Source organism: Condylostylus longicornis, unplaced genomic scaffold (genome assembly GCF_029603195.1).
Source record: "Condylostylus longicornis isolate FDR11 unplaced genomic scaffold, ASM2960319v2 ptg000026l, whole genome shotgun sequence".
Taxonomy (NCBI): domain Eukaryota; kingdom Metazoa; phylum Arthropoda; class Insecta; order Diptera; family Dolichopodidae; genus Condylostylus; species Condylostylus longicornis.
The window spans coordinates 2,531,976-2,820,333 of NW_026577995.1; the positions used below are offsets into that span (position 1 = coordinate 2,531,976).

General features: G+C 24.3%; 11 protein-coding genes across 18 annotated transcripts; 2 read left to right on the forward strand and 9 right to left on the reverse strand.

The window, feature by feature from the left end:
* Nucleotides 1-286: 286 nt before the first annotated feature.
* LOC129607130 (tolloid-like protein 2) lies at nt 287-87,838 on the forward strand. Of its 6 annotated transcripts, none has more exons than XM_055517875.1 (14): nt 287-609; nt 62,856-63,033; nt 64,604-64,630; nt 66,648-66,859; nt 69,014-69,227; nt 69,363-69,580; nt 72,958-73,084; nt 73,186-73,287; nt 73,393-73,818; nt 73,899-74,302; nt 74,373-74,542; nt 74,620-74,800; nt 85,647-85,826; nt 86,047-86,224. In XM_055517875.1, exons 4-14 carry the CDS (start codon nt 66,664-66,666, stop codon nt 86,106-86,108), a joined length of 2,280 nt encoding a protein of 759 aa, XP_055373850.1. In that variant the 5' UTR covers nt 287-609; nt 62,856-63,033; nt 64,604-64,630; nt 66,648-66,663; the 3' UTR covers nt 86,109-86,224. The 6 variants fall into 6 exon arrangements, 3 of the variants coding, with proteins under 3 accessions (XP_055373850.1, XP_055373848.1, XP_055373851.1); XM_055517873.1 differs by lacking the exon at nt 86,047-86,224 and adding an exon at nt 87,204-87,838 and having other exon boundaries at nt 288-609; XR_008696796.1 differs by having other exon boundaries at nt 290-609; nt 74,620-74,807; nt 86,047-86,182.
* Nucleotides 87,839-98,974: 11,136 nt separating this feature from the next.
* LOC129607106 (sorting nexin-12) lies at nt 98,975-102,071 on the reverse strand. 2 transcript variants are annotated; one of them, XM_055517842.1, is made up of 4 exons: nt 101,955-102,071; nt 101,619-101,884; nt 100,662-100,757; nt 98,975-100,587 (listed from the first exon to the last, which is right to left on the reverse strand). In XM_055517842.1, the coding sequence occupies exons 2-4, from the start codon at nt 101,793-101,795 to the stop codon at nt 100,357-100,359; spliced, it is 504 nt and encodes a 167-aa protein (XP_055373817.1). In that variant the 5' UTR covers nt 101,796-101,884; nt 101,955-102,071; the 3' UTR covers nt 98,975-100,356. The 2 variants fall into 2 exon arrangements, with proteins under 2 accessions (XP_055373817.1, XP_055373816.1); XM_055517841.1 differs by having other exon boundaries at nt 101,619-102,063.
* A 1,691-nt stretch (nt 102,072-103,762) lies between these two features.
* Nucleotides 103,763-108,638, reverse strand: LOC129607074 (condensin complex subunit 1). The gene is made up of 8 exons (XM_055517788.1): nt 108,406-108,638; nt 107,904-108,351; nt 106,942-107,831; nt 106,745-106,883; nt 106,602-106,692; nt 106,246-106,541; nt 105,257-106,193; nt 103,763-105,200 (listed from the first exon to the last, which is right to left on the reverse strand). Exons 1-8 carry the CDS (start codon nt 108,521-108,523, stop codon nt 103,896-103,898), a joined length of 4,224 nt encoding a protein of 1,407 aa, XP_055373763.1. The 5' UTR covers nt 108,524-108,638; the 3' UTR covers nt 103,763-103,895.
* Nucleotides 108,639-109,856: 1,218 nt separating this feature from the next.
* On the reverse strand, nt 109,857-113,010 carry LOC129607076 (serine protease easter-like). The gene is made up of 4 exons (XM_055517791.1): nt 112,787-113,010; nt 111,941-112,167; nt 111,083-111,326; nt 109,857-110,783 (listed from the first exon to the last, which is right to left on the reverse strand). Exons 1-4 carry the CDS (start codon nt 112,869-112,871, stop codon nt 110,059-110,061), a joined length of 1,281 nt encoding a protein of 426 aa, XP_055373766.1. The 5' UTR covers nt 112,872-113,010; the 3' UTR covers nt 109,857-110,058.
* Nucleotides 113,011-115,351: 2,341 nt separating this feature from the next.
* Nucleotides 115,352-116,278, reverse strand: LOC129607039 (serine protease easter-like). The gene is made up of 2 exons (XM_055517732.1): nt 116,273-116,278; nt 115,352-116,065 (listed from the first exon to the last, which is right to left on the reverse strand). Exons 1-2 carry the CDS (start codon nt 116,276-116,278, stop codon nt 115,352-115,354), a joined length of 720 nt encoding a protein of 239 aa, XP_055373707.1.
* Nucleotide 116,279: 1 nt separating this feature from the next.
* LOC129607040 (uncharacterized) lies at nt 116,280-151,333 on the reverse strand. Its single transcript, XM_055517733.1, has 14 exons — nt 151,018-151,333; nt 134,597-135,628; nt 133,790-133,892; nt 133,565-133,707; nt 133,279-133,383; nt 132,994-133,164; nt 132,755-132,920; nt 130,633-130,688; nt 127,622-127,809; nt 127,377-127,566; nt 126,640-127,317; nt 119,383-119,612; nt 119,009-119,225; nt 116,280-117,104 (listed from the first exon to the last, which is right to left on the reverse strand). Exons 1-14 carry the CDS (start codon nt 151,061-151,063, stop codon nt 116,380-116,382), a joined length of 4,050 nt encoding a protein of 1,349 aa, XP_055373708.1. The 5' UTR covers nt 151,064-151,333; the 3' UTR covers nt 116,280-116,379.
* Nucleotides 126,521-128,840, reverse strand: LOC129607077 (serine protease easter-like). The gene is made up of 4 exons (XM_055517792.1): nt 128,652-128,840; nt 127,622-127,809; nt 127,377-127,566; nt 126,521-127,317 (listed from the first exon to the last, which is right to left on the reverse strand). The coding sequence occupies exons 1-4, from the start codon at nt 128,713-128,715 to the stop codon at nt 126,611-126,613; spliced, it is 1,149 nt and encodes a 382-aa protein (XP_055373767.1). The 5' UTR covers nt 128,716-128,840; the 3' UTR covers nt 126,521-126,610.
* Nucleotides 151,334-153,873: 2,540 nt separating the features above from the next.
* Nucleotides 153,874-155,736, reverse strand: LOC129607147 (uncharacterized). The gene is made up of 3 exons (XM_055517896.1): nt 155,573-155,736; nt 155,356-155,474; nt 153,874-154,675 (listed from the first exon to the last, which is right to left on the reverse strand). The coding sequence occupies exons 1-3, from the start codon at nt 155,649-155,651 to the stop codon at nt 154,331-154,333; spliced, it is 543 nt and encodes a 180-aa protein (XP_055373871.1). The 5' UTR covers nt 155,652-155,736; the 3' UTR covers nt 153,874-154,330.
* Nucleotides 155,737-156,821: 1,085 nt separating this feature from the next.
* Nucleotides 156,822-159,615, reverse strand: LOC129607102 (serine/threonine-protein phosphatase 5). Its single transcript, XM_055517836.1, has 9 exons — nt 159,400-159,615; nt 158,780-159,021; nt 158,568-158,718; nt 158,305-158,426; nt 158,066-158,240; nt 157,910-158,005; nt 157,405-157,855; nt 157,190-157,271; nt 156,822-157,129 (listed from the first exon to the last, which is right to left on the reverse strand). The coding sequence occupies exons 1-9, from the start codon at nt 159,494-159,496 to the stop codon at nt 157,070-157,072; spliced, it is 1,476 nt and encodes a 491-aa protein (XP_055373811.1). The 5' UTR covers nt 159,497-159,615; the 3' UTR covers nt 156,822-157,069.
* An 8,690-nt stretch (nt 159,616-168,305) lies between these two features.
* LOC129607166 (mucin-2) lies at nt 168,306-272,223 on the reverse strand. 2 transcript variants are annotated; one of them, XM_055517930.1, is made up of 10 exons: nt 271,445-272,223; nt 181,810-181,967; nt 181,395-181,589; nt 181,183-181,336; nt 178,465-181,098; nt 177,133-178,376; nt 174,100-176,666; nt 173,925-174,023; nt 173,720-173,858; nt 168,306-173,656 (listed from the first exon to the last, which is right to left on the reverse strand). In XM_055517930.1, exons 1-10 carry the CDS (start codon nt 271,476-271,478, stop codon nt 170,453-170,455), a joined length of 10,428 nt encoding a protein of 3,475 aa, XP_055373905.1. In that variant the 5' UTR covers nt 271,479-272,223; the 3' UTR covers nt 168,306-170,452. The 2 variants fall into 2 exon arrangements, with proteins under 2 accessions (XP_055373905.1, XP_055373904.1); XM_055517929.1 differs by having other exon boundaries at nt 178,465-181,336.
* Nucleotides 272,224-272,725: 502 nt separating this feature from the next.
* Nucleotides 272,726-274,708, forward strand: LOC129607145 (isochorismatase domain-containing protein 1-like). Its single transcript, XM_055517894.1, has 4 exons — nt 272,726-273,016; nt 273,801-273,868; nt 273,933-274,136; nt 274,194-274,708. The coding sequence occupies exons 1-4, from the start codon at nt 272,962-272,964 to the stop codon at nt 274,452-274,454; spliced, it is 588 nt and encodes a 195-aa protein (XP_055373869.1). The 5' UTR covers nt 272,726-272,961; the 3' UTR covers nt 274,455-274,708.
* The last annotated feature ends 13,650 nt before the right edge of the window (nt 274,709-288,358 follow it).

Sequence of the window (288,358 nt, forward strand, 5' to 3'; positions counted from 1 at the left end):
TTAGACAATTATATAAATAATTATTATATAATAATTAATAATAATTAATTAAATAAAAACCTATATAATAATAAAAATAATTTGCGTTAATTTTTATTAAATTGTTATTTTTTTAATATTATATTTTAATAACGTGTTGAACAGTTTATTTATACTGCATAATTAAATTGACTATTGCTAGTCAAATCATAATGATTGAACAAATTGCAATTTCAAATGTCAAAAATTTCAAAAACCAAAAATAATATTTTAATGGAATTTGCTCGGAAATTCTTAAACAAAAAAAAATGTAACAAAAGTATCAAATTTAAAATATTTTCAAGGAATTAAGAAAAATTTTAATAAATTGAACAAAATTTAAATTAAAACTATTGCCAACATTTAAATAATAAATTTGACAAACTAAATTGTTATAACTATTTCTACTGAAATTTTGAATATAATATAGTAAAATTACTATAATTTTGATAACGTATATGAAAAAACTACATACATGAAAAAGGAAATGAATTTCTCTTTTTTTTTTTAACTATTGTGAATGAAAGATAATACACAGCATTTATTTAGTTTTGAAGCTACTACGATTTGTATTAAATTTAATTTTAAATGGTAATATTTTAAATTAAGTTAAAAAAATTGTATTTTACTTGCTTATTATTTTAAATTATTTTATTAAAATTTCAAAAGTTTGTAAGTAAATTTATTATTAAACTTTTAATTTTCTATCCGTTGTGTGCACTCATGTGTTGATGTGCGCATCAACTGCTTTATAAAGTCGCCATAATTTTTTTCAAAAGTAACTATAATTAATTTTATGAAAAGTAATTATAATTATAATTATTAATAATAATTATTTAGTAAATCTGATACTCAATTAACGAGCCTTTCTTTCAAAATTAAGTTGAATTAAAAAGTTTCTACGTTACTGTTAAGAAGATGAATTAAAAAGGAGTTACTGTTAAGAAGATGAATTGTAAAATGAACAGAGGTGATTTTTAAAATACCAAGTTTCTGATTGACCAAAAATCAAATTGTTAAAAAATATTCCTATTTAATTGGTCTTTTTACCAAAACTGTTTTTTTATTTTGATTAATTCATCAGATGTCATTGCATATTTTTAGGGGAAGGCAAAAAAAAAATATGACATAAATTATATGACAATTTAACAAAAACATGTAAGCTCATGTGCTATTATATAAATTTGGGAGGGCTAGAATAAGCCAAAAACTGACATTTTGAAAAGATAACTCATACAAGAGTAAGAAAATTTTGAAAAATTCAATAAATTGTTGTAAATTAGACTCTTGTTAACAAATTATCAGATCTTACAAATTATGTTGTTTTGACACAGTAAGTTGCTACTTCTTTAAAATGGTTAATGGGATATAATTTTACTTAATGGCAATTAGTTTTTATAACTAGTTTCGCTTTGTGTATAAAATTTAGGCCCATAAATTTTTTATTTGGAATATTGAAAAACCGACGCACAAATAGATGAAACAATTTAAATCGACGCACGGAACGGGAAAATGATCAGAAACCTCCCAGTCTTAAACTAATAAGCACCAATTTCTTTCTTTTTTCCATTTTTCTTTTACTGAACGAAAATATTTCGAAAAGAAAACAAATAATTACACATAATTTTTCTAATATTATCCTATTATTCTTAGCAAAATACCTGAAACTCATATGAATAAATTAAAAAACAAAAATTTTTTTAGAATTTTGTTGTCAAACAAACACACATAAGTAAAATGTTTTAAAATATCTAGAATTTTCTACAATGTGTATGCTTTTTTGCTTATTTAAACTCTAAGAAAAAATTCCTTAAAATCGAAAAATTAAAAAAATTAAAAAATATTTAGGTCAAACACATTCACCTATACCAACACGTTATAAAGTGGAAAAAGCCGTTCATATTTTGTGCACTTCTCTATAAATAAAGAATATTTTCGCCTTCGTTTTCTTGATGGAATGTTGATAATTATGAATTTTTTCTGTATTTGTTTTATACGAAGCCAAGTATCTTTTAAATACTTTATAAAAGAGTTTTTAAAAAAACATTGCAAAAACTTTTTTATTTTGCATGTGTTTGGAAAATTTGAAAAAAAGAGAGAGAGAAAAAGTACAAAAATCCAATTGAAACTTTTCCTTTATATTTTATTGATTAATTAAAAATTTCCAGATGTTACTTTTCAAAAAAAAAAGAGGAAGAATAAAAAAAAACAAAGAATTTATAATAAGAAAGAGACAACAAAAGTTACAAAGCAATAATATTAACACCTATGTAAACAGAAAAGCAGGCAACAAATCTGAAAAATGTTGCCAAGTAGAATGAGAGAAAAAAAAATTGTTGTTTTCCTTGATTTTCACATTTATTTGCGAATATTTTTATTCGCTTCAGTATTTTTCAGTATTTTTTCTTCTTTCATTTCTTCTTGATATTTAAAAAATAATGACTAATCACATACAGAATTTAAAAACAGAAAAAAAAATTTAAAAGCGCGAAAAATACTTACAAAACTCATCATCATTTTTTTCTTCTTCTGCTATTCCTTTTCATATTTTCAACTTATTTTCAAACATTAAAATGTACAAAACTTAAAAATAAATAAATTTAATACATTATTTATTTTGTATACATATATGCTCATGTAGTGTGTACATATGTAAATACTTGTTTTACATATCTGAATAAATAATAAAAAAAAATTTCAACCTATAAAAGAAAAAATTCTCATATAAAATCTTATAAATGTGCGTGTACGTATTCACATTGCTTTAATATTAATATTTACAACGGTTTCCCAACCATTTTTGATGACAGTGATATAAGATTACCATCTTTGAATAAATAAAAAGTAAGTACTTTGTATGAGTGTATTAAATCTCATTAGATTTGGGAAGGGAAGCTAGGCAACAAGTTCATTTCATGAAATTCCATTTTACTTTTCTGAATATTTATTTCGATAAATTCAGAATCCAAAGTTCATTTAATGTGCCTGTCACACTGACTTATTTAAAAAACCGATTCATATAGGTTAAATTATTGTGTGTGTAGTAAAAAATCTAAACAGTATTTTTTAACTGATAATCATTGTGCACTCTAATATTTGTTTTTCTCAACTAACAATGAAATATTATTGAAATTTGACACAATACTAATGACATAAAAATAATTTCTAAAAGGAAAAAAAATGTTTTAGTACTGTAGATGACGCTACAGTAGTTCAATTTTTATTAAATCATTATGCAAAAATTAAAATCTACAGGGCATGCGGTTGTCAAAATTTATTCTCACATTTTGTATCAGTAATAATGAACTTGCAGTGTGGAAACTGCAACAGACTCGAGTTTCAAATTTCAAATGAACATTATTGAAATTATAAATTTTTTTTTTTATGAATCAATAACAACAAAACTATGTTTTAGCGCGGCTCAATTCCATGATTTCGGGGTGGAGTGACAGTACGAAACTTTTGGCTACCTAATGCTAAACAGACTTGCAATATTGAGTCATAACCATATTGTTTATACCTCATAAAGGATTGTAATTACGCTGTCATTTCAAGCTGATCATGCCAAAATTTAGATATCTGACTGTCATTGTTAAATTTATGTAAAAATTTCTGAAATTGCATGACATTTCAAAATTTTAAACTATTTTAAAAACTTCATTAATTTTGAATTGATGGCATCCCTATATACAATCGACATATGTGAATATGTCGTAAATCTATAAAATTACATTGAAAACTTTTTTACTTTTAGCGTTATACAAATAATTAAGATAAACAAAAAAAAAAACTGTAAAGGAGACAAAATAAAAATGAAAAAAAAAAATTACCTTATATTCCACAAAATTAAACTTTTCCCGCTTCAACGTTTAGATTTTAAGAGTTCAAGAGTGTTAAAGCGCACTGTAGGGAACAAATATGATTTTGTACCGCTATTTATGTTTTATTTTTTTTTCGTATTTCTGGAAACAGCGCGACAACATTTAACAATTCAACAACAATTCTCAATACCCAGGATTCTCATTAAAAGAAATTTTTATTTTATAATTTTTAATTTTTTTTTTCGCCATTTTGTTTAAAAAATACAAAGTGGTAGAATATCGCACCGTTGATATTAATGAAATCTAATTCAAAAAATTTCAAAATCTGTTTATGGTTACATAATACATGTAGAATTGTATTATGATGTAAGTATATGTATGTGTTTTTGTTAGATATGTGAATGTATACATGTACATGTGAAATTTGTAAGAGAGTCTTTTGTTTTTGTTTTTTAGGAGGATGTAATTAATGCTCGTATCCGCGAATAAATTTTTATTTTCTTAATTTACAAAATTTCTTCTCTTTCTTATTTAAAAATTAATGTGTGTTTTTTTTCATGTGAAAAACTAAATTTACCGAATTTATTACGCGTACGTATACATGGAGGGTATAGAATTTTACCCACAGCTCATTCTTTTAATTTACAGAATTTTGTAATTAATGAGTGTATTAAAAAAATTTTTGGGCATAATTGTGTTGGCCAAAATAAAGAGCGATTAAAAAAGATTAAATTCTTATCTTTACTTTTATTTCTAAAATTAACTTTATTATTTTTATATTTTCAGCTTAAATTTCCCATCAAATCTCTTTTATTAGTTAAATTTTTAGTGGCTTGGAAGAATCACAAAATTTTTCCATTTGCACACACATATTTACTTTTAATTATCATTTTAATAAAAGAAGAAGGGATTGCACATATATGTACATACGTTTAAACATGTATGTCTATTTGGAATGTTAAATTGTTGGTCATTAAAGCAAACAGAAAAATTAAAATTGTAAATGAAGTAATTTTCATTTTCATGGCGGCGGCGAGATTCATTTAATTTTCATTTGAATAAATTAATATTAAAACATACGCATGAGTAAAAATTATTTACTATTTTCTTTGCTAATAAAATAATTAAAGTATTAAATTTGTAGTTTTAGAAATTTAAGCTATAAAACGAAAATTTTAACATATCAGCCGACGGAAAAGTGCCCCCATGGGCATTCAACTTCAAAATGTTACCAATTAATTTTCTTGTTAGAAAAAAAATATTCTATTTTGACTATTAAAATTTTTCCTAAAAATTTTAAGAGTTCAATTATAGGCACATAAAATTTTATACAAATCTATTATTTGTCGAAACAAAACAATCAATAAAGTCAGTTGAAAATATCATTTCTTCTTGTTAGTAGATAATGTAAGAAACTCGTAATAACCCATACTCATACTCACATTGTACATATTTGCCCACACGCCACAAAAGTTTATAAAAGTTGCCCTATATAATACAAATTTGTTTTCGAATTACTTAGGTAGATTTTTCAATATTGAACATTTTGAGTTAAGGTTAAGGAACATTTTTTCATATGAACCAAGAATAATTTTGTATAAATTTCTGCCTATGAGCAAGAGATGTCGCTTATGGTATTCTTGTATTTTATTAAGGTGAGCAAAATTTATATTTGCTTTGTACTTTGTAGAATTTTATAAGTAATTCTTCTGCCTGTTTGGTTAGTAGAACAAAAACATATAACCCTACTAGTGAAAATACATTTATAATCGGCTTAACTTATTTCGTGGACAAAACTGGTTTCTTGAAGATTTTCTCGTAATTTTTTTTTCATTTTATACAATTAAATTTTGAAGAAAAGTACAAGAAGGAAGACAACACCCTCATTGTTCACCCACACAGCAGCCCCTTTTTTTTATTTTGCTTTTCACACGGTTCGAACGGAAATGAGGACAAAATCAAAATGGGCGCGGCCTGACCACTAGAAAATTTTTCAGAATCATCGTTAGGTTAAGGGGTTTATAACAGACTGTGACCAAAAACACTCTAAGAAAATAATGATAAATCACTTAATTCAAAATAGAATCGTATAATTGCACACTCTACCTGAAGGGAAGAGAACCCTTAGAATACACAACATACTTATTCACAAAATAAAAAGGGAAATCTTTCTGTTCAGAGATTTCGCTTCATGTTCCGCCGGGCTTCATAACCAACTCGAAATTTTTAGAAGTTTTATGCTCAAACAAGAATTTTTTGCACTTAGTAGGAGCGCATTATAGATTCTCTTTGGTCGCATAATCTACAATAAATTTTCAATATATTTTGATAATTTACATAAAAATAAATAATTATCTATATTTATTAAATTCAATTTAATAAAATATTTTATTTTCTTTTTATTTTTTCCAGGTAAGTTGATGACGTCTTTGCATTTCTACATAAATGGAATAGGTGACTATAAATTACAAATTATTGTTGCTCTACAAAACCTTATACAATATATATACGTTTTATTTTAATTGAATAAGCAACTCCCAATATGATAAATTTTTACAGAACCCTGTGGTTTTTAGCAACATTTTATTAAATTTTTGCATGTAATTTCTTTTAAAAACCTCGGCATTAAAAATATCAGTGTTATTAATTTTTTTGGTTGTTAAAATAATATTTTAACAGTTTTATTAACTGGACCTTAATCTGACCTTGTCAGTATTACAACTTTTTTTTTCCGTTGCCCTTAATTTACAATTGGTTTTTTTTCGAAAACCTTAAAAGAGTTTTGTTGTGGGGTTTCAGTCTTTTATATTAATCAAATCTTTATTTTATAATTTTTAAATGGAATTAACAAGTTAATGTTGATTTATTATTGTTACAGGAAACAAAATTAATTTTTTTTGTTTTTGCTTTTGGTTGATTACCTATGTTAAAATTAAACTTTTTACAAGATTTTTCCAAAGTAATAAAAATTAAATTAATAAAGGAGCTGAGAGAGGGGTCTGAAAATATTTTTTCTTGTTTTGTTTTAAAAGTATATCCTGAAAATATTTTTCCAAAAAAATTTCAATATCCTTTTCATATTTTAATATTAAATTAAATATTTATAAGGTATACGCAAGTGTATGTGTGTGTATTTTACAGCTCCAGGTGTTATTAACTTTATAAATTATTAATTATATTTCTTTTTTGTTTTTATTCTACTTGTATTTTTTTTTCGGCCACAAAGTGGAGAAAAAAAAAGTAAAAATAATGTACAACGAAAATTAATTAACGCAACTAGCGTAAATAAAAAAAAAATTACAATGGCACAAGTTAAAAACATTCCATTATTTTCTTGTCAAATATTTTAATGGATTCGTTTGTCTAGACCGAGATTTTAATGTTACACACAAACATAAAAAAAAAACATTATTTTGTATATGAAATGCGTTCAATGTTTGTCCTTAAATAATAATACAAAGGACAAGAATTTATTTTTTTTTCATTAAAGATATTATCAAAAGATTTTAATAATGCTGTATTTGTATAACAGTAGTCTATTAACTGGTGTGTAGGCCAGCTTCTTTAAAATATACAAATAAAGAGAACGAATGCATCAAGCATATTTTCAGAATTTTAATTCTATTTTAAGTTATTAAAGTCACTACATTAAGAAAGCATTACTTTTGACGCCAGGCAGAAAATCGATTCTGTTCATACTCACCTAATTAAATTAAACGTAAGACAGTTACTATTAATCATTACTGAAAAAACATTTAAATCAATTCATTGTCACTGATATTTCAATTAATGTCATGCAACAATTAAGTAAGTAGTGTTGCCGCTTTTATAAATTATTTATATTAAAAAAGAATGCTAGATCTATTAAAATGTAATTTGTCAGAATTTGCAATACTTTTTCATTTGACAATATTTTAACTTGCTCCCGATTCTGATTTGAACATGATTTATTATGCTTACTAAAATTGTACTCTTGCTTACACATGCATGTAGAATTTTTCATTTATTGTAGAACCTTATTAGTATATGAACGAATGTACAGTTTGTCAAGAAATTATTTTCCAAATTACATTTACGGCATAATTCACTTGTAATGCACTTCAAAACCTATTTTAAATTTTGCGGTGATTTTTCGTAATTTCGACAAATAACAACATTTCATGTTGACAAAATAGCCTTTGAAATATTCTCTTAATAATCCACAACAATTTTTGGCTTTTAAAGGCTTCTTTTTAGAATCTAAACTGCCCAAGTTGTTCTTTTCTTTAAATAAATAATCAATTTTTCGAAATAATCAATTTTTCGAAAGAATCAATTTTTAAATCTAATTCAAATTTTATTTTTCCGGATATTCTCCTCATGTACAATGGTTGGAATCAAAATTTATAAAAATAAATTTCATTCATTATTTATAGTGAAAATAAATTTATTTGTGTAATTTTTCTTACTAATTAAAATTACATTACAATTTCGTAATTAATGGGGGCGAAATTCATCTTCCTCCTACTCCTCCTCCTCTTCTCCCTCCCACCCCCTACCTCTTCCCTTTCTCCTTCACGTCTTTAAATGTTTTATATATTTTTTTTTTACACAGAACTTGTTTCAAATTATGAACATATTTTTGGTATGTAAATTTAACTGCCCTAAAGGTCTCAGGTTAGGCAGAAAAAAACAATTTTTTTTTTCTTTCGTATTCAATTTTGATAAATTCTGTAAAGGTTGTCTTACAATACTTTTCGTTTTCTTGGAAATACTACCGAACATACATAGGTATACATTATACATATAATTTAAATACAAAATTATAATTTTACGTTCAACATTTACAACACTGTCAGTTCTTGTGAGTATGTACATATATCTATATTATGTATTGTTGAAATAAAAGAGAGAAAGAGAAAAAAGGAGTACAAAACTATATGATGATTAAAGAAAATTTTTTTATTTCATTTATAAGATGTTGTCATTGTGGTTTATTTTCTCTGTTACTCGCAATTTAAGTAAAAAAGAATAACACAAGGAGAACACACACACACACAGCAAACGGTAACAGTAATTTCCTTACTTTAAAAAACAAAAGAATTGTAAAGTTTTTATTTTATTAAAATTTTTATAACAAAACTTATTAAACGTATGTACATACATTTTTATATACGCAATATAAATGTGTAATTTTATAACATAACCTTAGGCGCTTTAAAATTTAATCGATCATGATAATAACAACCGACTCTATATATAATATTAATAATGATAATAATAATCGTAACAGTAACAACTTACATAATGTTCAATGTATGTAAGTGTAGAGAATTTATAAGAAAATTACATAAAAAATAACAAGAAAAATTTGAAAAACTTTAAAAAGAACAAAAAACAAAAAATTGTAAAAGAACAAGTTTCTTCTTTTTCACTAACATGATTTTGCTTTTTTCATAAAAAATGTCATTTATTAAAATACATAAGAAAGTGGAAACACTTTTAAAGTATAACACATTAAGAATATGTTATACAGGGAAGAAAACAAAATATCTAAGTAATCTAAGCATTTCAGGGTTAATTTGAAACTTTTACAAGAGAAATTCTTTCAGATCCTTGAAATACAATAGTAAAAATTAAATATTTAATATTGTATAAATTTAAAATTAAAAGTAACCATTTAGGAAATTTAGTTACTATTCTTGTAATCAATATGAAACTAACTATTAGAGTAACTACTTTAAAATAAGAGCATGGTCAGGAAATTGATAATTACTAAATTGAGTACTTTATTCTGTGCTTGTATAATTTGTGTTGTGTTTTGTAATGTACTATTATATGTAATTGGGCTCATAAAGAAAATTTTCCAAATCAATTAAAAATAATGCTGTAATAAATATTGTACTGAATATGTTTGCAAGGCATTAATTTCCTTAAATTTTTTTTATTGATTATAAGGAAAATATTAGAAAATAGTGAACAGTTTGTTCTCGCAAAATTCTCTCTCAATGTCTCTCGCAAAATTCAACTCACAATGTTACGCGAAGGCGAATGTCATATTCCTATTTCGAACATTTTTTGACTTCAATTTCCTATTAGGCAAAATTTGAACACAGAACATGATCTTCTTAGATTTGAGACCTCTTTGATTATGAATATAGTTCCAGTTACTGAAAAAGTTTTTTATCAATTCAAACTTGTGTCCATTTTTAAGACTATATTTCCCAATAAATCAAGTGTATTGATTTCAATTATTTACAAATTTAATTAATTTTTCAATTTACATTGCAATTTCAATTTACAGAATTTTTAAAAAATTATATTATAAAGAAATGTTTGGAGAATTTCGCAAAAGATCTATCTGAATTATAAAACTCTAACTATGACATTTTATCAAAAACTTTCATTTATATATTATTTCTTCCGCCTTACAGAGAGTATAAGCAATATTCAAATTTCGAATTCTCTGTTATATTCACTCTCCCGTGTGTCTGTGAATTATCATATTTAGATAAAGATATATTATATTGAAAAATAATTTGTCTCGCAAATTCCCGATCTTCGCCATATTGTGAATAATTCCTATTTTTATATTCGGTGTGACTTTTAAGAGGAACACGCATATATTCGTTTGCATACACGTAAGATTACGTTGAATTTTTATAAAGTATAACAATTATTATTTTATATGGAAGTATAACAATTATTATTTTATAAAGAAAATTTAATTTAATTCAACTTTCAAGCAAAAACTATTCAATTTTTATTTGAAAAATAAAATTCACAATAATTTATTATTAAAATTTAGCCTTTATATTGAAAGTTGGCAATGCAATCAAATAAGAATTTTGGAATTTTTATAATAAATTTATTTCAACATTTTGACTAATTTGTATATATATTCCGCAACAACTTACACACAAATATATTTTTAAAGAAAATAATTAAAACTCTATATAAAAAATATTATTGTGAAACACAAAACCTTTCTTGATGTGAACAGAATTTTTTTTTTCTGGAGGAACAAGAAAATTATTTTAGGTAATCAAAAATTTTGAATATGAATAATAAATTACTTTTCTAAAAATTTCATTAAAAAGTATAGAAAGTTAAAAAAGAAAGAAGTAAGTCAAATCTCATTTTCTTTTGCTAATTCGGCAGAGATTTATTGAGCATTCGAACATTTTATTTGAGAGTATTCAAGCTCAGTTTGGAAAAGATGGAATTAGAAAAGGAATATAGAGAAAATTATTGTATCAAAGATCGTATGGTGAATGCTCTCTTTTGTGTAAGTAATATTAACAAATTCATAGGAATTTTGTTGTCCCCGAAGTAAGTGATAAAATAATAATCTGTGCCAAGAAACAAAGGACTGTTATGGAGTAGCATGTGAATATTAAGACTTTTTGAGTAATAGGACTTATAGGAGAGGGATAGGACGGAAAGACTGAAATGAACAAGACCTTTCGATTTAATTTTAAGAGCTGAAATAACCGTGCTTTTCTTCATGAACTATAGGCACAAAAACACAAAAGAGCAAAACTAATGATTAATCAGTTTGAATAGTGTGCAAGTTTGAAAACCACCAGATGCGTTTTAGATGTTTTAGCTGCATTTAGTTCATTTTGTTAAGTTCATACAGTTAAAATCAAAGCCGAAAAATTTTTGTTAAAAGAAATTTTGCAAGATTAATTTCCACCGCGTGTTTGTATGCAACCAATACAAGTTAAAATTTTCCAATTTAACTTTAGGCTAGTCATATTATAGTATAGCAAATTTACATAGACTAGTCAAACTGAACGAATATGCCACAATTGTCACTGCAATTTCGATAATTTTCAAATTTCCACCATAAAAAGATTTTAAATTTTTAGTCATAATCAAGAACATTTTTATAAAATTTTAAGAACTTACTCAATATTTAATATTCAATTTTAAAAATTATTCGTCTGTTCAGCTGTTCAAATGCTTAATTTCTCAAATAATATTCCAGAGTAATTATTTGTTGAACTAGACCTATAAATTACCACATGAACAACAAAGCTATTAGCGGACCAAACCGAAAATAGAAAAAAAATTTCTAAAAAATAAAAAGAAAAAAATTAATTTAAAAATAAGATGGAAAGCCCGAATTTTCCTCTTTTTTTATCTAAAATTTTGTCCTTACATCTTTTAGGCATTTTTAGGAAATTCTTACATAAAGAAAAATAAAATAAAAGGGAAAAATTATCCTGTTTTTATTTTTTGTTAAAGCAAAAGAATAAAAATTTTTTGTACATCACCTGAGCTTCTTTTCTTGGCCATTTTTATATCCTTTTTATCTTTTTGTGCTGGTAAATTTTTTTTTCGTTCTTGTTCTTGTTTTGTTTCCATATAGAAGGAAGTGAGATTAAAAATGCTATAAAAGTATGATTTTCGTATCCTGGACAAAGTGTGGTATGATTATTTTTGCTGGTTTTAAAAAATTTCCTTAATAAAAAAAATCTATGTACAAAGGATTATGATATTTTTTTTTCTTTGTATACATACAAGGATACAAGAAAGTTAAATTTTTGTGATTCGTACAATAATAAAAAACAATGATGTTTTTTTTTTCTTTCAAGTTCTTCATTTTTATTGAGCATTGCAGTGTAAATTTTTTCTCAAAAAAAAAACGAAAAGGAAGTGGGGAAAAAAATATCATAAATCCTTTTTTCTTTTAATATTCTGTTTGTGTTTTCATCCTTTTCATGATTTTTCCTTTTATTTTGGATTCATCTACCCTTTAAGAAAATGGAAAATGGGGGATGATGTGCATGTAAAAAGTTTCTTATTCATTTTCATTTTAAATTCTAAGAATGTAATTTTTCTTTTCATTTTTCAATTGAATATTTGAATGAAATTTGCTGTGATTGAATTGAAAAGAATAATGGAAAATAAGAAATTGAGAAAAAATATACATTTATAATGATAACCAATAATAATTTTGAATGAAAATTGGAAATGAAAGTGCGGCTGCTTTTATTCGGGCATCAGTAATTTAAGACCCTTTTCATTCTTTTAAGAATTAACATTTCGGCGGTGTTTTTCTTTATAACCGGAAGGTCACAAAATTTATATTTCTTGAAATTGTTGAGATTTTTCTGAATAATCCCTGATAATTTTTCTATAATCTTTTCAAACACTCCTCAAGAAAATCTTGCTATAATATAATAAAATCACTAAATTAGAACATAATCTTGGCAATTAAAATTTGAAAATATACCATAATAATTAGAATGAAATTGAAAGAAATTTGAAACAAACGAGAGAAAAAAAATAAGAAAATGAAAAATAGAAATTGAATTAGAGAAAGTAATTGAAATCAATTCAGTATCGACTGAACCCAATAATTATATTAAATTAAAAAAAAAAATTATAAAAAACCTGAAAGAGAATCAAACAAAAACCAAATTCCTCAATACGACCTAAATAAAAACTAACAAGAAATTGTGTGGAGTGTCTTAAAAACAGTGCAATATTTTAGTTCCTATTTCATATAAATAGGTGAACAATTGAAAATTCTAGTGGGTACACTATCATAAAAATGAAAAAAAAAAATTAAATGTGCTTGCCATTTATGCAACAACTACATTCAAATTATTAACTCTTAAATTAGAACTGTAAATGAAACGCTGAGTCGAATACCCTTAGCGTATACATCTCAACATCTCAAAAAGAATATTTTCAAACACTTATATAAACATAAATGACGCGATGCAGCTAAATATTTAAGATACTGAGCTAATCTGATTCATAGATCAATTTCATTAAAATAACATCCATCCAACTTTGAATCAAATGAAGCATTGCAAAACAGAATCGAAACCTTGATAAAACAATAAAAACTCAAATTATATATAGATTTCTTAAAACAGTTATAAAATATTTTTATGACCAGTTAAGCCTGTTATACAAAAAAAAGAGTCAAGTAATTAAATTCACTAATTCATTCAATTACAAAGCAACCATCACTACAAGTCTGGACACATCATAAAGAACAAATTGCAAAATTATTTAATAGTGGAAATTTATCACAAATTGGAGACTGATATTTGACAGGACAATCGAAAAATTTATTATCCAATTGTGGAATCAGCAAATTTGTAATTTAATTTTTTTAGTGAATTTGCCTATAAATTATGAACAAGATATTTATCGATTTTAGAGGTTCGTTATATGGAAGTTTTACTGTATTGGTTTTTATTCAATTTATTCGGAATCATTTGTCATCTCCCATTCAAAATATCGAGTCTTGAAATATTTTTGAAAAGTGTATTGGTTTTGATCTCCAAACTCTCTTCATCCCAAAATTTAAATTAGTTTAGAAATCCTCCCAGAATCATGACCTTTCGTTAAATGAAGTTGCTCACTTTTAATTTTCCATTCAAAAACCTCATTAATTAAAATACTATAAAATACAAATTATCTCTTTGACAACTTCCCAGAATTTTTTTTGTTCCCAGATTATCTAAATCTAATTAAATTCTAGCTGTAATAATTAATTTCAAAATAATAATTATTAATTGTTTTCAGTTCATTTTTCAAACTAATTTAATTGAAATTCTATATTTTTTTTTCTGACAAATAACCCTTTCACTTTTAATATATTTCCCAAAGTATCCTAACCATGGTAGAAAACAAAAGAAAAATTAAATGTTTTATAAAGAAGGAGAAACCTCTTGTATTAATTTTTTATAACAAGAGCTCAATAATTTAAATAATAATATTCTTCTTTTATATCTAGGACTTGGGTTCATCTTTATAATTATTATAATGAACAAGTCAGCTAAATTAATATTAGTAACTTTAGTTCTCATAACACAATACTGTACTTAATGAACACATACATGCATATACAATATAATAATATAAAGTACTCATTATATAAAAATTCTTACGATATTAAATTTCACCCACACTTATTGTTATTATCGTATCTTCATTATCATGATTATTAATTAAAGAAAATCACAGTATTAAGTGAAAAATTATTGAATATTAATTTCTTTTATTTTATTTTTTTGTTTTAGTTATCCTTAGGTTTTTTTTTAAATAAAATTATCTCGAGGACTTGGAATAATTATATTTTTAAAGGAAAAATCAAAAACAAAATTACTCGGTAGATAAAATTGCCTATTTGATTACGAGAGTTAAAGAGAAATTTTAATATGTAGTTGTGTGTCAATAATTTTGTTGCGAACATTTATTGCTGTAGGCCGTTGGTGGTATCTTAGAAAAAATTTGTCTTTGGACATGGCGTATAATTGTACTAATTCCATCATAAGGTCTGCTAGAAAGCGCTGATATTTGAAAATGTGTGGTTTCTAGCAGACTAGTGTGGTTATGTTACCCCAGATATAAAATATTTCCTCGATAATATCAGATTCTTATGACGGTTGTCATCAACTATACAACAGACTTTGTAAATCATCAACTTGTAGTCTAAGTTAATTTTAATTTTCAGATTAAAATTCTATTATGTAAATACTGTTTGAAATTCTAAATAGGTTTGAGACTTAGCTAGGAGTATAAACTAAAACTTTCGTAATCAGGTAAAACTTTATGAAAGTTCTAAAAATTTTTGAACAAAACTAACATGAATTTCTATTTGAAATTTGAATATTTCACTTGAAAAGTCTATTGCTCGAATTTTCAAACTTAAACAGATTTTTGAAATTTAGTAAGCATGTTTTTCCAAAATAAAATTTTTTACCAAATTTTTGTGAGACACATTTCTTGTTTTAATTTCATGATCTCCAAATTTTCGAAATTGAATACAAAGAACTTAAATGTTATGAGAATGTGTCCAAAATCAACTTATGCACCTCTGTCTAACATATTTTATTATTGTTTTTATATGAAAAATGTACATATTTACTAAATCTAAGAAAGATTTGTTTTAGTTAAGACTCAAACCTGTTTAGAACGTCTAATATATGAATTCGATTTTATCTTCTAGAGCATTTAATAAATTACCAAATATATATTTTTGAATTATTGACAATTTAGTTGTACGGACGGGAGGATTGAATAAAATTGCTAGCAATAGCAAAAATAAAATATATTTTTTTATATATGTATTGGCCCTATAAACACATTCACTCATATGCTCACATAGATACGCACTACATACAGTATTATGAAACTATTTATAATAAATCATTAACTCTTAGGATAGTATAGAATTAATGATTAAGTGCTATATAGAAAAAAAATATTTTAAGGTCACTTAATAATTAATATATAAAAAATATTTTTGTCACCCAAAAAAAGTAAACCAAATATTAGCAAGCAACCTATACCATTCCGTCTATGAAATTTTATTTTGGAAAAAGAGAAATCCTTTACCGTTTATTTTCCATTAACACGGAGGTTTTACTAATAATTTTCCTATTATATTAATTTTTAATAATTATGTCATGTATCAATGTCTGTGTACCTATTCATATAAGTTCATTACAATATCATTAATCAAGGTCTAAATTTAAAGCATAATATAAAAAAAAATATGAAGGAATACACACATAAACCGTAATACGCTATTGATGTAATACAAGAAAAATTCAAGTTCTTATGATGTGCTTGAATAATAATATCAGATCTCGACAGAAAACAAGTTATTCAACAAAAAAAAAAATTAAAAAATTGTTATTTAAAGGACTCATCACATAAATCATGTACACACTTTGATAAGGGAAATACTTTTAATTTAATATTGTGTTTGTGTTATATTTTTGTACTACAAGTGAGTGTATTATAAATAAATTTGGTAAAAAAATTCTAGGATAAGATTAAATCAGAAATTTAATAATAAGGTTATAGATGAGGTGCAAGTGTTTAAATACCTTAATATTCTAGTGACTAACATCTCTTGCGTTCGTTTATGCAATGTGAACTTTAACACTACTTAATTAAGATGATGACGTACAATTAGTATGTGTGTAATGTGTAATTGACGTCATGGAAAAGATGTGATTTTTTTTTAACAAAATATATTTCGACGTTTATATAACAAAAAAATTGGGGGCAGATAATCGATTCATACTTTGTAATCCCATTGCTTATTATGCTGACATTGTTGATTTTTCATTATTCTTAAAACAAAGAAAAAATATTAAATTTAAAGGGTCTCCCGCGTAGTGGGAGGACTTTCGAAGATAAGATTTTACTGAATTTACAAATTAAGTTTCTCAAAATTTTTAAGCTTTGACCTTTAAAATGATGATCAGATATAAGACTGGCAGTGATATAAATTGAAGAGATTCATATACAAATTCGTTTAACTTGAATGTTAACCTTGGAAGCTTCAATGGTTTAAGAGATATGAACTATAAAGAATATGCAAAGTATTGTTTTGGATTTTCGAGAATTTTGGATAGGAGAAGAATCCTTTTGTTTAAAGTACACCTATTTCCAAAAAGGTTAAAGCAAAAAGGTGTAAGCAAATAGGCAACGCTATAACAAAATTGTGTTTCAATTTTTCGCTATAGAACTGTTTGCTCTTATAATACTATGAATAATATTATTCATTATGGCTCGTTACAAAAATATTAAGAATAAATTTTTTGAGGATTGTAGATTGTGAACTGCAAAGAAGAGGTAACAATGGAACGCGATCGGAAAATAATTATATAGATTTATTGTGCCCCCAAAATAAGTGTAGGACAAAGTCCTACAACACCCTCTCGAAACCCACTCTACTGATGAATTCAAGTAACTTCAAAGGCTCGGGAGAAGCGCCCCTGGTCGTAATTTTCCAGAAGTTCCTTAGCCTGTCTAAGCCCCGGAAGTCCTCTCCAGCGTTCCGAAGGTCACCTCTCCATTTCCTTCCTTAATTCTTCTCGAATCGTGTTTGATCCGATTCCGCAGAAGGGTTCCAGGCCAAGAAGAGGTGTACTTGAGAAACTAATGCCATTCTGTTGTGCACTTGTGAGGAACGATGTGATATTTATAAAAGGTTCTATATGACCATACTCATTTGATTTGTATATTTGCTATGGTGTGACACAATAAGAGTAGAAAAACCCTTTGATAATAATTTTGGATGTGTAGTTTAAAAGCACTCCTTCGAGCTTATCTCCGTCGAACAAGAATTATATTATTCCTGCGACATACTTTTCATATCTCGCCTATTTTTATTTTGGTTGTGATTCTTTTCTTAATATTTTCGAAATTAAATAAAAATATAATTACAAATTTTAGGTATTGCAAATTTAAAATAATTCAATATCGTCAATATTTTTAACATTTACTATTTATGGATGCAAGCAATTCCAATAAAGAGCAAGAGAAAAAAAAAATTTATTACAAGAGCACAAACAAAACGAGATTTAAGTGAAAATCAATTCAAATTCATTTTTATCTGGGGGTGTTTTTGCATTTTTTTTCCTACTTTTATGTTGCTTTGAGTTAAAATTTTTTAACAGGCGCTTAATAATTTCTGAAGTGAGCAGCTTACACAGTATATTTGAAAAAATATATACGGCTTTCTATTTTCTTTCTTTGCATCCTTTGAATGGTTTATGTGCCTTTATAAATGCGGGGATTCATATTGAAATTCATGTATGCATGATATTCAATGTGTACATATTATTGTACTCTTTAATATATGCATTAAATGCAATTTAAATTTCTTGTATTTAAATGAAATATGTAAGGAAATCGAATATTTCTGAATACTTATGGATACAGAAAAAAAAAAAGAAAAACGGAAATTGCAATAACTAAATTGAAGAAAACGCATTTAAAAAAAAGAAATTGTCAGATTGAATAATATTTTTTGAAATCTAGTAGAAAAATTTAATTTAATTTTTGAAAAAAAATTGAATTTGTTTTATGATATGCGCGCGAACGACGTGAAATTCATTATTTCATTAGTGAATTTTTTTTTTAATAATTTTGTAAGAAAAATTAAAAATGGCATCATTTTATGAAGGGGAAATTTAATAATAAATCATTATAATTGTGTGACTAGATGAGAAATGTGGGACAACATTTGGTATTCGTCACCAATAATAATTATTGAAAGAGTTTTTAGTTTTATTTCGTCTAATATTTAATTATTTAAAGAGAAAGTAATTTTAAAGAGTGAAAAACTCACCTTAAATAGAAAGTGGTTTACGAAACTTTGTTATTAAATTTTATTCAGTTTGCAAGAATTAGATTTTTGTTATACATATAGGCCCGGTTCTAATTTATTTAACGCCCTACGTGACTTGCAAAAAGCCTTCCACCTCGCCCGCTTTCAAAGCAATGGAAAATAGCAGCTAAATTGCACATTCTTAAAAGTTTATCAGGCTTAATGCAGAATTAGTTACAGAGTTAAAGGCTGTTTTTATAAGGGTATACATGTCATCAAGTTAATTTAGCTGTAAATAAAAAGAAAACAATTAATAGAAAACACTTTTTGAAAAAATAAATTTAAAAATTTAATTTTTTTTTGTATTCAAATTTTCATTTAGGCGCCCATGTTTCTCGGCGCTCATTGTTAATACATACTTTACATTTATTATAGATCCGCCACTGCATACATACATGCCAATTGTGTTGCAGATGAACACATTTTCATAATTGTATGATTTTTTCATATAAATTGCGTTGCAATCATATGTTCTTATATTGAAAATATAATTTTTATTTACGAAGTTTAGTAAATTGAGGTTACTAGACTCTGTGAATTGACAGGATACGATGGGCATACTTAATACCTCTACTTAATACTAAAAAAATGTTTTTATTTTCGAAAATATTCTTGTTACAATAACCATTATTATTCAAACTTAAAGCATTAAATATGCACTAAAACAGAAAATTTATTATTGATAAGAAAAAAATATAGATGAAATTTGCAATACTAAATCTAGAATATTGTAATAGATCCTAAGTTTAGTGTTATTTGCAATATAGTTTCTGAATTCACGTATTTTTTTGCTATATTTTTCACAATTCTATTTGAATTTCTACTTTTAAAATTTCTAAAATAATTTGCCATAATAATCTAGCACATATTTTTGATTTAGTTGTTCTATTGTCCTCTCTGAATAGGATATACGCATAAAATTCAAAATTTTCTATAGATATGTGCTAGATAAGCAAATCTGAATTAAGTATGAAATACAATTTTTTTTTTGGGCTTTATTGTATTCAATTTTAGTATTACTACAATATTATTTGTTAGAAAATAAGATTTAACAATGAACTAGAAATTTTATTATTGGATTTTTTTAAATATATTATATTGCCTATATAGCTGCAATAAGAATATAATTTGAAAAAATTCTTAAAATTGTTTTTACAGCACAATACTTTTCAAGCAATTGAACAATTTTATAAATTTAGTCATGAAATCTTCATTCATTCCTAAGCTGCCCGATAAATGTAAAGAAATTCCTGAATTATATTAAAAACTGTTTGATTTCACGTAATTTGATGACATCTTTTAACTATTAACAAAAACCTATGAATGAACATTACACCTATATTTTTAACATTTTCAATTCCAAAAGGCAAAACCTACCTTAAGTTTGATTTATTCGGCAATAAAATTTCAATAATACAATGTCACTTCAAATGACATTTAAAATATTTGTCAACTGATTGTAATAGGAAATTTATTAAAAAAAAATCCCTAAAAGTATGCAATTTTTTAAAATATTTTAAAAATATTGATTTAAAATTCGCAATAAATAATTACATTTGATTTTATGTTAATTTTAATTTATAATTTTAGTTTAAATAAAAAAAAACAAAATAACAAAAACATAAATATAAATTATGATTTATACCGTTATAATTTAGTTTGGTGTTAAAATAAAAATTATTGAGTAATAAATAATTAAATTTTGTAACCATATACAAACCTTTACACTTGTAATAAAAATAAATAAAAAAAGTCAAGGTTAAAAATTTCATTACAAATTAAAATACTAAAGCATATACAAGGTTGTACGAGTGTATGCAAAAATTTCTAAATTGAATTAAATTATTTTATAAAACACAATTCGTTTAATATATATAAAATTTTTAATTAAATTGCAGCAATAATTAATAAAATACACGATGATAGAAATTGCGGTTTAATAAAAACCATTTTACTATTTTTTTTTTTTTCGTTTTAGAACCTCTTTGAATGAGGTTAAAAATTTAATAAAATTTTCGAAAAAATTTAATCAAATCAAAAGCAAAAAAAAAATTATACGATTCACACAATGAAAAAAGTCTTTATGGCATTTATTAGGATTCGTGATTGTGTTACATAATTTCCATTTGAAGTGTTTAATTTTACTGCAAAAATATTTTTTTAACAGGAATTTTTAAGGAATCGTATAACTCACAGCAGTACATTTATAGTATTTAATTATTTTTGCAAATTATCAAAAATGAATATAAAACTGTGCGAGGGCCCGCTCTGATGCTGAGTAAAGGACGCAAGATAAAGGGATGGATTAGCTCTGGAAGGTATCTGTGGGTAATTTACTGAACTTTGTCATGGGATTTCAATAGATTTGTCGGAGAGAGTCGTGTGAAGTAAAGATGTCGGTGGGCCTTCTATTAGCCTAGTGTTGAGTGACTGCATTGAGAGTACCACCTTTCCTCTCCAACTCTAACAAACTGAATTCAAATTGAAACACTTAATATAATAACAAAATTAATTTACATAATGGATTTTTCCAAAAAACTCATAACAAATGTCAAAACCTCTCTCATTTTAATTAAAATGCTTTCATTTCAAAAAGCCAATTTATATTATTTTCACATGACAATTATTATGTAATCAGCAACAAAACCTGAAAATGCATTAGAATTATAATTTTGACATATTTGGTTTTACCGTTTTATTAAAAGTGAATCTTTCAATTCTAATAAATACAAATGAAATTAGGAAGATCTGAAGTGCTTTACAATAATTTCAAAAATATGGTTCTTGTAACATTTCCAAGTTTCATATACGATTCCAACAATTCTAAAATTAATAATAAATAAATATCAGAGAAAAATTTCCTTAAATTTGATTTAATTCAATAAATAATAAAAAAAAAAACGGAAGGAAACAAAAAAATATTTTTTTTTTCCATTAAAATTTTTATTTTAATAAATTATGAATTAAGGATAAAATTTAAGTCGATAACAGATTCTTGCATACATATAAATTGACAAATTGAAAAGGATGTTTACAAATGTGACTGAAAGTCTTCAAAGTTAAGGAAAAATTAAAAAAGAAAAAGGAAAATTATATTTGATTGTTTAAGGAAAATCTTACGATTAGGGTTGTCATCGAAAGTAGCCGTAAATCTTTAAAATAAAAAAAATATTATTGAGGTTATTTTGTTTTTATACTTAAACTTTAACATATCATAGAAATTTGTTTGAAAACATACACATACATACAGTCAATATGATTGAAAAGCAATAAGATTTGTTAAAATTATTCATAAAGAACTGCTTTTCATCATTATTCCGAAAAAAATTGCAAAAAAAGGGCTTATTTGTCTCACTTCTAGCGTCCGTCGTTGTGTCTATTTAGAAAACTTCTACACCTTTTAATATAGAAAGCTAAAATAATTGTACTGACTCGGGTTTAAGTTTAAAATCCATCGTGAAAAGGACTGATGTCATAACAACTGTACTCAATTGTCGATTTCGACCATTTTGATAATTCTTCTTCCTTTTTTTACTTTTTGCTCATCCTAAATGTATGCAATAAATAGTATATGAATAAAAAATTGTTTGCAAGAAATTCATTAAAATTTTGTTTAGCTTAATTTTTTTGATGAGACAAATGATCAGACTATTTTGAGGCTTCAAAATAAGAATATGAGTTTTAATAAAAATGAGGTGCAAAAACTAACGTTCGAATCTCCAAAGCTTTTGCTCTGGCTATAGCCTGGAATATCAAAGACAAGAAAAATCATCAGCAATATTGCATTGTAATTTAATAAAATTATACTGGTTTCATTCTGAAATCTTTAAGATCCAGAAATTTAATGCCCTGAATAAATTAAATTCATTTATTCATTATTTAATTCCAAACTCAAATATTATAAATTTCATGCAAATTCCACGTGCCTTCTATATGCAGCAATCGCATAAATTCTATATTAATAATGACCAATATAACAAATCAAAATAATAAAAAAAAAACCTTATGCATAGCTTAAAAGTTATTGAATTTCAATTGTTTCAAAAATATCTTATCTATATGTACATTTTTTATCTTATGAAATCTTATCCATATAAATCTTTATTAAGCCCCATCAGCACGTTTTTTTATATTTTTTTGTTTTCCTTATATATACGAGTAGTACCTACTTGAGATTTTCTTTTTATTTGACACGAAACTCTTACATTTTGTTTTGTAAAGGTTCTTCTATCGTAAAAAAAATTTTAACACAAAAACAAATTGAATGGGTGCCTTTATTTTTATATTTTTTTCAATTTCAATATCTAACCAGTATTTTAACAAAATATTGGATGAGATAAAATCAATTTTTCAAGTTTACTATAGATTTTAAATTTTTTTTTTTTTTACTTAAACTTGAAAATAATCTTTCGTATATAGAAAAAATTCTTGCACTTGAAAAGTCTAAATCTTGATAAAATTTATAGAGGACGCTAAAGAGTGCTCTTAATATCTTGGAGCCCTTCAAAACTCATGTGAATGTAGTGAAATATAAAACAATGTAATTTTTTCTTTTTCCTCCATATATTCGAGGTGACCTCGAATAATTTATCAAGAGTAAAAAGGAAAATATTAAAAAAAAGTGAAAAAAATTTAAAAAAACAAAAGAAAAACATAAAAAGGAAATTGATTCTTTTCAATTTACAAGATTACATACTCATATTTTTTGAATGTACATGAATTTTTTATTTAGAAAATCAATTTTTTTTTTTTTTCATTTTTTTTTCCATGTACCTTCATAGAAAGAAAAATCTTTTGTATAATAGCAATAAAAGAGCAATCATAATTGAACTTGTAACTATTTTTCATTATAGATTTTACGCCATCTATATATAAATAGATGTAGTTAGTTATTATTAATGTATATCTATATTAGCCTAGCACAATATATGCAGTGTCATCCACATAAAAAATGACATATGCAATATTATGTTTTTATTTTTGTTTTTATTTTTGTTTTCGTTTTCACTTTTTGCTGCAGTAATTTAAAGTAATTCAAGTTTTTTTATAGATTGAACTAAATTTTGAAAAACAAGCATAGAGGTTAAGGTGAGAAAATTCTTATAGTATTTTGAAAAATAAGTATAGATAAATTATGGTATATATAATATATACAAGGTGGCCGAGACTCAACAGTACTCTCGCAGTAGATTGATAAGAATGACTCCAAACGAGCAAGAAACACATACTGAAATTTTGCTTTTTGGGTTCGTCTTCTCGAGTTATGAGACATCAAAATTGAAATTTCTGAAAACCGTCAAATTTCTTCATTTGTTTTTGATAACTCCGGAAATATGACAGATTGGATTAGTTTTTTAAAGCTCTTTATGTAAATTAAATTTTCTATTTTGGCTATACCTATGAAAGTTATTCATTGAAATAATAGCAAAATACGCGGTAGAATTTACATTACTTATAGACTATAATAATTTTGCTTATCTTCTTCCTCTTATTCTAATAATTAAACTCTCATCTTGACAAAAAACATGTTCATGCAAACTCAAAGAATAATTTTAATAATGTAACACTAAATAATGTTACACTAAATTTTACGAATAACGTTACACTAAACTTTTGTCTTTTCAATTTAAATTCTCTCAAATCAACATTAAGTACTAAAACGAATATAGAAATTCGGCAAATTTGCGTTCACACAGTAAATTATACAGTTTTATTTTTATAAATTATTTTATTCCCGTAAACATCGAATAAGTTTAATCGGTTGCCGAATTAGTATATAAATACGGTAGGATTAATTACACGAACTACGTTCTGATTTTAGGTTTTTGACGATCACACCAAATCTCTGACGCTTCTTGAAAGTAATCAAAGTTAATATTAAATTATATACACTTTAATCAAAGTTTAGTTAATTAGAAAAATTACAGAACAACAAAAGTTAATTTATAAAATATCAGGAATTATTTAATATTACTGAAATATGTAAATTGTCAAATCTAAAAATTAAAACCATAAAATTATACGTAAGACTTTGTTGAGAAACCAAAAACTACAACCGACAACAAAATTAATCAAAATCGTCGGTAGCACAAGGAATTAAATTATTTCCAAGTACACTCGTCACTTACTTCAGACGGTAAAATTTAGTTTGCCGATATTATTAATGAATATGCTACGTCCTTATCTTTTGAAATAATTTAATTCCGATAATTCTATTTAAAAAAATTATTTGATATTTCGAAATTTGGTAAATTTCGAAATTATCGTCTCAACTGACTTTAAATTTTTGATTTTTTTTTTCTAATGAAAAAGGTTCATGAGTTTTCTTGCTTGCAGTAAACTGGTTTGCTACCTTTCCTAGCAACAATATTTATTTATATTTTCTGTGTTATGTTTAAATTGTAACTAATTAGTATTCTTAAAAAGTCCACCGATAAAGGGCTTAGTTGCAATATACAATATATACTTCAAAAGCGATTTTAAATATGTAATGAAAATGTTCTCGACACTTTAAAGCCTATCATTGAATAAAACACTAACAAACTATTGCATTACGATAATGCAATTCGTATAAAAAAAAATATTTTATAATAATATTAGCTTGAGTACCATAGACCTTAAATGAAAAATCAAGTGATTGTCAATTAATTGATATACCCACTGTGAAGATAAAACCTTTTCGCACAACCACAGATTTTTGCAATTACTTCAATTTAATGTTTAAATAGAAAAAATTGGTACGTTTACACTCTTTTAAACGTCATAGTCTCTCAAATCTGTTCTAATTATATAAAATTATTTTTATACTAATTATTAAATATCATAAAATTATTTTTGATTCAGAAAACTTTCCAAAAGAAACAAAAATTTCTTTACTTTATTTTTAACTTTAATTTTTAATAAAAAAAAAAAGGATTCTTTCAACAAAAACAGAAAAACAAAATTAAATACAAAGTCTATACGAAGACCACTTTAGTTCTTTAATATACCCAAGTACTTGGCTTTAAAAAAAATTTTCCTTTTTTTCAAAAAAAAACCTTGATATTATGTTTTTGATAATTTTGCATATGAATAATTGATTTTAGTAACATTTATTCAAATATTCATACAAACTTACATATATTAAATATGCATGAGGGTTTAAAATATGTAGAACACTTAAAAATCGTATCGAATTGAAGAATATCAATAAAAAAAAACTGATTGAAAATAATTTTTTGATTCTCTCTCTGTTTGTTTTGATCAAAAATGTTTGTGCATCATTTACACTTTGTACAGTTAAGTTGAGCAGTTTGAAGTTGGTACAGCATTCACAACATGTACGATACTAATTTAAATTTTTTCGCACTGAAAAAATACTTTCTTAGACTTTAATAGACTTATGCACGTTTATTGAGAATATTTGAATTTAAAACCGAACGAGTCTTATTTGTAAATCATTATCCACACAATTTTTTCTCTGTATAATTCAAATATCTTCTCAAATATTGTGAATTTCAATTAAATTTTAAAGCAAAAATGGTGAATTTTCAGGCCAATATTCTGTAATTTAGGTAGGCTGGATTTCATATTAAACTTCAATTCAATTTTAAATTGAATTTCGATTTCTGAATTCCAACAGATTTCGAAAATTTCTAAATTCTCTATCAAAATATACTGTAAATTCAAAATATGATTAAAATTACGAAACTCACTCAACACAGAATATTAAATTTTTATTTTTGAAATTTCATTTCGATCAGATTACAAAATACAAAATGTCACTATAGCCTTTTAATTGCATTTAAAGTGAGTCGTAAAACATATTTGATAATTTGGAGTTCAAATTTTTAATAAAATAGTTCGAAATGCTTCTCTATTCAATTCAATCTATACAAAGTGTTAATCACTTTCGTTCTGTAATTTCATTGTGTCAAAATAACAAATTTCATGTCTAATTTTATTTTTAAAAATTTTGACCTTTGGATCAAGCCAAAATATTAATTTTTGTTTTTTAGGCTGGTTCAAAAAACAGAAACGCAATACTTTTCGTTTATTTTAAAAAAACACAAAAAAAATGAAGTAATAATGTAGTTGACATTGTTATAACAATTTCACCTGCGAGAGAAGGATAAAATCAACAAAAAAATAACAGACAAACGGAAATTATGATTTTTTTTTTAAAAAAAAAGAAAAAGGTCCTTTAACGTGATTTCAAAATTTGTTTCAAAAGTACGTTTTTAGAATTCAATTCTTTTATACAATATTTTCTCTTTAAATATTACACTCATAAAGTTCTAATATTATAATATACTTTAATAATATTATTTTAATGTAATACTCACATTTTTAAGTACATTCCCTTCACAAACACATACAAGAGTATAAAGAAGATTTCGAGCATTATCACTAACACATTTATATAAAGTATATGCGAATATTTTAGTATGTAAGAATTGTGAATTACAAATTAAACTTAAATATTTTATTTCGTTGCATATTAAAAATATTTATGAAATTATATTGGAGAAGAATAAGAGTAGTAATTGTTTACATTAACAACTATAGGATATCTTTGTGTCAATTTTTAAAAAGTTTTAAAATTTTTGATAAATTTAATGCTAGTGTATCATAATGAGCCTGGCTCCCCATATTTGTTTAAAACTTATATTTGAAGTACTCTTGGCAAATAGCTAACTAGATATCTGCGCCACCTAAATCAATATGTTAAATATTTAACCATTAAAATTGGAAATATTAATTTTAAGAATTGCAATATTCAGAAATATTAATTACAGTTGTATAATTTTATGCTATTTAACGTTTTAGCGGCATAAGAACTCCGAGACATTGCTATTTTATTTGGAATAAAAACTCAAGATTAAAAAAATTTTTATGATTTTCAAAACATGAAACGATGGCTTTACTACTAGTCTCAGTAAGAGACGCCACCTGACTATCAGCGCGACATTTACATATTTACTAGGCGAAATATTTTACTCTATTAAACTTTTCTACCTCTATTACGCGTTTATCGATTAGTCTTTGTCTAATATCTAAAATTTTTAATCATTTACTTCACATTTTGTATATGAGAAGTAATTGCAAAAAAAAAATCTTTCCGAAAATGTGATTTCGCATTGGATTTTTTTATTTTAATAAAATTTTAATAAGAACTGAAGTACAGAGAAGAAGAACAATAATTACAGAGATGCACAGACTATCAATAAAATGTTTACACATTGGTTAGGCTTGAGATGTAACAATTTTTTAAAAATTTTATTTAAATATGAAAACTTTCAATTTTTAATCACAATATTGCAGAATTCGAAAATGAATTGGTGTTTCAGAAAGTTAAATAAAATTTATATGTAGTTGTAAGTCTGTCGATTTCTAGATTACTCATTGGTGTACTAGTATACAGGCAAAACACCCGGGAACCAAATGTACTGATTTCACTTAAGTACATTCATGTATCACTAAATGGTACATTGACTAGAGATTATCCCCACCGGAAGGACTGCGAGAGCCAAATGATATGATTGTAATCTCTCACAATTGGGCGATTTTATTGAGTCTGCCAATGAGCAGAATAGCCTGAACTTTAACACATAAACGTATAGGAAACATATAAGCGTATAATAAATAATAAATGGTCAAACTGTAGACGATGATATTGAAACAAAAGTTGTCACCAATACAAATCTACTGCTTTGTGCTTCATTCATTTCTACTAAAGGTGGTACTCTATAAAATGTATCTTAAATAAATATACAATTTTTATAGAAGCGTTATACGGGTGAATACAAATAAAATTCAAAAAGAACGTAAAGCTTTTGAACGTGACAATATTTTCAAATCTACAAAATAATATTGAAAAAATTTACATACAAACATATTTGAATATAATCTACTTACATAGTATACATATATAATTTGGCAAAAGCATGAAAACACATAAATGTTGCACAGCACATAAGTGTGATAAATTTTTAATGTAATGGTGAAAAGTAAGTGCAAAAAACCAATTGTTCTCTTGGAAATTTAGTTTAATTTTTTTTTTGTTTTTTTTTTTCAGTTTTAAGATTAACTCTCATAATTTAAAAAAAAGTAATTGCTACTAAATTCGTTCTTTTTTTGAAATTTTTATCTCATTTTACTTGTTTTTTCTGAATTGAAAATTTTACTATTTTATTTTTTATTGTTCTTTAGCACTTTTTAAACAAAATGGAAAAAAAATCCTTATTTGTACCACTCCATCTGTATGTCGAACAGACAACATCCTTTAAGATAAAAAGCTAAAATCTAGACATAAATAGATCGTAGAATAGTTAAGAGAAACCTATTTCTTCGGAAGAAAATTCTCTATACAAGCACTTGCCTAACCACTTCCAAAAGTTATTGTTTTTCAATAATTTCATGTGGTTCCTCTCAAAATTATTAATACTTCAATATTAAGCTTCTTATTTTTCCCAAACTGCAAGCTGCTCCTAATTTCTATTAAAACGAGAAGAACTAGCAGTAAAATTCCTTTTTATTAAAAAATATAATTGCTTATTTTAACCTATCTAATTAACCCTTGAATTCTGCTGTAATGCAAACGATCAAATTTTCGGTTTGCTCCTAAAAGTATGCAATTTTTCGGTTTTTTCTCACAACGTGACTTTTAGTATACATTTTATACAGGATTGCTAATCGTTTACATTGACTTAAGCCAAAATTTTGTTCAGTTTTATTTTTTACTCTTCAGATGTCGCTGCATTTTAAAAAAATTTTGTGTGAATTTAGCGTTTAGTTCGAACCGCATAACTCACATAAAATTAATTTCTTCATATTATAGTATTTAGTACGTATTTTCTTCCTATAAATCAAAGATTAATTAAAAGATCCAATTATTGATTGCTTAAAACAATTAATCAAATAAGTCACTTAATTTTTAAATTAAATTCATCCCAACCATTATCAATCTTATCATACTTTCTCCTCCTTTTTCTTCTTATACTTCTTCTGTATTCCAATTTCTTAACTTTCTTCTTCCAATTATTATTAACAAGTATTCCAAAAAGTACTCCAACTTGCTTACAAAAATATTCCCATAATTTACAAACACTCACCAAGTTGTCGTATAAATTTTGCATCGCAATTATAAAGTTTTCAATTGTCATCCAAATTCTAAATTAAGATGGCGGCATACATAGTATTATTTGAAATAAATAAATCGTATATTTCATAAGAATATTTAATTGCCAAGTTTTTTGTCTGTCACTCATTTTATATTTATATATGAAGAATTTGAAAACAGTTATTATTAAAATTATATTTTTTGAGTGATAATTATAAAGTTAATAACGCGAAATTCATTTTTATGTTTATTATGCTTTGTTTTTTTTTTTCTGTTGTCTTGTTGTCATAACTGAAGTCTGTCAAAATATCTGATAAAAGAGAACACGTATTCTTCATTAACTCACACTATTTCACCTAATCTTCAATTCACTAAACTTTTTTCTTCTGTTATATTAAAAATAAAGTGTTATACAATAGAAAATGCCCAGGTTTCTTTTTAGAAAAAATGTTTGTTTTTTTATTTTGTTTCTTTATACAATTATAATGTTATATTTATGGATATGTACGAGTAATGCATTTGTATATTCAAATAATATTAAAAATATAATAATACCTTTAAGAAAAATAAAAACCAAAAAAAAAAAAAGAGAATATAATTTAAAAATATAATTTAATTTTTTTTTTTCCATTTTATATTTTTATCAACAACTAAAACCCAAAGTAAAATGAAAAAAATAAGAAAACAATTTTTTGATAAAAAAAGATGGGTATAAAAGTCCTTGAAATCAACAGCTCTTACGAAAATAAAATCTTGTTACAAATGTACGCATCTAATATATTTGTATGTGCATACACAAACACTAATAAAATACAAATAAACAAAATTATAGCTCCTTTTAGAAGTTAAAAAAAAAATTCTTTGTCCTCTCTTTTTTTTTGCTGTTCGTATTCTTTTCGTTTTTATTCCTGAGATGTTTTTTACCACTCCAATACTCACTCACATATATATACGTTGTATGTGTATGTATAGGAATAATGATAAATAAATAAAGACACAATTGATAAATAAAAACTGCACAAATATTTTTTTATAGTAAAATCTTGCAGACGTCTGTTTTACACAGTTGCGACAAAGATGCGACAAAATACTAAATTTTGAAATGTTATGGTAAGAGTATAATAATTCGAACCGAAATATTTACGCCAATATATCAGCTTTCAAATACTGGCGTAGTTTTGATTTATTAGCGGATTAGAAAAAAATTTCTTAAACTATTAAACAACGTTTATTTTCGGAACAAGTTTATTGATTTATTACGACAATCTGTTAATTTAACAGATTGTCGTAAAAAGCTTTAGAAATAAATGAATTTGAATGAATTTTCTTGGCGTTACTTTTTGTAATAAATTTTGTAAATAGCTCACCTTTATGGCATTTTCGAATATTAAACTGTTGTGTTAAATTAGATCCCATCATATTTAAAAATTCTTTGTCGCTGATTACTTCGGAATTTCTACAGTTTAACTAATTTTGTGTGATTTTGCCTGCAAGAAGAAATTCATCTGCTGCAAAATTTTCGGTTTGGGCCTTTAAAACAAATTATGTTTCTTCGTTCTAAATTTCATGTGATTCGAGAGATTTTTGTTTTACTAATAAAATTAATTTTATTTTTAAATTTTAAATTTTAATTTTAAATTTTCAATTTCAAACTTAATATTTTTTTTTTGAGTGTACATTTATTTTACTCGAAAATGGCTTTCAATAGCTTTTATAGTGTTATTTAAAATCCATAATTCTATATAGATCTCTTATAATTTTTACAACTTTCTGTCATTTCGGCTATATACGTGTTTATACATTGGCTGTATTTAAAAATATTGAATTTAGATTTTCTTTGTACTTTCTTTTTTCTTATTATTTTTTTAGATTTTTCCGTTTTCGGGACTTTTATTTTTTCTTCATAATACTCTTTCATCTTTTTTATAGTGTTGTTGTCAGTGTCGGCATATCTCAATTATTTTAATGTACGAAATGTACTATCTATACCTACATAATATGAACTCTTTGTTATATATGTTATATATACTGTTTATACAGTTAAAAAGGTGTTGGATATACGTACAAAAAAAGCTTCAACGATTTTTTTATGATTTCATCGTAAATTCAGCCTAGTTGTCGATGTGATCGAAGATAACAAACTTTTGTTCTACACCTTTCTACATTATGACATTTTACTTTTTTTTTTTATAAATTACCAGAACGTTCACACTTATAGGTATGTGTGTATGAATATGTGTAATACCAAAAATAATAAAGGATATGGGGTTGATATTTGGATTTTCAGAATCAATGTTTAGGGAATCAGAATCAAAAGGTGTGCAAACAAAAATACCACTTTTAATATTTTCTTTTAAGCTAATGTATATATAATTATATTATATATATTATATACATGTACTATATTTCGTACATAATAATACAAGTTCAATATACTATGACTGTGATATTAAAATATAATTGATTCTCTATATATACCAGCTATTTGTTTACCTATATGTTGTGGTTATTAGTAAAAAAGAGTCGATACACGCACGATTTAAAGTGGTTAACAAAATATATATTACATAGCTATATAAGAATAATAAATTTTTGAAGTAGTATGTGTAATTTTGATTCAATTATTTGAGAATTTTTCAAATAATGGGGCTTCTTCAGTCGAGAAACAAACCACGATAATAATTTCGAATTCTTAGAATTCAAAAAGGTTTAATTTACATTTTTAACATGAAAAAACGAGTGAATATCAACTGGAATATTTAAATTCCAAAAATTTTAAAAGTTTTAGTACAGACACAAACCGTTTCTGGTAATTGGGTTGTGTTTACAATAATAATAATAAATTTTATTTTGAACAATAAATATCCCTATCACTTAGTCGTTCACTTGAATCAAAATGGGTTCGAGCGACAGTAAGAGAATTTGAATAAAATTTCATCAGAAAATTCGGAAAAATTGGCATGTGTGTTTCATTCATAATTAAATCGAAACAGTATTAATTAGTTTTTACGATTTTTTATTAAGAAAAAATAATTGGAACTTCGTTGCGAACAGCATTCATATATATGATCAATAAGTTACAAGTTTTCTTAATAAAAAAATCTCTTTAAAACACCAGCAATTCAGGAAACGTTTGAGGCAACACTTTTTAATAACAATACCTTTAGATCAGCTTTAATACTTTCCAGGTCTCATGCACTTATTTTGTCGTGATATAATGTAATGTGAACTTTCTAGAGATCATCTTTTATATTTTAATAGTTAAAACATTTTCTGGTTAAAACAAGAAACCCACAAGCTAAATAAAGCTTGAAATTATGACATAAAAAATTCAAAATTTATTTTCTTTGAATAATTTCAGAAAATAAATTGTCTGCCTTCCTGTCTTCTTATTTGTCATTCAAACAGTTTAAATTTATTTTAACAGTAAAATTAACACTCTTTGTAAATAAATTGCAATTGAACTAATTTTCTTTTAATTTGCTTTTTGAACAATAAAACTTTTGTATACGTTGGAATTTCTTGGAATATTGGAGAAATAAAGAAAACTATAGAATGGAAGCAGTACGAATGCAATGAAATGCACTTGCGTCGTTATCAGAGAAATTTTTTGATTTCGTTTTTGTTTTAACACAATCACATTTGATTCAATTACCATCACTTTTAAAATATAATATGGAAGTAATTTATTTTTTACTTTGAATAATTTTTAATATTAGAGACTTAGAGTAATTTGTACTTGTAATGTTTATTTAATAGTTTATGAATTTTTTTACTCATTAATTGTGTAAGTTTTCACAAAAGAATGTTGAGTTAGTGTACGTTTAAAATAAGAAAGTAATTTTATATAATATTAATATAAAGTGAATGCATAATAAATTGAGAACATATGCAAATTTAAATTGTAAGTAAATTATTTTATCACTCTAAGAGCAATTTGAAAATTAAAGAATTTTTCTAAATTAATAAAAAATTTAATATTATTTTAAATCACTAAAAAAATTTAATTGACATAGATTTCTTTACTTGCATATTATTTTACATAATTGCATGATTGCATAATGTGTAAAACGTACGAAGTTTTAAGCGTTTAAGGTGAGAAACCCTAATTTTTTTCTCCCAATTTAAAAATATAGAGAATTTTTACGTTAAATTAAAAACAGGAACGGGTTTTTAAAGAAAATACTAGGCTTCTTACATTTCATATAAAGAATATTTCATTTTTCACACGTTGTTTACGTTTTATGTGGAAAATACCATGTTTTCACCTGTGAGCTAAAAAATACTTATTTTTTTACGTTTAGTGTAACAAACCCGAGTTGTTTACGTTTTGTATGTAAAAAAACCCTGACTTGTTTACGTTTTAAACGAAAGTACCATGTTTTCATGTATTAGCTAAAAAATGCTAAGCTTTTTACGTTTAATGTAAGAAACTCGAGTTTTTTACGTTTTGTATGTAAAAAACCTCGAGTTGTATACGTTTTTAACGAAAGTACCATGTTTTCACCTATTAGCTAAAAAATACTAAGCTTTTTACGTTTAATAAAAGAAACTCGAGTTTTTTACGTTTTGTATGTAAAAAACCCTGAGTTGTTTACGTTCTACAGCAAAAATACAACGTTTTCACCTGTTAGCTAAAAAATACTAAGTTTTTTACGTTTAATGTAACTAACTCGAGTTGTTTACGTTTTATATGGAAAAAATCCCGAGTTGTTTACGTTTGTAATGAAAGTACCATGTTTTCACCTATTAGCTAAAAAATACTAAGTTTTTTATGTTTAATGTAACTAACTCGAGTTGTTTACGATTTATATGGAAAAAACCCCGAGTTGTTTACGTTTGTAACGAAAGTGCCATGTTTTCGCCTATTAGCTAAAAAATGCTAAGTTTTTTACGTTTAATGTAAGAAACTTGAGTTTTTTACGTTTTATATAGAAAAAACCCAGATTTGTTTACGTTCTACAGCAAAAATACAACGTTTTCACCTGTTAGCTAAAAAATACTAAGTTTTTTACGTTTAATGTAACTAACTCGAGTTGTTTACGTTTTATATGGAAAAAATCCCGAGTTGTTTACGTTTGTAATGAAAGTACCATGTTTTCACCTATTAGCTAAAAAATACTAAGTTTTTTATGTTTAATGTAACTAACTCGAGTTGTTTACGATTTATATGGAAAAAACCCCGAGTTGTTTACGTTTGTAACGAAAGTGCCATGTTTTCGCCTATTAGCTAAAAAATGCTAAGTTTTTTACGTTTAATGTAAGAAACTCGAGTTTTTTACGTTTTATATAGAAAAAACCCAGATTTGTTTACGTTCTACAGCAAAAATACAACGTTTTCACCTGTTAGCTAAAAAATACTAATTTTTTTACGTTTAATGTAATAAACTCGAGTTGTTTACGTTTGTAATGAAAGTACCATGTTTTCACCTATTAGCTAAAAAATACTAAGTTTTTTACGTTTAATGTAAAAAAACCGAATTGTTTACGTTTGTTAGCGAAAATTCCATGTTTTCACCTATAAGCTAAAAAATACTAAGTTTTTTACGTTTAGTGTAAAAAATTCAAATTGTTTACGTCTTATATCGAAAATACCAAGTTTTCATCTAATAAAACATACCGAACTGTTCATGTTTCACTTAAAAGATTTTAAATCAAACTAACTCATAAATGTCAAAATAACTGTTTAGAAATTTTACTATTTAGTACAATTATACGTAAAAAATCTTGGATTACAAACTTTTATTTACAAAACCATAAGCCATGTGCAATTCCTACAAAAATATTTCTTCATTTCTCGAAATAAATTAAAACTTTGTAAAATTTGAATAAGTTCGTGTTGATTTTAATATTTGATGCTCTTCACTTTTCAATTTATTTTAATAAAATCGGAATTCCGCAAATTAAATATTTTAATCTCATTTGCTAAGTAAAGTTAGTTTTCTTCTCATCGCATCGATTTCCGCGTTCCAAATCCGAATGAGAATATTTCATCCATACGCTATAAAGGAAATTGTTCTTCTCCCAAGAGAAATTTTACAAAATTCAATTATTTTATTTGAATTATGAAACCACAAACCCATTCCATTACACTTAGATCAAAAGTTCAAATTGTTTTTTCTTTTCATTACTTTAAAATTTACTCTTATTAAAATTTCCTAAAAAATAAAAAAATTTTTCTAAATTTTTATAAAATAATTAAAATTACAAAACTTAAATAATATAGAAAGCATTAAAATTGATAACATTTGAGTACAGATTGAATGAAAAGTTTGTAAAGTCAAAAAAAAAAATAAAAAAATATAAAAATTAATTAAAAAATGAAGAAGGATGAAAAGTATAAGAGGAAAATTTACTAGAAATGTAATTCAATTTTATACTTTAGAATATTGTAAAAATGAATTGGAAAAAATAACGAAAACTAAAAACTTAAATAAAAAATTTTTTTTCTCATAAAAAACATCTCATGCGAATATAATTTATAGTTGTACGTGAAATTGAGTTTTAAACAGTTTCTATACATGAATATCATTTCTAGTATATTTCCAACAGAATTGGAAAAAAATTTACCTATCAGTTTCAATTTATTCGTTCATCTGTCGGACGTTTGTTTGGTAAACTTCAATTCCTCGCATAATTCAAAGTTGAAATTTTATGCTCCTATAGGTCTTCCTGGAGAAATTTGTTTCTATGAAAAGAAAAGTATTAACTGCCTTACCCTCCTGCTTCTTGTATTGCAATACATCATGAGCAAATGTGGCAACGACAAAATGTCGTTGAAATTTATCATTATTATAACGGTCAGGTTATAATGTTGTCCAAATTATTAATTTCAATTTCCCTTAGATTGTAAGCTGAGTTTGAGAATTTCGAATGAAAAGAAAATCTGTCTCTCCCTTTTTATTTCAAATCGTTTTGCAAATTATCAACACCCAAGACTAGCAAAAGTACAATTTTGAAAGACCACAATTCCCACAACAATGTTGCCGTAACTTTTATCTTTATGTAATTGTATACATATATGCTTTTCCAAATTCCTATAAAAGCATATGAAGGTATCCTTGGTTAGGAGCAGTCAAATTGCTAAACTTAGCTATATTAATTTTAAATAAAATTTTTGTTCTAATCCCAAAAGTATGCAATAATAATTATGACATTATGTAATGCATTTTAGGAAATTCAATGAGAATAATTTTACCAATTACTTTGTTCAAAGGAAATGCGCTACTTTGCATAATGCTTTTCATTGATGTGAATTTATTATTTTTCTTTATACCCACGAATACAATCAAACTACATAGTGCCTAAATTTATTTTTACCACAATAATTGTATTAAAATTTTAAAAACTTTCTATTCAAATTCTAGTAAAATATATAGGGAAAGAATAAAAGAAACCAAAAATTTTAGTAATATAAAAATGTACACTTGAATATTCTTAAAAAGTAAATCTTATTGAAAATTCAAGAAAGGAACAAAATACAAATATAGAACGCATAAATTGAATAAATGTATATGTATGTTTGTACATTCAATTTGTGGTCTATATATACAAAGTATATAATTTTTGGCTTAATCTATTCAAGTGTAAAATAGAGGGCTATTTAATATTCAAATCATTTTTTTTTTTTTCTAAATCTTTGCATATACAAGCATAAACTCATTTGAATACTTTTGAAATTCTACTCTTGATTTGTTAAAAATTATAATAATAATAAAAAATGGATAATAAAATAACAAAAGAAAAGAACCGATGGACATAACCTTAGTTTATTGTTTTTAAAGGACTCGTACATTTGCACAAAAAAAAAAAGAAAAAAATCATGGAGTTTTCGTGCTTAATTGGAATGAAATTAGGAGAAGAGAAAATTTATTTTTTCCCAAAGATTTTAACGTAACCATTCAATTTAATGGTTTGTTTTTTGATTAATCATTCAAAGAAAATTTAAAATATTTTGAATGAGTAGAACGTTAAGGATTTCCTTTGAATTTTATCGAATATTTTAAAATTTTAAACGTCGCACTTATAATTTTTCTTTTCCTCAAATCGGGAAGCATAAAATGTTGATTATTTTATCGGAGAAATCTAATTAATATTAAGCAAGACTACAAAATTTTAAATTTAAGAATTTATACGATCCTTACCTAAATATTTATTGGGATAACGTAGTGAATTTTGTAATAGAAAAGCAAGTACTTGAAGTATTTATATTGAAGTTTTATGCAGGGTGTCTGATTTCTAAAAGTATTAGTATACAGTCGAACCTGCGTAATTGCAAACCGCCTTAATATAAAACCCGGTTATAAGTGTAAAAAATTTTATGTCTCCTCGTTTTTAAGATTTTTTAAAACGCTTTTAACCGGACAATCGAATTCTCATAAACGCAAAAATTCTCTTCTAATTACTAAATATATTTTAGTATAAAATATGGAAAAACGTAAAAATACAACAGGTTGGTTAATTAAATACAAAAGGTTGTTAAAACAATCGCGACATCTACATTTACATTTTAAGGCACCAAACTATTTATGTATTGTAATTTATGTGTAATGAACTATGAATATAAAATTAAAAATCTGACCCATTTAATTGCAAAAATATTGCATTTGTCCGATGCTCTTATTATTGCAAAAACCGCTTAAATGCGAGAATTTTTATTTTTTGCAATTATCCGGGGTCGACTCTATACCATTACATGATTACAATAAACTTTTGTGAAAGCAATATTTAGAGCTCAACACGTACCAAACAACAATATTGACTGTTTCTCTTTTACTTTTTGAATTTAGAGTATGAATCCGTTCCCTCTATCAAATAAATGCATGATTAATAAATATGATTTGAAAAGTTCAGAGCAAAAAATTTTTCAGGAATATTTGCATTAATTATAATCTTTTCAGATTTAGGAACCACATGACTTTAAAGTTCGAAAATTTTAAATTTTTTAGCTTGTGATTTTTAAAAAATTATTCAATTTTCTACATCGCCCATTTCTGCTAAATGAGGTTTACTTTTGTGTATTATGATAATGGTGGTTTGGAAGGTTACTGAGAAAATTATATCTCCCATCTGTTATGCAACTGCTCAACCTAAAAACTAAATACCCTTAATATTTGTAAATGTTGACAGCCCGGAAGGTTTTAAATGGTATTTTTCATTGACTGTAAACATTCATTGAATCCATTTTTTTTGGGATTTCAACAAATCTTTTTTTAACCGGCACATAACAAAATTCTAAATTTCATAATAAACTTAACGGTTTATAAAATTTGCTAAAAAATTTCTTAGAAAAGAAAAATTTCTTATTTTTTTTGTTAAAAATTTCAATTCCCTAGTAAAAGTACAATAATTGTTGCCGGGAATAATAAAATTTTTGTGAGGATTAAATAACTTTTAAATTTAAAATATAATTAAAAAATTTCAAATTTACAATTAAAAATCAATAATAAAATTTTAATTGTTTTTCTTTTCAGGTAAGTTGCAATTTTAGATGCACCATATAGGAGTGGTAACTGTTAAAATGCAAAATCACTTTTTCTATTTTAAAACGTTTCTTTTCCAATATTTTAAATTTATTTTAATATTTTTTTTTATTATTTTTACCGTCATTCTACCATTCCATTTTAGCTTTTTGATTTCATTTTAATTTAAAAATCATTTATTTAGAATTTAAAAATGGAGAACACCATTTTGTTTTAACAACAAACACATTAGAACCACCACGTAAGAACAACACAACAACAACCACCATTAGAGAATTTAACATTAATCATAATTAATTTTTTAATAGATAACTAGCAACTGTATAAGTATCTATGTATAAGTAAGTACGTATGATTATCAACATTGGGTATAGAATTTAAGTGGAAAAAGTTGATATTAGACTCGCATAAACAAGAGGAATGATATAATGTACTAATAAATGTACTCCTTTTTGTTCGTATCATAGTTTCTTTATTATTTTTCCTGTTAAATTTGAAAGTACGAGGACAAAAGGGGTCTGGATGATAAATGATCGTAAAATAGTTATTAAAATTTTTTGTTTAACTGGAGTGTAATGGTTTTAATGGAGTGTACGTTGTATTTAACACATTGTAATTTTTAATAATTTGGTAATTTAATATAGCTTTATAGGAAAATCAAGAATTTTCAAAAATTATTTCTGGAAATTTGCTTTAATGCACAATCAGCGCCGGATCTATCATATATGTAAAGTAAGCATATGCAATGGGCACCGAAAACAAGGGCGTAATTATTATGCCCAATGTTTATTGGCTATTCTTCACTGCCTTGAAAAACGGGGTGCACTTTTTGGAAAATTGCATAGGGCACGTAACAAGTCAGAACCGACCCTGTGCACAATGATATGATTTTCAATCAAAACAAAATTTTTTCAACGATTGTTGATTTCGAAAAACTTTTTATAAGATTAATAAAACCAATTTTAGAACTATGATTTTTATAAGCGTTAACAATGAAAATTATTGAAAAGATTAGAAATATTTTTATCCAAAATATTTTAGAACTACTTGAAAATTTCAAAGCAGAACTCAATAAATAGGCTTTTGAACAAATTTGTATAATTGGTTTAGTTTAGAAGTTTGTAAAATGAATTGAGATTGAATGAGAATGATAAAATGGAAAGTGATGCATAAAAATTTGATTGATTCCCAATATTATATTTGTAATATTGGGAATCGATTGGTGTTTCTCTCTAGATATATTATCCGGTTCCGAATTATAAGAAAATTATTAGATCTCATGCTAACACATGCTAACACATTGAGGAAAACATCAAAATACATTGATGTGGCAAGTGAACATTAAAGCTAATTGAAAAAAAATGAGAGAAATGAAAATGGAAGAAAACTATCTGAGCCAAGTTCCAGTTCATTCAAAATTTTTTAATAATTTGAATTTTTTTTTCAAATCCATGCCAACAATCATCCATGTGTTCTGTGAAGAAATTTCCATTAGTTATTCTTATAAAAATTAATAACAAAAATAAACAACTACACGTTGTATTTGTAATTACTTATAATATCATTAATGGAAATGGCACAATACCTAGTGCCCATGTTTTTGTAATTGTGTGCTTCAGATAGAAGATTGTATGCAGCATCTCTTGCAAGCAATACTCCATGATCATTTGGATTACTATATAAAGCAATTTGTATAAGAACAATTTGCCGGTAATTTCTTCATACCTCTGTAGCTAAGTTGTTAGAACTTCCGCCTATAAAACGGTATGTCATTAGTTCGAGTCTAGTTCGAGGAAAAAGAAATTTTTTTAATAAATGTTTCAGCCTTTGATTGCGTCATACATTTGTTCTGGAGTTGTATGAAGAAATTTCCATTAGTTATTCTTGAATGTTTAATTAGTATAAATAAAATCAGTGGTGTTGATAGTTCAAGTATATATTATTAACATCATGCTTAAAAAATCCTAAAGTAAGATGTATTCCGTATGAAAATCCGAATAGTGTTACCAAGAAAAAGTGCTCCTATTACTAATCAAACGCGTAGAATTTAACCATATTTACATGCTGCTATCAAAGAATCATTTAGTTACACATGAACCTAAGAACACTGGTACCATTGGTTTTGGTAATAGCGTATTTTTTTTGCATGGAAAGCGACTTGTTACGACAATGGAACTGGAAGTATTGTTGTCACGTATAATTCGTATTTTTAATATTGAATATATTTTGAGAAATGCAATGTCTCCGGGGTGAAATTTATTTTAGATCAACCAAACCATATTAAAATTAAAATTAAGTAATATTAAAAATTAAAAATTACAGAGAATTTTTTAAAGATTTTCTAATTGCCCTACATTTTTATTAACATTTTCTGTTCCAATTTTGAAAAATATCAAATCCACTTTATATTTTATTAAAATTTTCATATTCATTTATTTTTCACAGGAACCATTCTCTCTAGATACATTGAGTAAAATTTAATCAAATCTTTTGATAATTTATGGTCCTTTTTTACTTTACTTTTGCGTTATCTTTTTTTTTTAAATAAATTGCTATTATTTAGAAAATTCATTTTAATTAAACGTATATTTTCCGATTTCCATTTGTCTGCGTTAGATCCTTTCTTTTTTGTCCTTTTTGTTTTTTGGTGTTTATTCCGCTAATTTACTTGAAGATTTATTGAACCGAATGAAAAATCGAAAAAAAAACAAGTATGGAAAGTAAAACTCGTAAAAATCAATCAAAGTTTTTTTATTTAATAAAATTAAATGGTTATCCGTTGGAATACTTATACGCATTACATGAATTAGAATTACTTCAGTTAATATACATACACACAGAACCACTTCAAGACACCTACTTCAAAATAAAAGTTAAGACATTAAAGTCTTTTTATATAGAACACAATGTTGTAATGAAATGTTGTGTTGGTGCGATAAATGACGGTTTATATATCCTATGAACACAAACTCGATGGTTTAGGGTGGCTTACTAAGTATGATTATTGAATTAAACAAGGAAAAATCAATGTGGGAGGAGGCTGGGACATGAAATAAACTCTAATTTTCCAATAACAATCTGAAGCCTTCTTATATTGACCTGCAAAAACTATTGCTTAACTAACATATTTTAGATTAATCAAGAAATGAGATCGTCTGCCATTTGAAGCTCACATACTAACATTCAAGTTCCCTTTTACTACATAGTACTCGCCTAATTTATTCTTCGGCTTACAATTCGGACATTTACCATTATCTAGTTTTAAGAATAATTTTCAAATTAGCGGAGATAAGAGGTATATATGAGACGTAACCAATGACTCAATCCTGAATTTTTCATTTCAGTCTCCTTTTTACGATTTATTTTATTTATTTTTCTAATGCTAGCTACATATTTTTACTGTTACTTACTGTTAATTTAGATTAATATAGTGAATTGAATCGGGTATCTCAAATGGTTTATTTTTCTTTTTAAAAAGGGCTACACGAACAAAAAAAAGTCATAAATAAATCAAAATCAAATCTTGATTGTAATAAAAAGAAAAAAAGAAGATAAAATGGCGGGTGAAAAGAAAAACAAAAATAATCTAAAATCTTAACTTCTCCATCAATTTTACAATTTCTTATTAAAATTTTCGCGTCGGCATCAAAATGAAGAAAAAAAGAAAAAATTGCAAAAGTAATTCCGAAGGGCAGTAAACGAGAGAAAAAAATGGTTCTTCTCTACCATGCCTTGACAATATTGTGCAAGCTGTGGTCCTTTTCTTTTAATCATTTATCTTTTTCTCTTTTTTTTCCTTGATTTTCGTTTTATGATTTTTTTTTTACTTATAATTCGATCCTTTCACTATTGTTTTAATTTACTGTACTCTACACATAAGAACAAAAGCGATCCCAAAAAACAAAGGTTTGGCTTAGCCTGTAACATTTTGTAATATGTACATGCATGCATCTATATGTATTGCTTGTATGTAAATAGTGCTGTCAGTGCTGTTGAGTGCTTGCTGCGTAATATTATAAAACAAGAGAAATTCTCAATTGTGAACAGGAAAGGTAAAAAGTTACACTCTTAATTAAACGTTAACAATAACATTTACTTTTAAAGAGAAAAACTGGGGAAAAAAAGAGTAAAAAAAAAAGAAAACAAAAAAAACGGGAAAAAATATTGAAAAATATTTTCTGAAGCAGAAAAGAAAAGCAAAGATAACAAAAAATAACCAAAAAATTGAGAGCAAGTAAAGTGAGTGAGTAAAAGAAATGAAAAATAAGAAAAATAACTTTCCAAATTTGATTTTATTTAATAAATTGTTGCCATCTCATTCCATTTTAACCATTATAAATCTAAAATCTTTAAACCTTACAACTCTAAATTAATTTTGTTTGTTTTGTTTTGAATTGTCAAATTTTAAAAATAAGATTAAAACGAAAAAAAATACCCGTACGAATTTGCTATCCTATATGCGGGGACAGACTATAACCTTGACTTACGACATTAATTTATGCAAAAATTCAGTACTGGGTTTTCCAAAATATTGCCAAACTACTACTGAAGTTGTATGGCAGCTATTAGAAAGAGCCAAGCAATTTGAACAAATTTTATCAAACACACTGGCCCTACTAATATTATTTGCTTGTGTGAAATTTTAATATCATAGCTTTTATAGTTTTTAAGTCAAATAAATTTTGAAGTTGTATGGCAGCTACCCGAACCAGTGCCCCCATCATGTCCAATTTAAATAGGGTTCTGGCTATTACTATAATAAGACATTTGTGAAAATTTGCTGAACTTAGCTCAATTAGTTTTTGAGTTATCGCTGGGATGGACGGACGGACAGACAAAGGCAAATTTAGTACACCATTCGAACATACGTTCGTACGGGTATAAATATTTTGAGTAAAAGGATTAATGGGTAACTGAGTTCATTTTAAAATTGAGAAGAGTCGCTGGCTCAGTATTAATTGGTCATTATCCGTCAATATTTTTAATCTTCTTTTTATCGCTCACTGTTTTATTGATTAGAGATGATTTCAATTTTTATGTGTCATAACAAAAGTCGCAAATATGTTCTAGTTTCTCTAACAATCTCCTCAATTTACAATCAATATGGAAAATTTCAACTATATTACGTAACTTCTGAGTATACTAATTCGATTTTATGTTGTTTAAGTTTCGTAACTTTACATGAGTGTATTTTCAGAAATCATACTTCAACAAATTCCCAAAAAAATTTTCATAACCAAAATTTGTATTTAAAAAAATTTTATGAAATAATACCGTTTACCAAATTTTTAGTACAATTGTTATAGGATTGATCCTACAAGGGTAGATATTCAATTTATAATGTGCCCTTAATCAAAAATATTTAAATATAAGTTATAAGAACGCCTATGTGTGTTTTTTTTATAGTGTTTGAAATCTTAAGGGACACTTTTATAAATTTCTCGACATTTGTTTCACTTTCTTTTTTTCCTTTCTGTGCCCTGCTTCTATATATACATACACACTTACATACATAAATAAATATAGTTAATCTGTCCTTTTTTTCAGGCTGACACTTTTTTCCCCCTTAATATATATATTTTTTTTATATTATTTAAAAAATTTTATATAAAATAGCTAGAAATTTATAAAATCTAAAATTTATGTAGGTGCATATGTCTCTATGAAATGTCCACTATAACTTTTAAAATTATTATAAAGGATCTTTGAAAAATAAATCCAATAATACTTACATATATATGAAAATAATATATTGTTTGTTTCTCCAAAGTTTAAACTGTTATACAAATATAGAAATATTGTTATATTACTGCCTATATATACTCAATTGTTACTCCATCAATTTTCTTTTGAAATCAATAAATTGTAAAACCCAATGTTTCTAAATAATTTTTGATTTCTCAAACGAGTACAGAGATATACGGGGCATATGCAGAAATTTTAAGGCTCCTTTTAAGGCTTACGGATGAGGATTGGAGAATAAATCAAATATCATCATTAGAGATGATAAAATCAATATGAAAAAAACATAATTAAGAATTAGTTATTAATATCTTAATTAGTTTTATATTGGGGAGACTTCAGTGCACCTTCTAGCAGAGTGTGATGCACTCGCTCATAGGAGAAGGATAAGGTACTGGGGAGCTTTGCTCTCACGGCGGCAGAATTACGATCTTCCAGGCCTCACAAGTTGTTCGAGTTCATCAGAAGGGTGGGTCTCGTGTGTGTGTTGTAGGACATGCCCCGCACTAAGGTTGCCCCATTTGTGCAAATCTAAAAATCTAGTCTTATTCCTTAATTAATTGCTCAAAATTCTATTAGTATTCTTAAAATCAGTACTCACAATTAAATCACAATTGGAGAACCGTCCCCAAATGATATCCCATATTAAATAATGTCAAAAATAAAAATAATATACTTTTATGTGATTCAAATGGAGCACTATCAAAACAAACAAATAAAGAAAAATTTAATTCACTTTCCACTTTAATGATTTTTTATATATGTGAAAGCAGTGAAAGTAAAATGAAAAGCAACGGAAAATAATTTCCGTAAAATTTCCAGAAATCTGTCAACGACATTAAAGAAACGTCAAATTATCTCGATTTTCGATATTTTCATTGTTCTCTCCTAAATGAATTATTCTCATTATTTCGTCTTTTTTTTTAACGCCCTTCTGTAAGGATTTTTTAAAATAATAAAAGGTTTTTGCGTACCCACTCAATTGTTAAAATTACGAATTAAAAATATTTTTATAATAAACGTTCTACTGAATAATTAACATGGCATTCAATTAAACATTGGAAAAATACAAATTTTTTTATTAATATTACCGAATTATAAGCATACGTCACGGAAATATTCAAATAAAAATAATAATTCAAAAGCACCCACAATGGTTTCTGTACTTTAAAAATTGTGTAGCAGAATTTTACTTAAGCATCATTACAATTTCAATAAAAATAATATTGTTGACTGGAGATGAGCCGCTTAAGATGTTTAAAACTCTCGTTTCTGGTTCGCCCCTTTGAAAACCGGGTGAGCTTTTATTAAAGGGAGGAAGATTTATCAAATTTAATATGATAATATTAATTATGTATTTTATGATTTAAAATATCATAAATTTATTAATTATCTATGCTAAATCACCGGCAAACTTTATCAAATTTTAGCAATTAATTAAGCCGAAATTCGAAATATTCTACATCGAAAAGAATTTAATAAAAAATTTTTAAATGATTGTTTTAATCCAAGAATAATACTCCTAGAAGATTCCGGAAAATATTTCATCAATTTTTATATGGCGCTGCTTCTTGCAAGACTAAAATATTTCATTGGATCCGTATATTTTGTTTGTTTTAAGGGTTTTTATGTAAAATAACCCTTGGTACGAAATTCATACTTCAATAAAACACAGTGCAGGTCTTACCTAACCAGATAAATTGTGATATTGCATTTTTTCTAGATTAAATCAATGTAGCAACCAATATAACTTGAATTTCATGTCAATAAGTGTTATTATTCTTTTGACCCCTAAAAATATGCAAATTTTAAATTTATAAAAAATAATACAAATCAAAAAAAAATTTTTATAAACACATAAATATTTTGTAATTTGAAGTCATAATAAAAAGTTTCTGGCAAAAAATAATTGGTACACACTTCATCTTCCGTACGGAGAACAATTTTATAACTTGTATACAATTTTTATTCCATACTTTTACTTTTTATCACCGAGTTTTGCTGTATAAATTTGGCAAAGTTGTTAAGAAAAGAATGTACTTCTTTGGTTACCTTCCGTTTCGCCCCAACTTGTTGATAACATTTTTATTTTAAATCTAATAAAAAAAATTCGTTTTTTTTTTTTCTCATTTTAATATTTTTTATTACTTTTTTATTATTATGAGTTTTCTTTAATACTTTTTTAGTCTTCTTGTTTTAAATTTTGTTTTTATTGAAATCTTTGAGGAACATTGTATATGTATGTATGATTGTGTATATCTACCTATTAGGATGATTTATTATTACATTTTGCATACATACACACACACACACATTTAGGTATATTGTATATATAGAATATATGTAGCATTATGAAATATGATTGTTTGTTTGCTTATGAACACTTTAAAAATTTTTTGATGACTTCTCTTTTATTTAATATAGGAATTAAAGCGAATATAAAAGAAGTAAAAAGAAAAACGTTTTATTAAATTGCTGAAAATGACATGAAAATTATTTTTTACAAAAAAAAAATTAAAAAAAAAAAAACTTAATTATTTTATGAGATCTTTTTCGCGATTTTCCCTCTAATTGTTTTTGGATTTTCTTACGCAGGTATTCTTCATATTTTTCTCTTACATTTTTTATTCTTTATTCTTAAATTAAATTTTCTTTAATTTTTTATTTTTAAATTTTAATTGTATAACAAAAGCAAGCATTTTTCTTTGAAGTGCGTTTTTCTCTTAACTGATTCAAGCATAAACAAAATTCTTAAAATTTTTTGAAAAGAATAAAAGAATTGAAATTAATTGCAATTTATAAAAAACAATTGCTGTTTTTTTTTAACAAAAATATTTTGAAAAATAAAAAAGGAATTTTTTAGAATACTTGAAAAATTTTAACCGCGAAATCGGAAGATATAAAGCACAATGATTGTATAGGTTCTTATAGTCCGAAGCAATTATTATTGTGCATTGAGTTTGTCTCCTTTATAATATTTTACTTTATAAAAAAGACTATAGTTTAGAGATTTTTTTGATTTCAAAGCATTTAACGAGGGGCTACCATAATTTTATCAGTTATATTCTGTATTGGGCATAAACAGACTTAAAATACACATGACGTATTCGCTATAACTAATCGAATTCACTTGAGGTGTATAATTTGTGAAAATATCTGACTCAAGAGAATTCTTCGTATAGAAAATCAATTCATTCAGCTTTTTCTTGTACACAATGGCAACATTTTTTCTATTTAAAGTAAATTATCACAACAAAAATTTTTATATTTTTTGACACAATCATTTAATTGTCACATTATATTTTCGTTCGCCAGATTTTTTGTCGAATTCGTTAAGAAATATGGCGAATTTACTATTAATAAGATTTAATAATTCTAAACACTTACTCGTTCTTCAAAAATTATTTGATTATTTGAATAACAAAATTAATCTTTACAGTGGATTTTTTAGCAGAGCTTATAATGAAGCACTAGAAATTCGTATTAGAAAAATAAAATATATTAGCTCATATATTCTCGATTAGTAGCACGCCAGTATTGGTATTTATTTTCATTAAATTAAATCGCATTTTATATGGCGACAGCTGTAAGTGAAATTTGGTAAGAAGAATAAAGTCACCCTATAAGGCTTATCAAGCTATCTACGACTACAAATTGTAGGTAATGGATGTGTCTAATAAATTAAAGATTTCGAAGCAATTTAATGTGTTTGAACCTATATTTGTGTTATGTCGATTTAAATCAAGATAGGCTTACAAAATATTTCAGTGGTAAAAGAAATAACATTGTCGAGTGGAGAAGAGATGCACAAGACTCTTCGTTTCTAGTCCGTTTTTTCTAAAATCGTGTTAGCTGCTATTGACAGAAGAAGAATTTATCAAATGTAATTTAAATTTAATAAACTCCGCATATCCATTAACAATAAATATATTTGTATATTTTCTACAATATTAATCCAATTTTCAACGAAGGCTCTACATTCTATTTATTTTCTTTATATAGTAAATTTTGCATAAGCGATTATTAGATCCCAAAAATCTCATATTTTTAAGCTACAGAAAATAAGCTTAAATTCAGAAAATTTGTTGCACTAAAATTATATTGGAACCAAGTAATAACAATAATTTTTTTTTAATTTTATTTACATTTCGCACATTTTATTTACATTTTATTATTTTTTAACACATTTCCTGTTTGTATATATAATTATTATGTACACTTATACATGATTCCATAAAATTCAAAATATTATCTAAATTTTAATAAATTACTCTCTTTATATAGAAAACATAAAAAAAATATCAAAAACATTTCATTTACAAAATTTGATTACAAAAATTTTATTTTGTAAACACGCACGTAAAATAATTCGGAAATGCAATTTAATTTTTGTTTTTATTTTAGGATGTCAAAAAATGCGAATTTATTCGCGAAATTCTGTTAATACCTACATATATTAATAGAGTCTAACATATTGCATGCTTATATTATTAAGAGGAAATAACACATCCCTACACACAATATTCATTCATATTTTATTCGTTTTTCGTTATCTACGCATAAATTCAAGGCTGCGTTAAAATTAAATGGTCTTTTTAGAATTTTCAAAAAAAATGAGCGATAAAACGATGTGTTCCTTTTTGTTGACAATTTCGTTTACTTTTTTTTTTTTGTAAAAATGAGACAACAGGGAAAACTAAATACAGTTTTTGGTACATCATCAGTGAATACTAATGATGTTGAGAAAAAAAAGGGATGTTATCGTATATTATTATTTAAATAAGGCATTTTCTACATGCACTGTACCAGTGTACATATATTTTGTATTCATAACTTAAATATTGCCTCAAGGTAACTTCATTCTAACAAGTTTTTTTTTCAAATAAAACAAGAGAAAAGGAAAAGAGCAATATTGTTTAGTTATATATAGTTGATTGGGACAATTTTAAGATATTCTCATTTTGACCTCACTTGAGATGCAATGAATTTTCCAATAGAAAACAAAAAAGCATTCGCTCTTTCTTCTGCTGCAAAAATGAAGTTGTCATGTCAATGTCTCTTTTTCGGCAACAAAACTGATGTTGAATATTATGTCAAAAACATGTTATGTCATTCATATGTAATCATAATACATGACATTTTGAAAACAAATTTTACGATTAAATTTGAGAACCATGGAATTGAATTAGAAATTCTGTTAACACATCAAACTGTATTTGATCAAATATGCGCTCAAACTAAATTTTATTATTCAGCAATATTGAGGTATACCGTATACCTATGCATATGTCAAAGTGTGAGTGATTTATTTGAAGAAGAAAAAATAATAATTTAAAATAAATTTTAGGAAAAATTGAGGAATAATTATGGAGTAATAAATTGAATTAAATTATCGCCAACTAATATTTTTAACAGCCGACACAACGTACATAAACGTGAAAAATTTATTCTCTCCATTTCATTTTTTTATTTCTGTCAAAAATTTTTGATAAGAATTGCACAAAGTTTTATTTTTTTTGTTCGACATTTTCACATTAAACCTTAATCAAATTCCTATTCAATTAAATGAAATAATCAAACTTTGCTTGATGTGTAAACGCTACATAAAATTTTTGAGAGGGAAGTTGAACAGAAAATCGCAGAATGACATTTTCCATACAAAATTTCCAGTTTTAAATTCTCCGATTAAAATTCAACGGAGCATAGAAATCGAACCACCGTCCGCCACAAAATCGGAGTATTTATGAAAATATTTTATTTAAAATTTACCCATAATAAATACACAATATTATCATTTATTCAGAAAACATTGCAGAAACATAAATTAAATCGATCGAATTACAAATGTAAAAACAAATTCATGACACACACTATACACATTACATATAATATACGGTTATAACGAAACATTATCATTTGTACTTATTACACAAATAATATGTGCGAGTGTTAAAGGATAAAAGATATTCAACTAACAATAAATAATAAGAATAACAAATAATTTATACGTTCACGTATATACATACATACATAACAGAGAGAAACAGAGACCTCAAATGTGTTGAATAACAAAAAAGTGAAATTTATAACAAAATGAAAATGAAATAAATTGTCATTTAAACAAAAAACAAATAACACATAAAATGAGAGAGAATTCAAACGACTAGTGTAAATAATGTACCGTCAATTTAGTTGATTTGCACAAAAAGCATTTCTCAGTTTGAAATGAACTTATGGATCAACCATTACTGTTATGCTTATACATTTATGCATATGTAAATATATATATATATATATATAAATGTAAATAAAACAATAACGATTTTAAATACGCGATGGCAGTAAACGAGTTGAAAAAGCAAAACTTCAATGTACTCTGCGAAAAAAAATATACGAGTATGCAAATTTCGAATGTTACATACATATATTCTATAAACTGAGTACATTTTTTACATATAAAATAAAATGTTGATTGTGTTTGAGGTTAAATTGAGGTTTTTTTTTAGAATATAAATTGAGAAAAATTAACAAAAAGAGAAAAATTATATTTGATATAAATTTTATATAAATATATGTGTATGTATGTAAACACACGTACATTATTTTAAATTAATAAAATTTACCGTAACAATATTATTCGCATTCTTATAATGCTTAGGTAAATATTAAAAACAGTTAATGAATTCATATTGCATATTTACAGGATGAAAAAAAAACTAAAACATTTTGTTTTCATAATGTCAAAAAAAAATTAGTACAAACATACATAATTTGTGACATTTAATTAATTGTAATAAATCAATTCAAAGATAGTATATTAAATTTATAGACACGTAAATTTGAAATAAAGATTCAAAAGAACCTCATTTGATGTCTTTTGCATCACCGAGTGAGTAGAGAGAGAATGACTGTTTCCCGTTTTTTATTTAAAAATGAGAGGCAGCACTCAATTATTCACTCTGTTTTTGAAATTTCCTATTTAATTGGGATAATGAGAATTCGAATTTGAAAAACAGACTAGAAAAAAGAGAGGAACAGTCTGTTCTTATGTTAAAAATTAGGTAGAACAGAAGACATTCATAATTACTAAAATCGAACAATTACCAACACTATTAAATTTTAAATTTTTATATAGTGGAGCTCTATATTGTATGTACGTAATTTCCAGAGCATTCAACGACGAGATTAATTTCCAGTTCAAAACAAACATAGGCTTTTTAAAATTAAATCTACGCAGTAACTTATTTACTTGAACGTGTAGTGTACTTCTAAGTTTTTCAACTCAATTTAAGAATTTTAAATTATTTGATGTACCAATTTGATAGTGTTTCTCAAACTGTAAAATATGATTTCCCACTTCCTTTCGTTAAATTCCATATTATTTCTATAAATTCCATATTCATTTCAAAAATAATTTATGGTGTTAATTTTCATTCACAATATAAAATAAAATAAAAAATATAAAATTAATTTTGTAAATATTTATAAAATATGTACAAAATATTTTTTGTTGTATAAATGAAAAATAATTGAAAAATATATTTTCACTTTATTTATTTTAATTAAAATAAGAAAAAAAAAATATTCTAATTAGAAATCATAATTGAACGTTATTTGCGCAATTCTTTCAATTAACTCAAAAATACCTAGAGAATTTTACACTTTACATTTTAACTGTGTTTATCGCAATACAAGGCAATACACAGATTACAATATTTTTTTAAATATACATATTTAGAATATAGTTGTAATACACAAGTATATATAGTAATTCAAGGTGAAATTGAATCTAATCTTAAAGTATCTTGGGGGCTAAATAAATCGATATAATAAAATGCATTGAAAGTATTTATTGAAATAAATTATAGAAACATTTTTTATTTAAATTAAAAAATTAAATAAAATATGTGTGTATAGTAAAAATATTGCTTTATAGATTACAAATACGAGTATAACAAGCTTTTCTTTGAATTCAAATTCAAGGTTCGAATTTAAAATTTTTTTTTTTTTAATTGAGATTCGGGGATTCCCTTATAGAATTCAAAAAAATTTAAAGCACGAAGAAAAGAATAAAAATTCACACAATTTTTTCTTGAGTATTTGATTATTCTTGCAACATCCAATTGGAAAATAGCTAATTTTATGACATAATCTTAATTTCGCCTGATAATATGCAATTTTTGCTAAATTTTATTCTGTTTTATATGAATGACGTTTATTATTTATTTAAAAGACGGATTACAAGCAAAACTGTAGATTTTATTTAAAACAATAAGAAATTTTGCCAAAATATGAGATATGCTTTCCTCTTACAGACACAATGGTTAAAAGTAAATTTTAGTATGTAGTTAAATTTATAGTAAATCCCGGATTAGAATTTTTATTAGAAATGCCTTAAATGGCAAAAGTGTTGACAAGCCAGTCTCTGAAGCTTTCGCGAAATAGTCTTCATGCACACCTTATTCATCTTGCAGCACCACACTATGGACTCTAGCTTCCCACCAGATCATATAATATAAGTAATAACAACATATATGGGAGCTCATTTAATATACCTATTAATATTAAATTGAAAAATAAAAAGAAGAATAAAAAATAGAAAAACTGAGCTTCAAAATACAATTTTCCCTTTAATCAGATTTTACCCAAAAGATAATGGTAATTTTCGATATTTATTTACCATGCCCTCACAAATGAAACAAATTAACTCGGATAAAATCATAATATTTTGTGAAATAGCATATTTTCTCTATATGCAAAAGAAGATTCTATTTGCTTTTAAAACGATATTTTATAAATAGCGGATTGTTGCATACATTTAGGACGATAAAAAAAATTACCAGAAATATGAACATACAACCGTATACAACCGTAAACAGTATGCGGTTAATTTGGACAGTTGACACAAATAATTAGATTATTTGAGATTTAAAAATTTAAAGAAGTCAGTCACCGATGTTCGAAATTATGTTTGTCTAGAGGGTCTAGATCAAAATTCGCCTATAGAAAAATAATGATCCATTTCTAAGTAAAAATTTCTGTTTTCTATTTTAAAGGGGTGTAGGATTTTTCAAAACAGACACACATAAGAACGGGCGGAATGGACGAGCATGAAATAAGACTAACAAGCCAATTTTTTTCAGATTTGTTAAAAATTTACAAAAAAAGAATACTGAATACTTTTTTTTATTCCTTTTCTCTCCTTTTTATATTCAATTTTAAATTTTTTTTATTTTTCATTTTATAAATTTCTTTTTTTAGCCTTTGATTAAGGATAATAGCTGATAAATGAATATTTTATTGATTTTCATCAATTTTTGGTTGAATTTTTTTTAAACTATGGTAGAGTTGAGAAAATTAAGAAAAAAAAAGAGTGCATCAATTGCTATTTATTCATAGAAAAAAAATAAAAAAAAAATATTTTGCAAAATATCATAAATTTGTTTTCTCTTCTTTATTTTTAGAAAAGTGAAGAGTAATGGTTTAGGAAATTTTTTTGTATTTTTCTTATTTATTTTCTTTTGCTTTTCTAAATGAAAAATAATGACTGAATCTGTTGTATGGGTGAATGCGTTAATTTAGAGTTGATAAAGTGTGCATATAAATGAAAAATGTGATAATTAACCTTTTTGTATCCCAAATTTTCTTTTATTTTATAAAAAATCTGTAAAAGTTTATGGTTTTAGTTTTTCATTTTTTTGTTGGCATTAATAAAAAAGGATAAAATTGTCCTTTTTGTAATTTTTTATTTATTTATATTTCTTACGTTTTTTTCTGTTATTAACTATTAAAAATTCATAAAGTCTAGCAAGTTTATCAATAAATTTTTTATTTTTTTTTTTGTCAGTAGTTACAAATGATTTTATTTTACTTAAACAAAAAAGGTCATTATAAAATTTAATAGAAGAAAGAAGGAGAGAAAATTTTCTTTCAGAGAAAAATTAAATTGAATTTGTGTGAGCTGTCAATAATAAAATGTCAAAAAAAATCTAATCGGAAAAGTCATTTGCAATATATGCAGTTACTATTAATCTCCTAAAATTTCATAAAAATTACAAATTTTAAACCTATTTTTATATCAAAAGAAAAATGTGGCTGCATTTCCTATTACTCATCGTTTTCAATACAATAATGATATCGATTACATGGTTGAATCGAAATCGATACCCGCAATTTTAATTTACATAGGTACTCATGTTTGAATAACTTGGGACGCTTTCAATCAAAATTTGCTCTGCATATTATACCGATTACTATATTATTTAAATTAAGATCGTATTATTGTGAAAATCATTCAAGGAAATACAAAAAAAAAAACATAATTTGAAACAGTGAAAATAGTGATTAATTGTCAAAATCACTAAATATTAATATAGATAATAAATGTCAAATTTATGAAATGTCATTAAGAACAAACTGAAAAAATTTTAAAATATGGAATAATTAATTTATATACCTGAGAATTTTGAAAATAATGGTGAATATTTTCATTTAAATTTCATGTTATTAACGGAAACAAGGCTCCCAACAATGGGAGTCAGACGTTTTGCTTATAATTTCTAAAAAATGCAAGATATAAATAAAAACATAATATCTAAACTCGTTTATCAGTAATATTAGAAAGAGAAATAAAAAGTTCTAAATGACCAAATTTTAGAAATTGAGTTTTTCATGTTAGCAAGTGCTTTTCGATACCCTACATCATTTTGTATTAATTAGTATTGCGAATTCCGCTTATAAGTCCCTAAGATTTAGATTTTTTAAGATATTAATGCAAGAAAATGGTTTTCTTCTTTGCATTTTTAAATCAACAATTTTTAATTTTGTAATTAAAATCCGTATTCGAGTCTGACACACTCCCACAAAATTTACAATTTAAAATCACTTTACACTTTATACAAAAGGAATTCAAATTAAACCATTTACTCATTTGAAATAAATGAGTAAATGAGTATACATATACATATCACATTTTAATTTTTAAATTTTTTAATAATTTTTAAGTGAATTTAAAAAACAACTCATGGATTCAATATTAAAATAATTTCTCTCTTATCATTGCTCCATATAAATATATAAGTAACATTTTAACAATATTATTTTTAATTACATTATGTGTATAATTGTATATAGCTTAATTCACACATTATATATGTACATATAATATACATAAAATATATTTATGTGTAGAAAATATATATGTATAACTTTAAAAATATAATAATGAAATATTTTTATTAAATATATTCAAAATAATAATATTAATGTTCTTGTCTATCTCGGCAGTGGCGTCTGATTTTGACGCTTCTGATTTAAGAGGCGGCCCAAATTCAAATTCACGTTCTTGGATACCAGTTGTGGCATATCTGGAACCTCTGCCGAGACCGACTAAATCGCCAAGTATGTTATATAAAAAATAACAAATTTTTTTTTTTGTATAAGTTTTTTGCGTAAATGAAATATCAATGTTTTATGTCTATATATACATATAAAGGCTTTTTATATATAACTATATATAGTAAATATATGTGTACTTAAATAAATAGTAGATTTGAGCTTATGCTGTATAATAAATACAATACTCATACAATATAAAACATTCATCCATATTTTTTTTTTTAGTATTTAACCATGTAGATGCCATGTAGAGATGATAGCAAAGCTGTAGTAGCTTTTTATTTATTTTTAATAAAAACAAAGCCTCATAAAAGTAGTATACCATATACAACTATACTATATATACATTCATATAAACCTATATACAAATGTATGTGTTTATTTTATTATTTGAGTAAATAAAATTATTCTATTATCCTTTTTTTTATTCTTTTAGTTTCGGTGCCTTTTATAAAAGATCATATAAAAAAATGCATATATTTTTTAAGTTTAATAGCTCCTAGCCATAGACTTAAAACCACTTAATTTATAATTGAAATTTTCGGAGTTATTTTCCAATATAAATTGAAATATTCTTGTGATTATATTGTGTGCTAAAAAATAAATAAAAAATTTATTTTCAATTATTTTTATTTTTTTAAATTCACTTAAAAATTATTACATCTCTTATAGTGCATTAATAAATAATTTTTAAAAATTTATAAAAATTTAAACAGTCAGTTCAAGCAAATTCCAGTCTTAAATTTTTAAAATTGGCATTTGTCTTGCTTGTCACTATAAAAATTCTGTTGTTAACCCATTTTTCTCCAGTATACCCCACAAATCAGTATACTGACATCAACTTTTAATTTACATTGAACAAGAGGTTGCGTTTTGAGCATCTCTTTGAAATTAAAATTGTCCGATGCAACCTTGAAATCCGTGGCAATATTATGTACATTGAGTCAAATTGGGTTAAACTATTATAAAAATTCTTGTGTAACGTGCACTAAAAATTTTACCTAAATAATTTTTTGTTTTGTTTATCTTTGTTCGATATTCAGAATTCAGTAATCATAGTTCAATCAAACTTTCATAAATTGTTTGAGGTTCAATGGCACTTCTGCAACTAAAAGGATCTTTTACTCAAACGATTCATCACTATAAAGAGAATTTTATGAGTTTTAAATTTGAGTTAACTAAGTTTTTCATATTTCTAAATTTCTCCGAGTTATAAACAAACATTAAAAAATTGTACGCTCTTAAGAGAAGAAAATCTTTGAAACCAGGGGAAAAATTGAGAAGTTTCTACTGTTACCCAAGTTCGCATATGTCAGACTTCCAAAGAATACGTCGGTATTAAATTTTTTTTTTGTTTTATGAATAATATTTGAATATTATTTGGAGTAATCATAATTAAACAATTTTGAAGAAAGTTATTTAAAAGGAACTATAACAAAGGACTAGGTAATGGGATGTTGGGCAAATTAAAGCATCCTTTAAAAAAATGTAAGGTTTCTTACAGTATACATTCTAATTCAGTAGTCCTTTTCATAAATTTCTAGCTAACATGTTAGACTTCTTTATTTTTTGCTTAATGTTTTTCGTATTTTTAATACTTTTGATTATATTTTCTCCAATTGAAGGCAGTTTAATGTTTATTAATAAGAAGAACACGTTAATTTTAATTTTTAAATTAACAAAAAGAATAGTGCTAGTAATTTTACAATAGAAGATTAACTACAAAACAGGTGTCCAAAATTAACCAAAAAAAAAATACAGCGTGACAGCTGACAGTTCAGGCTTATTAAAAACGGAGCGCTACACAAAAGAACACCGCCTCGTTATTATTGAACATCATCTGCAGCTATGAGATCTATCATCTGCAGATTTATAACACTTTAAATGTATAACAATTCTAATTACATATTAAAAAGACCTAATACAACTCATATAAAGGGTAGCGGAAATTACTAATAACACACATTTATTCTTGTATAATTAAATTTTCATATACGAAACAAATTTTCATGTACAAGCTACTGTCAAATAAGTACTCGGGTGGAGTTTGGAATGTTGTATACCCGCCTAACCGAACATTTTTGTCAGTGACGACTGAAAATATTATCCTAAATATTGTTCTTTGATTAATGCCGAATATTGTTCTTTGATAATGCCGAATATAATTTAAATTAATAATTCCGAATAATCTTTAATAGCTAGATTCTTTTAACTTAAATAAATAAATTTTTTAATTAAAATTAATTTTATATTAAAAAATGGAAGTTAATATTATGGCGGTAGTTAATGTAACTTTGGTGATCTTGAAAGTAATTTTTAGTGACTCAACTTAATTCCTGTCTTTCTCAGATTTTTATTTAAGTATAAATGCCTTAACAATAAACAATTAAATTTTAATTTAGTAGCTATTCACAAATTCAATATTTAAACAAACAAGTATGCATTGCATTTTTTATTCAAGTATAATTAAAATATTTTTTAACCATCATCATCATAAGATTCATATTAAAATTCACCACACATATATGAATTTAAGTGTATGTGTATGTGCACTTAAGAGAACAATGAAACACTTTAAATGTTATATAATAACAGTAATAATAATAACAAAAAAAAAAGAGTAACAATAACTCATTGTTTTGTGTTTTTGCTTTCTCTTTTTTGAGAGAGAAAATCATTTTGATTTCATCTTTATATTCGCCTGGATATGTTCAAAATGCCCTTGAGCTATTAAAATTTTCTTCAAATACTTTATTTGTATGAATGTGTGTACTTAAAAATGCAAAGAGCTTTGAAATTTTAGTTTAAATTTTTTTTTTTATTTTATTTTTTGTTCTTTTTTACCATTACGAGTACGTTTCTTTACTATTTCTATAAATTTTTATATTGTCTATTTGATATTATGCTTTTGTTTTCTTTTTTTCTTATAAACGCAATTCTTTTATCACTTTCTTATTTTTTTTTTTGAATAGTGTAGTCCTTCAATCAAGGTTTTATCTATTGTAATATCATTATAGAAAAGGATCTCTTTTATTTGTGTTTTTTTTTTAAAGTTTATTATCAAAAAATATTCTTGAAAGTATATAAGGGGGTTATTTTATTATACAAGTATGGTGTGAATCTATTTAATTTTTTAAGATTTTGCTTTATTCTAAATCACTTTATTAAATAGATTTTTTTTTATATTATAATTTATGCAGATAAGATGTGAGTAATAAACAAAATGCTTCATATGCATATTAAAAAAGAAAATTTAATATAATATTAATTCAATATAAGGAGGTGATTACTCATCTATACTATAAATTATTATAATAGACTTAACATATGAATGATATTACAGAAAATTTAAGATGAATTTGATTAGTCATCTTTGTCATTGTAACACTACAGCTATAATAAGAGACAAGTGAAATTAAATGTATTGTAAAGAAAGAAAACGTTTATAATACAAGCAGAAGAATCCTCCTAAATATATGCAATAAGAAGATACATCAAAATTATTTATTCTCTTTCCATCCACATACAACAGAAAAACAAAAATTACCCTAACCTCACTTAAACATAACTAAAGCTAGCTACGAGCAAAATTCTAAATAAGTCTTCAAGAAAACACTACCCGTATTTGTTTGATATGATAAGAGCAAAAAACAGGATGAAAACCATATACGCCCTTCAGAGGTAAAATTTTACCCACACCTGCATTTAAATGTAAATAAAACTTTCTGACGTTGATTCCGAAATGATCTTCAATTAAAACTTACTCAAAATATATTTCACTTGAAAAACCAAATAAAAATTCATTTTTGTTTTTTTCTTTTGAGTTGATTAAGCTTTGCAGTTTAGCTGATTGCAGTGCATCGTATTCTAATAAATAAATGTCATATACGTTGAGCTTTTGTCAAATTTACAGTCAAAAGGGTTTTTGAATAATTTTTGCTTCTGTTTTCATTATGATTCAATCTAACGCTTGTACTACAAACTCAACGTTTTAATTATATTTTGCATAATTTGACTTAGCTTTACTCCCAATTGCACGTACAACAGTTTCGCCATACAACAGTTTATTTAATAAAGCGACCACTCAGCGCGTTTAGGTGTTATTCGTTTTAATCAGGGCTCGAGTCTACTGCTTACGAGATCAAATAAAATAATTTACACATTAATCAAATATTTCAAAAATCTTTAACACTTTTTCGTATACTTACATTTTAACAATGGTTTTTTTTTTCGTTCAACAATTTTGTAATTCATGGCAAATATCAAGTAATTAAAAAAAAAACTTCAAAAAAAAGTTGAATTGCTTCTACAATAATTTCATATTCTGAAAATGATAGCAAAATTGCATATTACAAAAATAAATAAATTTTTAAAAATTTTTACTTTTATAATTTTGTTTTTTTCGTTCCAACACATAAAACTATCATAAAATTGTCATAAGCAAACCCTTGACTATTAAAATAAAAACTCTATATGTACACGACGCTCAAATATTAAATTCATTTCTCTTGCTTATAGTATTGCTTTTTTTTCGTATATAATTTTCAAATTGATGTCAGACAAAATTTTTTATTTTTACTTTATAAAGGGAGAATGACAAAACCAAAATATTAAAGATTTAAAAAATTTCACTTAAAAAATATTAACCATAAAATTTTTTATTCATATGGGTATATTGTGCAAAAATGATATACTTACTGATTGTCGACGACTAAGTGTATTTTAAAATTTAAAATTCAACACGAAACACAGTTCAATAAATTTAATAAAAATTTGTAGGAGGAGAAATAGTTGAAATAGAGGGCAATCGAATTTTTCATATATAAAGAATTTAATTTGAAAATTTTTTGTATCTGTAAAAAAAACAACTATTTGAGTGAACTTTGTGACTCTATATTGTATTTAGATATTTGATGAACATTTGCATGGCATAATTTATTAAATTCAAATCAAAATGAATCAATTTATTGGATGGCAACCCTTTTTAAACCATATTATTTCTATAAACTCCAAGAGTATGAAATATATTGTTATCAGTACATTGATGCACTAGCAAGTTAACATATTAATATTAAATTCACCTTGTTGATTATTAAATACCCCAAACGTAATCTCCCTTATAAATTATTTTTTCCTCATACGGCCCTAATTTTTTTCCGGAACCCCTTCTCACGTCTACTCATAAAATTTTTTTTACTTAGCACTATATCAACGCCGCTGACAAATTACAGTATTGCAACTAGCCCAAATCGCGAGACTTCCATCGATGCTTTAAAACCTCTTACGAAATATCTTAGTCATAAATGCGCTATACCGTTTCGCATTCACACAATAAGTACTTTACCGCTTCGTCGTCTTACAGGCAGAGACAGCAAACATAGCTCTCCGCCTTGCCCATCCCCTTTAGATGGGCCATTGTTAGGCTGTGTTTAGTGAGCAAACCTACCAAAAGACCTTATTAATTTATTCTGATTATGAATTCCTAAAATAGAATAACAGTTCTTATAAGTTCAATATTTTCCTGCCATTATTATAAGCAGATTTTGTTGAATTACAGACTTCAAAAAAACTTGAGCCGTTTTGCCTCATTGCCATAAATATTGAGTCGCTAACTTTTACATAAAAAATAAAATTTACTGACCAATAAATATTTCAACAACTTTGTGTTTAATTAGGGAAATCTCTTAAATTCATCAAATACAATTATTCAAAATCTTCAACAATTCAGCATATAATTTTAAAATTAAGCAACTGATAAAGAATAACATTATAATAAAAAATAGCATTTATTTTGGGAATATTATTATGAGTATGAAATTAAATTTTAATTTATTTTTTTGTTATTTTATTAATTCACTCTAAAATTATTATTTTTTTCTTACTAGCAATTCTAAACTTTCACTTTCTATTCTCTTAAACAAATTTTTAATTTAATTTCTTCTCTAACTCTTTGCTATTATTTTTGTATTCTATAGTTTTCTCTCTCTATTCAATGTGTGTATAATAAATGTTATTAAAACTAATATATTATAAAATATTATAATTATAACAAAATATAATTATATTTAAAAAAAAATTTAATTAAAAAACAACATGAATTTATGTAATTTATTATCATTGTTTTTTTTTTTAATTTTTTTTTTAATATTTTACAGAATGTGATCAGACATTTGTTTATCGTGTTGGTGGGCCACAAAATGGCACATTTACGGCACCATCATTTCAAAATCCAACGAATCATTCTCGACAATGTTTGTATATCTTCCTAGCAGGCCCTGGACAACGTGTTGAAGTTATCTTTACACATTTTGCTTTAAGGGGCTCTCCACCAGAGTAAGTTTTAAATATTTTATTCTTTTATGCTTATATTTATAAAAAATTTTATAGTAAAAACAATTTGAGCTATATAAAAAGTTATATTCCAATAATAGTCCTAAATTTTCTTTTTCTGTTTTTATTCACTTATGGTTTTTGAGCGCCTTTTTCCTTTTTTTTAAAATGAAATATAAAGAGAAAAGATGAATAACTTTTCTTTCCATTTAATTTTTACATTGTTATTTTTTTATTATTTTCTCTTTTGTTAAAAATTGTAGAGAGATGGCAAAGATTAGGATTAGTATGTATACACAATTGCTAAATAAACTTGTTTGTCTAGCCTGATCACTTAGTTTCTTGAATAATTCTTTCACCTTCTAATAACCAGACTTTCTGCTATTTCTGTAGAAGAAAAACACACATCTCATTTATAACATGTAAACAGCATTCACATTGAGTAATTCAATTTAATAAAATAGTGGCTATACGAAATCACTGGCATTGAATTCAGGTTTCTTTAATTAATTGGACTCAATAGTAAATGAACTACGTATATAATAGAAGTCCTTAAATAGTCTGAATAAAAGTTTCAAATATTTTTCACAACGCACCCCCTTTCTTTCAATTCACATAAATTTCATTCACAATTATTTAAATATAAACAACATGAATTCAAATATAAATAATTGTGAATGTCTGGCAACATGGATTTCAATTTTTATACTATATTTTCTGTAGTGAAGTTTGAAATTTTATTAAATATCAAATTTGCAGACTGATTAATTTATAAGTTTGATTTAATACTTTCACAAGACTGAACTTATTATTATTCTTCATATATAATAAATTATTAAATTTATCATCGCGTTATCGTATTTAATGTTCAATTTGAATAATTTTTCAGATTAAATTTACCAGTAATTTATTTTTGTTAACTAAAATTTAGTTCTACCTGTCTAAATGAGCCAATTTGAAAATTGTCTACATTAATTTTTTGTTTCCAGTCAATAAAATTAAGCATAACACATGGTAATTAATTACTGTTACGACACAATTATGATATTACTTAATTTGCTGAATTTCCAGTCAATGAAATTAAGCATAACATATCGTAATTAATTACTATTAAGACACTGTTAAGATAATACTTTGTTGTGCTGTTATCCCACTACTATAAATGTGAAAGGCGAACAAATATTAAATTAAAAATTCAATGAAAAAAAATTTAGAGATGGAAACAAGGTTTAGGAAATTTTTCTTTACAATTTTTCATGTTATTTTGATTTTTTCCCATTTCTTTTTAAATTGTTCTCTTTTATTATTTTCTCTTTTAAATTTTATTCACACTTTTTTGAATTTCCTTATCTCTTCTTTTCTAAAATGTGTTTTAGTTGTTCAGATGCCATCATAATAGTTCCTTTTAAATGATTCCTTTTTTTTTTGAAAGATTTTATACTTCACATTACATTGTATATGTATATATTATGTATATTTTATGTGCATTGTAAATATTTCACTAAAATTTTTTCTTGATTTTTCTCCACATCTTTTTCATGTTAAATTCTTCTTTTTTTCATCCCTATTTAAGTGGGTCGGCTGTCGGTGAACTACCAGCGTAAGTATTACACTTTTATATATACTTATAATTCAATTAAATCACAAAAAAAGAGGACATGGTTTTCAAATAATTTATGTTTGTACAGTTTTTAGTTTTGTAGTTTAACTAAAATTAAAATAGAAAAAAAAATAATAATTTTTTTGAGTAAATGGCGCAATTTTTTTTTTCTTTTTGTGCCACCATGTTCTCTTCAATCTTTTATGTTTTTCATGGTTTTTGAAAATTTGTGTTAAATGCCAGGAGGCAAAAATAAATAAATTCATTTAATAAACTAAATCAAATTAAAGATAATAAAAATATACATAGACTTTTAATAAAAACTTTTTATGACAGTAAAAACTTAAAATAAAAAAAAACAAATAATGCTCTCTTTAATACTGTTAAAAAAATTTTTATTTTCAAATACGACTAGAAAAAAATAAAACAAACAGTAACTAAGCATAGAGTACGTACAGTTACTGTATAAAAAAAATTTCCCTTTCGGCTTTCATAATATTCTCTTTCCTATAAAATAAACCTTTTGAATATTGAATCTGTTTACGAGAGTGTAAAACAGAGAAGAGCATGAATAAAAAAAAATTTGGTGTAATCAACACATAACCGACCGCAATATGTCTAGTTTAGCAAAAGTATTGCATAAAATTGTAAAAAATTAAATATATCTTTAAAATTTTAAGGACGGTAGGAGCATTTTAGTAAACATACCTATAGAAAGATATAATTTTGACTCTTAGAAAAGTTTCGCTTTATGCTATCCGAATACCCTGCTTTTAGTTCTGGTAGCAGAACTCAAATATTAAATATCAAGAAATAGCGTCAATTAGTTGAACGCAAATTATGATAAAAAATGTAAAATGAGATCCTAGTTCGATTTCCGAGCTTTGAATTATTCCTAAAGAATTTACCCATCCATTGTTTTAACATCCTGAAATTAAATATCAAATTAATGTGACTATTTCTCTTTATATCTGCAAAAATGTAAATTTTGCCAGTACAAAAAATACAGCTATTGACACCTGATTTTTTCTCATATTCAAGGAAGCTTCTATATAAAATTTCAAGTTAGTCTCTGTTGACTATTTTCTTAAAAATGATCAAAAATGTAAAAAGATCCAGTTCCCAAGGCCTGATATATTCAATCCTTAACATATGCAGAACTCGATACAGTCGGTAAAAAAGTACTCAAAAATATTACTCAAAAAAAGCAAAATGAAAAGTATAAATTGATTGACTTAAATTTGTTTAAATATGAAATGTCGTAAGCTCAACAGAAAAACCGTTCAATTAAAGTCACAATAAAAATTCACCATAAAAAAAGAGAAGGAACTAATAAGTATTTACATTTATGAGAATAACATGTTTTCCTTTGCAAATCGGAGTCACATTCAACCTACATTAATATATTTCTAGATGACATTTGCGACAATAATATTATTTTTTAAATACAGATCGAATTTCTATTATTAATAATAAATTTAATATTATCCCATTAACATATGAACTTTATGAATTAAACTTTAAAGTTTAATATTAACGTTAACACAAAACCTGCTGACAATGTCATTTATTTGTCAATGATATACAAAATGAAATTAATCTTTAAATCTAACAAAGAATATAATGTGCAACATGATTTTCATTAATGACCGCAAAACAAAATTCATGAAAATTCTGGTATTCATTACACATAGTTCAAGTAATTAATAGACAAACACATAACTACATATGTATACCTATCAAAAATCAAAAAATATAGTATTTATATCAAAAAATATAGCATTAGTATGCAAAAATCCATGCATATACACAATTTCAAACATTATGTTTTAATATTCAACAATGCCAGAATTTTACAATGTGACACACAAAGATGCCTCCTAATTATTGTTTTTTTTTAACATATTGATGTAATTTATTAAATTTTCCACCCACAAAATTATATTTAATAATATACTTACATACATATGTATATGTATAACAATTATACATAAATTTTTCATTTTGAAATATATAGTTGCATTTCTGAATACATGGATATTTATGCTGAGGTACAATCATCAGATCCAGCTGATTTAATAAATTCACCATTTGGTGGAAGATACTGTGGTCCAATACCACCACGACGTCGGATTTCAATGCATCGTGCAATAGCGTTGTCATTTTTCACAAATAAAAATTCATCGACTCCAGATTTATTCCAAGGACGTTATACATTTATAAATGCATGTAAGTAACATTTTAATTTACGTAAATAATAAAAAAAAATATTATATTGTATATATACATAATAATATATTATTATTATATATAATAAATATAATTATAACAAAATCACAAACTAAAGTATGTAGGCATATACGCATAGTACAGAGCCATCATACGTATAAAAAACAAAACTAAATTATTATTCCATTAAATTTTTTTAAATTACACATACATACATAAACCACAAATTCAAAATGATAATAAATTATGTATGTAGGTGGTTTATTTTTTACTTTAAATAAATATATATATATACTAGTATATGAAAATTTCAATTTTAGAATTTTTGTTATAAAATTGAATAAAAATGAAAATTTTTATTAAGGTAAAGTAAAATTATATTTTTATTTTCGAAAATAAATAATTTTAAACTGAACAATATTAATGTTAACGATATGAAAAATGAAAGGAATGTGAAGTTTTTTTCAAGTTAAAAACCTTTTCTGCCAAACACTTTTGTTTAAAACACTTAACTTTTTCACCTTTACTTAAACAACATAAAAAATTATAAAAATCACTTAAACTTTTTTTACACATTTTTGACATCTCTTCTTTAATTAATTTCACTTAACTCTCTAATTTTCTTGCACTTTTTAAACATTTATATGGTAGGTTTTCCATAAGAACCCTTGCAACTTGCTCATATTTTCCATATCTATTTTCATTAAGCCTTTATTATTTAAAATCAAATTTAAAAATAACAAAACCAACAAAAAAAAGCACTAATTGTATTAATTTCATTACAATCACTTCTTTCATATTTTATGACAGAGGAATTTCATTATTTAGCCGAAAGAGTGTGTTTTAACCGAACTAGTTTATTATAGAGAAATTACAGGAAATAACCAAAAATGCATTAAAAATGCTACGTACAAAATATGACAAAAATGACAAATACATGACAAATGAAAAATTACAAGTAACTTCTTTTTATAAAAGTTCCCTATTTTGAAAATTATATATTTTGAAGGCACCTATGTACGAGTATGCATAATGAATAATACCTTTGTTTACACAACTTCCGTTTCAATTCCCCTTGTCTAAAATCTTTGCGGATAATGGGAATAAAAGGTACAACAATTGATGCAAAAATCGTCGTGTAAGCACAGGTAATGAATTTCGTACTAAGCTTAAAGTTAAATGAAACAAAAAGTTTCAATTCGAATTTTAAAAGCAAGAAAAAAAAATAAAAAAACAAAATTAACGGAAAATTCTTCTCAACTATATTAAAATCCGCTTACTGAACAATTTTAATTAAAATTTAAACTAATAAACTGAAACACTTTGTTCAATTTAATGTGATGACACTAATTAACCACAATCACTTTTAAAAATGTTGCAGCAAATGAGAGTACTTTCATTATAAATTTTTCGTGCTGTTTCCATTTCTAATCAATTTTATGGTTTAATTTCTTAATTTCTTCTTATTCTTATTAATGCTGACACCGTTAAAACACACTTTTACGTCTATAAAATGGGTAATCGAAATTACTAAGGTCTGCGTTGCTGGCATTTTTTTTTTTTATTTTTCGCTTGATATTAGAATGGCAGCGTTCTGTATTGTTAAAAACAAAATTTTATCAAAAAACGGCCTTTAAACTGCATTCAAATGCAAAACTAAATGCAGTGACACTACATTGTCAAATAAAAGTAAAGTTTTTTTCTTATATTTCGGGATACACTATTTAGATTACCGTCCTCCTTAAAATACGAAAAATTGTCAAAAATATGTCAATTTAAATATTTATTAATGCCTACTGGAAATGCTTATCGTAAAATTTTATAAATGGCATTCAGAATTTTTTACTTTTTTTTGCGTTTTATACAATTTGGAACGCGTAAGATACGGTATAAAACATTATCAAAATTTGCGATTTTTTACAATACGGAATGTTGCCATTGGGTAGTTTATTTAATATTAAATTATGCATTTTGGAGCCACTCGTAAGTATGCCTATATAGGCAAATATGACAAATTATAATTAACATGCATTTTATATATCTCCCAAAATATTTCTATAAATTCACAAATATTTCTGATTCTTTTATACAATTTTATAATTTTATTAATAAAAAAACAAAATTAATATTATTTTATTATTATAATAATTTCAGCTGAATACGAAATCGGTATACCAATAGCTGGATCACCATGTTCCTACACGATTACCCCTAGTATGAGTTCAAATAAAACAGGTGCTTTAATATCTCCAACTTATCCTGGTGCCTATCCTAAAGATATGTCATGTACATATCAATTTCTCGGTGAATCGAATCAGAGAGTTAGACTTGAATTTCGTGACTTTGATCTGTTTTTTGGAGGGCCTCAGTAAGATTTTTTTATGCCACTTTATTTTTTTTTTTTGTTACTCTCTTGTTGAACAAGATTTGCATTTTTTTTTTGGTTTTGATTATATTTTTTGAGTTCATTAAATTTTTTTAAAAAATGTTTTTAAAATTTTAGTTGCCCATTTGATTATGTTAAAGTTTATGATGGTCCAGATAATTCATCGGCATTAGTTGGTACATATTGTGGACAGCAAAGAAATTTAGTATTATATTCAAGTGAATCAAGCCTTTTTGTCCATTTTTATACATTGCCAAGAACGGCAAATACTCAAAATCGTGGCTTTAAAGGAATTTATGAATTTAGCGAAAGTTTTGTTAAATTAGATTTTATACGTAAGTATATATAAAATATAATTTGAAATGTTAATTTCATTGTAATTGTATACACAATACATATACATATACATATAGATAAAAAATCAAAATATTCAAAGTTAATTTTTGTTTAAATGTGGTGTTTATTAAATATTATTTTATATAAGTTTATTAATTAAAAAATATTAATAATATTGAGAAAAAAAAATTACATTACAAAAATCAGTAAAGTGTGCACTTTCAAGAAAAGAAAAAAAAACAAAATTGTTATACATAAATGTGCTGTACAAAATAAGCTAATTTAGTGTTACCAACAAAATTATATGGCATTAATTTAATTACGTTAAATTTTGCAATTACATACACAAATTATAAATTAAATACATACATATAAACATTTATAATTTGTGTGTGTTCAAAAATTAATACATACATAAATGTACAATGCAAAATTATTAATTTATTAAATATTAGACACATTTTTGATTGTTGTGTAATTGTGAATGTTATGATTCCTAATTAGTACAAAATTTTCTAATCAAAAATTGAAAAAAAAAACCAAAAATTTATAAAATTTTCTGAAAATTATTTTTAAATCCTATATACAAATTCGGATCGAATAAATGATTTTCATAAATTTTTATGAACACAAAATTTGAAAAAAAAAATTATCATTGAAATATGCTTAATATTCCAAAAAAAAAATGTTATTTTATGTGTTTGTTCATTTACATTGTTATTATTATTATTATAGAATGAATTCATTTAAGTAGATCAACATTTAACATAACTCTTGTAGAGAATTTTAGAAACTAGATAAGAAAAAATCGGGCTTATTCTTACTATCAAATTATTAATTGATGATGCCATTGTTTTGTTGTAAGAGTTTGAAAAAATTTATTATAGACACGAATCATTTGTATGAATTGGTTTGTGTTTACAATAACAACACCGAACTTTTTACGATGAATATCACTTTTACTTCTTAAATTATTTGATATTCCGAATAAGCCCCGGTTACAAGTTTCAATTGCAGAATTAAAACATTCATATTATTTAAAATTTTCATAGAGTTTGTTTAATTAGAAAAAAACTTTTAAAAATTTTTAAAATGTCACATTTAACTCGTTTATGTGGCAGCTTGACTACTTGACTTGAAATTATCTCAAAACTTTACTTTGTGTTTTTACTTAGCTTAAATTCCCTAAGATACGAATATTAATATTTAAGTCAAATAAGTAAAAGTTTGTGATTGACTTGAGTGAAGTCAAATCAAGAAACTGTTATATGAATAAAAATAAGAGGTAATTACCCCATATAAACGCGTAATTGCCGCTCAAATAAAATGTTAAACTAATCGTTTTGGAAATTGCCTATTAATAAAGAGATAACCCAATACAGAATCGAGTGATGAGCACAAATATTCAAAAGTAAATAACTTTAAAATTTGATGTGATGAGCTCATATATTTGATCATATTGTGTATTTTTCGGATAATTTTCACAAATTTATTTTGATTCGATTATTTCTAATGATTTGATTATGGTTAAAATTGCACTCGTTCTTTCAAAAAGTCTTATAATTCGTTTTTTTGAAAACCATTATATGATTTTTCAATTATGTGTATATTTGTAATTATGTATATATTTTTGTACATATATGTGCACTCAGCACAGACAAACCAAATGACATTTCTTTTAAAATAGTTTATTTACGGTTCTCTACCACTCTAATTCAATTCCTGTAAAAATTATGGCATTGTTATATTTTGATATCATCACAATACATCCCTGATTATATAAAATGCCCCATATAAATGAAATTTAAAATGTATAATATTTAAAGTAATACTTAAGCTTAAATGAATTCAATATTATGGTTTTAATTTTTTGTTTTTAAAGCGTTTTTAATTATGTTATTTGTATATACGCAAATTGTGGTTATTTTTAATATTTTATTAGGTTTAATATAACAATATAAATATAAAATAATCCCCAAAATAAGTGGTAAATCACATTAATTATCGGGACTATTCGGGAATGCCGAGCCGGTCAGCTGTATTTTCAACCTTAACTTCACCATCAAATTCTACGATTATTAAATTACGAATACGACTCTGAATCTGACTCTGATATGCTACATAAATTTTTAATAATAAATTTTGTAAATTTACGACTCCGACCTTCACCTCAGATCTAACATTAAAACACCTTTGAAAGTTCGATGTTATGACTCTGCGAAAATATAAACAAAAAATGCTATATATACCTACATAATACGAGTACAACTGTTGACAGTTGAGTTAAAGTGATAAAAAAGAACACAAGAATCAAAATTTTAAAGTACCCTGTAAATTTTACAAATCTTACATACATATATAATATTATCACTGTTTATAACACTGGCAACCATGATTGTATTCTAAAAGAAAATTGTTTTCTTTGCCTTTATTTTTAAATTTTCATTTGCATTTTATTCATTTTCGCTTTTTTGCCAAAAATTTGCTTTTAATAAACAAATTAATTTGCCAAGTTTTTTTAAGTTATTCTATTTTGAGGCACTATGCTTTATACCAAATTTTTTTGATTAAAGTCCGTCAAACCATATATTTAAATATCCGTACACATTATCTATAGAATTTTGGGAAATTTTTCATTGTTTAAGATATTGGGAAATTATGGGAAAATGTGACATATTTTCGTAACCGTTTTCGACTTCCACTGCTCCCAGTTTGAAAAAATTTATATTGGGGTAAAATTAATGAGCGAAATAAATAATTGAGTTTTAAAATTAAATTTTTATACTCTCAATTAAAGTCAAGCTAAAAAATTAAATAAACTCAGAAATCTATTTAGTTAGCAATGACAAATTTAAACAAATTTAACCCACCAAAATCTGGTGAGCCCTGACCGAATTACTCCGATATCTCCCTGTTTTTAAAAAATTTCATTAACAATTAACATTAAAATTTTGAAATAATATTAAAATTAACCTTTCATTTAATTATTTTAATGCGAGTAACATTCCTATAAATTTGTAGACACAACCCAATATACTAACAAAGTAACAAAATTGAACTCAGTCAAACATTTTCACTGTCGATGACCACCCAAATAAATTTGAGTTCTGGAATACAAAAAATACTGTAAACAGATTATGTACGTTCCATTTCATACGTAATTCGGAGCCAATTTACCCAAATTACCATTAACTTCATATTAGAAGGAAAACATATTGTTACAATGCATGCCCTTAAATTAAATTGGAATATTAAGAAAATTCAAAAAGTTCAAATTACTAATTAGTTTAATTTATTTTGGATAATTATTTTTAAAAAAAAATAAATTAATATCCTTTGTTTTAAAAAAAAAAATACCCACTATTTTAAAATAAAGGACAAAATGATGGCATTCACATACGTGGCTCAGAATGTGATCAAAAAATTTTATCAAAAAAAGAATCAACAGGACATGTTTTTTCTCCAAATTATCCTTACCCGTATATACCAAAAACTGTTTGTAGGTAAGTTTTGTGAATTTGATAAAACGTGAACTCAGGTTTGCAGTTGAAAATTTTTAATTATGACAATTTTAAATTTAAATGATTAATATATATATATGTAGGTATTTTATATATGGAATGCAAGATGCTCAACATTTAGAACGTGTAAGGTTAGAATTTTCGATATTCGAAATTCCAAAGGGAGAAACAAAAGAAAAAAGCGAGTAAGTTCTTGTAACCTTTTTTCATTACTTTCTTCTTAATAAATTTGCCCCAAAATCAATTTAATTAAATAATTTATTTTTTCTTATTAATTCTTTGTTTTATAGAAGCAATTGTACCGATGGGTACTTAAAGATTTATTTGAAAGGTCAAGAGACTCAAGATGCTTACGATAAATTCGATTATGAATTATGTGGCAATGAAAATCAATCAGTTGTAAGTGATGGGCCACGATTAGCAATGGTATTTAGTTCAGGTGAATTACAAGGACGTGGTTTTAAAGCAAAATATACATTTGAAACGGAATATAAGATACCTGGAACAGCTGCTCCAGATGGTTCATGTAGTTTCACCTATCGTAGTTCATCAAAAAAGAAAGGAGAATTTAATAGTCCACGTTATCCATCAAATTATCCATCAGATACAAATTGTTCATATATGTTCTTAGCTAACAAAAGTGAACAAGTAACAATTGTTTTTGATCATTTTAAAGTTCGAGCTGATAATCATAATGCTACTGGTGGTGCTTATGGGTAAACATAATTTTTTTTTTTTTTGATTTTATATAATAAACATAAGTACATATATATTTTATTTACTTGAATTATGATAGTGTCAGTGCTTGCTTTGAAGATTGGCTGGAAATATATGTTGTGTATGAAGATGCTGCCGATCGTTTTATGGGAAGATATTGTTCTGTAACAGCTCCTGGACCGATTGAAAGTCCAAAAGGTGCAACTGGTCTAAGAATATTTTTACACACAAATTCCGAAAACGTTGCTAGCGGCTTTAAGGCTCGATATGTTTTTGAAGCTGCTAAATCGGAATTTGGTGATTGTGGTGGAAATTATAGTGGTGAAGACTCTGGTATTATTACTTCACCAAATTATCCACAGAACTATAAAGGACCTGCTAAAGATTTTGCATCTATGGCTTGTAATTGGTTTATTAGTGCTCGAGCTGGCTACAGAATATCAATTAATTTTGAACATTTTTCGGTTGAAGGTGATCCTGGAGGTAAATTTTTTCAAAATTATTTTGTAAAAAGTTGTAAATAATTAAAAAAAAATTATTTTTAAAAATAAAGGACGAGGTTGTCCAGCAGTTGTATTACGTCTTTGGACAAGCATAGACACCGAAGCACCACCTATAGAATTATGTGGTGAAAAGCCTCCAACTGAACACTGGCATTATATTTCACAGGGACAATCGGCTAGATTAAGTTTCACTACTACAGATAAAACTATAGGGGCTCAGGTAATTTTTTTGATAGTAACTTTATTATTAATTTTCTAATTATGTTTTTTCTTTATTATTTATTTTTGTTAAAATAGGGATTTCGTCTTGTTTGGACTGAAATACAAGATTCTGGCCCTGGATCGCCGTCTTCCATATCAATGCTATGCGAGTCTACCTATCATTTTCAATGTAAATCAGGGTACTGTATAGCAGATAAGTTGCGTTGTGATGGTGTTAAAAACTGTGGACCGGGTGATGATAGCGACGAAACGAACTGTGAGTCGTGAGTGAGTCGAACGGTTCAGTTCATTTTTTATTTTTTTCTATTAATTTTTAAGTTTAATTTTTTTATTATTTCTTTTTATTATTATTATTTTTTTTTTTTTACTATTAATAGAGTTCAATTCAGTTGGGTTTTTAATTTATTTTTTCAGTTAAAATAAAGAAAACAAAAAAAAAATTCATTAATATTTTTATTAAAGTAAAAGTTTAGTAAATTTTCGGAAATTTTTTCAAAAATTTTATATTTAATTCTATATTAATAAATAAAATTTTATTTTTTATTTTTAATTTAAGGTCACTTTATCTTAATAGGTTTAGTAGTTCAGTTCTTGGTATATAATAAAAGTAAATGTTCAGTACTTAATTCCATAAAAACTGTACTCTACACTAATACTTACTACCATAATTAAATATGAAGAGCGTTAGAAGCATTAATTTAAAAGTTAGGAGAATAATTTACAGAAATATTAGGTCCATATTTATCTCTGATGTTAATTATTGTCTTTCATGTAATGAAGAATACCGATATAATCTTTCCGCGTCAATTTTAACGTCAAGTACATCTTCTAGTTTTGTATTTCTTCAGGTAAAAACCAGGAATAAAATATTATAATAGAACAAAAATATATTTCACCAGTGAATAAACCTTATTTTAAGCTAAAGGCTCCTCTATAAGTACATAATTTCAGAATTGAAATTCCGTTCTCTTTGTGAATTTCTGACGGTTAATGTCTCTCCTCTAAAATGTTAAATGTTCCGTACAATGTCATTCTGACAAAACAAAATTGTCGGAATCGTAACAATTTGAATGCAGTAAAGCACGGATAAGTGCACACTCTCGAAAATTTTATATTTGTGCACTTACGTGCAATTTGTACTTCAACGTAAGTGTAATTTGTAAATTAAGAAATTAAAAAAAAAAAAATTTTATATTAATCACAAAAGTTTATTGCAATTTACGTCATATGCAAGTGTTAATGTACACATATAATATATACAGCATATGGTACATACATACATATAGTTGTTTAAAAAAAAAAACCAGAGAACGCATTTAAAATCCGTTACATTAAAATAAATGAAAATTATTATTTTTGACAACGCTATGTGCCAGCCGTTTGACAATATGCGGAATAGAGTGTGTATACCTACTAAGAAAACAAGTGATTGCGCTATTGCAGAAATCGTATAAAAATTTATTGAAAAATGTATGGTATTGAAATTCTTGTGTACTTACATGAAATTGGGCACTTACCCAAGCTAATTCATGAGAACTTCTTATGCTAATGGCATATACATGAAATTAATTTTGCGCATTTATCTAAGTTGCACTCAAATGTGTTCTACTGTAGTTGTTAATTAAAACTGTCATATAATTTTAATTTCCAATATAACTATATAACAGTTTTTCAAACAAATCATTTAAAATATAATTTACTGCTTCTAATGCTTTCTCTTAATACGAAAACAGTCATTCAATATTACAATTAAAATTATTGAATTATTTTTGAAATAAAAAATTTTAAACAAATTAATATACAAATTCATCTTCTTTTCTTACATTCGTATGTTATTGTATAACTATAATTAATTATTTAATTTATTTAATAAGTAAAGTTGTTATTTATTATTAAATTGTAAACATTTTTTTCTATAGTAAAGTCGTATATCATTGTAATTTTTTAGATTTTATAATATTTAAGTGGTAGGTACAAAATAAAAATTTATTTAAAGTAAAAATCGTATGTATAACAGTTTGACATCTTATATATAAAGTGATTTTAAATTAAATTTTTTTGTTACATTATTTTTATTATTTCTTCATTCTTATTAATTATTTAACTTTTGTTTTTTTTTTATTACTTATTATTATATTAACAAAGAAACTTGAACCAGACGAACACTTACTTTTCAAATATAATATAACATTTTTTTTAAATATATAAAATAATACTTTTAATATATTATATATAATTTCAATTAAAAAAAAAATACAAACAATAGGTGTATAAAACTATATTTAACATAAATTTTTATTTACAAAAATTTTTAAAAACAAAAATTATAACTGAAGAAATAAGCACCCACCACAATTTTAATCGTATTAATTTTTTTAAAATATTATATACAATATATAACTGTTATATTATTTCTTAAAAAAATACTCTAAGCTAGTGAAAATTACACCTCTTATTTGATATGTTTAATTATGAACTTTTAATGAACTTTAAATTTTAAATAACAATTCAATAATTCATTATGACTTTCCTTACAAAACATTGTCGTATATATCATAAAGGACGGAATCGGCAAAATATTCCAAATTCTCCAAACCAAAGTGATATAAAAAGTCGCGCAATAAATAAAAATTATTATAAGTCTTTGCAAATGAGATTTCTGTTTTCAATTATTGACATTCTAATAAGTTTTTACACTGTTATCATTTAAAAGTTCACACGTCAAAATATTTGTAATCTCGTGTCGTAATTTTTGTAAAGCATGTCGTAATTTTTGTTAAATAAAAACGGTAATACTGTTTAATACAGCAAGCGATATCTGTTGAATAAATAAAATATTATATGACATCTGAAAATCAAATAACTATTTTTTATTTTGAATTAAATTTTTTGTTTAAAAATAAAATAAAAAAATCAAAATATAAAAACCATAATTGAAAAATTCCGGCAAGTTCCCCGCTCAAATCTTTCATTTTTTAAATTTGTTTATTTGTGAATTTAAATGAAATATTACGCAAATAGTTACAAAAAAATAATATAATTAAAGTTGAAAACAGGAAACGAGCAACTTTCCGCGGCGAAATGTCATAATTCATATAAAATCAACCGATATTTAACCGTCGACGGAGAAATAGCCTAAATTTCTATTTTATCGCTGGCGATTTTTTTGACATTATCGCTTTTAATATGTGTGTGACATTATAAACAAAATACTGTACAATCAATTTTGCCGTTCTGTTTTTGTCCTGGGTTAACAACCAAAATTGTTCATCGTTGCTGTTCACTGCTTTAGCTGTTATCAATATATCTCCAAGACAATATATCTCCAAAAACCTCTCCACTTTGCTGTTACGTCTCCAAAACCTCTCCACTTTACTGTGCACAATGAAAACAAACTGGTTTTCAGTTTTGAAGAAGAGAAATTTTGTTTTTTTTAGAAAATGAATTGAATCACATTGTTGATCAAATAAATTGCCATGTATTAGAAAAAGCTTATTCTTATGGCCTCTCGCAGAGTTATATTAGTTATTTATTTATAACTTCATTTTGGTTGAAAATATTAACATGCTTACCGCTAGTTAGTATAAAAATAAGTTTTTATCAAACATTCGATACGAATATTTACCGGCTTATTTTACTCTAATATTTTACTCTACTCTATTTACACTGAAATATTGATGAACAGAAGTTTTTTTTTTGTCTTCCAGTACAAACTGTATAACTCTTACATACTTAAAAATAAAGATGCAAACCAGTTAATCTGATCTTTATTTTTTCACAGGCTTTCACTACATAATTTTTTATATACCTTACGCTAATAAAATTTTCGCTCTTTTCCTTTTTTATCGTTAGTGTTGTTAGCAGTTATAAACAGAATCAATTCGGTTAACATAACACTTTCTTTGAAAAGTTCTAATAATTATTTTATCAGTGGAATTTTTTAAAATTGTAAATGCAATTTCGATTATTCATTCAAAATGATGAGCATAATATAACAAAAAAATATACAAACGGGGTGGTGTCGCGGAGATAAATCTAAAATCTAAACCAAAATAATTTCAACGAGCGCTTTTGTCGCCTTCGAGTCTGTAATAAGAATATTGAATAATAATAATTTAAAACAAAATTTTCTAATTATAAAAAATTGATTCTATTATACACAATCTCTACATTTACTTCTCACCATAGCAGAGAGAAATAGAGAGGAGAAAGTGCGATATCTTGTGCTTATTTAAAGAGTAATTAATCTTGGATATCTAAAACGTAATCTCTTATTTTGCAATAATTCTACTCGTCTACAAATTTTACTCAAAAAGTATAAAATTTTTTAAGAGTACCATAATGGATTTGTTAAACACACACATGTGGATTAACAAAAAATATTTTACTTTTCTATCAAAAATAAAAATATAAATTTCTTAATTTTATTTTCTTTTTGTTTTCTCTTTTAAACTAAATAAAGTTAAGATTTTCTTTAAAAAAAAAAAATTCTTTAAACCTATCAAAACTTTTTTCTTATACACTATTTTTTTTCTCTTTTTTTTTTTCTTCTTTTTTTCTATATTATATATACTTACATAATCTGTTTTACAAAATATTCAATAAAAATCTTCGTATGGATTCAAAAACATTATTGAAAAAAAAATAAAAAATTATTCAGGTCCAAATGGTGGCACATTATTGTCAATTAACTGTCAGCTACTATTTTTGCTAACATTTTGGTCAATTTACTTATTCCTTAAATATCCTAGTCATAATCATAATCCCTAATTACTTTAAGTTGATATTTTTTCTTAATTTTATTTTCTTTTTCAATTATACTACAAAAATCCTATTAATTTTCCTATTCCTTTTCCACCATTTTTTCCTATATTCTTATTATAAATAACTTTTGAATTTGAAATTGAATTTTATTTTTCTAAACAATTAAAAATAAATTTAAAATAAGCAAAAAATAAATTAAATACCTTACATTAAACTATATTAAAAAATGTAAAAATCAAATCAAAAACTAAACCGAGCCAAAAAAAAACAAAAAAACAAAAATATTAAATTAGAAATGCATGCGGCCAAAATATACAGATGAATTTCAAAAAGAAAAAAACAAAAACATTAAAAATCTACATTAAAATTATTAAAAAAAAAAAGAAAACAAAAAATTTGAAATATAAGATCTAAAATGTAAGCAAATTGTTAATTTAACATAAAAATCTGTAAACTGTTTAAACACAAGTGAGTTTATAAATTTTAAAAAAAAATTAAAAAAATTTTTTTTTTTTTTAATTTTACTCATCAAAATTTTATTTGTTATCCTTTACTGTTTCTTTTTATTTTATTTTTTGTTTTTTATTGAAATTATTTCAAGTTTCCATTATTGCCTATTGTAATTAAAAAAAACTAAACAAATAGACAAAAGTGCAACATGTTTGAAATTTTTTTAATCACAAGAACACAAAAAACAACACAAATTTAAATGAAAAAAAAAAAAACAAAAATTACCTTCAAAATTTTAATAAAAAAAATTGTTCCGTTATAAAATTATTTGAGTAATTTTTACCAAGAAAAAGACAAAATTTTCTCTTTATTCTCAACTGAATTAAAGTTTCTGAAATGAAAGTTTACATCTGTCAATTGCAACAAGCATAATGTAATCGTGACATTTTGATTTTCATGAAGAAAAGCTTGTCTACAATTCCAAACGTTGACAATATAAATTCTTTTAATGCAATGTAAACGAATGAGTATTCACCATGCATTAGTACATTGTGTTTGATACATTTCGGATCGTAAAAATGAGTACTAATATATTTATGAAGCAAACATTATTAGACAAAGTACTGGATTCAAATTTTGTATTTTTCGAATAACTTTTATTTTTCTGCAAAAAAATTCAATTTCTGCAAAAAAATTTCAAAAAATCAAATATAACACAACCTAATGACACTAGCAACTTTCTTTCACTTATTTTTGAAAATAAAAAACAAGTTTGCCAATGTTTAATAACGATGTTTTGTTAAATTTAGAATGATAACAAAGAATCAATAAAATTTGTGCCATGAGAAGTGCTGTTTTAGCACTTTGTATTAATTCCAATCTCTTGAAAATACTGCACACAATACGTTAATATTTTCGACAATGACACATTGACATTACAAATCACAATGAAATTCATAAATGTCACACTATGTTAATAAATATTTTGTATGTCAAAAATTATCTTTTAAAATTTTAGTTCACAAATAACAAATTCACTTTATACTACAAATTTTATCAAAATGTATATTGCAAATTCACTTGATAAAAAGAAATTATTTTGTGCAGTAAACAATTTCATGTGGTTGGCAAACAACAGCTAAGATCATGTATAATTCAAAGTTTAGGGGTACCTAAATTACTTTCGATTTTATTGATCATCCGGTGTTGATTGCAGCTCTAATTGAACTCCGGCTTCCAAATATTTGGAACTACATTTGTGGCCAACGACCTAAATAAAGTAAAATTTTGTAAACCGAAAATGAGTTTTGCCAAGTTCACGCCCGAATTTACTCGCTTACTTAATATATTTTTCAAAAGAAATTCAATAAATTATGTGAAATTTCTTACAATTAATTGCGAATTGAGAGAAAATTAACTACTAAAAGAGAAAATTACCATTTTTTGAATAAATTTGAGAAATTAACTTATAAATTATTGTTATAAGCTTAAATCTGATTCTAAAACTAAGCACCGAGGTTAAATCTAATTCTAAAACTTGTATGTATGTTGATTTGCAATTCATGTATTAATTTTTAGTTATACAATCTACACAAAATGCTATTAATAGTAAAAAGTAGTTTTTGTTTTGTTATTTACAGTAACCAGTTCAATAAATAAGTATGTGTTTTACATGTAAAAAGTAAACTGTTGGATAAGTAAACCTTTTATGTGGAGGCCAATTAAAGCTTTTGTTATTTCTATTTTGATTTTATTATACTTACACATACAAGTTTAAGAAGTATATAGAATCAAACCTTAAATTTAACATAAAAATATAATTTTATAACGGAATTAATATTCTTTTTCAATTTATATATGTGTGTGTGTCCATGTATTTTAAAAAGCAAAAACAAAAGAAGAAATTGGCTTAAGTAGCTAAATTTATAATTGCACTCTTTTTTGCATAATATAGCAATCAATTTTTTGTTTCCCGATGAAGTTCATTGACAAAAATGTATTAATTGTTATACAATCGCCCTCATATCCCACCACAAAAAACAAACCAATACCTAAAAAAATCATAGCATGAGCTCCGTTATCAAAAATTTATAATTTTAGTAATTTCAAATCGGAATAATTAATTTTGTAATATTTTTTTCTAAATATTTTTGACAGAACTTAGTCTGTCATTATGTAATTGAAAATAAAATTTTACATTATTCAAATTATTCAAATATATTGCGAAAATTCGCGGTATTTCTCATATTCAACTTGTAAGAAGGAAGTACGATTTTTTCCCCACTCTCCATTAAATAGTGAATCCTAACTTTTTTTTTTATAATTCCAAATATTTAAAATTAAATATAACCTAACATATTTTTATGAAAAATATATTTGCAATTGAATAAGTTCTAAGCGTTTGATAATATTATTTATTTTAACAGAGTAACACTATGTAAATGGCAATCGAATTTTATAGGAAAAAATTTTTATTTGTAATCATAGATCCAAACCACGGGAGTATTCGAAATGTCAAATAACTCCGCTTTTCAATATTAAATACAAAAACAACTAGAATTTCCGATACCTAATGGAAAACAAAACCGAAACGTCAATTAAATGTCAAATTAAACATCGAAATAAAATTTTTTGTCTTTTTGTTTGTGATTTTTCAAAAATATATATGCATATAAGTATTAGACGGCTTCCTTTTAGATTCTGACCCAAATTAAATCGCAATTCACTTCATTTGAGGTAGATATAGTACTATCGCCCCCTGCCTCTTTCAGGTATTTTTTCATTTCACAATTTTTAATTTTTTTTTTGTTTTCACATCACTCCGAATCCAAACTTATTATTTAAATTAAGGCAATTTTGCTTTCAGCCATCTTAATTTTTTTTCTTTCAAAACCTAGACAGAATAGAAGGCTTACACTCAGAATATGAATGACTTTAAAAGTCTACTTAACGAAAAAGTCACAAGCAGCGCGACTCCTGTGGTACATGGTTATTTTCAAATTTTTTATATCAAAAAAAAAAAATTCCCTTAGAAAATCAACGTCCGTGATTTACGCTACAGTCAATATTATCAACTTAAACAATTACAAAACTACCAGAAACTACTAATTTATTCACACTAAAAATTTACAATTTTTCCTTTAAAAAACCCCAAATAATATTTCCCAAAATTCTCTATATTTTTTATGTCATACTATTATTTTCAAATATATTTTATAATTCTCTCTCTCTCTCTCTCTCTCTTTCACTATAAGTCCAAGAGAACATTACATGAGATTTTTCCATTCAATCATATTTTCTAGCTGTGTTTGACACAAGTATTAACAAATAATAAAAAATAAAAGCCTTTATTTACCACATACAACAATTTATTTACATATATATAGCCATTTTTAACATTCATTATTTATCATGAAAATATATATTTAAACATGCATTAAAACCAATTTAATAAAAAAAAAACAAAAAACAGTAGCATAATTCCTAAACATTTTTCTGTGTGTAGTAGTTTTATACTTATTTTTTTTGTTCTTAGATTTTGTATATACTTATGTACAAAAGTATTTAATTAATGCTATTGTTAAAAAAAGAAAACTATTGAAACCAATACAAAAAAAAAACAAAACAAAATATTATTTTTAAAATAAAGTTGGATTACAAACACTCTTATATATATATATATACATACATACAAATCGTAGTTGGCTGGTACAATGAAAGTTATTAATGTAGGTACCTGTTTTAATAAAAGTAGTTATTAAATAAAATTATTTAACTTCTGCTTAAAAAATTTTTTAATTTTTAATGAATATTTTACATCTACATATTATTATTATATTTATAATATCACATTCACACAAACATTTAGATTTAAATGTCCATATATAATATGTCACATCCAAAAAAAAATTAGTAATTAATTTTCACTTTAAAAAAAAAAAAATGTACAATTAATTTAAAAACAAAAAAAAAATCCATGAACGACTAATAATTTTATCAAAAGAAATATTTATTATTATTATTTTTTTTTTCTAAATTTTATAAATTCGAAAAATTTTTAATTTTTTTTCAAATAAATTTGTGCGAATGAAAATAAGAATCTTAAAATCTAACTATATATCTAGCTACTTACATAATATATCAATTTCAAATGTAATTTTTTACGAACCCCATGAAATATGCAATTTTTTTTTCTTAATATACAAATATTTTCTGAATATTTTTTACTTTGTTTCAACTAATATGAATTTATTTTTATTATTAATGTTATATTGATTTAATATTGTTTAATGAAATAATTTATTAAATTGACGGACATTTATTTATTGTCAAAAATCAAATAATCTATAATATTAGCAATATAGAACATAAAGATGAGCAAAATTTCATGACAGTTAATGATTATACATTGCAAATTGCAACCTTAAACTCTCTTTATATATTTTGCTCTCAAATTATTTCTGATTTTTTTTTCTTTCAACTAAAGTTGAAATTATTATCGTAATAGCTATTTTATTTTCACATAAAAAAAATATAAATATTGTATGTCGATAAATGTCACAAATTAAAATAAAATAATGTTAAACAAAAAATATTGTAAATTTTCCTATAAATTCTTAAAAACGGAAAGGAAAGTGTGAATAAAATTTAAATCTTAATAAACTTAATAGTTATGCAATCTAAATATGAAAAATACAAGTTTTAATTATTTGCTTTTATTAAAAAAACAAAAAAGAAATATTTGATAATTTCTGTCAAATTTGTCAACCTGTCAAAAATTTGTTTCGAACAGTCAATTGAGAATTTTAACGTTACACATTTTATGATCAGTAAATTTATATGATAGGAATTTTTTGGAATAAGTGTTATGCACATTAAGTTTATTGAGATTTTATTTTTGTTTATTTGTTATAAAAGTTAAATTATTCCAATACAGGGTGTCTCGTATATAACTGCGCTGCTACTTACCATTGAATAGATCATTTTGAGATGAATACAATACCTCTAATTACAAAAACTTAAAGTGAATTTCCACTGTTTTTATTTACTTTTTGAAATTTTACATAACTCAGGAAACTGTAATCCTGAGTCAGATAGGCGCATTAATAAATTGAACACCACAACCACAGAATAAGGGCTTTCTTATCAATATCTACATTAGTTATACAATTATTTGAACAATCAAATAATTGTATAACTAAAAAACAGAACCTGTTGAGGTATAAACATTATCCCAAAACAAAGGTCTACTCATGATGGTCTATACAAAAGTATATATAGCTGTGCACTTAAATACGAGGCACCTTTTTTACAAAGTTATTGAAATTTCTCAATGGTATAGGTACAGTGAGTTTTTTTCTCTCAAATTTTTAAAAAATAATTTTTTTACATAATTCTTTTTTGTTATTTAATAATTTTATTTTTTTTTCTCCATTTTTTTTTTTTGTTATACCAATAAACAAACAAACAAACAAGAGCGCTTCATTTTGCACAAAGAGTATATAAAAAACGAAAATAATACTAGAAAATTCTTAAATTAGATGTAAAATTTTTATAAATTGGCCATTAATGTTCTTTATATTCAAAGCTTATTCGTATTATTTCTTTTGATCAAATAATAATAAAATTATTAAAAAGCTAAAAGAAAAAAAGATTGTTTTTGTAAATGCATATGAAAGCTAAATTATACCATTTACCTAACAACCAAAAAAAAAAAAAAATACAACTGCATTTTTATTCAGAAATTCTAGTTTTAATTTTTTAATATTCAAAAAAAAATTTTTTTTATTTATTTTATTTCAATATTTTTTAATTATTGTTTTTTGTATTTTCTATCTCCCATTTTTCTCAAAATAACAAAACGATATAAAAAAAAAACTGATAAAAAGGTATATTGGAGGTTCCCAAAGAGGATCACGGCGTTCTAGTAATCGTGGGAATCAGCGCAGGCTCGTTCCTAATTTGTCTCCTATGCACACTCTGTCATCGCCAAAGAAAGCGACGTCACCATAGACAATTAGGTTTACATCGTAACGCAGCACATTATGATTCTACAACTAGTGCCACAGGTAAATTACCTTAATTTGAAAACATATATACAATAACAATATAATAACATAATAATTTTGTTATATTGGTATTGAAAAGAACAATAAAAGTTATAAATTTCCTCAATATTTTTAATTTTTTAATAAATTATTATTATTATAATAGAATTTTCTATTTTAATTAATTTGACCTTTATGATTTTTATAATTTTTTTAATAAATTTTTAATTTTTATTTTCAGATTTTTCGAAACCAAATATTAGAGTTTTCTTTAGTTCTATTCTATGTTTATTATTTCTTTAAACATTTTATTGTTTATTTTTTGCTAATACTTTTTAAATGTTATAATTTTAGTAATTAGAAAAGATATTTTAAATGTTTTATTTTATTCTATGTTTTGTTTAAATAAAAATATTTAAAATTATAAAAAAAATTTTTCTTTGTTTTTATTAATTTTTAGTTTTTTAATATACTATTCACTGATCTTTCAATGACATTGTCACTTGAATGACAAATTGATTTCTAACTGGAATGATGACTAATGCAACTATCCTTGACAATAGATTTTTCATATGCCAAATATTGGGCTAGTCGGTATACATATATCACGAATAGCTCAAATAATTTTGATTTCCAAATGGTATAAAATCAAAAATCAATAATTTCACAAAATTACACAGCTCAATATTTAAAAGATGTCAAATAACACAACGTTGTTTGTAGGGCAGCTGCCAATTTCATTGTTCAAATTATAGTTTCAATCATTCAATGGATTTATTGCAATTGTATTTACACAATGAATTCTCTTACGGATTTTTAATATTCACTTTCAATATTAACTTATTCGACTTCATAATAAAAATTTAAAAAAAAAATCGTATACAAACTGTTTAAACTAATACGCCTTTGTTCATTGTTTGTATTCTTAACAACGTTGCAAAAACTCTAAAGACAACAGGTTCAATTTAAAATTGTTTCGGAGAGGTTAAAATAAACATCTTAAAACTAAATGAGTATTTTGTATATGAAAAGGTATACGAAGGGACACAAATAGGAAGTGACAAAGCCCAAAACACACAAATGTACAAAGGCCCAATTAGTATTTTTCAATCTAAGTCAGGACAATTTGACTGCGTTGGTCAAGTAAAAGCTGATTTGACAAAAAAAAAATCTTAATTAATTTTATTAATGTTATTTTATTAATTTAATTTTATAATGTTTTAAATAAATATTTCAACAATTTTTTAATTTGATTTTACCTTTTTACGTCACAACTGTCACAATTATAAAATTTAATATTCCTTTTCGTCTTGCCTACAATCAAATTTATATTTCTTTAGAATGAAATTATATTAAAAAATTACAAATATTCTCATTTATTTAATTTACAATAAATAGGTTTAAGTTCCAGTAGGCGACATTTACAAGGTGCATCCGGAAGTTTATCGGGTAGTTTACATGGTATTAATAGTGGTACATTAACAATACCACCATTACCACCGGCTCCATTACCACCAACAAGTGTACCACCACCACCACATATATGTATTGCTGGCGGTACATTAAGTAATGGATCTGATGATGATGATGATGACGATGATGATGATGATGCATTAAATCATGATTTATTTATAAATGATGTTCGTTTCGATGATGAAATTATAAATAATGATGAAAATGTTTAACAATCGGTTAATATTTTTAATAAATTACATGTAATGATTTTTACACATCTTTTGGTATTTAAAAATAAAAAGAAATCATACAAATTACTGAAACTAATTAAATAATAAAGAGAAAACAAAAAAAAAAAAAGAAAAATAACAATATTAAAAATACTAAATAAAACAAAAACTACATTGAAAAAGACATATAAAATGAGGAAAACAAAATAAAATATACTTAAAATACTAAATCTATATATACATATATACATACATATATATATGAAATAATATGTGGAAAAGATAAAATATATGTAAATATTTTCAATGCGATGAAAAGAATTTATAAAATATTATTCTACACTACTTGAAAAGAAAAAAAAATAAATTAAAAATAAATTAATTAAAAAAATAAAAAACATACAAAATTAGAAATGAAATTTTTATATTTTTCATACGAAATTAATTAATTACAAATTTATTATATATTTAATTTTGAAATAAATTTTTTTACAATTATAGTCAAATAAAAAAATAGTTTTGGAAATAAATTCATATTATGGGTATTCATTTTATTTTTTAAAGTTATTTTATATAAAATGAATGAAAAATAACTTTTTAAAAACGAAAATTGAAAATTAATTTTTCTAATTCAGAAAAATGAGAGTATAAATAACCAAAGGAATAAAAAAAAATTTGTATAATTAAAAATAATATTTTTATAACAGTTTTTTAAAGAAAATTTTTTCTTTTATAATAATTTTTTGGGAAACTCTTATTTATGCAAATTAAAGAAAATGTAAAATTAATTTCTGTTATATTATTAATTTTTGTTATACTAAGAATTTTAATAATATAATTCTTAATGTTAAAATATTAAATATTGACAAAATAATCCGAAATAATTTTCACAAAAAATATATAATTTAAAAATTATTTTTCTATTTATTATTCAGAAGAAGACATTAATTCCAAGAATTTGAATTAAATTTTGACCCTAATTTGAATTAAATGTTATCGTTATATTATGTACTTCTACATTAATTATCTCTTAAATTATTTTAAAATTACATGCCCCAAATTTTGCAATTCAATTTTACATAAAAAATTTACAGATTTTTAAATAAATATTGTAATAAACTTACATTTATAATAATGTCAAATAATTTGGCAGCATTTTTGATTATAAAATTTTTAATCGAGTGATTATTTGTCGCCATCTATTGAAATAATTTTTCACTATTATAAATTTTTATTCTATATTTCAAGACAACAATAAGAATAATTTTCAAACGTCATTAAATCAAATTTTAAATTTTTTATAACATGAATACCACCATTTTGTTTTTTCATAAAACTATTTTAATTTACATTTTATATTCTTTCTAAATAAAGTAATAAAGAGCTTAAAATTTATAATGAATTTTTATATTATATTAAAAATCAATATACTTGCCCAATTAAAAATTAAAATTTGAAGAAAAAAAAACATGAAAGATCGCATTGATACAGGCAATTGCCAAAAAAAAAAAAATAAAAATTTCATTTTTATTTCAATTTTTTGGTACTAACACACCAAGCAAACGCAAAATATATAAAAATCCTATTTATTTTTAAAAAATTTTTTTTCTAATTTCATAACTATGTAAAGCAAAAGTTATAAACATTAAAATTACATCCTTTTAATGAGAATTACAAAACAAAAATACACACAAAAACAAAATAAATAAGAAAATACACTCAGAAAAAAAAATACACAAAACTGTAGAAATAGTTAAATAAATTTAACAATAAAAATGATATATATGAACTACATATATAGAAAAACAAAAAACAAAAAAAAAACAAAGTAAAAAACATAAACGTTGTATATTTAATAAGTATACATTGTAGAAATCGATTAACAATTAAAAAGAAAAAAAAAAAACAAAAAATTTATTATTAAGGATTGTTGGTTTTTATATTTGATACGATAATAGAAAAATAATAAAAAAAAAAAAACAAATTAACAAATTGATCAACACGTAATTTTTACTTATTTTAACAGTAAAAAAATTGAAAAAAAATAAAAAAAAAAAAAAGAAATCAAACATTTTTTTAATACAAAATTATATAGAAATGTAAAAAGAAAAAAAGAAATATTAAAAATAAAATATCAAATTAATAAAAACAATAAAAATAAAAATAAAATGGAATTCCTAAAGAATTTACAAATATTGAGAAAAAAATAAAATCTTTTAAATTACAAGAAAATTTCAAAAACTTATTCAAAAATTTCAATATTATTATTAAAATAAAATTTTATTTGACATGACACAACTTGACTGTTATATATGATACACAATTTAATCCTAATAAATATTAAAATGTTATACAATATTCTACAACTACTTTCTAACAGAAATGCAACTAAATTCATAAAAAATTTTCTTTCAATTCCATTTTCTATTTTAAAAATTAAAAATTTTCTAATAAATTAAAGTTTAAGTGACAATGACATTTACGTCATTAAAAAAAATGTGTTAGCTTATGTCATATAATTGTTAAAATTAAAAATATTGACAGTATTTTTGATTCCAAAATCTTACGATTATTTGTTACAATCTATTAAGTAATTGTCTCAATATTATGAAATATATTTATTTCAAAACAATATTAAGAATTTCTGTGGCGAAATGCCAAAATTCATGCACAGAATATACAAATTTAAATGGGAATGCACAGAATTAAGCAAAATTATCGCCGCAAATTTAACCGACAACAGTAAATAGCCTTAATTTCTATTTGGAATTATTTGTTTCGTTGTGATTTTGTCGACCCGTTATTGTTCTGAGTTAACAACAAGTGTCCACCATTGCTGTTCACCACTTTGATTCTATTTTTACAATTACATATAATTATATGTATTTTTGGTCGTACTAATTAACATAAACTTTTATATATAAAAACTACCTGAATATAACAGTCAATTGCAATCTGTCAAATGATTTTTTTTTTATTACTATTGGAGTTAGTATACTTCATCAATAATAAATAAATATTTGATCAATTCAATTTTTAATATATGAAAATTAAAAATGAAATAATTCCAGTATAAATTTTGATACAATTCAAGTATGGGACAACAATAAGTTCAAAACATCACACGTACATAGTATAGACGTCTACGTAGATAATTACCTATTACACTTACGTGATTTTGACGTATCTAATTAAAGCTGTGTTGTTTATTTTTACGGAATTGTATTTGATGAATCCTATTCAAATATTAAATTTTTTTTGTTAATTTATTCGAATGTTTTATAATTTTTCATTTATAAAGAAAATTATAAATGAAAAATATTCCATATTAAATTAAATACTAACTCCAACTTCCTGCTCGTATAAAACTTAATAAATAAAAAAATTGTTTTAATTTTATCAGAATGATTAATTCGAAGTTGTTAAAAAGAAAATTTATTTATTTCTCAAAATCTAATTCAAAAATAAATAAGAAAATTATTATACAAAAGTATAATTTAAAAAGTTACAAAATTATAACGCTCCCATTTTCTAATTTTTTGCAAAATTTTATTTATTTAATTTTTATTTTCAAATTATTATTAATTTCGAAATATATTTAGCCAATATACAAAATCAAGTAAATATATTTAAAAAAGAAAAAGAAATAATAATAATAATGTTTAATAAAAATAGTCAAATAAAAAAAAAAAGCATATTATATACGAACTACGTAACAAAGTTAACAGAAAACTGAAGAAAATGAAAAAACAAAATAGATAAAATGCATTAAAGTTTAAATGAAAAAAAAAATGTTATTAAAATAATCAAATTTTTTAAAATATTTCTTACATAACTCATTTATTTATTTATTAATTTTTTTTTTTTAATTAAATTTTAAATTTTTATCAAACCTTATATATTGATATTTAATACTTTTATTTCTTGGTTATGTAGCGCACGACTTATTTACCCCGATTAAGTCTAAGCCTCATGCAACAAGAAAAAAAAAACTAGAAAAAAAAACAAGAAAAAAAAAGAAAACAAATTTTAAACTTTCACATTTTTTATATTTTGACATTCAAATTGTCAATATGTCAATTGTAACTGTATTACGCATATAATCTACTATACTCACTTAATTCAAAATTAATTGCAATACGATATTAAAATACAATTCAGAATTATATTGGCTGAATTGAATAACAATTTAATATTACTAAAATTAATTTTTGAAGACACGATACCTCTTTAATCAACAAAAAATTCCTCTTCATAATTGCAAGTACATTAATCAGGAAATCAACTATTCAATTTCAAAATCTGAATAATTATGGTATTAAAATGTAATTCAGCTTAAGAATTTATATTTGCCGAATTGATATTACCGCATTTTTTAAGACACGGTAACACTTAAATGAATAAAATATTCTTCTTTACAAATACATATTATAAGAATCTTAAAACTAAGATTCAACAATTTCTGTTTTCTTTTTTTTGTGTTTTTTTTTTTCACTCTGAATTTATCTACAATTTTTAAATATTTTTTAATAAAATATTTTATGAGATTTAGGCTTAATATGGGAGATTATAAATAATACTTACATAAATTAAAATTAAATCAAGAAAAATAAGAAAGAAATTGCAAAAAAATAAAAATGAAGAAAAAGATTTAAAAATACAAAAAAAAAATTAAGTGGCATTTAGCAATTTTATTAATAAAACTAAAAGAAAAACCAAAAAAAAAAAAACAGATTAATAAATTAATAGAAAAACAAAAACTAATTAAAAAATCAAAAAAAAAAAAAAATTAAAAAAATTAAAAAAAATGTTTATTCCGGAATTCTTCAATCCGCGATTAAACAATCGTGCCAATAAAAGAACATAATCTAGATATACCTATTTTATAAAAAATTAATTAAAATAATTTTTTTATTACATAAAAACAAAAAGCTGTTTATGTGATTTAGAAAATGATCATTAAGTTGAAAATTAATAATATTATTATATTAGTATATATATAATAAATATATATATATGTATACCTATATAAAAAATATAATATGCATCTATTTATAAAATTATATAAATAATATTTATAACAAATTATATATTATGACAAAATTTTATAATAATCGAAAATACAGAAGAAAAAAAAATATTTAAGAAAAAAAAAGTAAAAAATCTCCACGCAAAATAAATCCATATTACAAAAATACAATAAAAGAAATGCTATAAAAAAAATTGAATAAATTATCTAAAAAAAAATAAGCACATTATTTAATTCTCGTAAATATTGAAAATTTTTTCCAATTTAAAGAAAATTTATTTATTTTTGTTTATAATTCAATAATTGAATTCGGTATTTAATTTGACAATATTTTGTAATTAATTTTGACAATATTATGACATTCACTTTATTAATTATTTGAATAGAGAATACCGGATTTAATAAAATTTTTAATAAATTAATTAATTAAATGTGCTATATCACATTAATTTTATATTAAAAAATTATATTAATAATATTTTAGAAAAATATAATGTTCATTACTCAAATATTAATTTATTATATTAAATTTCTAAACTAAATTTGTTTTCTAAAAAAAACTAAAAAAAAATTTAATATTCAATTAAATAATTCTTGTATAACTAATTTTTATGAATTTTGTTTTAATTATGTATGTACTTAAATGTTATATTTCTTAACATTTCATTGACATGCAAATGTCACTTAAATGTCATTTACACATGTGTGTGAGAAAATAAAATTTAATTAAATTTCTTTTTTTTTAAATATTAGAATTACTTCATATAATTAAAAACTATAGCTTAAAAAAATTTATTTCCAAAATTTTGTGACAATTTGTCATTTTGAATGTCATTGTCAAAATTATTATTCAATTATGTGCATTTATTTCTATTTTAATGTGGAGAAATTTTATACTTATTTATATTTGAATATATTATCAAACGTTCATACAGATTTACAAACATATTTATATATTTATTTTTAATTTATATCCTGTTTGTTTTTTTTTATTAATTTTTATAAAATTTAAAACAAAATCCATTTTATTTTTTTCTTAATTGAGATAAATTATTCAAAACTTAGTGACTATCAACAATGCATCTTCCAAAATACTATTTAAAAAACAAAACAAATAATATAATAATGAAAAGAGAAAAAACAAAAAGAAAACGAAAAAAACTGATTAATAAACATACATACACACACGTTATATAGGAATGTTAAAACTAATTATAGAAATTCACACTATATTATTATAAATATAATAAAAACTAATAAAAAAAAAATATAATATAAAAGAAATTAAAAAAAACAGAAGCTAGTAAAAACAGCAAATAAAATATTCAAAAAATTTATAATAAATTAAAAATAAAAGACAAAATTTGAATATTTTGAAAAATTTAAAACTAAAATTAAAAAAAAATTTGTCTAAAAACTTTTTAGCAAGCAATAAAATATAATTAAAAAATGAAACCATTAAACTAAAACCTAAATAAATAAATATAAAGAATAATAGAAAAAAAAATAAATATAAAAATTCAACGGGATTTGTTACGTCAATTTAAAATACATATACATAAATATTTATATATAAAAAAAATATTTGTATACACAGCCATACACATACATCTATATAAAACACATAGAAAATAACATATTTTAGAAAAAATAAATATGTTACAAAAAGTATCGAAAAGTATTTTTTAAATATATAAAATAAAGAAAATCTTGATTCAAAGCACGAAAATAAAAAATAAAAAAAATAATAAACAATATTCTTAAATTAAATATTTTAAAAATATATTAATCTTGAAATACTTTTATGTTCTCATGAAAGAGACACAAATATCAAAAAAGAAAATGGTTCACAAGCATTTGAAAAAAATTTCAAAAGGAAATTTTAATCTCTAGCCTTACAGCCATATTGTTGAATATTATTTTAAAAAAATTTTAAAAATATAAACTCTTGAAAATAAAAAAATGATTATTTAAAAAACTTTTATTTAAAATTTACCATTGACATAAACCTTCAATTCTAACTAAACAAGCCGAATAGACATGTTTGAATACAAACATGTTTGATTAATATTTAAACTTTTATTTTGTTAATCTTCATAACAATTATGCATGATCATGAATAATTATTTTATTCTACATTTATATAAAAATAAAATTTTATAAAATATTTCAAATATTAATTATTTTGTTGATATCGAACACAAAAAATAAATTTTTAAAAATTATGAAAAATATTATTAATTTTTAAATTAGGTTTCTGTATAAGCAAAACAATTTATTCAAACTCTTTTATTTTCTTTCATGAAATTTAAAATATAATATCACATAAAATTCGTGCTTTGGCCTGATAATAAATTATATACATATTATACTTAATGTAATTTCTACATAAAATTTAAATTTAATAATAATAAAATTTGCTTATGTATAAATTGCTCTCAAATTTTCATTTTTTTTTTCTATAATAAAATTTTATTTTATATTTTTAAATAATTTTTATTTAAAAAAAAAAAAATAAAAACATTAAAAGAAAAATATTATAAATAAATAAAAAAAAAAATTAATTCTTTTTTATAATTTTAAAATATCACAATATTTTATATAATTATAAGTATATTATAATTAATATAATTAAAAACAAAAAAAAACAAAAACCAAATACTATTAAAACTTATATTAAACAAAAAAATTAAAATAAAAATTAAATCATAAACTAAAAATTCATTAAAGAACAAGAAAATTCGTTTTTAAATAAAAACAAATAAAACAAAAATATATCATTAAAATTTATATTAAAACAAAAAACAAAAAATATAATAATATAAACACCAGTAGTTAAAAAACTTGAAATGCTCCTTTAAAGTCAAAACAAAAAAAAACAAGATTAAATTAATAAAATATTTAAAAAAAAAAAAGAATTAAATTAAAACTATATAGAAGGAAATTGTAGTGAAATATAAATATGAAAATAAAATAAAGAAAACACAAAAAAAAAAAAAACAACATTAAAAAACCAAAATGTGTCATCAAGCAGTCATATTTTACTCATTCTTTTAATAAAAATAAAAAAAAAACACAAAAAAAAACTTAAAATAAAAAATTTAATATAAAAATACATAATTAAATAATAAATAAATTAATTGAATAAAATTAAAAGATTTAAGCGAAAAACCAGGTTTAAAAAAAAAAAAGCAAAAATTCTAATACAAAAAATAAACATTTATATTATTAAATATAACAGAAAAGTTAAATATTTTATAAAAAAGAAAAACAATTTTTGTAAATTGTTAACTATTATTTTTATTTAAGATTTTATTAAGATTTTATTAATATTTTTTTTTAATTTAAATTAATAAAGAATGCTTTCAACTCTTATATATTTTAGAATTTCTTTAAAAAATATTGAATTAATTTTTTCTTTTTAAAAATTTTAATTGTAAAAACACCACTCCAATTTACACATTTAATTAATAGCATTTTAATACACAAAAATATTTTTCGAAATTATTTTAAAATTTGAAAAATTTTTTAATTATTATTATATTATATTAGAATATAATAGCCTTATAATAAGAATAAGAAATTAATTAATTAATATGTACATTATTTACATAATTTATATTATTTAATTTATAATTATATTTTATTTAAAAATTATATTAAATTTTAATTAATAAAAATATAATTTTATATTGGTATTTAAATATTAGAGTAATAATTTTCACATATTAATTGTATTATTCTAAAATTTCAATTAAAATTTTTAAATTAAAAAATCCTTTTACAAAAAACTTTGCAAATAATAAATTAAAAATTTTTTTATTAATATTTTTTATATGTATAGGTAATTTTAAGTTAATCTTTTATTTTTCTATATAAACTATATATGTATGATACAAAATACAAATTAACAAAAAAAAAAAAGGAAAAACCAAAAATTTTAATATTTATAATTTATAATTATTATGAAATTTTGCAAAATAAAAATAATTATATATTTGTATTTCTATATAAATCAAACATACACATATTATAATTATACAAGTATATTATATAAATATATGTACAAAATTTTTATTATATTTATATACAAAAAATAATAATAATAATAAATATGAAAAAATATATGCATATACATATATATATATTTATATACGATAATATATATATAACGAAATAATTATTGGTTTCATAGATGCACGTATATTTTGATAAACACAACGCAAATAATATATAAAATAAATAAATGAATAAATAAATATAAATAATAATAATAAATAATAATAATATTCATAATAGTATTTAAAAACAATAACAATTCAAAGCTAAATATAAACAATCTAAACTTAAAAAAAAAAAAAAATAGTGAAAAACAAAGAAAAAAAAAACTTAAATATGTAAAATTGTTCGATTGAATCTTAAAAAGAAAATATTTGTTGTTTAGAAATTAATTTAAAAAAAAAAAAACAAAAAATAATTAAAAAAAAAAACACTTTATAAATAAAAAAAATTAAAAAAATACAAAAAAAAAAAAACCAAAAATGAAAAACCGTTGTTGTTTTAGTTATAAGCAGTAAAAGAACAAAAAAAAAACATAAAAAAAGATTTTGTAATATTTTTTGTGTTATAGCAATAATGTTGGTATAAAAAACGTATTTATTATTATTATAACAAAAAACCAAAAAAAAAAAAATAAATAAATAAATAAAAACAAAAAAAAAATTTTTAAATTGAAGAAAAAAAAACATAAAATTACAGAATTTTAAAGCAGAAAAAAAGATGGTTTGATGATAAAAAAAAAAAAATAATATAAAAACAAAAAAAAAATGTATTCAAAAACCCAAAAAATAAAAGTTAGAACAAAAATTATTAGAAAAAAAAAAATAACCTGAAACTAATAAAAAAAAAATATTAAAAAAAATGCATAAACTTATCAAAAACCTACTCAATTTCATGTTAACATTAAAGATAAATAAAACATATAATTAATAATTTAAATATATAAAAATAAAGGTATTGTTTAAAAAAAAAAATTCCAAAACAAATTGTTGTTATTTATGTACAAATAAGTCTACTTTTACCTCTTCGCCCTCTTAACCTTCGGCCTTCAATTAAATAAATAAATATGTATAACAATTAATGAAGGCTTATGACTTGTACTTACTAACTGTACAGGGTCTTTTATTCTGGTCTTTGATATAGCATTATATTGCAAAAGTCTCAGAAATAATATATCTTATTAGACGAAAACCTGGCAAGCAAAAAAAAAAATTTCAATCCTTGTTAATTCAATATTCAGAATTTCTTTTCCAAAATGAAACACAATTGCATTAACTTCATTTAACTACCAAATATTTCCAAAAATTAAAGAAATTTAAAATCAAATTGAAAAAAAAAACAACAAAAATAAACTTTTTTTTTAATTAATTATAATCCAGTAAAGTTTCTCAGTTAATTTCCTCAGCAATTAGAACTCAAATATTTAATTCCAAGAGATTAGTGAAAGTTATGCTTTCCATCGGGGCTTCGATGCATTAACAAAAAATTACTGGTTTAATGTTTTAGTAACCAGACTTTAAATATTAAATTTCAAGGAAATTAAATATTTCTCTGTATATGAGCAATTTCCTTAAAAATGGCTTAACATATTGTAATATAGAACTTCTTCATACCTAAAAAATTTTTTTTAAAAAAATCTCTTTAATATTTTTTTGATCTGACATATCCTGAACTTGAAAAACCGTCCCATAACCGAGGTGAACTCGAACTAAGAGTTGAACTTACGATACAGGATTGTAACAGGCAGACATACAGAAACGTAGACAAACAGTATACAATTTAGTCTTTAAATCAGCATATAACCGTTCCAATTTTCTGTTTTAAATAATATAAACTTTAATCAATTTATTTTTTTTAGTTATAAAAGTAAGATAAGAGCCGTTACACTCTTATTTCAAATGCTAAAATAGGCAGTAAACTTGTAATTAACATACATACATAAAAAAATTGATGAAAGTTTGGTTCCGAACAAAGATTCACTTTCTGATATTTGATTGTCATATGAATTTCTTGAATTTCTGTTAATTAGTTCCTTAGTAATGACCAAAAATATAGAGTCGGTGTTCTCGAAAATTTTATACATAATTTTATTGTTTCATCACTTATAATCCATTTAGCGCCGAGGATAAGTATTTCCATCACATTTAATTTAACTGCAATCGGATCCAAAAGTATTTGATATTTTGTACCTAATAAATTTTTGGTTTTTGATATTTTGTTTATCCATTAAATAAACTTAGTAAGGTAAACATAAGTAAGTCATAAAATAAAGCGCAAAATAAATCAGAACTATATATTATAAACAAATTTTTATAAAATTTTATTAAGGGCAATAATAAAGGCAAAGTAAATTGAAAAAAATTTGTATAATAATATTCTTCATTTTTATTATTTTCTCGTACATAATAATAATAATGATATTCCCCAAAATATTTCCTTTATTTTATTAACTTACACGATAATAATAAAGATATATTTTTTTATTACATTAAATTTAAATTAAGCTTAAACTATCAAAATATGAATTCGGATTATACAAAATAATTTTAAGTCTTCGGTATTACAACAAATTTGAACAAAATATAATTTAGACCGTTGTAATTTTCAGACATTTTTCAAGTTTTTTTTTCTATTATTATTATTTTCTCAACTTTAACTAAATAATCTGTCTAAACTTTTAAATAATTAACCGAATTCATGATGTTTTGATTTTGTTTTTCATTATTTATTTTATAATAATAATTTTCAAAATAATAATATTTAAACGTATATAAAATTTATATAGGTAATTTTATGAGAATACAATTTTTATTGGTTTTATTTATTTTATATGTAAAAACAAATTTTGCGAACAAATATATTTCATATACAAAAAAAAAAAGAGAATAATTACAAAATAATTCCATTTAAATTTAATATACTTTTACAATGATAATTTATATTTTATTTTTATATTTTAAATATGTACAAAATTGCGTCCCATTTATAACTTCTCATTTAATTTTCTTTTTTGTTATTCTAAGATTTTCTAATTGTTCTTTAAAACTTGTTTTTTAAACTGTGTTGATTTGTAAAACAAAATATATTCGTTCACAAAATAGCTAATATACTATCTGTACTCTAAATAATATTTTTGAAAAGCGAATTTTTTTACAAAGACAATCTGATTAAAGTCTAAAGTTTTAAAAATTTTAAATACAACTCATATGCTTAAAGAAATATTTATCAAATCTGAAAACATTAAATATAAAAATTTGAAGTTATTAAATGTGGTAAATACAAACTTCAACTTGATAATCTTTGAATGCATACTCATCACTTAATTGCAAGAAAAAAATTAATAATTTACAAAAAATTTTCACGATTTTAATCGTTTCACTTAGTATTTTAATACATGTTCACTGAGTTTGTATAAAATTAGTAACAGCATTTCTTTTTTTCTCTAATTTTTCTTGAACCTAAGTGGAAAAAAACATTGTACCTTTACGGTAATTCTTTATTAATAATATGTATTTAATGATGGAGTAAAAGTAAGACTAACTTTTTTAACACAGCTCTATTTTATATAGATCTTTTTTTTCTAACTTGAAATACAGTTTTTGTTGTACCAAAATTTATATTTCAAATAATTTCTAAATTTGAAGGCAATTGAGATAAAATTTAATGATTTTAAAAATTTTGAAAACCGATAAAATAATGAAATAAGAAGAAATAAAAATAAATGAAAAAATAAAAAATGAAAGTTATAATAACCACGTAACTTGATTTTGCCATTATTTTATGTATTTCGAATTTTTCCGGGCACATAGTTTTTATCAATTGTATTTTCTTGTAAGAACATATGCAAGCATTTCTCATTTTGAGCCAATGGGTGTCCTGCTATTTTATTTATAAATGCTTCTAATCCTTTTCGTCTTTCTTCAATGAAATTTTCATCAAATATACCGTCATCTCCACGGAAGGGCATTTGCCTTTTCCATGCTTTTCCAGGTAATGGTGGAACAACAATCTAAAGTTTAAATTTTATATTAAAATTAATATTAGAAAAAATTTAACAAAAATATTAAAATCAAAAAAATTTACCTTACTATCACGTTCTAATTCATTTCGAAGCCATTCAAAATCACTATATCTGCGTCTAACACTGGATTCTTTTATTTTAAATACAGGTAAATTTGTCTGAAATATTATAGGAATCATAGTAATATTTAAAGTTTTAAGGACTAATATAAATATTTGTAATTGTATTTAAAATTATCTATACCTATTTCATAATAACTTTAGCTTTAGATAATTAGATTAAAAAACAAGTCAAATATGATATAAACAATTAGTTGGGTAAGTGTACATGTCGCATTGAAAAATTTTTGACAAACAGAGCTTTTTCTTATTAGAACATATTATACAATAATAAAATCGAAAAAAAAATTAAAATACCTTGTATTATCTAAATAAAAAAATATTAAAAAAATTTTATTAATATTCTATGTTGCGACTTTGAGTCAAAACAAATGTTAATTATACAATTTTATGTTTCACAAATTCATTAAGCTACATTTATTAAATAAGGTGAGTGTAAGGTATAATCTACCTTTTGTTAATACCAAGGTATAACAAAAGAAAATTTTATACTGTATATTTGCTAATCAATAGTTCTAAATTTAGGACATAGAACATTGGCCTTTTGTTGTACCATTGAATGTACATATGTATATAAAAAACAGATGAAAAAAAATAGCTTCATTTCTAAGTTATTCCGATTCGTAAATTATCAGTGAATGGCTTCTAGCTTTTACATACATAACATTGGCTTCGAATAAAACACAATATACGTAATAATTTTAAACTAAAATCTTATAAGTTCACTACATTAGTGTGTAGTTGTTAAATTATCTCAAACTTAAAAGTGTTGATTATTACTTTGTTTAAATTACATTAAGAATGATTCATTTTAATCTGCCGCTAACAGATTAAACAAATAAATTAAGTTTATGTTTTTGAATACAAGTGTTTAAGACATACAAATAATCAAAAAATTACCCTCATCCGAACTTCGTAGTCAGTGTATCGTTTTTTCCCAGCCGTCATTGTGGTCAATGGATTAGCGACATCGATCTCAAGAAAATTAGCTGGTACTGCGTAAGCATCATCCAAAGTTTGCTTTTTAACATTTAAACGCCTGGTTGCGTCTGCTGTACCATCCGATTCAACCATCATTTTTAATAATTTAGAAAATAAATTATATTTAAAATGCAATTTTCTCCACGCCTCTCCAAATGTAGAAAGCAACTCTTACAAGAAATCACCTAATTATTTTGGAAATTGATACAAAAATCAATGAAAATAATTGTTTCTTTTTAATTATATTTTACAAACTCGAAACTTAAAAATGATTTGAGTTTCTACAAGCTCTAGAATTTTCAAATTTACAGATAAATAGTTTTATACTGTCACTCCCCCAAAAATATTAATAAAGTTCAACCATCAGAAAATTTTACGAATTCTTCTGCCAAAAGTGACAGTTTTCAGGGATGAAATGAAAATTAAACAAAAAAGCGCCATATTGTATTTGCGTCAGAAATGAAAAACTATTCAAATATTAGAAGTTAATTATTCAAGATTAACATATTTTTGTTACTCTTCTGCATTTTCACTATTAAAAATTTTATATTGTCTAAATTACACCATTACTATATTAATACAGAATTTAGCAACTATAATTCATAAGCTAAAATGCGTATAAATTCTAAGTATGTGTGGAAATACTATTATTGTAAATGCAAACCAATCCACACAAATGATTCGTGTCTATAATAAAGTTGAAATTTTTACGATATCAAATGATTCACATAGTGATTTAGCAATCCATAGAATAAACCCCTATTACAACGATTTGAAGTTGAGTTACCCATTTTGATTACGTATTTTAATTACTCTTTATTATGATTAGTGAAAAAATTAACAAAGTACATAATATAGTTATTAAACTTTTATTAAAATTGGAAAATGCTTTCAATTTGATGTGTGAATCGCGAATATAGTAATAATATAATATGTACATTTGTACTTACTGAACTTTTTTTCATACTAAAATGTCCTCAAGCTTTTCTGATAGACTTCAAGGAAAAAATATAAAATATAAAAATGAAAAAGATACTTAAATACATACACAGAGTGATTTTGAAAGGTATACAATAACATATTCCATTCGTTAGACGATCGAAAATGGGTAAAACATTTATTCTGGACTGGGTTCCAAATCTGCGCTAAGGCCTAGTAAAGGGCTTAAGATAAACATGTTGCTTGATTCTGTATTTTATGTATCTTTGGAATACAAAACATTCGAACTTTAGGCAAAATCAAATTTTTCCCTTGTTTTATTTTTTCAGTTTTTTCTAACTTGACATTGTACACTTTTCCAAAATGCGTTCTATGCGTTCTGGATACGTAACATAAAAGTAAATTGGGTATCGAAAAAATCGAGAACGCTCTTCTTATACCGTGACTTCAATAATGCCTTATGAAAAGTTTAAGTACGGTAAAGATACATTTTGGAATACAATTTTTGCAATATTAATACACATTTTGACGTTTGTTTGAAAATTTCAATTTAAAGTTCTGTGCAAAAGTTAATTTTTAACAAACGTTACATCATTAAAAATATGGCCCTATAGTTATGACAATATAGTTTTTATGCAGCATTTTAGAAAAAAAACTTAATAAAACTAAAAAAATCTATTTAGTATTTTCTTGATCTGACATATCCCGAAAACGTGTCAGATCATTTCCTAGCCAAAGTGAATGGGATTATCGAGCCCATTCTAAGTATTATATTAAATTTTTGATATGCAATACAATTTCTTTGAAATTTTATGAATTTGAAAAAGTAGCAATAACAAAAGCTATTTCTGCAATTATACAAACTTTTATATGTGAGTTTTTTTTTAAACAACGGAAACATAATAAAATTTAATTATATCCAGCAAAGTTTTAGAATTGTATACCTTTTTTGGTAGAACGAAAAAAAATTTTAATTCCGCAGAAATAGTTTCCACTAAAAATTGGATTAAACAAATATATGAATAAGTTTTGTAATAATCGCAAATTTATACAACATAAAAAATATAATAGGTACAATGTTAACTTAAAAAATTCGAATTTTTAAGTCTTTATTTATGACAAAATTATGTAGCTAATTGAAACCAAAAGTTACATACACTTAAAATTTAACATAATCATATAATATTTTTTCTATTTATATATATTGTATACACCCATATATAATGTATATATATAATATAAATACATTTTTATAAATTATTTTCTTTGACGACCTCTTTTGGGTTGTGGAACATCTAATTCAGAACTAGACTCTGAATCCGTTAAAATTTTATTTCCAGAGTGTTTATTTTTTTGAGAATTTTTTAACCGTCCATTTCTTTTTCCAACATTACTATTTTTGGAGGATGATATATATTCTTCTTCGCTTTCTTCACTAATACTAGAGCTTTCTGATGACGTCATATTTTGACGAATCTTCTTTGAAGTTTTTATATTTCCAACTGGCTTTTTGTTTCGATTTCTATTTGAAGTTTTTGATTTAGATGTTGTAGTTGTCCGCGATTCCGTAGCTTCGCTACTGCTTAATATCTCTGGGTTACCTTCTCTAACTTCCAAACACTCCGCTAATCGAGATTCAAATTCTACGACCGCATTTTTCAATTCTTGTTTAGCAAGTTTTGATGTATTTGAAATTATAAGTTTGAATGAATTGTAAACTTCGTCTACTTGAACTTTGTCCTTGAAGTATTGAATATTATCAGTTAATTTTTTAATAGTTTTTTCTGTATAATTAAGCAAGCTGAGACAATAAGCAATATCTCTCCATTGACGCTCCTCATGTGTTACTGAAAAACGTAAACATAATTTTTCAACTAAACTTTCCACTTGACGATCTTTATGTATTAAATTAAGTATATATTTCATTATTATTCTATACTTTTCTTCCTCAACATTAACATTAACATCACTCAACTTCGAAATAATATCAGGCAAAACATTATATAAAATATTTGATTTGTTCGCAATTTCTTTAAAAAATCGCTTTGTAATGTTTCGAATTTCTTCGTACTCGTCAACTATACATAAAGCTAAATCCGCTATTTGACCTTTCACACGAATCATTTCATGCAATATCAAATGACTCAATATTTTTGCTGCCGTTAAACGCAATTCATTGTCTGTTTCATGTAAAATTGCATACAAATGACCCGTCCAAGGCTCCAAGACATTTGGAAAACGAAACGTCAAATCGGACAAGCCCACGACAATATTGCATTTTATTTTCAAATTTTTCGTTTTTGATAAGATGTTCATTAAAAACGGCATATAAGTCTCGCAAAATTTTGAGGACACAGACATAAATCTAATCAAAGCTAAAGTAGAAGATTGTTGTAGTAATTCATCATTATATTTGCCGGGATGTTTACAGATTTCAACTACAATCGGTATCAGTTTCGGCAAAATTCCATTTTTTGCGAACAGCATTTGATCCTCACATATATGTGTAATCAATTCGGCAATACTATCTTCTGCTGTAGCTCCTACTAGCTCCTCATTAGGCTAAAAAGAAAATTAGAACACTACAGACATATTTTAATTTTAAGGTAAATTATTACTTCTTGTTGCGGTTCTGCTGCTGAGTTTGTTAATCTTTTCAATGACTCACTCGCAGACATGTTTATAGTTTTCCGTTTAAAATTGTTTACATGATTTTTTTTCTTTTTCTGATTTTTGATCTCTTCTTTTAACTCTTGCCTTAATTTCATATTATTATAGACGTCAATGTCTAAGAAAATCATTTCTTTCATTGTCGCAAAGCCTACAACAAATATCAACCGCGTTATGAGGAAAACAGGGATTGTCAACTTTTTTGATTTTGGAGTAAATGTTTCTTCTTGAGTAAGTGTTTGCCCTACTGGTAGTTGAGATAATGTTTGACTTGGTGGTAATTCCACTTTATTAAGTGATATTCCTTCGAATTTTCCTTGTAACTCTTTCAATTTCTCATGTAAATCAATAATAAGTTTTTGGCATATAACATCAGGAGCTTGCCCTAAATTATACAGAAACTCAAGCGTTTTAATAGCAACATTATCAAAATCTTCAATTCGAGGGTGAAAGAACAATTTCTTAAAACATCCTAAAATTTTTTGTACTAATGGGTGATTTTCATCATATCGTTTATAATATTTCGAACGGGATTCTGTAGGAACTGAATTCAATAAAAAGGACAAGCAGCCTACGTAGATTCTTGGATCTTTCATACCACGCTCTTCGAAACCAATTGTTTCGATTACATTAATGTTAGCAGTAATAATTGTTGATTTAGCATTAGATGCGAGAATTAGCAATTCTAATGCTTGCCTTGATTCATTTTCAGTTGTTCCTTCTAACTTAAGAGTAAACCGTTCAAAAAGCACTTGAATTATTTGAAGATCAATATCATTTGTATCTACCCACTCCTTAATTAAAACTTCCATTGCAATATACTCCCCATAATTCAGTTCCTCAAATAAAAGGCAAAGATTTTTTACTACTTTAATTGCATGCGCTCTAAAATATTTAATTTTGGATAAGATTTAAAAGAAAAAAATATGAGTTTTACCTCCCAGTAGAGTCTGTGGTAAACAAAACTTTCTTATAAGCATTTGAACAAACATCTCGTTTTTCTTTATCACTAGACCATACTAAATGTAACATTTGCCTCATTCCACTTTCTGTTCCTTTAATTCCAAACATATAGCCAGTTGTAAAAAAGTCCACTGCTTCGAACACGTCGCTATTGGTTTTTGAAAGTAACATTTCTTGAATTTTAGGAAGAGCTGCAGTAATAATTTTCGAGAACTCTATTGAATCATTTAAAAATTTAACAGTGTTCATTTGCGTTTCAAAAGTTTCATTCTAAAAAAACATAAAAACATACAATTTTTTTATTTATACCATAAAATATTTTATACCCACAATTTGATTGTTTATACCAGTGTTGATAAATATATATGATTTTAATAATGTTAAATAATAAGCGCACTGCTCGTCAAATTTCAATGCCAGCCTATAAATAAGCAAAATAAGAGTTTATTTTTCTTTATCGTTTGAATTTTCACCATTCAGAGTTTCCCGCAATATGATCTGCTTGTTTTGCCAGTACAACTGCTTCACGGTATTTTTTTTCTACTAATAAATTTGCCACTTTTTTCACCATATTTTCATAATTTTCCTGTGTATTCGGTAATTCACCCAAACCTAAATAAATGTTTTTAATTTATGTATTTTTATTAATCAAAAGTTATTTAGCTTATACTTTTCGATAGTACGTCTTCTATAATTGGAAACAATTCTGGGATAATTTTCTCCCAATCTTTTTCTATTTCGGCCAGTTTCTTATTTTCTTCAACTAATACTTCCTTTAGCTTTTCCAATTTTTCTAATTCTTCTTCATATCTTTTTTGCAGTTCTGCCAGCGTTAATTTGGCAGAAAAAGGATTATTTTCCAAAAATGACTTTAGTAACGCTACAGAATTTTTGCGAACTGTTGAAGTTTTATCATCAAGTCGTCCCACCGCTTCTGTAAGTACTCTAAATTGGTATGCTAACGGAACCGCATTTTGTTCTTTCATGTGATTCCAAATTTGTAGAACTTTTGAACGTACGTGGGCTGAGACATCTTTTATGTGCTGTAATAAATTATCCAGAAATTCATCTCGGATTTCTTTCATTTCTTCGGTAAGATCTTCAGATGTAAGTTCAACTGATATAACATCTCCCATCATTTGCAAAACACAATTTCTTAGAACGTGAGATTCACAATTTAGTAATTCATCACCAACTGAAGACAAATGCGGGATCATTAATTTCGGAGCTATAACACCTAGCTCAGTTAAAAAAGTACTAAAATATCTTGCTATTTGGGTATCGCCTGAGTCTGTGCTCAAAGTTTCCACGATATCTTTCAAAAGAACTTGAAAAACTGTAGTTATTCCAAACTCTTCATGAAGCAAAAGCAACCCATTTGCTGTAGGAATTAATGATTCTTCACTATTTCTGAGAATTTGTAAAATTTTTATTGGGAATGTTAAAGCGTGATTATATCGTTTTATTGCAGCTCCAAGAATTTGAAATACAGTATCGCTGACATTTTTATTTTTGCTTGAATAAATTTCAAGTGTACGATAGGAAACGTCGCATAACAAGCTTAAAATTAAAATTAATATAATTAGGTGCATAAATATATTATACACAAATTATTAATAAGAAAAAACCTACTTCACAAAATTCTCTTCTGCTACAGGTGGATCCCAGAGCTTTTCTAAAGGAAGTTGAAAAAAGTCATAGAGCTGAATTAAGAACTTGAATCTTTTTTGTTCCCAATCCTGCCCTTCAAAAAAGTCTACATTTACTTTTTTACTCTTTTTGAGTTGTTGTGTTTGCGAATGACAAACAACATTATCCAAGCACTTAACTGTTCCGACCAATAAATAAATGGTCATTTTAGTCAAATTTAAGTAAGAATTTCTCTCTTTTATATTTTCGTTACTATTTAATATGCCCGCTAATTTGGCACCCAACTTATCGACAGTTAAATATAGTAAATCGAATGCTCTAAGCAGTTGAATTGTGGACAAGTTCTTCGAATTTTCAATTACAGAAAAATAAGTGTCGAAATGATCAAAGATGTAGAAAGGATCGCCCGCTAATGCCGCCTGTTTACATCCTAAAAATATTAACCTCAATTTTCGTACGTTGATTCAGAATTAAATTAACTTACTTCGAAGCTGATCTGATATTTCTTTAGCGTCATAAACTTCTTTGACGAAATAAATATCTCTTTGAGAATTCAAAAGATCTGCATTAGATGTTGGTATTATAAATGAAAAATCTGCCATAATTTTATCTCGCAATTTTGCTTTTATATATATGTATATATATTTTTTTAGTAAAGTGTATTTAAATATCGTTGATTTAGAATAATATGTTTATGAACCAAAGTATTTTATGTCCGTTTCAAATACTAAATTCAATTTTCTTGGAACGCCGTTACAAAAATAAATTAAATCGGCGCTTGTTGTTTATGTTTTGATTTTTGACATTACGAAACACAATTGGAATTATACAAATGTCATTAAGCTTGTTCAACGTATTGAATTCTCTTAACTGAAACATTGAGTAAAATATACTTCATTCAATAAATAACTTTGTATTGTATTATAAATTAAGGTAAATAAATATATAATGTAGATTGGCAGTTCTACTTTAGTCAACGATGTACTTTTAGTTACACAGTTTTGAACTTTCAATTACACGTTTCTCTCGTATTCTTTTTTCAATGCATATTGAAATTTTTGTCACCAAAAATATGTCAAGTGTGCGTCAATTTAGCTTGTTTTTGACCTAATGGTACAAAGTGAATTTAGTACATTCTTACTTTCGTTGAAAATTCAGATTGTACCAAAATTAAGAACGAAAAATTCACCGCAGATCTCTTATTTTAATAGATGTGTGATAAAATATGAAAATATCTTTTCTTTTGCATAAACCCTAACGTTAGTAAAATTAATCAATAAAAATATATCATCAAAAAAATACTAACCTTTTTAGCGGGAAAAATTTGTTTTAGTGGCAAAGTGTTCTTGGAGTATCTAAAAATTGATACTCAGCTACATATTTTTTGGGGAAAATATTTCTTGTACTGTCAGGTCTATCGAAGTTAAACTAAGCTTTTTCGTTATTATTTTTCAGTCATTTAAATTAGTTTGTGAGAAGGAATTGGGAAAGGAACAAAAGAAAAGCAACAATCAACTATAAAAGATGTAAGTTCCGTGAAGCATTCCCACCGAGAAAAAGTAAAACTATATATGAATGCACAAGATAACAAATTGGTAAATTGCTGGGGGAAGATTGCACATTGGTATGTACAAATATTGAAGTTAGGTGAAGTAATTTACTGTATACCGATTGGTATACAGCAAATTAAAAAAAAACAAAGTACTCGATAATCTTGTTTTTTCTTATCGAAACTATCTTCGATAGTGTTTTGGTTGTTTGCTATACCGATTTGTCTGCCAAAAAGTGGCATTACTACATTCAATTGACTAAAGAAAAAAAAAAATAAATAAATTAGATAAAATTATTCTAAGCCAATTAAGGCTACAAATTCTCTTGCCTCTTGGCAATTTTTAACAAATCAATTTTTTATATACATAAGTAATTGGTTTTATTTAACTTAATATACATACTTATATAGTTTCTTTATATCCTGTCCCCTTAGAATTTAATGGATCATTAAAAGGAAAAGATTTCGTACATATGTATGTATAAAATAAATTATTTTGGAATACAAAATATTGGAATATTAAAAATTATTTTTTTCCTTTGGACAAACTTATATCACAATTTAATACAAAAAATACATAATTTGAAGTTATGGCTCAAGACGTTCTAGTATCCAGTTCAAGTATGGTACTGTTTTAGTATAAACACCAGGCCACCCTTCCAATCCGCAAGGACTTGGACCAAATGAAACTATACCCGCTAAATAAAATGAATGTTGTTTGGTAGATGTATCAATACCGACTAATGGCCCACCTGAATCACCATTGCACGTATCAACACCTTTGGATCCACCTGCGCAAATTTGTCTATCGTTAAGAGCAACATTGTATTCGGAATAAACAATGTTACAAGACGATAATGAAACAACATCTACCTTTGCTTTTAGTTTTTTTGTGCTTGCATAACCTGTTTCAGTTCTTCCCCATCCAGAAATTGCCATAGATATTCCATTTAAATTTAATTCTTGTAAATTACTTGAAATTGGCAAGCAAATTGGTCGAATATATTTAGTATAATTTATAGGCTTTGATAAACGCAATAAAGCAATGTCATTTGATTGAGTTTTAGAACTTGCATTGTAATTCTCATGGACAATAGCCTTTTCAATTGTAACGTCAACATGAACTGGTGCACATTCTTTATTTTTATTTATATCGATAACGCAATCTGGGTTCGTTTCAATATCATGCTCCCCAAGTCGTACTGTATTTAAACGCCAATCTTTGTTAATTTTTTTGACACAATGTGCTGCAGTAAGAACATATCTGTCATTGATTAAACTGCCGCCACAATGATGTCCTGGATCTTCGTTTTCTAAAAACAATATTAATATAATATGCATTTAATAAAATTAAATTTATTTTACGAACATAAAAATTTACCATTGCTTTCAATATAAAGATAATTCATTGAATATCTTTTTAAAATGCATAAGTATAAAATATCTTTATAAATATATTAGTTATAACTTTTTATTATGTATTTTTTAAAATGCAGTTCTTAAGGTTAGAACTACAATGCTTTCAAAACCTCTTACACGAAGTGAAGAACTGCATTTTTAACAATACCCAAAGTTTCAGAAACGTCGAAAATCAAAAATAAAATTCACTTACTTTTTTCATATTCAATTAATGCTAACCATGGAAATTCACCTAATTTCGTTTCTGTACCACCGAAAATACGCCAATTTGTATCTATATAACACTGAGGGCCTTGAGGCAACAAATCTATTTTTGATAATGGCAATTTAGTACGTAGTTCTTTATTAATAGATGATGTAGTTGTTGAGGTATTAGGTATGTCTGCAGAAGTTTCTGTACTTTCTTCTATTTCTATTTGATTGGGATCACAACACACCTAAAAAATATGGCATAAGGTGGAAATATTAAAGTTATATATGTATGTATGTGCATATGTAAATATTTTTTTTTTTAAAATTTAAATTAAAAGAAATGTCATTATTAAGATAGTTAAGATGATAAATTGGAAAATTAACAAAATTTAACGAAATATTTTATATTTCCAATCGCATCTTTATGATTCGCTCTTTGAATAATTGAAAATTTTCTAATACACTGTTTTGTCAGTAGAAAATATTGATTCATATGAATTTTTCTTATTTTCATTTACATGAAAACATTTTGCTTGCTTTGATAATTATAACCTTAATTTACCCTATATAGATAAATTTTTCTATTTAGTTAGTAAAGTTTAATAATTCGAAAATTCAAGCCTAATTTACAAAATTTACTGAAAGTCAATTACATTATTATTCAATAATGAATATTTGGGTTTAACTGAAATACAAAAAAACAGTGAATCCAGATTCAGTACAATAGAGTTTAGCCATATTTTCGAATACAACTTGGATTAATTTTAATTGTTGCATTTGAATTAGATTATTATTAATTTGTTAATTTACATTTTACATGATATTATGTAAGAGCATATAATTTTAATTTTAATCTTACCAATGATGTATCTATATCTCCACATTCACGTTTCCTAGAGAGAATTAAATCCAAAGAAAGCTTATAATAAGATTCTTCCCTTATCGATTTCCATACATCTTGACATTGATGAATTTTAACACAAAAACCTTGGATACTATTTGGTCCAATACATTCCCTATAATTTACAGCTCTTACAAGTGTGGTAATTGCTGGTTTAGGTGTATCATCACTTGGAAAAATTATTTCTTAAAAAAAAATGTTTAAAAATTATATACATTATTATTATTATATAACTTATGTATAAGTACATCCTTTTATTCCTATTTATTCCCATTTCTATTAATATTATAAAAAACCATTATTCAAAGCGATTAAATGCTACGTAACAGGTACATATTTAACGGTTTTTTGTGTTCCATTTACATTTTAGCCGAAATAGATTCAAAACTATTACAACATACTTACATAGTATACATACATGTGTATGTAAATCAAATTCATAATATAATTTATTAAGAAAATTTAGAAATCATTTATTCTAACTGAAATTAGAGATTTTTTAAGAAATTTTAGTTTTTCTTGGAATAAAAACAAATAAAGAGAATTTCAATTTTTGCCTTCTTAAATAAATATTGAAAGCTTTATTATTCAATTTAAAAGAAAACAAAAATTCTTAAAATATTTTGTTTTCAGAATTAAAGTCTGTAATTTAAAAATAAAAAAATAATTACGACTAACCATAATTAAAAAAACAAATATAATTGTGAATGGAAATTCTTATAGTATAAGAATTATAACACAAAATCTTCAAATCTTAGATTTAATCAAAAAAAAAGTATAAAAAGTAATAACAATAAAACTTACGACAGTTAAATGCCTGAAAAATTGTCAAAATTAAAAATAAACTAAGAAAACAATTCGGTTGAAAAAAACTCATTTCAGTGGACATTCAACAGCTTTTAATAAAAAAAAAAACAACAAAATTGATTTTGTAAATTAAAAGAAAAACCAACTTATCGTTGGGCTGCTTTAACTTAACTAAATTGAAAAATTATTAAAGAGATATAAAAATATTATTTCCCTATATTGAAATTAGTGCAGGGTCGTCATTAGATCTTTTTTACAATTTACTTCTTTAATTAAGAAAAATATATGAAAAAAAATCTTGTATAAGGGCTCAGGCAGACATGCAATTTTTAGTTTTGCAACTGTTTAATTGGTTACTTGTATTTCATAGGTTCATATTCAACACATGCAACTGTATGATCTCATGCAATCAAACAGTTTGTATATTTTTAAAAACTGATTGCAATTTTTAGTTAACGCTTTATAGTTTAGTATAGTGCGTACATACACTGATTTTACAATCAAACACTAATAGCAAAACGACAATTTGCTTGTTTGCCTTAGCCCTAAAAGGTTGAAGTATGTTCAAGGAAGACATCTTTGTAAGATAAGAAAGTATTTCCATTAATAAGCAAATGAATTTCTTTCGGTGTGATTTTTTCTTATAACACATTAGTAGTGTTTACAGACAAACAATGGTAGAATCATATACAAACCCTAAATACTTATTTATTTTTTGTACAAAAATTTCATTTTATTTTGATTTCATATATGAATTAATTAAGTATTAAATAAATTCGGTTGAAAATGTGGACCACGTATTTCCATGTTTCTTGTCATTTATTTAAAATTATATGACAAAATTGGAATGCATAATTAATATTGTGCATTAATATTTTTGTCCTTAGTATGATACTGAATCTTTAAGAGATTTTTTTCATTAAAACTCACATTTAATCACATGATTAAAAAAATCAAGTTTTTTTATTATATTATATCGTTTAAAAATCTGCAGAAAAACAGCTTATCTTTCAGTACATAACAAGTTCGAAGATGATTTTAATTATATTTGATTATATTTTCACATTTGTTCGTCTGTCCCGTAATTTTTTTTTTTCAAAAACGAAATTTTTCTTATTAATTTTTTTGATCCATTGAGATTTTTTACTGAATCTCATGCAATTATTATTGATTCTACGCTATAGACTTTAATTAATTCGTAAATAACTAGTATTGTGTAATCTCATTTAAATTTATTGGCTTATTGCCTTTTTTATTTTAATCCTAGAATTGTAAGTTTAAATTTTCTGTTTAATTGAAAATGTGCTCTTTTACCAAGAATTAATTTTTTATTAATTTGTTATTATATTATTTTAATTCTCTTTTTTAATTTCTTAGAACTTGTTTTTAACAAAAAAAATCATTACTGCTTCATTGAAAATAATTAGTAATCAAAAAATTTGAGATTTTGTCAAGTGATTTTTTTAAAGATAAATTAAGATATAAATAACTATAATTAATATATTTATGAATAACATTTTAAGATGCAGCTTTGTTTTTATAAAACAAGTGGTGTACAATCTGTAATCTAGTCCATAATTACTATTGCTTTTATCATAAGATAAATGGTCTCTTTTTGTCTGTTTAGTTATTGTATGGGCTTTATTTTGTTATGGCCTTAAGGAATTTCTGTTAAATTAAATATAGTTCAATATGTATATACATACGTACATAGACTAGTCGCTTAGAAAAATGTACATTTGTTCTCATTAAGAATATTGATTGCATTTATTTGATACAGTGATTGATTGTGCACTATGCGGTATTGCGGTTATATTTTTAGAGCGTGTGCATGTGGCAGAAAAGGTATTCGTAACACTTATGTGTTTACTATACACAAAATGTTTTTTCTTACGTATAGTCATATATTTTGTACAGTCTATAATTTTTTATAGAGCTCTGCAAGTCTACTTGTTAGGTCTCTTTCGTCCTGTTAAAAAATAGTTAACAAATAAATAATTAATTTTGGTGTATGCCTTAAATACCGATCTATGTAAATGCGTAACACATCCATTTAAGTTTAAAAGGTTTTTTTTTTGTTATATTAATGTAAATGATAAAGTTTAAAATATTATTAAAATTTAATTCTGTTTACAGTTTCGAAGGTCTAAGATAATTAAATATAGTATTTGAGTTGATATTTAGCCAGTGTTGTGGTTATAGACGACTGTAACACTTTCTTGAAATTGATTAAGTGTAAGATTTTAAAATGAAAAAATTTTTTTCGGTAATGAAAATGAAAATTATTGTATATTTTTAAGTTAATTTCTATTTTCACAATTAAGTTATGGTCTATTTTCGTATAGCACTGCAAAAGAATTCGTTTTTCGCCCTCAATTTCCCTTTTTCGGATTAAACTAAAAGAGAAAGAGCGATTCTAAGGGGTTTTCAAAATCAAAAATAGAAAAACTTATAATTTCTCTTGGAAATTATTCTGCATATATTTATTAAAAATAAAAATTGAGGAAAATATTATTGAAAGTAGCATCTTTTATTAAATTTGAAAAATGATCAATAGTCGTTTTACGGTTCAATATTTTTAAGTATCCAATCTAAATATTTAGCGACATTCGTATAAACTCCTGCCCAATTTTCTAAGGCGCAAGGAGATGGTCCATACGATACGATACCCGCTATAAAATATTCATAATTTGGTAAATTATTAACGGCTATTAATGGACCTCCTGAATCACCATTGCAAGTGTCTGTTCCTATAACGCCTCCTGCACATAATTGATTGTTAGAAACCGTTATATTAAAATCATTGTACTTTGAATTACAAGTATCTATTTCAACTATTCTAATATCCGCTTTTAATTGTCTATTACTATTTTTAGAATTTTCTGTTTTACCCCAACCGGATATTGTTAATGTTTCATTGAAATGTGTCATACTTCTTAAATGGTCTTCCAGAGGGAGACAAATTGGCTGAATCCATGATGTAAAGTCAATATTTCGAGATAATCTTATCAAACCAATATCATGGTATTGATTTATATCATTTGCATTATAATTTTCATGAACAATTACTTTTTCAATTGGTAAATCAATATGCAAGCCTGCGCAAAATTCATTATTATTTATATCCGAAATACAATCTGGATTAGTAGATTTATCCCATTCTCCTAAACGTACGCCTGAAAGTGTATATTGATCGGGAACTTTTCCTGTTAGACAATGAGCTGCAGTCAAAATATAACGTTTGGTAATTAAACTTCCACTACAATGATGACTTATCTTTCCATTATCTAAAAAATGAAATTTTAAATATTTGAATTTTAATTGTGAAGGTCAGAAAATAAGATCAATTAAAAATTTTTGTTTTTAAAACTCAATAATAATGTATATTTAATGTAAATCATGTGTTACTAAATAATGATTAATTCTTCTATATACTTTTTCTTTTTTCAATTCAGTGTTTAAGGAACGGTCGAGTAATTAAACTAACATATACTTTTGTATACACTTATTTCTTTTAAAAAATTATTTATTTATAAGATTATTTTGTTACAATTAAACAAAGCTATAACTAAATATAATTAGAAAAAAAATTATGGTTCGATATTTTGATGAATCCAATCTACATATGGAGCTATTTTTGTATATACACCAGGCCATCCTTTTAATCCACAAGGATTTGGACCAAATGATACCAAACCAGCTAAATAATAATAATGTTGTTTTGCTGAAGTATCAACACCAATTAAAGGACCACCTGAATCACCATTACATGAATCAATACCTTCAGCACCACCAGCACATAATTGATTACTTTCAAGAATAACGTTCTTATTAGAATAAACTGAATTACAGGATGGTAATGAAACTGCATTAATTAGCGCTTTTAATTTTTTTGTACTAGGATAACCACTTTCAGTTCTTCCCCATCCAGCTACTTCTAAAGCAATTCCAGTTAAATTTAAATCTTGTAAATAATTTGAAAATGGCAAACAAATCGGTTGGATATATTTATTAAATTTAACTGGTGATGATAAACGTAATAAGGCAATATCATTTACTTGAGTTTTTGAATTTGGATTATAACTCTCATGTACAATAAATTTTTCAACCGGAATATCAATATGTGGAGGTGCACAATCTTCATTATTATTAATATCATAACTACAATCTGGATTTGTTTCAATATCATGTTCTCCAAGTCGGACGGCATTTAATCGCCAATCTTTACTTATTTTTTTAATACAATGTGCTGCAGTAAGAACATATCTGTCATTGATTAAACTACCACCACAATGATGTCCTGGTTCACCTACGTCTAAATGGAAAAAAAAATATTCTAATAATCATAATATTGAAATTTTGAATTATAATTATTTATAAGCTATTATCCAAACACCAAAAATATTTTATGATATTTATTTGAAATAAAAATAGATTATTATTATTACTTTGATGATATAAAAGGAAAATTTATTTAAAGGTAAAAAATAAATTTAAGAATAATTGGAATAGCTTGTGTAGTTCATAAATTTTAATTAATGGCTTTAATCAAGTTTTTTTGTTTATTAAAAAATTATGAAAAATGTGTTTGTTTAAAGTTTTTCCTTTTTACCACATAAAACACAAAAATTCTTACTGCTGCACAAGATTAAAAAATTAAGAAAAAAAGAATTATTATTGTGTTCTTTTGCGTCCTTAATAATGGTTCTAAATGAAGTTCTTGATAAAAATTTTATTGAAGATCAATTAGCGACTCTTTGTGAGAATTAGAAATTTTCTAATTTTTCTTAGACCAAGAGGAATTAAAATTTCGATGGCAAAAAACAAATATGTAATGGCAAGTAATCTGAAAATATTTCTAAACATGCAAAAACTAAGAGACATTTAATATTTTGTTGCCTTTGAGCACATGTATAATGAGCATTTAAATTTCTAACAATAACTTTGCCATTATACATTAGTTTTGTTTGTATAATTTTGGCCCCAATTTAATTATAATTTGTTTATTGAAAAGCGCAATTTATTTTCTACTTCTAAAAAAATCAAAAAAAAAATCATGCCAATTTGTTTCACTCTGTCTTCCAGGATCTCCGTTTGTTCTTCTCTTCTAAATAAATTATAGCGAATACAATATTCAATCTTAAAAATTATTACTGTAAGATTTATCCAACTTTTAATCAACTTTTAAGATATTTCAGACCACGGGAACTGGAACTTTGCCTTTTTCAACATTTTTAAGAAAATATTAAACAGATCAACTTGATATTTTACATATAATTTTCGTATGATAGTACAACAAGCCAACTAATTTTTCATCGAAATCAGGTATCAACAACTATTCCTCTACTACTGACCAAATTTTACATATCTGTATGCAGAAAAATAATCAACCGATTTCCTTGATTTTTAATATTTTAATTCATAATTGTTCAAATAAACAATTTGTTTTAACACCAACAAAATAATTTTTGGAAGTATCAGGGTTCGGAAACAGAATTTACTCTAGTGGTCGATAATCTACTGGAGATCTAATTGACGAAATTTCTTGAAATTTGAAATCGAATGGCATAAAGAAGTGTTTAATAGACATTTTCATGTCTATTAAACATGAAAATGTCTAAAACAATGGCATTCTTATGCAACATTTTCGCTAGAATTAGATAGTAAGTCCTGCGGTCGGTTATGTACTAACCACTTCAGATTGCTTTTAGCTGAATTCACTCATTTCAGTTTTTAATTATTAAATTCTTTCAAAGAACTTTGTTAATTAATTTACACTTACATAATTTGCTGTGCTCAAAACATTCGACTTAAGCCTCAATTTGAAAATTTGTTTTGTTACAATGCAATAAAAATATTATTTTTTCAAATAGGCTTTCCAAATTTCCAAATTTAAACGAAATATTTGAAGAAGTGCCTTTTGTTATACACTTTTTTTTTACACTATTGGGTTAAGTTTTTAATTCTGTATACTCCTTTTGAAGATTTCATGAATGTGGGAATGTATGTAAGTTTTGATGGTATGTAACAATAATATAGAAAATTAAATGGAATAACAAGAGAAATGTAATGATGATGTTAATGTGAAAAATTAAGAAAATCTTATACATGTCTATGTACATATACACCATTTCGTTTTTAATTTAATGAGTATTCGTTTCTTACCTTTATAACCATAATTAATTTAAAATTTTAAAAAAATAACAAATATTGACTTACTTTTCGTATATTCAATTAAAGCCATCCATGGAAATTCTCCTAATTGTGTTTCTTTACCACCATAAATACGATTATTAGTCATTGCACACTGACTATTTGTTGGTAATAAACTGTTGGTTTGAGGTCTTTGTGTTGGTCTATTTGTAGGTCTAACAGTAGGTGGTCTTGTGGCTGGTGTAGGAGCATCAGGTTGAATTTGACTTGGTTCACAACAAACCTTAAAAAAGGATATTTTATAATAAAATTAAATTGCAAAATTTTTTTAAATATTATATTGTCTATAGGCGCATTATTTTAAATAATAAAATAATAAGTGTACATTGTTTATATACATTGTGCATATATTACAAAAAAAATATATTGATTTTTCTTACCAAAACCCCATCCTGCTCTCCACACTGACTATTTCTAAGGAAAACTAATTCTGCATAGCTTAATTGATAAGAAACTTGTTTTTCAATTAATTGCCATAAATTTCTACATTGACGAATTCTAATACAGGTACCACTTCTACGGTTTGGTGTAGTACAAGCGCCATAATTTTGTGTAACTCTTGATGATGTATCTACCGTCTCAACGTCATCGTCCGGGAAGACAATTCTCTCTTAAAATAAGAATGAGAAAGAAAGAAAATTAATTTAACAAATTAGATTTTTTTTATATTGAAATTGTTAAATTCTCTTGTATTTAAAGCTCATTAAAAAATTTTATCAGTTCATTTCAAGAATTAAAGAATGTTTGAAATCTTTTTCGTTAAAAAATCAAACTGATTACAGTAGAATCTCCATAAGATGGGTTACATCACACTGCTTCTGAACCTCACTATTGTGAATCAAAAACATGTACTTAAGTGAGGGGTTACTCTTATTATTTAATTCTCATTTAATTCTGAGGAATTAAAGAGGGAAGGAATGAGATAAATTCCTATACCAGTAATGAGCCTATTTGTTGTTATTATAAATTTACCTTATTGTTTGTAACTCAAAGAAATAATAGTCTAAGGTATAGACATAAGCGTATGTTTTTGATCAGCGTTGAATTCTGATTCGATTTAAACATGTTTTCCATACCAGCGATAACTTAAAAGTTGATAGAGCTAAGATCTATACTAAAATTTAGCAAAGAGCTTGTGGTAGTAAATACCAGAACCATATTTGATATACGAACTTACTCAATACAAGAACTGTACGTAGTTTACCTATAGCTGTGAACTATACAACTTTCGAATATAATTTAATATTGTCGAAATTTGATTTTTGTTAAAAATAAAAATTATTTTTTTTTTCTTATTTCCTGAGTAAATGCGATCAAATACACCCTTATAAATTCTTGTAAAATAAAACCAGCGTAATTTAAGTCATAGTCTGTCCCACAGTTATATAGCTATAATATTTTTGCTCAATCATAGCATAACAAATTCGTAAGTGTATTACAGTGTTGACATGATCAACTGTATTTTATCTGGTTTAGTATTAATTATAGAGTAAATATCCTGCAATTTATACATTGAGTGTATGTAGCATGTATATAGCATGTACTAACTATACAACTATAAATGCATACGTATAAATATACATATGCACATACACATTTATCTTATAGAATTGAATAATTAAAAATAAAAAATTCGAATAAAGAAAATTTTGAAAAGAATAACAAACAAAATTTATGGATTAAGAAGAAATTAAGATGAGTAGGGAAAACCAGATTTTTTGGTTCTTAAAATTAATTGATAATGGGATTTCAGAATTCTTAAAAATTCCGCACCTATATATATACGACATTGTCTGCTGATGTATTAAACTCATATGAAAATGACTGACGTATACACATGTGTTCATATAGTTACTTAATAAGAAGTTATGGTTCATTCATAATTGTGGTTTATCCATACTAATAAAAAAACAAAAGTTTACGTATTTTACTGAATCTGCTAAAACTTGAAATAAAGAATATGCTTTTTTTAAAAAGAACGTCACAGTTCGGTCATAACCAAGAGAAATTATGTATCCATACTTAATGTCACATATTTAATTTTTATGATTATCATATTACTGTCGTCATAGGACTACCACTTGTTCCCAATTTATATTCTTAAATCCCATTAAAATTTATGATTTTAAAACATGCATACACACATACATATACATATATGTACGTGCATATATAATTATTTCGGTGTGACCAACTAGCCTTTAATAAAGGGTTTTTTTGAATGAGAATGGCTAGATTTTCAAAAAGAAACAACCAATATGACCTCAGCTATACATAATATTCAAGTACATCCGAATTGCCACTTTTCAATATTTACTTCAACACGCGTTACCGGCAACGCCTATACAATATGTTAATCATAAAGTTTAAGTTCAATGTTACCGAAAAATAAAACTTCTTGCTGGTTTCTTTCATACTTCTTTATGCGAAATATCAAGTCATATGTATGTAAATTCATTTGCTAAATCTTACGAAATACAAAATATAAAAATATATACTTATGTAAATTAAAAAACAAATTGAAAATAAAAAATAGATTTCGAATAAAAAAAAAAAAACAGGTTTTTTCAAAAATAAAAACCCATCGCAAGTTGAAAAATAAAAAATAATAATTAATAAACATAAAATACATACGATAGCCAGTTTATTTAAAACATTAAGTCTAAACTATAATTATGCCTTAACAAAGTCAATATTAAGCGTGTAGTGTACGTGTGTATGTACTACTAAAGTACACAATTTATTAATGTTTTCTTGTTGGTATTGTGCTTTGTAAAAACCAAATATTTAATGGATATTTTTTTTCATCTTCAAGCCAGTTTATGTAATGTAATATGTTCTTAGGTTTTAACAAATTGTAGCAACATTATTATTAGAAAATAATAAAACGAAAACTGATCATTTATGAACATATTAAATATGGAATTGGACTCGTAAGTTGTAACATAAAATTGTCATAACGCAAATGAAACTATTGAAACTCTTCTAGAATTCTGTATATTTTATTAAAGCACTATTTAAAGCTCAATGAAAAAGTACAAGAAATCACAGTCAGTCATAAATTCTAAAAAAAACTTATGCCAAAATATCTAAAATATTATTGTATCCTATGAAAAATTAATTGCAATTTCTGAATTTCTTTTGTCTCCATATACAAACGGGTCATAGTTGATCACTTAAACATTACACAAAAGGTCTGTTGAACAAGATTACCTTATTTCTTATTATTAATTTTCTTTTTTTTTTTTTAATTTTTCGTTATAATATTGCCGAAAAAAATTTATATTGAAATCATCAATCTTTTTTTGGTTAAGCTGAATTAATCTTTTTGTTATTGATCTTAAAACTAAACTAATTACTGAATCCACAGTCTTAATTTTGTTAAACAAAATTTTGTATGACCAATTAATTAATGTTTTTTTGTATTATATAAGTACATTTATATGTATTATTTGTACTACATTACATACATATGTACATTATTAATATATGATATTAAAGTATTGTTGATTTAAGACCGTAACCTTGAACTCAGTCAAGATTATATTATAAAAATCTCCTCTTTATTGACAATTTCAATGAGCATACTTGATTTTAATTTACAAAAAAATATAATTTAAACAATATTTTTTTTATAAAAACTTCGAAGAAATTAAAATTTCTTTGTTCTTCTTAATAATAACCCTTTTTATTTCTTAATTCTGTTTTTTATTAACTTACTAATCAAAGTGTAATTTTTTACCGGCAAGTAATATACAAATTGTAATTATTAATTGGAAACAATATTGAAAAATAGAAATTGCCAATAATTTTCTTTATCAAAATTTATTATTGTGGGCACTCGTAGCTCTTTCTTAAATTTTAAAAAATTTGCAATACTTCAATATTAAATTATAGAGCTGAAAAATTAAACTTTCCGCGTTGATCAAATTATACGTCATATATATAATATAATTATTATTAAACAGTAAATAACTATGTACATACGTAAATACATTATGTATTGGAAATTTTGAATATGAACTTTTCATATAATTTTTATTAAAAACGAGAATAAATTTTTGATATGCATATTAACTTAATTCTCTTAATTATACAATAAAATATTTTATGGTTGCAGTAATTATTCACTATAAATTTATTTTAAAAACAATATAACTAAGATTTTATCGTATTTTGATTCAGCATAATATTCAATAGAACTGGTAACAATGTACAGATTAAACCTTATAATATATTTAGGTATATTAATCACATTATATGCATATATGTGTGCATGTATATTGTATATATATATGTATATGCTCTATGTACATCAAACATTATTTTAAATTACTATTATCTACACGCAATATTTAAATTTAATTATAAGAAACTCAATTAAAATATAACAAAAACAAAATAATATTTTCTCAATTGAAAATCAAATAAATTCTATTGTATTCGTCTCTGCTCTCTTAAAAATTCTCTTTAAAATTCTAATCACATCACTATATTTATATTATTTCACTATTTATATTGTATAAAAACAAAAATATTTAATTTCTCAAATTTTACAAAAAAATATTATTTAAGTACATACATGCATATTATGTACATATATATATGTATATGTATTTTGTTTCTACAAATTAATTGAGAACAGGATTTAATTCGTGATTTAAAATTTTTGTTGTTTTTTTTTTTTCGGGAATTTTAATATTATTTTTTATTTAATTTTAAAAATGATAACAATAATTTTTATTAAAAAATTGTTGATAATTTTCACAAGTTCAAATAAAGGCACCTTTAGAACTACAATATTGTTGTTGATAAAAAAAAAAATATAATTTTGTAGAAATATTTTCGAAATATTTTTTTTATAAATATTTAAAATTAAAAATATTTTTCTGTTGCATAATAATTAAATTTATTTTATTAAATATTTTTAATAAAACATAATTTAAAATATTAAAATAATTTTTTTTTATTAATGAAATTATTAAAAACTTACGACAATTAATTATTTGAATTAATCCTAAAAATAAAATAAAATTTAACAAATTTTTTAATTTAAAGATCATTTTAGTTATTATTTTTTTTTTTTTAATAATTTAATTTCAATTTTATTAAAACAAATAATATTATTATTTTTTTAATTGTTATTATTATTCAATTTAATTGCAAATAATATTTTTATGAAAATGAAACGAGAAAATTTTCAAAAGCAACTTAATAGTCGCGTTGTTTAATCATAACTGAATTCATTTTACTGAGAGTTATTTTTTTTAAATAAACATTAATATATAAGTATATATGTACGTATGTATATAAGTATATAGTATGAATTTTGATTAGTTGCGCGGAAGCTAGCACAAAAGTTCTAAAAACTTAGTTTTTAAACGAAAATACATACATACATATACATCCATATATATATATATATATATATATATATATATATGCTATATGTTTAAGAAGCGTCATAATATAAAAAATTATTATTTTCTTTTATTTTTTTTTTTTTTTAATATTTAATCAAACTTTATTTTCTGTTCTTTAATAATATAAATTTATTAGTTATAAATGTTAATAATGACATTTAATTAAAATGTATTATACACATATTTATATAGTATTGTGTTAATTAATTTTATAAATAAATTTTACAGGTATAATATTGATCATTCTATAATAATATTTATTACCACCCTAATTACTTATAATTCGTATAAATTATTTAATTGTAAAAAATTTAAAATTTAATTACTTTCAGTTTAACCTTTCTGTTTACCAAAACCTCATGAATGGTAAAATTAATAACGCATAATAGTATTCCTATTAAATTAAACCCTATTTAATTCCAAAACTTAATATGCTGTATTTTCAAACAAAAACAAATTTTGATTGTTTTGGCGTTGACATTTTTATATACTTATTATAAAATTTTTTGTTACCACAATTCTTAAAATTTGGCAGTCCATTTCAACATCCAAATTTAACGCAAAATGTCAAAAAATTAGCGTTATGTAAATTTAAATATTAATTAACGAAATACCAGTATGCAATACCTGCATTTATCGTTAAAATTTTACAGAAAATCATATATAATTTTTCGAATGCACAATTGGAATGTTTTTCTCTGCGTTTCGAAAATTGCATTTTATACAATTCGGAACGTATAACATTGTAAATTTTTCTTATCAATATAATATCGGATAATTTATACAATAAATTCAAATTTCATAATTATTAGAATATATATGTATGTACTAATATAAATATGATTTAAATATAAATTTCTATCATCTATACAAGAATACAAGATTTTACATACATACTCGTACATATATGAAATTTAATATTTCCCTTATTCACAACTTACTTTATTGTTAGTGAATTTTTGCGATTTAATGGTGATTGAGGTAGTATAGAAAAGATGTGCATATGTATATGTGTATGTATGTTGTCATATATAAGCAAATTTATATATTATATTTAAATAAATGCTAAAAGTAAAAATTAAATTGAAAGAAAATAAAACTTGTTTAATCTTCAGGAAAACCAGCAAAAATAAATACAATAACAAATATGTTACGTACCCACACGTATAAAAGTATAATGTAATAACGTTACGGGTATGTTTATACATAGATAACATATGGGTTTGTGAAAATTATATATATGTACGTATGCATTATATCTACATATTATGTTTAATCTTAAAATTAATTGTGATTTTGCGTTCTTATACCTCTTTTATTCTATGGAATCCCCTTTTGAAAGAATTAAACAAATTTTTACTTAATAAAATATGTTAAAAATTGCATTATTCATCATAATGAATAAATATTTGTATATATATTTAATGACAATTAAAAAAAGATGTTTGACATGTACATAATTGTTTTCCAGTATTTCTCATGCCGGTATGTGTAATGTTATTCAACTATTTTAATAATTTTATAAAACCAAAATTATTTTAAACAACTTTATTGTTTTACGGCAAAGAATTGTTAATTGAAGATCAGTTGAGATTCTTGCTATAAAAATTCGGATAAGAAAATTTTTGATTGCTCCTATAGATTACCCTTATGTAATGAATAATAAATCAATTTCACTCACGAAATTGTATTTCTCTTGTAATTTTTATTCCTAATATATGAATTTTTAAATAAGTGTGGTGAAGAATTTTAAAGATCTTATATTGTCATTCCAAAATAAAATGTTATTTATTATAATGATCAAAATCTCAGTAAATGTACTGCTTTATATAAGGTTTAGTCTTACGATTCGTCCTGTATTAAAATGTTGATAAATGTGATTAAAACTTGAAAATATTGTTAATTAAATTTGAAGATTTTCTCTTCTTCCCTTATTTAATCTCACCACATTTCTTAAAAATAATTGTTTTATCCAATTGCTTTTACTACATATGTACACATTTATATTATTAATTTAAATGTGTAATAATAGAAACAAAAGAGTTAAATTTTTTTTTATCGACGACAAAAGCAATAAAAATTTATATGTTGAATTTTTCACATATTATCAAATTTTATTATATTTAAACACACAAACATACGTATAACATATAAAATACAGGAAAGTAAAAGCAAAATAAAAATACTACAATTTTATTTTATTTGTTATCCAACCAATATAAGCTCCAACACGCGTATATACTCCTGGTATATTTTCCTTTCCACATCCTATACCATAAGATACAATACCAACTAAATAGTTATAATGTTGGGCTTTACTTCGAACATCAATTCCAACTAGAGGGCCACCGGAATCACCGGTACATGAATCCTTTTGTGCTATGCCACCCGCACAGATCTGTGAATCTGTGATACTTCTATACTCGGCTTTAAAAACTTTATTGCATTCTTCTAATGAAACTACTGGTAAACCAACTTTTAATTTCTTATTACTATATACACCATTTTCAGTTAAACCCCAACCGGAAACATCTAGAACAACATCAACTAAATTATCATTTGCCAGTTCAGGATCAGTTGGTAGACAAATTATTTTAATAAAATCGGAGAATTTTACATCTGTGGACAGTTTAAGTAAAGCTATATCATTCACGACAGTCACCTGATCATAATCTTCATGTATAATAATGTCTTTGACTTCGAAATCTTGATGAGGATCAGCACATAATCCATCTTTACAATCTGGATCGGTTGTAACATCCCATTCCCCTAAACGGACTCCAGTTACTTTTCTTTTTCCTAATTTTGGATGTTTACAACAATGTGCAGCAGTTAAAACATGTCTTTCAGTTATTAAACTTCCAGCACATTTTCCATCAGCTTTTCTGTTATCTAAAAAATTTAAATTTTATAATAATGGTGCCAATTTTATTTCTTAAATATAGATTTACTTATAGAATATAATAATACAGCCATGAAAGGAAATTCACCAATTTTAGTGTCAGTAGCACCAAAAAGTTTTGGAGTAGATGTAACAGGGCAATTCTCTAAACCTGGTAAACTTTCAATAGGTTTAAATATTGTTGATGGCGTCAGGTTAGGTTCATTATCTATTCTCGCAATTAATTCTACACAACAAATCTTAATACAAAATAATTAGTTTCCTATTTACAAGATTTATATATGTATTACTTACAATTGGTGATTTATTTATAATGCCACATGAACTGCCATTAATGTAAGCTACTTCATCTTGTGTAAGTGATCCACCTTCTATTTTATCTAATAAATCTTTTATTCTCTGACAATTTTCGGCAAATGTACAAAAACCAGTTTTTCCTTTTGCATCTTCACATGGTCCGAAATTATTCGTATTTGCTCCTTCTATAAATATAAAAATTAAAAATTAAACTTTTCAAGAAAATCTTTAATATATTTAAAACATATTTAATTAATAAAACTATTTAAATTTGAAAATTTTGTATGTTATACACAAAATAAATGGATACAGCTTCAATTATACCTATTTAATAACAGATTTTAGGTTTTATTTGTACTATCGCGAGCAACAAAATTATGCTTCCTTGAAGAACATTATATTAGTGCTTATATAATGCAAAAATAATTTATCATTTCAAAAATTTAATGAGGATAATATTTCTAACAACAATTTTGAAAAGGTTCCAAGTTTTGCTCTCTATAAATTTTTTTATATAGTAAATAAGAGAACTTTACCTTGATCGTAACAGTTTTTTTATAAGGTTATGTAAATAGACTACAACTGTGCCACCAACATTTTTTATTTAATTATAAATTTATAAATTTCAAAAATTTTCATTACCATTATAATTGAATATTATAACATTATTTGTCAAACACAGATGGCGCGCGCGCTATCAAATCGCTTAACAATTTTAACAGATGAATATTAAAATAAACAAATTTATGCAACATGAACAAAATAGGCAGCAAGTAAGAGATGCTTGTTAGATTGGTAAGTATACATTTTAAATAATTTTAATTTACGAAATATGTTTATCAATTCTCTTTCAACTCAACATTGACATTGAAAGCGTCATAATCAAATATATTATGTCTGTATATGTGTAATTATTTCGTAATATTATTTATAATATACTACTGTTATTTATCTTGTGGTTTAAGTAATTTTTGATAATTTCTTTAAAAAAAAATATTTTCTTAAAATGATCGTCAAATAAACTTACGTGCACATATTTTATATCCAAAATTTATTAATAAAAATGATATTATAATAAATTTATTATACATTTTATTTTAAAAATATTTTCAAAATTCTAAAAACAATTAAAATTATAATTCTATTGGTGAGTCATTAATTCTGAACAGAATGAAAAAAAAAAACTAAAAAAACGTATTTTACTAGTCCGAATCAATTCCAATTTAGTCAACAACTAAGTAATAACTACCTCTAAAATTTTACTCAGTAAACATTATAAGAGAAACAACTTTCGGTTTTCAAGCAATTTATATTTAGTTTCTTACTAGCTAATAATATTTATAAATTTTTATTCTTTTGAATTTGTTTTTTATATAAATGAATTATACTCGAAAGAGATCTGCTTATATAAAAGTTTTTGCATAAATTATAAATAAATTTTTTGAATTATTAAAAATTTATTTTTTTTTTAATTAATTTAAGTAATATTAAAGTAGAAATGTGATTCATTCTACTTGGTTGTTTGGGAATTCCATAATATCTTTAATTATTTATAGGTTTTACTGTCGCTTGTTTCTATTAAATTAAAAGATTGATTTGTAATAATGTTTTCCTTTTAAATGTGTTAATTTGTTTGATTTTTCTGTTAATATTAATGAATGTTAAATATATTTAATAAAAAAAATGACAGTATTGTGCGTGTTGCCGTTACTATTAATACGTAATAGTTTTGAAACCAAGTTGTAAGCAAAATAAAATTAAGAGCAATTTAATTAAGAAGTAAGCGTAATTTTCTAAAAAATTATTGGCTATAGTTGAAGTGTTTCGAAAAATAAAGACAATGTATATACATCAGGTGTAGTAATGATTATTTGATCAAGGTTAAGGCAAGAAATTTGGTAAAAGAAGTGACACACGCCAAAATATTTTACATTTCAACAATAATTTATCAGTAAAGATAAATTATTGTAAGATTCCCCAGCAAATTTGAAGAATTTTGTGCTAATAAAAATAAATTATAGGCATAATATGGATTATTTGTAAATTTTTCAGGTTAATTAATTCTTTCTTGACAGTTTAGACAGTTCTCAGAATAATTTTAAATGTGAATTATTTGGTTCGTCGATTTTAGTCAAAGATATTTTCAGTCGAACTAATTTCATTCTCAACGATTCATTACATTTATTATTATACTTTATTTAGCACTTTTATTGATAAGACTAGTATATAATCGCTGTATAGTACAGTATATACAAAATAATAAAAAAATTGTCGTATTAAAAAAACGTTTGCACTAAAATTAAATTTCAAAAAGTTGGAGAGGGGAACAAAAGTTACAGTAAAAATGAAGAAAATATCTTTTTATGTAAAAATATACAACTTGTCACGAAATTAGCGAATCAATAAATTCACTTTAAACTGTTATAATATTTATCGTAAAAAAATGAAAACTATATCGAAAAAACCTTATAAATTACATATCAATTATATAAACCTTATAATTACAAACCTTCACAAATGGTTTGAGTCTTCAAGAATTGGATTTTAAATTTTTATGACACCAATCACAACAATTTTGTACGATGCAATGATGTTGATCGTAGTTAATGTGGTTCTTGGAATAAGTTCCGATATTTAGATACGTTTCTTCAAATCAAATAAAATCAAAAATACATTATGTAATATTTTAATTCTCTCTGAATTAAAATATTGTCAAAATATCGTAAAAATATTATCGTAAAAATAATATCGTAGATATATGACACTAAAGATTCTTGACTTTAAAATAAAGAAAACATTCTTTTAAAAATCAGAAATCAGTAAAAATTGACCGAACCTGTTCCAAAATTTGTTTCGTTTACTTTATTTTTTTTTTGTTGTATTTTTAATTTATTTCAAAGCCGATTATTAATATGTGATAATTATATAATGTAGTTTGTATAGAGGTGTTGTTAACACGGTTTAATATTCGCATTAATATTTAATTAAAAATTAAAATAAAGAGTAACCTGTTTTTATTTGTTGCTTTTCTTTCTGATTTTCTTCAATTACAAGATCTATAACTCTGACGAATATTATTAGTTAGAAATTTATTTTCCATAGCTTTTTTTTTGTTTGTAAATTTTTATGAAACTTGCTATGTATTATAAACAAATATGTCAGCCTGTATTTTTTAGATTTAAAATTTAAATAACATTTTCTGTTAGTTTTTTTTTAATTCAAATAAAATTCAGCTGAATATGTAGGTTTATTTTATTAAGCTACATATTCAGTTGAAATCATGTAAGTTACTTAACTCAGGCACCTAATAGTTCTTATTTACCAGAGATTATTGAAATTTTCATTTAAAAAACTTGATCTAAAACTTGAGAAACGTGAATTTTTAATAATTTTATTATACATACATATGTAGAAACAGTAACGTTGAAAGGGTTAAATGAGACGTACACATATTTATTAATCTGAAAATTAATTTAACAATAATTAAAATTTAGCGCACTTAAAAAGAAATTGTAATAAAAGTAATTTTGTCATTTTATTTTTAAAATAAATTTTTAATATAAATTTTTTTTTATTTTTAGATTTGTTTTTGAGCTTAATGATCACATCATTACAATTTAAATTTCTTGATATATTGCTGAAATTATTCTGATGGGTATGCCTTGAGTACAAACTATTCATAATTGGGTAAAATTGACAAATGGATGACCGAGAAAATGCTCAATAATACAAGCAAAGCTAAATAGATATATGGTTATTGGCTCATTAAGATCAAAGTAAAATAATTATATAAATAACCAAATGTTTGAGCATGTAGCAGACTTTAATTAATTTAGTTTGTGGATTGATTCTTGTTTGAACTGAGACATTTATACGTATACAAATTACGTACATCAAGAAATCTATGTTATATTCTCTATTTTATTGTCATATATATTATAGAATCAGAATACGGGGTACTACAACTTCCAAAGAAACTATGCTTCAAACAATACAAATAAGGTCTTTTTCAACTACAATTGGCTCGAAAAACAGTAACTATTCACGGAAAAAATGGAACTCTTTTGGTTTATAAGTTACTAAAAATTAAATTTATATTATACATATTCACGAACTTTGTAACCAAGGGATTCATACTTCAACTATGTTGGTTCGATATGGTGGAATACATTTCATAAATATTAGGAAAAGGAACTTGTTACACACTAGTCGCAAAAATACAGCGGACTATCGAAGTTCAACTTCATTGCATTTAACAATCAACTTTAATAAGTGTCTTAAAAATGAACGAAAACTTCTTAAGGTTTTAAAATTAAAAAGAGAATTAATGAATGACGTATGAATGAAGCATTTCACAATAAATGCACAAAGCTTTTCATTTGCACCTTTTGTTTACTTTATATTTCATCAAGCATTGAAACACAAAATACTTCAATAATGTTGTCTTAACTTAATTTACATAAATTTTTTTAGTCAATTTTAATTCTTGGTTTTATTATTTATGATACTTAGTTAACTTCAACTAACTTCAACTTACAATTGAATTATTTCTTTTACTACTTTCCTTTAATTTTTAATGTAATTATAATTTAAGTTTGATTTTGATTTTTAAAATATTTATATGAAATTTAAAAATGCATAGTGCGAAATTTTATGCAGATGATTACAATTTATATTTAGATAATAATAGATGTGTATGATTACAGATAGTAGCTTTGTTTTAGCGAATTACTAATAAAATTTTAATATTTAGTATAAAAAGTACATAAATTAAGTATTATACGTATGTAGATTAAGCTATTAAGTAGCTACTTAAAAATATCAATGTAATTTTCAATAATTAAGTAATTAAAGGTATAAGCAATAGTAAAAGAACTAATTATCTATTAATATTATGCCATACACAAATTAAGTATTCCTTGATATTGTTAATTTTAAATAAAGGAACAAAACAAAAGGAAACATTTTAATAACGCTTAGCCTAAAAGTATACAAAATTTAATAAGAAAATACTACAAAGGTATGTTAAAGTTTAAAAACTTCAATGTTTATTACAAATAAATATAAAAAAAAACCTAAATTTAAATCTATTTTTTTGTAAATGGAATTTATCTTATTTTTTTTTATAACATAATAATCCTAGAAATCCAGTCTGTATATCCAGAAATTCTTGTATAAACTCCTGGAAAATTTGAAATTCCACAAGTTCTTGGACCAAATGATACCAAACCTAATAAAATTAATTTTGGATTACGTCTATCAGTATTTTCTAACATAAGCGGACCACCGCTATCACCTAAAATAATAATTATTTCAAATTGAAAAAAAAAATTTATTATTAATTTTTAAAAATATGCAACATATTATACCTTGGCAAGCATCCATATTTTCTGTTCCTTGTGCACATATCTGTGAATTTGATACAATAATTGGTGTTCTAAAATTTATACTAAAATCTGAATAAATTTTAGCACATTCAGATTGATTTACAATTGGTAATCGAACAAAATTCATTTCTAAATCATTGGATCTAGAGTCCCCTTGAAAATATATCAAAAAATAAATTTAAAAATTATTTAAAATTTATTTTAAAATACAATTTTTTTTTTTGTTAATTTTAATTGAAGCATTTACAAAATAAAATTAATTAATACCTCTTGTGTTTGATAACCAACCAGCAACAGTTCCAATTCTTCCAGTTAAATTATTATCAACATCTCTGTAATCGCCAGCCGGTAAACATATTGGAATAATTTGTACTTGAAAAAGAATAGAAAAACTTACGTAAGTACAATATACATATGTATGTATGTAAATATAGCATGTTTTTGACTTCAAATTTGTTTCAACAATTATATGCAATAAATCGTCTTTGCAGTATTTTCGAATGCAATGGCTATTATATGTATTAAAAACTGTCATTATACTTTATAAACTTACAATTTAATTGTGATATCTTTATTAAAGCTATATCATTTGCATATTTTGGTGTATCATATCCTGGATGCGGTATAAGTTGATCTATTTGATATTCTGTATCAGTATTACTGTCATCTGAATCGTCACCTAATTTAATGTGTGATCTAAAAAAACAGATTTATTATGTTATTTTTATAAAGATAATTTTTAAACTTAAAAATTAAAGACTAAATTAAAAATACTTACATTTGTAAGGTATCTACTAAATTTGTAACACAATGAGCAGCCGTCACCATATACTGTTTATTAATAAATGATCCAGCACATCTGTAACTAATTGTTCCAGAAGCTTTTGTCAAAAATTGAAAATATAAAGAAAAAATTAGAATTAATTTGAGTGGTATTTTGTAAGAAAATAATTATGTGTACATTTAACAAATTGAAATTATTGGTCGTGTCGTGAGTTTTCAATAAAATTATAGCCTGTATAGTAAATATGTGCTCATATTCAATTGAATGAATATGACCGCATTCTTGCAAATATTACAAGTTTTCGTTCAAATCAGGTGGTAAAAAATCCGAAAACTTTATTAAATATAAAAATTTCACTTTGAGTCTGTAAGAAAACGATCAAACCACGACTCCTTAATAAATTTATATGTATGGGATTTTAATATTTTTTGAACATTTGTAATCGCTCCCCTTTCACTCGAAGTGAATTATTTAAATTCAAAATTATTCAAATTAATCTTAATATGAATTAAACAATCAATTTTCTTTTTTTAGGAAAATGGTGGAGGAGTTGAAAAAATGTCGCTCAGAACCATTGAATGGAACAGAATATCCATTACAATATGAATGTGATCCAACAACTGAAATAGAATTATCGAATTTAGAGCAATGCAAAGAAGAAACTATATTTGATCATCCTTATTGGCCACTAATAAAAAGCCTTTCAGTATTTGTAACAGGAATTTTAATAATTTATCAATGTCAAAATATTATTGATGAAATCAAGTAGATAATATACACATCTTACAAATAAAAACTTACTCAAATTTTTATAAGCAATTCGAGCCATCCATGGAAATTGTCCTGGTCCACTTGTTGTACCTCCTATAATTCTAGTACCAATTGATACACCACATTGCTCCGAATTAATTTGATTTCTATTATTTTTGTCATTCATAACATTATTATTACTATTATCATTATTACTATTACTATTACTATTATTTTCATTTGATGAATCTGATATGAGTGGTGGTACAAATGTTGTAGTTGTAGGTTTAGGTTTTATAGTTGGAGTTTGTGTTTGAAAACTTGGATAAAAAGTTGATGGAAATTGTGTTGGACTAAATCTATGATGATTATGATCATACCAATAATTATTTCTTGTATCATATGGATAATGATAATGATTATGATGGAAACGATTATAATCTTTATGTGATGGTATTCGTGTTGGATATCGTGATGGTATTCGATGCCTATAATATTTATCATGATAATCTTTATCAAATGTTTTATAATTTTCATAAAATTTATTATGATCATCATAAAAACTTGGTGGACAATTTTTATGAGTTTTTTTGTCTTCAAAATCAACTAAATTTTCCATTATAAAATTATTACCACTATCATCATCACTATTAAATTTTCTTATATCAATATCAATTGGTTTCTTATATTTCGGTTCTTTACTATATTCTGGATAATCGTTAATAATATGATTATGGTGAAAATTAGGATATTCATTATTTTCTTTTGGCCAATTCCAATCAGATGATGATCCAAATCGAAAACTAACTACTTCAACTGAATCTGGTACAATTGTTTTACCTTCAGGTGGGCAACAAATTAACGGTTCTGTATTATTAAAACCACAAGATGTTCTCTTTATTCTTTCCTTAATTGCTGATGGTATAGGTAATTTAACTTTTGATATAATATCAGTCATTCTTTGGCATTTTGATAAATTTATACATGAGCATTCTTCAAGGAAAAATATTTGTAATTTTTGTAATGTTGTAGCTTCATCATCTTTAATCAATGACAGTGATTGTTGATGTGATTTTGTGTAAACTGAAAAAAGAAAGTTAAATTATTAATAAGCTATAATTAATGAACAATTTATAAATCTTTGGCTTTGCAAAAAAATTGAAAAATGGTGTTAATTAGCTTTGTTGAAATATCACACCATTTTTAGTTTTATGCTATCATTTTTAACAATTAACAGAAATTTAAAAATTCTTTATTTTGAATAATAAATTATTTGATTTAATAAAAGCTTTCATTTGGCTCTTCCATCATCGTTAATCAATTAAAAAGTGTTGAAATCATTAATTAGATTAGATTGGAAAAAATGAGCCTTAAACACTCTGCCTGGCCGTATATACTCTTTGTGTACAAAAATTCTAGAAAAAGTAATATTTCTGGCAAACAAGATTTTTATTGATACCATTCCCGCTATGTTTCAGTTTAAAGCTGCTGAAAGACGTGAAAACACAAGTTTTTTTTTAATTGCAAAGGCGATTTGTTAATTTTGTCAATAAATCCAACAAAAACGTCAAGAATTTATTTCTTCTATCACAAAAAAAATGAATTTCTATCTACAAATGAACGTCATGTTGCGAAAGTCACCTTTGAAATTAAACGACAACTCCGAAGTAGATTTCAAATTTTTCATTCAAAGGACTAATATAAATTTAATTTTCATTCTTCCTCTCTCCAATCAAATTTCGTTGTACTCTCCCTCTCACCAGTGAATGAAATTTCAAAATTTGCAAAACACTTTTTTTGTTTCCTTGCTTCTCCTACATTGCATAAGCTGCATTTAATTCATTTCCATTAAATTAAGAGAGTTACTCAATTTCTTATTCAAGACAGGAAGGATACATCTTAATCCTTTAACTAAGTTAATATATCTTTCTCCAAAATTTATGCAAAATTATAATATAATTTATATACTTCTAAGCCCCTCAATAATAAAAGAATTATTTCAATAGATCGGTTTTATTTTCTAGATCTAAATCGTACTACAAGTTTTCTACTTAAATTGTGTAATAGAAATGTGCTACTTTACAAACCAATTATGGTTTAATTTATATTTATTAATAATATTTTGGCAAATCATTATATAAGTCAAAAAAAAAATAGACGTCATCTCATTGTTTTGTATAATTTAATACAAAAAATAAATGATTTCCAATTAATTATTTTAAATTATTGATTATTAGAAAATGAAAGTATTAAGACAACAAAAAAAAAATAGCATGTGTGTTGATTGTAATCTCAAATTCCAGTTTTATTCTATAATGAAGATTGATTGACATTAAATTTAAATAAATTTTTGCTTTCAAACACAATATGTATATGTATGTAGTGTCATATTCAAATTTGAGCTTTCTCTCATAATGAAATAAAGAGTAAACAAAAAAAACATTAATTCAAACAAGTTATTAAACAAATTCATTAAATAAAATCAATTGTTATTTCTAGATATTGCCGGTAAAGTTTGACTTCAATTTATTTTAAAAAAAATTTATTTTAATTACACTACGACATCTACACTAAAATACGCAAAATATGTTGATACAAAATTATTATGTGAGTTCTTCTGGTTATTGATGTATTCTGGTTGAAATGGTTTTATATTGATGCATTGACAAATCAGAGCAAAATTTTGCACTGCTACAACAATATCTTGTCACTGCTACTTTAGTATCTTTCTATACTCTAGTGCATAACATGTTCTGCACAAAAAGGTGGTGTAAAATTTTTTTTTTCTAGAGTAAAGTAAATAGAATGTTTTATAAGTTCAATTTACTTTTGTATATAGAAAATTATTGTCAATCATAATAAATTTTAATCACCCTTATTGTGAATCTTACTCGTAGAATTCTACGAATTTTAAACTAAGTTACGCACGTAGACTTTTGAGTAATTATAAATCTCACTCGTATAGATAATGAATCTACAATGACAACATTATTTTTCGGGGTTTCAAAATCGATATTTTATTACATCTGTCAAGTGTCAAAATTTAAATTTTTCAAATTTTTTTATATTCTATAAAATAATAGACATTTCAAAATTAATAGAGAATAAATAATATTAATTAAAATGAACCAAGCCTTTAAAAAAATTTGAATTTTCCTCAATTTACGTAAAAAAATAAAAAAGAACGAAAAAAAATTAACCGACCACTCTTGAATACTGGCTTTGTACGTAGAATTTTGACGTTTATTTTCATTACGAGTGTGATTCATAATTACTCTATTAGGAATTTCGGAATACAATTCTACTACTTCGCAATTTACAATATGAAACTCGTATTTTCTCCGAATTTTGGTGCTACAATAAGGGCAAATATATTTTTTTGAATATCTAAAATAACATGATCATAGACTCAATTTATATCATCAAAAAAATAAAACATAATCGACATAACTTAGACATAAATTTTCAAATTAAATTAAAAAATCATATGTAAATGTATTTCTAAACCCAAAGTTCTATTTTCATTTTCTTTCCTAAAACAATTCATATATGGGCTTAAATTACAATTTTCGCTATATACGAGTAATACGTCTGTTCTAACCCGTTTATAATTATGTAATTAATAAATTTTTTCAAAAAAATTTCTCATATTTTTTTTTCAAAATTTTAATTCAAAGCAAAATTACGATACTTTTACAACAGCAATCAGCACAAATTTTTTAATTGAAATTGACCAACTATTTGTAAGAAAATAAATTCATTTTGCGAATCTAAATTCTACTAATCATTTTGGAAAAATTTAGAATTTTAGTTGAGAAAGCGTATAAAAATTATAAATTTTTGAATTTGAAGATAAAAAATGTGTTGGGATATGAGTAAAATGAATTTGACTCATTAAGTTTTGTTAAAATATTATACATATGTATACCAATATGTGACAAACCCCTGACGGACCATAATATACTAACATACGCATGCGTATATGCTTAATATATAAAATACAAACAAGTTTATTAAAATCTTGTATGACACATTATAATATTTATGTTGATTTTTAACGTCAAAAAATAAATCACTTGTTAATTACCATAAACCACAATTTACGTCAAGAGAGAATTTTTTTGTAGCAAATTTTTATGAAATATTTTACTAAAAGAACAACTAAACAATAGAATAAATTTCGTTTACCATAATATTTTTATGCCTAATTTAAATTAAAGAAAAAAAAAAAGAAAAGTTACTTAAATTATTTTTTATAAGGTCAAAATTATGAAAAAGCTTCATCATTATCTTTGTATGTTTTTGTGTTTGTATGTATGTATGTAAGCATGAAAGAAACCATATCCTTCATTATATTAACCCTTAACTGATATCGTAATTTTCAATTCATTTATAGCCCAGATACTACATCCGGTTTCATGTTACGGCTCCAAATTAAAAATGCCTATACTTTTCCATAAAGGAAACAAAAAATTTTCACATCTTTGAACGGAAATCCACAGAAACCACAAAATTAAATATTATTTTTGTTTGGTTTCTCACGTAATTTTTCACGTACGTTTATCAAAAAACTGTCGCTACATCTACATCGTCCCTCCCAATTCTTCGTCATTACAAAAAATACTCGTGTTTCATCAACCAATTTATTTTCAATTTCTTTTCCGCTGCAAAATCGTAATATTTGATATTATATTGTATATACTCGTAATATCAAATTCGTACCCTTACAACTACTATCTCGCGGTAAACATCATCTAAAACGAAAAAATCTAAAGCCAAAAATTTTGGATTTTTTGGTTTATTCTTAATTATAATTTAATTGAAGAATACAAGAAAATAAAGATAATAACGTTAAATTTATCGTCCAAACTATGTTTTAAGTGGGTGATTTTTTACTCCCATAGACAATAGTTATGTGTTAAAATTATGAACAAGCATTTTATATGCAACCAAGTATTTAATAGGCTCATAGAGTATTTTTAAAAACAATTATCAATTAAGTACGGATTTAATGTAGATTCGTTTTGCTTTTCCAATTTATAAATTATGACCAGAGCAGACAGAAAGAAAATTAATTTTTTTTTCTTTTCTATTGAAAAATGAAAAACTTAAGAGAGAAACTTGATGGAAAAACTTAAAAACAAATTTTGATATTTTTAAGGTTAATTAAGAATTAACTTAATTTTTTTTAATATAATTGTTGCCCTATTAATTTAACCTTGTAATGGTTATTAAACAAGGTATAAACATAAAAGATTAGTTTGTTCAAATGTGTATGTACTTACTACATATTTTATATTGCGTATTATATTGCATTCTGTGGCTAAAGTGTATCAACTCAAAAAATGTGATTTCACAAATTTGAAAGCTATTAATTAATTTCAAGTATTTATTTATCCACCATTATTGTGTCTTATGTGATTAATTCAATTCAGAATTTTTATTATTTTAAGGTAATACACTTTTATTATATAGAAATTATAGGAATACAGCAAAGTAATTTAAGTTATAGAGGAAATATTTTCTTTAAAATTAATTTGTATAGTTTTTTGAATAGTTATATTGAGATTTCAGCAGCTAATTATAGTACCCTTATAAATATTTCAGTGCGATGGATTATACATATGCGTTGGAGGCCAAAATTTGAGCAAATTGTTGAGATTGATAAATAACTTATTTCATCTCATTTCGTTAGAGGAATATTTTTTTGCACCTCCATTTCGCCCCAAGTTATGGCAGGTCGACATTTACAAAGTTTGAATTTTGACAGTTTTATATTTCTGAAACTGTAAGCTTTTTCAAATAATTGTAAAAGCAAAAAGTTAATAGCAAATATCAGAAGTTTAAACTTTTACCGACCGAATTGCATATAAGGACGGTTATTCGATGATACCAAATTTCACATGTCGAATTTCGGCGGAAATGCATTCTTCCGTACTGTCTGTCAGTCTGCCTGTGCAGGTCAGTATCGCAAATTTTCATGAATTCAACTTATTATTTTATATTTTAATCATTAATATATGGCTATGCTCAATTCATAACTATTCTAACTACAATATTTACAGTGAAAGAATTTTGTAAAAATAAACGTAATGATGTAGAAAGTTCCATTTATTGTCCATTAGTACTTCTTGTTCTCTTCTTATATTCTTTTTAAGTTTTTCTTTTATTCCTATTTCTTTTTTGTTTTGTTTACGGTAATTTAATTGTTGTTATTTTTTTTAATAGTCAAACTTGATTTTTTTTTTACAAATTGTTGTAGATTGAATTGAAAGTTGAATTATTTTTTTATGCTACGTTATATTGCCCTCAAATTGTTACAAAGGTACAAACTTATATGAACATGCAAAATTATACTATTGAAATATTTAGAAAAAGAAAATTGAACTTATATAATTTAAGGTATGAATTTTTGTAAAATTCCAAAAAGGCCATAAAGGCCAAGTCTTTACGGTTTGCTTTTTGGATACAATCTGGTTATATACAAGACTTTGTCAAAATGAACATCAGATTCATAAGTTTGTAAGTGTAGGGGGTAGACGATATCTTGATTGATATAAGTATAAAAAAAATTATTATAAAATTTTAATTAGCTAGTTTATTATAAAAACTGTAGCATATCAAAATTTTAATGTTTTATTTAAAGTTAATTAATATTTTTGATATTATTATTTTTTTTCTACACATACACATATCGTCTAAATAACGGCGAACTCACGAATCCATACAAAATTATAGTTTTTCTTTTAATGAAGGTCAAGAATTCTAGCAATATAGCATATTAAGTAATCAAAAATATGCATGTACAAACATTATGTGCTACTTAATAAATTTAGATTAAAATTCCTTACTAATAAAATAAAATAAATTTTACGGTTTAATCTTTAATTTTTTAAATTAATGGTCAGTGGCGAGTCTTGCTTACATAAAAATGGTACATAATAAAATTTTTTGAACTCTTTAAAAATTTAATTGCGAAAAAAAAAATATATGAATAACTTCGAATTTCATTTTTATTTTGAATTTAAAAATTTTAATTTATTTTATATCAAAAATATTTTTTTAGCATTACAATTTTCATTCTCCTTTGATTTTATTGTCTGAGTTGAAAAATTGAAGAAAAAATTTCAAATAGAAAATTTAAAAAAAAAACTATATTTTACTCCAAGTGTCTTCTACCTTTAAATTGTGCTTGAGGGAAGAATTCTGTTATAGTATACTTGGTGAAAAATTTTTAAGTGTCGCTATCATCCTTATTTGATGTTGGTTTAATTATTTCTCAATATTTCTTTTCGTGGTAAATTTTATATATCTCTCTATATTTTTAGAGAGATATCGACCTGTCGGTTTGCATGTGCACGCGTACATTTCAAGTTCGGTAGAACAGAATTTCATGAAAATTTATATAAAAAAAAATTTATAGATATTTCAAGGATTGATCAATTTTTATCATAAATTCACATTTTTCCGCATTTGATTTCTATTTCTAAGTAACTGATGAATTTTTCAAGGAATTTTAATGTCATAATGTGAACCTCTTACTGTAAGAACTAAAATTATATTTTTCTAGATCTGTTAACTAAAAGATTACTAGCGCCCTTAAAATTTAAAAGTAGTAAAGACGACATAATATTTGTGCAACATTTTCGCAAAACTGGACAATACAGCGTGCTATTGGTTATGTGCTGATTACTTCAGGTTTTTTTTTTGTAATGAAAAGCACGAAATTATAAATTATAAACGTCACTGAGTTTTCTATTTAACTCAATTTTAATTAAAAAATTTTTTTTTTCTTTATGAATTTTCTTAAAATATAAAGAAAACACAGAGAAACCTTCCCTTTTTTTTCCTTAATTAAACTATGTACGTATAAACTATATAAGTACAACATTTTTATACGTGAAACTACCATGTAATTTTAATTTTAATTCTAAAAAATTTTTTCAAAAGATTAAAATCATTGCAATTTAATAAATATACAAAAAATATTAACCGCGCTCTATGTCTGTAAGCAATTAAGCATGAAAATCGCGTTCTGATGGTTAATCAGGCAATTAAAAAAAATTTTAAAACAAGAAAAAAAAAACCTGATGATGATTCAAAAAATTAAATTTTTTTTTTTTGTAATTTTAAGTGTTTTAAAGGTAACATTAAATTTAACGAATCCGCAACTTTAATGTGCTTTTAGTACAAAATATGTAGGTTGATTTTTGCTCTTTTTTTTGTAATTTTGTTTATTTTTTTCTAAATTAAATCAAAAAAATTTAAAAGTAAATTTTTAAAAACTCATTACCAAGGTTGGTTGAACTTAAAATTTTAAAAGAAAATTGCAGTCCGTTTTTTTTTTAATGAAAGTTGATTAGTTTTTTTCTGTTTTTTTTTTTTGTTCTTTTATTTTTAAGCGTGCTCTAACAAAAAGCGAAAACATTAAAAAAAAAACACAAAATTTTCATAATTTTTCTGCCTTGAATAAATTTATTTGTTTAAAATTAAAACAAGGTGCAATTTATATAGCACAATAAAGATTACATAATAAAATGCACGGCAGTAGGGTTTTCCAAATTTTTCCTTTCTGTTTTTTATTTTCCTCTTCATATTTTTGTGGTTTGGAGTTTTGATAATCGATTTTACCTTTAATATTTTTATGTTGCTATAATTAACCACAAATTTTAACAGAATGTCATTCAAATAAAAAAAAAAAAACTTCCAAAAATAACGGGTTTTGCCAAAAAATAATGTGTTGTACTTTTAAGGTATTTGTGGTGGTCAATGAAATCATTAATTTTCAATATCAAAAATCCTGATCCGAAATATGAATTAAAAATGAATTTCCAATTTTTTAAATTTTTAATTTTGGGAAATAATTTTTTGGTTTTCCATAAAATGAGATTATTTATAAGTATGTATGCTATACTCACAATGGATTTCATCGAATTGACCTTTTTTATTTTAAAGATTCATACACAATAAAATAAATAAATTTTTTACTGCTTTTCGAGATTATTTGAGAGTAATTACTATAATTTATGAAATAAATTTTTATTTCACATTCTCAATAAAAATTACGATTTTTCAGAATATGTTTCAGAATGTATTTATTGGCAATTTAGTATAGGTTATATTAGTATTAAAGTTCTTCTGACATTCAGAATGCAGTATTAATGTAATACTACATTGCATTTTTACAATGCAGTCGTTTTTAAAATTTTGCTATAAATATAGTGCAGTAGTATAACTTTTATCACTGCATTTTGTATGTCACGGTTCATCTAATATCAAATAAATTTTAAGAAATAACTTAAATTTTCTAAAATGCAATTACATATTTCCTATTTCATGTGTATAATACGTATGTATGTAGTATTTACGGTTTAATGATTAATGCGTCTTGTAAAGTAGGCGGTATTAGCTTTAATAATTCCGGTTTAGCTATGTATTGTGAATATAATGAATTACTGTAAAAATTTTCCTTGCATATTTAAAATTATGCTAGAATTTTATTAAATGTTTTGAAAAAAAAAAAATCTAGTTTACTTTTTTGCTATATTTTTTTCATTATTGTGAATAAAACTTGAATTTCTGTTAATTAAATTTTATATTAAGTTAATAAACTCGGCGCATTCAAAATTAATATTCTTGTTCTTAAGTATATACCTAGAGCCAAACATACTTATGTATATACACACATTTTCATATCTAGGTAAATAATACATGAAAGCTTTAATAAAAATTTTATATTAGAAGCAATTAAAATTATGCTTTTTGTTTGTAAATAAATGTTTGATTTAAATTCACAATATTAAATATTCTATTGTATGAAATTATAATAAAAGCAAATATTTTTTCTTAAACAATAATAAACAAAATATTATAAATTGAGATATAAAAAAAAGCTTAATTCACAATATTTACAATACATTGAATAAATGGGAATTTTTTTTTTCCTTTATGACGTATAAAATTAAATTGAAAGTTATTATCGCGTGCTTTAGAATTACTCAGTGCAGCTCTTATTGTTCTTTATAACACCTATATGTATAGGTACTCATATTATTAATCATTACATTACACACATTCATTCATATACATACGTTTATGTACGTGAATTACATATTAAAATAATAAGCATGCATGCATAAATTAAAATAAAAATATTGTACAAAGCAAAAATGTAAACAAAAAAGTGACATAACTCTCACTCAACCTCAAATATATAAACAATAAATTATTATAAATATTAGAAAATATTACTCATATTAAATTCTCTTTAATTATATTGAGAAAGAGTATGTGATAGAGAGGTGAAAAAGTTCATTATTGTTGATAACATGATAATGACATTAAATAATAATTTAAGAAACAAAATGTAAATAAACGTAAATAACATAACAGCATTTCTTAATGTTCATTATATGTATGTATTCATTTAGGCAATTGAAAATGAGAATAAATGAGATCATTGAAATTTAAATTAAAAATTGATGATAATTTATTAATAAAACAGTTCCCAATTTTAGAGAACTGAAAGATGCTACATTTCTACATACATATGTATGTATGTATTTATAGATTTTCATATATAATTTTTTTGAGAATTCCGGCTTCAAGGAATTTATTTTGATAATAAAATCAAAATAACATAGGCATCAGAAATGGAAACTCCCGTGCAAAATCTTTGTTTTTTTTGCTTTTCTGAGAAGTTTCGAAAAAAAAAATATACAAATATAACTTAGATAATGTTCTAATCAAATAGCCTTGTAAGAATTGCAAAATCAATTATTCCTGATATAATTTTATAAAAATTCAAATGAATATATTGAATCCAACACATACTTTGCATAATATGCATATTTAGTTTTTTAGCATAGTGTTTTTCTTGTCTCTAAGGAATTCTAATATATGTATACTTATTTTCATCTTCTCCTTGGATATGCATTTTTTATATTTTTTTTCTTCTAAATAATTATAAAAAATTCCATACGAACGTATGTTTCAAGACTGTTACGAATTTGCAATCCATTTGTAACATGCACATTTGTTAGTACAAATTTTTCATCAGGGTTGAATTCTGAGTCGATTTAGCTATGACTGTTCATCCGTCAGTGATGACAATAACTCAAAAATTAATCAAATTAAATTTACCAAATTTTGACAAATGAATAATCGTATTTAATGCCAGAACCATATTTAAATTGCGATGCGATAGAAGCAGTGGTTGTATTAGCTACCATACAACTTCAAATATTATGTGGCTATATGTCAAAAATTACAAAAGCTGTACAATATTGAAATTTCGCAGAAGCAAATGTATTATTAGGGCTGTTCGAAATTCTCCGAAATTGTTCTACTCCTTGTGGTAGCTAGAAGGAGTTCATACAACTTCGAAAGTCATTAAATCCAATATTATGTACTAACTATTTAAAGTATAGTGCCTGAATTTTTAATGAGTGGGTATGGTAACATCGTTATTATTTTCGGTAGAAGTCTTTGGTATTGTATGAATTTATGTTATTATGGATGGTATTGCAATTATCATACAACATCTAAAATTATTCATTCATACGAGTATTACAGAGTTGATATACGGTCAACTCTAACTATATTCTCGTATACTACTTAATTTACGTATTTTTAGTTAATGAAAATATTTTCTCTTTATACAGTCAGTTGTGTATCTACACGTTTGATGTCTATTTTAATTGCTTTTTTTTTTAATTTCATTTCATCCGTTTAATGATTTTTTTATTGAACTTCTTATTGCGATTGACGTACATAGGCAACTGCTGTATTAAAATTTTCTAAAAGAATTTAGGATATTAAATTTTAAATCAATACAGGTTCTGATTATTTTTATAAGAAAAATAAAAAAATTTATTTTTATGAAAAGTATAAAAAATTTGTATTTCTAGTTAGAATTTTTTGTATTTACTTTTTATACTTTATGCAGATTTACTATGCTAACAAAATTCCATGTTTAATTTTCTATTTATGGAACTATTTTGTTATTTGTCAATTATTTGAAAATAATATTAAATAGATAAAATATTTTTTTTTTTGGTTTATCAAAATGTACAAGCAAATAAATGATCATTACTTCTTCATCATCACTATGAAATGCATGAAATATGCAATTTTTGCATGTTGTTTGAACACATTTAATACGATTTCCTGGCAAAACTATGAGAGACAGAGGAAAATCAAAGAAAATAAGAATTTCTAGTTCATTTAACATATTTCAGGATATTGAAATGGAATGTGACAATGCAGGATATTGAATAATATAATATCTGAAACGTGTTTAGAATTTGATGCATAAAAATGTTGTTAAGATTATTGAAAGCATGATTAATTTGCTTCTTAGGTATGTATGTGCATATATTTGCTTATAAAATGAATGTTCACATTAAATCCGCAAATCAAAATATATACACATATTTATTCCTAATAATAATAATAGTAAAATTACTTTCTTGACAAAGGATTTTTAAATGATTAAACATAATTTTATTACTGGTAGCTAAAAGAAAAGTAATATTTTATACTGGGCTACTTTTCTATATTGATTACCATAAGTAAACAGTGATATTACAAGACCATGTGATATATGAAGTATATGTGTAAAATTGTTGAAATAGGGTTTTTTGTCATTGCGAATTAGAATATATAAGTATTCTAATATTGAATTTTAATTAAAATTTATATTCTTATTAAAATAATAACAAACTTTTAATTGAAAACTATTAATTTCTTTCTCAAGAAAATGCCATATAAACTCAAATAAACGCTAAAATTCTTTACGTATACCAATATGGCAAAATTTATATTCTAAAGAAATATCTCATCCATGAAATATCTCAAATAATTTTAAAAATAAATTTGGATTCCTCTATATGCATTCTATCAACAATCCTAATTAAATGATAAAAGACATGAAATTTTTACAAAAATAAGTAATTGTTTTTAAAGTATGTAAAAAATCGGTGAATAATCACAACACTAATGTGAATTATATATTCTTATTTTTTTAAACGGTTATTAATTATTCCTTTTATTAAATAATTTTTTTCTTCTTTTGCAATTATATTCTTAAAATTTATAACAATGCTAAAATGCTGGTTCTGATCACATACCCGTATATGTACTTTATATAAATGTGTATATACATATATGTGTACATATACTCCGTAATTAAAATTTTATTAAACATAACAACTAAGTACTATACCTTTTAATGAAAGAAAAATTTACTCATAAGTATAACAGAATTTTTATTTCCTTTAATAATTTTATTTCTTGTGCATATACAGTCATCCCCGGATAAATGCGTCGCCTAATTTCTTAGAATCTTAAAGCAATTAAAAGGGAGACCCAATCATAAAAATACTGCTTAAAAACTTTTTAATTTTACTAAATATGAATTGCAATATATTCATTTTTTTATACATATCTGTTGATTGGAACAGAATGGAATATTTCAAAATGCTACACAACTCAGGATATAAAAAAAATTTGCTATGATCAGAACATAGCCGACCGCAATGTATATTGTCTAGTTAAATGAAAGTGTTACAGAATATTATAAAAATGTCTTTTAAATACTTCTTTCCAATTTTTGGCTGTATGTAAGCTTATAGTTAACATACCTCGAGCCACTCTTTTAATTTTCCAAATTTAAATATAAAATTTCAGTCCCAAAGACCTGATCAATCCGTGACATAGCCAAAGCAAACTTACACATTAAATATCATGAAAATCCTTTCAGCCGAACTTGAGATACTCGCATGCACACACAGGCAAACCGACACCTCTTCTATGCAATGCGCTTGGTAATTAAATTAAGAGAAATCTATGTCTTTCGACTAAAACTATTCAATAAATAATTCAAAAATATAATTTTTTTAGTATCCTAAAAAAACTGGGAAAATTTACATGTAGTATTTAGAATACTAAAACTTTGAACAATAAAATGAAAAATGCAATTAACTAGAACGCATTTAAACGAAAAGTCTTAAATGTACTCGTACTATAAGTATGTGTATAAAAATTTGGTCCAATATTCACAGCACTACAACAGTAAATGCATTTAAACATAGTGGATATATCAGGGTATGACTATGCTTATATGTTATACTTGTTGTTTACCTATTCACAAATATGTATCACCTGTTCAAAATTCTGTATATATGTAGTATATACAAATATATATGTATATACATACGTATAATGAAAGATTTAAAAAATTTTTGTTCGAAATGAATTAGAATTTTATAATTTTTAATTACAATTTAAAATATTACATGATAATGAACATTTTAATTCAATCACACTATAGTCACATATTCTATAAAAATAATGAAATATTTTTTTTTGATTAAATTAATTGGTTATTTACACTCAATTAAATAAATTTGAATTTTAGTAAAGTAAGTAAATTTTGATTAATATGTATTGAAAATTTAGAATTATATTTGACATAGAGCTTAAATTTCATGAAAAGTAAATAAAAGATAATTATATTGTGTTTGAACAATATTTCAATAAACAATATTTTTTAAATAAACACAAAAAGAAATGAAAACCGCAAATAACTTGCGATTATTACCCTACCTATAATATTGACCGCCAATATTAAATATTATACATTATTTATTTATGTATATAATATACATAATTTATATAATTTTAATAAAAAGTAAAAATTAAAGAAAAATAAATAAAATTAATTACCAATTTTTTGTCGAACAGGTTTTACACATTTACGCACTTCATTCATACAAAATGATTCTTGTCAAATTTGTTACACGTATATGGTCAATTTCAGAAAATAAATAAAATGAAAATAATAAATGTAATCAAATGTTTTGCGGGTTTCCAAATTACATATTTCCAAATTTTTTTGAAAAAAACCGCAAACCAAAAATCAAAAAAAAAGGAAACAAAAATCTAAAAACGGCTGATTCATAAAAAATAATAATTTTCACAATTTCTTTTAAGAAATTTCATTATTAAAGAATATTACAAAATAAATGAATAATAAAAAAAGAATTTGTAGTAAAAATTTACGTAAATTACGTAAAAATTCTGAAATTTGTATAGGTTTGTCATTTGCATCAAGAATATTTTGGAGATCAAGAATATTTTTATATTTTATTATGGTGATTTTGTAAGGCCTTTGCAAAGTTTGATTAAAGTTAACATGAATGTTTTTGACATACAACCACACACGAATAACACATCAAATGATACTATATCGAGTATAGCTTGATGTTGCAAATGCAATTTTCAAACAGACTCAAAAAATATTCTTACATTTTTAAATTCATACTATGTAAATACTTTTTTGACAATTAAGTGCAGTATTAAAATACCAAAATGGACTACAAGGTTTAGTATTAAAGTTACATTAGTTAAAGTTGAATTATTAAAACAAAAAGGTGTTATAAAAGGTGTTATTTATAAGAAAATAATGCGTTTCTTGTTCAACCAGTTTAAAAATGAATTAATTATGTAATTACAAAATATTGTTGCATATACGTACATATTCACATACGTACGTAATTGCAACGTGTGTGCAAGAATTTCAGAAATTAATAAGCGTTAAATTTAAAAATGATTTTTTTAAATAAACTTGTTGAAATTTTAATTAAAGCCTTAATATTTATTTAAAATGCATTTTTTGACAGAATTTTTAATGTAGTATGATGAATGATGAATGAACGCAGATAAGTGATGACTTATAACGCTCTAAATTAAATCAAAGATCTACTTGATAAAATGAACATATACAAATTTATGCACATTCAATTCTCATACACTTATTTTTTACATTATCAGCTGTTTTTTATTATAAAAGCCTTGAAACGTAAATTTTAATCAAATTCTATTGTAAAAATCAAATAGATTCTAACAATAAAATAGCAGTAACTTTAAATCCAATTACATTTTCATTTAAAGTTCCTACATAAAAAAACAAATCATATAGAAAAAGTGAAGTGATTGATGAATCAATACGAATCTCACGATTTTATTCAAAAACAATTGTTCTGTGCTGCATTCATTTAAATTTCAAATTCAGCTCTTTTTTATTAAAAAAATATTAAAAAAAAAAATAGAAGAATTAATCCGGATTTGAATTTGAAATAAAAAAAATAACAAACGAAACTATAAACCGTATATTTTATACTTAGAAAAGCAATAGGATCTATTGGGGCGATTTACATGTGTATGCATTTAAATTGAGGTTCCCACACCTTCTCTTCAACAAATGAAAGAAAGACTGCGTGCATATGTTCAGTACATACTCGTGTAAACAGGCCCACAAATTTAAAAGAAAAATTATAATATTCAAATTTTCTTTTCCAAAAATTTTCTATTCACAAGTGCTTCCTATGTGTACTATTATGTTTAGGGATTCTGAGTGCAATTCATATAAAATATAAAACTTACAATAAGGAATTCAAAAAGATACTTACATGTAGATATTAAAATAAATAATCCAAAGTATGATGCATAATCCATTTTAATAAAATTATAATTTGAAATTTTAATTTTATATAAAATTTTGGTTATTATTTAAAATTATTATGAATAATTTATTATGCAATTATAATTTACACTTATTAAATTTAACTTATAAACTAACAAAATATTATTCTTATTTTATTTAAGTAAAAATTATTTAATTTTTACATTTTTCATAAATAAATAATTTTATAATTTTTTTCTTTTTTTTTTTTTTGTAATAATTTAAATTAATAATTCACTTTGTATGTAAACTAAAGTGCTAAAATTTATTTTACAAATATTGTTGCACACGTATATGTAGGCCTTATGTTAGAGCACAACTAAATTCTTTTCTGCTAGACAATTTTATACTAAGAAGAATAATTTTATGTTTAATAGATTTTATACTTAAGAGCTTTTTACATTTTTATTTTTCTTTTAATGCTTTCGTTCGTTCGTTAAGAAAATATTATTGTAACAAAATAATAAAGTTGTGTTAAATCAGTGGTTAATAGTGTAGCACTTTTGCCTTGAACAAATGAAAATACTGTTGTTATCATTTTTTAAATTACATACTTTCATTTATATACAAGAATATTTGAAATTATTACATACATTTGGATGATAAACAAACCCAATTGAAATGGTCGAATCCAAGGGTTAATTGAATATGTTAAGATTGATGAATGATATTTTTTGTTTGAATTGCATCTACCGTTAACTTTCTACATTTTTATTTAAGACTTCGCAGTTTCGAAAATATAAGGTACCGAAAGTTCAAATTTTTGGAGCTGGGATGGAGATGGAAAGAAAATTTCTAACAAAATAAACTATTTATTAGTACATATATTATTAAACTGCTAAAATTTCAGACTACGACTTTCCGTCCAGAAGAAAAGTGATAAAAAAAATTTGTCATATTCATATTTAACTGCACTATGCCGAGATAGAAGAGGCCAGAAATGGTCAAGAAGTTTGATAAACAGGCACACGGACGGACGAAGGAGTGAAAATAATAAACCCTTTTTTTAATTTTTTTTGGAAAAGTGCTAAAAGTGACTATACCTATTCATTTAATAAATTACTATACAATAGGTATTGGTATAGGAAAATATTTAAGAAGTGAAATAAAAAAAAAATCCCCGAATTTTCATGAATGAGATTGTAAAAATGATAAAAATAAAATATAGAAAAAAGAAAAATATTTTAATAATATTAATACAAATATAATTTTACATATTTTGTTTTGTTGTTTAAAATTTATTTTTTGAAAACCATCTGAATTCCTATAAAAATCTTGAATCTTTTGGTAAGTCTCGTAAAAAAAAAATTTGTTAAATATGACGTAGAATAAATTATTTAAAATTCTATAAGAATAAATTTTTAACACTTGAAATAAGCCATTTATATTTTTATTACTTACCTGTTTGATGATTAAGAATAATTCAGTCAATAACTTCTTCCATTCTTTAACAATTTTTCAACCAATAATATTATTGTCATAATATATTTGGATTAGCGAATTTCATCACGAAGAGTTCAACAATTTTTACTGGTAATTAAATTAAATTGTGTTTTTATTTTTTAACTTATATCTTTAAATCTTAATTAGAACTATATGCTACATTATCTAAAAATTTTTTTTGTGAAAAAGGTTTTTATTTAAATAATGTTAAAATTAAAAATAGATGGGTAATAAATCTTCAGATCAGCAAAAGAAAAAGCATATAAGTACATTTATGCTATGAAGGATTAAAACTTGAAATCGTAAATTAAATAAATGTTACTTACCTCTTTTTTTATCTCGATTATAAGATAAAATAATTTTTAAAATAAATTTTCATTTCACAAAAAAAGATTTTTTAAGCACATTTTGTTACAAAAGAATTATTATTACCTCTAGGTTTAAGATCGAGATTGTAAAACATTTATTTTTAAATTTAAAACATTATTCGAAATTGATTTAAGAATAAACTAAAATTGATTAAAGAATAAACATTTGACTAAAATGTTTTTCAAAACACCACCTATATTATCCAAGATACATCACTTGGGAAGTTATTAAAAAATTTTTGTAGTTTTCATAATTAAATTTATTTTAAAATTGAAGATAGGCAAAAAATTTACTTTTATATTTGAGAAATGCAAATATAATTTTCCTATTTTCAATTCATTCGACAGAATACAGAGTAAATTATAATAAATAGTTTTATAGAAAGTGAATAAAAATAATTAATTCAGAAATTCAAAATTTCTTGTTTCAAGAAAAAATTATATTTATAGAAAGAATAACAAGAAACTAAAATTAATTATTTCATTGAATTAAAAATTTGATTCATCACTGCATTTTGTGATTTTGTACTATAATTTACTTAAATTTTTTAAAACAGAGTTTATTTTAATGACTCAAAATTATTTATTACAATTGTAAGACATTGTTTTAGTTATATTATAATTACTAATGTAACAGGAGTATAAATGATCTAATACTACGCGGGATATGAACTTAACTAGGTATATAATCTAACTGTTAGATTATAATTTTATTTATCAGTTCCTTATAAAAATTTTCTACTTTTTCATGGACCACTAAATTGTATCTTAAACTTTTTTGGAAAATCAAATAAAACTATAAATTTCATAATTATGTAAAAAATATAAATTTGTATATTTTAAGGAATATATCTTATTCATTTTTTTTTATATAAAAAGTTTTTGATTAATATTTTGATTCTTAAACTTAGTGGAATAACATTATATTGTTCTTATACATAAGTATTAAAAAAAAAAAATAAATAAAAATTTTATAGTTATTTTGATCGATATTAAAAATACAATGTTGTTTATTACAAATTTATAAAATTTCTTATCGACTACAAAAGCTAATATGTTTTAAAAAAAAAAAAGAATAACAAAAATAATTTTATTCAAAAATATTTCATTTTTATGTAGAGTTTTTTTTGTTTTTATCAGTCAATTTTATAATATTCAATATTTTTCATAAAATATGCCACAAAAGTTTAGTAAAGTAGTTATTCTGATTTTCATGTTTTTAAAATTTGCTTTCGTTGGAATGTATCTTTGAGAGCTTAGCTATTACCTTCAACAAAATTTTGTTAAAAATGAAACTATATAATTTAAAAAATAAATAATTATTATAAAAAATAGATATTTTGCGGAGATACATATCAAAATCTTAATTAAAATCTAATTACTTTTTTTTAAAATTCAAATATCTTTTAAGATGTTTGTTCTTTTTAATTTGATTTTGAATTTCAAAATTTATTCAATTAAATTCTGTTCGAGTGCATCTTCTCTATTTTCTATTGTTGGTTCATTTATTTCTTCCGCTGGAATTTGTTCTGGTTGCGGTTGTTGTTCATTTTCAAGAAGATTTTCTTGTGATGGCCCTGGTGAGACACTGATCGGATTTATATTTTCGTTTTCATGATTTTCAATATGACCATTTTCTTTTCCATTTAAAAGAGAGCCATTATCATTGCCAATTGTTAACAATTCTTGCTCAACTTTTTCACCAATTTTTGAATCTAATTCGGCAATTTTTGCTTTTAATTTTAATTTCATATCTTCGGGCCACTTTGGAGTCCATTCTTTAAAAAGTTTTATCTAAAAAAATTACTTTTATTTTATAGTTACATATATGTACTTATATATATGTATATGTTATTGAAATATGTGCCATATTACATGACAATATTTCCATTAAATAAATATAAAAATAATTTGCACTTTTAAGAAAATTTTATAGAAATTACTGCCAGAGTATATAATGCAAATGCCTTCGCGTTATGTTTGTAAGTGCAAATATAATGTTTTATCTTCACAAATTTCTATCAAATATTCGATTGTTGATATCAAGTTTGAATTTTAAAAGTAAGAAAAATACGTTTTACAAATTGGGAACACTCGTAGAACAAACCTTAGTTGTGATTTTAAAATGCAAATCTTAATGATCATAGCTGCTATGACCACATTTAATACATACATATACATATATGTCCGTACATTTATTATATGAATGTATGAATATATTATGCGAAATGCAATTTAAAATTGCAATTAGTGCTTCAATTAATTTTTAACTGGAATTGCTTATATCAGATTTTTAAATTGTAACATGAGATGTATAATGTTGCATACATAATTTCTACATTTTTTTATCGATCATAAAATTTAATTTATAAACCTAATAATTTCTAACACGTATCACAATTTATCCTAGTAAATATTATGTCTGTAGATCTATACATAAGAATCAAAAAATCTTTAATAAAAATAAAACTTACACGACACTGATACAAACTCATCGGTTTATCATTGCATCCTGTTGACGACAAACTATTAAGAACTCCATTCATGTAAATTTCTTCTTTTATTAAGTAATCTACTAATACCGGAACAAAGTCTACAAAAGTAAATAACAGTAAATTGTAAATCTAGATTTCTAATATTTTTCCAGGTCACATTAATACTACTTAGGCCTGGTTTTTTTAGTATATCTACCTTCCCTTTGAAGTTCGCTGAATTCACTGAACCATTGGCAAATATAGCGAAATTCACGTTCTTTACTATTTGCAGTCATATTTAATCTTAGAATATTTTTAAAATCTTTTATAATTATAATTCATTAATAACTCCACAAATTTCAACCAACTATTTTGTTTGATACGTCGTCACAGATTGCAAATTTTTAAGCCATTGACGATTATGACATTCAAAACAATGAGGAAAAGCTTTTTTACCAACATTGCAGCGGCGCTTTTCTCTGTTTCTCAAATAATTCAGTATCATTCAAAATGTATGTATTTGAGTAATTTATTATAGAACATATAGGCAAGGAATTTTGAAATTTAGGCACTCTAACAAAACAATATTTTGTTTCATGTTTCTTTTGAAAATGAAAAGAAAAGTCAAATTTTTTTTCAGAATTTAACTCTTGATATTTAAATTATGTAGGTTTATGTATGTAGGTATTTAAAATTATTTTATATTTAATACCATATCTCTGCCCTTAAAAATCATTTATTGAGAGGAGTACAATATTCATATGCATGTACGCTTTAGCAATCCATAATAATCTTAGTTATTAAAAACTTCAGGCTCCGGGTAGTAAGTGTAGATTTTATATTATTAGGGATGTGGGAAAAGAAACATTTCAACTCCGCAGCCAGTCCTGGCTTATATTATCCGCTTGTTCTATTCTGGTCCCAAATAAATGATCGTATTTCGTAATGTATTTTAAAAACAAGAAATGAGAGAAAATGAGTATGCTAATGGTTTCACCTTTCAACACCTCGAGTCTAGTTATAATGTTAACACTAGAACTCTTGATGTTCTCAAAATTAAAAAAACTAATTTATATACCGCATCATATACAATATATTCAACTTTTTTCAATGTTAGGATTATCATCGACAAACATTTATTGATCTTTTTTAAAGTTAAATTTAGTTGGAAGAAAACTAAAATATTCTGCAAAATATTGATTGCAAATAAAATAATTTTATTTAGTTATAATGATTCCCTCATTCAAAGCTCATTTATATATTTTAAATTAAAATTTTTATTAAATTTTTCTTTATTTTAGAGCTTAAAAAAAGTGCAAAAATAAATGAAATAATAAAATTCAGAATAGGATTTAAGAAAGCTAAGGGCATGCGTATTAAACTTAAAATTAATTTAAAACGGGAATAAAAATCATTAAAAATACTAAATATCTCAAAATAATAACAGTAAAAAAGAATTAAATTAATTTCTTATAATGTAATAAAACTCTAAAACTTTAAAAATTGAAATATTGTTAATTGATATATGTACATATACATACATATGTTCAATTACATGTTTTGACTAAAAATTTTATAACTTAATATCGGTTTTCCCGTTTGCCATATTTTAATAATATTTCGTTTTACTGGACTATTAACTACAGTTTCCATTTGTTTTTATTGTTATTTAATATTATATAGACATATTTTAAATCTATTATTATCAGCTTCATTAATTTAATAAATTCATAAATGAACTAGCATATGCCAATGGCTTAACATCGGGATGAGGCTAAAAATGCAAAAAGAATTATTCCACTATAATAGCGTATATTAGTCATTTTATACTTACCACTGCTTCAAATGACTTATAAGTGGGCGTTAGGTCATTTCCTTTGATTGTTATAAATGCACCCATGTTTCCCATTGAATCGCTGAAAATGTACAAGAAAAAATTTTGTTAAAATATTAGAAAAAATGCTACAAAAAATTTTAATTAGTAATTGTTGACTTAATAAAATATAATAGAATAAAATATTTTATTAATCTGATTAAAAAATAGCATACCAATAGTTTGGAGCAGAAAATACAGTTAAACATTGACCATTGTGAGCAACTTCGTAGCCCATAAATTTAACTTCATGACTTCGAACAATATAATCTAATTTATTTTTCTCACAAAAATTTTTCGTTACATCCGGGCCGAATTGGATGCCAACTCCACGTTTTGATGGTCCACGACCTTCCCAAGTTTGAGGATCCGACCATAATAATTCACACATTATACCTTCTTCAGGGGGCTGGCGATTTCTTTCTATTTGTCGAATGTCATCTAGAGTAACATCATCACTTGAGAATAATCCTCCATGCATTACTAGTATCTTCTTATTAATACAATGGCATAAAGGTAACCAATTGAAAACTTGTGTAAACATATCAGACATCGTTCTAGAGTATTTTGCAGTAACTTCGCCACAAAAGCCATACATTTGATTCATACTAATACTTTCGTGATTACCTAATTTGATAAATTTATGTGTGAACAAATTACTTTAAATGTTTATGTTATTACCTCTTGCTAAGTAAAAATGATTTGGATATAATAATTTATATCCAAACAGTGTAAATATACATTCAACCGAAAATGAGCCACGATCAACAAAATCACCTAAAATTTCGTAATAAATTTTTTTTCACAATTTTATACATTTTTTAAAGAGTTATTTACCATTAAAAAGATATGGATTCGTTGGAGAGGGTAAACCATTAATTTCAAATATATTCATAAGGTCATAAAACTGACCATGAATGTCTCCACAAATTGTAAATTTTGAATCATCTGGTACAGTAATATCTACCAGAGTAGGTTGCTTTCGCAAATACGCGTCAATATCACATAATATCTAATATAAATTGTAATAAAATTTAAAATTTTAGAATTAAATTTTTAAATATTGTTAATATTACATTATATGCAAACTTTTTATGCAATTTTCTTTGTTGTTTATAGTGGTCCATAAGTTCCTCCATAAAAGCTTCGGTAACTTTACCATCTTCAAGTTTAGGGCCAATATAATCGTCTTCAATAGCTAAAATTTCAACATTTTTATAATAGCAAAATTATCAATATTTATATTCAAGTAATGAAATTAACTAGACAAACTAGCATAAAATGTGCGCATTTATTTCTTTGCTTGAATATCATTTTTGACAATTTTATGTAATCATACTTATTGTTTCCAAATCTCTATACATTTCCGCTAAAGTTTTCTCTGGTTGATCGACTGCTATAGCACGTTCAAAGGCGCGCATTTTAACGATTTTATTGCACTCCGTATATTTCAATTTAGCATCCTTGTCATTAGGCCTAACTTTTGCTACCTAAAATATAACTTGAATTATTTAGAGCTTTATTTACATATTCTTCTGTTTAGGTACTAACATATTCAAAATCTAATAACGCTTGTTTAAATTTTCCTAAACTCATGTGAGCTGCTGCTCTTCTATAATAACCTTTTAGATAAGCAGGATCAGCTTTTACTGCCGAAATACCATCAGCTAATGCATAGCCAAAACTTTCCTGTCGTAAATGGGCAAGACTTCGATTAGCATAATAAATAGCATTTTTTGGATTAAGTTCAATAGCTTTGGTATAAGCTTCTATCGCCTTATCATATTCTTTATCTAAAATAAAGAAAAATATTTTTCTTAGTAAATAATAGACTTGTGTTATATATTATTTGCTTTCTAATATTTAATTATAGCATATGTATGTATATAATAAACAGTCTATATTAATTGTTATAACTTTACAATAAAGTTAAGGCATTATTTACAATCGCTTAAAATGTACATGTTAGACACATATGTTATTTAAGCTGTACTCATGTATAAATATAAGCGGCCATTGAAAATATAGGTTATATATGAAGGCGATAATTAACGTCAGAATATTTTAACATACAAATTTTCTAATTTCTAAAAACTTTTGAATTTCAAAAATAAAAATGTTTTCATATTTTAAATATTTTCAAATAAATTTATTAAGTAAGCACTACTAACTATTAAGCAACATATTTCCTAAGTTCTTTGCTTCTTCAGCTTGTTTTATAACATCTTCTTGTATAGTTGTTAAGATATCTATTTCTGTCGCAGACATTTTACAATAAAAAATAACTTAGTTTAACTCAAAACTTAAAAGTTTTTTTAAGAATTTTATAATTTTTTGAAAAATAAAGATCCCTTCCGCCTGTCACACCATGAGAACTTTTGAAATTACTAACATTAACTACGACGTTGACATTACATGACAGTAATGACATGACAACAATCGCTTTCGCAAATTTCAATATTATAACAACAATCATATGTAAACATCTATACAAATTCCTATCAGTATTGGGATTTAGGAATTTGGAATAGAATTAATGAAAAGCAAATTGTTGCGAAAATCCGGAACAATTGAATGTGAAAAATGAAACATACAATTTGAAACACCGTTAAAAATAATATTGACAAATTTTTTGTTATGGCTTTTTGTACGCTTTTTTTATTAAATTTAGTTAATTGGGTAAATTATTAGGTTTGCTTTACTTCAATAAAATTTTTTTTCAGAGTAAACCATTAAACACATACAAAATTAAATAATGACGAATTTATTTTTATATTTTTAGGCACAAAAATGGTATTTGACGTATTTTTCGTAAAGTGGCGTAAACTGGCTTCCTATACAATAAAATCTTAAAAATCAATAGATCACTAGATTACTCAAATTTATTAATTATGAAGAAAGTATTTTACATTAATTTGACAAAATTTTAAATTTAGAATTTTTGAAAATATTTAATGTCATCAATTATAGTTCACTCAATACAAAAAACGTTATGGTTTAAACAATTTAATTTGTAGTTAGTTTTACATTTTGATGTAGATAATTAGAAATTTTTCAAAATTCAAAATTACCAAATTTAATATCCTTTAAAATGTGTAATAATCATAAAGATTATTGAATAAATAATAATAATTAACTTTTCTTAACATATTATGTAATTATAGGTAATAACGATTACCGAGAGAGAATATCATCCGGATTGGACGAAACACCTTTTTCTGATGATGTCGCCATAGCGAAATGTGTAAAAATGAATCAAAAAAAGGAATTTGAACCATTTAAATCTCAATTAAGTAAATCAAAAAATCAAATTGCAAATAAAAAAATAAATCTACCAACAATTTATGAAGAAGAAGAGCAATGTGTTAAATCTTTTGTAATAAACGGATTAATTGAAGCAGAAAATCATACAAGTTTACTAAACGAATCATTTCCCCAATTCTCATCTCCACAAATCTCAAAAGATTTCAATTCACCCGAACAACAAAGAATGCTTGTAGATGAATTTATTAGACAGTATGTAAATGAGACTGACCAAAATTCATGTGAGAGAAATGTCTTTAAAGAAAAACTTTCGGAAATTTCTAAATGTAAGCTTTTACTAGAAGAATCTTTCCCAATTGAATTATTGAAATCAAATTTGCTGTTGGATCCATCAAATAATTTCTCCAAGGAAGAGTTTTCTATCAATAAACGCGAATACGATACGTCTTATCCCGATAGATTACAAGAATTATCTGATTATTCCCAAGTAGCAAATGAGACTTTTCCTGAATTTTTATATGAACTATCATTAAAAAAATATTCATCTGAAATATCTGCTGAAGAACATCTACAAGAGGAATCTTTTCCGGAGCAAATAATGCGTTCATTATTCCAATGGAATCCCATAAATTCTCATTTAGAAGGAATATCTAATGATGATCACCAACTGGCGAGCTCTCGATATTCATATGAAGTAACTTCAAAAAAATACATACCTGAAATATCTCGCGATAAACTACTGCGAGAAGAATCTTTTCCTGAAGAACTTTTTCATTCACATTCTCAATCAGATCCGATAAAATGCCATTTAGACGAAGCCTTCAATCTTGAAAATTTGGAAGATATATCCTGCCCCAAGGAATTGCATCAGATATCGAATAATTATCAATTAACAAATAAGGGTTTTTCTCAATATTCACATGAAGTACCTTCAAAACAATATTTACCTGAAATATCTTATGGCGAAAAACTAGAAGATGAATCTTTTCCTGACAAAAATTTGGATTCATATTACCAAACAGATCCGATAAAATCTTATTCAGAAGCAGCTTCTAATTTAAAACATTTGGAAGATATATCTTGCCCTAAGGAATTACGTGAGATATCTGACAATTACCAACTAGCGAATGAGTGTTTTCCTCAATACTCTCATGGAATATCCTCAAAACAATATTTACTTAAAACATCTCGTAATAAACCACTACAAGAAGAGTCTTTTCCTAAAAAACTTGTTCATTCACATTCTCAATCAAATCCGATAAAATCCCATTTAGACGAATCCTTCAATCTTGAAAATTTGGAAGATATATCCTGCCCCAAGGAATTGCATCAGATGTCGAATAATTATCAATTAACAAATAAGGGTTTTTCTCAATATTCACATGAAGTACCTTCAAAACAATATTTACCTGAAATATCTTATGGCGAAAAAGTAGAAGATGAATCTTTTCCTGACAAAAATTTGCATTCATATCATCAATCAGATCCGATAAAATCTTATTTAGAAGGAGCTTCTAAATTAGAATATTTAGAAGATATATCTTGCCCCAAGGAACTACGTGAGATAGCTGATAATTACCAACAAGCGAATGAATGTTTTCCTCAATACTCTCATGGAATACCCTCAAAACAATATTTACTTAAAATATCTCGTGATACACCACTACAAGAAGAGTCTTTTCCTGAAGAGCTTTTTCATTCACATTCTCAATCAGATCCGACAAAATCCTATTTAGAACAAGCTTCCAATTTTGAAAATTTGGAAGACATATCCTGCCCCAAGGAATTGCGACAGATGTCTGATAAATACAGCGGCAACAATATATTAGGTGGCATATCTGAATATTCTTGGTTAGAGGATGAATCTCTTCCTCTGTTTTCCTTCGAAAGACCGCACAAAAAAGAAGATCATGCAAATGGTAACTCATGCCTTGAGGAAATTTTTACATTAATTTTACCATCTCTTAAGAAAATATTATTAACTCTTACAGGTTATATTGAGTTAATGGAAAATTTTTGTCCTGAACTTTTATTACTTAAAATCGTTTCCAAAAAATCTTAACCTTTAAGCAATGATTTAGCTTGACTTATTGAGTTTCTTCTGAATATTTCGTTCAATATACTTATGTAAAATTAACAAAATTTCTGAACTAATTGAGAAATAAATTCCTCTTCGGATTTTTATTATCACATTTTAAAGATATTTTTTTAAAATTTAACTTTAAAATTTAAAATTATTTGGCTTGAAATAAAATTATTATCAATTATTACGAAATATTATTGGGTTTGATAAGTATAAAATTTAAATAAATTTTTGTATTAATATCACCAACTATATATATAAATATGTTTAAATATGCTTTATTATGATTCTAAAGCTCAAATATTCAAAGTTGTAAATCTTTGCCTCTAAATCTTCTCTAAGTTGAGGTAAATAATTGGGAGTAGAACTAAAAAGTACAAATATTTGACCCTTTTTTTGCCGTGATTTTAATTATTTTAAATGTAAATTATGATTAACATGGATTTTTGATTATAATTCAGATTATGAACTTAAAGTTCCAACTTAAATTTTAAAAATCTTTTTGTGTATTATTACAGATCTACAAGAACTAACTAGTTCACTATTTCAAATTTTTAATATCTTGCATTTTTTTTAAATTTAAAATTAATTTTTTGCTGAATTTCAAAAAAAACTTTTTGGAAATGCTTTACAAGTTTAAGCATGGTACGATTATCGAATGCGCTTCTTTTGTAATAAAAATTCATCAAATATGCTACATTTGAAGATATTGTAGTTTTGATTTATGGAACATGCTTTATAATAAGATCTAAGTTAGAACGATTATTTAATTGTTATAAAAAAAATTTTAAAATTTTATGACTCTTCAACTTGTCATAAATGATGAATGAAATGACGATTTTGGATTGTTATTCAAAAATTTTTTAATTTGCTGAATAAAATCAATTCCTTAATTTTGAAATAATGTGCTGAGAAACAAAATACTTTTCAATAATATCCTATTACCTCACATGATTTCGTAAAACAAAATATCGGTTATTAAGGCTCTTATTATGATCGGCGAAGCGAATGGAATTTTTAGCGAATATGAATTTTTTGTATTACGATTAGCGAATTCGAATAAATTTTAGGATATATCGGCTGTCGAATAAAAATGCTGTGTGACCAGCTTGGCGAATGAAACCAAAAATTAAAATAATACATGAGTGTTTTTTTTTATTTGAAACTATAGCATTTATATTCATATAATGGAAAAATGTAAACTATTTTAAAAAATATTACTTGTTCAATATTAATTTAAGCGTGAAGAAACGAACTAAAAACAATTCGAGCATTTAAATAAATTAATGGACAACAACCTCGTCATTGACAAAAGATAGAAAAATTGAATTGTTTTTGCAAAAAAGCAAAAACAAAGTACTTATGTGTAGTGTTATTATTTTCGGTAGGTTTAACAATATTTTGCATTTTTCGAATGAAAGCATTTGCCGATCAATATTTAAAATATCATTCGATTCGCCTTATCCATTCGACTCCCCTAGCCATTCGCTTCGCCGGCCATAATAAGGGTATAAATCCAATTGACATAGAAAAATATGAGTTTTCTTTCCTTTTATCTTATTTTATTTTATAAATAAAACAAAGTTAAATTAAAATTGTATTTCATTGTATTTTATTTCTAATTATATATATATATATATATTTATGTACATATATATTATATTCCTTTTCATTTACTTATTATTAATTTTAAAGCAATTACATAATATACAATTTTTCTGTTTATGTATTATGAATGATTAATTGCTATCAGTTTTATTTCCATTTTTTTTTTATCACTAAAATGTAAAAATTGAATTTTCTAAATAAAAAACATGGGTTTTTTTTTTTAAATTATTTAAAACTTTTATTTGTTTTTTATAATATTCTTTCCGTTTTTTAATTTTTTCTTAATTTTTTACTTTTTTTTTTAAATATCATATATTTTTTAAATTTTTAAATTACTTACAATTAATTACACTGCAAAAGAACGTTGTTTCTTTTTTTTATTTTAGAGGGTTTTTTATTTTGTTTTTATGCTTATATCATTAAATTTTCTATAGAAATCCTTTTTACATTAAAATTTTTATTTTATAAATTCAAAATTTTAAATAGATGATGAGCTTTTTATTAGATAATTCATTTTTTTTTTTTAATTGCCTATTTATTTATTATCGCCTTAAATATATCAAATCATATACTAATTTAATTACTATTATAAAATTATAAAAAAAATGTTTATTAATAAAGATATCGAAATTTTTTTGGAAATTGTTCTATTTTAAAAGAAGGATAATTTATTGTTGATAATTTTTGAAAAATTTACATTTTAATAGGACTTGATTGTAATAAAATAAAAATAATATGTTGGAGTTAATTTTATGTTTAAAGCTTTTTTAATTATTTGTATTAAAAAATATAATTAGATAAATAAATGAAAAATTAAATTAGGAAATATTTTAAATTAATATAACATTGGTTTTTAAAGTTTTAAAATAAATCTATAACAAACGCTCGTTTTCCATTATTTTTTGTTTTTATAAATATAATTAACAATATTCCAGAAATTTTGATATCTTATTAATTAACATTTTATAGGTAATATACATATTATATATTTTTACACATTGTCTATAGTCTTTTCTTAATTAATATCCATACAATATAAAAAAAAACAGTAATATTATTTATTTATTTTAGTAATATTTTTGTTTTTTTTTTTCTTTAACCATTTTAGTCTTATTCATTCGAATATTGTAAATTTTGTTTCATTTTTTTTTAATTTTATATAATATTGTATGTGTTTTATATGTACACTTAAAATTATGTTCAAATAATTCTAATTATTATTAAATTTATGATTTTTTCTTTAGATTTTTGTTTTCTTCATTTTTTTAAATTACTAGTCCTTTGTTTTTTCTCTTTAAGTTTATTGTAAGTGTATTAAAGTACCTTAAGGATTCTTTCTGTTATCTATTTTATAAATATTAATTAAAAATGTAGTTCTGTCTTTATTGTGTTTTCTTTTTTTTTTTTTTTACTGATTACTATTTAAATATATTATTACAATTATACTGGATTTGCTTCTCTACTAGTGAAATTAAGTAAATAAGTTTTAGTTTAGATTAGTTTATTTTTCACAGTGAAGATAAGAAGCAGTAAATTATAGATAGTAGTAATTAAAAAGAAAAAAAAACAAAAAAATACCTACAATATTTGTTTTAATGCTAAATTTGAAAAATTGTAAAGAGGATTCTTTTTCGCCTCTGAAAAAGTTTATTGCTAAGAATTTTACATGGACGAGTTCATTTTCATATACCGTCAAAAATCTACTGAATTCATTTATAGATTAAAAATTATAATAAATATTACATATAAATTATTTAATTATATATCATAAACTATTGTTTTAATATTTCATGTATCACATTTTCTTCTTCGAAAGTAATTAATTTCAAATACATATTTGTTGGAAATTTTTTTCTTTTTTTTTTTTTTTTAAATTAATGTTCAAGAAATTGAAATTTTATTATTATTTAAAATTATTTGTTTCAAATATAAATTATTATTTAAAAAAAATATCTACAATATTGTAAAAAGTAAAAATTTATAATTGCATTTTGAACCAATTGATTTTATTTATATTTTTCATTTTAAATGATAATTTATAAAAATCTTGAATATATTAAACTTGTAGAGCTAAATCAAGAGATAAACTTGAAGAGCTAAAATAATAATAAGAGTAAATTTCTGTATAATAAAATACAGGGTGCTCTAAAGATTTAAATTACTAAGATAGTTGAAGCGTAGAAGATTGAAATAACATTATTAAAAATTTAGATGAATAAAAAGCTGAAAACAGTCATTTAAGTTTAATTGCATGATTATCAGTTTGCTACTTACAACTGTTATCTGTTTTATATACTATTACAAAAAAAATTTTTATTACATTTTCTATTATTATATTTATTGATTTATTGCTTCTACTTTAAACAACAATTACTGGTCTGATTTTATTTATCTTTAATTAACATATTTAATTCTTCCTTTTCAAAACTGAAACCTTATTAAAAAATACATCAAAATTGTCAAAAAAATATAAAGTATATAAAGTTTATTTTATTGTAAAATGACAAATAATTTAAGAAAGCATTAAATGACGTCACATATATATACAAAATTTTTGATAAAAGATAAATAAAAGTTTAAGTTTAAAAAATTAATCAATATATAAGAGTTTTGTATTTTTTGATTTAAATAATTTTATAACCAATTATTAAAAAACTAATATTTTTCTGTTAACATAAAAAAAAAAAATTAGTTTTATTTTTGAAAAATATTATAAAAACTTGACAAAACAATGATTGAACGTTAAAATGAGTAAAAAACAATTTCTAAATTGCAAAAAACTGAAAAAAAATTGAATAAATAAACGTATTATAAACGAAAAGTGTCATACTTGTATAGTGATATAATACCAAGTTTATAATATATTAATATTTAATTACCCGTATTCTGTTAGTCGCATCACTTGGCGTAATAATATGTTATTCAAAAATTTTTGTTATTTTTTGTATTTATTTTCTATATTAGAAACTAAATCGTGTACTTTAATTGGTTATCATTTTTCTTAATTTGTATTTTTGTTTGATAAACTTATCTTACATATATATAGTATATAATTTTCAATAAAAACATGAATTAGGCTTTAATAAAAATGAATCCTATTAGAAAATTATTTAAAAATGCATAAATAATTGCCATTTACGTAGCAACAAAATTTATTGTTTTCTTCCAAATTTATTGTTTTATTCCAAATATTGATTTAATTAAATTTAATATTTAATTTTTGGAATATTTAATACATATTCTTGCATTTTACTCAATTCTATTTATTCTTTCTTATTTTTGAAAAAATTTCCCCATATTTTGTTTGTCGTAATATTTTGTCGTGATTATTATTTAATAAATTTTTAGTTTTTTAGAATAAAATCAATTTTGAAATTCTATACTGTAAATCACAATACTTTTAAATAAATAACCCATCACTTTAAGTGATGTGACTAACAGAATATTAGTGATTGTTCTAAAGAAAGTGAAAAATGGAACATGTAGTCAAAAAATTTTTTATTGTTTAGTGTAACGTCATTTTTCTTATTTTTGAGCTAATGCTTATTACATAACTTGTTGATTTTTTATTCTTTTACTATATTTTTATTATTATTTTTTATTTATAATTATTAGGTCAGAAAATATTAAATAAATGGATGCAAAATGAAATTATAATTAAGAAAAAAGTATCAAAAAAGTATCCAAAAAAAAAAGTGTGTCCAAATATCAAAAATTTATTTTGCCATTTTTCGTTTTATAAAACTATAATATTGTATTTGCAACCACCTTTGTTTAAGAAAAGAAAATATGATCTTTAATTTTAAAAACTCTTTCCTAAATTTTTATTGTAAAGTTTTTTTTTTTTTTCTTTTTTTTGTATAATAGACATTCTATATTACATTATTTTATAAATAATACAAATGCTCTTATTTTCTATTTTATTAATATTTTTTATTTTATTTTATTAATATAAAATATAATATCACCTTTAATATATTTAAATATGATTTTAACACACACAATTGTAAAATGCTCAAATGATCTTAAGAATATCATGGATTTGTTACATAACATTTTATTTTATTTTTTTTTTTTGAGTAATATTTTAATCCACAATAAATTAAGACGCATAGTATTTATACAAAACGAGAAGAGAACGAAATTCTCTTTTCAACGATTGAAATCCTTAACAGAATTGATTTTCTTTGAACACAATTTTTTTGAATTATATTTTTTTTTTGTAATAATTTAACATAAAATTTGATTTTCAAAGATGAAATATTAATTTCTAATTGTAATAGCAATAATAATTTCCTTCACCGTAGTTTTTAAATAAAATATTACTTAATTTTTTTTTTGTTAAAAATATTGTATTTAATTACAAAAGAAAATTAATGTTTTGTCACACTTTTAAGTTTTGAATACCTAGTAAAAATTAAATTATATTTATATAATTTCCAAGTCAAATTTATTACAATACTATCAGATGTGGAAATTCTGTGATTAAACTATTTTTTTAAAATTAATTTTTTTTTTTTTTGAGATAGAATTTGAAAATTTTACGTTGTAAAGGTAAGTGTATTTAATTGATATGAATTTATTTGCTCTCTCATTATGCTTTTGATAATTGTGTCAAATAATACAAAATTCCAATAAAAATGTTTTTCTGCTTTTGAACAGGGAATAATTTTGCTGTTATTATATATTTGGAGAAATTTAATAGCAATGAATCATTATTTTAAGCAATAAAAGTTTTTGTTTCCTGACAAATTAAGGCCTCTGTCATCATTGTCAAGAAAAAAAAAAAATGATTAAAAGGAAAAGTGATAACACCATCTATGATGATATTTTTAAATGATGACACCAAAAATGAATGAATAGACTCACAAAAATGTAAATGATAAAAGCAGTGATGACAGGCCCCGTAAATTATTTGCAATTGTGCCGCAAATTTATTTAAAGTTTGTATTTTGTTTGAGCGTCATATAAAAAATTTATAATATTAAAGATTTAAAACATTGAATTCAATAACTGTTTACTCAATGATTTTTAATATTTAAATAATTTTTTTTTTACATATAAAAATTTTTTTTACATTGATTTAAAATACTGAAATAATAATTCATTAATTGTAAAATTTACTTCATCAAATAGAAAGAAAATACAAGGGTTTGCCAATATTTGTTTAATTTTTTATATTTTTTTAGTAATGTATGTTTTAATTGATATGTACTATGGCCCTGTCATCATTGTGAAAGACGAATATTATCTTTCAACAAAGAAGCAATTAGTGAATATCTTTTACATGTTACAGTTGTGTCATTAATTTGAATAATAAAAACAATGATGATAGACCCCTTGTATGTTTTTCTTCTTTCTAACAGCAAAAACTAGTTAAGTTATAATATTCATCTAAAATTGTATCGAATAACACAATTATCATTATAAATGTAACACATATGGGTATATAGTGACATTATCATAAAAGTAATATATTATGATGCATATAATGTAAGTATATTATGTACAAAAGTTTTAATATTGAGATCAATTTCTGATTACATGTGTGTTACTTAAAACTTAAGTAAAAAAAAAAAAAAATAGTTTTTTTTATGTATATAGTATTGTGCGCTTTATAATAGTTGAAAATTAATTGAAAACTAAATTTTTCTAAAATTATATTTTAATATTAACATACTATCAAATAATTTTTTTCACCGCATGATAATATATTAAATATAAATATATATATATTTATATGCGGACAATATTTATACGTATAATATACATACAATTGTTCACATATTAAGGCTGTTAGAATACTTCAAAAATAACCAAAACAAAAAAATATATTTTATAAAAAACAAAAGGAGAGAAAAAGGTTTCTAGTTCTTTTATCTTGCTTTAACATTGTATAAGCTATAATTATTCTGAAAAGCTACTAAAGTTTAAAAATTTAAAAAAATTGTTATTTGTATCAAGGTTAATGATATTGAATGAAGGTAAAACAGTTTTCCTAAAGTAAACGTCTTCCTTTTACATATTATTTCAAAATTGTTCCGTTGAAATTATTCGAACAGCCCTATTAAATTGTGTTTAAAATGAGCTTAAATTCAAAATTTTCTAAATTTATATACATATACATTTACAAATATATAACATTATACTAAATATAATAATAATATTATAAATAAATAAATAATTAATAAAATTTCATATAATATATAATTTTTCAAATGAAACTAATAAATTTTTTCTTTGTATTCTATATTATTAGAATTAAAATGTCAAGACGTCATTATTGATTTAACAGCTTCATCTAAACCTGTTCCAACACAACTAAAATCTGTTATATTATGTAAATTTCCTGTATGCCTATTTCCATTATTATTATTTTGATTGTTACTATTATTACTATTATTATTATTATTATTACTATTGTTATTGATTATACTGTGATCATTATTATTACTGCCGTTATTAGCATTACCCCTTTCAGCGCTATTATTTTCTGAAACAGTAATAACCGTTGTTCCTGCATTATTAGAAGCTGCTGGTGAATTGATCATTATATTACTATTGTCACCGACGGCACCGCTAATAAGACAATCACTTAGATCATCTATAATTTTATTACGATTTCTTTTAGTTTGAACGCAATTAGAATTATCAATTACACTAGAGGCCGATGCTTGTTGTTGATTTCTGTGTGGTTGTTGTTGTTGATGTTGATTATGGTGATCTAGAGGGCTATCTGCTAAAAAGGAGCCCATTGAATGATCCAGAGAAAAATTCAATGAATCGCTTTCACTATTTTGTAGATTTAATATACTATCAATTGCATTTTGAACATGTCTATTAATATCATCATCAAAATTTGATGTAATACTAGAATTATTTTGGTTAACGCTACTATTTGTTCCACTTATGTGTGCATTGTTGATATTTGAATGATTATTTAAATGAGAATGAGGAGTACCAAAAACAGTATCATGTGATGGGAAATTATGTTGTAAGTTATGATCTTGATTATTATGTTGATCTAAATGATTAGCGGAATTGACTGTAATACCATCAATCTGAGGAAAATCTGGCTCGTGTAGATTATAATGAGAATCGTGATGGTGACTCGTCCATGAATCGACAATGTCATCATTCGTTTTCTTGTTTATTTGTGAATCATTTAAAATATTATTAGAACTTAAATGGTTTTGACCATTCCAGCGATTTTTTTCTGTTGCAGATTCTACGTTAGTTGTTGATAAGAAGTCTCCAAAATGATTTTCCAATATCCATCGTGATGACTGTTGGTGTGAGCTACTGGTTGAAGAATCTTCTATACCAAAGGAATTACTAATACAAATACGCTTCGATGCCAATTCTTGAACATTACTGTTAATATTATTTGATGCATTACGATTCGTGTCATTAGATTCGCCCAATATATCAGAATGATCAAGTGAAGTCCATGGTCTTTTAGCATTATTTAATAAATGATTATTACTACTGAAATTTTGATTATCTATTCTTTGAGGATTGAAGTGACTCAGATGATTATTTTGTTGATGTAGAGAATTCGCCTCGTTTGATGTTGAAATGGTTTGTGTAGGTGTGTTGTTAAATATATCATTCAAATGCGATTCTACAATATCGGAAGCATTATCAGTTTTTTCAATTACAGGAGATTCTCCGAACATAGAATCTAAACGTGTTTCCACAGCTTTACTTCCAATAGAGTTATGATTAATATTGATTATTTCACTGTTAATTAATTCAGACAACTGCATATTGTGGTTATTTGAATTTAATTTTGAAGTATTTGTGACATTAGTTATATGACCATTTGGTAAAATATCATTTGCAGTATTCGTCGAGTTAAAAAGTTCAGATAGTTGACTGTCAACATCCTTTGGTGTTGGAGAGGCTGATTCAAAAATTTCCGATAATTGCTTTTCAACAGATTTTGATACATTTAAATGTGCGTTTGTTTGAGATAAAGTCATTTGCTGATGGTGAATTTGCATATTCTGCGTAGACCGAATTTGCTGGTGCAATAACAGATTTTGATGTTGGTTTTCCGATTTCTTTTCAGTCATTAAAGTCAATTCCTTTTGTAGTGTCAACCACTCGTTGTAGTCATTTTGCTCAGGGTTATTTTGATGGCTTGGATTTGTAAATTCATTTCGTTTAGAAATATCATTATTTTCATTTCTTGAATCTTTTAAGTGTTCGAAATTGAAATCTAATGAAAAATCATTGGACGTTTCATTACTCTCGTCATCTCCATCATCATCATCATCTGTGTTAAATTCATCATGAAGTGGATGAAATTTGTTATTCGATTTAATAGATGGTAAAGTAACACTCTGATGTGAGGACTTACAATCAACCACACTAAATTTATTCATATTCTCCGTATTTCTACTTTGGGGGTTCAAAGAAACCTTACAATCATTATTATTAATAAAATTGGAACGATGTTGCTCATTAAAATTGAATCTGGTTTCGTTACTAAATTTGGAGCTTGATGGTCCATTGATTATTTGATTCTGTTTTGAATGATTAAACTTGTTGTGACTGAATTTATTGTCATTTAGTACGCTGTTCTTTCGGTCAGGTATTTGATTTATTATTTGAAATTTGTGATCGGATATTTTATCAAAAGTTGAAGGAAATTTATTTTCATTTATACTAGAAAATTTACTATTCTGTGAAACATTACTTGACGAATTCACTGCGAATGGCAAATCGATTGGTGGTTGTTTTGAATCAATTTTTTTCAAAATGAAACTTGGAGTGATTTCAGACTCAATATCAAAATTCTCCAGATTCTCTTTTTTAATATCCGATTGAATATTGCAAAATTTATTTGTAATATTATTTTTATTTTGAAAAGGCATATTCGTATCATAATTAGCACTACTCTTAAGTGAAGTTGAAAAGTTTTTAATTGGTTCACTTTTTTTATTATTTTTTATTTCTCTTAGATTTTTTGGTATATGTAAGTCATCATATTCTTTGTTTTCCTCTTTTTCCTCTTTTTCATTCAATGATTCTTCTTTAGCAAACATATCATCCGATATTTTATCTGAATTAAAATCATTTTCTTTGTTACCTATAGAAGATATTTCATTATTACTACCACTGGAACTTGAATTTGTATTTTGACTAAAACTGTTAGTTGTGCTACAATCATCATCAATTTTGAAACTATTAACAAAATCGTACGGTTCCTTTTTAATATCTGATTTTGCACCATCAGATAAAAAGAATTTGGAAGTTTCTTGCTCTTGATTAAATGCATTTTCAATATCACATTTTGAATCAGGATCAGATTTAATTGGAATCGGTGACGGATTAAACGTATCCGGGGATGTTTCAAAATCATAATAAGCCTTTGAGGCTTCGGAACGCATTTGTAGTAGTTCCGTTTGAATATCTGTCACTAATAATCTATTAATAAGGCATAATTCTGACGTTCTATGAGGAAGCTGAAATTTCAAGTGGAAAGAGTTATAACATCTCCTTATTTTTACAATAAGATTTATACTTACAATTGACTCTTTTAAAATTAATTGTTTGTACTTATTTGAAAGGTTTTCAAATTCATCTTGAAATTTCATTGCTGCCTTCTCAAGCTCATAATCATCGTCTGATTGAAACTCTTCGTCATTTTGGTAAACACAATGATATCTACAAGAATGATATGATTAAATTACTTTATTTAAGATATGTTTTTAAATATTTTTAATGTAGTACCTTATCAATCTTTTAACTGCTTCTTCTTTGCTTTGAAATGGGGTAACGTAATCTGGTTTAACACAAGCAAGTTGATCTACTTCCAGTTGTCGTTCAAATCTATAAAAAAAATTTGCTTAGTATATGACATATATTTGCATTTAATTGAATGTTTTGTTTGAATAGTCACACTCACAAAGCATGTCGAGCTATCTTTGGTTTAGGACTTTCCATAATTTGTATGGAACTTTTTTTCTCGTCAATTTGCTTATTCATTTCCTGATGCTTTTCATTGGACATTGGAGGCTTAAGGTCTTGCCCTTCGTCATTTTCTAGTTTAATATTATTTAAAAATGAGTTCGAGTTATGATGTTTATTTATTTCTGTGGCTTGTTGGCTGTTTTGATTTTGATAATCTGATTGTTGGAATAATTGCTGATATGACTGTTGTTGTGGTTGTTGCTGATGTTGTTGTGATAATAATTGATTTACTTGATTTTGTGTGTGATCAGAATCAAGGCTTGTTGTTGAAGAAAATTGCGAATTTGGAAAAAATTGTTTATTATTTGTTTGCTGAACATATTTTGGCTGTTGTTTCAAACATGACGACGAAATATTTTTGTTATTTTGTAAGTTTGGAAGCTGAAGTTGTCCATTAGAACCGAATACTTGTTGAGTCTGTTGAGGGGAGATCATTTGAGGTTGTTGAGAATTCATTTGCTGCTGATTATATATCTGTTGATTCTGAATGTTTACTTGGTTTTGGGAGCCTATGGTAGAATTTTGTTGCAATGGATAAACTTGTATCCTTTGGGTAGCAGAACAGTTATTTATACTGCTAATGCAATTATTGCTAGAATTACTTGAAATTGTATTGTTATGGTTATTTGGTTGAACTACATTCGATGGTATACTGGACTTTTCGTCGTTTTTTGACGATAAAACACTTATTGGTTTTTGGTTACTCAAATTTAAATTATTTGTGTTTTGATTTTCTGCATTTACCAAGAATTTACTTTGCATTTGACTTGAATTTTGCTGCAATTGAATTGAACCTGTTGGAGACTGCTGTTGTGCTGTTTGTATTATTTGTTGAGGACTTTGGGTTATTAGCGAAGCGAATCCCCCTACTGATGGGGCTTGAATTGTTGGAATTATTTTTCCTGAAGCTAAAATTTTTTGTTGTTCAATAAATAAACGTTGTAAAGCAGCATGTATTTCAATATCTGTCATCGTGTTAATATTATGTAAAGATGGTAAAGGTTTGCTATACATTGGATTATTTGGATCAAAATCTGCAGGAATATTTAATGTAGACAGCAAATTGGTATTTTTTAATTTTGTTGAGAGTTGTTGAATTTGCATTTGAACGTTTTTAAGTAGCTGTTGTTGTTGAGGTGTTAGTTGGATAGTTTGCACCCGCGTCACAGTCGTTTGAGCTGGATTAACACTTATTAATGGCGGCATTATGTTGCTTAAATTTGGATTATTGCTATTTTGTGTACGTATAGAATTTATTACATTTGCGGAATTCATAACCATAGGAGTAGTATTAACTATATTGGTTGTACATGTATTGCCAGGTAGAGTATTAGTTCGATTTATTTGCTGCATTGGAGCTGTTACTCCCACTAATTTGGTTCCATTCCCTGTTAAAGTTTGTGAAGTAAATGAGCCGCTTGCGATAGACCGTGGCAAGTTTTGATCTTTATTCAAATTTTGTTGCGACTGTTGTTGTTGGGACTGTTGAACCGCTGATGTTGGTTGAACAATTTGTACCAGGTTCGTATTATTAGGTTTTGTACTTAAATTAAGTTTTTGAATTGGTTTAAGAGTTGAATTTTTTGTTAATTCAACTTTCTGTTTTCTTGGTTTTCCTCTTTTCGCAACTGCTGCTGCTATAGCACTTGCATTTGAATTTTTTAGCTGATCAATTTTATTAATTGCATTTACAGAGCCAACTCTGCTTGCATCAATTATTGGTGCTACATTTGCTACTTGTTTCGATGTTGATTGTTGCTGGTTTGTTAGTGGATGAACTATTTGTTGTTGTTGGATACGAGGCGCTGCTGTACCAACAGGTAAATTATTTTGTTGAATTTGCATTTGTTGTGATTGAGAATTTGAAGACTGTTCTGATGCTACAGGATTAATATTGTCAAAATGAATTTGACCTTGTAGCATACATTGAGACAACTGCTGTGCATTAATACCAGCGGGTACAATGAGTAAACGTTCCATGGGTCCCAAAGATGCTGTAGTTTGATTAGGATTTATTTGGGTTATTTGATTTGTTATCGTATTTAAAGAGAACAATTGCTGATTTGCTTCAATTTTCGGCAAGGCTACTATTTTAGGAGTGACTACTACAGAAGTTGAGGGCAATGTTGTTTGGGATGCCCCAATATTTGTAACTGATTGCGCAGGCTGATGTTGAAATTGATGTTGTTGAGATATATTAGTTAAAGGTACTTCATTTTTCTTCACTTCCAATGAAGGTCGTTTTTGTAAAAGCGCTAGACTGTCATTAGAAATCGATTGTATTGGAAACTGAGACGAATTAGATGGTGGCTGATTTACAACGTTACTTGTTGTTTGGGTGGACAAGCTTTGTGGAGATGATACCTTACTATTAATACTCTGATTTATTGAATTTAATTTTTGAGTTTGAATATTAGTTGCCGTTGCTGCTTGCACGTTTTGCAATGTATTTTGGGATTGTTGTTGCTGTGATTGTTGCTGTTGTACTGCGGAAATCGCAACCTTCAGAAAAATAAAAAAAATAATTAATAATGGATTTCCCAAATAAATATATAGTATAATATATTGCGTGTAATTATAAAATTTATCATTATATGTTAATTCAAAATTGAAACAAATTTATGATTTAACATTCAGAATAGCAACATTCATATGCTATTTCGGTGGAATCAGTTTGCTTTACAATTTTAGAAACTGTGAAAAAGCATAAGTATAAGTGAACAAAATAAGAAAAATCGATTCATCTAAATCATTTAAACTATCTATATCTTTTTAGCACAGCTAATTTGACAATGAAAAAATTTATATTTTTTAATTTGAATACTCTATTTTAGCATTTAGTATGCGGTTATAGAAGTTATGACAGTGCTATTTAAGTACATTTTTAGTTACTGAGATGTCAAAAATCAAATTGAAAAAAAAAAATCAAGAGTCAAATTGAAAAAAAAAATTGTTTTATAATAAGTACCTTTTGATTGCTTGCTGGAGTTATTTGAGTTGTTTTAGACTTATCCACTGACTCGTTTATAATAGTCATATTTGGTAGAGCTCCACTTAAGACAGCTTGCAGGATAATTTGTGATTGTGAATCTTGAGGCGTATTTGGATCATGTCTTAACATTAATCGGGTGCCATCTTCGGAAAATGCTAAACTCAAAGCTCCAGTCAACTGGGTTATTAGTGAAGCAGCAGTTGAAGAATTTATTGGAACATTGGATATATTTTCTATTTGTTGAGTTTGTGGTATTCCAGAAGTTGTAGAACTTGTTGTATATAAACTATTGGTCGTTATGATTGGGTTTGCACTAGTACAGAAATTCGGTTGAGAAATAACAGTTGAAGCCGAAGTAGTGGTTACATTTTTGGCGGAATCAATAATCGGCATTATTTGAATTTTGTTTTCAACTATGTTTGTAGCTATTGATGGTAACTGATTTTGACCTTGCTGTTTCGTGGCATCTATTTGAGATATTTGAATGTTTCCAATCTGACTTGGTACATTACACACTGTGGTAGGTATCAACTCTGTCGTAGCTACAGTTTGTCCAACCACTGCATTATTTGACATTAGGATGGGTTGCGTTTTTTTATTAGCTCTTTTAACTGGTTGTTTACGACGTGGTTTAATGGCAGCGGTTGTAGTTGTTGTAGTTGATGTAGTCAATATACTTCCACTGTTGATTGAAGATGCTGACGTATTTAAAGTGGGAACAGGAATTGTACTAGACACCGGGATTGAGCATACCGCAGTTGAAACTAATACGGAACTAGAAGGAGCCTGTTGATTCACTTGTGCCGACTGTAAGTATGATAACTGTTGTGAAGGTGCGTTAACTCCTATCAAACTATTCTGAATTTCCGTCATTCGGGATGTTATCGTTGGAGCGGGTTGCAATTGATTTGCAAAGGTAGTTATTGTCACTGCACCGGTTGATCCTGCATTCGTAGTTATAGGATTGATACATGTTGTTGTAGTTGTTGGCGAAGTAACGCTGGAAACTGGCACAGAAGTTGTTGGTATTGCTGTATATCCTGATAATAATTGTGTGTTGGATTTTGTCACATAACTTTGAATTGTTGTTTGTTGATTATGACTGACCGTTGAAATTTGACCCATAGTCGTTGAAGGAACTATGTTTGCCGATGTGGACGCTGTGGTTGGAGTGATTTGTAATTGGAGTGATTGCGGCGATTGAGGGACCAACTGCAAACCTAAAAAGGAGGAATATTAGCATTTAGCTTATAAGCATATAAAATAATTTGAATCTCTTAATATTTGAATAATAAATACAATATGTACCTTGCAAAGAAGGCTGTGTTTGAATCATCGATATTTGTTGTTGAATATCGTTTGACGTAAGACCTGGTATAGAGATCGTATATGGTTGTCCTCCAACATCATTGGAGTCAATTTTGATTACGAAATTTTGTGGTATTTGAATTTGTTCCTCATTCATATTTGTAGTTGTTTGATTTTGTGATGTAACCGCAGGTACAACAGTTAAATTTGCCGTTACATTCTGTGCTGAAGATATAATTGAATTGCCTGGTAATTCAAAATTCGAAATACTTTGGGTTGCAGGCTGCAATGCACTAGTCGAATTCAAATTAGAATTTATTGAACTGACGGTTTTATTATTATTATCACATTGGCTTGTTGGTATTGTAAAAGAAAATGGAACTTCATTATTGCTTTGACTTGGAATCGTAATCATAATATCAGACGTTTCATTTACGTTACTAACTGCACTTGATGATTGCGTTTGTTGCTGTGATTGCGTTTGTTGAACGTTGGGCGATGATGTGGGAATGGTTATAGAACTATTTTCAATATCCATTGAACTAAATTTTGTATAATCATCTTGCGGTGGCATCAGTTGAGTTTGCGGTATAGGATTCTGATTTGTAGGAGTTTGTGGAAGTGGTTCATCGTCCATCATATAATCGTCATCCTCCATAATACCACATAATTTCATCACGTTTGCTAAATCTAATTTTCCAGTACTTTTTAATGGTGGTGAAGACGTGTCCCTCTTAGACAAAGAACTGCTCAAACTTTCATTTATATTTGATGTTAAAGTCGATGAAGAATTTGAACTAATTGAGGGAGCTATCGAACAAACAGAAGACGTTGTAAAGGGAACTGAAGCTGTGGAGGATAAAACTCCTGTTGTACTGAAATTATTAGAATTAACCGTATTCGTATTCACATTATTTGATAACGATGATGTTGTTGTAGTAAGTGATGGTATAACTGTTGAAACAATTTGAGTTTGCTCAATTTTTTTCTTACGTCCTTTATTCGATTTACGAGCTTTTGGTGGAGGAGGTTGTTGACGAATAACATCAGTAACCGTTGCTCTTTGTTGTGTATTATTAGCTGCCAGAAATTGTTGTTGCTGTATTTGCTGGATGATGTGATCTGGTTGCACTAAAACTGTAGCAGCAGTAGTATTTGTCGTATTTCGGCCATTATTTGCCAGCATTACAGTAGGTTCAGGTGTAATAGATTGAATTATGTGAGGCTGAGGTGTTACCGCTGGAGATTTTATCGTAATATGCTGAGGAGTTCCATTGTTTTGGGCTGCAAATTGTAAATTAGTAGTTGACATGACACTAGCACCAGAAGGCAATTGATTAATTTCAGTCACAAGCTGCGGGCTAGCACTAGTACTTCCAGGAGCAGTGCTACTTTGCTGGTTCATATTTGGTGGTGGTGGAGACTGAAATGTAGCACCAGCTGCAGCAGCAGCAGCGGCTATTTGTTGTAAGTTAGCGGTGTTTATTTGATTTAAATTTATATTTTGTTGTATTTGTTGATTAAAGCCAGCAGCCGCTATACTTTGCTGAAATTGCGGTATTTGAGATAGCACTGGAGTTGCTGTAGCCGTGTGAATCCCATTTGGTAACTGAATTTGTGTTAAATTGCCATTTATTTGCAAATTCTGTAGTTGAGCTGCCATATTTTGGTTAAATATATGGTTATTTATTGCGGCAGCAATTTGTTGAGATCTTTGTTGTTGTTGTTGCGGATTTGTCACCGCAGCTTGTAAGCTATTTAAAGCTGTAGTCATTGCCGTTGCTGTTGCTTGAGAGCTGCTTTGCGGTGTTGGGGTTGCTTTGATCGTTTGCAAGTTTTGTTGTATTAGATTAGCCTGCGATGAAACAATGAACGTAGGAGTAGTGGCTATCTGCATTGCACCATTTGTATTTAATATCCGTAAAAGTTGTTGTTGGGGTTGCTGCTGAAGTTGTGGTCTCGTGTTGTGTATAACTAAAGAAGGAGCCGTAGCAAGTTGTGGTGTAGGTGGTCTTAAAATTAATTGTACACCTTGTGGGGTGTTTTGTTGTACTATAACTGGCATTTGATTTAAAACCAACGACTGCCCAGCTAAATTCCCTGTTGGCAAAATTATTGGTCCACTTTGAGGCTGTGGAGTTGTAGCAGTTGCAATTTGCTGCGGTCCTGGTGATTGCGATATTTGCGGCGATGGCTGAAGTTGTTGAATTGGTGGTTGTTTTGAGTTTTTATTATTATCTAGGTTAGGTTTTGGTAATATTTGCTGTGGTGCTTTTGTAGTTTTGGTAGAAGTTGTAGCTGGTACAGTTGTTTGCTGTATAATCGAAGGCCCCTGTGATGTATTATGCAGCGAAGTCGATATTTGGCGAGAAAGATTTTGAGAATGAAATTGGTGTTGATGTGTCGACTGAGGTGGTTGAATACTCTGGATGGCGCTAGTTGCATTTATAATTTGTTGACCTTGTAAAAATTGAAGAATTTGATTACCACCAGTAGTATTGATAACAGTTGGTATCTGCTGTTGTTGAAGAATTTGTGGTTGGGGCGTCGGCGGCTTCATTTGATTACTGCTAGGACTTGAGATTGGACTATCTGCTAATAACGGACTGCTACTTGGATTGATTGCTTGTTGAGCTGTAATTTGTTGTTGTAATAATTGTTGTTGATTCTGATTTTGTGATTGATTAACAAAATTATTAATATTATTGCTGTTAATACCAATTTTTTTCGTTTGGCCTTTTGTAGTGCTAGCCATATAATTAGGTGATGGCGCAAAAGTAATAGCACCAGATGCTGATACCGCAGTATTTGCTGCTGTTGTTTGACCATAATTGCTAATAAAATTCGATGTTTGAGATGATCGTTTTCCCTTCTACAAACAATAAAAAAATTGTAATTACAATTTAAAATAAATGAAATGGATTATTTACTTTGTTTAATGATATATTATTAGATCCTACTAGAGTTGTATTGAACTCATTTCCTGTTACCCCAATGACAGTTGTTGCGGCCGCTGGAGATTGTGAAGGACTTGGCTGAAAAACTACAGTTCCAGCGTTCGGACTGCCACTGTTATTTAATTGGTTGATCGAATGACGCCTGCTAGGCGTCGCCGCCTTGCGTTCCTAAAAAAACAAAAAAAAAATTATTTTAAATTCGTGTAAGCTTTTCAATACTCTTGAATTTAAGACAAATCAATTGAAATATTTGATTCAAATTTCTATTGATTGGAACATTAAATTACACTTAATATTTTATTTGAACAGGTTGCTGCGAGTAACAATTTATATACTTACAACATATTTTTATATCTTTATAAAAAAAAATATAAAAATTTATATCTACCTGTTCTTGAGTTGTATTAGTAATTGTACTGTTTGCAACTAATAACACATCCTGTGAAAATGGTGAAATTGATGGAGATGGCGCTAATCGAGGGCTTGCTGCTGAAATTGACGGCGAAGGACTAGGTGTTAAAAATGGACCCGGAGGAGATAATATTCCTGGAAATAAAGAAGAAAAAGAAAAATCAGTATATGTACATGTACTCAAGTATGTATACTTAAAAATTCTTATATTAGTGTTTTATTTAAAAAATGTTTATTTTATGCTGTGCTACTGAAAATTATAAATTATTTCTTAAACTTTGTATGTAGACATTGTATATATGAATTGCAAGCTAGAACGCTATAAATTAAAAATCTCTTTCATTTTACTTTATTCTTTAATTTCAATTAAAATTTTGGAAATTATTTAATTTTCCAAGTTAAAATGAATTATATTTTTGTTTTAATTTTTTAGAATTACTTTTCTGAATTACTTTTAGAATTCCTGTTTTTTTCAGATTATTTTTCTGGGAGAAATATGATATACATATGTACATATTTGGAGGCAATAAAGAAATACCTGTATATCCATAACGCAAACCTGCTAGCATTAAAACTGCTTAACTAGTATCTACTTAAGTACATATTAAATAAACTTTAATAGCTTCAAATACAAATTTATTAGTTTGAATCTCCTCTTAATTATTCTATATACATTATAGTATTTATTATTATTTCATTCTATTTATTGCTAAATAATGTTAGCTTTATTATTTGCCTGTTGAATGCCAAAAAAAGGATTGGTCAAATACATGAATAATATACGCATATTATTCATGTTATATATTACGTATGAAGACACAAAATCAAGTAATAATTTGGAAAACAATGTATGAATGCAGATATTTATTAATAATTTTAATTAATCATGAAATAATATATGCATGAATATAAAATAAATATGAAAATACATATTTGTGATACGATAAAATGTTATTTTTTTTTTTCATTTCATTATATTACTTATATAGAATTGTAATTTGACACGAAAACTAAAATATACCATCAACTATATGGCATGACCATGCACATCGTTTTTCTTAATTTTATTCTTGTATTTGTTCTAGAAGTATAAGACTATATTCACAAGCGATAGGTATGATATATATACATATATTAATATCCCATTCTTGTTTTTATATGAAAATTTTTATTTGAAATTCATACTGCAGAACTGAAGTATATTTGACACTATAGTAATTATATTATTAGTTTTTTTTTTAAAGAAGCAAGAAAATGTTCAAAATTAATGACAAATACGTTAAGTACGAATAATATTTTTACTATACTAACATAAAAATTGAAGAAAATAAAAACAAAAAAATTCAAAATTAAGTAGCTATGTGCCATAATATAAAATAGAAATCGTGTATTATAGCATCGAAGATGACGACGAAATTATATTAAACACGACAATAAACGAATGACATAAAATATACATAGGTATACGTTATGAGAAAATCCTTTTGGTTTTGGACTATAAGAATTCATATAATATCTTTTAGTCCTATACAATATTATTTCTCATGTATTAGAAAATAATAATGAGTTCATTCTAAACGTATAAAAGTATAGAAAACAACAAATTATACATAAGTATATACGAATGCGTATTATAATATACACAATAAACGAAATGTCATATTATTAAAGATTAGTGAGCTGATAAAAAAAATTTTTGCCCTCAAGGAAAGCTTTATATTCACATATATGTATATAAGCATGTTATACATACAATATTTATATTTTTGAAAAGAAAATAAATTTACAAGAACTGAAGGACATAAAATTATATATACATAGAAATGCGCTTACAAGAAAAGGACTAAATTATTACATTAAAAACAAAATAATTATATGCACACATAACAACATACTTATGTTCATATAATAATATGAACATAAAATGAGAGTAATTGTACATTTTTTTGTGTCATATTCAATTGAGAGTTGCTTGTAGAGAAATCAAAATTTTGAGAGTATGAACAATTCTCATTTTAAAAATATTCCATTTTTATTTAACTATCATCCTCTCACACAACTCAATATAATGTAAGTAAAATAAAACGTCATAGAAAAAGAGTAATAAAATCATATACAAAACCAAGTGATTAAAAAGAAAACAACAGGAATGAAAAAAATGTCATCGTTTTATAAATTAAGGAATAGGGAACAGGGATACGAAACAACTTCAGAGAGGAAAACAAGAATAAAATAATAAATTCGTCGGGGTCTAGATTTTATATATTTTTTTAATGAATAGAATAAAAATAAAAAAAAATATGCTTCAGATGTGTGTAGGAGGATTCTTTAAAAAAAAAAGTGGAAAATAGGAAATACAAGACCCTTAAAAAAGTAAAAGAAATTTACATTTTGTGTTTTGTTTTCGCTTTTTTTTTTTGTATATGTATGCATTACGCGCATCGCCGATGCAAAAAAAAAATTTTTTTTTATAAATTTTTAATTAAAATCTAAAGAAATATTAATAAAAAGTGTAAAAATTTTATAAAGGACAAAAGCAACAAGAATCCTTATTATTCCACATAAAAAAGTGTTTAAAAACTACAGAAAAAAATTTTTAACATTTTAAAATTTATTAAGAATTTTAAATTTTCAAAAAGTGGGAGGCGAAATAAAAAACAAAAACATAAATAGCGGAACTTCGTAAGATGTCGGCTTCAATCCCGGAAAATACTTTATTTTTAATTCAATTAAATTTACATACTTATATACACACAAAAATCTCTCTAATCTTCTTTATTTTTTTCAATTACTTATACAGGTACATACCTGCATTTTTTTTAATTAAATAATTTTGGTTTTCATTTATAAAAAAAAAAAGATTTATGATTGAATCAAATTTCATTTTATGACATTAAGAAGTAAGTATGTACCACCTACATACATATACTTATTGTAATTACATTTTTATATTTTCTATTTAGTGATAGATGAACTGCATTCTAAACTATACAAACATACAATGAAGCTAACTATACTATTTTATATGTTCATAAAATTCTAATGTAATAGAGTTTTATATGTTACATGGTTGTGTTAATTTTATTGACGTTTCTGTTTCTATTTAAAAGAAATACATAATATGTATAAGTATGTATGTATGGTATAACAGAATAATTTGAATATTTAACAGGTTTTCTTTTGTAATTATGTGTTTGTTCTATTTTAAAATGAAAAAGAGCTCTTTTTATCGTAGAATAAATGTAATTTGAAATTAATTGAGTACGTACTCGTCTGTCAATAAAAATAACGGGAAATTAATATAAAATATAAATATTATTAGTTGCATCTTCTACTTTTTAAGAAAATATTTTATGCACATTTAGCATTAACCATTTTATTCGCCTTGAGTCAGCAGCTATTTTTTCTGTCACAAATTATGTAATTATACAGAAACAAACCCTATTATGTAATTATAAAAAAAAAAACCTAAGCGGATAAAAAAGAAGGCTAACGATTTCAGTTGTTAATACAAAAGAACAGCGAAACGGCAAAATTAGGTAATGGAAACAAGTGACGCCAAAAAATAATAAAATCGCCAGTGATAAAATATGATTTTATGCGAATTCATGGCGGTAAATTTGCTTCATTCTAACTAAAGTCATGTTAATTTCGCCTCATTTATATAGTGTTATATAAATAATATGTATTCTACATATGATTTTTCACATTGCACCGCGCAAAATCACACTTCTTCTTCTGTTTTCATCCTAATAATAAATAAAAATTTGAAAGTGTTTATTAATTTTTGACATTTAGTCATGTTAAAAGCATAAATGAAATGTTCAATGAAAAGTAACAAATAAATCAAATTACATAAGATAAATTGTGAATATAATATACATACGTTTATATATATAAATTAGTATATGTATTTGTATTCCGGAAATCATCTTGTTCTTAAAAAGAGTTATAACATTGTTCCTAAATTATATATAAAATAGTATATTTATTTGACGTTTAAGTATTTTTCTCATTTGCCTTTGGCAGTACTAAACAAGTACTTTACGTACGCTACTATCTCTCTCTTCAATTCTTTTTTTTTTTTATAATAATAATTATTCTCTTTGTACAAACATTTTATATGAAGAGAAAAAATATGGTAATTTGTCTGTGTAAATTTTCCTATTAGATTTTTTTTTTTAATACCTAGTATAAGATTTTTTAACCCTTAAAAAAATGAATATAATTTTGAATACATAAAAACTGTATGCCTATATTAAATATGTATGGAATGTGTACATAAAAATTTGTTCTACAAAATCGCGAAGCATGTTAGAAAAAAAAAGAAAATTAAATTTATCAACTACTTACTTTTTTTAAAACATTTTTTTTTTTTTGTAAACTAACTTTGTTTTGTACGCTTTATAAAGTTTTCCTTTATTTCAAAGAATTTTTTTCTCATTGTGAATTTTGGGGAAGGAAAATTATTGAATTAGACAAACACATTGCCTTAAATGGTGACCAAAAAAAAAAAATAAAGAGTTTTTCTTGTTTTGTTTTTCTTGTTTTATTTGAGAGGAAATGAGAATTATAGAAAAATGGCAGAACGTGTAAAAAAAATTGATTTTTTTCTTTTTGTCCTTTTCTACAGCATACACAAATATTTTACATACGTTACATATGTATAAGGTATATGTGTATGTATGTATGCAGATTTCTCGAGAATTTTATTTGTTTAATTTTTCTTATTTTTGTGATTTTAAGTGTCAAGGAGTAAAGCAAAAAAAAGTTTTTCTTTTTCTATTTTATTAAGAAGAAAAAAAAAATTTTTAGAATTAGCAACAGAAAAATAAAAGAAAAATATTAAGTTTTTGGTTGAATTTGAAAACAAGAATGCAAAAAAGGGAAAAAAAATTTAAAATAAGCAAAAATGTCCTTTTATTCGTATGGGCAATTTTATAATAGTAAATAAAAAATAATGGGAGAGAAAAAAAAAGCAAAAAAAAAAAAAACAAGAAAAGAAAATTTTTTGAGAAAATTTTCCAAATAAATTTCGTCTGGGAATATTAAGTAGGAATAATAAACTTTTATTTGTGCAAATAATAATACGGTTAAAATTTTTATTTTTCTGGGGCCTCGATTAACCTGTTTTTCTTCTCAATTCTTTTCTTCTTATATTATTTTTATTTTAACTTAATTCTAACTGTTGGTATAAATTGTAGAGTATTTTCAGTTTAAATAATATAAAAAGTAGTTGATTAAATTTTGATAAGTGAGTATGTACCTATAATCAATGGTATATTTTGTATGTATACGTATACTTAGACGTATTTGGGCGTACAAATGTCACATATAAATGCATGTGCCATTATACGTACATACATTTGATATACTTTGTAAGTGTATCAAGTTAATTTTATAGGTATACCGACAAAAACGATAAAAAAAAATTAGATGCCATTAAAACATTGCATCGCTATAATAAAAAGAACACCCACGTAATAGAAACGTGTTATTTTTATAATTTAAAAACAGAATTTTTATTAGAGATATTAAAGTAAGCATGAACTTTATTTATTATCCTAATTTACATCATCCCTATACAAAAATATATGTATATATGTACATAGTGTATGTATATGCATAGTCGTATTGTGAATACAAAAATAAATTTTTTTAGGACATTATGTAGGTGTTTCTCTCTCCATTTTCGTTATGCGCTAGACTATTTTTAATGAATTCTAAGATTTTAAGAATTAATTATTATTTTATTAGGTACTTTTATGCATATTCTCATACATATATCCGAAATGTTTGTATGTTAAAATTCAGTTGCTATTAAAATTAATTGCTTTTCTTTTTGTAAATGACTGCTGAATTCATCAATTTTTATTTAAAATTGAATTTAATCGGTTTCAAATTTTAATTTTACACAAATTATTAAATCATGTTTGTAGTTTTGAAAATCTCATACTTTACGGGAATTTTGCAAGTATTTAAAAATTTAAAAATATGTATAAATAGCACAAATTAAAGTTTACTGTACTGTAAGCAGTGTTCCCGCATTTAGGTTCTTAAATTTAAAACAAAATTAATTGGTGAATATGGATTTTCTTACAAAACAACTTAAAAATCCCCACAAATATTTCCACATTTACCAAATTTCAAAAACACATAATAAAATTCGTATTCAAGAATGACATATGAATGACAAATCATCTTATGCATGAGGAAGTAAAATTGACCTTGACAAAAAAAAAAAAATTATAGAAATATTTTCAAGCAAAACTGATCGTGTTGTGTCCCCACAAATCTAATTTCGTGGTTTGTAGTTTTATAGAAGTACATATATTCCATATTTTCATTGAAAATGTTAAGCCTCATCACATCTTGCACTACTTCGACTCCAAAAATTCAATGTCTTATCAGTGGTGAGAACAGTGTAATTGTGATTTCCGAAAATTATTATACATTTTCTTTAAATTCCCTTTTTCATTTCCTTCCCTTCTTCAATTTTTTTTTTCATTAAAATTTCCATAATATCGAAAAAATCTTTAATCAATATCGCAACAGTGATTGTTAGTAGTATTATGAACAAACAGGCTCTTTCTCATTCGAGCACAATAAAAAGAAATTTGACATAAAATTCAAAGATATACATATACACGTACATAATGTGAAAAATTTAGTTATCTCAATATTTTTTTTTTTAAAATTCCTTTATTATTTTAATTCATATAATATGCATAACATAACAAGTATATTATAAAGAGAGAGACTATTGAGAATATTATAAATTTACTGTAATTGACATTGGGTATTTGGTACAACATTAATTATCAGAGCGTAACAGTATTCTATTTTTCATGTACATAAATAATAAATATAGGTAATTATGCTCACAAATTAAGACAGAATTTTTTTTATTGTTAGTTATTCTTAGTTAAGGGTAAAAATTGCTTGTAGATTGTAGACTTTTTAGAAAAAAATTGAATATTCTAATTTTATTAAGTACGCGAACACTTTATTAAAAATTTTATTAATTATTTACCTAAAATTGTATAAGGTTATTTGCTTTAATTTAAAAATAAACTGGGCAAAAATTCTCTCAAAAATAAAATGAGAGAATAAAATCAAAAACAAAACAATATTAAAACATTTTTATTATTGCAATTATAAATTGAGGGTCATTAAATATTTTGAATTGATTCATCATTTTTATATTAAGTATAAGAATAATTTTATATTATATTCATGTATTTAGGTATATATATTTTAAAAAAATAAATTCAAAATCAAAATCTAAGTACAAATAATGCAAAAGTAATTAAAATATTATTGTATAGAATACTAATGTGACTACATAAAACTGCATGTGCATACATAATCATTAAGCACACATAACAGCATAGTAATAATTTCAAAAAAAAAGAGAGAAATAATTTTAATTTGCATTCCAATATTGTAATTTCTAAATATACATACTTATATTTTCATACATACATATACACATATATATATATATATACTTATATGCAAGAATATCCTTCCGTACTAAATTTATATATTATATTTGTATTTTTAATTTTTATTCATTGGTACTTAATAATTTTTTTTACTTTATCTAACTCTTATTTTTATAAGTACATATAGCAAAATTATATATATGTACATACATACATTATTTAAAATATTCAAGTATTTACCCATGACATTTGGGTCAGGGTTGCAATTACTCAATTAAATTCAATTTATAAAAGTTATAAAAATAAAATGTAGGTATTATAAACTTTGTTTTCGTTTTTTTTTTTCAAAAGAATATTTTTACACATATTTGTACATATATACATGTAAGTATATATAAATATAACTATGTATAACTAAATAATATAATCTTAATAATTTTAAAAATAAATTTAAAATTAATTTATAGTTATAAGTATATTTACATGTGTATAATTATGTGTACATATATATATTGACAAATTATATATGTATATAAGTATATAAAAATATAAGAAATTAAAAAGAAATTATTGCAAAAATATATATATACTTACAAACAGGGTGATACAATAACTTTAAAGAATTTTCATGAAATTTGTATCTTTGCCCAAGCTTTTTTGTATCCCTTTCGCAAAAGATAGAAATTTCAAACAAACAATTTTTAAAAGGGCAAGTAAAAAGGCTTGAAATTTTCATATATTATGAATTTGATTTTGCATTTTATTTACTCTCGGAGTTATAAGCATAACTTTAGAAAAATTTCAATTTTTTCCATACTATATTTTTTTTTAGTTTGACTTTGTTCCGACAGTTTCGTGTGAAATTTTTAGAAGCTTTCAAATTTTTTTTTGCAGAATCTTATCCAGTTTAGCCGGCTTCAATTTAAACATTAAAAAATCTTCTATAGTATAGGAGATATAGCGAAAAAACAATTTTCATTTCAAGATTTTAAATGGAGTAATAAATTTAGAAAATAAAAATATTCTCACTGTTTTTGATTTAGAAAAAAACTAAAACAATAAACGATTGCATTTTTTTACTGAATCATCCTGTATATAGCGTATAATGTAAATGCAATATAAAATAATAAATTGTAAAATGTTATATATATAGTGTAAAATATATAGTAAATGTAAAGTATATAATAAAATATTTTCAAAGTTATAAATTTTCAAAATTATTGTGTATTTTAAAAACTTTACAGAAATTATAGAGAATTTTTTTTTTTGAATATTTATGAATAAACTTTTTTATATATATAAGGGTAAATGTACACATAATATATATACATGTGATATATAAAGTGTACAATGATATATTTTACGTTATATGTTATGTAAGTATAACTATTTCTATATAGAATTGTGAATGAATATTAAAAAATGCAAAAATGTTTTTCAGTTCCCCCTTTTTATTTATTTTTTTTTTTATAAAGTTAATATTCTTGTACACGAGTCCTTGAATTTATAACAATATTTTATAGTAACCTACATAAATTAAATATATGCATATATATTGTATATATATATATATATATAGCTGTTATACAGTTATAACTGCAAGTATATATAACAAAATATTCTTCTATATAAAGTAAAAAAATTTTTTTTTATTATTTTCAACATTGCAATAAATCATTTTTCTGTTCACAAGAAGAAAATCAAAAAGAATTTCAAATGTTTATTCCAAAAATGAAATTTAAAAATATCGATTTTGAAAAATGAAGCTTTTAAAGTTATTTTTTTTTTTAAATTTATAATTTTAAATTATAAATAACATAGTATGAAATATGTGTGTTTGTGTATTTATATTTTATATGTAAATATATTTTGTTGAAAATAGATTTAAGATGAATGAACTTTTAATTTGATGACTGTATATGGCGTATAACAGGCGATATATATTAATATAATATATATATATATATATATATATAAATGTAGAAGTGATAGAATAAATTTAAATTTTTTTTTTTAATTGTAAAATGTTAAATGTAAAATTAATAAAATGTCATTGTTGAAAAATGTAGCATTAAGTTATATTTACAAAGTGATCATACTCGAATACTTATATTGAGTAACTTTCACAATATTGTATCAAATATGACGTTTATATTAATTAACAAAAGATGTTAATTTAAAAATTTATAAAATATAATTAATTAACTGTAATTATTTTGATATTTTGCTCTTCAAAAACCTAGCGATTTATTTTTGAAGTAAATGTAATATAAAACGATAAAGTTGCATACCTTAAGGCGATTTCCAATAATAAACCACTAGAATAAAATGAGAAGAATGCATGACGGAATGCCATTTAATGAAAATGTTTTAAATTTTTTTTTAGTAAGAAACCTATTGACATTCGGATATTAGAAACTGATAGATTTAACAGATAAAGAAGTGATAGATTTGACAGATTGTGTTTTTGGGATATTTATTTAATTTTCAATTAAATGTTATTTTTATTGTTTTTGTTAGTTTATTTGCTAGTAAAATTTTCACATAATTGAAAATAAGGCTAAAAACGCAAAGAGAACATATTGACCAGAATTCCTACTATACACTGATATAAAAGTAACAGTCGTGTTTTGTATTTGCCAAAAATAAAATTTTATTAAGTTATAAGTAGCAATTTCAAGTACAATTAGCACATTACTCAATTAAATTCAAACACAAATTTTAATCGATACTCGTAATAATTATTATTATTAAGACCTTTCCTCATTTTTAGTAAACAAATGCGTATATACATATGTATATGTATGTATATATGAATATTAATTCATTTTAACCTTAAAATTATTATTGCAATATTATTATTATGTTATTATTTAATGTCATCATATTATAAGGAAAAGAAATAAAGTTTAAAAATGAAAAAAAAAAAAAAAATTACAACAAATGTTTATTTTGTTCGTGACGATAACATTCAGCACGGAATTGGAGTAAAACCATAACTGATATACTGTCAAATTCTATGTGTATATGCATATATATATGTTTATAATTGTAAATGCAAGTATACGTACGTATATTTATAATTAATATACGTACAAGAATTTTTGTATTATTTTTACAAAAAAAAATATTTTGCGTTACCGTTAACTTACGTTTCGTTGTATAACAAATTGTTTAAATGTATGCATATATAAGAGTAACTTTGTATAACATACTTATATTAATTGTATTTATAATATTGTTACTGTTATCACTAACTATACTATATTTAACAGTTACTTATTCCTTCATTTTAAATTAATATTAATATATTTTTTCACATGCTGAAAAATATACATATACACAATATAATATTATATAACACATAAGTAAGCTTTATATTTAATACATTTTTATGAAATTCCTACATATATATTTTACATGGAAAGTTTATACCTGTTGTAGAAGTTTAAATAAAAACTTTTATATATACAAAAAATAAGTGTTATATTTATAAATATAGAGATTAAAATAATATTATATAGCTACATAAAATTCATATACTTTTATATGTATACTTATTAGCTATATATATGTATATACATATATATGGAGACTCATAAATGGGTATTACAACAAAGTTTAAGCTGTGAAAAAGCAGAACAAAATAAAATTTTATTACAAACATCAGTGTAGAACTCTAACTGTAAGTAAACAACAGAAAATATAACCCAACACTGTATAAATATACATATATACACATATGTACATATACGTACGGATGTATATAAACAGTAATGTTGGGAAAAAATGAATGTTTTTTTTGTATTTTGTTATGTGGAAAATTCCCTTTTTCGTTCGTACGAGTATATAAGTATAAAATGTTTTATTTCTGTTATTATTGTTACTTTTTGTTCGTTCGAGTATATTTTTCATTCATAAATTTTCTATACTTTTTGAATTGGTTTGGCATTTTTCAGAGTTTCCTTCTACATAAGTACGAGTATATTTCTACACTATATATATATATATTATTATACTATCAATATTATATTTTATATTACTTATATTTATAGTATGTGTAAAATATACAAAAAAAGTTATTTTTATATTTAAAAGAAACCATAAATGAAAAAGAAAGTCAAAGTCAAACTATTCAAATTAAAAAGAAAAGTATAAAAAATATAGTATAAAAGTTATCAATTTATCAAAATGAGAGAAAGAGAAAAGCCAAAATTATTAAACTCTATGATAAAAAGTTAAATCAGACTTTATTATTGTAATAACTAAGAACTTGTGCTCTTATACTGGAAGTTGTTATAAACGTTCCTGTAAGTAAATAAATATTCATTTACTATATAATAACTGTTATATTGAAATATTTTATAATAATAAAATTTTTGTTTTATATTTGAGTTAAATGCAAAAAGACAACAATTTTTTATTGTAAAAAGAAAAAGATATTTAGCAATATTATGGCTTATAATAAAACTAGGTAACTATTGATTTTATTAAGAATGGAAAAGTTTTCGTAAAAAAGTTGTAAGGGAAAGTACGAAAGCATTACGTTGAGGTTTTTCAATAACAAGTATTACGATTTTTGATTCTTTGTTTAAATTGAGAATAAAAATATTGATAAAGTTCTATTATTTTTTAAAACATTTTAAATATATCAGACGTTTTATATATAAAAACGAAGGAATATTGCATATTTTTAGGGACTGCGTGAGTCACTGAGTTATCACTTTGTTTGACAAACGGTATGTGTGACATGAAATTTCTTTAATACCAAATTGTACAAAAAATAAAACATTTTTGAGAAAAATAAGGTTTTTTTGAAAAATTTTCAGTTTTCTAACTCAAACCTAAATGTTTAAGCAGCTATTACTCAACTTACCGTTATGGTAAGTGTTATATTAAGTAAGATGAAGAAAAAAAAAGAGTTGCAAACATAACTCTAGCTAAAACAGTTTCAGAATTGTTATGAATTTATTTGTTATTCTGTTGCCAGATTGATTTTTTTTCAATGTGATTTTCTTTCATCCGCTACAATTACGCTTAAGAAGTGTTATCACAGCTTTGAGGGAAATTCATATAGGAAATTCTACTCATAGAAAAAATTTTTCATCTCATTTTGAATCAGCGTTTCAGAAAACCAATTTTCAATTCGGAAAAAGATATTATTGCATTTTACGCAGAATAGTTGTAAAACGTTAAACCGAACAATTGTTTTCCTAAAAAAAAATCCAAAAACAACCTGACGAGTGCTGTATAAGCGGTTTCGGACCATTGTATGTGTTATCAATAGAAAAATTAATAAGTTTTATTTAAGTTTAAAACTTTTTTATTTCCAAAGCAAAAATAATGTTAATTGTTGGGTAAGAAACTTATTTTGCCGGATATTAAATTAAATATTCTACAAAGCAAGTAGTTAGAGTAAAAAGTTACTCTAGTTACTTCAAACCTAAATGAAGCAATATTTAATTTTCCAAATATTTTTATTTATTTTTTTATTCTAATTCCAATTTAACATTAGCTTGTATATAGAATGTTATAAGCGTCAATTTTGTAAATAAAATAAAAAAACTAGTTTAATATTTTTAAATGAAAATGCTTGGCAATGCTTTAGCAATGTCTCATTTGTAGTACAGGTAATATTTTTTCCATTAATTATAATATGTATACCATGTGTCATACTACACATAAAATATTTTAATAAATTTTGCATATGTATTAATATTTGTTTTGATTTTATATTCTAATTTATAAAATTTTTAAATTAGTTAATCTATTAATAGCCATTTTGATTTTTAATTTTTTTTTTTTTTGAAACATAAATATTGTATGATCATAATTATATTTTGATTGAATTAATTTAAATATTTTATGTACATATGTATGTATGTATATAAGTAAAATAAATATGAAATTTTATAAATATTAATCATACACAGATGGATAAACGAGAAGAGAGAGAATGACGATTTTATTGTAAAAATAATTTTAAAAAATCTTTGAATATTTTGAATTTAAAAATAGAACGAGAAAAAAAAATTTTTAAATTTTGTTTAACAGGAAGATTTTTTTTTGTGTATTTCTTTGATATTTAAGTAGATCTATAAAAATACGAGTACACATATACATACATATACATATATATACAAAATTATTAATGTCAAAAATTTTTCTTTTTAATATTTTATTAAAATTTTTTTAATTAGCTACCATAATAATGAAAGAAACAGAGCAAATAGTTACCTATTCTAATTTATTCGGATGTGCCAAAAAAAAATGATGTCATAATGATTCATATGGTGAAAATTTAAAATTTTTTTTTTTTTGATATTTTTCTTTTGGTTTTGATTTTATTCATGTATCTAAAAATTTATGGTTACAGATTAAGATCACCTTGACAAAAATTCTATTTCTCTTTTTGTTTTTTGTATTTCTTTATTTTTTCATAAATTTTATACTTGTAAAAAAATTCATAAATTGAAATTTTAGATTATTTCGTATTTAGCGGTATTTAGATAGTCAAAAGTGATTAAAATCTCGAAAGTACGTCATATACTAGGAATATAATATTTTAATAAGAAATTTAAAATTTTGAATAATATTGTGAATATAAAAGTTGAAAGTTGTGCTAAAAAAAATTTTTTTTTAGTGGTATGAATGCTAGTACGTAGTAACAAGTATTAAGTTCTTGACTTAAAGTCAATTTTAAATTTATTACTTATATTTGAAAATATACTCAAGTGACACTGTGCCATCTATAAAATAATATTGCAAACAGGTAATTTTCATGACAGATAAATTTCATTAAATAAACGTAAAAAAGGAATAGGTGACTTTCATGACAGATGAATTTCATTAAGCAAACATAAAAAAGAAAAAGTGTTGCAAGTTTACAAAGACAAATTTTAAAATTACAATTTTTTTTACTATTACAAAATTAGAATATCGTAAATTGAAATATTCTCAATTTTATGACGGTTATAATAATATCGTGTCATATCGCAATGTCAAATAACTTGCAATTTCCATGATTTCAATATTTTGCATATACATTGCAATAAGTACTACAAATTCTAGAGTTCAACATTTTATATGCGTAAAAATCTGCAAATATAATGAGTATTATTCGAACATAAAAAATTTTTTATACATGCTTAATTTTTATTTTGTTACAGCTGATGTGACAGTAAACTTTTTTTGAATAACTTTAGGATGTCAAGGAAAACTTTTAAGGTAATAGATTATTTTCATATTCAAATTCAAATACAATGCTCATTTTGTAAAAATTACATGAGATGATGGAAAACCGTCATTATTACTGAAACACGATTTGTATATAATATGATGCCGTTTTGAGATCGTGCCATGAACTTTGCAATGTCAATAAATGCAACTCATATTATAATGTTATTAATTGTAGTGAAACGTAGTGGTCTTACATTTATAACGCATATATATGTACATCTGCACAATTGAAATCAGGGTTTCTATAAAATGTTCAGGAGACTAAGTACTAAAAACTATTAAAAAATGTGTTACAAATAATTATATTAGTACTTATATTTGTGTAGATTTATGGTATTTCATCATAAGTAGTGATTACAGCCATTTTATGATGTAGAAACGGTTCCACTTACGGTCTTAAAATTGTATTAATAAATATGTTAATTATACGATATTGAATTGTGACAATATTGTAACATTTGAAATTTTACTAACTTCAATTTTAATTCTCTAATGAATTTTTTACAATAGATATGCATTCATTCAGTTTAAGTCCCAAAGCCCTAGCACCTAAAGTATAAACTTAAATCTAGAAATATGCTATATATTAAATATGCTATATACTTAAATAGTATTTAATTTTATTAAATATATAATTTCATTAATTGACCAATTTCTAACTTTAATTATAATAATATCATTTATAATTCAAAATTATTATGCATATAACATTTGACGGCATAAGTATATCGTAATTAATATATTTACGAAATTAGAGATATACCTTTCTTTAGAGCTTAGAAATTATACGAAAAAAATCAAAAGTTAATAAATTTATTCGATAAAATCATTGAACTTAATTTACGGGAATTCCACATATTTTCATCTTTCATTTCTTTATATGAGTAAGTATATATACATATATGTATATATATTATGTATTTGTATAATGTTCAATAAACCATATAGTTAGCCAATATAAAAATAAAAAATAAAAATTTTAATACTCCTATACTTGTATAATAAAATAAGTATTAAAACGTATGCACATATGGTATTTTAAATGCAGGTGCCCAGTGATCTGATGTAGAAGAAAAAAAAAGAGAAGCATAAAATAAGTATAATATTATATAAGTATATTAATATTTACGTTCTTTCACACATTCAGATTTGTACGGCATACATTATACATACATATATGTGTATGTATATGCAAGAGGATATGATTTGTTCACTTAATATGTTATTGACCCTTTTTTGAATTTTTCTTTTATACTTTTATTTCACATTTTTTTATTTCCTTGATATACCTTTAGGGTTGTTTGGGAATTATGCATATATTATATATATATATATATATATATATATTCTGATAGTCTGAAATATAGGTACATCAAGATTATGTTATGTTTATAACTTATGTTCGGAATTCTTGTGGTTAATATCTAAACTCTTTGTGTGCTGTTGTTGTTGTAGCATTTACTTAATTTTTGTTTTATTTTGAAAAATAATGATTTTCTTTTCTGCATGACTGAAGTGATGATTTTGTCGTACTAAAATAGTTTAATTAAATTATTATTTTTTTGAAAGTGTTATATTTAAGCTTTAAAATATAATGGTTTTATTATACAAGAATATATATAGGAAAGTAAAGTGTGCCGTTCACACTATTAAGTTTAGTATAAAATTGCAAGGATCATTTTAAAAAGTGAATTGTTTTGATTTTGAAAATTAGAAATTGAATTTGAAATTTCATCACCGGTTTTGTGCTCGATTGCGCCAAATTCTTAGCTTTAATTATATGTCACTTTGCTCTTACAAAGCTGGAACCTTATATTTTTTGTGGAATATTCATATACTAAGTTCTGTTTTATTTAATTTATAATTTTGTTCTTATTCCCTTACGTGTAAACAAAATTGCACACTGACGTATTAAAAGTTATTTGTGATTTACCACAATTACAAAAACCGCAAACGACAGCAACAGAAAAAAAACAACAACAATAGAAAAGAAATGCCAAAAAAATTTTTGTAAATAAGAAAATGCGTTAAGTTGGTTAACGTAGTGATTCTTAATCCGCTTCCCGGTAAAATCAGCAAGAAATTTTTCGGCAATTGCATTAAATTATAGTTAAAATTTGCTTTGGTATATATAATGAAGTTTAAATTATAAATTAAAAGCATAAAATGTCAAAAATTTCTAAGATTTAAATGGTTTGTCAGAAAATAATATTTATGCAGTGCATACAAATATTATAAAAACAGTAGACTTACAATTATATGAACTAATTAATGTTAGAATGGGATGTTCAGAATATAGAATTGTTAAAATAATTGAAACGAATATTATATAAATTAAAGAGTAATTGAAATGTTTATTAAATTGATTTTCAAATAATATTACACCATTAACAGACATTTATGATTATTTCTTTTTTACTTTTCCTATGTCGAAATTTGTATTGTGTTCATATATTTTGAAGTAAGCTCACATAACAGAGAAGTAATTCTCACATAACAAAAAACTCACATAACAGAGAAGCTCATATAACAGAGAGGGCGTCCCATTTACATGTTCAAACTACTACTCATGAGAATAAATGTGTTGTTTATAATCAACAGCAAGAATTTAAGACTGAAATATTAATTTTGAAATATGTTTTGTCTTTGAAAAAAACCAATTTGTTTGGTAGAAAAATTTTAGTTTTGCGGCGTCTAATTGTGAATTTACATATTGTGAACAAAACTTATAGGATTTCAAATGTTTGTTATATGGGGATTTAACTGCATTTTACATACTAGAAATAATAATAATTTTCTATCTTTTATCGAAAAAATCTATTTATATTTTACAATAGTATTTTTCAATTTTTTAAATTATTCCTAATTTAAAATAGATTTTCTTTTTAAATCTTACATATTTTAATTAATTTGTCACAATTAGATTTGAATTACATATTGTATATACATTTAACATAATACTGATAAAAATTTATGTATACATAAACTATGCATATCTGTATCTGACATATGCATATGTATAGCAAATGTATACATGTGTGTATGCAAACAAATCAATTTTGTATGCGTATTGAATTTTTATTAAAAAAAAAAATTAACAATACACAAATTAAAATATTAAAAATTTAAAATTAAAATTTATAATTAAAATGTTAACAATACAAAACAATACCAGAAAAACAAGAAAAATAAATAAGTAATTCAAAAATCAAATCAAAAAATAAACAATTTAATTTTCTTAAATAACATTTCAATTTTAATGTAAACATTTTACATTCAAATAAAAAAAAAATATCTCAGCCTCATTAAACATAAAATTGTCTGCCTGTGTGTAAAATCAACAAAAAAATAATTGGGGGGTTCTTCTTTTTCCTTTGATTTTCATATTTTTTTAATTTCTTATTTTTCTTGTTTTTGCCATCAACAAAAATATTATTTTAATTGAATTTGAAATTTTTCTTTTTTTGTGGTAAATACAAATTTTTTTCTTTTCCAAAGTTTAGATAAGAAAAAAAAAATGTTTTTCTTTTTCTTAGCCAAAAACAATAACTAGAACAAAGTCAAATTAAATTTAAAAGAAATATAAAATAGTCAGTCATTGCATTAAAAATAACAGCAACAACACACAACACACCATAATAGTGTTGTCAAAATATTTTCAGTGTGTGAGTATAAATTAAAGAAAATGTAAAATTTATGTATATGTATATATTACACATTCAACAATTACACCATTATAGATTTTCTTGTCTCTAGACTCTAAAATCAAAAAAGAAAGATGTGTTTTTTTTTTGTAAAATTATATTAAAAAATTAATGTTTATTTATAATAAAATGTACGTCAAAAACATACATAATTATATGTATACATATAAGTGTAAACACATTTTAATTTGTACTCTCAATTCAACTCAATTCAACTCAATATTAATATTGAGACTGAGAGTGTGTATACGAGGACTACCGACTGAGGAGAAGGATTGCCACACATTAAAAAAAATAATGGGCCAAATTCTCAAAAAAAAAGCCAAAATTCAGCAAAATGAGCTAAAATTGATAATACGCTTAATTTTAAAAGTAAAACACTTATTTGAAGTATAATTTCAAATTTAATTTCAAGTTACGTTGTTGGTCTCTTTTATTAAGGTCTGGATAATTTTTAGAATACAAATTTATAAAATTCTAAGCGAAATCTTCAACAAAACGTATAAAAAAAGCTAGAAATGACAAGCATAATGTTGGCGTGAAAACTTCTGTACTTATATATTAATATTGAATCCCCAATACTAAGAGCATTATACACAATTCTATAATTTAATTTTAAGGTTTTGTCAGAATTTTGTAATCAAATTTTATATAAAAAAAAAATTTGGAAAAAGAAAAATATTAAAGTTTTTTTCAAATACGATTAATTATAAAATAAGCGGACCGTGAGCTTAAAATGAATTTAGAGAAAATATGAGCCTCATTTTGTTATTGGCCATATTTACTTACTCTAATTTCGCACAAAATGGCAACACTACTGAGGAGTAATTGTATAAATATGACACTCTTTTTCTTTTTACTTATATATAAAGAGTAGAATAATGTTTAACATATTAAAATTTTTTTTATGACATATTTGTAAGCATGTTCCAATGTATGGCATATGTATGTAAGTATAAGTGGTTTTTGAAATATAAATTAAAAAATTTTTGTATTTTGTATTCAAAATATCGATTTTTTTTTCTTCTTCTTCTATGCATTTTTTTTTTAGATTTTCATTTAGCTTTTTTATACCAAAGATGTCTCTGCCTATATCTAGCCATAATACAAAACTTTGTGTACACTTAAATATACTCATATAATACCTAAGTATTTTTATTCTTTTCTCAGAAAATTACTTTTTTTTTTTGCTGTGCTCCCTTTTTAAATAAATCAGTTTTGCATGTGCACAATCCTTTTTTATTTTTTGATTATACACAAACAATATAACAATAATAAGAATCAAAATATCATGTAAATGTATACAAATAATTTGTATATGTGTGCGTTTGTAAATATAATATGTATAATATTATTATTTGTATATGTTAATTTACATTTGTATACATAAAATATCCTTTTTTTTTTTATTGAATTTCGATTTACTTTATAAAAGTATTTCTATTTTTTTTACATTTGACCTTTTAGGAAAAGGAAGAGAATTAAAATAAAAAGTTATTCTAAATATTTATCTAAGTATTTAATTATGATTCAATAATAATAATGATAATTAATCAAAAAAAAAAAATGTATATTAAATCATATACATATATGTATGTAAGGACATAATATAATGTTATACTAATAGGTATAAAATGAATATTTATTTTTATTTTTCCGGTTAAACAAGAAAAACTCCTTAATATAATATTATTAAACAGATGGAAAACAAATATAAAAATAAATAAAGAAAGAAAGAAGATAAAAATTTAATTAAGAAAAGTTTTTCTTTTACTTTTCTTTATTTTACTCTCTATTATACTTATCATCGTTTTGAGTGGTCGATTTACACACTAAAAAACCATTTCTCCATGTAGATAGTATATAGGTATAAATATCAAAATTGTTTTATACATAGTTATAATTAATATAAAATACAATATATTTTTATATAATGCATGTATACGTTGCATGTATAACAGTATTTATACTCCATATAATATAATATAAATTAGTGTAAATTTTTTATTAAGCAATTCATTTAATTTAATCGTGACACACTAGTATACGTAAGTATGTAAGTAAGAAATAGGCACTATAAAAACTAAAATCAAATTAGAAAATATAAATATCACAATAAAGAAAAGAAGAATAAGAAATTTAATTTTTATTTATTGATAAAATTCTAATAACTTTATTTCATATAAATTTTGTATAACAATTATTTTTATGTGATATGACATAAAAATGCTAGTAGGGTAATTTCATTTTTTTTCTTTTAATCCTTTTGAATTCCTTTTTTAATAGCGTTTTTATTAATTTTATAAATTATTTCACATTTTTTCAAACGAAAAATATTGAAATTTATAATTCAATTAAATATAGACTTTTAAATAGACCGCGTTTACAAATGAAATTTATTTTATTTTTTCATTTGTAATTGATATCGCATAAAAATTGATTTTTTTTTTTGTTCTTGTGTGTCGCTTCATTATACTTACATACGTCTACATGCTATACATATACATCCATGTATGTATGCATATGGAATACGTACATATATTACACAAAATATTTTATAAATTTTTCACACAAAAATTGTTTCATTAACAAATTACTTTTTAAATTGTTTCTCAATTACTCTTCCTTTTTTTTATTATTAAATAATTTCAAAATTTTCATTTTTAATAAAATATTTTTTTTTTATTTTTCAAATTAAAATTTTTCTAATTTATTTTTATTATTTTATAAAAATATTTTAAATGTCAGACAAGAGAAGCAATTATATGTGTACACATCTTTCCGACACGAATATAATGTACAAAAAAAAAAATAAACCTTTTTTATATATTTTTAAAAAGGTAAGGTCTCAAAAAATCAACAAAACAAAATAAAAAAAAATTATCTACAACAATAATATTAAAAAGAGTAACAAGAAAATAAAAATTAAGCAATGACGACGAGGACGACGACAACAAGAGCAGCAACAGCAGCAGTACCATCGGAATAACAAAAATTATAGTACAAGAAATTCTCTTAAAAAAAAAAAATTATTTTTCCCAAATCGTCGTCATCGAAGTCGTTGTCGTCGCCGTTGCTGTTGTCTCAAGTTAAAAAGTAAAAAAAGAAAAAATTCATTTTTTTTCCTTTAAAAAAATTTTTTTAGAGTCCTAAAAACAGTCATGAGTAGTATTAATATCTATAAAAACGTTTGCGTGAAATTTAATCTATACCTAAATTTTTTGACTGGAAGATTGAGTAATGTACGTGTAAAACAAAACAAAAAAATGTAAGTATATTTTAATTTTCCCATATACTTATACAATCACATTTGTACGTATATGTAGGTATAATTTTCTCAATTTGTATATATTTATTTATTACAATTTAGTATATTTTTGATTTGTGTGTATTTCCATGATATATAGATTTACCTATATTGTGTATTTGTTGTACAATTACATGCTAAAATGAATTTAGAATAGTGAGTGTGTATTAATGGGATATTTTGTTTTCTATTACTATATCCACTTTTAATAATTGTAATTGAATTGGAATTTATTTTGAAGGAGTTAATGAAATAGTTATTAGATTATAATATACTATATTTTATTCGTAAATATTTATTGATATTTAAAAATTTAGTAAGAGTTGTTATTAGCGCAAAATTTAGGCGATTTAGCATAACAATGTTTCTATATGGATAGGAATTTTAAGTAAATATTTAATCGGAAAAAGTGAAATAAAATGTGAGAACCGGTTTATTTAAAATAAACACGACACGTTCTTATGTCTAATTTTAGTTATGATAACTAAAAAGAAGCAAGAAAATAGTAATTGATGAAATTGGAATTATTATTGATAAAAAATATTTATTGCATATTTTTTAAGTGAAATGAAATAAATCAAAAGAATAAGTGTAGAAAATAATATTATAAACCTTCTCGGCAATTATTTATTCAATTTATTTAACCTACACTGTAAGATAATACTGTTATCAATTAAGATAATTTTTGAAGGGATGCAAAACCTACATTAATGTAAGAAAGAAGTTCAAAAGAACGATTTTTAGGCTTTATTACAATTACTTAAGTATTTGAAGTCTTTAATTGTTTTGAAATCTCATAAATCACATTTTTTAATTAAATTACGATTATTTAATTTTTTACGCTAAATTTATTTTTAAAATCTTGTGGTAATTTATTTTACAACTCAATAATAACTCAATTTTTTAATATCTTTAGTTAATAATGAAAATTAAAGGCAAACTACTAAAAATTTTATTTGAAAATTCGGCAGGGTCAGCATGAAAATTTCTCTTGATACAACACTATTACTTCAATTATATCTAGTTAATTCTATAGAAATTAAATTTACAATGTTCAGCAAATTACATATATTGGCAATAATTTCAACTTGAGAAAAGTTCGTTTTGATTTTTACGTATTTAAATGTTGTTCATATTTTCCATCGCGCGGATTATGTCCCCGATATGTCCCGGATATCGGAGAGGATTATGTCCCCGATATTTTTTTGAGTACTGTGAATAATTTTATTTTAAAATCATTTTTATTCTACAAATTACAATGAATATAAAAAAAAATTCAGTACAATCAAAATTCGTCCTAAAATAAAGTAGCCAATGCTAAATATTCATCACAAAGAAACTAAAATAGTATAATTTATTCAACTCATTAGAGAAAACAAAACGAACCAAGATTTACTCATTCAAAAACACCAAAAAAAAACTGTTAAACAAAAATTTTTCATATATTTTCATCAAATTTCCCAAAAAAAAACTTCTTTCAATAAAGTACAAAAAACCTACAAGCACGTCTCAAATAGCCATACGAAAATTCACAAAAGAAAATTATATTATCATACACATTGTATAATCTTTACAATGTATACATATATGACACATATGTAGATACATTTGATACCAAAATTAAATAGAAATTTTCCAAGATATCCAAAAATATAAAAATCAACTTATTCGTGTCTCTATAATAACTATAATTTTTGTCGTCTTTTTTATCACCAATATTGAGTATTCCTTCTTAGTATACATAAATCTTGTACTTCTACAATGTACTAAAAATATTACTTATTAAAAAAATATTAAAGAAGAGAAACACAATATACAACAGACGACAGACGAACTAAAAAGAAGCAAAAATATTTCAAACATATGTTGAGCCGATTATATTGTGATTTTGATTCTGTTGTAATAGTTAGGTAGGTAGGTACTTGCAAAATGGTAAGTGCACAAAATACAAATATCACAATCACAACAGCAACGGTTAAGCAAGTTAAAAAATTTTATCTTTTACACGGAAACTTTTGTATCTATACTTGAAAACATTTTTAAAACAAGTTAACTCTCAATTTAACCATTTAACAAAAAAAAAAGGTTAAAATTTCTCTTTAAAAAACAAGAAAATTCCGGTTATATTCTCAGAGAAAATTTTTTCAAAGTGTGTGTGCATTCCTTCATTCCTTTTGTATAATGTAAACAGTTTACATGCACACATGTATAATAGAACAGACAAGAGAGAAAACTGGTGTATAGAAAAAATTTTAATAAAGAAAAAGGATATCATTAAATAAGTGCACATGGTATTTTGGTATAGAAAAGCTAAAAATAGCGGAAAAAGCACATTTTTCATATAATTTTTTTTATACATCTTATATCTCATTTCAATAATAAAAGAAATATTATTACATATTAGGTATATATGGCAATACTTATTATGTGATAGTATTATGACATGAAATTTTTGTATTGTACTAAAATGCAAGGGTGAAACAATTGTGCTTAATGAAATTTGAATTAATTACCATAATTTAGCAACACAATGGGAAATTTTTTTGTATAGTAATTAGAAACAATATAATTATGTATATATTTTTTTTGTTCTAACACCGCTAATGTTAAATAATTAAATTGTTAATTTGAAAAAATTAGTAAAAATGAGTAAAAAATTTCTCATCTTTGAGTGTAAACAACCATTTTGATATTTTATACGTAATATGATTTATACCATTAAAAAATGTAGTACATTAGAATGTAGTACAATTTAGCAAAAAAAAAAGCAAGTAAAAATGTAAATCAAAACAAAGAAAAGGAAATTCTAAACGTATAATTTATAAATTCCATCCAAATCAAAAAGAAAGAGAAGAAGAATATTAAAAAAAATTAAAATTCATTTTTACTCTTTTATACTAGTTAGGTTTTGTTATAAGTATGTAGAAATTTTGTTTGAAGAAGAAGCATGCTCTCTATTTATGAGTATTTTTTGTTTTCTCGTAATAGTAGGTTCCTAACCTAATGCACATATAAACATACATGTACTCTACTATTGTAATAATTATTATGTGAACACACATATGCATGCCTATACATATTTGTGTGTATTGTATAAATTTTATATTTGAAATCTTGTTTTAAAGGAAATTTTTTTGTAAACAACAAAAGAGAAAACATTAAAATATGTAGAAAAAAAATGAGGGAATTATCAAAATGAAAAGTGAAAAAAATCTTCCAACTAAATAAGTAAGGTAGGTATGTGGGTAATATAAAATATAATATAAAATGAAAATTAATTCAATTTCAGAATTAGATTTGCTCAATTAAGTTTATTGTAAAAATTATACAAAAAAAAATTAATAATAAAATATTGGTTTTTCTTTTTCTTATTTACTTTAGTAATATTTCCCTTTTTATTTTAGTTTTGTGTAATAATTATTATTGTGTGTATATTTTTGGAATTTTTCGGGGGTGATATTAGACAAATGAACTGATTACTTGCAGGACATAGACTGAAATCGATTATAATCATTATAATCGATTATTGACAAAAAATTTAAATAATTATTGAAAAATTTAAATATAAAATTATAGGTACCTATGAAATTATTTAATTTCATTTATTTTAAGATTTGTACAACAAAATTTTTTAGTGAAATGAATTATCCACTTAAGTTTGTAGTTCTTAAGTCAATAAGAGTGAAAATCAATTAATCAAAATTTGAATGATATGTCAATAATATGTAGCAAAAAATGATGGGCAATTATCAATAATAGTTTATGTAGTATTAAGGAATCTTATTTCTATTGTTATTAAAAATTTTAATTGCAAATGTGAATATGAACAGTATAATTATTAACAAGTGATTATTTTTAAATTTGTTTCAATATAAGTACAAACATCAAAGTGGTATAAATACGCAAAGAAATAAATTTTTGACGTTTTTGAGAAAACAAACACTTATAAACAGAGAAAATATATTAAAAGATAACCCGTTTTAAATAAGATAATAAGATGAAAATAATTTTTAAAGATGACAGGAAGTTATAATAGAGCCCAATTTTCTTACAAATAGAAACCCTTAAAATTTATATCTTGTTACTTAGTATGTAAATACACCAAATTATGACAGAAATTTAAAACTATAATAATTTTTTTGTAGTACTTTGTCATAATCAAGACGTAATTAAGTAAGTATGTATATTGCATAATATTGAGGTTAAAAGGGTTTTCATTATTTAAGTTCTACAATAGTTTTAACATGCAACTGAAAATATATGTATGTAGGTAGTAATAAAGTGCGCTCTGAAATTCACTCTGTAATAAAGAAATGTAGCACAGACGTCTAGTTTAAATTTTTTTGCTGCCCCATGAGATTTTTTTCCGTAAATTTAAAAATTAAAAAATTTCAGATTTAAATATTAAAGGGTTTTATTGAAGTAAGTGTACGTATACTTATATTTTTTGTCAAAATTTTAATTTTTATAAAAATGTCATTTGTGTTATTTTCGAATAACTGATTTTTTAGAAGTTTCAGAATTTGTCCGCTTCGTAAACTTAACTGAAATTTTTGCATACTATGTAAAACTGCGAGTTAGAAATTTAAGCTATAATGTAGAACTATCAGCGCAGCACATAAACATGTATTTGAGAAGTCTCCTGAATATGTAAGTAATTTGGTACTCGTACTGTCAAATAATTTTCAATATTTAGCCATTTGAAAAATATTTTTGAGTTTATTTAAGCTCAATATTGAATAATAAGTAACAATTTAGATATGCATAATTTTGAACTTTAGAAATATTTAGTCTTATAAATAACACATTGTAAACCAAATATTTGTTTTAAATGAATTTAATATTACTTCTTGATTTCAATTATAAATAAACTTCACATTACATTTTTATGACATTTGAAGAGATTTCATTGTAACGCCATCAATATGCGTACATCCACATATAATTTATATATGTATATAGAGAAGTAGTGTAGATATTTTTTATTGGTTTTTTTCTCGAAGGGGAGGTAATCATAATATTGAACTTTCTCATAGCATAAAAATTTACATTTTCTCAAATAAGTACTCAATTTTTTTGTTTTATTCGGATTGGAACATTTTCAGAGGAAAATTCACGGAAAAAAAATATTATTGTTTTTTTAAAATGCCCACCAATATACATGTTTATTTGTGTAGGTATTTATTTATTTAACGGGACAATAGACATTTATTTCTACACAACAAATATGTACACGTATGTATATAAAGAAAGAATTGTTTTCAAGTGTTCGTCTGTAATGTCTGAAAAGAAAAATATTGTTAAGTATAATATTTTTCAATTGTTTAAAGAAAATGTACATATACTTACATAATTAAGATTTTTTTATTAGGTAAGTATTGCCATATGTAAAAAATGATTAAATTTTTATTTTTCTGCCTAATTTTTCACCTTTAGTTTTAGTATAATAGTAAGTATAACAGTGTAATTAATTTTATTTCATATTACAAATAGAAGAAACAAAACGGAAGAGTTTATTGACATTAAGAAATAATAACATTCTTACATACATATGAATATAAGTATAAATATGCATACTATGAGAATAATGGATATATAAGTGATAGATAATGAGTAATAAATTGCGGAAAATATACATAACATATGTACATATATAACAGAATAAAATAAAATAAAACAGTGAAAATAACTCTTTCCTTCAATAAATTTCAAAAGAAAAAAAAAATTTTGGAAAACAAAATTTTAGTTTGGGTGATAAAAGTCAAACAGAAAAGTAGTACCTATAAAGGAGAAATTTCACTCGTTTTTTTTTTTATTGAATAAAAGTTAGTTAAGTATGTCACGAAAAGTTAATCTTCAAATATAACTTTTTTGATAATATTATAGTCAATTTATGATGTGAGTGGGTAAGAATAGTATGTATGTAGATATGTATGTATGTATACAGATAGGACAAAAAAGTTTTACAATATTATTGCTATAGAGTTTTGACTTTGCACACACTGTTGAACATAAAAAGTTTGAATGAGTTCCGTTTATGCAGTACACAATATGTTTTATACATATATGCATTTTATATATGTATGCATTGAACGCATAGATTTCAAATGCTGAGCATTGGTATTGTATACACCTAAATATACAAATATTTTCAGGATAGAAAATGAATACAGATGAATTTTATTCTAAAATTCACCTTTTCCATAAAATTAATATCAATTTAAGAATTTTTCCAATAATTTAATTCTCATCTAATCGTTAATTAATTTTGAACGTATTCAAATTTTGATATAGTTTTGATATTTTATAAACACGCACTTATATATTAATATACATATATATCTGTATAAAAGTAAAAACTATAAAAATCATTTAAAAAGTGCGAAATTCTATAAATTCTATATTAAATTAGCTGATCACATCACTATTCATAAATTTTAACACTTTCAACTGTCACTGTCAAAAAAAAATTAATTTAAAATACTTAAATAGTAAAGATTTTAATAGTCTGTAACTCTATACCTATGCGTAACTCCTTGAGTTTAGGAAAAGTTTTGTAATAGAAAAATAAATAATGAAAATATGTAAATAAGTAAGCAGGTATAGGAAATGATTTTTTTTGATTTGGCTTAGTTATTTCCAATAATACCTACTTATTGTTTCAAGAAAATTGTTGATAAATACAAAAAATTGAAATGTTTAAGAAAAAATTGAAATCAAATTGAAGTTGAATAAAGTCTAACAATCAAACAAGTCTAACTTTAAGTTCTAGTTGTAATTATTACGCGCGAATGATTCTTAAACCGAATTACTTGCAGTGCATCAAAGAAATAATATATAATCACACGTATCGCTGTAACTGGTGCAGGATATTATCTTAAAAATTTTTTTTTTTGAAAAGTGGACTTGGATAATTGCTTTAAACAGGCAATTCGTTTTTGAGATGTCAAAAATTTAGATTTTTAAGTTTTTATACAATAAACCGCAACAAAATTTCAAAAAGTAAACTGCAAGGTGAAATTTTAATAACTATTTACCTATTATTGTTATTCAGTTTATGTTGAAAAATTTCTTTGGCAGATTTTTGACATGTAATGACATTTCGAAATAATTCTTGATTGAAATATGTATATTAAAACTTCCTTATCTCGAAGATTTTATAAGGCGTAATCGAACAATTTCTGTTTACTTAGTATGATTGGAACACTTATTGGAGTTGAATTTTTTTTGTGGCATTCCAAGATATTATTTTACGTCAAAATCAAAAATATCATTTTATTATTTTTTTTTTCAAATATTATGTTAAGAAATAATATGTACATATTATATAATGAATAAAGAGTGTAGAAATGCCATAAGTATTTAATTTTTTATACTTAGTAACATTATTTCAAATGTCAAAGTTAATCAATGACATAGCAAATTTTTAGTGTTTACACACAAAATATTTACAGTGGTTTTTATGCTTTAATTTTTACAGAAAATAAAAATGAATATGCATAATTTAGTTTTTTTTCCCTCTTATTATTTACTCTAGGTTATGTTGATTTATTGTTGTATAGTTATTACATTTGTATATTTATGTATGTGTAAAAAAAATTTAATAAAAGGAAATTGTGATTAACCGTTTTTAAACAATATTAAAATTATTTTAGTATGATGTTTTGAATAATTAAATTGGGTGACTTACAATAATCTATTTAAACTTTAATTTTAAGCGTTGCTTACGCTTATTACGATTGTAATTCACAATAATTTTAAATTGTACATTATACATACACACTTATATAGTTCATTGCACCTTGGAAATAATTTAAAAAATTACAGAAACAAATAAAAAAAAAAATTTTATAATCATGTAAGCATTAAAGAATTTTATGCCCTGGCAATAATGTTATATTTCGTTAATTGGTTTCGCTTTACAGAAAATATACTTGAGTGTGTGTATATGTAAATTATATTAAAATCTACACACACACTTACACAATTAAATTCTATTCAACCTGTTTTATTTTATTTATTTTTCTATTTTTTTGTTTTATTTTTTTGTTTTTTCCTTTATTACCAAAAAGAGTTCAAAAGATTCCACCTAGGAAAAAGACGAGTTAGTTTGGTAAGATATTAAAAGAGTTTTTACTGCTTTCAAATTCTTGTTTCAGCAGTTATTTGTTGCAATTGTTGTTTTTGTTGTGTTTTCGTCGTTGTTGGCTGCTACTTCTGCTGATGGTGTAAACTCTATGATAAACTATGAAAAATAATAAGAATAATTTTTTTGAAGAGAGACGACGGGAAAAAAATTTCCATTGCGCGTGATAAAAAAAAATTATTTTTGTTTTTCTTGTTTTCATTTTCTATTTTAATTTTTATGTACATACATATGTATGTATGGCGGTAATAGCAGGAATGAAAGAATCAAATTTTTATAGTAAATCTGAAAAGGGAAGTTATTACACCTTAACATTTATAGTGCTTAAGTAAATTTTAACATTTTTAAATTACAAAAAAAATCTTTTCTAAAAGAGTAGAAAAATTGTCGTTGTTATTCTTAAAATTTTTGAATCCGTTACTGTTTCAAGCACAAAATTAATGGAAATTATGTTGATGACCAGAAAAATCAACAATGCATGTCAAAAATTATTACCAAAATAAGTATGTATAAGTAAGTATGTGAAGTGAACAAACAAGAAAAAAAAAATGATAATAAGAAAAGTGGCAATTAAATGTACAAAAAAAAACTTAGTTTTTTACCGTTCATATTTAGTGATTTAACCTCCAATTTGGATTTTGGAAATATTTGAGAAATTCATTTATTTTATTTAAGATATAATTGGAGAATATTTCTATAAAACCACAGTAAATTCCCGATATTTTGCATAGATATTTGATATAATAATATGATTGATTGGTAAAATCTTATTGAAAATAAGATTCTCCGGGTAATAAATTGCAAATATATTTGAGTTATTGCAGTACATAAGTGAATGGGGGACCTACTCATATGTGAAATAATTGAATTCCGGACTTAAAAAAAAATTCGGCTTTAATCTACTATGTATGTTTTGTATGAAAATCTTATTATATACTATAATATTAAAAATTTAATTGATTTAAGATTTATTTTCGATATAATATTGTAGAGTCATCTACCAGAATAAATATGCAGAACTCATTCTCTCAAATTCTTATTTATATAAACAGATGTTATTGGAATTGAAAGTATTACTTATGCATATGAGAGTTAAATGAAACGTGAGAAGTTAAAAAAGAAAAAAGTTTCACTACAGTTTAATTGTGCAGAATTAACATCGTATAGTAAAACTTTGAAAACGACTACATTGCAGTTTACACATTTTCGATCACTATATTGACAGTTGAAAACATAAGAATGTCAAACGATCCAATTTAAGTTAGTTAATAAAACGTCAAATCTGGCACGATACCAGTGTTATAAAAATTTGTTTGGTTTAGTGAATTTTTTATTTGAATAATCTTAGCAACACTGCTTTGGCATGCATAAAAATACTGTAGTCTATTGCGTTTTGGATGTCAGAATAAATTTTATTAAATTTTATTTGTTTCACTGTTTCGTGTTAATGTTAAAGAGAAATTTATGAACATTTTACTCTCATTTCGCTCAATCCAAGGTTTTGTATTAACTGCAAAGTGAATCACAGGGTTTATAAAAAGTTTAATAACAGTAAAATGCTTCTCATAGTGGATGCTATAAATTTATATCTCGTTACAATTTTTCTTTACAAATTAAACCCTACAGAATTCTACTAAATAGCATCATAACCCCAACCCAAATTAAATAATTAAAACGTCTCTTCAAATTCTTTTTTACTTTTAGATTACTTAAGTGCAAATATTCTTAAAGAATTTAACAAAATACTAAAAGGTACTCTTGCTTATGCACCGTTATGTGTTTCTAAAGAAACAAAAATTTCAAAAATGAAAAACTAAACCTAAATATAATTGAAACCTACCCAAAAATATTTCATTTTGTTCAAAAATAAATTTAATCTTTTTTTAGAGAAAAAAAAATATGTAAAAATAAATTGAGGCAAAAAATGAATAAAAAAAAAATAGAAAAACAACAAAACCGCAGACAAAATACGATCATCAATTTCTTAGGAAAAAAAACGAAACGTCACAATGATTAGTATGTTTTTTTTATGTATGTAGGTCATTGTCAGTCAGGTAAAAAAAAAAATGACAGCAAAAAAAAGACACTGAACAAAAAAATTCCTTTCCGTTTTTAAAAACATTTTTATTTATGTAAAAAAAAATATTCTTTTTTGCCACTTCTTTCAGCTTCATTTAATGAAATTGCATTAAATATAAATTAGGTTAAAAAAAAGGCTATAGGACTGTAAAGCTTCTTTGGTAATACTAAAATTTGAACTTGGTAAAAGTTGAATGAATTGCATAGTTTACTTGGGAATACAGTAAAAACGAATTTTTACGAGAAACATCATTTTAGAATTGTTACGGAAGGAACGTTCGTGACATTGAGCAGAATAATGTAATTGTAAATGATGTAGATGTAATTTTTAAATTCTAGCATTCGGTCCCTTGCATGTTCTTGCAGAATGTTCTTGTCCCAGAATGTTCTTGCTATTCTATCTTATTCTAAAGATAAATATTATATCAGATAAATTTTTTAGTTAAATTTATGTGAATTTAATGGTTTCTGTGATCCAAAGAAATGATCAATTAGTTTTTGACCAATGTTAGGTAAGTAATTTGTTAAAATCTTTGTAAATTTCCCATGATTGATAAATTCACTTGAATATTTAAAAGAAAAAAAACTTGGACGGAATTTCGTGATTCAATTTTTATGAACTTTGAGTGTATCAATTTTTTTGAAACTTTATACACAAATGTATGTATTCCCGATGACAATACATGAATTCCGTTATGGTGACGCTGCAGTTAGCTGATAGTTTTTAGCAACTAATAATTTGGGTAGTAGTTGACCGATTTAAAAAATTGTTTGACTTCATATCTGAGTCATATATGCGTACTTGACTGACATTCGAAATAACTGAACATTGTTATTTATGACTAAACTGTTAATGTTGTAACGAATTAATGCAGGTATGTGCCTTTCAAGAATATGACATAATGGATGGGGTGCTTTTGACAATTGAATTATAGAACAAAACAGTCTCTGCACACGATTATATTCCTACAAGATATTACAACATTCTTACATTTAATTAATTAATTCTGAAATAAAAATTAAAATCTATTGCTAAGCACTGCTTTAAAATTATTTTCTACTTTTTAGTTGAAATAAGTGTGGTTTACTAAAAACTATGTTTTTTAATCATATTATTTTTAATAAAAATCTTAATAGAAATTTTATAAATTTAATTTTTAAAGTTATAAATTTAACTAAGGAATTTTTTCCTAATAACTACAGACCTATTTTTACTTTTACTTTTCATCGACCGCACTGTATTAGGAATTCTGACATTAAGGGATGTCACCAAAAATAGCATATTAAGTTTTTGGTGAAAACGCGCTCCTCTATGGTAGGGAAACCTAAATACACTATTTTAAACGAGATGATGTCGGCCCGTCAGTCTCCTGCGTACGTGTGCGTCTTAAGTTCGGCTGAAACGGTTTTTATGAAAATTTATATATGAATTTATTTTGGTTGTGACATGGATTGATGAACTTTTAGAATATGTCTGACTTCGAGAATTCCGACTATCATGATAGCGTATCTAAGGAACTAATTGACGGAATTTTTTGATTTAATATATAAGTTTTATTTGCCACCAGAAATAATCGACGAACTATAGTCAAGGAATTTGAGTGACATAAAATAAACCTAAGAGGCAAGATATACCTTGCAATAAATATTAAATAATTGACTGCTTTTCATACACTAGATGTTAATATTTCCGTCTCTTGGTAAATACATGTACATACTCGTACAATATTAAATCCATTTAATTATTTTTAAATACAAAAAAAAAAATTTTTCTTTACAGGATGCATTTAATTATTTCAACTTTTGTTTTAATATGCAATTAATATATTATTTACAGAAAATTTTTTAAAATGCTAAAATATTTTTATTAATAATAATTAATTATATAAATAAAATCATTATTAAATTGTAAACTTTCACAATAATTTTAATAATGAAAATGAATTTATAATTTATACTTAAAATGATATGGGGAAAGTTTATTAACCTTTAAAACATTGAAAAACATGATACCTATTGCATATTTAGTAATAACCCACACTTCTGCCCTCATTATTATTAATAAAACCAAAAAAAAAAAAAAAATAATCAATAATTCAATTCCATAATATCGTAAAAATTAACCGATGGTAATAAACTTAAACCCAAAACCGGTCTATTGAATATCAATTAAATGAATGAGTAAGTAAGTAAGTTAGCAAGTAAGTAAGTAAGTAAGTATAATAATAATAAACAAGAAAAATGCAAACATTTAAGTAAGTAACATAAAAAAAATTTTGCAAAAATATAAAAAAGAAAACTGCCATTCAACCGAAATCATTATTTAGAATATAAAAAACCTGTATGGATACAAACTATAGGTAGGTATATAAAATAAATAACCGCGATAAATATAAAAGTAAATTTGAAATTGTTTTTTTTTTTTTCATTTTTATCTTTTAAACAAATCACATAATACAGGTTAATAAAAAGCAATAATTTTTACCGCCAAATACAAAAAAATTCCAACCCAATTCAATATTTTATAAAAAAATAATCAAAATTACAAACATTTAACCATTTAAGATTTACAATATTTAAGCAGCATTATTAAGCGTTAAATATAACAAAAAAAAAGAAAAAAACTCGAAATAAAAAGGAAATTATGGCTGTGCGTTTTGTAGACAACATTATGCACGCGATCTTATTGTTGACATAAAAGGCAAGTAAGTAAACAAAATATGTGTGTATGGATTTTTTTTTTTTGCATTCTTGTTATTTTTTATTTACGATAATATAAAAAGTAATAAAGAAAAGGAATAAAATAAATGGAAAAAAAAAGGAAAATTCCCGCCGAAGCCGCTATCACAACAATGCAAAAAAAAAAATCTTGTTTTTTTTTTTCTTAATGTATAAACCGGCTGCTTATACTTTGTGTATATTCGAAAGAACCTATTTAAAAAAGAAAATGTGCTGTGGAACCGTAAAAGTACAGGAAAAAAGGAATTTTTTTGATGTGAACAGCATATAATCGACCCCATTTTCATTTTTTTTCGTTTAGATTATGAAATACTTAAATAAAGAACATTGATTTTGCTACGAAATTGTAAAGCTCCTTTTAAAGATTATTTTAAAGTAATTAAATATTACGGATTGTTTACGGCTTGTGCGCATTTTAATAAACTAGACCTTTTTTTTAAAAACAGTGTAGGTACACACTGTTTTTTTAAATAAAGAGCTACTTTTTAGTTTTCTTTTGCATATTAATTTTTTTTAAATCAATTAATAATTATGGAAACTATAGCCTAAGCGGCTATAGCGACGTTTTTTGTAGAAACCAAACATGGGATTTTGAGGGATTCAATATTGATTTGCGTTACAAGTTCACCTTGTTTAAGTAATCTTATTTTACAGGTTTATATACCTAACAGTTTAATCATTGAAATATTGATATATTTTAAACAGATTAACAAAAAAGTTAGGGCAAGATTATTTTCCAGACTTAAGTATTCCATATTTCTAATTTAATTCTAAAATGTAAAATTATTGCTTGATTCTCTTTAGTATTAAGTATGTTAAAGAGCTGATTTTTAGAAAAGATTTTAAAAATTTTTTGAAAAGTCCATAGATTTTTGTTCCCCAGTACTTAAATGAACAAAAAGATGAATTTGACCCATACTGAATAGCTTACAGATTTACAGTAGAGTCTATAATTATATATTAAATTCAGATACATAAACAAGTCGAACTCGACAGAATGCATTTCTGCTATTGAAAACTTCATATACAGAATTTAATGTGAAAACAATACCTTCCTTACAGCATACAATGCAGTCGATAAAAACAAAATCAAAAATAAACCGTAATGTAAAGAAAACAAAAACCGAGAAGGAAAATACTTGGCACATCTTGCCTTTTAAACTTGAAAAATAATTTTTTAATTATTCACAATGAATACAGTAAGTAAACGAATATGTACCCTATATGCACGTAAAAACATACATATGTACACGATGTTATAAAATTAATATACTTACTTAAGCTTAAGTACATAAAATAAAAATGAAAATAAAAACGTTTTGTTTTGCAATAAAAAATTAACAAGTAAATGAGGAGAAAAACAAAATAAAAAAAAATTTAAAATTGTGTTAAAACTGCGTTGATAACACTATCGCGCTACTATCACGCTCACATTTTACAAAAAAAAAAAAAAAAGACTGGGTTAGTTACATTACATGATGAACAGATTTACAAAAACAAAACGAAAAAAAAAAAACAAACCCCCATCGTAAATACCGCAAACATAATAGCGACATACAAGAACGTGCAAGAAATTATTCCACTTAGCGCGATTAATAAACGAACGGAAAAGTGAAATGTTAACAAAATTTACAGTATTTACACACCACAATGTATTTATGCACATGTTGGTAGGTATGTACAAGTATAGCATTATTTTTTGTTGTTTTCTTGTTTTTTTGTTAAGTAAATATGGATATACGAACATAAAACAACGGTTAAAACAAGCGATTAAGTATAAAATAAAAAAAAAATCTGTCTGAAAAATAAATTACATTTCATACATATAAAAGTATATACGATTTACATATTAATGTATGGGTATGCACCCGGTATTACGAAATTTGAATTTAAATATGTACACTTGTAGGAACTCATCCGTTTAGGAAGTCAAAAATAATATTGAAAAAAAAAAGTATAACAGGAACAAAATTTTATAATAAGCTTGTGAAAAATATTTCACATTTTACTTATATGTCAGTATGAAAATATATGTATATTAAGAGTTGCCAAACTTCGAGGGAAATAAAAACAGGTTTTACTTAGTGAAATTGTTATACACAGTTACTTTTATAGTCATATTTTTATACGCATTGTATTAATGCCATTCTATAACCATAAAACTCTATTGGTATTGATATATTTAGGGCTCTGACAGATATGCAATTTTTGATTTTGCAAACAACTAAAAATACAGTTTGAATACAAATTAATTGCCCACAAGCTTAAGAAATTTAACTATTTAAATTTTTTAAATTGCACTCAGTTTGTAAAAAAAAATTACAAACTATGTATGAGTCTATAGAATACAAATAAGTAATCAAACAGTGAAAAAACTAAAAATTGCATGTCTGCCAGATTAGTAATAATCGGTTATAATTCTCTTTAGAAATGCGATTGATAAATTTCATTTTACCGAATTTTAACAAATAAATAAGTACTAAAAATTTACAAAACTCTTAAATAAAGGTGCCGGTTTGAATAAAGCTGCCGTTAAGTGACATTTCGTACAAGTAATAAAATAATTTTATCTAAATTGCAATAATATTTGATTGTGGTTACCTTTGCCATAAAGCTTTTTGCAATACCTGAAATACAATTTTAAAAATTTCTTTTTATATAGTATATGAAAAATCATTACAACTATAAGAGCAAGTAACATAGAGCCAAAATTCTAAAACACATTTTAAGATTATGTCAAAAAATTCTTTTATCAGTTGAATGTTTTATAACTCTTATAAAACTTTCGTATTCATATCACAGGATTTAAACAGTCAGCTGTTCTATATTCTCTAGCTTATTAAAATTCAATATGGTTCGATAACCCTATTTATATATTTCTATTAAGTAAGCAAAATATTCTGTACATGTGAACACATAAATATTACATTATATTTTATTTTTACTCAATATTATTATTTATTAAATAAAGAAAAATAACAAAAACAAAATAAAATGAAAGTCATGACATAACATTCTAATTCTCACTTAAGAGTTAATTGACCAGTTGTCGTCGCTGTTGTAGTCGCCATAATAATCATAATGAAATACAAAATTATATACATTATTATACTTACATATACATTTATTGTACATAATGCATAGTTATTTGTAATAATTTTTGTCTCCCTTCAATAAAATTCCAAAGAGTGAATTTTATTGCATGGTAGCTATTTTTAATAATAATACAAAATTTATACATACAACCTATGTATGTATAGAATATAAAGGTTCAATATAGTGCAATATTAGATTTATTCTATTTAATTCCCATATAATAATAATAATACTTACACGATGCACATAATTTTATGAGGGTATTTTTTGTATAACTTTATAATAATGTACGTATGAGCTTGAACTAAAAATGCTCTTTTTATAAAAATATGAAAATAGGCATTAACATAATATATTTGATATAGTGTGTACGTCTGTGTATCAATTATATGTATGTATGTATATACTGTGGGTTATTATTTATGTTAATAAATGCATAGAATATTTTGTTTTTCCCTTATTTGTGTACCCTATGCGTTGTATTTTCGTGTAGTTAATTCGAATATTTTTTGCTTTTTGGTATGGAATGCCACACATTACTCTTACCGTTACTCTTACCTTAAAGTAAATTGGGAAAAAAATAATGTTAATTGAATTAACGAACAACGTTCAAGACTAACAAAAAAAAAATAATAAAAATTGAAAAAAAAAGGTAAGTGTGTAAGAATTTTATAGAAACTGGGAAGAAATTAGAACCTTAAAATTTTTGTCAAAATAGCAAAAGCTTAATGGAATTCATTCATAAATTTATGTAAATTAATATAGTACAATATATTGCACATATACAGTTACATACATATAGTTATATTTGCATTGTGATTGTTAGTACAAAAGTGAAATTGTTAAATCAAAAAATATTATTACTGCTGCTTGAGTAATTTTTGGGGTTAAATTTTATTTTTCGTTGTTGGTTTTTGTCAGGGAATTTTAATCGAATTAATTTTTATGTAAATTAATAAAATTTATATCAACGTATACTTACATGCATACTTATAAATTATTAGTACTAAAAAAATATTGCATACATAATGTAATAAAAGTAGAAGTAAAGTAAAACAAGAAAAAAATGTGCATAAATTTTTCTTTGTGCTCGTTTTAAGTGGGAGTAATTGAAAATACAAAATACTGTAAATTTTAATCAATAATCTCTAGGTCAGTAATGTGTTGCGATTATCTAATTACATATACATACATACATACATAAACCAATGTGTATGTATAAATATATGTATGTAAATGAAAAATTAAATGAATGCAAACATGAAATACCGTTTTTATTAATAATTATTATTTATTGTATTTTTATTAATTGAAACATAAAACAAAGAAAAATATTTTATCACGTTTTTCTGTTTTTTTTTTTAAATAAATTGATGATTTTAAAAAATAAAAATTTTTTATCTTTTAATGTATAGTGTAATTTATGAGGATCAAATACTTGATTGGGTCTTGATTTGTAATCTTTAAAGTAAAAGTAGAATAATTTTCATTAATATTTGTACAAAGTAAGGTAGTATTCCGTATCGCACAAAAATCGAGTTCCATGTTCCGTATTGAATAACTAAAAAAATTTCAAAATGTTACGCATTCTGAATTGTATTGAATGGGCTTTCCGAAGCACAGTGAAAAGCTAATAGAGAATTTAAAAATTTCAGGATATTTTTTTGTAAAATTTTGACGGCAAGTGTTACCAGTATGTTTTAAATAATATTTGAATAGATATGTAGCTAATTTTTTACTTTTACCAGTGAATTTTGGTGTAAAAAGTTGGTAACATATGATGGTTATTTTGAAAAAGAATGCTTATAATATTTATCTATAATGTCAATTTAAAGAGAAATGTCAATATTATTGTCAAAACATAAAAATTTTTATTTGACAATGCAGGGTTATTGAATTAAGTATTGGAATTAAGTATGATTTAAAGGTATAATTTTAATGCACAAAAACAACATTAGCTTTTGGATATATTTTAAAATTATGCTTTGATATCTCATAACTATATTCTTTAAGACAGCTTTAGCAGAAAATACAACTCTAATTATACATACTTTTTTACAATTTTATATGATTTTGATGATTACAGCCGAAATGACTGTTATGGTTATTTTTTAACATAAGTGTGCCCACACTAGTCGCAATTTACTTTAGTTAAAAATTTCTAGTTATACAAATGACATTGTACTCGTATTGTAAATAAATATATTTTTTTTTTCAAATTAAATAAACATACGACATGGTGAAATCAAGTAAGCATCAATCAAGTAAATATACGGCAAAATATTTATCATGAATTTGTACTGAAAAATCTTTTGAACAAATATTTATGGAAATCACTGTTGCATGTATGCCATATGTATGTTGCTATGCTATGTCTCATTAATATTGAGTTTTATTCTGTAATTCTGTTAGTGTATAATTTATAAGTAAAATTATTGATTCGTACGATTATCACAAAGTTGACACGATCAACTCTACTTATTCTCGTTTTATCTAAAACAAAACTGCAATCATGAAAGGGAAAGTACAAAAAAAAAAATTTTTCTTTTTTTTTCAAATTATTTATGACATTCCGATCTTTCATATTTACACATTACATTAAACATAGAGCACAAGATATTTACAAGTTATATAAAATTAGTATGCATTTATGCATGTAATAGAGTACAAAAAACTCACACAGCCATAAAATTCAATAAAATTCTACTTACATATATTATTAATTACGTTATTCATTGAGTGCACACTTAATGTAATTATTTTCGTAAAGAAAATAATAAAAAATTTAATAATATTGCAATACTTAAATTGCACACCACAATACTTAATAATAAAACTAACATTACATATACTTACATACTTATATGATTATACAAAATTTAATTATATCTAAACTTCAAAGCAAATACAAAGTTATAATGATGTCGATTGGTACTTTACTTACTTTTTATGTGAAATAAAATGAGTGTGAAAGTGATTAATTCAATATGGTTGAAAATTGTTATGGGAATTTTTTTTTTATTTTTTATGTTACCTATAGTATATTTTATCACTTCATCGTCTACTGCACGTATGTTAAGAGTAAACAGAGATACATACGTAAGTCTATAAGTTCATAAAATGTTTACATAGATTTTGAATGCACCTTTAACTATTTAAAAGTAAGTATAAGTGTACAAAAACAAAAACTATAAAAAATAAAATAAAATTTTATAATGTTTTTGCCATTTAAAGTTTTTTTATAATTATAAAATTTTCCTTAATAAATTAACTAGTAAAATATTTTATAATTATTGTATAATTACTTTTATGGCATGCGTTTTTATATATTTATGTCCTTGCTTTAATAGTGGATATCAATCAATGTGTACAGTTAATGTATGTACATATACATATGCATGTAGTTACAGTGAATGTAAAAATTATTTGAACAAAATCCTTTGGGTTGTTTTATTGAGTTTATGTGGATTTTTCGAAATTGACTTTTAAAAAATTCAAAATCGGCTCTTGTTTTTTACGCGGCAACTAAATTTACAATTTGTTAAAAGATTTTTGAAAACTTACTCAGTAATTTTTTCGGAATGAAACCTATTTTGCCCCCAGTATGTTGGGTGCTTTATAATAAAACGTGATTAAGTTTTATTATAATAAGACTTAAGAATTTTATTATATAAGACGAATAGGAATTTTTGAGAAAGAAAAATGTATTTTATATCTATTGTACAATGTACACATTTTGTATTCACAATTAAATTTGACCTTTTTTTGTTCGCTAATTTTGAGCGCCGAATTTCTGTCACGAACACAATAGAATTTTTGTGAGCCGTAAGGCTTAAGTGCCTATCAACAAATAAATATTATACTTTTTATGTACCTAGTTTATGTCACTGTAAAATTTATTTGTATGCGTGATCCCCATCACTGAAAATTTGAAACAAAATATTTGTGATCACCATAAAATTAGCGTTGCGGTCCTTTGGCTTATGAGCTGTCCAAAAACGATCGTCATTCAAAATTTCATCATCTTTAAGAAAAAAAAAACGAACTGTAACCTAATACTTAATTAGACTACTTGTTAAAATAAAAATTTCTCAGACTAGTTAAATTTTTTTCCCTCTTTTCTTGAGCTTTATTCATTAAAACTTACACTAAGTAAGTATATGATTTTTTGATTCAAAGTTTACTAATTGTTAAACATTGAATGAGAATTGTTTAAATAATTATACAAAGCACTGTATAAATAAATCTAATTAGCACTTAACTTTTATAAGCTAATTGTTAATCACTCATTTGTAATTTATTTTCAATAAGGTAAAGTAAGGTAATTTCGTCATGTTAAGGGACTTTTTCGGTTTTTTAACGATGTGTTTCGAAGAGTTAATGTGTGTGCAACAAAAGTATCATTTTTTGTTAGTTTGGAATGTTGACAAAATTATTTTAAACTTTTTCAGACAGTTACTTTGTGAATTATTATATTTTTTTAAATTTTAAAATATCTCCAAAAGTCATGTAATTTCGTCAGCAAAAACTTTGAGTTTTTAATTTCGTCATGTGGAGTTGCTTATTTCGTCATGGCAAAAAAAAACTAGGTTTTAATACAGTTCATTGGACTAAAATAAAAAATAATGCAAATTTAGACTGTGTATATCATAATTAATAACTATCCAGTAACAATTTTGAAAAAAAAGCATGACAAAATTTGAACAATTCAAAAACTATGTAAAATTTTAATTTCGTCAGCACCCTATTTAAGTATTACATTCCGCCGCCTCACAAAATATGATTGTAAATAAAATTTTAGTAAAAATTAGTTTTAAATTTATTAGTTTTTTTAGATATTGTACAGAACTGTTATATTCAAATCAAATTTAACATTTCAATTTCCGTTTTTCTCGTGTTTTTTCATTATTTGTAGAAAAAATTTGCCAATCTACATTTTTCGTTACTATTAAAATAGATTCTACCGGTGATACCTGAATAAAATATAACTGACGAAATTTTATATTTTGGTTAGAAACACTGTAAATAAAAGTTCTGCATTCAATTTTTTTTAATATTTTAAGTTTCAAAAGTAAATATTCATATTTTAAAGTATTTTAATAAACCACTCAATTTCGTCATTCTGACGAAATAATCTCCAACTCCAAAAAATTTGGTTGGTAATTTCGTCACTTAACTTTTATTTTTTAATATTTCACTTTTTCAATTTTTTTCTTATTGATAATGTTTTTTTAAGTTTAATTTGTCAAAATATAAGCAAATAAGTAAGAAATTACACTTATTTCAACAGATATACCCTTAAGAAACTTTCTACTTTTCTTAACGAAAACACTAAGAAAAACCAAAAATTTGCCCCGGTATTTTTCTCAGTAATTAAAAATGTCTTTTAAAATTAATTTATTTTAATTTTTTAAAATTTAAAAACGGACCTTCTCACTTCAAGTATATTTAAAAACAAAAATGTTTAAAGTTTATTGAAAATAGATGGGGTTTCCTAATATTTGACAAATATGTGAAGGAAGTGCGACCTATGACGAAATTAAATGCACTGACGAAATTACCTTACTTTACCTTACTTATATAAATATTTTGTTCATATAAATATTTATACTTAATACAATAATGTCATTCATGTTTAAATATGCACTCTGGTAAAGTATATGTATGTGTAATTACTGACTGTTTATAATTTTCTGCATACTCTAGGGAACACATTGTATTTAGACACACGCGTTTCGTAATTTCGTTTTATTTTATTTTTTTTAACATATTGATCATAAATGTGTAGTCTAAAGAAGTGTTTTCATTTAACAATATTAACATTAAAGAGAGAATGAAAATTATTTATGTTAAGTATGAAAGTTTATAAAATAAGTATAGACTTAGTTCTTATGTTAAAAAATAAAAGTGTTAAAAAAAATTAGAAGATCAGTGTTGAAAATAAAGTTGTACTTAAGCATAATTGATTTTGGTATTTGAAATTCAATATTCTTTACCTTATTTAAGTATACGAATGAAAGTGGTTTCAACTATCGGAAAGTTTAAACAGACGCTTAAATCCAGAACTTTATATAAACAGAAGATTATTACTACTAATTTTGTTGGTTTTACGAGATACGTAATGAAAGTTCTTTAAAATATGTACTTAAACATTGAGACTGAAATTATTAAGTGAATATCAAGTATGTATATTAAGCGAAAGTGGTAATTTATCGACAACGTATGTTTACATAGTCGACAAAAAAATATAAGATTAAATTTAAGATAAAGCCTGATTATTGCTTTCATACTAGACTGAAATTACGTCAAAATTTAATGAACATGTAAGACTATCATCAGACTTAGATTAAATCTTAGATTTTGTCGTATAAGTATGAAAACGGTAACAAAATGACATATGTTATATACGCGTTTGTATTTTTTCTGTCAATACTGTCACTTGACATACTATGTTTCTATATGTTTTTTTGATGATAAAATACTCTACACTATAAAATGAAATTGTATATAGACGCGTTTTTTTTCTTCATATAAAATGGCAAACCAAAATTTTTACAAACTTATCTACTCTTGCAACGGCCCTGTTATGCTGAGCGTCTCAATTTTGAAGTCAATATATAAGTATGTAAGTAAATATAATTCTCTTGCTTGTTTTGTACAGAAAATTTACGGTAAATTTGGACTCATTTTTAGTGCAACTTTCCGTTTCCTATCTCAAAAGTTGCTTAATTATTGTGCTACCACTGTATGTATTATATATTATTCTTGTCAAAAAAATGTCAAATAAAGTTTAATAAATGATAAAATTCGCTCAGTTTAAAAGCGACGAACAAATGAATCCACCTTAATCTCTAAAATATTGACTGCAGAGAAAAAGTGTTATAATTTTTTTTTTTCTCATAAAATATTTCATTTGCCCTAGAAACTTTTTATATAAATTTTATATAAAAAATAATTATCTAATACATTTGTAAACACTTTTTTTTAACAAAAATGAAAAATCACTAAATTAATATTGCATATTGTATAAATAATAAAATTACTATGAAAAGAGCAAAGTATTAAAAAACTAAAACTTGTTGCGCTTTTCAAAATAACTAAGCAATTATTTTATAAATAGTGAAAAAAAATAACAAAAACAACAACAGAAAATTTTATTTTCACATTCTAGATCGCGCATTGGTTCTGCATTAAAGAAAATGTAAACAGAATTTATTTATTTTTTTATTTTTTTTATATTTAATAAAATTAGATTTAGATTAAAAGTACTTAGAGGAATAACGAAAAAAGAGCAAGCAAAAAAAAATAGTCAAAATAGTTCTAAAATAAAATTTTTTTTTAACTATAAAATTCTATACAAACATACAACATACAGTCAGTCATACCCACATACTTATAGTTATAAAATACGATTGAAAAATATTACGGAAATAGAAATTTGGGTTGTTACAAGTTCATTTTGATAATTTTACAAATTTTATTGTAAACATGTTCATAGTTCATACATTATGTCATACACATTTGTATGTACTAACTTAAATAAATATAGGAAAGTACCTACGTACGTAATAAATTATAAAATAAAATTGAAAGAAAATGAGAAAAGTTTAAAATATGTAGGTAGAGGTAAGAGTGCGGACTGTGAGTACTTTTTTTTATGATAAATTATTAAAAATGTTTTATTTTTATTTTTGTTGTTATCTGTAGTGGTCACTATAAAAAGTATTTATTAAAAATGTAGGTCTCTTTAATTGTATGAAATTTATTTTAAATACATAAGAAATGTACTTATACATGTAGATATACATGCAAGGTGGTCCGGTCAAAGTGTTAGGGCTCTTAGGAAGTGATTCGTTGGAGATTTTAACGATAAAAATTGTATCGAAATAGGAAAAGAGGGCGATTCGGATGTATAAGGGTAGTCTTGGAGAGTAAAAAAAACGGATTAAAAAAATTTTTTTGAAGGAGCTGTTGAAAGCTATAGAGGAAAATTGTGTTCGGAAACATATTTAACAATTGATAGATCTATACAGAATAGTTTATCGATGAATGGTGTCAGATTTATCGTTTTTAAGTAATAGCTGCTTAAAAATATTTGTTAATTGAAGAACTGAAAATACGTTAAGTAATTATCTCAAAAATATTGACAATTTTTTTTCTTCGAGATGTGCTACATCATACTATTCAATTTTGCTACACGTAACTTTCATGGTACGCATGCTGTTTTGGAGACAATTTCAACATTTCAACATTTTTAATTCCGAAACTACATAATACAAAGGGTTAAAAAATTAAGTCATGCCTTGTTTTAAAGACCTTATTGAACAGTTTCAAAAGACAATATCTTTCGTAGACCAAATGATAACAGCACTTTATCAAATATTCTTAAAATCCAATTAGTTTTTCGGAAATCAGAGAGACTTGACACCAACATACTTGGTTCCGAACAAAATTTCTTTCCTTTTTCGATAATATTTCTTCCCTCTTCACAAGATAATATTGTACCCATTACTGGATCACCCCGTATAAGTACTATAAATAATTTAGAAGGGAAAAAATTGTTTTTAATAAAAAATTCATGTAAAAAAAGAAAAAAGAAAATAAGTACTTTAAATTTAAAAGGTGTTAAGGGAGAAAATTGAATTTAAATATTTGAAAATGTACTTAATTAAATTTAAACAAAATATATGTAGATTTGTATGTACCCTATGTAAACATTTTCATAGAATTTCATTTTAGGTAATTAATTAATTAATTAAGTTGTTGAACTTGGGTATTAAATTTAATTATTTGTAAAATTGGACAAATTGCATTTCCTTTTATATTTTTGTATTTCTACTTTTTTTTTTCTCTCTGTGTTTTTGAATAATATAATAGAGTTTTTTTAATTGATAACATGTTGCTGATTAGAAATAATGATAACAAGTTTGTTAGAAGATTAGATTAAAAATGATTATCATTTATAGTTACTAAGATAAAATTTATCAAATTAACCTTTACAATTTAGATGACATAAGTAGTAATATTTACTTTAGACTTTTTAAGTTGTACACAGATAAAAAATATATGTAATTATAAAATGAAGCGATTTTCAAGGAATTTTAATTACATACTTATTTATATTCTGAATGCAAAGCTTTAAATTTTTTACATGTACTTAAAAATTACCATTATTGTATGTTTTAGAACGTAAGGTTTATCAATACTTACTTACATAACATCAAGAAGAAAACTTTTGCGACACCATAAAGTAATAATATTCTTGCACAGGATCAAGTTTTGTCGTGTTTTAATTTGGCAAAGAACAGATGCACATTTTACTGCACGCAAATTTGTATTAAAAATAAGCAAGATTTATCCACTATAACTGATAATTCCTGCAAGATTTCGGTAGGTGGCATTGTACTATTTTCTTGTACTTACGTACATAGTAAGAGAAAACGCTTTTAGAGGATTTCCTGCATTAATTTCCTAAATTCTCCTAAATTTTATTTTTATTATTTTATTGGCTCTATTTGCTTTATATGATTTTACGCACAAGAGAAATTTCGTTATACCAAATACATATGAGATTATGAGAATCAAAAATATTATGTCAAAATAATATTTATGTCAAAAGTGAATTATATCAAAAATATTGATATTGACATTTTAGACGAAAACAAACACTTATACGAAAAGAAATGTAAGAAACAATTATTCTGTTGTATAAAATTCAAATGTAATTGTGTGCAAATTCTATGAAATTTCTCTCTCGTGTCAACTCCTAATTAAACATGTTTTTTTTAATTACTTTATTAAAATGTTGTAATTTAAGTATAATTTTCTTTACAACAATATGTAATTGTTTAATAAACATAATAAAATCTTTTCTACTTAAAAATCAATTAGTTTAATCTAATTATTTTTTCAAAGTAACTTGAGAAGCAATTTAGTTGTTATGAATTTAAAAAAAAAAAAGTAATAAAATTTTCGACATAACTTTGACATTAATTTCAATAAATTTACTCAAATGAACCTATGTTCGTATGTATGTATATAAGTGTGTAAGAATTATTTTACTTATTTATGTATTATTCTACAATTCAATTATGCTAATATACACGACTAAATTACTTGCAACAACGAATACTAAATTATTTAATATAAGTACTCTCTCATGTTTTTGTGTATATTGCATAAATATGCACAGTGCTGTATATATATATATAATGTATAATATAATAGTTTTAAAAACTATATTTAAAAGCAGGTGGAATTTATAAGTTAAATAATTCTTTAACTGGTTTTTTTTTTGTTTTCTTTATAATTTTATTCTTTATGCATTTCTATGCATATTCTTATTGTGTACGTAAATATTAGTGAGCAGTCTATATAGGAGAATAAGTGATAATGTTATGATAAAATATGGGAAATTATTATGTACGTATACGAGTATTAAAAGTGTTATCGACATAATAGTAGTGAATAAAAAGTAACATTGGATCAAGTACAATTTTCAATATAGTTACTATGCATTTAAATAATTTAAATAAACGATTTAGAAAAATGAGTGTAAGGTGAGTTTAAAAAAAATAAATGTAATTGAAAGTAAAATTAATTAAAAAAATAAAATTAATATGGCACGATAGCTTAAAAAAAAATATGAACTTGAAAAATTTCCATACAGGAAATTCTATTGAGATTTTCAATTTTGCTATTTTGAATAATTAAATTCTTTAGAATTTTATTAATTTTTGCAATAATTGTAATTATTGCTTATTTATTATTAAAAATTGAATTAACATAAAGAAACGCTGTGTAGTACTTTAATTTATTTAACCTTGGAATTTTAGTAAGTATGGAAGATTAGAAAGTAAGTATCTATATTTATCTATGCCAATTTTGAACATTAGTCTTTTCGGTTCTTACCTTTTCTTATAAACTTTTCGAACTTAGTTCAAGAAAGTGAATTCGCTCTAATCACTGCATATTGCTAAATTATATATTTAAACACCTTATGAATTAACTTTCCCTACATTATTTTAAGTTGAAGGGCAAGTTTAATTTTAATTCGATTTAAACACCACAAATTAATTGATTCAATTAGTTAATATGAATTTCCTATTTTGGTTTTGATCTAAATGGATTAATTTCGGTCAGAAATTTTATTTTTAAGTATAAGTATTTCTAAACTTTCAGATTGGACATTTAACAATATATAACATATGCACTATATATTAGAGATGGGGCAGGCGGGAATTGATAATACATCACACCGATAATGTTGTAAACCTTTTTTTGAAAAATTTTGTTACTCCATAAGTACTTAAATTTTAATTGTATTGTTCTTGAAAATTTATTATTAATTCTTAAAAAAACAATTTGTCCACATTTGTAAAGATTGGTTTATTGATAGAGAATTTCAGTTTATCAGAAAAAAAAAATAAATTAGAGTTATCATAAGTTGAACATTTTGCAAAATGTTTTTTTTTCTCCCGCACATTAGATTTTGAGCACTCTTCTTGCTGATACTGTTAAAACATATAGGTTCTGTTACAATTGTTTTTGTGTTTTAAAATTTATAACTAAGTACAAATAAATTCTTCTTTCGAAGCACGCCTTCTGTATAGAGCATTAATATCCTATGTCGTTTACGCACTGTTTTTCAATTTTTTTAACACAAATTAAAAATTTTTTGAAAAATAAATATATTTGCAATCCTACTTAAGTATATCTTATATCCTATTTCCATCTATAAAAGTAAACTTAAGATTCTTTTACCCTAATAGTTTTTGTACGAAAATATAATAACTCGAAATTTTTCTATATGCCCCCGTGCGTAATTTTTTTAAAATGAAACATTAGATACTTATTTCTGATCTGAGATTACTATATTATGTAGACTTGAATGTTAAAGGAAAATATGCCAAAAATTTATTTCGATTTTAATAATGTTAAATAAATTTCAAAAATTGTTCATACAATTTACATCGATTCATCGAATCTTGTTGAATTAATATTTCCCATCCCTACTTACTTAATATTATTATGGATTTTTTTTTCGGAAATATTATCGTACTTATTAAAATGTGAGTAATGAAATTTTTTATTATACGTTCGTTCATTAAATTGTACACAACTTTTCATTTAAAAATAATTTTTCTTCATTATCTTATATACTTTATACGTTTTCGTCGTTTTTGATATTTAAATAAAGTTAAGTACGTACAGTTAAGAGAAAAAACCAGTCTAATGGCAGTTGTTACAGCATCATTACTGCATCAGGTAAATAAACTTATAAAAAACAAAAAAAAATAAACAAAAAAATTATTTAACTAAACCAGAAAACTTATCATCCCCGGATGCATGCATTTCATATTTAAAAAAAAAAAAAGTAAAACGTCAAAATTATAGAATAAGATCATGTTAAGCAAATGTCAAAAGGCATAAAGGTAAAATGCGAATTTAATTATTTTGTTTTTTGTTTTTACCTTTTCGTTTTGTTTTCTTGCAGCTTATTCAACTGAATTTGACTGGAGTGGTTTGAATTCGTGGAAAAAATACAATAAAATTTTATGATTTTATCACATTAAAATTATTTTGAAGAGAATTACAAATGAAAAATATTTTTAATTGTTTTACGATTTCATTATAAAAAAGATGTTCAAAGAAATTAAAATTTTCATTTATACTTGCAAGACATACGTGATTACACAATATTGACTTTGGAATTTAATCCCACTAAAAAAAAGGGCTTTTTGGATATTAACAAATAAAATTTCACTTTCGATAGCGCTTCCTTTTAACGACGAGACATACGTGATTACACAATATTGACTTTGGAATTTAATCCCACTAAAAAAAAGGGCTTTTTGGATATTAACAAATAAAATTTCACTTTCAATAGCGCTTCCTTTTAACGACGAGACTTATATCAATGGTTGACATACGTCACCTCATTGATCTAAGTTTGACCCCCACATTTCTCTCGCATTAGCAAACTATTATTGTGAGTAATTGTGATAAGACACGTCGCGTAGCCTCAACTATTAAGTTTTTATAACAATCTCAAAGTGATTTTCTTCTACTGTAAATAAATTTAAATTTCAAGAAATTTTTAAAATAATTTTTAATATAAATATTTTTAAATATAAAAGTATACACTTCCATTTTATTTTAATTCTTTACACATTATTTTATTATTTTTTAAAAATAAAATGGGGACCACCTGTTGCGAACATATTTCCTTTGTTTAGTTTCTCTTATTGTCATAAATCAGTTTCAAAAAAAGGGAAATTTATTCTCGAATTTTTTGTTTTATTCTTCTTATTTTTAAATCAAAATTTAAAAAGGGAACAATTTTAAAGAAAATTAACCATATTATAATTACAATTCACATTTGAATTTCAATTCATTGGGTTGAGAACTAAAGATTCAAATATAAAACATTAAAATAAAATTAAGAATAGTTGGTTGTAGATAAGAAAGAGCTCAAAGAGAGAAAAGTATAAATCCTGTTAATTATTTGATTTGTTTTTCTTTTGTAAGATTAACTTAGTTTTTTAATTTCGACTGCATTTTTGATAATTTAATTGTCATAATTAGCACTGTAAAAATTAATTATAAAAGAATTAATTATAAATGCCAATAATCACAACATCGTAATACTTAGTAGCTGTCAAATAAATAATGTGACAATTGCTTGAAGTACTCTGTCAATTTTAATGAACCTGCCCCTATAATATTTGATAACGAGTTTTCTTTTTTCAAATTTTTTCGAGATTTGCAATTTTATGTTCGAATTTAAGAAAAGATATCGTGACTCAAAAAATATTTATACAATTATCCTGTATTGCTCTTTACAATCATAGGGTATTATTAAACAATTTAGTACGACTCATAAGCTCATAAGAGTACTGTGAATTCAGCAAAAACACATTACTTGAGACGGCCCTCAAAATTTTCAATTAAGTTTACTTAAATAATTCTCATTTATATTGCACATTTGCTTATGATATTTCACTGTTCCTGACTTTTTTTTTAAAATAAGTGTAGATTAATTAAAGGGGATTTCTCTTGAACCTTTTATTATTATTCATTAACAAACTTCGAAAACATATTTTCTATTTTATAGTTTATTACTTATTGCTTGCACTGGCAAGTCAATATTTCATATTGTCAAAAATTTATACCCAGATATGAAAACGAAATTTTATCCTCATAATTTAAAAAAAAATCTGATGTGGTCAGCACATAGTTAAATTTCAAGAAATTTTATCAATCCGTTCCGTAGATGTAGTAAAAAATGTAAAATCCGCCCCCAGTTCAGTTTCCGAGCCCCGATTGTTCCAAAAAATTTTATATGTTCATTGTTTTAACACTTCAAATTTAAATATTAAATTTCAAGAAAATTGGTTGACTATTTCTCTTTATATGCCCAAAAATCTAAAATTGACCGGCAAAAAGATCCAGTTGCCAAGGTTTGATATATCCCAAAAGTTGATAAATCCATGACATAGCCAAAAGAAACTCACATATAAAATTTCATGAAAGTCGGTTCAGCCGAACTTGATATACACGCGTGCGCACACATCTCTCAAAAATTCTTTATTTACGCTTCCCTACTATGGAGAAGTGCGTTCCCAACTAAAATTCGATATGTGAGATTTGTTGCCATCACATAACTTCCCTTACGGCATGGAATGCGGTCGGTAAAAAAATGAAATATTTTAAAAAAAATAAATCATTGACCTATTGAACATGAATTATAGTTAGGCCATCTTTCATTTTACAATCTCAAACTTTTGTGTTCCTTTGGGGAGGTTTTACTTTCGGAATTTGCATTTTTGTAAGGATATGAATTTTCTGTCAAAAGCAATACTTGCTAACATTTCTAAGCTATTTAAAAATTATTATTTTTATAAATATTAAAACCCATTTAATTGCAGATAATTCCAATATCAAGTAGATTGTTAAAGATCTTATAAGTAAAGAAAAAATCAAAATCATAAACGTTTTAATCCTAAAAACTGGTTTTCTTTTTCCCTTTTTTTTATTTGATTATCGAGTTTATTATATTACAGGATACGCATATTTTAGTGCTGTAAATAGTTATGCTTATGTGTGTGTGTTTCATCCAAGCAATAAGCACACAATAAACTGCACGTATGTATATAAGAGAAAATACAAAGAAATGAAAAAAAGAAACTACATATTAGAAAAAGAATGGAAGAAAGAGTGGGAAAAAAAACAAACCATTGATATTTGCCGCAACAATTTGTTGTAGTTTTTTTTTCGAAAATATCCACCTATACACATAAAATTTTTAATATATTTATGTAAAGTACATTTTGTGGGATGATTACGTGGGAAATACCTTTTCATCTATTAACAAACATAACAATAAAATTTGTTATTTAATAATGAGTACATACTTAAATATAAAAGAAAACAGAGGCGGAGTGTTACAGATTATCTAAGCATAATTTCAAATTTTTTACACGTACTAAATCGCGATTGTTACTTTAGTCCGGCTACTATTAATGGTGATTTCGAATTAACTTTTATATTAAATAAAAGTTAATTCGAAATCATCGATTATTGAAATTTAACTGGAATAATTAGTCGTCCTATTAAGAAACTTGTTTCATTAAAGTTAAATTTACTTTAGTTTCGAAATGTTAGGCCAATTATTCAAGATGGTCTTTCTAATTAAATTCGAACTATATAAGATCCATGCGAATTATAAAGGGTTCTAATTCCTATTTGAAAATTTAATATGTTTTTGTAGTTAGTAAATTTAATATTGAATTAGATGAATTAGCGCAGGAACGACTGTAGTTTTTAATCAACATCGAATAATTTGACGCTGTACATAATATTATGTTATGCATGAATGTATGCTTAAATATTCCTCAGGCCATTACTTTTTAGCGTCGTAGATTCAATGATAACCTTCAAACCAACATCCATGCGAGTATATTGAATAATAATTGTTAGAAGAGCCGGCATCACAACACAACGCCTGCTGGTAATTTTGATGCTAACAACTCAGTATGCAGAAATATTTCATTCAGTGTATGACTTGTTTAATTAAGTATGACTATTGAATTAAATAATTCGGAAATACAGAATTTGAAATTAAATATCATTTCCAGAAAATAATCTTTTTCGTCCCTGATATTTTTCTTTCACAATACATTCAGGTGATTCCTTTTTTAAAAAATATTCTATATTCTTACAAAAAAAAATTCAAAGTGCTAGAAACACTTTATTTTTGGAAAAGAATCCTGGAAAATCAGAATAATAAGTTTTTTTTTTCCTTGTGTTCTTTTTCTTATTTTATTGTCTATTTTCAGTTGTTGTTTCTTCGAAAATAGGTGTTTATTATATAATGAATTCTTAAAAAAAGGATACCCAATTTTTTTTCTTTTATAATGTAGGAGAATAATAATAAAAAAAACTCTTAGGAATTTATTAGACTCAAATTAATAATGGGACATGTGTTTTGACTAGAATTTCTTTTAATGAATAAGAAATAAAAAAAAAAATTCTAATGTGTGTAAAAGTGTGTGATGTTTTATAAAAATGTGGTCTTCTATAAGTATGTATGTACATATGTACTTATGACATTTTATTAACACACATAAATAAATGCTTATAAGTACTATACTTATGCATTAAAATACACTACTTTCCAATAAAATAAGAACAATTTCAATAATTTACGCTGTAAATCGAAAATATTTCCACATGCTTAAGCACATTCTTGGAAAAATCTTTGGTAAAAAAATATCTTTATCTTTCGTAAAAGTATGTTTAAGTGCTGTGTAATATATTTTAATTCAAATGTAATTTGACTTGTTTTGACAGATTTTGACAGAAATTTGTTAAAGACAAAAGATTATTTTTAGCAAGATGACAATTTGTATGTGCATTTTTGTAGGTATTTTATTATTAAATTTGATAGTTCATTAAATTTTGAATGCCAAATCAAAAATTTGACCAATTCCATATAATATTTGACAATTTTTAAGAAAAGTGTTACCAAATTTTATATTAAAAGTTTATAAATAATATAAAAGTGACCATGCAAATAAAACATAAAACTAGCAATGTCACATGATCTAAGTTGCAAACCAAAAATTTTTAATAATATCATATGAACCGAGTTGCGAGGCTTAATTTGTATAGATGCAAAAAAAAATCTTCACAGCGCAAATAAATTTTGATGTTTGCAATTAGTTTCCATTAATTTCTCAATAAATTTCGTTTTACTAAAACAAATGGTTTCATAGTTAAGCATAAATTATTTAAAAATTTTAAAAAAATATTAATGTCAAAAACAAATTATGTTACAATAATTGATGACGTCTAATAAAAGTTCAAAATTATGATCCAAAATGCAAATTTTTTGAAATGAACAAGACTTTTTTACCTATTCGCATTGCATTTAATTAATTTATTTGGGTATAATTTATTGAAATCAAATGTCCGAAAACTGCACCTTTTCAATTTTAAGGCTTTCCTATTCAATATATGTATATAAAATTAACAGATTTTCTTGAAATTTACAGAAGATTTTCTTGCTTTAACTAATAACTTTCAATATCAAAAACATTTTAAATTGTTATTGACCTTATTCGAGTAGAATGGAGTGTAGAAGTTTAGAATTTTTAAAAAATCCTAAGTATATTTTTAATGCCTACAATAAATATGCATAGACAGACTTATATCGTACGTTATTTATATACGTACATACTTGTAAATGTTATACGTAAATATGTATGTATGTATGTATGTAATATAATTTATTGTTTTTGTCTGGCTTTGGTTTTTATATTTTTACAAATTCTATAGACTCTTTTTTTTTTTTCAAAATCTTTTTATTTATGATAAGCGTACATATAAATATATCTACATAAATTATAAATATACAAAACATTATTATATTGATTATTTAAGATAAACTACAATTTTCTCTTTGTTAAAAAAATTTTTTCATTCTAATATTTTGTCTTGATTTGCAGACAATACTTAATTTTTTTAGAAGAAAATAAAAAAAAATATAAAAAAAAATTTTTTTTGATTGAATTTAATTAACTTTTTGCTATCATAATATTTGGGTAGCCCCAAAAAATCTGAATTCATTATAATTTAAATATATTTTTTGAAATAACACGTACACACACACATAAATTTATAAATATTTTGAATTTGCAATATTTCTTTCAAGTGTCATGGAAGTAGGTATTTTGTCTGAAAACATAATTATGTCGAATAATTAAGAGTGTAAAATATTGAAATGAATACGAGTTAGTCTTAATCTAATAATAACATAAAATTTTCTTCATTGTAAGGGCATGAAGTGGTGAAAAAATAACAGCATGTTGAAAATTATTTCTGTGGTTAAATAAAAAAAAGGGGCGCGTTGAGAGTAAATTGAGTTGAACGCTGCGATTTAATTGAATAAAAAAAAAATTACTTAGAGTTTTTTTATGTTTTCATCTTCAAGTTCGGAATTAAGTTGCCCACATTTGACCAAATTTTAGCCGAAGTTAAAAATGTAAATTTCTCCAATTTACAGCAAGTTATAAAAACAAATTTAATTTTGAAAGACTTGGCAAATTTTACTCTTTGTCCATAGCTAAGTAACACAATTAAAGAACTAATCAATCCAACAAAGAATTCGAATTGAAATTTGGAAGTAAGTAATTAAAATAGAGAAAAATCCAACTCAACTTAAGGAGTTTCCATTTGTAACCACAGACTTTTAAGTTATCTATTTTCGAATATCAAATACAAAATCACTTGTAAATAAGCAATGACTCATTAATCTAAAAGTCTCCTAAAAATTCACATTAATGTTATTTTTCATTTCATTCCTATTTTATAGGTACTTACATACATGAATGCATACATATATATATTATCGTACTTTTTATGTACATTATATAAAAAAACGTGATGGTGTGCATAAAAAAGTTAATCAAATTGTTAATAAAATAAAAAAAGAAAAGAAAAAAATTAAAGCAAATCTCATTAATAATGTAATTTATCGTTAATTACTACAAGGTCAAACATTTTAATTAACGTGTAATAGCTATAACTAGAATTTAGAAATATAAGTACATACCTACATGTACAAGTATGTACCGATGTTTTTGAATAAAGTTATGGAAAATAAAATGATAAAGGACTTTGTTTCTTGAAATTGAAGTTTAATGATTATAAGGAGAACAGACAGAAAAGAGAAAGTTTTATTTTTGAATAAAATATTGTGTGAGTAAATTTAGCAAATTTATTAAATTTGACAGATACTCTCTGAGAATTTGATTTTAATTGTTTTATACTTTCAAAAAATTCCTTATTAGTTCATCAAATTTTGAATTGAATTAGAATTAGTTAATTAATTTGTGACATGCAAATTATGAGCTTTGTCTGTTTTCTCTTAATATTTATAATTATTTTATTCTATTCTGTTATTCTAATGATTTTATTATAATAATAATGAAAATTAAATTGTTGATGCGTCTATTTTATATTATTTATGTATAATATATAATTATAATTTTTGGTAAAGTTTTGAATATTACACTTAGTTAATTTTATTAAATATTAGGGGAACTGTCAACTATAACACCTTTACATTTATTATTATTCATTATTTCTTATATATACACATTATTTTAATTACTTGTATAATTATCTTATATACGGAAACAGCCTTAAATAATAAAGTGTATAACAAAAAAAAAATTTTTAATACTAATAGTAGGTACTCACCTACTTTCTTTATTATATAAACTAGTCGTGTGTGCTTGCATTGCAAGCCTTGCAAGTATGATGCCTGTAGTTTTGAAATTGTGTTCCATTCTGTGGCTGAGATATTTTAAGTTTACTTTATTTCTTCAAAAACACACCCATAATATACATATAGATATGTTTTTTCCTGATAAATAATAAGATAAAACTTAAAACTTAAAATAAAAAAGTTCTGAGAAATAATTACCCAAAAATACATAATTAAACAAATAATTAGTTCCTTTGAAATCTAATACCTTTTGAGTAATTTATTTTAAAACTTCACTTTGAGTTATGTCGCATAAAATCGTAAAATACCTTTCACAATAAACACTTTAAGCCATAAATTATTGTTAATTATAAACTACAATTCATGCACGTATGTATTTGAAGTTTATAATACATGCGAATAAAACGCGTGACTGTAGAATGAGTTAACACCAATCCTAACGTATATAGGGTAATACGTATTGCATACGATTTCTATGCGAAAAGTCTCAGGTTCGAACCCTGCAAAATGGGATTTGCCAGATCAACTTTTTTTATTGATAATTTTATTTTTTTTTTAAATAAAATTAAAAAACCTTCACCCTTACCAAATCAATATCAGCGAGTTTCCGTTCTAAAAATTTTACCCTACTTGTAAAAAGTTTAATGCAATAGAATAACATTTTCTTATAAAATTTTACGCTAAAAATATATTGTCAAGGAGTTTAATGTAAACTTATGTTTTGCTTTCTAATACATGTTGCAACAGATCCCGAAAAGAATGCACAACTAAATTCATATGTACACACTTATTATAAAACAATGTAGATTTTATTAAAACAATTTTCTTAAGAAAGTTTTCATTTTTTGTTATAACTCACACTTCCAAAAATGAATTTATATACAATATTAATACTTCCAAAAGTAAGTAAAAAATTACCCCTACAGGATGTAAAACCATTTTGTAAAAAACGGTTACAAAACATCTTGGGAGGGGGTGAAGGGGGAGGGCGGGTGGAATTCTTGCTTTTTCTGGGACCCTGGAGGCAAAACTCTATCTAATGCCTTTTGTTCCATCTCTCTAGCCCTTCTAGAAGTACCCGTACTTTTTACCACCTGAGAAGTAGCTATATATATATAATGTAAAATATGATGGTTTTTGATGAGTTATACGATATATGAATAAAATATAGAATTATTAAGGGAAATTCAAGGTACTGCGTAGCCTAGTGGTTAGCGTGGTAGTCTCATAGCCAGAAGGTTATTGGATCAATGCTTGCCTGGATGTTGTATTTTTCTTTTTTTGGATTATTTTAAAAATTTTTTTTTTTATTTTGTTTAAATTTTGTGTTTTATTTTTTTTTAATATATAACTGATAAATGTTATATAAAAGTTTAAAGAAAATTTCCAAAAAAATATTCTTATAATAGTTTGGAAAAATTCGCAAAAATTTTAAGTACATAAATATGTATGTAGTATGTATATTTTTTTTAAAGCTTACTGAGGAATTTTTTTTAAGCTTTCTATGAATGTATATATGAATATATGTGTGTATGTATATATGAATGGATTAGAATTGAAGATTTTAAAATTTTTCGTTCCAACATATGAACGTATGTACATATGAATGTATTAGAATCGAAAATTAAAAAAGAAACAAAAACAAAATAATAATTTATGTATGTAAAAATATATGTATGTATGTATATATGAATACATGTGTGTATGTATGTATATATGAATGGATTAGAATTGAAGATTTTAAAATTTTTCGTTCCAACATATGAACGTATGTACATATGAATGTATTAGAATCGAAAATTTTGAAATTTTGCTGTTGGAAAAATTAGAAATAAAATTATTAACACAAACACACGTTATTATGAATGTATAATAAATAAATTTCTCAAATAAAGAAAAGGTTTAGGTTAAAATAAAATAATAATTGTATTCAAATATATATATGTACATATGAATGTAATTTTTTTAAATAAAGAAAAGGTTTAGGCAAAAACAAAATAATAATTTTATTCAAATATATGTATGTATATATAAATGTATTAAAATTTAGCATTTTACAGTTTTCCGTTTGGAACAATAAAAATAAAATTCTAACTACATACGTACATACATATATTCTGTATGTACATATATTTTTTTAAAGCTTGCTGACGAAACGTAATGTTCAAAACAATAACAAATGAAATATTAATATTCAGATGTCACAAAACATCTGATGTCTGATAAAAGCTGACATTTATTTACGTTAAGATTAATTCGTTTATCCGCAACAAAAATATGTGAGATCATTATATTTTCAAATATTATTTATTTCTCGGTTTGTGTTTTTAATAATAAAAATAACGTAAAACCGTATCATTTATTTCTTGGTTTGTGTTTCTAATTATAAAAAGTATAAAAGAAAAACGTGCTTTTGTTATACAAAAATTTTTTCAGAAAATCTTAAAATAGAGCTATTTCGGGGCTAAAAAGTTCCAATGTCAGATTTTTCTGGGACCCTGGAGGCAAAACTCTATCTAATGCCTTTTGTTCCATCTCTCTAGCCCTTCTAGAAGTACCCGTACTTTTTACCACCTGAGAAGTAGCTATATATATATAATGTAAAATATGATGGTTTTTGATGAGTTATACGATATATGAATAAAATATAGAATTATTAAGGGAAATTCAAGGTACTGCGTAGCCTAGTGGTTAGCGTGGTAGTCTCATAGCCAGAAGGTTATTGGATCAATGCTTGCCTGGATGTTGTATTTTTCTTTTTTTGGATTATTTTAAAAATTTTTTTTTTTATTTTGTTTAAATTTTGTGTTTTATTTTTTTTTAATATATAACTGATAAATGTTATATAAAAGTTTAAAGAAAATTTCCAAAAAAATATTCTTATAATAGTTTGGAAAAATTCGCAAAAATTTTAAGTACATAAATATGTATGTAGTATGTATATTTTTTTTAAAGCTTACTGAGGAATTTTTTTTAAGCTTTCTATGAATGTATATATGAATATATGTGTGTATGTATATATGAATGGATTAGAATTGAAGATTTTAAAATTTTTCGTTCCAACATATGAACGTATGTACATATGAATGTATTAGAATCGAAAATTTTGAAATTTTGCTGTTGGAAAAATTAGAAATAAAATTATTAACACAAACACACGTTATTATGAATGTATAATAAATAAATTTCTCAAATAAAGAAAAGGTTTAGGTTAAAATAAAATAATAATTGTATTCAAATATATATATGTACATATGAATGTAATTTTTTTAAATAAAGAAAAGGTTTAGGCAAAAACAAAATAATAATTTTATTCAAATATATGTATGTATATATAAATGTATTAAAATTTAGCATTTTACAGTTTTCCGTTTGGAACAATAAAAATAAAATTCTAACTACATACGTACATACATATATTCTGTATGTACATATATTTTTTTAAAGCTTGCTGACGAAACGTAATGTTCAAAACAATAACAAATGAAATATTAATATTCAGATGTCACAAAACATCTGATGTCTGATAAAAGCTGACATTTATTTACGTTAAGATTAATTCGTTTATCCGCAACAAAAATATGTGAGATCATTATATTTTCAAATATTATTTATTTCTCGGTTTGTGTTTTTAATAATAAAAATAACGTAAAACCGTATCATTTATTTCTTGGTTTGTGTTTCTAATTATAAAAAGTATAAAAGAAAAACGTGCTTTTGTTATACAAAAATTTTTTCAGAAAATCTTAAAATAGAGCTATTTCGGGGCTAAAAAGTTCCAATGTCAGATTTTTCTGGGACCCTGGAGGCAAAACTCTATCTAATGCCTTTTGTTCCATCTCTCTAGCCCTTCTAGAAGTACCCGTACTTTTTACCACCTGAGAAGTAGCTATATATATATAATGTAAAATATGATGGTTTTTGATGAGTTATACGATATATGAATAAAATATAGAATTATTAAGGGAAATTCAAGGTACTGCGTAGCCTAGTGGTTAGCGTGGTAGTCTCATAGCCAGAAGGTTATTGGATCAATGCTTGCCTGGATGTTGTATTTTTCTTTTTTTGGATTATTTTAAAAATTTTTTTTTTTATTTTGTTTAAATTTTGTGTTTTATTTTTTTTTAATATATAACTGATAAATGTTATATAAAAGTTTAAAGAAAATTTCCAAAAAAATATTCTTATAATAGTTTGGAAAAATTCGCAAAAATTTTAAGTACATAAATATGTATGTAGTATGTATATTTTTTTTAAAGCTTACTGAGGAATTTTTTTTAAGCTTTCTATGAATGTATATATGAATATATGTGTGTATGTATATATGAATGGATTAGAATTGAAGATTTTAAAATTTTTCGTTCCAACATATGAACGTATGTACATATGAATGTATTAGAATCGAAAATTAAAAAAGAAACAAAAACAAAATAATAATTTATGTATGTAAAAATATATGTATGTATGTATATATGAATACATGTGTGTATGTATGTATATATGAATGGATTAGAATTGAAGATTTTAAAATTTTTCGTTCCAACATATGAACGTATGTACATATGAATGTATTAGAATCGAAAATTTTGAAATTTTGCTGTTGGAAAAATTAGAAATAAAATTATTAACACAAACACACGTTATTATGAATGTATAATAAATAAATTTCTCAAATAAAGAAAAGGTTTAGGTTAAAATAAAATAATAATTGTATTCAAATATATATATGTACATATGAATGTAATTTTTTTAAATAAAGAAAAGGTTTAGGCAAAAACAAAATAATAATTTTATTCAAATATATGTATGTATATATAAATGTATTAAAATTTAGCATTTTACAGTTTTCCGTTTGGAACAATAAAAATAAAATTCTAACTACATACGTACATACATATATTCTGTATGTACATATATTTTTTTAAAGCTTGCTGACGAAACGTAATGTTCAAAACAATAACAAATGAAATATTAATATTCAGATGTCACAAAACATCTGATGTCTGATAAAAGCTGACATTTATTTACGTTAAGATTAATTCGTTTATCCGCAACAAAAATATGTGAGATCATTATATTTTCAAATATTATTTATTTCTCGGTTTGTGTTTTTAATAATAAAAATAACGTAAAACCGTATCATTTATTTCTTGGTTTGTGTTTCTAATTATAAAAAGTATAAAAGAAAAACGTGCTTTTGTTATACAAAAATTTTTTCAGAAAATCTTAAAATAGAGCTATTTCGGGGCTAAAAAGTTCCAATGTCAGATTTTTCTGGGACCCTGGAGGCAAAACTCTATCTAATGCCTTTTGTTCCATCTCTCTAGCCCTTCTAGAAGTACCCGTACTTTTTACCACCTGAGAAGTAGCTATATATATATAATGTAAAATATGATGGTTTTTGATGAGTTATACGATATATGAATAAAATATAGAATTATTAAGGGAAATTCAAGGTACTGCGTAGCCTAGTGGTTAGCGTGGTAGTCTCATAGCCAGAAGGTTATTGGATCAATGCTTGCCTGGATGTTGTATTTTTCTTTTTTTGGATTATTTTAAAAATTTTTTTTTTTATTTTGTTTAAATTTTGTGTTTTATTTTTTTTTAATATATAACTGATAAATGTTATATAAAAGTTTAAAGAAAATTTCCAAAAAAATATTCTTATAATAGTTTGGAAAAATTCGCAAAAATTTTAAGTACATAAATATGTATGTAGTATGTATATTTTTTTTAAAGCTTACTGAGGAATTTTTTTTAAGCTTTCTATGAATGTATATATGAATATAATGTGTGTATGTATATATGAATGGATTAGAATTGAAGATTTTAAAATTTTTCGTTCCAACATATGAACGTATGTACATATGAATGTATTAGAATCGAAAATTAAAAAAGAAACAAAAACAAAATAATAATTTATGTATGTAAAAATATATGTATGTATGTATATATGAATACATGTGTGTATGTATGTATATATGAATGGATTAGAATTGAAGATTTTAAAATTTTTCGTTCCAACATATGAACGTATGTACATATGAATGTATTAGAATCGAAAATTTTGAAATTTTGCTGTTGGAAAAATTAGAAATAAAATTATTAACACAAACACACGTTATTATGAATGTATAATAAATAAATTTCTCAAATAAAGAAAAGGTTTAGGTTAAAATAAAATAATAATTGTATTCAAATATATATATGTACATATGAATGTAATTTTTTTAAATAAAGAAAAGGTTTAGGCAAAAACAAAATAATAATTTTATTCAAATATATGTATGTATATATAAATGTATTAAAATTTAGCATTTTACAGTTTTCCGTTTGGAACAATAAAAATAAAATTCTAACTACATACGTACATACATATATTCTGTATGTACATATATTTTTTTAAAGCTTGCTGACGAAACGTAATGTTCAAAACAATAACAAATGAAATATTAATATTCAGATGTCACAAAACATCTGATGTCTGATAAAAGCTGACATTTATTTACGTTAAGATTAATTCGTTTATCCGCAACAAAAATATGTGAGATCATTATATTTTCAAATATTATTTATTTCTCGGTTTGTGTTTTTAATAATAAAAATAACGTAAAACCGTATCATTTATTTCTTGGTTTGTGTTTCTAATTATAAAAAGTATAAAAGAAAAACGTGCTTTTGTTATACAAAAATTTTTTCAGAAAATCTTAAAATAGAGCTATTTCGGGGCTAAAAAGTTCCAATGTCAGATTTTTCTGGGACCCTGGAGGCAAAACTCTATCTAATGCCTTTTGTTCCATCTCTCTAGCCCTTCTAGAAGTACCCGTACTTTTTACCACCTGAGAAGTAGCTATATATATATAATGTAAAATATGATGGTTTTTGATGAGTTATACGATATATGAATAAAATATAGAATTATTAAGGGAAATTCAAGGTACTGCGTAGCCTAGTGGTTAGCGTGGTAGTCTCATAGCCAGAAGGTTATTGGATCAATGCTTGCCTGGATGTTGTATTTTTCTTTTTTTGGATTATTTTAAAAATTTTTTTTTTTATTTTGTTTAAATTTTGTGTTTTATTTTTTTTTAATATATAACTGATAAATGTTATATAAAAGTTTAAAGAAAATTTCCAAAAAAATATTCTTATAATAGTTTGGAAAAATTCGCAAAAATTTTAAGTACATAAATATGTATGTAGTATGTATATTTTTTTTAAAGCTTACTGAGGAATTTTTTTTAAGCTTTCTATGAATGTATATATGAATATATGTGTGTATGTATATATGAATGGATTAGAATTGAAGATTTTAAAATTTTTCGTTCCAACATATGAACGTATGTACATATGAATGTATTAGAATCGAAAATTAAAAAAGAAACAAAAACAAAATAATAATTTATGTATGTAAAAATATATGTATGTATGTATATATGAATACATGTGTGTATGTATGTATATATGAATGGATTAGAATTGAAGATTTTAAAATTTTTCGTTCCAACATATGAACGTATGTACATATGAATGTATTAGAATCGAAAATTTTGAAATTTTGCTGTTGGAAAAATTAGAAATAAAATTATTAACACAAACACACGTTATTATGAATGTATAATAAACAAATTTCTCAAATAAAGAAAAGGTTTAGGTTAAAATAAAATAATAATTGTATTCAAATATATATATGTACATATGAATGTCATTTTTTTAAATAAAGAAAAGGTTTAGGCAAAAACAAAATAATAATTTTATTCAAATATATGTATGTATATATAAATGTATTAAAATTTAGCATTTTACAGTTTTCCGTTTGGAACAATAAAAATAAAATTCTAACTACATACGTACATACATATATTCTGTATGTACATATATTTTTTTAAAGCTTGCTGACGAAACGTAATGTTCAAAACAATAACAAATGAAATATTAATATTCAGATGTCACAAAACATCTGATGTCTGATAAAAGCTGACATTTATTTACGTTAAGATTAATTCGTTTATCCGCAACAAAAATATGTGAGATCATTATATTTTCAAATATTATTTATTTCTCGGTTTGTGTTTTTAATAATAAAAATAACGTAAAACCGTATCATTTATTTCTTGGTTTGTGTTTCTAATTATAAAAAGTATAAAAGAAAAACGTGCTTTTGTTATACAAAAATTTTTTCAGAAAATCTTAAAATAGAGCTATTTCGGGGCTAAAAAGTTCCAATGTCAGATTTTTCTGGGACCCTGGAGGCAAAACTCTATCTAATGCCTTTTGTTCCATCTCTCTAGCCCTTCTAGAAGTACCCGTACTTTTTACCACCTGAGAAGTAGCTATATATATATAATGTAAAATATGATGGTTTTTGATGAGTTATACGATATATGAATAAAATATAGAATTATTAAGGGAAATTCAAGGTACTGCGTAGCCTAGTGGTTAGCGTGGTAGTCTCATAGCCAGAAGGTTATTGGATCAATGCTTGCCTGGATGTTGTATTTTTCTTTTTTTGGATTATTTTAAAAATTTTTTTTTTATTTTGTTTAAATTTTGTGTTTTATTTTTTTTTAATATATAACTGATAAATGTTATATAAAAGTTTAAAGAAAATTTCCAAAAAAATATTCTTATAATAGTTTGGAAAAATTCGCAAAAATTTTAAGTGCATAAATATGTATGTAGTATGTATATTTTTTTTAAAGCTTACTGAGGAATTTTTTTTAAGCTTTCTATGAATGTATATATGAATATATGTGTGTATGTATATATGAATGGATTAGAATTGAAGATTTTAAAATTTTTCGTTCCAACATATGAACGTATGTACATATGAATGTATTAGAATCGAAAATTAAAAAAGAAACAAAAACAAAATAATAATTTATGTATGTAAAAATATATGTATGTATGTATATATGAATACATGTGTGTATGTATGTATATATGAATGGATTAGAATTGAAGATTTTAAAATTTTTCGTTCCAACATATGAACGTATGTACATATGAATGTATTAGAATCGAAAATTTTGAAATTTTGCTGTTGGAAAAATTAGAAATAAAATTATTAACACAAACACACGTTATTATGAATGTATAATAAATAAATTTCTCGAATAAAGAAAAGGTTTAGGTTAAAATAAAATAATAATTGTATTCAAATATATATATGTACATATGAATGTAATTTTTTTAAATAAAGAAAAGGTTTAGGCAAAAACAAAATAATAATTTTATTCAAATATATGTATGTATATATAAATGTATTAAAATTTAGCATTTTACAGTTTTCCGTTTGGAACAATAAAAATAAAATTCTAACTACATACGTACATACATATATTCTGTATGTACATATATTTTTTTAAAGCTTGCTGACGAAACGTAATGTTCAAAACAATAACAAATGAAATATTAATATTCAGATGTCACAAAACATCTGATGTCTGATAAAAGCTGACATTTATTTACGTTAAGATTAATTCGTTTATCCGCAACAAAAATATGTGAGATCATTATATTTTCAAATATTATTTATTTCTCGGTTTGTGTTTTTAATAATAAAAATAACGTAAAACCGTATCATTTATTTCTTGGTTTGTGTTTCTAATTATAAAAAGTATAAAAGAAAAACGTGCTTTTGTTATACAAAAATTTTTTCAGAAAATCTTAAAATAGAGCTATTTCGGGGCTAAAAAGTTCCAATGTCAGATTTTTCTGGGACCCTGGAGGCAAAACTCTATCTAATGCCTTTTGTTCCATCTCTCTAGCCCTTCTAGAAGTACCCGTACTTTTTACCACCTGAGAAGTAGCTATATATATATAATGTAAAATATGATGGTTTTTGATGAGTTATACGATATATGAATAAAATATAGAATTATTAAGGGAAATTCAAGGTACTGCGTAGCCTAGTGGTTAGCGTGGTAGTCTCATAGCCAGAAGGTTATTGGATCAATGCTTGCCTGGATGTTGTATTTTTCTTTTTTTGGATTATTTTAAAAATTTTTTTTTTTATTTTGTTTAAATTTTGTGTTTTATTTTTTTTTAATATATAACTGATAAATGTTATATAAAAGTTTAAAGAAAATTTCCAAAAAAATATTCTTATAATAGTTTGGAAAAATTCGCAAAAATTTTAAGTACATAAATATGTATGTAGTATGTATATTTTTTTTAAAGCTTACTGAGGAATTTTTTTTAAGCTTTCTATGAATGTATATATGAATATATGTGTGTATGTATATATGAATGGATTAGAATTGAAGATTTTAAAATTTTTCGTTCCAACATATGAACGTATGTACATATGAATGTATTAGAATCGAAAATTAAAAAAGAAACAAAAACAAAATAATAATTTATGTATGTAAAAATATATGTATGTATGTATATATGAATACATGTGTGTATGTATGTATATATGAATGGATTAGAATTGAAGATTTTAAAATTTTTCGTTCCAACATATGAACGTATGTACATATGAATGTATTAGAATCGAAAATTTTGAAATTTTGCTGTTGGAAAAATTAGAAATAAAATTATTAACACAAACACACGTTATTATGAATGTATAATAAATAAATTTCTCAAATAAAGAAAAGGTTTAGGTTAAAATAAAATAATAATTGTATTCAAATATATATATGTACATATGAATGTAATTTTTTTAAATAAAGAAAAGGTTTAGGCAAAAACAAAATAATAATTTTATTCAAATATATGTATGTATATATAAATGTATTAAAATTTAGCATTTTACAGTTTTCCGTTTGGAACAATAAAAATAAAATTCTAACTACATACGTACATACATATATTCTGTATGTACATATATTTTTTTAAAGCTTGCTGACGAAACGTAATGTTCAAAACAATAACAAATGAAATATTAATATTCAGATGTCACAAAACATCTGATGTCTGATAAAAGCTGACATTTATTTACGTTAAGATTAATTCGTTTATCCGCAACAAAAATATGTGAGATCATTATATTTTCAAATATTATTTATTTCTCGGTTTGTGTTTTTAATAATAAAAATAACGTAAAACCGTATCATTTATTTCTTGGTTTGTGTTTCTAATTATAAAAAGTATAAAAGAAAAACGTGCTTTTGTTATACAAAAATTTTTTCAGAAAATCTTAAAATAGAGCTATTTCGGGGCTAAAAAGTTCCAATGTCAGATTTTTCTGGGACCCTGGAGGCAAAACTCTATCTAATGCCTTTTGTTCCATCTCTCTAGCCCTTCTAGAAGTACCCGTACTTTTTACCACCTGAGAAGTAGCTATATATATATAATATAATGTAAAATATGATGGTTTTTGATGAGTTATACGATATATGAATAAAATATAGAATTATTAAGGGAAATTCAAGGTACTGCGTAGCCTAGTGGTTAGCGTGGTAGTCTCATAGCCAGAAGGTTATTGGATCAATGCTTGCCTGGATGTTGTATTTTTCTTTTTTTGGATTATTTTAAAAATTTTTTTTTTTATTTTGTTTAAATTTTGTGTTTTATTTTTTTTTAATATATAACTGATAAATGTTATATAAAAGTTTAAAGAAAATTTCCAAAAAAATATTCTTATAATAGTTTGGAAAAATTCGCAAAAATTTTAAGTACATAAATATGTATGTAGTATGTATATTTTTTTTAAAGCTTACTGAGGAATTTTTTTTAAGCTTTCTATGAATGTATATATGAATATATGTGTGTATGTATATATGAATGGATTAGAATTGAAGATTTTAAAATTTTTCGTTCCAACATATGAACGTATGTACATATGAATGTATTAGAATCGAAAATTAAAAAAGAAACAAAAACAAAATAATAATTTATGTATGTAAAAATATATGTATGTATGTATATATGAATACATGTGTGTATGTATGTATATATGAATGGATTAGAATTGAAGATTTTAAAATTTTTCGTTCCAACATATGAACGTATGTACATATGAATGTATTAGAATCGAAAATTTTGAAATTTTGCTGTTGGAAAAATTAGAAATAAAATTATTAACACAAACACACGTTATTATGAATGTATAATAAATAAATTTCTCAAATAAAGAAAAGGTTTAGGTTAAAATAAAATAATAATTGTATTCAAATATATATATGTACATATGAATGTAATTTTTTTAAATAAAGAAAAGGTTTAGGCAAAAACAAAATAATAATTTTATTCAAATATATGTATGTATATATAAATGTATTAAAATTTAGCATTTTACAGTTTTCCGTTTGGAACAATAAAAATAAAATTCTAACTACATACGTACATACATATATTCTGTATGTACATATATTTTTTTAAAGCTTGCTGACGAAACGTAATGTTCAAAACAATAACAAATGAAATATTAATATTCAGATGTCACAAAACATCTGATGTCTGATAAAAGCTGACATTTATTTACGTTAAGATTAATTCGTTTATCCGCAACAAAAATATGTGAGATCATTATATTTTCAAATATTATTTATTTCTCGGTTTGTGTTTTTAATAATAAAAATAACGTAAAACCGTATCATTTATTTCTTGGTTTGTGTTTCTAATTATAAAAAGTATAAAAGAAAAACGTGCTTTTGTTATACAAAAATTTTTTCAGAAAATCTTAAAATAGAGCTATTTCGGGGCTAAAAAGTTCCAATGTCAGATTTTTCTGGGACCCTGGAGGCAAAACTCTATCTAATGCCTTTTGTTCCATGTCTCTAGCCCTTCTAGAAGTACCCGTACTTTTTACCACCTGAGAAGTAGCTATATATATATAATTAAGTAAGTATTTTTTTTAATTATTTTCATTATCGTAAAACCCTTATCAAATTATGCCAAAATCATTTTTAATAGCGATTATTTGATTTACAAAAAGAAAAGAAGCTTTTCACACTTGATTAATTTCTATTTTGTATAAGTACATAGATTTTGTATACATTTTAATTAAAAATATTTACTAGAAAATTAAAAATTGAGATAAACAAAGCATGACGTTCGAAAAATTACTAATTGAAAGTAATCTAGAACAAGTGCAATTAATTTTAGCGACAGTGATTACGGCCAGTTTCGTAATGATTATGTAGACTTTTGTATTTTTGAACATTTTATTAATTGCAAATCTCATAACATTTATTACAGAAATCTAATAATTTGTTAGCATGTAAGTATGTCAAATTAAAATCTAATTCTGAAAGGTACCTAATGTAGTTGACATTTAAAGTAATTTTGACAATATATTTGATTTAATTAGTATAATGTGTGGAGAATTTTGGGAGAATGTGTTACTTTCGCTCGTTTAAAAAGTAAAATGATGACGTGGGCCATTCATAATATTATGCCAAAGTATAATTGTTCATAAGTATTTAAATGTCAAAAAATTGACGCAATATGACAGTTGTACTACTTATATTCGCAGTAAAAAAGACACAATATACTTAAATGTAATACGTTTTTTTTTAAATACGATTTTTCTAACATATTTATATTATATTACTTAAGATAATATGTAAAATCAATATATTAAATTTTGTTATTAATTTACGATATTGTTAATGAAAGAAATTATTTTAAACTACCAATTTAAATTCAAAACAAATAAGTATTTTTTTTTCTTTTTTAAATTTGTTTCACTTGTCATATAAAAATATTTTTAATTAATAATTTTATTAATTTGACGTATAACTACTGTACATAGATGTACTTCTATAAAACGTTAATAAATTCAACAAATGTTTTAATATAAAAAAAACGTGCTTGGAAATCTTAATGATAACAAAAGACCGCTTTTTTTTTTTTTATTTAATTTTATTTATTTCGCCGCACAATATTTACTTTTTTTTAATATGAAAATTTTTAATATTATAATAAATTTTGATAAAATTTTTTTATAGTTAAATAAGTAATTCCATTTCATTTACTTTATTTATACAATATCAAAAATAATAATGATAACATTTGACATATAAACATATAAATAAGTCATTATTATATTTCGTTGTATAAGTGTATGTGTATGTATTTTTAATTAACCTAATTTTGATTTAAAAGGTGTGCTCTAAATTTTACGACTGATATATGAATAATGAAAATAAATTTAATATAAAATTTGTTTATATACCATTGTGAGTCTATATAATTATATGAGTTATCTAAGACTGTTAATTGTAATTATACTTATATAAAAAGACACAATTATTTATGATAGGTACGTAATTGTAAATTTGAATTTTTGATAATAATTATTTCAATAAAATTTTAATAATAAATATATTAACGTAGGTCTTTGATGATTTAATGATAAAATTGATTTATTATTCATGATAAATATTTAACTGTTATACGCTCAGTCTAATTTGTTTTGTTGCGGAAATTAATTGTTAATTGTTTTAAGCATATTTTATTTTTAAACAAATGTAATTTTTTTTGTCATAAATTATTTAATAAAGTATATGAGGCTGATGTTTTGATATTCAATGTAATTACAGTAAATTCTTCGTAAGATTATTTAAATATGAATTGATTGAATTGAATAAATTTAAAGAATAATTATGAATTCAAAAAAGTAATTTAAAAAATGGGCTTTATTATTACTTTGCATTCTATATTGGTAGTTGGATTAAAAAATTTGGTGGATTTAGAAGAGCCATGTTTTAAAAAAATTTCACTTTTTTCTTTCAAAACTTAGAAATGCTGTACTGGCTAAATACTTAATGCAAACATTCAAAATAATTTCCTTATTACAAAATAATTTATTGCATATGTCTAGGAGGAATTTTGAGCAAATAATAAAATAAAATAATAAATAGTTGTCAAATTAGACGTATGTAAGATAACGTAACATATTTCAATTTAATGAATTCTGCGAAATAGTCGGTAACCGGAAATTGACAATTTTTCCCTTGTTTTAGGGTAATATTTCGGTAATATTTTGCGATTAATATTAATGAATTTGTAAAGTTTGTGACTAATCAGACTGGGAGAGGAATTATTTGATAAATTAGAGTTGAATCGATTTATGATAACGGTTGATTTAAAGTGTCAATTAAATGTCGAAAGTATTTACTTATGTCTATATTTTTTTTTAAACACAAGACAACAGCAATGCGGTAATTTCGTATCTGTCAAGTATGATATAATTTACTAATGCGTAAGATTTTTCCTTTTACATAATGTTAAAATTTTTATTTATAAATTGATTTGACAGTTGTACGTCAAATTCAAGACAGGTTTTAACTACTTATTTCGTCGAGCTACATAATCTTAATACTTAAGTTATCATTCGTTCTAAGAAGAAACAATGCTTTCATTCAGTTCTTATCTTGAAAAGCATGAAAGTTTGATAAACTGACAAAGATACTGACAGACAGACTCAAAATAAGAAACATTTTTTCACTCCAAGTATTATTTATAAATATGCTAAAAATACAATAAATTTATACCTTAACAATCCAGATTAAAAATATTATTAACTACCAAATTACTTGTTTTTCCAGTTTTTTTTCTAATAATTTACATATTATTTACACTACAGACACATTGTAAAATTATATAAGTGATTTAAATTATTAAGGTCTTTGATCGCATCATAAATTTTAATATAACATGACAGCATATTTAAATTTTAAAATGTGCCCCTTATTACCTACATACTAGTTGTCGCTTTTAATTTGTGCAAATCTTTTTTTAAATAAAATTCTAATTTCTAATTTGTTACGTTCGGATATTTTTTTCTTCCAAATTAATTTGAATAAATTTAAATATACAAATTATTATTAATTTCGCTTTAACTCAACTCAACAAATAATTTGCTATTTTTTTTGTTCTAATTCACATTTCACTACTTATTTCAGCATTTATAAATGGAATTCCCCCTATATTTTTTATTCTGAAAATTCCTTTTCATTCTTGCATAAAGTATTTTAATAATTTTAAAGATAATCTCATTTTTAGGGATTCCAATATATATGTAATTAAAAAGTCACATTATCGAACAGCATCTCGATTTCTTTTCATTACATTTAAAGTTTATATTGTATTCATTTACAGATAAGTATGTATACTTACGTATACTTATTTAAAAATCTAAAAATAACCAGAAAGAACAACAATATATTAGTAATGTAAGCATGCTATATAGTATGTAGCTAGCTGTAGCTGTTTCAAATACTTATTTACATTCATACATATTATACACAATGTATAAGTATGTAGCTTTATAAAAATGGAATTCAAATTAGAGTGTTTCTTTTGTTGTTTTCTTTCTGTTTGTAGTTTTGTATCTCAACACGTGTTTTTTGTCACATTTATAGTAAATTGAGAAAATATTTATGAATCGTTGTAAGTGTATAAAATATCATTTTATATTTTTTATTATATTTCTTTTATTATACATAAAACTGGAATCGAATTAGAAAAAAAAATAGATCAAAATATACAGCTACGGTATAATACAGGAATACAAAGTGTTTCAGAAATGCAGACTTCCTAAATAGTACTCAATCAATAATGGAATTGTTTGGGTATTCAAAATGAACTTATACATAAATAAGTATTGATTTTTAAAAACAATGGAAAATATTTAGATCAAATATCAGACAAAATTTTTGATTAGAAATAAAAAATCCTTGCTATGAACATTTCTATAACTTCCTGGAACGCGGCAAAGGAATGTACGCGCATGCAATAGGCCAAGTAAATTATTAATTTTTTCGCAGTACAAATATAATTTGTTGAATATTTTTGTAAATCTGATCATAAATTAATAGCAGAACACTTCAAAATTAGCAATTATTTGACAGTTAAAAATATTAATTTGACAAATAAAAATAATTTTGACAGCTTAAAATTATTATTTTACCGAATAAAATCGGTAATTTGACAAATGAACACGATAATTTAAAAGAAAGTAATTCGATAAATGTAAATAGTAATTTCAGTAACGAAATTAGAAATTCCATAGATGATGTTAATTTGACAGACAAACATAGAAATTTATCAGATAAGAATTGCAATTTGACAGATCTAAGACGTAAATAAAACAAGTTAAGGTAGTAATTTAACCGATCAGGAAAATTTATATATAAGTATGTACAGTACGTAATGCTTAATTACAAGCCTCGGTTTATTGCCAGTATAAAAAGCAAAATTTATTTTAAAGTAGGTATTTTTAATAATAGTCAAAGGTTACGAACTAAAAACAAAATTTTTTGCGTCGTGCTTACATTAAAAATTTTTATTATTGAGGAAATCAAAAGTCTAGTGACCAATGTAAATAACTTTTCTTATTTTAATTTACCAATAATCGGATTATTGGAAAATAATTTCGTCAATTATTGACAAAATTAAAACAAAAAAGTTAAAAATAAAAAAAAATTGCAGGTGTCTTAAATTAAATAAACTAAATTTACGTCAAATGAATGAATAATTCGATATTAATACGCAGTATTTATAACCGATGATTTTTTTTTAAATAAAATTGAGGTATCACAACATTAATGAATTTTTATATTATGAATTTTGAAGTTTATAAAGTTTATTGCTCTGTTTAAAGAGCAAAAAACAACAATTTTAAATGTTGAACTGTCAATTGTTTTATTTAACTTCAATGTTCTTAAATTATATTTCATTTTATTTATTTTGAACTTTTAGAGTTTAATTTGATTTACGAAACTTCTATAAATTAAATAGCAACTTTTTTGCTTCCTTATTGAATTTAATATTAATGCCCTAAATACAATGATACAGCACTTCAAACTGGAAAATTTGACAATTTTAAAAAAATTTATGTAGCTTCTGGGTTATTAAATGGAATTGCACAAAATTAAACTCCCGGCTTTCTTTTTTTACTGATTTTGTCCGTATAATTTATTGTTTCCTATTGTATGTTATTCTATGTTATTGCTGCAAGCCTAGTGTGTTCCATAAAGCATTTTTGCAGTTATTAAATTTTGCAGTTTTGAAGTATTTGGGGTATAATTGATACTTACATATTAAACATTAAAATTTTAATTTATTGATGGATATGGGTAAAATAGACATACATTAATACAGTTATGCAGTGATGTTTTTAATATTTTTGCGAGAGCTCCTTATATACACATAAGGTAAGTGTAGCTAATACTGACAGTGGCGGTAATACTGACATATATGAGGTTTTTTATAATTATTAAGAGATTTTCTCTATACAGCATATATATATATTTTTATTTCTAGATTAATTCAAATTATCGCAATACTTCCTTTTATTTAGTTTTGAAATAACTCCAAAATATTGAGCATAAATCAGTTTTGTTTCCATAGACATAGCAATGGTGGGTTGAATTGGAGAATTTCTTATACTTTTTGCTTAATTTTTCCGATTTTGTTTTTATTGCTTTTTGACTTATTTGAGGGTTAAAAATATATGTATTTATATTAAATTAAATATTTTGATTATTTTTTATCTTATTTTATAAGTAATTCGGAGTAAAAACATTAAATAAATAAGAATTTTAACAAATAATTTCTGTCAGTATTAGAAACATCTAAAATTCGACCATGCTTCTATTACTGACATATGTGTCAGTAATACGTCAAAAATCCGTATTTTTATAAATTACGTCATTTTTAAAATATTTAATTTTTTATTTTCATATTTATTTAATTAAAATCGAATTTGAATTTTCTTTCTAATGTCCGAATTCTGACACTAAGAATTTACTACAGGTTCGGAGTATTTTACCTTTAAAAACTGGTGTCAGTAATACGATCTAAAGAGGGTCAATATTATGTACAAAATTATGTCAGTATAAAGTTTTAATTTTGATATTTATTTTAATTAATCAAAATAATTTTTTTATACTTTAAAATTAATTAAACTATTTCTGTCGAATAAAAATCGATTACATTTGTGAAAACCTATATCTGACTACGACCTTTTTACCTTTTTAATAGTGATATTCGTCTAACAAATTGTGTGTCAATATTGTATACAATACTGTCAATAAAACAGTACAATTCGCTTTCTAAAAAAATGCTTTGAAATTACTGTAAACGTTAACGTCATAACAAATATCACAACGGAAATGGTTCTCTTTAAATAAGAAAAGGAGTGCTTTTTAATAACCCGAAATGTTGTTCCAAAAATTAAGAATGGGTTGCTCTCGTTACGTACTTAATACATAAATAGTCTTTGTTAAAGCAAAAAGCAGCTTTAGAATAGGCTTATTAGCAGCTTTAGAATATATTGATATGATTTCTTATAACTTCGTGTGATCGGTACATCATATTTTAGGTATTATTTATAAAAATACATTTGTAGCAAATATTACTTATAATACTTTATAAAACATTATGTAATTTCGAATTGGATTTTTATAAATATCTTTTAAAAATTTTTATTTATTCATTGTTGCATATTAAGACTACTAGCAAAAGTACATTCTACAGTAATAATAAATTCAAATCAGCTGAATTTCACATATTTTTACCTTTAATTCAATAAAAAATATGTTTTTTATTTTTGTTTGAATTATAATATGATAAATTTTTAATTTTTTTTTTAAATAAAATGAAATATCCGTAGAAATCCAAATTATTATTCCATTTTTATTGAATAATATCATTTTAACCATTTTAAACCATTACTCATATATAGAATATGGATTACAGCATATAAAATTACATTGTCAGTATTAGGAACACAAACTGTCAGTAATAGACACAAACATTTGCGGTTATGTCAATATTAGGAACATTTTTGCTCTTCATTTTTAATGGAAAAATTATGAATTAAAAAATATTTTGATTAAATAATTTTATAAAAAACATTATTCTCAATTATCCAAATTATTCAAAAAATCGGAAACACGATCATTTATTGTGTCTCACATATAAAATATCTCACGCCAAAGTTGAATTTGTTGCGAAATATGTCAGTAATAGGGACACTTACCTTATGTGTAATATATTCTCTCATATTGATATTGGAATGTGTCATATCCTTTTAAATCTATTGAAATCAAATTATAACAAAATATGCATAGTAATGTCAATGTCAAAAAAATCATTTTAACTATTGGAATTGACATACCTTATACATATGTCAATATATATTTATATATTGAATTAAATTTATCTCTATCAATTTTATGAGAAAAACAAAAAAAAAAATCAAATTCTAAATTTATAAATAGCTCTTAGTTCCCCTAATTTATCCTAATTATCCTCTTCATTTATGATTTTAGAGCAGAACAAAAGCAAAATAGAAAGAAGTTTTAATGATTTTCTGATACCCTCATATTTAATAAACGTTTAAAAATAAATTTATTTTTCTATATATGTATATATATATATATATATATATATATATATGTGTATGTATGTATATATATTTAGTTACTTAAGCACTATACTTGTGGCTGGCAATTTTACTTTTAAATTTATTTACGAAATCATGAAAATTAAAAACGAACAAATTTCTTTTTTTTTTTGGGAATAGTTGCATTCGATATTTTATAATATAACAATTTTGTTTTTTGTATATTTTCAAGCATATTCATACAAACAGTATAATCACATACACACACATAAGTTTACATAACTCATGTAAATACTAGTATTATATGCATCTAGATGTGATGTATATGTTTACCCTCTGTGAAAAATGACAGAATAATTTTTACGGAAATTATTGGAGAGGCAAAGAGAATAACAAAAGAAAAGAAAAATAAATATACGGAAGTTGAGAGGATTATAGACGATTTCCTGAATTAAATATTAGTTACAGTTACAGTTAAAATTATTATTTTTTTTCTCTCTCTCTCTCTATCTCTCTCCCTATCTCTCTTTCTTCTTTTAGTATGTATTTTAATAATTTACTTTCTTTTATATTCAGTTTTTTTTTTTTATTTTATATATTTTTATCTTGTATAATATAAGTAAAGGATCAATATTATGTAAGTAGAATAAGATTTTTAAAAATAATCTTTAAGTATTGGAATGTATAAATCCTTCAAAAAGGAAATTCCATTTAATGCTTATTATTTTATTTTGTATAACAAAAGTTAAGATTATTATATATTGAATAAAAGAATTTATTTTCTCCTTAATATTATAATTTGAATTAAATACAAGTTAAAAAAAGAGTTGATACAAATTTTTTTGGATTTAAAATACTTACATATGTAAGTAAGTATATGTAAGTATTAAAATATTTTTTTATAATTTATTGAAGTAGGAATGCCTGGGTATAATTTGCGCTCAATATTTTCGATTATTTAGTAGACGTTCTATCAATTGAGCTACAGAGATATGAAGAAATTGTTAGAAAACTCTTCTTGATTCAAAGTCCGTTGTTTTCAATAGGAACTAATTGTGATGATAGCATTGTTTATATTGGATCGTTATTCGCCTTTGAGGCAATCAAGCAATCACGATAGAGAATATTATGACCCATAATATATACAAAAAAAATAAGCACACTTTAAATTAAATTCGTAAATCGTTATTTTGGAGTTTTGTCAATGAAGGATTAATTAACCGTTTAATTCGTATTATATAACTGAGTAAATATAAGAAGAGCATAGCTTTAAAAAAATACTTTATACATAAGTATACAGTGAAACTTGTATTGCGTGAACTCTAAACATCGGAAAATAGTTTAAATTAGAAAACCAATGCAGAAGATAAGCTTTTAATAAAAAATTTAACGTTCCTTTTAAAATTTATGTTTGCTTGTATATATATGAAGTTACGTATTAGCAAGTTGTTTTCAGAAAATTTATCTGATTTGGCGAAGATCTTAACAATATAACTTTAATTTGTACATTGCAAATAAATAGATAAAATTTTTTAAACTGACTCGAAACAATTCTATAATTATTCTGGTGTGCCAAACTCACTTTAAAACACATACATACATACTACCTCTTATATGTATATTATATTGTTGTCAGTACTGCTTCGATATACCATCGGAACTTTTTGGGCAAATTAAAATTTACAAAAAAAAATTTCGTGGTAGATGCCTTAAGGACTGATGATAAAATAAATATAGCATAGGGACATTAATGCAGGTGTAAGAATATTAAAAAAAATTATTTCACATGAGAAAATTTCCCATTTATTTTATAGGTAGTATACATTTTGAATTTATTGCTGTTTTTTCTTGATGAACGACTCTGTACTTTGAACGATACATTTAGTGTACTTATATACAAACACCCGCGTATATACATGTATATTTATAAGTATATGTAAATTTCATTTTGTAAATGATTTTTTGAACAAGATATTTTTATTTGACCTCGGGCAATGATAATTCGCGATAACATTTTATTTTATCATCAAATACCTTTAAGTATCACCTTATTAAATTCTTCTGAATTGGTTTTTTTTTTTTACAACAAATTCTTATTCATTTTTATTATTTCCTCTAACAAGATATTATGTGTAATTGAGCGGATAAAAGTTATTAGAAGAGTAACTGTTAAAGGAAATAAAAATTGTTTAACCGTTAATGGTATAAAGATATTGAAATAAGCGTGAAAATGTAAAGTATGTGATGAATTTCAAGAATAATGTACGTAAGTATGTGTTAAAAATTTAAGGAATTTTAGTAGCTTTTTGCCAAGTATTGTGTGAATGTTGACTTTGAAGCTATCGATGCACAAAGGTATTTGAAAAATTTGAAACGCCAACTATGTATATAAATATAAGCATAAATGGTGAGAATACAAGGAAGTAGACAGGTGTTTTTTAAAGGCAATTAAGAACACAATAATTAGTTGTAATTACGCATTCATAGCTCTTAAGAATTTTTGCATGTAAACTTTAAGTAATATAAATTGTGTTAAATATTTTCATATCCAGGAATGCTATGGGTATTTACTTACTATTTAAGAATTGTGAATAACAATTAATTAATCAACCTGTAGATTGACAATCAATCTGTAGGTATTGAGCCAAATGCAGCGAAATCTAATTCATTCGTAGCTACAATATTGAAAACTTAATGTCAAGCAAAATAACTAACTTCAATCAACCAAAAACTCAAATAAATCTTGAGGAAATACATGTAAAATAGATCGAATTCTCCAATTGGAATTATGTTATGTAATTCAATAATAAGTAAATAAAAAATCTTAACATCAATCCTCTCATATTAAATATCCCAATATTATAATCTTATATATAGAAAATATTTAGAGATTAAGAACTGTTATTGAACTTTAATAAAATTCCACAAAACACTTAATCTTTACATACCTACTTACTCAAATCAATTTTAGTTTCATGCAAATAAATCTGTCTATATTAAAAAAAAAACGAGCAATAAAAATTCTCATTACTTTGAAAAATGAGTAATATTTTATGTGTGTGTTCTCATTATATATACATATATGTACACATATATTTGCATTTATATTTTACGTTTAACAATAATGATTATGATTCAATTAATTTAGATTATTTTAAGAATTTTAAATTGCGTGATGAAAATTTCAAATTAAATTAGGTCATCATTTTTGTCCTTGAACAGATTTTTAAATTTAATTCTATTGAAAATTTAAGCTCTTATGATTTTCATCATACACAGACATAAGTACTTAATTATTTGTATGTAAATTATTATTGTTATATGCAATTAATATAGAGCCCTTACCGTACCCATTAAAAATATATTTAGATAAGTACCCTTACTACTCATTTTATAAAATAAGTAGTAGGAATTTTAAGCATGTAGCCTTGTGTGCAGTGCAGCTAATGTACTTGTAATTAAAATTCTAAAAGAACCCCACACTAAAAACAAAAACGCAAGTTTGTACTTTTTTAATTTTTTTTTTTATCTGTCAAAAAGAATTAAAATTTATTCAACGTTCTAAATTATTATTATTAAAATTGAATTTTCAAAACAAATCCGAATTTGAAATAAATATTCTTATGCAAAAGAAATGAGAAACAAAAAAAAAATCAATTTTGTCTGGCTACATAAAATATTTTCCCCGTCATCATCATTTTATACAAACAAAACAAGCTTTTCAAAACAGAAAAGCAAAAACAGCAAAGAAAAAAGGAATGAAATAAAAAATAATTTTTTGTCTCTCTTTTTAATCCCATTTCACATTTTTTTTCATTTTTATCTGCTTGTTGTACTTGTACTCCACTCTACTCAAATATTATTTAGTACTTTTTACTCAATCGACATTTTTATTATTACACGATCAGTGATGCCGCCTGAACAAAAAGCTTATACATATATGTATGTACATATGTATATATTTACGTATAATTATGTTTATCTTTTTTAATTGAATTGAAAAGATTGAAATTATAATGGGAGTACGTATATATTCTTTTTATAGAACACATTATTTTGGTATAAGTACTTAAGTATATTTAATTAAGTATGTATTGTTTTTGGCATTAAATATTTATAAACATGACCTTCCAAATTAATGTACTCTATTTATTGATATATTCAATATAAATTACTATAATTTTGAGTATTTGTTGCGGAATTTATCATTTTAGTAGTGTTTGCGATGTGATTGTGATTCAGATTTGCTTGAATTCTTCTAACACTTTGATTTCGAACTTATTTGTATTTTAAAAAATCATTTTAATGGTTTCATTAAGTAAGTATCTAAATAAGTAATTGTTTAATTGCAGATTTCATAAAATTATTCTTAATATTACAAATAAAGATTAGCACACATGCGACAAAAATTCAGTTCGAAATCAATTCTTGTATTCGAAAATACATTCGATAATTAAATACGAAATAAATGTAAATTTTTATTAGTTATGCAATGAGAATTTCATCAGTATTAAAAAAATTAACAGTCGTCAGACGAGTTCACACACAGATATACATATTTTGCATTTGCTGTTCGTAAACGATAATCTGAATTAGAAAAATCTATAGAAAATAATTTCTTAAAGCTTTAATTATTTAAATATTAAATCAAAACCAAAAATTTAATTTAATTTGAAATATTTTATGTTAAGTAGCAATTTTGCAGTAAGTAATAAAATTTTATATACATTTACATAAATATACATATTTGACAGATGAATAAGCAATAAAAAAAATTCATTGCTAAAAAAAATAATAAAAACATTAATCCTATCTCTGTCCATTTTTCAATTTAATGGAAAGAGCATTTTGGCAAAATATCAAAATAATTTAAAAGTTAAAAGAAACTCTCTTCCCTAATTGTCTGCATGCAGGACACTTTCGAAATCTTTTGTAAATTTAAATTCACATTTTATATGTATACATACGTTTCACATACTTATAATTATTCTCTTTTTTCTACTCATTTGCATAAATACATACATACATACATACGAACACTTTCGGTATACATACTTTACATTTTGTAAAATAATTTTTTTGTTTCAAAGAAATCCAATCAACAGACTTATTGATTTTTCCTGAAAATAAAAAAAAAATTCTTTCTTTGACTTTTTATATTTTCATTAAACACAAAAATGTGACTTCTTAGTCCTTCTTACGACGATATTATTTTTGTTACTTGCAATAAATATAATTCTCTCTAATAATGCTTTATAAAAGAAAATAAAATAAAAACACAAAAACAATAAAAATAAGTTGAAAAGGTCTCTCGTAAATTGAAATTCTCTCTGGAGTAATTCCCGCTTTTCTTCTCCGGAAAATTTGTTTTGTTATTTTATTTAATTTTTTTTTTTTGCAAGCTTCTTTTGACAATTCATTTGCGGGTGGGTGTAAGTGAAAGATTTTAAAAGCAAAAACTTGAGATAAAAAAATATTCCGTTTTAAATTTTACAGATTTATTTAAAATCAAATATTTGAGGATTTAAATCTATCGGAAATATGGACAATTAACGAATTTACCATCATAGTCTATTTAATGTAACAATTATTAAATTGCTACTCATACCTAGTTGACTAGCGTTTATAAAATTAATTGATTCCTGAAATTAATTTGAAATAAACATTATGAAAGAATAATATTAAATTTATAATAACTACAATATTTTATATGGTTATTTAGTATAAGAAAAGTAAAAACAAAACAATCAAGGTCTCCATACAATAAAATTATTCACCTTTAACAAGTTTTTGTTTTTCATCTTGAATAAATGTTCTAAATATTTAAGAATTTATTTTCAATAATAAAATTTTAAAATAAGGGCAAGAATCTTGTTTATAACAATAGAATAACATCAATTTAACAAAAAAAATTAAAATAAAATAAAAAATAGAACAATTAAAATAGCTTTAATTCTTAATAAATTTAAAATTTATTTTAAATTAAAAGTATGCAAAATGACGGACAGAGGGTTTATTTAAGCAAAAATTTTATTCATGATTTTTAACATTAAAAGACACCAATTTTTTTTTAATAAAAGAAACGAATTATTTGTTTGCTTCTTTTTTGATTGTCAAACAATTAAAATAAACACTTATTTATATCTAAGATTTCCAAAACATAAACATAAGTGAAATAAATCGAATATTTTAGAAAACTAGAAATATTTAGTTGTAGTACAGTTGATATTAGAAGCATCTTATGTCAAAATTTGTTAGGTTTAAAATGCCTTTCCGTGTGTAAAAGAAAAAGTGAAGAAATTATTATTAACTTGACTGTCTTTCACCAAATTAAAATTATAATTAATGTCTAAAATATTAAATTGCATTTTTATTTTTTTTAGTAAATCAATAATTTGTATTGTGACAAGTTGACCTAGTTACAATTTTAATAATACATAGGTATAATAATTTGTTTTCAATTTGTCATGTACTGTTGACATCTTAAACAGTGTGAACGTTATGTTATGAATACAATTAATGTGTTATACATATATCAGTTAAATGTGTTATACATATATTAGTTAAATATTTATTTTAAATTTAATTTTTATTTATTTTAACATTAAGTATAATCTTTTCATTCTTTTCTATTGCAGGAACTAATTAGTTGTAACGAAAAAAAAAAAAATATTTACATTAATTGTAATTTATAAGTATATGTGATAGTTAATCCCATATAACTATTTGTTAAATTTCACTTTTTTCAGAGTTTTAGTATAATACATCTATACTTCAGTACTTTAGTTTTAAAATTATAATTTCACAATTTGTTGTTCCCTATATACTCCCTGCACTCATTTTATATTTTATAGTTTATTACATCACTATCAGTTATACTAACTATAGGAATAGTTATACTATAGGAGTATTGTTATACTATAAGTTGGTAACTAAGTACTCGTATAAAATTGTATAGTTAAAAATTCAGTCAATTTAAAAATGTGGTAGTAATTTTCTTACTTGTTGAAAATTTTTAAAAATATTATTGGTAGATTTTCTCTTCTGGAAAAATGGAAATGTTTACTTATATTAGTTGAACATAAATCTGTAAAAGTAGGTAGTGTAGTAGTAGGTATGTATACATTAGTAATTCAGATAGTAAATAAAATGTATTCTTGGAAACCGAACAAAAAATATGCATTTGACAAAATAAATTTTTTGAAATTTCCTGATCTTCTTCCTTTTTCATTTTGCAAGGATACATAAAAATAATGAATAATTCATTAAAATTTATATTAAAAATTAAAAGTTTTAAGAAATTAATCTCCAAATTTTTATAGTAAGATCTTATTTATTTAAAAAATTTCAAATAATTTATGGAAAAATTTCAAAATAGAAAATGGGTAAAACTGAAAATAATTTCACTAAATGTTTATGAGAATTGAATTACTTTTGGAAATTGAATTCTGAATTCATATACCAATAGAGATTTAAATAATAAATAAACTTAACTGAAATTAATAGTAGTTTAATTATCAAGGGACAGTAAGTATTATGCTAATGAATTTTTATCAAAATGTATGTACATTACTTTATTCTACTGTTATACATATACGTTTGGGTATAAGAAGTAGTTTTATACAATATTTGATTTAAACTTAATAACATTTACTTAAATAACACTCCTAACTTAATGACACATTGAATCACGCATAATTTTTTTCGGAGTGAATTATAAATGCGACGGTGCACAGCTTCATACAATTGGCACATTGTATATGTGCAGATGTTGATTAATTTAAATTTTATTTGTTAAATTTTAACTGTTCAGCAAAAATTTTATCAAATTTTAAAAAATTCTCGAATTTAAATTTTAATTTATTTTAAATTCTATCTTAAAAGCATGGTTCAAAAATTTGAAAAAAAAAAGCCATAAACCATTTGTTCTTGTGCTAGTTAAAGAACATTTCGGTTGAATTTTTAATTTTAATAATTTTTTTAAATACTGTTTACATAAATATGTATAAGTATTACAAAATCTAAAAATATATTTACAATAAACAAAATTTGATACGCTGTAAACGTATCAGATTGAAATTTTCTCATAGAGTTCCAACTTTACATCAAAATTTAATAATTTTTCTGCGAAAATTAAAACCAAAATAAAAATCATCTGTTCGTTTTTCCAAGCTCTCAAACAAAAACTGGATTGTCGCTACTATTAAAAAACCTGAGAGTATATCTGACGAAGACACAGTAACTTCCATTATTTGCCGTCAGACAAATTTTGATGTCAAAAAGTGTTTACATGTGTAAGTATACGACTTTCATCAGATCAAATCTTAGATTTTGTAGTATATGCATGTAAGATTCTAATTAGTTTTCCGTGCAAAAATGTTTATAATTCTTATGTGCATATTTGCACTCTGTAGATAAGATATATCTCCCTTTAAAGAAACATAATATAATTAAATTTATAAAATACCTTGATATACACAATCAATTGGTCAATAATATTATCGAACTGCAGTTTATATTCAAATTTTTGCAATGTCACTTGTACACAATTGCATATAGGACATATGTAGGTATAGATAGGTAATTTCCTAGATACATATATAAATATCTACATCCTTATAGGAACTTATCAAGGTTTAACAAAATATTCACAAAGCATACTCATAGCTTTTTTCATATTTTTATAGAACCATTAAATCTCATAAACCTTAATAAGTATAGACACATATGTATATACATACATATGTACATATTTGCGAAGCTATAAATAACTAATATTGTTAATTTTAATTTAATATTGATTTGGAATAATAATGTTATTTTTAATTTTATTATACACACATCATATCTACCATAGTGATATACTTGCATATGTATAACAAAACAAAAAAAAATAAATCAAATTTACGACGCATGATGAAATTAATTTTTTGAATGTTTAATAAAAATATCCTATTGTAATTTTTATTTTTGATTACCACAAAACAAGTGCAGATAGACATCATATCCATACATTCATATACGCCATCATACATGTCCAAATCCACATAATTACAATTTCCACACACAAACAAACAAACGCACACACAAAAAAAAATGCTTACAAAATAATTTTTTTAGGATTTAAAAAAAAAAAATTTTCCCTTTTTAAAAATGAGCATCAATCGTTCGCATTAATCGTTAGGTAACTTTAGAAATATTAGAGTACATTAACACCAAAAAACACAAAAAAAAAAATTAAATAGAGATAGAGAACGATGAACATTGAATAAAAAACAAAAAAAAATAAAACGTAAAGTAGAGAAAACAAGAAAAAAAAACTCACGAATGAATAAACGATGAAGAGAACGACGTCACAGAAAATTCACAAAAACCAAGTTTACATGCTTTTTAATTTTGTTTTGTTTTCCATTTTTTGTTTTTTTTTCTTTCTATTTTTGTAGGGTATTTCACTATATTTTCAGTGTTATTGCTGAATTTGACATTTGAATTTGAAATGTTTACCTTGCCTTCTTCTTTTTTATTTAAATTTCAAAATATATGAAACACAAAAATCTCAAAAAGAGAATTTTTAAAAAAAAGAAGAGAGAAATTTTTCTCAATTTTACAAAAAAAATTAAATTTTTAAAAGAAGGGTAGCCGTCGTAATTCGTAAGTCATAGCAAATAAAATAAAGAAAAAATTTTTTGGATAAATTAAAAAATCAAGTCGAAAAACAAACATCCAAGCATCTTTTAATAAAAATTATTCTTTGGTTTCTTTTTTGATTAGAAAATGAGATTGACTAACTTAGCCACCTATCTAATATAGTATAGAAGAGATAATATGATTGAACGAGCATAATGAGAAATAAAGCGAACGCACGACACCATGCATATTTTATAATGTTAACTTGTATACAATACGAAAATGTACGTTTCTATCTCAAAATGTATCTAAAAAGTCAAAATAAAATTTTTTAGTCATACATACATATATACGTGTACCCACTAATCTATTTACTCGCATATACTATAGCTACATACATATGCAATACACAGATTTGTTTTTCTTTTTTTTTTTTTTTTAAGATATGTATTGTATCAATATATGATTTGGACCTTTTATCCGAAATGGACATGTAATATGTTAAAAAAAAAACGATATACTCTATTAAATTTTTTAACTAGATTTTTTGTAGATATACAATTTAAGTACTCTAGTGTAGTGTGCTGCTCTTTGATGTTTCATTTTCTTCTTAATTGTATAGTAGATAAGTATAAGTATGTATAATAAAATGTAATAATATCCAATGTGTGTTGTGTTTTGGGAGAGCACAGGTAAAGAAAGAAATTAAATATATGTATGTAAGTATATATATGTATATATTTTTGGTTTTTATTTTAATTTTATTATTTTTTTTAGCACTTATAAAAATATTGTGTGTATAATGGCGACACTTTCTATATTGTGCAAGAATTTTATTAATATTTTTAATTTTCTTTTTATCTCTCTTCTCTTTTATCACTTGTATTTTGATCTAAAAGAAATGAGTTCAAATTCAAATTTGAAATTGATTGATTTAAATTAAAATAGTAAAAATATTTATGAAAAAAAAAATATATATTTTTTTTTTAATGGAATTTAAATTATTGGAAATATTTTTAAATAAAAAAATTTATATGCATATATGTATCATTTATACAAACATACAAAATATGTATGCATAATATATATGCATATGTATGGTATTTTGTATATGTGTGTGCGAGTTGTCACTATAAAAAATATGACGTATAAAAATAAAATAAATTTTTTTTTTTGTAAAAATTTTAATAAAAATTTTCGTAATTTATTAATAATTGAAAATAAAAGGAAGATAAAAACAAAAATGCCAATGATAGGAAATCTAAATTGAAATAGAAATCCACCAAGTCCAACTTTCATTTGTTATTTTTTGTTTTTTTCTTTTTGATTTTTTAACAATATTTTCAAAGATTTCCAAAATTCATATGAGAAAATATTTTTTTTTAATAAAATATACATTTATATGCATAAATACAATTGTAAAAAAAATAAATATGCACACAAGAAGAATCTATACCACACAATATATTATAATATGTATATGAAATGAGTGAGGAGTGCAGATATATGTTAACACTACTACTATCAAAATTAAATTTATATTAAAATATATGCGTTTTATTTTTAGCACAGCGCAAGGTATCTTCTCGTTTCCTTTTTTTTTCATGTTACTCTCGCTTTGACTTCTTTCAATTTCAATATTACATACAAATTTTTTTTTTTAATTTTTTTTATAAATATTTCGCTTCAATTTAATTAAAATATTATTATAACATATTATTAGGGATTTGTGTTTATTTTTATTCAAAATTTGATTCATTTTTATTTTGATTGTCGAAATCAAAAATAATATTATTATTTTTCATTTATTTTTGTGTGAATATAGAAAATTGCATTATACATGATTGTCATATACACACTGGCCATAGACTTATCATACATACAATGTATACAAATGCATGCATGTAGTTGTAGTTAGAGAGATGTATAAATTGCAAAAAAAAAATAAAAATTTTTGATTTTCATATATAAAAAAAAAAAGACAACATTATTTTATAGGGTATATTTTTAGCCTTAATACAAGTATTAAATAAACTAAGTAAAAAATATATAATTAATAAGTATAAATTGCAAAAAAAAAAATAAATTAATTATTAAAATCAAATATGTTTTGTTTAAGCGCACCTGGTCGATCCAATGACTGCCGTCGAGAATTCATTGGCGTTTTGATTTTCTATAAGAAAAATTAATTCGGTGCCCAAAATTTCGCATCCAAATTCAGGGCAAACCGATATGCAAAAAATTTACATTTCATTCATTAAAAAAAAAATCATATGTATATATATGATTACACATATATATCGATATATTTATCCAGAATGTGGTGGTTTCTTATTTTATCTAATATTTAATTACTATATATATATATTTTAATTTTTTTAAATTGAAATTTTTAATAAATTTATTTTATTTTTAATTTTTTTACGATTATTGTTTTTTTTTATATTTTATATTTTTTTTTCTTTTTTTCGAAAAAAATACTTAATAATTTTTTTCACATTTAGTGCTGCATTTTTTTTTTTATTTTCTCATTTTATATATTAATTATAGGTATATAAATACATTTATATATAATTTTGTAAAAACCATGACAATGGGTTTCCTCATATACATATACACTTTGCCATATATATATTCCTACATATATATATATATATAATATATATATGGAACTTTTCTTTTCACAATTTTTTTTTCACTTTACAATATTAAACAATTCACACCATATATAAATTGCACACTAAAAACTAAAAAAAAAAAATTATTTTAAAATGTTCATTTAATTTTTCACATAATATTATTTTATTTTTAATATTAATTTAACCCGATTTTCTTTTTTTTTTATATTTTAACAAATTTATTTTATGCGGAAAAAATTAAATCTTACTTGCGTGATGTTGTGGCAGACCGAACTGTCAACATTTTGTAATATATTCAATTTTTTTATGTTGGTAATATGATGCGTCTTGTCACCGCCATATTTAAATTTTTTTTTGTTGTTTTGTTTTCAAGAAAAGTCAAAATAATATGGGAAACATTAAAAAATAAAATGTCAAAATTCAATATGAAAGTAGTTGTCATTTTTTGTAAATGCACAAAATAGATATGTAGGTATATACGTTGTAAATATAATTGTAATAAATTAGGTTATGTACTAAAAAAATAGATGTCGCTAAATAATTTTAGTACAAAATTTTATTTCTTTCTTTTATATTCAATGAATGTCTGCAAGAAGTGAAATATATTAAAATAAAATCTAAAGGAAATTTTAATTAATTAAAAATATTTATATGAAATATTAATAATTTGAAAAATTTTTCTCATAACATTATATTGTTTTGACAATCGGTATTTTAATTAAACTTTTGACAACAAAATAAACTGACATTTAATTGTTGTGACAACAAAATTATATACCAAGGTCATATTGTTGTTATATCAGCTGTGTTGTATGATAGTAAAGTAATTTGATAATATCCAATTATCCATATTGGGTTGAGTGAAGTCAAAAAGTCTGGCTTGTTTCAACTGCATAAATTTTTTTTTTGTTATTTTTAGTTTTCATTTAATTTAAGTGTAAAAATATATTTTTTTTTTGTTTTTAAATTTTAATCGCTTGTGTGTTAATCGTTTTAAGGATAATGGCTGCCCGATTTGCTAAATTAGATTTGAAGAATACATCATTTTTACTTTGTGGTAGGTAATAAGTTTTATATTATATTTAAGAATTTAAATTTAATACTATTTTGTTTTAATTTAGGCATATTATTTTTAGTAAATTGGAATTTATCTCGGTCCATGTAACCTTTCGTGGTAGTAAAAATTTATAGATTTTCTTTATTATGTGCTTTCCCGGAAAATGCAAACATACATATATTTTTAATTTAGAAGTTTTTTCCACGTAATACATAATTTCATCTAACCATTTGTGTTTCATATGCAAATAAACATACATTTCTTGTCTAAATGTACGAGTTGAATATAATTAAGTTTTTTATCGTATTTGTATATCCATTATGACGTTCTAATTTTTTTAATTAGATAGGAAGGCACCTACATATCTACTTATCAAATATTGTTACGTATTTCACTTTTAATGTAAAAACAAAGAGCGTTTCATCTTTGCCCATTTATTTTCTCATAATTACACAGAAAAACTTGTTTAGATCAATATAAACCTGTTGAATTGTTATCTTTAGAGCAATTCTACAATTCCTTATATAAATAACTATATATGTATATTGCCAATAAGGTTGCATGCGGTTGTGTTAATAATAGATGTACATACATGTACAGAAACAATTTAAAATTAGTTTAGACTATATAAAGAAAGAGTATAAAAACTTCCTGAAAGAAATTTTAATATTAGAAATCAAATTATGATAAAAACTAAAATAAATATAAAACTACAATACATTATAATATGTATATATGTATGTAGTAACATAGTTTTCAAAAAATTCTTTTTGACTATTTGCAGATATACAAACGAAATTTCGGCCATCAATGAAATTTTTTGATCCGTTTGTTGTGAATTCTAACAAATTGGTAGATTCATATTTTTTTTCCACATTGATTAAAAATTTTTTGTAAAGAAATTTTTCAATTTAAGGTTAAAGCCGGAAAAATCCTCAATGTTCCATTATTAGCAACTGAACATTATCCTAAAGCACTTGGACATATTGTTGATGAAATAGATGTTAGCCATGCAAAATGTGTTCTTCCTAAAACCAAGTTTAGTATGTATATTCCTGAATTAGAGAAAAATTTAAAAGAAATTGGAAATGTTAAAAACATTGTTCTGTTTGGACTTGAAGTAAAATGAAATTCTTTATAAATTTTTTTTTTAAATATTAACAAAATATTATTGTAGGCTCACATTTGTGTTGAACAAACAACGTTGGATTTATTAGAGAATGGATATAATGTTCATCTTGTTGCTGATTGTGTTATGTCTAGAATTTTACAAGATCGTGATCTAGCAATAGAGAGAATGCGACAATATGGCTGTTTTATAACAACAAGTGAAAGTGTAATTTTTAGTTTAATGGTCGACAAAAATCATGAAAAATTTAAAGAATGTTCTGCTCTTGTAAGAGAACCTTCTGTTGATGTTGGACTAGCAAAAAAATGAATGAAGAATGACAAAATAAAGCTGTAAATAAAATTTATTTGTATAGAATTTAAAGTACTATTTTTAATATATATTTTATCTTTGAATCATTTCATGGATAATGTTGAAATACTTTTTTGGCATAATTTATTTTACTATGCTTTGATGAAATTATTACTTTATTGTTGTAATTGGTTTAAGATAGAAACTGTATTCTATAAATAGTTCTATAAATTTTATTTGAAATTTTAAAAATAAACGCATTTAATTGATAATCTATAATTTCATTTACGATTTATTAATACATAAAAATGCAGCTAAATAATATAGTGATATAAGATGTGAGATTATTAGTGTTGTTAGATAGATATTTGTACAAGGATGAAAATTTGATCAAAGTCAATAAAAAACATGTTAACGTTATTTAAAATCTCTTGTAAATTAAGAGGTATTAGGAAAATTTTACTGAATAAAATGTAACAGTGATTGTTTTATTGAATAACTATTCACTTTAAAAATTTTTAAATTGCTCACACAAATTTATAATTGTTTATTTAATTTATAATATTGCATTATACTGCAATTCTTGAAATTTATAAATGTCGCAAATATCTAAAACTTTTTTGAAGATTCAGTACATATATGTATCGGTAATTGCTAAGGAACTTATTTGATTTGTAAGATTCTTAATCTCTATTTATTTGCAAAATATCTCGTAAGCGCAATAATTCAAATGAAATTTTATTAAATTATTAAATATGTTTTTCAGATATTCAATGTGCTTATAATCATTTTGAAACTCTTAGGATAAAATTTCTAGATAATTACTTTACTTATTTAGATTTACTAAATAAAGTACTTCTTTCTAGAAATTTTCTTTTAATTTTTAAGTTAAGGAAAGTGGGAATAAATAATTGTAGTTCTAATATTCTTAAATCTAATATTGTTAGGTCATAGTACCAATTTAAAAAATCTTACAATCTTTCAATATAGACTACATGTTGAAAGTTAAAAAATATTAACTCTTATTAATAAATCTTAAATGACAATTAACAAATATGAAAAATCAACATTTTTTTCAAATATCGATTTAGTTTTTGCAAGTAATTATTATTATTGTAAAAGATAGTTTTTAAAATTTGGCCTTTTCTAAAGTACAAATTCCTAAAGCTCTGAATAAAAAATAATTTTATATCATTTGTGTTCAGAATAGCAAATGGAGATTTTAAAATAAATTAAAAATTTTTAATTAAGTGCCAACCTATTAACAATTTAATTCAATTACTATAAAAAAGTGGCATATGATTAAAAAAATTTCTGGAATTTAAAGTGAATCAACAATATTACCTTTATGAGATTTAGGAATTTTTATAATAATTTGCTTACTTTGCGTATTAAAGTATTTTTTTTTTTTTGTTGAATATCAGAAATATCCTAGTAGACATGACAAATGTCTTAATAGACGTGATAAACTTTTAGTAAGAGAAAGTTTTTCAGTTTTTCTTACTATTTAATAGCAAAAAAAAAAAAGAAAGGAAAAAGTATTAATTTTCTTTCTAGTCTTTAATTACATTAAATTTATTACACGACAGACAAATATTTACGTTGTTTTCCAAGACTAAAGCAAAAAAACCTTACTGAATCAATTAAAAATGAAGTATTTTTAGGTTGATTAAATAATTCTTCATAATATAAGAATTTCATAGTGAAAATAAGTAAGTTAATGCATTAAACACTTGTAACTGAGTTGTTTTTATTGATATACCAAGATTATTTTCATAATACGTTTGGAATTTAAAAAATAATCAGTCTCAAATTTCTATTGCAACCTGCACTTAGGTGATTATTAGAAAATTATGGCATTTATGCCTTTTAAGAAACAATTTTTAATGAGATTGACTTATGTAACATATTTTTTTTTTGCTGTCTCCAAAATTGGAATGCTTTTGTAATAAACTTTTGTAAGATTTTATTAAATTTTTGTAGGATTTATTACAACAACGAATAATTTTGGTTCTATTTTAAAGCCGTGGTCAACTTGATCATATAACCGAGCCTTTTAACAAATTTCAAAAAGCTTTTGATTGATTTCAAGATTAAAAGTTTAAATCAAGTGCATTAATTGAATACAGTAAAGTTATTATAAGAGAATCATGAGGTTCACTTACATACATTGTTATTACATTAATAATAATTTACATTGTAAAGAGTTAGGATACGTAAAACGCATTGAGTGCAATATGTTTCAATAATGCTAGAAGCCGTTCTGAAAACTATTTCAGAACGGCTTCTAGCATTATTACGGTTTTCTATTTTAAATTTTTTAAAATAGAAAACGCTAACTTAAAAGCGTGCTCTAAATTCAGTATATTACTCAAATTAGCTCGATCATGGTTCATTACCATATCGATACGTTATAGAAATTTGGTGGTTTTCTATAGTTGAATCAATGATTTTCTTTAAATTTAAATCAAAGAAGTACTCGTACGATTTAACCTATATAGTTTACTATAAGTTACATAACATTTGATAACTTGAAATTTATAAATTTATTTCCTTATATTCCTATACGTTACACCTTTATTAATTCCCCCTTTAAAACTATTAATTCTATTAATATTAATGTGCAAACACATATTAGATGGGAATTTTTCGTTATGCTGCAATTACCATCATTGTATTTTAATATTTATACATGCGGTCATTAATATTTAAATTTATTATAGATTTATTTAAATGGATGTGTCAATGAATTCAAAAATATTTCTGCATATTATATATATAAAAAAAAAAAATTCAAACATTTTATAAAAAAATTTTTTTTTTATATTTGAACAATTAATATTAGTGTAATATTCTTTTCCCACATTTCCTAATGTGCTAAATGTAGATTAACAATATTAAAAATATCTATGAGAGTTCCAAATGTATGTACATATACGAATGTATAATGAGCATGTTACTTTATTTCCTATATTATGTATATATGTATGTGTACATTATTTACACTTAAGTGCATGCAACTGATTTATCAGATACCTAACTGTTATCTGATTTCGTATTACAATTGTTTATCATCGCTTGAAAAAATTATTGTTGTATGTTACAAAATATAATTTTGCAGTAATTCTATTTTTAAGGCTTCAAAGTTATTCAAATTTAAATTTTCGAATTGAATTGGCGAAAATTTTTAGAATTTGTTTTTATAACGAGACTGAAAGATTTTATAGTTAGCTTTTGAAAATTTTACTCTTTTATTAATTAAATTTATAAAAAATTGTGCCGGAAAGATGTAGTTTACTAGTTAAAGGAAGTTACTAACTTGAATTCACAGCAGTGTTTTCAATTTTATTCGAAAAGATAAAATATTTATGGTTGAAAGGGTAATTATCATTAAACACTATTAAATGTCTACTTACTTTTGATGGGTTAACCAGTTCTTTATCTATATTAAATCAAATTTGATCGACGCATCAAAAGATCGACAAGTGTGTGAATATTGCACCTTTCTAAATATTTATTTTTCATAGCTTTTAATATTTATATGCAAACTGGGATTGAGATCTTTACATAATATATACAAGAAAATTCTGATCTATAATTACGGAGAATAATAGAAATAGGAGCCGCGTCTTTATTCTATTACGAGAAACACGTTCAAAAACTTTATGTAAACCAATAAACAGAATTTTGAAAGTTTGAACATACTACAACTGTGCATTCAAGTTGTACTGTATAAACCTTTCCCATTTTATTGTCGTTTAGTGTACATACATACATACATATGTATTAAATCTTAAGGTGATAATATATGTATACGAGTACAAGTTAGTTATTATGGTGTTAGGTTATAAATGTGAAGATAATTGAGTTATGTAATAAGTATGTGATATGATAGACTCATTTTATAAATTATGCACTTCTAATGGCTACTTTTTGTACTTCTTATTTATTTTTTCCCATTTTTAAAAACTTATTAATGTTTACTAATTCATTAAGAAGAAGTTTATGTGAAAATCTAATTCATTTTCATTTTATAATGTTATTTTTTTCTAATACAATATTTAAATTTTGTAAGTTCATTCATATTTTTAACATTTTTTTATAAGAAATATAAAGAAAAATTAGAAAGTTATTGCGATACTCAATAGATTTAAAATATCATGAGATTTTTTGTTAAGAATTTCATTTTGTTGATTTTATTATATACAAAAGCATAATTGAAAAGAAAATATTATTTTGTTTAATAATTTAATGTACACTTCATTTTATGTATACCTTCATTATGAAGGTATACGTAAAAAATAATATAAGGAAATAAATCTAAAGTATTTAAATTACGGTAATTTTAATAAATATTTAGAGCTTAACAAGTAAATTTTTATATTAAATATTAAAATTTTAATAAGTGCATAGTTATACTGCATTTATGCATATTAAGAATAGCGTAAGTAGGAACGAGTGCGGTTACACTGTTTTGTAAGTTTACTTAATTATTATTACAAGAAACCCAAAATATTAAATTTTAAAGAGTGTAAATATAGGAAAATTATTGCAATTGAAATTGAAAATTTCTAGATAGCATTAAATTATTATTCCATGACGCAATATTGCAAAAGTATAACTGCAAAACGTAATATTGTAAAAACGTTGTCAACGTAATGAATATGCAATATATTTTAAATTATTCTATAAAATCAAAACAGTTCATATATGACTTTACTAATACTCGTAATAATTTAGCAAAAAAAACATCAATTAGCAATGTTTATTAACTAATGCAACATTTATTTTTGTATTTATGAACATTAATAATATAGCTGCAAATTTACTATGTCTGTTCGTCTGTTTACAAACTTTCTAAATTATTCAATATAGAATGCCTCACTTTCATGTTACACCTCTGGTTGAATGAGGTCTTTTCATAAAGACAGTATATTGCGATATATAGTAAAAACTGCGCTATATTTATATTCATAAACAAATGTTGCTAATCAAGTTTGTTCATAAACATTGCTAAACTATCACAAAAATATTTACATTAACAGTGCCGTTTAATTAGCAGTACTTTTTTTTTAACAAGTCTTTGCAGTTTGATATTACATTTTTATAATATCTGAGTCTGATCCGCTTGAAGGTCAATTAAGGTAAGAAAACATAATTTCAATAAAATTTCCTTAATGATACATACGCAATGTATACAAAAATATATTGCGTATGTATCACATTATTGTGTTTATGAAAATGCCTATAATTATAAAAATATCTAATGCCCCATTCTTTGACGTTATAAGAATATAACCTCCGTTGAACTTCTATAAAAATAGAAAACGCACTCATACAAAAGTATACTCTTGGGTTTTAACTACATTAACTAGCGATAAAATTCAATCTATGCAGCTTAATAATGACAATTTTTTGAAAATGATTATTTTAAGATTCATTCTGCGTAATGTATGCAGAATGAATCATAATTTTGAAAGCAGTGTATGCATAATTTTATTATCGTAAGAAAATAAAATTCAATTGAGTTATTTTTTAATTATTTAAATCCTAAATAAATTTTAGTTATGAAGTTAAATTTTGAAAGGGAAATTGCTATTTTAACAACCCTGTGGGTTATAACAATTACATTTTTTATTACCATGTTCAAGGGCAAGTTTATAATACAATTGTCTACAATTTTTAATGCATTTTGTAATTGATTATGAAGAAATTTGAATGTCAAAATATAAGCTAATACAATAAAGCTATTAAAATTTCGTGTGAAATTATAGAAGATTGACCTTTTAAATTATAAAATGGATGTGCCTTGAAGAAATGTGAGAGATGCAACACAACCGCATTTTGTAAAATGTACAAGCTCCAATTAATTATGTGTATGAGTTTTAAATTTAATCTAAAGCGGCTTCCTCGAAAAAAAAAAAACACCTTTTAGGGTTGATGGGATCGCTGTAATACAGCCGGACAATTATACGAGATATGTTAAGAAAATTTCGAATAGCTTTTACATTGGGGAGGTCATTAAACTGCAAAAAAAAGGAAGTGTTTTTCTTCGAATTTCCGCTTTCAAGAAGGAATAATTTCAATAACATTGTGCAAAAGTACAAAAGACATCATTTTGCTGTGATCCAAAATAACACCTTATACGGCCATGATATTAAAAATCTATACTAATAAATACCAATTATGGGTTTTATTTCGAATTAAGAATAAGTAAAGTACATTCGCTGATAAAAACTACAGAGGAAATTTTTATTTATTTTTCTTTTTTTAATTTCCGCGAAAATTTTTACGATAACGAAATTTTTTTTTTGTTATTTGTAAAATTAAATAAGTATGAAATGAAGCAAGAAAATGAAAATGGAAAATTGAAAATTATTTCAAATGTAAGTATATAAGAAGACATCGTCAGCTAATTCTATTTAATTTATTTATCTTAAAGGCTATTAACCTTTTGTTACACTCAATCTATTTAATAATATAAGCTTATTAAGAGTATAAAACAAACATTTAAAAAAAAAAAAAGGGAAAAGGGATTAAGTTCAGAACAAGGCATTAGAGTTTTGTTTTTGTGTTTTTTTTTTTTCAAATACAATTATTAAGAATCGAAATCAACAGGGAATCTGTTCACTTTTATTCCCTTTTTTTTTTATTCACGGGATTTTTTTTATATTATTTGGCGCGTTCATTTCTTATGTTAAAATTTCAGTTTTAACTCATCTTTTAACTATCTATATATATTTGTGTGTAGGAATGTTTGTGTTGTTAAAAAAAACTTACTATTGATTTTAAATTTTCCATTTTATTTATATCCGTCACGATTTTTTTGGAACTAAATCAGAAAATTATTTACTTTTAGGCACCAGATCAATACTAAAAAAAAAAAAATAGAAAACAAAAACAAAAAATATACTAAGAAATTTTTCTCTTATAGATCAAAAACTTACCTATGTGAATATTTTTTCATGTGTATTTGCAGGCTTTCCGTATATTGCGTCTTAGGACTTAGGCGGGCACAGAGTTTTTATAGTTTTGCAATTACTTCTTGATTTTAAAATCGTTGCGGATGTGTAAAAAATTACAAATTGTTTGGTTGCTTAATTGCATGCGATCATACAGTTGCATGTGTGCGCGCTTGTGTGTAAACTTGTGGAATACAAGAAAGCAATCAAACAGTTGCAAAATTAAATATTACATGTTTGCTTACTTACTGTAACTAAACTTTCTATACAGAAATGAGCTTCAAAAACTAAAAAATACTGTCGTAATTAACGGCCTGATCGTTTATCTCCCTATTTTACTCGGAAAGTGAGAAGAAAGTGAGTATACTTGTATACTCACTTCATATACGTGTATAAAACAATTTTCGAGTGAGAAGAATTTTTCAGTATTGCGTATCTCGTTTTTTTCTAAAATGTATATAAAAATTTATACATTTTGTTTGATGAAAGTGAGACGTTTAGTCGATAATCCAGTAAAGATTAAAGGAAAAGTGAAATATCCATCAGAAAATACTGAAAATTCTGATTGGAAAGTGAATAAAAAGTGAAACACACGAGCAGGCAGTAAATATACAGGAATCTCGCGTCTTATAATTAAATTTTAAAAGATGGTAACCTTAAATTTTCTTCAAAGTAGTAAGTATATATATACTTATATTATTTGATTTACAAGGAGTAAGTATTTTGTCACAATTTTTCAATATAAAATATTGCTTAATCCTTGTATTTCTAAGATATTATGTACTAAATTGGAATTATCCAAAAAACTCGATTATTATAAAAAAGTTTTCAATTTTGAAATCGATGTTTCTCATAATTATAGAACGAAAATACTTAAACTAAATTAGATTTCCGAATTTCGGAGAAATTCTCACAGAGAATGTTTTCGCAGGGAAAAATTTTTGCAGAGAGAAAGAATTCTGTAATTTGTAAGCAACTTAGCAGAAAATTTCCAAAAGCAAATTTCTTTTTTCAAAAAATCGTAAATATTCTGTGTATTAGTATGTGGCAATAACACACTGGATAATTTATGTGCGACTCTGAGCTAAAGCTATTTTCACCTAATGTGGCATTTTAGGTAAATACCCAAATTTTGTTCAAACAGTTAACTTAAAATATTTGAAACTTTATTTGAAATTAATAATGTCATTATTATTTATATATAATACATACATACACACGTATATAAATCGATTAAATTAGTTAAAAGTTAAAAAAAACAAAACAGAATTAAACGATTTTAAATAAAAACTATTTTAATTGAATTTGGTTTTATTTTTTCGTGTTATAATTTTTCTTTTTGTATTCCAAACTATTTTAAAAGTACCTACATATTAAATGTTATTTTTTTTTTTTTTTCATTTATTCATCATTTCTGTTTCCTGAATCTTCGTGCTTCGTGCTAAATACAGACATGATTATATATTTTTACAGTAATCATCATTATGCGAACGAAGATGCTACCTTTTCCCAAAGTTTTTTTTTTATGCCTTCAATATATTATAAGGGTATATATGTATATATATATGTAGGTAGTTTCCTTTTAAGTTTGTTAAATGATGGATTACCTTGTTATACTCTATAATAGCAAAATAAATGCTCTTGTATAATTATCTATATGGGATGGTATAGCACCCTAAACTTGATTACAGCACAAAAAAAACAAAACAAGTAAACAAGGGAACTACTATCATGGAACCTTCATTATTATTTTAAAATAATACAAATGATTTTTGGAAAATAAAAGAAAGTATATAGACGAAATTTTGAGAAATTCGAGATTTAAAAATAAATGAATCTTTAAATAAAAAAAATTGATGTGATCACCACATAAGCGACCGCATGGTATATGCATTGTCTGGTTTAGCAAAAATATTGAACAAGGTTATGAAAATGCACTTCTTCCGAATTTTAAGGATGCTAGTATGCTTTTATTTAAAATAATTAGAAAAAAGTAATTTTGGCTCTTAGTACAGGCTCTTAGTAAACGTAATTTTGGCTCTTATACTTTATCCGAAAATATTGAATCCAAAATATTGAATTTCAAATAATTCCGTCAATTATTTTCTTAAAATGTAAAATCGTTTCGCAGTAAAAGTTCTGTTCCCAAGGCCTGAAATATCCCAAAAATTGATTAAAATGATTTTCATTCTCAAAGTAAACTCATATTTAAAATTTCATCCAAATCAGTTCAGCCGATCTTAAGATACTGATCTGCACAGACAGACTGACACGCAGACCGACATACAGACCGACAGACAGACATTTTGCTTAAAATAGTGTGTTTATGTTTCCTTAGCATAAAGAAACCGCATTCCCGCTAAAAATTCCACATGCGATCAATTTGGTGCCATCACATAACCTCCTTTATTGTAGGTAATGCAGTTGGTAAGAATTGTTAATGTTTAAAAAACGAATTTCAAGGAAGGATGAATTAATTGATTGCATTGCAAATACTCACATATACATATATATAAAAGTGAGAAGAAGATGGGAAAAGTAAAAAAATGAAAGAGAGAAAATGTTTTCCATTTGTTATAAAAAGGGAAAAGCGTGCTTTAATAATAAACAACAATTAAATTGGTAAATTAAAATGAATTTTTTTTTTCCTCTTTTTGGTTAGAATTTTTCAATGTTATAAAGGCAAGGAACAAGTAAAGAAAAAAGAAAAATAAAAGAAAACATAAAAAAAGGAAAAGTATTAAAAAACGAAAATAAAACAAAAAAAAAGAGAGGAAGAAACAAAACTATTAATCCTTAAATGAAGAAAACAACGGTAAAAATAATGTACAAAATTAAGCTTTAAAACGGATTTTTACCGTTATTCTTTTTTTTAATTTAAAATGAAGGTGGTATTTTAAAATTAATTTTTGGTTCATAATACGGTAAAATTCACAAAGGGAACTTTTATATTTTGTAAATAAAAATATTAAAATGGGTGTATAACATATGTAATTTGTGTGTTATATACATATTCATATAGACATACAGAATTCCAATTTATAGAATTAGCCCGAAATTTGGCGATAATAACCGTTAGGTATATTATGTATTACAAATTCGCCAGATTTCTTTATAAATTCGACTAAAAATTTACCGAATATAAATATGATGTAACAATTATGCGAACTTATATAATTATGCGAAATTATAAGGTATTTTATTGCGATAGTTTCCTTTAAAATACTGTGCAATAGTCCCCAAACTTAAGTATATAAATCCATTTTCCATTTATACAAAATACCAAATTATAAAGAATTCGCTAGCGTAAAAATATTCGACGAATACATAATAAGCCTACTAAATTTATTTAATTTCAATAAATTTTGTTTGATTTCGTTTGATTAAAATTAATTGTATTTGTGTTTAAAATTAATTGTATCTGTTTTTCTATGTTCGACAGATCTTTATGAGGCCTTAGTGCAGAATACACAAGCAAGAAGAAATTTTATAAGACCAAAAACAGAATAAACTATATTCTACATATATTTGTATAATATCATACAAATATATTTATGTATGATTTCGTTTGAATGCGTATGATTTGTGAATTAAAAACAAAACTTACAAACTAAAAGAATATTAGAAAAATATATTTTTCTATTTTTCATTTCTTTGTATAAGAAGCAATATTTATTAAGATTTTAAAATGTTTTTCGGTTGTTAAGTACGATTAAAAAAAATTTTCCTACTTACCTTGCGAACAAGTTGTAAACTAAATTTAAAATATTCAAAATCAGCTTAAGGACTTTAAATTTAGGCTTCAGGGTTAGATATTCCAGATTTCTGTATGAAGAAACTGGATTTGCGTAACTGGAAACAAGTATAATTGATTTAAATGTGATAAGGGCATTGCTGTTTTTATGCAGCTTCATTAAAAATGACATGTTTTCATTTGAATTTTTTATGAATTTGTTTTTTAATAAGTTTTTTATCAAGATGTTAAAAAATTCATCGTATACAAATGATTGTATAGGATAATAAATTATAATCAGTAGTAAAAATTTTAATTAGATTTATGGTCCCTTTGAATTGTCATTCATCTAAAGATAAAAGACAAAATTATGCGGTTGCGTAAGAAAAAATTAGCAGGAAAAAATAAAATTTTATAAAAGTTTTTTATTGTTTTAATTAAATGCTTTAATTTTTTTTATCTTTTATCTCATAATTTATATTAGCTATTTTTGTATTAAAACAGTTGGACGTTTATAATGTTATTTTGTTAGATTCTTTACTAGCCAATTTAAATTCGAACTTGTCTGTAAAGAGCTTTAAAAATATGTAGTGCTATATATTTTTTTTCTCAGATCCAAACCATATGTGCAATAGTATATATAAAGGAGTAATCTCTTCTTGATGGCTTCACGTTTTTATACGGAAAATAAAATTTTTTTTAAAAGTTTCACAACTTTACAACCACACTTTTTTATGTTAATAGTGGAATATAAATTCGTAAAATATATTATTTGTTTTTTAAGAAATTGAGATAAGTATTTCATAATAAAATTGTTGTCATGTATGAAATATAAGTTCTAACTCATCTTCTCAATTTGATTAGCACGGTACACCGGAAAACAAATTATAAAATCTTATTACTGAGGTGTATTGTATTCTTGCAATAATAAAACAAATTTTTATAAATTTTATACTTTCATGGTATTATTGGAGCTTATTACCCCATAATATTAAAATTAGAAAAATAATGAGCCCCTTCCAAAGTTCAATAACGTATTACATTTCGAATATTGAATTTCTATTAAATATTACAATTTATAACAAAATATTTCAGATAAGAATCGATTGGTACTCTTAACTGCATTATCCTTTAAGAAGGGATAGGTAGTGTGAAGAGTTAAGAGTTATTCATACTATACAGAATTTCAATTGTCAATGCGTTATACTCAAAATTATAAATTAGTTTCTACTTTTTTTTTATAACATTGTTTCAATAGAAAATAGCGGTCCATTAACAAATTTCGTGTGTAATTAAATATCGTTTATTAATTTTATATTCTTCACTAATATAAAAATTTTCATATTATCTACTCTACATATAGTAAGACGCACTTTTCTTGAAATTGCTTCAATGTTATTTTATTATAAGACTTAAGAAATGTACAATGTATACAATATATAATTCAAATATACGGTAGTATTAATATAAATATTTAATAAAAGTTACGATATCATATATATATAATTATTTTCGTGAAATCAAAGTGTTATAAGCGATTAATTCGCATATTGTAATTAAAATTGTAATTTTTTCTTGTATTTTTAATGAAAATTATAAAATTACAACTAAAGCGACAGGTGGTTGTTGAACAGAAGTTCGTTTACCTTATTATAAAATAATAAAAGCGATATTTTTGTTGCTAACTATATTTTTAACTCTTTTTGGAACAGAAAAGTACCTTCGATTAAAAGCTATTGATAACTTAAGACAGTATATTTAATTTTTAAAAATTTGCAGTCTGTACGAATATCTGATAGACAATAGACAATTCCAAATATTTTTCCAAGAAAAAGTGAACAAAGTTAGAAAAATCCAGCATCGTTACGAGACCTCAATGTAATTGTGTCAACATATTGTTTTAAAATTCAGTTTATTCTTATGTAAATTGCTAAAATTTGTTTAGGATTGAAAGGGTTAAACTTACATTAAATCATTATTATTTATTAAACGCGTTTCTAATTAATAAACATTAACTAGATAGAATTATAAAAAAACTATTTATTATTGAAGAATAATAAAATTTTATAAATTCATTCTTTGGCATTTATATAATGTATATAATATGCATATTTAAGGAATTATAGTATATATCGTAAAATATCTCGTTTACACATTGTAATTAGATTTTTTCGTGATTATCGCATCTGATATGTTGCGGTGAATTAAATTAGATCAAATGACTGGGCGATAAAAAAAATTATTTTTTAATTTGTTCCTTTTAATTGAATTTTTAATTAGTAAGAAAAAATATTATTTTGTATATATATATTAATAACGCTAAATAGTTCATTTAGATTTTTTTTTGGAAAAGATGTCAACATAATTTCGTTGTATGTATAACTGAAATAACATAAAGTTAAAAGAATACGCAGTATGCGAATAGAGTTATTAAAGTAAGAAAAATTTCATTTAAATGTCAAAAGAACTGACAGATGTCATTCTGGAAAGTGAATCATTTAGCCAAAAAAAAGTCAAGCCACAAACAAAAAGTCAAGTCAGCAAACTAACCGTTTGCTTGATTAAGGAGAGCTCATATTTTTAGAGAGCTAATAACATCCAAAATGGTAATAGGCCATTTCAACATATCGTTGAAAATGTTCAAAAAATTCTTCAAACTTTTATTCGACTGCTCTTTTGAATATCAGTTATTGTAAACACAAACAAATTTATAAAAGTGATTCGTGTCTATAATAAAGTTTTTGAAACTTTTACGATAAGCATCACTGTAAGTTAGTGATTCGATACTCAGAATAAGCGCCAATTATTAAACGGATTCATATTTTTTCAGTTATCAGTGTTAAATGAGTATGTAAGTAATTTCATACTATTTTACTATATTAGCTCAGCTAATATAGTATCCACCTAGAAAGCGGTAGGTCGTTAGTTCGAGCCCAGTTCGACTCTCATGAGTATGTAAGAATTTTTTTATTTATAAGAATAGATTAAGTGAGAGTGGGAAGACATTGATTTATTCAAATTGCTGCGAATATCATACAAAACATGGAAGCTAATAATTGATTTTTACATTTTGACGTCATAGATACGCCATTCTAAATTTCTATTTTTAAAACCATTGTGAGGAAGATCAATTAAAGGTCGAACGAAATACTAAATATTTATTCTTCAACAACGGAAATCAAATACAAAAATTCTATCGAGGACGAACGAAATTAAAATAATTAAAG

Excerpts from the sequence above, each read along its gene's own strand:
- LOC129607130 (XM_055517873.1), top strand. The coding sequence starts at position 66,664 with ATGGATATTTATGCTGAGGTACAATCATCAGATCCAGCTGATTTAATA. Across the intron at positions 66,860-69,013 it reads TTATACATTTATAAATGCAT|CTGAATACGAAATCGGTATA; the intron begins GTAAGTAACATT and ends TAATAATTTCAG. Across the intron at positions 73,085-73,185 it reads ATACCAAAAACTGTTTGTAG|GTATTTTATATATGGAATGC; the intron begins GTAAGTTTTGTG and ends ATATATATGTAG.
- LOC129607074 (XM_055517788.1), bottom strand. The coding sequence starts at position 108,523 with ATGGCAGATTTTTCATTTATAATACCAACATCTAATGCAGATCTTTTG. Across the intron at positions 108,352-108,405 it reads AATATCAGATCAGCTTCGAA|GATGTAAACAGGCGGCATTA; the intron begins GTAAGTTAATTT and ends TAATATTTTTAG. Across the intron at positions 106,693-106,744 it reads ATTGCGGGAAACTCTGAATG|GCTGGCATTGAAATTTGACG; the intron begins GTGAAAATTCAA and ends GCTTATTTATAG.
- LOC129607102 (XM_055517836.1), bottom strand. The coding sequence starts at position 159,496 with ATGTCTGCGACAGAAATAGATATCTTAACAACTATACAAGAAGATGTT. Across the intron at positions 159,022-159,399 it reads AGGAAATATGTTGCTTAATA|ATAAAGAATATGATAAGGCG; the intron begins GTTAGTAGTGCT and ends TCTTTATTTTAG. Across the intron at positions 158,241-158,304 it reads ATAAAAAGTTTGCATATAAT|ATATTATGTGATATTGACGC; the intron begins GTAATATTAACA and ends AATTTATATTAG.
- LOC129607147 (XM_055517896.1), bottom strand. The coding sequence starts at position 155,651 with ATGACTGCAAATAGTAAAGAACGTGAATTTCGCTATATTTGCCAATGG. Across the intron at positions 155,475-155,572 it reads CAGCGAACTTCAAAGGGAAG|ACTTTGTTCCGGTATTAGTA; the intron begins GTAGATATACTA and ends TTACTTTTGTAG. Across the intron at positions 154,676-155,355 it reads TGAGTTTGTATCAGTGTCGT|ATAAAACTTTTTAAAGAATG; the intron begins GTAAGTTTTATT and ends TAATTTTTTTAG.
- LOC129607106 (XM_055517842.1), bottom strand. The coding sequence starts at position 101,795 with ATGATGGTTGAATCGGATGGTACAGCAGACGCAACCAGGCGTTTAAAT. Across the intron at positions 100,758-101,618 it reads ACTACGAAGTTCGGATGAGG|ACAAATTTACCTGTATTTAA; the intron begins GTAATTTTTTGA and ends ATAATATTTCAG. Across the intron at positions 100,588-100,661 it reads AATTAGAACGTGATAGTAAG|ATTGTTGTTCCACCATTACC; the intron begins GTAAATTTTTTT and ends TTTAAACTTTAG.
- LOC129607077 (XM_055517792.1), bottom strand. The coding sequence starts at position 128,715 with ATGTATAATAAATTTATTATAATATCATTTTTATTAATAAATTTTGGA. Across the intron at positions 127,567-127,621 it reads TTATAAATAAATCACCAATT|ATTTGTTGTGTAGAATTAAT; the intron begins GTAAGTAATACA and ends TTTTGTATTAAG. Across the intron at positions 127,318-127,376 it reads TGTATTATTATATTCTATAA|ATAACAGAAAAGCTGATGGA; the intron begins GTAAATCTATAT and ends TAAATTTTTTAG.
- LOC129607076 (XM_055517791.1), bottom strand. The coding sequence starts at position 112,871 with ATGTCCACTGAAATGAGTTTTTTTCAACCGAATTGTTTTCTTAGTTTA. Across the intron at positions 112,168-112,786 it reads TTTTCAGGCATTTAACTGTC|AAATAATTTTTCCAAGTGAT; the intron begins GTAAGTTTTATT and ends TTTTTTTTTAAG. Across the intron at positions 110,784-111,082 it reads ATTAATTGAATATGAAAAAA|AAAACGAAGATCCAGGACAT; the intron begins GTAAGTGAATTT and ends TATTGTTTTTAG.
- LOC129607166 (XM_055517929.1), bottom strand. The coding sequence starts at position 271,478 with ATGAATTCTCGACGGCAGTCATTGGATCGACCAG. Across the intron at positions 181,590-181,809 it reads CTAATACAACTCAAGAACAG|GAACGCAAGGCGGCGACGCC; the intron begins GTAGATATAAAT and ends TTGTTTTTTTAG. Across the intron at positions 181,337-181,394 it reads ATAATATATCATTAAACAAA|AAGGGAAAACGATCATCTCA; the intron begins GTAAATAATCCA and ends TATTGTTTGTAG.
- LOC129607145 (XM_055517894.1), top strand. The coding sequence starts at position 272,962 with ATGGCTGCCCGATTTGCTAAATTAGATTTGAAGAATACATCATTTTTA. Across the intron at positions 273,017-273,800 it reads TACATCATTTTTACTTTGTG|ATATACAAACGAAATTTCGG; the intron begins GTAGGTAATAAG and ends GACTATTTGCAG. Across the intron at positions 274,137-274,193 it reads TTGTTCTGTTTGGACTTGAA|GCTCACATTTGTGTTGAACA; the intron begins GTAAAATGAAAT and ends ATATTATTGTAG.
- LOC129607040 (XM_055517733.1), bottom strand. The coding sequence starts at position 151,063 with ATGGATTATGCATCATACTTTGGATTATTTATTTTAATATCTACAT. Across the intron at positions 133,893-134,596 it reads AATTGCTTATAAAAATTTGA|CTTCTGGAACAATTAGTTAC; the intron begins GTAAGTTTTTAT and ends TTTTGACAAAAG. Across the intron at positions 132,921-132,993 it reads AAATATGGATGCTTGCCAAG|GTGATAGCGGTGGTCCGCTT; the intron begins GTATAATATGTT and ends TTATTATTTTAG.